General features: G+C 42.5%; 2 protein-coding genes across 9 annotated transcripts; both read right to left on the reverse strand.

The window, feature by feature from the left end:
- Window positions 1–16,791: 16,791 nt before the first annotated feature.
- On the reverse strand, window positions 16,792–20,932 carry EDN1 (endothelin 1). The gene is made up of 5 exons (XM_058028262.1): window positions 20,622–20,932; window positions 20,313–20,454; window positions 19,171–19,329; window positions 18,798–18,905; window positions 16,792–18,044 (listed from the first exon to the last, which is right to left on the reverse strand). Exons 1-5 carry the CDS (start codon window positions 20,683–20,685, stop codon window positions 17,906–17,908), a joined length of 612 nt encoding a protein of 203 aa, XP_057884245.1. The 5' UTR covers window positions 20,686–20,932; the 3' UTR covers window positions 16,792–17,905.
- A 26,911-nt stretch (window positions 20,933–47,843) lies between these two features.
- HIVEP1 (HIVEP zinc finger 1) lies at window positions 47,844–179,820 on the reverse strand. 8 transcript variants are annotated; one of them, XM_058045823.1, is made up of 11 exons: window positions 179,320–179,820; window positions 174,893–175,039; window positions 109,272–109,325; window positions 83,515–89,456; window positions 77,176–77,309; window positions 75,627–75,802; window positions 73,518–73,622; window positions 62,174–62,691; window positions 58,339–59,328; window positions 55,339–55,443; window positions 47,844–50,826 (listed from the first exon to the last, which is right to left on the reverse strand). In XM_058045823.1, the coding sequence occupies exons 2-10, from the start codon at window positions 174,930–174,932 to the stop codon at window positions 55,435–55,437; spliced, it is 7,968 nt and encodes a 2,655-aa protein (XP_057901806.1). In that variant the 5' UTR covers window positions 174,933–175,039; window positions 179,320–179,820; the 3' UTR covers window positions 47,844–50,826; window positions 55,339–55,434. The 8 variants fall into 8 exon arrangements, with proteins under 8 accessions (XP_057901806.1, XP_057901798.1, XP_057901757.1 ...); XM_058045815.1 differs by having other exon boundaries at window positions 58,279–59,328; XM_058045774.1 differs by lacking the exons at window positions 47,844–50,826; window positions 55,339–55,443 and having other exon boundaries at window positions 57,608–59,328.
- Window positions 179,821–248,096: the final 68,276 nt, after the last annotated feature.

A 248,096-nucleotide genomic window follows, 5' to 3' on the forward strand; every position in this document is an offset into this window, starting at 1 on the left:
CATGTGTTTGTGCTTAGGTACATGCTCTGTGCATCTTCTTGACAGTGCTGGTTTCCATTTCACAGCAGCATTTCAACAAAGTAAAATTCGGGATTTTTTTAGTGGAGAATCAGATCTCTGTTGCATAATAAAGGAAATAAAACCAAAAGCTATACCTCCTCACTTCCTAAACAAGAAGAGTTTTGGCTTTGAGGCTCCTGATTGGAGGAAGTTGTTAGGAGTTGTCTTCCCAGCACATCCCAAACCTGTCCTGACAATAAGCAGCCTTCCATCTCCCCTGGTTGGCACAGTGAATTTGTCACCTTCACTTCAGACAGCCAGAGGCAAGGAAATAGCTGGGCCTTCAACTAGCCCCAGTTTTTCAGTGGAAACACATCTGGGACATGGTCATCAAACACATTCTGGAGAAGCAGTGAAGAGAAACACATCTGAGTCTCCCTTGCTGAAGCCCTTACATTTTTGTGGTACCATCCATCTGAGCCAGCTGTGTAGGAACTTGTGGCTGTGTAAGTAAAGCTTTATTTTTTCACCCTGCTAGTGCAGACCTCTGTCAGTACACAATGTGTAAAACTGGAGTGTCATGGAGGTCACAGTTCTGGCATATGCCCTTGAATAAAGATTTTATCAATGTAAAAAACACTCACTGCTAGAAACAAAGCAGTAAACATCTTGGTTGGTTTTCCTCAGTAAGTACAAGGATGCTGTTTTGCCTTGGTGATTCTCTGAGCTCTGATTGACTTTTTCCTACCAATTTCAGGTGCATCAAAACAGTGTATTTCATTCTAGAAAGAGCTTCCTTCCTATGTTTTGAGGGTTTTGGTTTTTTCTTGGTCAGTGCATGTCTTCCAGAAATGTAGTAAGTGGCCTCAAGGAATCCTCCTGCCTGTGAAATTAGACCCCTTGTTGAGCTGTTGACTTGCACTGCAATAAAGTGATTTTAGTTTTTTGTATCCTACAGTTTTGCATGGAGGCTCCCTGGATTTAGAGGCTTATAAAAGAGTCCATAGGCAATCTCACAGTCAAAGAGTCATGAAATGGGCAAGGTTGGAAGGGACCACTGGAAGTCACCTAGACCAGCCTCCCTGCTTTGGCAGAGTCTCCTAGAACATGATATTAAGGATTGTGTCCAGATAAATTTGGACTATGTGCAGGGAAGGACACTAGGACTTTTCACCAGTGAAGAGTTGTGCTGTTTTCCAAAAAACTGATCTTTACACAGCAATCTCTGCCTGTACAACCAGATGACCCCTCTTTTGGCAGGAAAGTACAATGGAAACCCGAGAGTGGCATTAGAAATAATTTCCTTACATGATACTATGTTGGGTCCCAGCTGAACTGAGAGAGTTAAACTGTTGCCCCAAGGGCTCTTTGTCAGACTCTGTAGCCTGCATTGATGATCTCAGGCAAGACAGATTTCCTACAGATTACAGAGGCATATCTGAACACTGAGTCAGTTCTTGTCCAAAAATTATGAGTAGCCTGAAGATAATGCCCTGCAGCAGCAGGCAACCTGCCACAGGGCTGCCAAAGGCTGGCCAGATTTTGAGCAGCACCTAGCAGGGCCAGTGTTATGTGAGTCACTGTATTTTACGACTGGTGTCCATAAGAGATGGCAGCTTTTATTTCTGGTCAGCTTTGGGTTCGGTGGGAGCCAGGAGCTGCTGCACACAGGCAGATAGAGCATGGTAGCTGCTGTATCTCAACTTGTGCTGTGTTAGGTGGCATTTTTCCTCTGGGTAAGACAGCACCTCCTGCAGCACATGCAGTGTCACTTGGTATGCTGGACTTCCAGCTGGGAAGGACATCTGCAGACCTGAGTATCACTTTGCAGAAGCTGCTGATTTTTGCTCTTATCTGTTATCTCTCGTCATCATTTCCAGATTGAGTCTTGCACAGGCAACATGATTTATATAGCTCAGTAGAATGAGTCATTGAAGTTAAATGCCCTTTTATTGTTATTTCTTAATGGGTAGTCTCATCCTGGTCATTCTTTAAAAGAGCAAATCTTCTAACATATCTTCAGTGATAAGAAATGGCTTCTTGGTCTCTGTTGCTCACATAGACACATTTCTTTGCCTGTTGCACATTCACATGCTCATCTCTTCTCTCTCTCTGTCTCTGTCTCTCTCTCTCTTTCTCTCTCTGTGTCTCTCTCTCTCTCTCTGTCTCATGTTCATACATCCTCCTGGAGGTCCTGCTTTCTTATATGTACACTAGTACACAAAACACAACCAAGATAAAAGACTTGCACATCCTAATTAGCCTGGTTGATTTTTACTTGTTCTGGAGAGCCTTAAAACCTGAAAAGGCATTGGATATCAACAGTGTGGCACTTTATCCAACAAGAGAATATTTGTTTTCATAGGTGAGCTACCCAGTACTAGCAGTTCTGACCTGCCTGGCTATGGGGTGAATTGAGATGGAAGAAAACACTCTACATTCCCAAGAATAGGCACAGATTATCTTTTCTTTAACCTTCCAGTTTGTTTCCCCTACTTGTTTGTTTGGGTTGTTTTACCCTCTACCCATTTGGTGTGTTTCTGGTTCAATGCCCCTGTAAAGGCCAGAGGAATTAGCACTGTTGAAAGAAATCCAGTCCTGAATTGCCCTTGTGTTGTCTGGACTTTGTTATGGCTTCAGTTCATTAAAACCAAGAGATGGATAGCTGGAAGAGAGAAAGAGAGAGAAAGAGAGAGAGAGAGAGAGAGAAAGAGAGACCAGCTAGAGGGGAGCACTTGTGGCCGGACTCTGGCAAGTCTCCCTGAGGGGCCAGACCTGTTTTCTTTTGAAAAGAGCACTGTGAAAAAGTCCCAACTGTGAAATGGCAGGCTAAGTAGGAAACGGACATATTCCAGGCAAGCTGGAGAAAGATAGATGCTCTGTGCCCTAATTTTCCCAAGTTCCTCCTCTCTGGTTCCCATCAGTGCTGCAGCTGGATGTGTAGATGGGTGTGTTGCATCCCTGCCTCACTTCTCCAGTTCTCTGAGCTCTGTCAGTTCATTCCTCCACACAATTCCCATTCCTCTGATGTCCCCAGAGAGTGACCTGGGCAGGTCCCATGGCTGGTGTGGTGGGCTACCTGCAGCTCCTACTGATTGTTGGTGTCCCTGAGGACCTGAGGGCAAGGACTTTCCCTCTCTGTGGAATCTCTGTGTGGAATCCTGCTGCCATGTATGGACAAGGCACAAGATGAAGGATGCAGTAGGGGAGCAATTGTGCCTTCCTAAAGAAAGAGAGAGAAAGCCAGCTGAGAAACAGGGAGAGGCAAGACTGAATCCTTAGTTTGTCTAATTTTCTCTGAAAATTCAGTTCTTCAAAAAGCTGAATTTTACATAGCTATTTCAAATCAAGCTTACCTATTTAGGTAAAATTATCAAGGCAGCCTAAAATAGGAGTAGAGTCCTTGAGGCATGGCAGCAATACAGTGACTTTTCCCTATCAGTTCTCTAAAAACTTGCTGTTGCCACACCAGTAATTGCAACAAGGGAGATGATAATAGTAACGAGCTGTCCTATTTTTAACAACAAACCAGGAATGAAAATTTTCTCCTTTCTCTGCTCTCAACTTTTCTTCCTCTTTTCTTCTCTTCTCCCCACATTTAACCATTTAATGACTGGAAGCAAAGAGGAAAATAAGAACAAAAGAATGTACAGAAAACTAATGACATAGGAGGGGGTCTGAGTAGACAAAGGCCTGTTTTTTCCATTTCATTACAAAAATCAGAAAAATGTTTTGAAACCCAAATTTTGAGGCATCTTTTTTAAAATTAATTTCTTAGAAGATCAAATACCTTATACAAATATTTTATTTGAAATGCACCAGTTCTGTTAAATAAACCACTGAAAATGAATTCTATGCCTTGTAAATGTGTCAATATCTGCTAAACAACACACAATATGAATAAATCAATGTGGCTGAGTACTCCTGTATTTAGAGAGAAACATGCATCAATACTCTTTTGAAGTTATTTCTGTCTGATGTGTCAGAATTTACTAAGCTGTTTCATACACCCTCCATCAAAGGACAGCAGAAACCAAACAAAATACAATTTAAAAATAGCTACTTATTAGGAAGAACAGATGGTGCATTCATATACCACAAAATTGCAAAATTTTCGAAGCCTCGAATATCAAGTCCTTGAGTTGTAACTCATTTGCACTGGAAACTTAGTTAGCAAGTCAGAAAAAACACACTCAGAATTCTGCAGAGCTGTAAAAGAAGCGAGAGCTGACACATTAAATAAAACCCGTCTATTTTTATGTCAAGTCCTGATAACAGTACATTTTTTCATTTTCAAACATAAAGAGAGAAAGAATTCAGTTCTTTCCAGGCTTGGCCAAGGCACCTGATTCACAATGGAAAACATTTTTATGTCTTATGTCAGCATTACTTTGTTCCAAATTAAGGGCTGTGTACTGAAATCTTTCTTTTATGATAGTGCCCATTTCTCACCAGTTCTCTCTTTCCCTTAACAGTGCTGCATGTTGGAGGTGCAGCACAGAGGTGTTTCAGTTCACTCAACTTTGCACATCAATTTTCACTTATGTCTGAATGCAAAATGACATAGTGAAGTGTGTCTTTTGAGACGCAACCCAGGGAAACCATGTGGGAAGAATAAGAACTTGAAATCAGATTTTTCAAGCAAATTAGTCCAAACCAGGCTTTTTGACTGAAATATTACCAGAAAAAACAATGTTGATATGCATCTGAGGTGTTAGTGCAGGCATTTAGGGGCCAAGGCTGAAGACTGAAATCTCCCTTTCAATTTAATTGACTACCCCTCTCACTTGTTAGTATATGGAATTAAATGGCAAACTGAATGTGTTTGCAGAATTAGGTTCTTGAAAGATAAATCAATAAACTTGGAAACAGACATGTAACAACACTGAAAAAATGCTGGCATTACTCAGACAAGTATGCAAGGCTTGGTACAGCAGCTGGGAAAAAGTGACATAAATTCTTAGCAATTTTTCATTTCACTGGGAGCATTAACAGTGGGACTGGGTCTATCTAGCTCTCCCCATGATTTTGTTTAAACCCTAGTTTAATGAATTCTTGAAGGCCATATGAAAAGCCATCTGTGGTATTATTTTCCACAGGTCTCAGTCCCGCTGATGTCAATTGGGCTTGAAGAATACAATGGGGGCAGATGCTTCAGTTCCAGCATTTACTGCTAGCATGTACCTCAAGCACCTTGGACATCGCATAACACATCTGGAATCCCTGTCTACTTTTTTCTACACATCCACACCATCCCTGTCTACTTTTTTCTTCTCTCTTTCCCATGGTATCGAACATTGCAGAAGTGTCGGAGCCCAGGAAATTCCTCTGGCTGCCCTGGAGGACTCGAGCCCCTGCCCAGGGAGCTCAGAGACCTTGGCACAGAGCCCAAGACCCCTGTGTCTTTGATTTAGCCCTTGGAAAAAACAATTACCAACCTTTATATGAAGAATTACAAGTCACAAAAGTTTAGTAGAATGATAGTTTATTTATCATGGGGTGAAAAATAGATTTTTTGGGGTTTTTAGAATGGGGGTTCAGGGGGCAAGATGGAGGGATCTGGGCGTGTCCAGCCTTTCTCCTTCTTCCTCTTGGCCTCCATCTTCTGCTGTGATGGTGGCACTTTTAGATTGGCTTAGAGTAGGAGCTCACTGTCTAACATAGGTGATAGGTATTGGAAAGTAATTGTAAACATTGTACGCGCAATTTTTAGTATAAAAAGATAACACCGCCCCGGGGCAGGCAGAGTGCCTCTGTCTGTCCTGCTGGACAGACCTCGGCAGGGCAGGAGAAAGAATTTTATAGATAAGATACAATAAACAACCTTGAGACCGAGAAATGAAGAGCTCTGAGTCCTTCAAGTGCCGGGCTGGGAAAAGACTTTCTAACGCATCTCGGGGTCACTCTGAGCAGCGAGAGTGCTGAGACAGAAGTTGGGCTGGTTGGATGTGAATGCTGACCATGTCTTTTATCCCTCTAACCACCTTCTGTTGCCTTTAGCTGCCACCCCTTACCCAGGATGTGTTGGAAGCTGATGCTGGACCAGTAAAGTCACTTCTAGCCAGTGCCATCCTCACTGTCACTCTTCATTCAAGTCCACAGATGCTGCCTCAGCCTTTCCAACAAAAACTACCAGCAAGGAGTAGCAGAGTTCCCTGTACCTCAGCAGAGCTTTTTGTGCCATTGCAATGCTGTGAAACACAAACAGGAGCTAACTTGAGAGCAGCATCTCTACCAGGTAAATCTTCTCATTAATCAAGGAGGAGATAAGCTAAGCTGGCGCCATCTTTGCAGCTGGATACAGGTCTCTGGATTAGGAGACAAGTCAACAAAAGTCTGTGTGTAGCTGTTCGTAAGAGTGAAAAAGAGAGCTTATTTTCCTTTCCCTTGTTTTAATCTGCAGTGAAAGTCAAAATCAATTTAGAAGATACCTATATCTTGATCCAGTGAAGAGAAAAACAATATTTCAGCTTACCCAAAGGAACAGTAGACACACATCTCACATATGATTTGCTGTGAATTTAGAGACCCAAGGAGAACATTTTTTTTGCCATTAGGTTGGTTTTTTTTTTTTTGCATCAGGCAATACCCTCTGCTGTCAAACATTTCTGAGAAATCAGTGCAAGTCAGGGTAGCCCCATTTCACAACTTTGTTCTCTCTCTCCAGCACAGAAAGCCACTTCATTAGGTTTGACTCAGTGCCCACCTGGCTCAAAGATGGCATAGCTATTCACTGATGTCACCTATGGGTTTCAGGGTAGAGCACTGTGGGCTGGGACCTGTTCCTTTCTATATGTTTGATATATCATAAAGAAACTTCAGCTGACCCCTCCTGACTTTCTCAACAGTCAAACTCAAACTGAGAAATAGTCTTAAACCAGCTCTGTCAAGGAATCCCAGTGCTGTCTAAATGATCCAGCTTTCTGATGGGAGTCACACATGGAATTCATTCACAAGGTTTCTTCAAACTGGGAGTGAGTACAGTGAGAACTGATCTACAGTGATATCCTGGCATGCACTCCAAAACTATTGAAACCAATAGCCTCAGTGCTGTTTCTACATCCTTTTAAACTACACTAAGATTCTCTTTTCTGGTAATACAATTCTTGAAATTTTTCCTTGAGTTAGCCTACGCTTCCCCTTTCTTTTTTTCAGAGGAGATTTCCCAACGAAAAATTGTCCTGGAAGAGATATAAATAACATCTGGGTGTGAAAATTTTTTTCAACAGCTGACTAAGTCAGAAAAGAGCATGAAGAATTTATTTTTTTTTTCTTTTGTCAGTATGATAGTTGAAACTGGTAATCTTTTCCTCTTGAGTCAGCCCAGCTATGTGAGGGTAGTAGGCCAGGCTGCAGGAGCTAGCCTCATTCAACATTTCATGGGAATCAAATTCTCCTCAGCCTAGCTTCCATCCTGCTTCTTTCCTCCCTCTGATTTGCTACCTCCTCAGGATAACCTAGAGCTGATTCATGGTAATTAGGCTCATTCTAGAAACTCAGCTTAAGATGATGAGCTTCTCCTCCCAAGAGCTTCCTTTATGCTATTTTCTTTACCACACCTTCAGTTTATTACAAAGCTCTCATACAGTGAATCTTGTACCTGCTTGCCTCAAGGAACATATCTATGGGTAAACAATTGGTAAATAGCTGCCCTGCTATTCTTCTGTGAGAATTTTGTATTCTCTTAAGCAAATTAGATACTGAATACATTTCCCTCTGTTTAGTATGGTTCCATCCCTCAAATGCTACTCCATGAGGATTGACAGTAGATGCTACCTGCATATTTTTCCCACCATCCTATTTCTGGCCTCTCCATGTCAACCTGTCCTCTGAGCTCACACCCACCTCTTTTATCATTTACACGTGGCATAATGTCTTGGGAACAATCTCATTTCCTTAGAGAAGATCCCCTAGGCTTTTGCATTTAACCATTTCTAATAAAATTAGACTGCCTGTACCTGTCCTTTGCTGCACTCTCCTTTGCTCCACCTTCATTGCATCTTATTGGATGCTAATCTGAGAATATATCTGCTTCTAAACCCTGTACTCTGCTGGGAAGCATAATGGTACTTCAGGATGAATAGCACCCTGAGAATAAATTGTTCCCTGTTGAACTGGCACTAAATTAACACTAGGCTGAGAACTTTGAACTGATCACCCTGCTCTGCTCATCTTGGTGCGTTACTGTGGCCCTTCCCATTTTGGAAAGCAGCTCTTTGCTGGGAGCTTCATGGGACCCTTAGTGTCAGAAAGGCACTTGCTACAAGAGGCTTTACAGATTGAGCCTCTTCCCTCTTATTTCCCTCTGGCACCACTCTCACCTCTGTCTTGTTGCCTCTTCCAGATGTAGTTCCCTAGAACACATGGTGATTAGAGACATCATCCAGCCCAAGTTTCCTAGCCCTGAGGCCTTGTGGCCTGGAGAAGGGATTCCCTATGGATCACCTGCATGATACTACAGGCTGAAGGTCTGGAGAATTTCCACATTCAGGAAGACACTGAAATATTTGCCTGGACAAAAGTAGGATTTCACTATATAAGCCATTTCATTCATTCAGTAATATCTAGTTAAAGTTAATAATGTCTCAGTTATTCCTTTCCATAACTGATCCTGTGACCCAGTCCAAGTCTTCCTCAGCCTGGAGGACACCAGAGGGGAATTTCACTCTTGGGAAGCACCTCTTCTGCCTGTGGTGAGGACAAACCTTGGTGACCAGGCCACAGAGGGCTTTGGAGTAACCACACAGAGCCTCTTAACAAAACCTCATATTTGTGTACAAGCTTCCAGGGAAGAATGGAAAATGAAACATCAGCCAATACTTCCTGTAGATCCACCCTTGTGCACGTGCTTGGGTAGTGGTGTTTCATTTTTCTGGTTAGTGGTTCTCATCAGAAATGAAAAAGAAGCTGTCAAATGGTTGCACAAGAGAAATATGGCCTCTGGAGCATCCTGACTGCTCTTTAAAGGGGTCTGCTGTAAAAGAATCAGCAACCTGCTCTAATAGCCCCAGGATGAGATTTCATGGGATTCTCTATCGTGTGGCGATCATGACACGCTCTTGCAGAATAGGTCTGGGACCAAATTCTGTACATGAGATCCTGCCCATAGGGACTCTATTTGGGTAAACACTGACTTGTTCCTTCAGATCAGCAGAGCCAGCTTTGCACTGAACACAACCATAAAGTAAAATCATTGCTGAGTACGGTGGACTCTGGCCACTTTTGGCCACATGCAGCTGAGGCCATGCAGAATTTTGTACCCCAGCTCTCTGCTGTGCTGTAACCAGAAGGCAGCAGGTGAAGAACATGTGTGCTGGCAGTGGGGAGCTCTGTCTCTGGCAGAGGCAGCAAGTCCTCAGAAACAGACCAGCTGGGCTCCCTGTAGAGGCTGGACACTCAGAGCCATAACTGTGATTCCTATTGCACTGTCACCTTTAAGATGCTGCCATTTCCTACCATGCTGCTTATCATCCAGAAGTTTCCCACTTTGCCTTTCTGCCCTCGTTTTTAACAGTTTTCTCTTCCTGGAGGGACTGTCCCAAGGGGCTGAGAGTAAGAGCTGGGGACTGTCCTGCTTCCTACTCAGTGTTCATCTGGACTGACCTGCTTCTCAGATGCTTTCCCTTTCCCAAGCCTCATTTCTGCAGCAATGCCTGACGTTCTCTGGGCAGGGTGCTCAGAAGAGACGGAAATGAGCATTTGCAGGCACTTTGAACTGTCTCCTGAATAAATGGAAGAAAACTAAAGGATAGCCAGACAGCAGGGATTATTGATTTTATAGCTATTTCAACAGCTTCATCAGTGGTGGCACGTAAAAAGAGCTCATCATTTATAAATTGACTCTTCCAGGGATCAAAGGCTTGTCAGGCAACAATTAGTTCTGGTAATTTATCAGATGTTTGAGCTTGTCAGGTGGAGAGAGAAGGCTAGTTCTGCATCAGCTCCCTTGCAAAGTTGTAGCTGTAGCCAGGGCCAGGTAGGATGTGCAGGTCACTCATTTGCTAAATATTTCATGTCCTCCAGTGTTCCATCAGTCTTTCTGATACCTGATCCAATTTGGTTGGGCTGTCAGCTGAAAAGGAGGCATCTCTTAGCACACTAATGTCACCCCAACCACAGGTTCTTTGTCTCCTTAACAATGTCCCTGTCAAATCCCTGCTGAGCAGCTAAATGAACTGGAATGCAGCAAAAAGAAGGGAAAAAGAAAAAAAAAAAAAAAAAAAAAAAAACAAAAAAACAAAAAACAACCAAAACCTGTGGTCTGTCTTTAATTAGTCCATAAACCATTCAGAGCTTCCCAACTGTGCTGTCCATCCAGAGAGGGAAAACTGAGGGAAAATATACTCTCTCCTTGCAGACCTCATGGTAAAAATAATTCCACGTTAACAGCAAGAGCTGATTTGAACAGATGAGAAGCTTGAGCAAAAGCAGCCATTCTGTGTAGCAGTGCCTGGTGCAGGTGCTAAGAGCAGCTGCACACTTTGCAAAGCATCCTTTGCAAGGACACCTATGGAATTTGGCTATACTGACGAGAACTCTGATAGTTTAAGTGGCAATAAAAAAGACAGATATCAAGGCAGAGAGCCCTTTGATTCTGGATTCTTCTGACAATGGGGAGTAGATCCAAAATGTGTTGTACAACATTGAAAAGACCTTCATTGCAATACCCTACATTGCATGTGCACACATTTGCTGCCTACAAGCACACATGCCAGATTGATTAATGCCTTGAATTTCCCCTGATGTACCTGATCACGTACACCTGATAATGTATTTATACAATCACATTCTTATAAGAACAGTACCTTTCTTATCTGCTATGAGGTGGGACTCAATCCTGAACTTTCCTATGCTGACATTTTGCAACTTTTTTTTCCAATCTACTTTCTGTGTATAACCACCAGTTTAGTTAATTTATAATGTGGGCCACCAAAGAATATCCAGTGGAAGTGCAAACTGTTCCAGGAATTTCACATATGCAGGTTGTTTTAAAGCACATATGAACTTAGATCCCTTAATCACATTTCATGGTTCTTCAGACATTCAGGGAACACAGGCTGAAAAAATAGCTGCTATCAGAGCTTCATACAGAAGCAGCTCACAAAAGTTGTGTTTGGTAACAGGGACAGCGCAGAAATACTTGCGTAAACAAAAATAAAGGAAAGACTGTAGCTTGCTTAGAAAGTTGAACCCTGTGCATGTATAGGCATTTATAGAACATCTTTGGAGAAAAATAATTGCTGGGCAGAAAGTGGTTAGTTCAAAGAATACATTTTTTCACTGTATAGTAATATCTAGCCAACTTTCTGACTTGCCTAAAGGGTCAACACCAGAACCAGCAATCTATAATCTATTGCCAATTCAGGGCAAAGGACGGCGCTCATGAACAATTTGCTTTTCAGCCAGGTGAAAGACGTCCTTGTGCTCATGATGAAGCAGACTAAGGGTGAAGTAAAATTAAATTAACAGCTTTAATGCACATTTGGAAGCCACTGGAAAGCACATAGCTGCAAAGTGTCCAGCTGGATGTGTACCGAGAATGACATAATGGTTAGCAGAGATCCAGAAGGAAAAACAGCAGGCCAAGTCCTCAGGAAAAGCCATAAGATTTTAGAAAGATAGTGGATTAAAATTTCTGGGAAAACTAAGAAAATTTTCTTCTTATGAAAACATGGAAGAAACATGGATGTCTGCTGAGGTGTTTGTGGATTTCATAGCTGTAGGCTAGTGCTGCATGACTGATACAATAAAACCTTTCAGCTGGTGAAATCAGGGCTGTTCCTCCAAACTCTCCTGAATAATGCCAGTTTAGTCCATCCATAGGGAAGCTGGGATGACTGGACAGCACTCCCAGCTGAGATGCTTTCTCAGAAAAATCTGCTGTGAGGTTCTGATAAGACCAGTGGGGTCATTTTGAGATGGTGCCTATGGAAAGAGCAGCTGGCAAAGCCAAGCAGCCCCCATGTGGAACCTGCAGCTGTGTGGGACAGGAGGTTTACCCTTCTAGAGGACTGATCAGGGCTGCTGGTGTGGCTTGTGACAGCAGCCACCCTTGTCCTGTCCCCCAAAGGGCGCACTGGCATCGGCACTGAGCATTGATCAGCCCAGCATTGATCCCTCCTTCCAGCAGCAGGGGTTCTCTCATTCCTGCTTGCCTGGCTGCATAATTAGGTTAACTGCCTGATGGATGTGCTGGGCAGCCCATGTGCAAGGAAAGAGAGTCTCCTTTGAGGTGACATGAGAGGGACAATCACAAGGGGAAAACTCACAGGGAACTGTCAAGGCACCTCTCCAGCACATATAATGTCATGGTTCTCCTTCTGTGCTTGTTTATGGAACTTGAGGGAAATCCTCCCACAGGCAAATCCACACCTTCAAGGCCTGCACATTTCTGATAAGAATAAGGCACACACCATTTGTTCACCTTCTCTGTCTGCTTTAGTTTGCTGTCTAGTTTGTGAATATCACTGCTTTATACTCCCGTTAGAAATAAGGGAAGACTAAAATACGAAACAAAAGACAATCTCTTGCGACAATAGGATTGAAAGGAAGATATGATGACAAGAGAAGCTCTTGCCCATCAAAACATTCAATACATGTGACTACCTTAGCACAAGAAGTCCTTAGAGCACTCCCTTTTTTTTCATGATGGATACTTCATCAAGTTCTGGGTTAAATCGTGTTTGGGAAAAGAGATGGAGAAAGCAGAGGAGGATGTAAATCAAACCTATGTGACCAAAAATACAGTACTGCTTTCTTCTTGCCAGATTAGAAGTTGGATTTGTCTCTGATGACTGGCACAAATGCACATTTTTCCTTTAGCTAGGAAAAAAGTTCCTTTTAGGGTTGTTTTTTTTACTTTCTTTCCTTGGAGAGAAAAACACAACAACAACAACAACAGTGTGGGCTTGAATTACAGTTGATGAACTAATTTCTAAATAACTAAATAGCCCCCAAAATAGCTGGAGAAGTCAATGAAACCACAAACTCCATGGGGCTCATCCATTTCTGAATGCAGCTTTTTTGAGCCAGAGGCAAACTGCCCTATCACTTACCAAAGTGATATTTATCTAATTTGTTACTATCAAATGCTTGCAGGGAGGAAAAAACCCCATCCAAATATGAACAAAACCCATCCAAACCCAGCCCAAGAAAACCAAGAGCCACTAAAGGCCTGTGCTAGCATCAGCAAACCAGTGTCTGTTTGTCCCCAGCGTGGCAATATCAGACAGAAGGAAGCCTTTCTGGGTCAAATTCTGTTCTCATTTGCACTGCCAGAAGTGATGCCTCTAAAGCTGAGGGAATTGTTGGCTGGCTGGCTGGCCCAGTGGACTTCATGCAGAACTCAGGTCTCCTTGACCTGATCAGAGCAGAGGAGCCTGTCCCGGGCACTAAGACATACCAACTGATTGTTTAACCATATTGAGCAAAATAGGCTTCCCTACCATTTTTCACCTAGCTCAGATTTGATCAGAGATATAAAATAAAGAAAGACATGAACACTCATTCTGGCTACGGTTCTGAAATGTCGTTTGCACGATGTTTACCTCAGGAAAAACGATCTTGCCACTATCTTTGTACTTTATCTGCAGCTTTCTGTCTCTCTGCATACTTACACTTAGCACCACAGCTTCCAAGCATTCTCCTCTAATTAATCAAAAAGTCGGTCCTTTTGTTTCCTAGGTCACGAAGGAAGAACAGTACATTAAATAAAGATATTGGCTGAGGATGGAAACTGGATTTCTACCCAAGGAGCCTAATAATAGTGCCTTGATGCAGGCCAAGTAAAAATTGATATGGTTTTATATACACAGAGGCAAACAGTTGAGTGTGAAAAGAGTAAACACCAGATAGCATTCAAACAGTGGTTTATCCAGTCATTCTGTGTTTGTAAATATAGAAATGTGTTTTGGTAGCTAAATTTATCCTAATGTAAGGAAGCATGAACAAAGAGGTTGGTATTTGGTAACTTCTATAGGCAACATTAGGACATCCTGCAGGAATTATTTGGGGGCACTTCATGATAATGTGGTACAGATTAGGGTTGCCATTTCTGGAAGAATTAGGTCAGAATTATGTAGATAAGATGGAAAGAATTTCAGTAGCATTGTAGCATTTTCCTGACTTGAAGCCTGACTCACACGTCAAAGCTTTGTTTTATTGTATACCTTGTTTTGATCTACAGTCAAAACAGCCTTTATCCAGAGAAAATGAAAATAAACCAGCTGAGAAAGAAAGAATTACAGTCAGCATTGAATAAAAATAAGTACAGCAAGCCTAATTTTGGAGAATAGTTGTCTTTTCCTGTGAAACTTTCCAATTCCAGAAATGGCCATACTGAACCCAGGAAATATCAGCGGAGGGAGATATACTTTGATAACAGCTCAGGAATGGAGCTTTTCCTTGCTCTCGGTGTGAGATGGAATTTCAGTCATATGTCAGGTGTATTTTGGGCCACACTGGAAAGTGGTGTCCCTCTTCCCTAAACACTTCCCTTTATGCCTCTCAAATTTCATCCTGGATTAGAAGAACCTCTCACTTAAAAAGGAGATAGATCATGATCATGAAAGGTTCCCTTTTTCAGGGCACTAAGATTAGTGCTAGTTAGAAGACCAAGAGCTTTGACTCTGCAGCCTTGCCTCTGCAGTCAGCACAATGTTTCCTTTGGCTTCAGGTAGAATACTTTTTCACTCAGTTGGTTTATTATAAGTAAGAATGTACTTTTACACTGCTCTGTGTTCAGTGCCATAAATCCCAGCACATATTAAGCCTCTCTTTCCTCACCAGGGGCTCTAGCCTAAGTTACTGAATCTCTCTCTCTCACAGAGCTTTGAGAAGGAGCAAACCTCTGGGACAGACCCTGGTACTTGTATGTGAGCCAGAGTTAAGATAAAATGCTTTATGTTCCCTGTTGCTTGTTCAATGAGACAAACAGACTGCTGAACTCTGCTTTTCCAGTCTAGCTCATTAATGCAAACCAGGGTAGGCTGCAGTTTATGCTCCAATGCCACAAGGTAAATGGGGGTCACAGTGGCATGCAGAAGCAGCAATGCATCCCCTTCCACCCTTGCTGCACCCCAGAAGGTCCCTGAAGCCAGCAGGGTAGCATGAAACAGCTCCTGCCGCTCTTCCCAAAGCCTGCAAGCCCCTGCCATCAGGGCAGCTTAGCCCTTCGTGCTCTTTGCATCGAGGCTCAGGCTTTTTCTTTGCACGGCCCTGGGGACCAAGCTGAACCCATGGCAGGCCAGAAGGCCAGAGTGCCCATCCCTACACAAAGCTGCAGCAGGATTAAGCAGCAGATGCAGCTTACTGGGAAGGAAAGGAGAATGGAGGCCAGCTTTTGACTCTGGGCATGAACAGAGTAAACCTTAGAAGGAACACGTTTATTTTTAGGATGGTCTCCCAAGAATCTCTTAAGCAGATAGCCAGAAATTTGGGCTACTAAAGCCCACCCACAACATCATTTAGGCCAGCCACACAGAAAATCCAAATAACCAGCCTTAATAACAGCACAGACACTGCTGCAATGCTACCCCACTCCCAGAATTGATCCTCTCCCCACAGTCTTTCCTGGGAGAGAAAACAGGAACAACTGGGATGGGGATGCTGATGTGCAGCCCCTTCACTATCAGGAGCATCCATCCCACACCAGCTGCTCGCCTGCCACTTTGGCTGAGTGGGAGGGAGCATCTCAGCTACTTGCTTGTTTGTTTTCCCTGCCAAAGGCAACCACTGGTAGGGCAAGAAATGGAAAACCAGGGAGCATTAGTGAGGTCTCTTCACGCCTGACAGAGGTCAGTGATCCAGGCACATCCCAAGCAGTCAGTGCTGGTGATGCAGAGATCAAAGGATTGCTCTGGGGGCTGCAGCCTGCCCTGCAGAAGCACAGGGGCTCCCAGCTCCTTCCCAGTGCCTGGACCAGGCACTCCTGTCAGTACAGGACTGCCAGCAATGTCATTTCCCCACTGAATTAGTGCTCTAAAACATAGCAGAGAAGTGCAAACAAAACATTATTTTAGCCTGTCAACATTGTGAATATTGACAAGAAATCCTGAGCAACTTCAGAAATTTTCAATGGTGACTACTTCTGTGTTTAGGTCACACTCCTTGTATTGTACTTCTTTGTTAAGTTCTGTTTTTAAAAAAACCCAAACCACTCAGTTTTATCCTTGGATTAACTCCTGTGCTTTATTTTTTCCCAGGATCAAAGTTTATTAAATCAATTTATTTGCTTTAAGCATCTTTCTAGGTATAACCATTTAAGTCAATATTTTGAGACATGTAAAAAAGATAATTATTGATCTAGATTTTTCCTGGGCTTGGGCCCCATTAAGATCTCCATCTTTACCTTGCATGGAATGGGCTGAAATTTTTAGTATAGCAGGGTAATAAGTAACATTTCCTAGTTCAATACAGCCCACAAGTTTTCCAGTGTGTGCATTTCCCCCTCTAGTTCATCCGTATCCAAATCCTTAATGTCCATATTTTAATGCTGTAGTGCACCTACATCATACACGTGAGAAGACTGCTCCAGGATAGATTAATTTGACCAACTGAGAGTTTGCCATGGAAATTTGATGAGCAGTCTTGCAGCTAGAACAAGTGTCATGTGCTGTCTCACATCTGGCACAAACTTTGATTGCTGTGATCTGGCTTATCTGACAGAAAGACAATTATGTGCACACGTTTCACCTGGGTCAGCTTTATATGTGGGGCAACCTACCTCCATGACCACAGAGCCACAGACTAAGGAAAAACAAGCCAATACAGTAATTAAAAATATTTATTTCTGAAGATATTTACCTTGATAGGCATAAAGCATTTCCCAATTTCATACAGAAATACATAAAACATGCATAGACCAATATGGCCTACTTCAATGTGTATTCAACATGGTAAATATAATGAAGAACTTGTGTGAATATAAATACATGACAAAAATAAGCACATAAGATTCAACTTGTCTGCAAATTCAACAATGTGAACAAATTCACTGCTATAAACATTCACCCAATATTAGCCTTTTGACTTAATTCAAAACAACCCTTTGTCTCAATGCATTTCCACCAAACAAGGCCCTGAATACATCTTGCAAGAGCCTCTGGTACATCCCCACTTCAGTGCATTTTTGGTAGTATGCAAGACACAACAACCTGTATTATTAGAACTTCAGCTGACCAGATATCCTTGTTATGGGAAACTAGTAGTGTCCTTGATAAGTTTTATTTTATGTTGAAGGGTCCTTTGGTATCCAAAGCCAAAGGACTTTGACTATGCAAACAATCAGAGTGCCTAACCCACATTCAGATAACTCTGGTTGTACAAGTAAACTAGACGTCTGAAAAAAGGCAAAGGGTTGCAGCTGATTAGTAAAGGCAATAACAAGGTGTAAAAATACTCTAGCAGGAGTGCAACAAACAGTATGCGAGGTAGACATGTATATATGCAGTAAGTCCTGATTAAAGTAGAACTGTGGCTTTCATTTTTGCATTTTAATCAAAAGGTAGAGTTCTTTGAAGTTTGTACACTCAGATCTTGCTTTCTGTCCTTGCTAAGCACATCTGTGAGGTCTTCCTTGCGAGATGCTTTTATTGTAGACCCCAAAAGCTGCTCAATTGATGGGTAACATTCCAGAAGCAGTATTCAAACGTTTCTTCAGACAGATGGCTTTTCATGTATGTTACTGCAGATTTCCCTTCAGCCCTTCTACCCATCCACCTGATTTCCGAAATGACAAAATCCTTTGTCTTTATATCTCCAAATACAGGACTTCCTTAGCACTTAGCTCCGCTGTGCGAACACTGGGACAGAGGGGCCCTTGGCCATCGAGGAATGTTGGAGTCAGGGCAGTTTTCGCGATGCTTTGTCAGCAAGCGTTGCAGAGGAGGATGCTGGTGATCTCCCACTAGGATGCTTTCAGGCTCTCCCGGACGCTTTGCCTTTTGCTCGCCCTGTTGTGCTTGAGCTTTCGCCCTTTCTGGAGCTCAGCCTTCAGCTTTGCGATACTGAAGGAGGCTTTGATACTGTTCCCAATGGCCTCCAGCCTGCAAAACCAAGAAATGTACATTTAGCCTTGTGATAATGGAGATGTATGTGTAGAGTGAAAAAACTTACTTTTTGCTTCAATAAACCTTAGTCTAGATTTCTACCATGGGATCCTAATAAACTGCTGTTTGCTATCCCTCAGAACGAGGATAACTTGAGACACTTGAAATGTTGTATTCATAATTTCAATGCAAACATTAAATTAAAATATTCACTCAAATATAGATGCCCTAGACTTCCTTAAGTAGCCAGTCAGGAGGTCTCCAGTGGTTTTTTATGTTTCTCCTGTGTTGTTTCTTTTAGGTAAACCTGATCCTACTTCCAATGAATGGGTGCATTTTTCAAGTAAGTAAGCAAGTCCTGCTTTCAAAAAAATTATTTAAGACTTCCAGGACCTAAGTCTCATTCAATATCATCAGGTTGCCTGCTCCCCTAAGTCCTGTTCTGCTTGTGAAAGGAGCACTAAAGAGTCTTCTTTAGTACAGGCAAACTTCTGTATTCCATACTTTTCCATAGGAACATGGCTGAGCACTGAATGCAAGCAGAGGACAGACAGCGGGCTGAGCTCAGCACCCGTGTCCTCACAAGCTAAAAGCCCAGAGCATGAGGAAAAGCCCTCAGAATATCCTCACTGATTCCTCCGTGACTGTCAGGCTGAAACCAGCAGCTAAGCCCAGGATGACCCGAAGGCAGGTGAACTGTGCTCTCTATTGCTGCTCCGGGGAACTACAACGGGATGAGAAGAAACTCACCGCTTCATTTTCCTGCTGTCAGCAAGCTGTCGGTTCATGCATTTGGGTCCAAAGCAACTGCCGGCTTTGATGCGGTGCCGCGAGGTTTTCTCCACTGTGGACTGAGCCCTGTTAAAAGGGAAAAGGTGCTGCTGTTAAAAAAAGCGCCAAGTCTGCAGTCCACAAGGTGAGGCATCTCATCAACCACTTCTCAAGGCATGTAATAAGCAATCTTTCTGGGCCAAGCCATAGTGTGTATCATAGAAGTGGGAGCGCTCAGGTAGGAGGCAAGGCTTTGGGGAGAGCATTCGCTCAGCAAGTGCCAAAATGAGTAAGTGCACCACAATCCCTTTCACATGCATTGCCTTTTAAAGAGTAGCAACAAGAGACGCACCAGAGATCCTTGCCTGCCTGGCAGAAGTTCAGACATTTCTTGTCCTTCTGGTTGGCACATCGGCATCTGCTGCTTGGTTCAGCGAGCATCTCCGGCACCACGTCCTTCAGTGATCTTCTGGGTCGAGCAGGGCCGCCGAGACCATATGGAACAGTCTTCCTATGATCAAAGAGACAACATGAAAGTCATTTAAATAATTCTGTGGCTTCAAAACACTATGGGGTATTTTGGGCAATCTTATCAACGGCATTGATTGCACAAGTAAAGGTTGTGGGATTGGGAATGCCTCGTTAGTCACAGTTTCCATGCAAATGCTTCTGATGATCCTGCAACATATTCATTAGCATGGCTATTGACAAGGATGATGACCTTTTAATTGTGATTTCACAAGGCTGTTGTGCCTCCCTGTGCAATAGAAAGCAATAAAACCTCATCTCTTTGAACTTTGGCTACTGCCAACACTGAAAGAAGCAGTAAAAGTGAAGAACAGATTCTCTCTCAGAGGAAACCCAGCAGCAGAAGAAATGTCAACGTTGCAGTGTTGGCAGCCTTAGGTGAGCCTCCGGCTCACTACTTTTTGGTGAGGAGAGTATAGAAATGGATACTGTGCATAATCCTATTAACACGTGGGATGCATTAATTTGCAGCAGAGAGCAGTGAAAGGCAGCTAGAGCCACCCGGTGTCAAAGCATTCCTTCCAACCTCCTAACTTGTCAGAAAGAAAACCGCTCAAATTCAGGCTGGCAAATCACGCCTTTGGCATTTTATCTGATTCTGATTCATAGCGAAAAGTATCCTGCAGCCTTTGCTGAGCAGCACCCGAAGGAGATTCTGCTGCCCAGATTTTAGGCAGGCAGGTGTGCTAGGGCTATTAGGAGCTATCTGCCCGATCTGGGTGGCCCAGTCCTGCTTGCCTTCTTCTGGGGAACAGTCTCGTTGCTACACGTGCCAGAAAAGTAGGAGCAGGAAGGTAAAGCAGTAGGAGAAACTCTGCAAACAACTATTCCTTCTTTCCCTTCCCATCTCTGCAGGGGGGTTGCGGTTCGTAATTTTCGCCTTCACACCTCCCTCCCTTTCTTCCTAGCCACAGGGGAACCCGGCGCTGGGGAGCTGCCGAAACCCCTCCATTGCACTGCACTCACTCGGGGGTGTTGATCCAGATGATGTCGAGGTGGCAGAAGTAGACGCACTCCTCGTCCATCAGCGAGGAGCAGGAGCAGCGCCGGGCGCGGCGGTGCGCGGCGGCGGCGGGGGGCGGCGCGGCGTCCGCCTCGGCTCCGGGGGCTGCGGAGGGAGCGGCAGAGCTCAGCACCGGCGGCAGGGCAAGGCAAGGCACCCGCGCATCCCCTCCCGCTCATCCCTCGGCCAGCCCTCCCCGGAGCCCCGCTGCGGCTCCGCAGCCCCCGCGGGTCGGTCCCGGCGGAGGCGAGCGGCAGCGGACCGGCACCTACCTGCCGGCAGCAGCCCCGGGCAGAGCACGAAGAGCAGCGAGACGATCATGTGGCAGTAATCCATAGCGGGCGGCGTTGGGCGGATGGAAGAAGTGAGGGGAAACGGGGTAAAAATCAATAAAAGGCGAGGGAAAAGCGGAGAAAGTGTGTCCCGGCGTGAGCACGGAGCGCTGTGGCGGGTGCCCTGCGTGGCGCGGCTCGGTGCGCCCCGGCGCGTCTGGCTGGCGCGGCGGTCCCCGGCGCCCTTTTATAGCGAACCCCCATGGAGCGGGTAAACAGCCCCGGCGCTATTTTATCCCGAGACAATGTTATTCTCCTATTAGTCACCGCGCGGCAACGTGCGGGCCGAGATAAGGCCGGGCTGGAAAGGAAATCGCCTGCAAACTTCAAGAGCGGGGGGCGGCGGCGGCGGCGGGAGGGGGGAGGGGGGGCCGGGGGCGCCCCGGGGGCGGGAGGGGCGCGCCTGGGGCCGCCAGGGGGCGCCCTGCCCGCGCCTCGCACCTGAGCGCGGCTCCGGGATTCGGGGATTTGGGAATTCAGGGATTGAGGAATTCAGGGAGTCAGAGATTCAGTGTTTCAGGGATTCAAGGCTCAGGGCTGCGGGGCCTCAAGGTTCACCGCTTCAAGGTTTCAGGGCTCGGAGCTCTGGGCTCCACCTGCTGCTCCTGCTACGGCCCTGGGGAGAACCCAGCCGTGGGACACCGGGGTCCCTTATGTGGGATGATGGATGCCTGCCTGCGCTGGACCCTGCCCTGCTCCTCCCTTCAGACCCTGTCAGGTGGGCTCTGGGGTCTCAGGAGGTTTGGGCTTGGCAGCAGCGCTGGAGCATTGGGGTATAATCTCTCTTTTCTGCCCTGGTAGGGCAAGGTGCTAAAACCAGCGTGTTTTAGGTCTGAGCAGGTGTGTAAAGCCTGGTAGGGAGGGAAGGAGGAAGATCTGTGCCTGCTCTTCGCCTGTGGCTCTCACCCCTAATTCTAACAACGCCTTTTTTCTGGCATGTTTGTGTTTTCAGCCTTGTGTCCAAGAGCAGAGTCAGTGTGGAAGCTGGACCCTTGAGGAGTGGGTGCAGCAGTGCCATCACAGATACAGACATGCATGGAATCCACTGAGGTCCCAACTGAGGGAGCCAGCCCCTGACTATAAACTTAATTAAGTGAACTCAAAGTGCCTGTGATCCACTGCGGAGCCGTCGTGCTGCAAAGCGTGCCAGTTTCACCTATGATAAATAGATAAGACTCTCTTGGTATTTGTGGTATTTCCGTGAACTGTGCTGTAATAATAGAAATGACCTTGGCTATCACAAAGAGCGGGACTGTTAAGTGCAAGTTGCATTGTGGTCTGGCAGGTGAATGGCCAGCTTTTTTAAAGTATCAAATTATACTGTGCCACTGTATCACAGCGGACAGACTGTCTGCAGCCGTGCTGAGTCAGAATAAAAGTCCATTTAGCTGGTATCCTCTCTGCCACAATGAATGCTAGCAGACGGCATGGGAAGGAGTACAAGAAAGGAATGCAAGTGGAGACCAATCCTTTCCTCGGTGTAACCTCCCTGCTTCTAACAGGATGAAGTGTAGGGGCTTTCCAAGCAATAATGAACGTTTAGACCATTATGCTGAATAAACACCAGTGGCCCCATCCTGAGATGGTCATATCTATTTATCAAAGGTACTCTAAAAACTGCCCTGTAAAATATCTGTGAGTGCAGAAAGCCGGGTTGTACAATGGTTTTTGTTCACACCTCTCCAGCGTGGGAGTTGATTTTCCAGAGCAGGGATGATATCGTCTTGTGTATTATGTCTCCTTGTGTACGTAGGGCAGGATTTACCGGAATGCCAAAGTATCTGTACAAGTGTGTTTGAATTGCTGCAGTCATGATAAGAATCTGCCAGCAGGGGTCACACAGCTACATACAAAAAGTAATCACAGCCCTCCGAAGTAATGAACTTTATCAGAGTTCAAAAGTTAGGAGAGAAACTAGGTGACTTTTTTCTTTCTCTGCATAAAAAAAAAAATAAATAAGAAATTTTTTAAAAGCACAAAACGTGAAGCAGCTGTGTGGGTTGAAAGATAGCAATCGTTCTGCATTGAGTACAAATATGCATAGCCTTTCCAGCCTGTCACTTAAAGACTGTCTTTCATGCCAGTGCTTATTTAAATTTTTTTCCTGAGATCTCTTTTTCTAAGATGTGCACTTGGAGCCAAAATGACTCACATTGGTGTAAGATATTTTCAGCCTTGTCAGAATATCTTGTTAGAAAGTATTTTGTTAGCTGACAAAAAAAGCATGCATGTTTCCTGCGAGTTACAAGGCACAAACATATTGCAGGCACTTCTGAAGATGGTGTTCTTTTTTATCTTTTTTTAATAACAAAAACATCTTCAGCAATTTTTCATAAGAATTCATAAATATTATTGTTGTCAGAGATCCATTTCCTCTGATTCAGCGATTTTTGATAGCTCCACTTTCAGATCTTGAGACTAACCAGAATCGAGTTATTCTGGTTGCTGTTCCCATTGCTTGAGTAATGCAAAAACAAACTTTTGTTCCATTTGTTACCAGTGGCCCACGAGGGTCATTTCAGGTCACGGGGATTGCCAGGCCAGGAGGTGGGTTTCCCCAGGAAAGGGTAATCCTGACCCCTACTTGGACACTGTAAAACAAGATCAGCTTTGTGCCATGCAGAAATACTCTCTGGGAATCAAAGAAGGAAAATTTGCTCACTTTAAAGCTGTTTAAAGGAGACGTCCAACAGTTGGGGTCACAATAGGGGCCTTATAAAATCTTCTGAAGACGACTGAACTTTTGGTAGCAGTCAGAGTTTGCAGGATGGAAACACAAAGTGAGGTACTCCAGAGTCATCCCAGCGCACGCCAAGCCAGGTCACCCCAAGGGCTGGGGAGTTTGTATCGTATTTGCACTGCTGCCCATGGGGACAAGGGTGGCAGCAGGAGCTGAAGCTGGCTGCTCCAGCAGCAGTCCCTTTCTAGCTGGAGCACCTTGGGCAGCCACCCCTGAGACATTGTGTTACGGAGCAAAACCTCAGCTGGCCAGCCAGGCTGTGCTTGTAACGTTCCAGCTGGAAAAGGCCGTGGCACCGACTTCTGTAAAGGACATTTTGTTTGGTGTCAGAAATGTGAAATGCCTGCTTATCAGCAAAACAATAAAAGGAGACTGTAGAACTGTGCCTTTCTGTCTAGGGAACAAGGGGAGCAACATGCTGTTTGCTGCTGATTTGAAACACTATTCTCAATTAAATGAAAGTTATATAACTTGTCCCCTTACTTCCCTCACTGCCCGTCTTGCACCTTACTTTCCTCTTAGGGGCCATCCCACCTGCCCATGCCCCATTTTTATACAAAATGAAAATTTTTTACATAACATGCAAATCAAAGAGCTGACTGTGCCTTCCAGAGGGGACCTTGACAGGCTTGGGAGGTGGGTCCACGCAAACCTCAGGAAGTTCAGAAGGGCCAAGCACAAAATCCTGAACAGGTGCCATGGCAATCCCAATCCCAAATACATTCTGAGAAATGAATGGATTGAGAGCAGCACCAAGGAGGATTTGGGGTTTTTTTCACTCTGAGGGTGGTTTGGCACTGGAACTGGTTCCCCAGGGCAGTGGTCACAGCACCAAGCCTGACAGAGCTCAGGAAGCATTTGGACAGTGCTCTCAGGTGTGATTCTTGGGGTGTCCCATGCAGGGCCAGCAGGTGGACTCAATGATCCTGATGGGAGTCTTCCAGCTCAGCATATTCTGTGATTCTGTGACTGGGGGTGTTGGTGGATAAGAAGCTTCATGTCAGCTGGCAACATATGCTTCCAGCCCCTAAATTCAGCTGTATTCTGAGCTGCATTAAAAGCAGCGTGGGCAGCTGGTCAAGGGAGGTGGTTCTGCCCCTCTGCTCTGCTCTGGTGAGAGCTCTCCTGGAGTGCTGCATCCAGCTCTGGGATTCCCAGCACAGGAAGGACATGGACCTGTTGGAGCAAATACAGAGGAGGCCATGAAAATGCTCAGAGGGCTGGAGCACCTCTCCTGTGAAGACAGGCTGTGAGAGTTCTTCAGCCTGGAGAAGAGAAGGTTTCAGGGCATCCTTAGAACAGCCCTTCAATATCTCAAGGGGGCCAAGAAAGCTGGAGAGGGACTTTTTACAAAGGCATGTAGTGATATAGCAAGGGGTCATGGCTATGCACTGAAAAGAGGATGGGTTTTGAATAGGAAGAAGTTCTTTACTGTGAGGGTGGTAAGGCACTGAAACAGATTACCCAGGGAAGCTGTGGATGCCCACCTCTGGAAGTGTTGAAGGCCAGGTTGGATGGGGCTTTGAGCAACCTTGTCTAGTGGAAGGGGGCTTGAAATGAATGATATTAAAGGTCTCTTCCAACCCAAACCATTCTAGGATTCCATGATAATTTGAGCTCTTGGAAATTACCTTATTCTCATCTATCACTACCCAGCCCTATAATGTATTTAATTCTCCTTACAGCTGTGAGAGTCTTTGGACTGAAGTCTAATTTCTTGCAAACCAACTTTCTTCATTTCTCCCCATGCCCAGTTAGTGGGGTTTAGCAAAGGACAGGAGTGTCTTTCTCAAAATACAATTGTGGACTTATTAAAGTGCTGAGGAGAGGAATGAGGACAGCCAGTGATCCAGCAACCTTATGTTACATGTTTGTAACATGTGGCCCAAACAGATCCTGTCCAATATCACCAATGATCATTTTCTTTCCAAAATTCACTCCACATACAAAATTACATTTAAGCCAGGGAGGAAAGTTGCAGCTGTATGACCCTTGATGGAGGAAAGCCTCTATCAGAAAGCTCTTCCAGACCATGCACGTCCTGACACCATGTGGCAGTGACTAGATAATACCATTTAAAATACAAAAATCAAAGTCTGCTTAGAGCTGAAATAGATGAGAAAACCAACTTTAGTGAGCAAGGTTCACAGTTTCACCCAGGGCTAAAATCGTTATTGTCAGAAAAACAAGTAAGATGGTTTGCAGAGATTCAGGTTTCAGAGGATGAAACCTGTTGTGAAACCTTCCTCCCACTTATACTTTCCACAACAAAGAATTGCAAGCAACAGGAAAATATTTCCCTGGAAGTAAAAAGTCATCTTTAAAATGAGGGAAACATCAGGTGGGAAAAGGGAAAGGCTTAAATAGCCTGGGAACAAAGAATCCATATAACTTTTAGGTGAGAGTTAACAGGAACTTCTCACTTACTTCAGTGTCCATCTCTGCTGTGATATTGTGGGAGGAAGAGTGTCCACTTCCCACTGAAGGGAACCAGAGTGGCACTGGAGGCACTTGGCTGTCCCCTGTCCCAGCAAGCTGTGGCAGTTCCTCCTGTTTCCGCAGGGGCAGCAGGCAAACAGAACACCAGGAGCAAGGGAAAAGGTTACTCTCCATGGGTGGAATGTGGGCGGGTGCCCTGAGCCCTCCCTCCCAGTCCCTGTGAAGGTGACAGAGGTGCCCGGTACTGCCGAGGGTGTGTCCTGTGAGGCGCCAGGGTGGCACAGGTGGGTGATCATTGCTGCTCTGGTAGCTCAGGACCCTACACACAGAGGCTCCAGAGGAATTCAATCCATTGCCCTTTGCGCTACAAGCAGTTTGTACGGTGGTGCTTAAGTTGGATTTAATTTTTTAATTGACCCAATTCTCAAGTGTCAGCATTAGTAGAAGGTAAAAGGCAAAGGCCTTACTTCTGGCCCAGAAAATCTTAGAGAGCTCCTTCTCCAGAATATTTCCCAATCTGTCTTATGCCTGGTCTCTTGCAGATACATCCACCTTCAGCCATGTCAGACACAAAATGCTGGGTTGATCCCACAGGACTCTGATGTATTCTCATAGCCATGCTTGGACTCTTGAGTTTGCTTTAGAAAAAAAGAAATACATCTGTGTGGTCTTCAGCTCCATTCCATCACTCAAGTTCAAAATACAGACAGCACAAACTATGTCTTCTAAAAGTGTGAAAAGATGGTAAAAGGTTACATGTATCAATAATCAGCCTCTAAAGAATGAGTTATGCAAGTAAGAGTTTAACTACTTAAAGATTAACATCAATAAATACAAGAGATTAGTGCAAGGACTGCAACAGAAGGCTTTAGCAAAGAAAAGGAAATATTAAACAGAAAATGTTACTTGTAGAAAACCAGATCTAGTTTTGTATACAACCTCTTCTGTGAATACAGCAGCATATGACAGGACACTTATTTGCAAATAACAGTTAGTGGAAAATGTGCTTTATCAGGTTTGTTTACTTACTTCTTGGCAAGTCTGGCTTGCAAGGAACTCAAACCCCATGCTTCCAATTAGAAAATCTTCCAAAGAAAATCACTAAGAACAGTTGCTCTAACTGATACCTTGCTCCTTTCAATAGAGCATTTCAGGGTTTCATGTTCTTTAACAATAGTCACTTTCCCATGGCCTCGTCAAAAAATCAGTGATGCCATCCCAGTGTCCTGAGCTGGGAGTTGAAGCACAGAGGACAGTACTTGTGCCACCAGACAGCAGATATGGTTTCTAAATTAGATTAACATCTTAGTTCACCTCGTGTCTGAATTGCCCTCTGGAGTATGGAAAAGGGCCTAAGGTGCTGACTGTCCTAAATTTAGGCACCATCCTCTTCTTAATGTCTAGAGATAGCTGGGGATAAATCCGCGTTGGTTTCTTGTCCAGGTCCCCTCAGAAACTGATAAGGGAGTGGAGAAATGAGCTGAGTTCCTCAAACCCATGTCCTGTATCCTGCCCACTACATTGTCAGCCTTTCCAGTACATAGAGGTTTGTTTATTAAAACTGACCTTTTTTTCTATTTTGATTTGTCCATCACTTGGATTTTATGTTGCTTTGCTCAGAAAAGGTACTTGTGAGGTCATCCTGCAGTTTGTTCAGAGGTGCTTCTTTGAATTAATTAATATAATTGACTTTTGATGCCTAATTTATCCACCTGTCATGTGGCCTGCTCCACCTTTGAGTGAGTCTCCAAAGACTCAAATCAGTAGATTTCTGAGAGCTGTCTGGCTCTACCCTTTCCTGAGTGCATAAAAGCCTTGCTGAAATGAAGGTGATTAGAAAAATGCATTGTTCCAAGAATGGTGTTGAACTTTCTTTACAGCACAGTCCTTTGGCCAAGAACATGGAGCCCCTCTGTGACTGCTTTGTCCCCTCTGTTTTGAGCCTGGGGTTTGATGAGTGGGCTTGCTGGTTTCTGTCTTTTCTTTCTGAGGGAAATGAGTATGGGCTGGGAAACACCATGGGTTTAGATGTGGCCTGAGCCATGGATGTGGGTTTGTTTTTCTCCTGTTCCAGGTACTTGCTTTGTTCCCAAACCCCTTGACACTACACTTCTGTGCATGACTGCCTGGAAAATGGACAGGAAAGTAGCTTTATTACAAGCCAGTGCTTCTAGCACTAAATATCTGCTTGTCCGTTTGAGTACATGCTTGTCTCTTTTTTTGACCAAAGTATATTTTGCGTGTAGTTGAAGTGTTGATCATCTCTCTCCAGCTGCAGTTCCTAGTCTTCATCTGTGCTTGTTTCTCCCAGGAGAAGGCTGCTTTGTGAGGAAACATTGCACTAAACATTCTCAGCTTGAACAAATTACACTGAGAGCTGACAGAGGAGAGAAACTCTAGACTAACTACAGTTATTTTAAAAAAAATCAGAAACTCTCCTTATTTATAAAGGGACAATAAGAGGGACACTTCTTTTACATGGGACATGTACACATTAAAATATCTAGGTCTGAGGCAAAATATGGACCACACAGGTCCAGGGTTTGTTATGGCAATTACTCATTGGTGACACTGACAAGGAGATTTTGTGACCTGTCAAGGCCAAGAAAACAGGAATAGCAGCTTGAGGATAGACGATGGCCCAGCACTGAACTAGGGTTACCTTACAGACTCCAGCCCCTGCCTTTAGCTGCAAGAGCCAGCCTGTTCTGAGGTGAGCGTGCCACCTGCAGCATTGGCACTCCCCAGCATAGCACAAAGTGCCTGGAAATGTGTGGGGATGAGGCACCACCCCAAGGGAAGTTATCTCCAGGACATTTCTCTCCAGGCTCCCAGGAACAGCTAAAAAAACTGAGATGCCTGACAGGGCTGTATGTCGATATTTGACATATATGACAAATAGCATATAGGAATGAGGCCAGCATTTCTGGCTGCTTTCACTAAGTGTCCTTGAGGCATGTCTCTATTAGGAATTTTTCACCAGCCATTTCCATTTTGACTTCTTGTCACAGCCTGAGCTGATGCCTCCGGTGACTCCACTGCAGTCTCTCAGTGCCTGCAGCCAGTCCTCTCTGTTCTTGCTGTTTCAAGGAGGTTTACTTGCTGTGTCAAAAAAAGGCACTGCAGTTTCCTCAGTTTTCTCTAAGCATTTAGCATTGTAGTTGCAGGCATTCAGCTGAAATAGAGGACGCTTCTGTAGGAGAGGTGTCCCCCGGGACTTAACTCTGATGGTGCAGCGCAGTGCAGAGCAAATGCCAGTCTGTGCTCTGACAAAGTTTATGGATGGTGAAGACTTTTCTGCCATTGCTACCAGCCCTGTATATGCAACATCCTTTGGCTAATCCTGTTCCAATTAGCTGAGCTGGAGTTACTCTGTTACCATTGGCATAACTGCACGTGAGCCTTAAGAATTGCTTCCTAGTGTCAATTCACCCCAACATTTACCACCTTTTCGCAGTTTTAAATGAAGTCTTATTATTAAAGACAAACATATTCCACCTTTCCTAACAGGATTATGATATAAAACTGTAACATTGGTTTCAATTTTACAGAAACAGTCAGTTTCTAACAATGGGTCTAGGATGAATCTTTTGAAAATAGGAACTGTATATATCACACAATATAGGTCAAAGCATCAGCTGACAGAACAGCTGACAGAACAGCTCAGCTTTCTTCAAATTCTTGCAGACGTATTTCCTTTTCAAGTGAAAAGCATCTTTCTGCAAAGCTAAGTTGCTTTCACACCATCAGAGACAGTGAAAGCAGTTTCATTTTAGTTTTAGGAGGGCAGAATAGTAAGGAGGGCTCAAATCTGACTGCAACAAAGTTTAGCATGTGTTTTGAACACATTTCAATGATTAGCTATCCATATAGTTGTATTCCTAGTTTTTAAAAGGGCTTTTAAATCACACTTTTCTCTAGGACAATGAAACTTAGTTGGGAAGATATCCAAGCCAAATGCAAAGAGGAGAAAGGCCTCCTTCCTCAAGTATTTTGATCCTGACACCAAGTTTTTTAAGTTCAATTCAGCCACTGGTTACCAGAACACCGTCTTTTCCCAGAAGAAGTGGAGCTGGCAGTAAATTTTGAAAATGTGTTATGTTGTACAATGGAAAAGAGAAGTAAAACCCGTGCTTCCTTTGACAATTCAAAGAGTTTCCCTCTTTGTATTGGGCCACATGACACAGTTCAAATATTTGTCTGTTTCTTTGCAGCTTTCTTGTTCCACTGGCAAAGTAGAAATCAAAAGCATCAAGACAAAGTGATCCTCTCAAAACACACTTATCTTGACAGGAAAATGGTTTAAGATCAGGCAAAAAAGGAATCCTCACTTCCTTTTTCTAGAGAAATTACGCCATGTTCATTAGCAGATCTGTGTCTCATTTCCATCCACTTACCCTTGTTATAAAAATAGGAAGAAGCAGGGCACCTGAGGGCACCTACCCTTTGCTGCCATTAGTATTCACAATTTTTCCACTCTTTCATTTAATAGAAATATCAGTTGTGACACTTGAATGAAATAGCATCCTGTTTTCCTTGAAGTTTGCTTGTGATTGTCTAAGATATTCCTTACAATGGGAAGGTGGGATTTCCAACACTGGTAGAAAAGAGAGACTTTTACTGGAAACAATCATCTTTGCATCTCTGGGGAAACCTTACCATGCATTTTCAGTACATAAGGGAGGCTTGCAAGAAAGATGGAGAGAGGTTTTTTATGAAGACCTGTAGTGACAGGAAAAGCACAACAATTATATACTGCAAGGGTAGAATTAAATTGGACATAAGGAAGAAATTAATTATGATAAGGGTGGTGAGACATTGGAACAGGTTGCCTGGAGAAATGGTGGATGTCCCAGACCTGGAAGTGACAGGGAAGTTGGAAATGGATGGTCTTAAAGGTCTCTTTAAACCCCAAACATTCTGTGTTTCTTTGTGTTTCTATCTTCAGCCCAGACCTTGCTTGCTGTGTCCATGCCACCATTGCTGTGTGTGCTGTACAGAACATAAATGGGTGACAGCTCAGTTGCAGTAAAGGGGCTGGTTCTTGGACCTTGCCAGTGGCTCTGTGGTGTGAGAAACGCTGGGAAATCAGCAAGCAGGGCCAGCACTGCCCATCTCCAACTCCCCAGCTGCAGCCAGGAGGGCAGGGAGCTTGGCCCTGGGGCAGGCTGCAGTGCAGACCTTCCCAGAAGGGTTCACAGGGTCCACTGAACTGGAGCTCTGTCTCCTCATCCTCCTCCTCAGGAACACTTACAGCAGGTGAACTGCTGCCTTGAGATAGTGAGCCTGCCAGGCATTTCCTTGTATCAAAGTACACTGTAGCCAAACGAGGCACTGATTAGTGCATGCAATAGAAACTGCTCTGCCAACCCCCCCCCCTTTTTTTTTTTTTTCCATTTTTCATTTCTTTGGTCTTATCAGCAAGGGCATGGTTTTCTCAAAGGTTATTTGACAGCCCAGAGTCATGGAGCAGACACATTGACCCACAGCATGAGAAATACAGCTAATCAATGAAGGAATTACAGAGTGCTGCATCCTCTCTGCAATGTAACATTAACACTTGAGTCAGTCCCAGAGCACCACAAACCAAAGTGGTATGAAAGACAAAAAAATTAGGGAGTCAAGCCCTAGAACTGAGCACAAGGAAGAAACACACATTCATGGAGGGCCACCCAAGAGAGACAGCTCCAACAGAAGATCCATGTAGCTGCTGGGACGGCAAGGTTCCTGCTGCAGTGCTCATTGGAGCAGGTAACCTGTGCTCAGAGGTGCTGACTGCATGAGCAGCTCCGCTGGCTTTGAGAATTCTTTAATAGAAATGCTTTAATAGAAACCCATGCTCGGGTGTCTGCAGCATCAGGGGTGGATGTGTGTCCCTTCCTGGGGTGCCAGTACGTGACAAAGTGCAGGTGACAGAAGGATTTCAAACACCTCTTGAGGTATGGCATTCTGGGGAATACTGAGAAAGGAAATTCATGTTTCTGAACTCACAGGTACATATGGTCACCCTGCTGAGACCTCTTGTGAAGTGTGCCCCTCTCATATAAAATCCAAAGCTCAGGAGCTTCATTTGAGCAGAGGGCATTTCTCCCTTTTCAGATTTGATCTTAGTCTAACGGGCTTCAGGAAATATTTTTTCTTATCTCCATTCAGATCTGTCAAAAGTGAGGTTCTCTCACCGCAAGGGTTTAATGATGGTTTTTTGCATGTCTGAGGATGTTAGAAATATTAAATAGGATGCTGTTCTGTGTCTCAAAAGTGGCCATTGACATTTCTTAGAAAGTTTCTCCCTGGTCAGGGAGACCAAGTGTAGGAAAATAGAAACTTGGAGGTGCAAATAGACCCTGGGCTTGTCTCCAGTTCCTACTATGGAGAGGTACTTCATTATAATAACGACTTTCAGTGATGCAATAAACTTCATGTCACATACCCTGTGGCACAAAACAAACAAAACCACCTCTGCCTTTGTAGACCTAGCAATTATTTTTAAAGTTCCTACTTGGGAGGGGCCAGCAACAGGTTTATAGAGGAAAAAGATGTTGCAAAAAGAAAAAAAGAGAACACTCTGGAAAGAAGAAAATGAAAGGGTGGTAGGAAGTTAAGACATGTGAATGTTTTCTGAAAGCATTATTTCACCAGGTTCTGGAGAGGTAATCTGAATGCAAGGAGATGAGCCCAGGTGGTTCAGTGCAGGGAATCAATAACACAACTCAGTATCAAGTTCCCAAAAGAAGTGATCTCGGAGGAGAAAAGAGAAATAGATTTTCCCTGAGTAGTGACAAAATCCTAGTCTATTCTGGCCTGGAGAGGCTGCTTAGCTATTCAAGACTTAAAAGCTATATTGCTGCGGATGACCACAACAAGCAATTACTGAAATCTGAAATCTGCTTTTGTTTATTAGCTAAAAATCGAGGCTGAGACTTTCACCAAATAAGTGCCTAAAACAGTTGCTGGTAAACTGAGCACATCTTGCATGGATTATGGAGATACCCCAATTAAACTGTCCCCCTGGATTCTTTTTTGCTGTGGGCTGAATTTCCCCTCCCAGAACTTTTGCACGCAGCTTTCTCTCCCTGAGGGCTTCCGGGCTCGCATTTATTGTTCAGACGAATCAACTTGTTTTGATAAAACAAGGAACAGGAATTGTTATCTCTGCGGGAAGGAGCCGGGGCAGGCCGCGCTCGCCTCTCCGGCCTTGCACAGCCCCGGTGCCGCCAGGTGGGGCCTGGATCCGCGGCCTGGCGCCGGGAGCCGGAGCAGCGGCCTGGGCTGGGCTGGGCTGTGTTCAGACGGGGATGCCAGCAGCCCCATCTCACAGCGGTGCCCTCCTGGTGCGGCAGAGGCAGCAGAGCAGGGCCCTGTCTCTGAGAGAGGGGGACTCAGCTGGAGCTGGAGGGATCCCTGCACAGCAAATAGGAATGTCTCATGGACAGGCTGCATCCAGACCTGACTGATGTGAGGAATGAAATCCTGGAGATGAGAGCTCTTTTTCAGAGTAGCAATTGGTAGTTGATGTTAATGAAGTTGATAAGGTCTTAATTTGAAGTGTTGGTCTGTTGTTAAACAGTAAATGTTAGAGTTCTAGGACTTGCCTTCAGTTGCCGTTGTTAGATGTTGCTATTTTACCCTGTATTTTTATCTCTCTTCCTCATACTCTGTATTTGTACCCCGCGTTAGTCTGTTGTTAAACCTGGAAGGCTAGAATTCTAAGAATTGCCTTTAGTTGCTGCTGTTAGATGTTACTATTTTACTCTGTATTTGTATCTCTCCCGGTCATACTCTGTATTTGTACCCCTTTCCGTCTCACCCCGGATCTGTATCCATTCCCCTCGGGAACCACTTCCCCTGCTCGCCTGCTTTCAGGAGGACTTGCACCCAGACTGAATTCAAAGGAGAGGCTGTGGGAACTATATGAACCCTCTCAAAACAACGAACTAGCACACAAACTTTGACTTTAACCCATCAGAACCACACTAAGTCACCCACTCTTGACCAGAGCCGGATCCCATCCTGTCACCATAACTGGATAGTACCCAGCTTGGAGGATACCCCTGGACTACGAGCCAATATTGCCTTCCTAAGGACTCTCGTGAGGATGGAAACCCCAGCTCTGCCGAGAGACAAAGCTTTACCCCTCGGGTTCCCCACCCAGAGCTGTCTTTAATAAAGGCCTTTTAAAAGGAGCTGGTCTCTTGGCCCTATTTATCACAAATGAGACACCTTCTCTCAAAGCTGCATCCCAAAGAAAACCACGAGTTGTTTCACTTTGAGGATGCTGAAAACCATGAGTTGTTTTGCTTTTTTGATGCCCTGTGTTCTAGAGAATTTGTGTCTGTAAGGAAATGTAACCAAGTCTATACCCTTCAGACTGAAGTTTTAGAAGAGAAAAATGAAGTGCTCATGGGTCATCAGCAGGAGCAGGTTCCTGTTTGTTTTCTGCTCTGCAGCCTGTTTTGCTAACCTGAGCAGTGTGAAAAGTGTGGTGTGTTTGGCAGGAGCAACTATAAGAGACACTTGTGGAGCAAAGGAGGCCATGGAGCGTACAGAGCTGTCTCCTACCCTTGACTAGGACATTATTAAGGGCAATATTGTGTGAGGGCAGTACTAAGGATTGTAATTGAAAAACCCCACTGAATTTGTTAGATGTGGTTCTTGATGTTTCTCTTAATATCTTTGAGGTGAAGGACATTCACCAGGGAGGTTCACAGCGTTGGGGTGGTCACACAACTCTTCAAAATGCACTCTGCAGCTAGGAAGCAGAACAAATTCTTAATTGGGCATATGGGAGCTGGCTTGGAAGTCTTGCTATTTTCTTCCGTGATGCACCATCCTTTTGAGTGGAGTGACAGTGCTTGTATTTAGTGTAGGGACAAAGAATTCACCCTTGGGCTTCCTGCTTGTCCCTACAGGTTTTCATTTCCTGGCATGTAAGGAGTGAGCAAAGCTGGGACAAGGGATGAGGTGGTGTCACAGAGGGATGGACACCCACAGATGAAGCCAGAAGCAGGGTGTGCCTTGCTGGAGGAGGGGGTACATCTTTGACATGCTCTGCTCTCCCGAGCAGGCTGAGGGATTAGCCCCTGGATTTGTTTTTCAGATGATCCCATACTAACAGCTTTGGGTGGATTTGGTCTGGCTTCTCCACACTGAGTCCTTTGACCTTTTAATCCTCCTGAAATAACCTATTCCTTCCCTGCTGCTGTCAACTCCCAACCCCACCAGATTTCCTTTTGTTGTTTTTCTCCTTGGACATGTTTTAGGAGCTTGTTGCAGCTTTCCTAGTGGGCTGGGTAATTAGCTGGTGGCAGCTCTGGCTCCTTCCTCCCACTGGACTGTACCTGTGGCTGTGCTTATTTAAGAGTGCTGCTGGACAAGGGTGTTAGATTTCCAGGTTTTTCTGGGCTAAACCAAAAGTCTGGCTTTTAAGAGAAATAAAAAGGCATATCTCTGACTTCTTTTCCTTTATTTTAACCTCTTTGTCCCTCATTCCAATTGTCAGGCCCAAAGGGTTATGCAGTTCTAAAAGAGGAAGAAACCAAGCCTGTGGAAATAAAATTACAGCTGGTAAGTGAGGCCGGATATAGTTGTGGTGTGGATGGGAAAGGGAGGAAAAGAAGAAAGCTGGAGAGAGCTCTGGGAGCAGAGGGCTGCAGGCTGGTCACATTGCTGAGGTGAAATATTTTAAGGACCTGGAATGTGGGGGATGTGCAGAACCCCCTAAAGCCACTGCACACATGGTCACTAAAAGCTGTGTGGGAGTGTCTTTTACAGGCCCAGATTCAGCTCACATTGTTTTGAGGCTCTGAAAGAAGCAGCCCAGCTAATGGCACCTCCATAGGGAGGTGTAGTCAGCTTTAGCCAGAGGATGGGTGCCTGGGGTGTTTTTTCCCTCAGATGGGTAAGACACTCCATCTCCAGCCTTGTCCTGCTGTCTCCTTGGCTTCCTCTGGCATCAGTGGCTGAAATAAGAGGATCACAAGTGGCTCTTTAAAAGCATTTCACACTGGTGCAGGAGAGGAATAATTAGTCCATAGTTATTCTTCTGGGCTTAGGTCTTTAGGTAGACGGGTCAATACACTTCCCTCTGCTGTTCATCTTCAAACTGGTGTGTAGAGGAAATGCAGGGACTGCTGAGAAAATTGTGCAGTGCCCTGCAAGGATTATTGGTACCTGAGACCCGTGGGAATTAACATTGCCTTTAAAATTATATATACACTCGAGATTTTCTCTCAAGAAAGATGCTTAAGCATGTTGGAATTGGAAAAGTCCTTTTCCCTCATCACTTGTGATTGCCTTGTACAAAACTGAGTGAGCCCATGGTAGGCTGGCTACTAGGTGGCAAAATATGCAGGTGTTTCCTTGGCTCTGGACAAGAAAAGGCAGCATTTTGGGGTCTCTCAGCTTTCTCCCCTTCTCTTCTAGGGAGAGTTTGTTGGCGAGGGAATGCATAGAAGGGAATTTGGAAAGCTGAGGACAGCAGCTGCTGTCAGTGTCTGATGCTGAAGAGCCAAATGCAAAGGAGGAGGGCAGCAATGCCTGATCCAGCCCAATCCAGGGACATTCACCCGAGGCATCAGAGGAGCAGAGCTATCTCAGTAGCTCATCCCACACCTCTGCACAAGGACAGCCCTGCCAGACTTGAAAAGCTGTGGATATTTCCCCACACAGCCCAGCAAGTTTCTTCACTTTCCTTCTACAAATAAAACTCTGCCAGGGTCACAGTTTCAGAACAGTTTGCATTCATTTTCCATGTGAGCAAAGGAAGTAACTGTTGGGAACTAGGAATTCTCAAACTCCTTTGCACACCTGTGAAGGATGATGGCATCGATCTATAGGCATTATACTGCAGACCTGCTGTAAGACCAAGGTTTTGGGCTTAATCATGTGTGATACAAAGGGAATAAATTCCATCTGAATGTACAAGATAAAGGAAGCAACCTTTTCTCACCTGTCATGATGCCATGTTTCATGTTTAATTGAAAAACAAAACAAAGAACAACATGGAAAAATCTTGACAAAAATGTCCTAAGACAGGATGCTTTTTGCTTTTTTCAGGCAATAGCATAAATTGTCTGATTCTTAAGGGGCATCTGTGTATGGAAAAAAAACAGCCTCTGCACCAAATACTGTTAAAGTAAGCATGGTAAATATAATCCTGAGCACTGTTTGTATTTTAAAAAACCCCAACAAATCCAAACCACTGAAATTTTGGCAAGTCTTTAAAGTCAAAACCCAAGAACGGCTGAGCTGCCACAAGGGTCTTCAGTGGGATCCTGGAGAGTTTTTGTGAACCAATGGTTGGAAAACCAAAAATTCAGGTAATATTTTGAGTCAATTCATTCTCCTAGGAGTTGTCTCACCTAGCTCACCCTCATCCAGGGCCCAGGTGCTACACTGCATCCCCTTCAAATCCCTTGTGCATCCATTCAAATCCCTTGTGCATTCTGCATGCCTTGCTATGGGAAGGATGTCATGCTGCCACAATCCCTTTCCACGGGCATGAACACCTGTGCTGTGTCAGACCAAGAGCCACCAACATCAGTCCAAGGCAGATTCCTAGGAAGGAGTAGGAGAACGGAGAAGGAAATAACGTGAGTCACCCCCATGAGTCACAGAAGATGTCCTGAGCCAGGGGTGCTGCTTTTGAATGTAGTTGCTTTCCATGGATTCCTATTCCACTGAGTTACCCAGTCTTCAGAAAACAGATGAGCTTTATTGTTCACAGCATCTCGCAGCCAGTTGCTGTGGCTCACTTGTATTTCCTGTGAAGAAAATACATCCTTTATTTCATTTTCATTCTGCTTTATGATCCTTCGTTCCTGTCATGGAAGATCCTTACATCCCTCCCTCCCAAACACGCAAGGTTTTGCAGATTCCTGTCGTCAGCCTGCACTCCTTCCTGCCGTACTGGGACTGGTTTCCCATTCTCCTGTGCTGGTGTAAGTCAGAAGTAGTACAGTGAAGTCTGCAGAGGCTGTACAGGAAGAGAATTTGTGTGGTGTGGTTTCTTAATGCAAGCTCTGGTGTACCCCTGCAATTTGGCCCTAAGTCTAACACAAGAGATTTCCTTATGTTACATCTAAAGCTGTTTGGTGCCTTTAGTAACAGAGCAATAAACCAGGGATATTTTCTCTTCTGTCCAGAGGGAAAAGAAAACAGGGACATGAATGCTAAATTCAGTTTTCAGCTTTGTCAAGATATCGTTTCTGGTTTAAAGTTTTCTGAGCTTTGGTTTTAGAAGCGTTCAAATTTATGTCCCATAAGTCCATGCTCACCCAGAAATTCAGTGAAGTCAGGGGAAACAACTGGTCTCTGAACAGCTGTTAGTTTGGTTTTGAGTGCTTCAGAGGATCTTATTAAAATAATAAATTTCCATAGGAACTGCTACTGCAGCATTTTTTATTTTTTTTTCTTCCCCAAGAGGAAAGTTATGCAAGGCCCTGGATGATATCAGCACATCTGGACAGCTCAGAGGCTGGGGGGTTTAGTGGAGGTAGATGATAAACAGCAAAGAAACTCACAGTTTTCTCAGCCTGGGGCAAGTGGTGGGATCCTGGAGAGAGAACTACAAACTGTGCCAGCACCAGGAGGGCCCTGCAAGGCTCTTTCCTCTCCAAAAGGGCGCTGTGTTTGGCAGCCACCACCGACAGCAAACAGCTGCTGATTGCCGCAGTGGGAAGTGCAAGGCCAAGCAAATTCGTTCATGATTCCAGCACTAAACACTCACCAATAGCTACAGTTTGTATTTTTGCTCTTGGGGATCTCTGCAGGGAAGGTTTGTTCCCCCTCTTGCCTAAGTAAGAAATATTGCACAACAGGCAGGTGCTGGATGCCTTGGAGCAAGTTCAGCTCAGTCCTGCTGATAGGAAATCCACGGGATGTGCATGCAGGTGGAGGGGAGCCTGCAGCAGCTCTTGCGCCTCACAGCTACCACAGTGACATCCTCTCAGTGCCTTCAGATGCAAGCCAGGGCAGCAGCCACTTGCATTTTAGCTTAGACACTTGCAGCTCATAACCACAACTCCCATATCAGGTTCACAAGCCTTCAGGACACGACTGGTGGTGCAGGGAGGGCCTCTCTGGCCTGCTGCTAAAAACAGACCTGCTTATTCAGGAGAAAGTGTTGCACAGTTTAAAAAAAATATTGCTTTCATTTAAGTTTCTGCACATATCTTCACGATATAACTGTTTTTCAATAGAGCCACCTCTTAAAAATATTAATGGACAATCCATGTCTTCAAATGTAATTAGAAGCACTGATACAAAACTGCCTCTGTCCAGAAAGTTCCTGTGCTTGCCTAAACTTTCAGGGGCTGGTCATTACTCTCAGGAGTAGAGTTGCTTGAATCACGTTGCTTCATAATCCTCAGCAAGAGAAAAATCAATGCTGGAGTGCTTTGCTTGTGTAACAACACATTTTAGTGAGGCTGGAGTGTCTCTTCAATGAGATAATATCAGGCAGTTAAAATATGTACAGAGAGCCTCCTGAATTCATTATGAATCGATTTTTATCCTTTTAATATTCTTGATTACAAAGGAGTTCCTGTATAACACATTGGTCTTTTTCTTTGGCAGTTCACCCAGAGCAGGCTGGTGGTGGGAATTCCAGCAGGAACAGGCTATTGATGAGCTCTGCATAAACTGAGCCACATAAACTCAACATTAAAGTATCTGCAGATAGGCTGAAGGAGAGAGCAGAAGGAAGTGCCTAGTAGCCCTTACAATGACAAAAATAAGAACTTGTTATCAGTCTTTCTCAGGTGTTCTGGCTTGAGTGAACGGGAGCTGGCTTCTCTCATGCCAGCTGTGGTTTTCCAGACAGCTTTCCAGGGATAAAGTGATTTGACAGGATTTGGTTAAATAAACAGTTTCATTTACTACCTTGCAAGGCATGAAGAGTTTAGTACCGAGTGATGATAAATCATGGTCTCTCTTCAAAGGATTAACCACATGGGCTGTGGCAGCATGTGTTAGGTCTCCTCAGTCTGGACTGTCTCTGGAAAAGCACAAGTTTTGGGGGTTTTTGCCTTTTTCCAGCAGGATAACCTGTACCTGTAGGCTGAGCCCACACTCTACAGCTATGCCTGCCCCAGGTCATTTTTCCAGTGCAGTGGCATCATTCACCAGCCACATCTTCTTGCAAACTATCCTTCACAAATCCACCAGGAAAAGGACATAAATAGGCCTGACCTCCTGTTCTGCTTTTCATGGGCCACTGTAACTCTACTCTGCCTCAGCCCAATGAACTAACCAGAGCTTAGGAGGCTTATTCTGCTCAATTTTTTTTGACAAATTGAGTACACGCTGAAAATTAGTACCTGATGTATGCATGGCTTACATGTGCAGTATTTGACTGTCTTAGTTTGCTTATTTATAGATCATTAAATACAAAAATAGATTAAAGCCTTTGTATGCCAGAAAATATGTTTTGGATGGGGCTGATAAGCATCTTTTCATATGCTATTTTAATAGCAGTAAATATGTAGACATATGCAAAAACCAAGCGTTCCAATGGAAAATGTTTCAACAACAGATGCTGAACACTATTAAAGCAGGTTTTATGCTTAAAATCATGATTAAAATTATTTGAAGTTCCTAATATACTGATAATACCATTATTCTTCTCTGAGACTTCTAGATATTTTAGTGTCACTTGAACTGCAAAAGTATCTGTTTATTTGATAAATAATTTGTTGCATTTTCTTCTCTTCTCCCAGCTGCCCCTTTTTACACCCAGCCATATCCTCCCTCTCCTTGACCTGGGCTATCATCCTGTAGCTTTGAATTTGCTGCACAGAAAACCCCTTTCCCTGAGCTCTCAGTGTGGCTGAGAATCCTCCCAAAGGCTCTGCTTCTCCTCAGGAGGTGAGCTGCCACAGGGACCTGCATCCATCAGTGTGCTGTCATAGGCAATGGTGTTAGATAAAGTGTCCAGCTGGAAGGGGAGGAATGCTGCTTTTCCCATCATAAAATGCCACCCACTCCAGGGGCTGAATTGTGTCTAAGGCCCATTTGTGCTGATGTTTTCTGTCATAGCAGTGCTCTCGCAGGATGCAGGTGGAGGAAGCATTTTGAGGCTTGGGGCTGTCCTGCACTCACAGGCATTTCTCAGAAAAGACCCCAAACCTGGGAAATTATACACGCGCTCCTCAAAACATGATGTTTGATCCGGGATCAGCTCTTTGCACAGGAAGCAGTGTTCTTCTCTGCAGTTATCCCTAAGTGAAAGTTGTTACTCATGCAAAGCTGTCATTTCCTCGGTCAATTTAATGCACCAGAAATGATGACAACTCATGCAAGCATTCTTCCTGGCACATGGAATTTTTTCTGAGTAAGAAATAGCGATGCATCATTTTGGGGCTCTAACCTTTGGAAACTGCTCATGCACTCCATTCTTAATAAGCAGGCTAGGGAGGTTTTCCCCACCTCTATCTTAACATAAAGAAAATGTTTAAAACAGCCTTTTTGTTCTCAGTGATCCATAAAGAAGCATATTTTCAAATTTGTGCCCATGTTAGATTATTTATATCATTCCAATTAGTCTCCCCATGGAATTTGTTAACATGTTGTTGGCTATTTTCATCCTCCACATGAAGATGAATCTACTGGGTATCGCAGTGCTCAGATATTATGAGATTTTTTGATGAAAGACTTAAATTGCATCTGAGAAATACGAATTAGAGGGTCTAATGTCCCCCCAGAGGTTTAATTCAATACACAAAAGGAGCTGATCACTCCCTGCTGAGGTCATTACACGGGAATATTTTTTCTAGCAAACAGAGTAATTGGGACCAGTGGAGATTGTTTCCCCTGCCCCTCTCAAGAAAAAAGGATGGGTCAATTTTGGCTGCCTTCAAAGGTTCATAAGTTTTGTGAGTGATCATGCCTGAGATGAATTTTGTTGCTGTTGTTGTTTCTATAAGGAACAAAGAACTCGTGAGAACCCGAATTCATGCACAGGTATTGCTTGACATGGCGGCCTCCTCTTTTCCCCATTACAACATGGCACTGCAGGAAACCTCTGAGATCCAGGGCCCCAGAAACCCGGGTACCCAAACCTGGGTGCCAACACCACCTCCTTTCACTATGAAACCCTTTGGAATGCAAAACACCCTCACAACCTGTTGTGGGACAGTGAGAAGGAGGGTGCTCCTCCCAGAGGTTGCCCATGTCCTGGGTGCCTGGAGGAGTTAATGGCCAGGGTAGCTGGCTGCCACTGGACAGCATCATGGAGCTGATCCCACCCCATCTGCTGTCCCCTGTGACTGCTCTGTGGATATCTGAACTTAAGGGCTGGGCAGTGCAAGGCAGATCCAGCAAAGTCCCCACATACCCATTTAATTCCAGGATAAACAAACATGTGCTGAGGTCACCCCCAAGTTATGGCAGCGTGGGAGCCAGAGGGATGTCAGCAGGTCAGGCCGCAGGGTCAGGGAAGATGATCCCACTGCAGTCCCTGGTACAGCACCATTAACCCCAGCAGCTCCTGGGCAGTTAAAATTTAAACCCTTGCATAAGTGGTTTGCTGAACTGGTGCCAGAAGGATCAATGCCTTGCAGGACTGAGACCATTAATTCTCACTCTCTGAGAAGTATCAGGGGGAACAGATGAGCCAGAAAACTGAACAGCTTTGGACTGTTTGATCCAACTAGAAGGGAAAATTCCAAAGTTGAGGAAACCTCATAGGCTTTGTATAAAAAGACAAAGGGACTTCAGGGCTTTCATGCCACAGCCATGTTTGATGCTGTGGCAACTACAACTTTGCATGGATGCAGGATATTTTTGCACAGCAAAATAAGCCAAGACATTTTTCATCATGCCAATTTGTAGGCACAAATTAGGTGTATCACTGGTGTGAAATTCATCCTCTTATTTCGAACTTGAGAAAAACTTTCCTAACGCTAATTTTTTTTTCCTCAGTCTCCTACTGAAGAACAAAGCACTCAGGAGAACAGGCATCCAGGAGACACACTCACTCCCTGAGTGCCACTAAACTTCTTTAATGGATACAGATGATAACAAGTATACTAAAAACAGTAATAAAATTATGACTCAAACAGAAGTAATGTACTTGCAAAACAAGGCTCTCCACCACATGGGTTTCTCCCAGTGGGGAGAGGCTGTGAGAACAAACAGGTGACACTTTTTAGTCACATCACTTAACTGCACGCCTGGAAAGCTCTCGGAGCTGCTGCTGGTGGGGATGATGCTGTGAGACCCTCTGCAGAACATAAACATTGGGCTTCAGCAAAGCCTTTCACTATGGTGTAGATGGAACCATTATTTTTCCCCAGGGTTTTAGGCACTGGATTCTTTCAGGAGCCATTTAATTATTTTCGTTTTATTTCCGCTCAATCTGTATAGGAAAGCTTAGTAAAAGGACTGTTCATTTTGACAAGATTCCTCAGGGAAACCTCAAGACAAAATAGCAGTAATTTCTTCCACATATAACTCACCAAGAAAAGTAGCAGTGGAAATAAAGGGGTAATAACAGAAAGGGGAAGATTATCTTTTAAAAGCAATTGCTTAATACCAATGCACAGTGAATATATTTAATGTCTTAAATATTGGTTTACTTGGGGAAGACATGAGGAAATGTCAGGACCAAAGAGACTCTTAGACCTAAAATGAAATTAAAATTGGCAAGTGTAAGAGGAGAGGGGAGGTAGGGGGAACGAGAATCCCACAAGTGGGAGTCCCATGGTCCTGATGAAGACTTGATGGCTGTATCCCAGCTGTGTGTTTCCTGCTGCTCGTTCTGCCAAGGCACCTGCTGACCTGCTGGCCTTACTGGCTTCCTTTCTCCTTAGAGGGAGACAGCTGAGGCAGAGACCTACGGATAAACACACAGGTCTGTCCCTGGTGTGAACTTGCTTGCAGGGAGGAGACAAGTCATGAAGTCCTGTTCCCCCTAACATGTGAGATCTTTATTTCCTCTGCTCTGAAATGTCCAACATTGCTGATCCCCAGGCTCTTGACCCAACCCTACCTTTCTTCCCATCCTCTGGTACACTCCTGACTGATGACACCTTCTTTCTTCCAAGCACAAGGACACAGGCATTTCAGGGCTCTGCCTGCCACTGGCAGTCCCTTCCTTGCAGGAGTGTCCCCATGCCCCTGCTGAGAGCTTGGTGTTGCTGCCTGGGGAACTTGACCTGCCAAGCCTGGGAGATGCTGCCTTCCAGAAGAGAGGGGAAACCCAATCCATCAGCTATCAGTATCTTTTCTGATTACAGATCTTTCCTCATGCCTCCACAACCAAGGCATAATCTATGTTCTTAAACTGATTAGGAGACCACAATGCTCAAGGCCTCAAGGCAAAACAGCACAATATTTTCTCACCTGTACCTGTTCTGAACCTTCTGGGCCCTGAACCTTCAAACCCACACTCAACTCTGCAGAATTTTAGTTTAGTAGCAATGAGTTGCCCCTTGGACTTCATATAAACCTGGCTTTAGGATTGATGTGGTAACCATTCCCCCAGTCCATTACACTGCTTGCAGCGGGTCAAGCACATAAACATTGGCAGGTTTCAGGCTTGGACTTTAGGATGTAACTGTGCCCTAGAAAATGTGTTGAAAATACTCAGTTGGATCCAGCTGTAAGCTGAGGATATTGGTGGCACTGAGTGCCTGGAGGGCAGGCATGGCTCAGTGTCCAGCACATATCCCTGCAGGTAGATTCATCCTTCCCTCACACCAGGCAACCAGCCAGACACTGGGATCTTAAAAGCAAACTCCCTTCCCATAAATTCATATCTCTATAAATTTTACAGCCATGGGGAGCATTAGGACTCTCTGCTCTATCTTCTGTTTAATTGGAGCCAAAGAGGCTCATTCAATAAATTCTCTGTCAGCTCAGAAGTTGTGATTGAGCCATGGAGAAAGTTATCCAAATATTGACATAAGACTGAAAGGAATGGGGAACATCCCATATTAAACTCATATTGGCTATGTATCCTCATTTGCCTTCTATCTTTGTAACAACTCATGTGTCTCACTTAAGCTTCTAGCTTCAGGTCTTTGCTGCTTCTTTATTCTTTGCCAGATTGAATAATTTTTTCCTCTGCCCTTCCCTAAAAAAGAAAAAAAAAGAAAAAAAAAAGAAAAAAAAAAAGAAAAATACCCCGCCCTTGTTTGAGATTTAATAGCTGGGTTTTCCAAGCTACCATCACTTATACTTCTCTCTAATCATGAGCAGGCTACTCTTTTGTTGCTAAAAGCTGATTTATTTCTTATTACCTACTCTTTTATTTTAGTGTGAGAAGCCCTGAAGAGCTTAAAGAAAGCCTCTTGAAGGAGAGACAGCAGCCATTTAGACTGTATGGCAATTTTTGTGAAGGTTCTCCTACAGATGACCCTGGCACAACAGATAGACACATGGATGTCTATCTGAGGCTCAGCTGAGGCTCCTGGTGCTTGGCCAGTAGGGCCATGTTTTTGCCATAATAACAGTGCCTTTGAAGAATTAAATTGCAGAGTTGGAATGACTTAGAGCACATGCTGATCCCAGAGTTATAATGACTGACGGGACTACTGGAGCTGTGTTTGGGCATTCAGGCATTAGGTCTTCCATATTTGATATTAATTCTCTTCATAGGGTTGTTCTCTCTAATTTTTTACAAGGCAGAACTCTTGGGAAAGGCAAAAATGAAAGCAATTATGAGAGAAACACATATTATACAGAAAGAAAAGCCTGAGGAATGATTGCTTTTACAGCAGGCAGCTGCAGGATCCCATACATAACCAACAGCAATACAAAGCTGCCTTCCTCGTGGTGCAGCAGATGTGGTCAGCAAAGACTTGGTGGGACACTCAGGAATTTGGTGGGTATCAAACAGACCTGGGGATGTTCTTTTACAGTTGTTGTGGCCATATCCCTCAGGCTCACACTGGGTCAAGAATGCACAAATTTCTGCTGAACAGAAGAGAGAAAAGCAAGTGGAGAGATACCAGAACTTGTCTTCCTCGCCTTATACAAACACTGTCTGAGAAAGATCCACTTTGAAATTATAGGAAAATTGATGGGAATGGGAACAAGGAGGTAGGAAATGGTACTCTCTTAGCTGGAGAGAGTCCTTGACAAAGAAGAGTCAAGGCAGGTTACTTCCACATCCCAAAGCAGCTGCAATCCTGGGCCTGCCCATCATTGCTTTTCCCAAAATCTTGCCCCATGCACAGATGACTTAGCTCTCTATGAACCCAAACTGAACTGGATTGATGCACTTCTAGTGCTCAAATCACTACCACAAGTATTAGAGGTCTGACTTGATGTTTATCACAAATAGATATTAAATATGAGACTGAGTGTAAAGAAAGCAGTCTGAGTCTAAAGCAGTCTAAAATCAGTCTGAGCACAAGAGTAATTCTTGCTACACATTGTGGCAGAAAGATCTGCTCATGTGAGCCCCAGTCCTGCTCCTTCCTCTGTGAGGCCACCGTGCCAATGAAAAATTCACCTACCCAGAGGCAGCAGCTTTGTTGCTGCCCTCTCCCCCTTCCATAGTCTGCCTCTCTCCTTAAGAGCTCCTTTCACAACCCACACAGCTCTCTGGCTGCTAAGCCCAGTTTATACCCCATTTCCAATCTATGAGTGTTTTCACACTGATAGGCATCTGCTCCAGGCTTCTTGACTTATCTAGATCCTCAACCCATCAGCTCTGGGGCAATTCCTCACCTAGCTGTTCACATCTTCCATGAGACCAGGTAACAATGGTGTTCTCCTTCCCTTATTCTTTATCCTCTCCCTCCCCTTGCATTCTTCCTGACATAGCTGACTCCATATGGTGCTCTCAAACTGGAAATCTGGTCTCTTCAGTGTCTGGATTATCCCTGAAATGACTGGAGAAGAGGAGGCTCTACAGACTCCTTTTGGCTCGCATAGAACAAAAGGACAACTTTCTCCTTTTCCTCCTGCCGATTTTTAAAATAGAGCTATTACTTTTCTGCATTGTTATTCTGCCTGACTTAATGAGCCATTCCCCTCAAACACTTCACATTAACGTGTTTATGTATTTGCTTGCCTGGCTGGGTTCTTTAATAGCATGCCTTTGGTTCAGGTGCTCCCAGCAGAGGCTGCTCTGCCAGGCTGCAGGAGCTCTCCATTCACTGCAGCTGTGGCTCCAAATTATGCTCTGTGACTGACTGACTCCTTTTGGGGCAATTGCTCAACAGTAATAAGGAATTTGATAAATTTGATCTTTTTCAATGGGACCCATTCACACTGTGCCTTAGAGAGATGAATCAGTCTCATTCTTAGCAGGTTTTTTTCTGCAGTTTTAGCTGAAGGTCCTAGCAGGAGGATTATTTAAGAATAGAGTCTAGATTAAGATATCCTGCTAACTTGAATGTGGCTAGGAAGGCTGATGCAGGGAGTATCAATAGGTTTGGGAGATTACCGTAAAAGTAAATCCATTTTAATTTTAAACAAGTTTGGCAAGCCAGTGCCATCCTTGCCAGAAAAGGGATGTCTGATCTGGCTGATAGACTCTGGTGAAGCCAGTGTCCAGTGTCAGGCTCATTCCTTTGACAGCTGTTAGAAGATCTACACCCCCAGGGCGTTTCTTCTCTCTTTTGCCCTTGCGCTGGGTAAACTCGAGTTCTGACTGATGCAGCAGCCACAAGGAGGCAAGCAGTGAGAGCAAGCCTATCTACCATTCCTACATTGTGGAAAGCTTCCTGTGAAATTGGATTAGCACTTAAATGTTGTGTGACAGAGCTTTATGTTCTAGGTTTTGTAAATGTTCTCAAGGAAAAAGGAAAGAAAAAAATCACTCCTCAAACTCTCTATCGTTTGGGGACAATTATAGTATTGCCAGATTAATTATAGTGTTTCTACAATGCTCTCCTCTGATTCTACTGTTAGAACACAGCAGAAATCAGAGTCTGTTTTGACCTTTAGTCAGAGCCTCCTGTTAAAGTGACTTTCACAACAGAACTCAATTTGTCACATTTTATTTGTACTTTAATTTTATTATTAACAGATTAATGAAGCTGGTAATGGGTTTCCCAATGCTCCCTTTGGAAATGTGAACTGTGTCCCTTCCTTACATCAATCTCCTGTCAGCAGATGAAGTGCCTTTGCAAAATGCTATTAACTGTTACCAGAAGCAATTAGTCAAAATAGCAAGTCAGCTTCAAAAGGAGAGACTCCAGATTCCCTCAGTGTGTTAGGAAAAGCGCATTAGTAGGATTTAATCTCTCCAGCAGCCACAAGCTTTAGGCCCTGCAGTAGGTGTCTGGGTAAATGACACATAGAAATGTGAACCTATCAGACTTTAATTTGCTTGAAGGAGCAATGCCAGGTTAAAAAAAAACAGAAAAAAAAAAATCACTTTCCAGTGTCATTAACAGCAATCCCCACAGAGCCAGAAATGCCCATTCTCTGTTGTAAGACACTGTCTCTGTGCCAGCGTTAAAAATCCATGAGTGAAATCCTGGCCTTCCCAAAGGCAGTAGGAACTGCTTGTGACAATGCTGAGGCCAGGCTTTGGCTTCTTTGTCCTAATTTTCTGGCCCTAACAAATATTTGAAAAGTATTTCCCATCACCTTCCCAAGCATCAAATTCCAACCCCTTCTCAGAGAGCTCTCTTTTTTTATGCTGGGCCAGAAAGTCACAAGACGATTCCTGGTGAGACACACACAACCTCCAGCTCCACTTCCCCCCTGGGAAATGATGGCTTGGCATCATCATTACTCCAACAGCTTTATTGTCTTGTCAGTATTCCACAAGGGGGGCAGCCCTGCACATGGCAGAGGGGTTGGAATGAGATGGCCTCTAAAGTCCAAAACAACAACTAAATAAACTATTTAGTGCAGTACAACCCATTCCAACCCAAGGCATGGCATGATTTGCTGGGCCTGACAAAACTGTGTTACCGTGCACGTACAGAACATGAGGTGTGCTCAGTGGATGGTCCCCAGCAGGAGGAGGTAAGAGGCTGAGCCCTTTTGAGGAACAAGGCAGCACTGGGTAAAAAGGCAGCAGTCCCCAGCTCCCTTATCCCTGCCCCAGATGAACTGGCAGGGAGGAATGTGGGGTAGGTGAAGCATCTGGTTTAATGTCCTACATGCCTAGCGAAGTCTCAAGCATGTGCTGTGGTATTCCTACTGCTTCCCAGACTGGACATACCAACAATTGCCCCCCTCCTCTTTCAAATGTTGGAAAACAATGTTATCCATCACTATTTCCAGTGCATTTCTAAATACATGTGTATTGCATACATGGATCCAATTAAAAGGAGAAGGTAATGAAAACAACAGCAATTCCACTGATACTGAAAATAAAAAAGATTATCCATTTGTCCTCAGGAATGGGCAGTGAGGTTTCTGTTTCTATGCAGAAGGTCAATATTTTTCATGTCATTTGGCTCTAATTCCTTCAAACCCAGTTCCAGCTCCTTTGGGTGGTTGCAGTGGCCCTGATGGCTGCCTGAGCTGCATCAGGGGCAAACTCTGGGCTCAGCTCACATGCCTCTCAGAGCCCTGCCATATGCCAGCACTCCCACACTGGGGGTTTTTTTGGAGGCAAAGAACGACTCAGCACCGGGCCTTGAGGAGATTTTTCCTCAAAGAAAACATAAACAGCTGAACCCCACCCAGGGACTTGGACAAACTACAGTCTGGATAAAAATGACCATCCTTTATTTTGCCAAGACCTCATTGATTAAAAATATGCAGATCCAATGATTTTGCTGAGTGTTTGCAGAGTGTGCTCCTGCTGGGTATTCTTTCCTCCACTGCCTTCAAGTGAGTAATCACAGTGCATAAGGTTAAAAGGGTTTCTTTTCCCTTCCAAGTGCAGAAGGATACAAGAAGAGTTAGAAGTCTAGGACAAAAAAAGAAAGTCTGGCACAGTCCACTCTAAGATGTAAGAGCAGCATGTCCTATCTTCTTTGATAGGAGCTTCATGACAACAAAAGACTGTCCTCTGCTCCCTCAGTCAGCTCTTTCCACGGATTGGAGGAAGACCTTCTTGAAAAAACACAATGCATTCTTCAAACATTCCCATAAAAATGGCCTTCTGACTATCCAAACACATTGTCTGTCCTCTTAGATCAAGCATGGCTCTTACACTTAAACATAAGGATTAAAAGGCATCCATTAAAAGGAGAGTTTAAAATTCTATTTTAAAAAAAGCTCAGAAGCTTAAAAGACTAATTATTTGTGTAATCTTCAAGATCAAACGTTGCTGAAATAAAGACTTTAACTCCTTTATCAGATAAAACCTGTGTGCAAAGATTGCAAGGGGGGAAGAGACTATTAAGATAATCTAGTTTGACCTCATGACCTCAGGTTTTGGCATCTCACTGGCACAGGACCCTTTCAGTTGTTCATGTAGCTATATGGAAAATTGAATAAAACCACGGAGGATGCAGCAGACTACATAAACTTGAAAAAAACAGACCACAGGTGTTCATGTTTCTTTAATTTTTGTGTTTGTAGGCAAGGCTCAGTGCTTAAAGGGATAGTCCCAAGTCCTCTGCTGACACAGTTGGTGCAGGTCTTGCTGAAGCTCACGGGTGTCATTTTCCATCAGATGAGAATCTGGCCTGAGAAGTTCACAACTGTAAGGGAGAACTAAGTAAGTACAAAAGTGCAAATACCTAGAAAGGGCAAATTGCAGAAATCTTCGGGTATACTACATTCCCAAAGTCTCTCTCCATTTTTCTTCTTTTTTGTCTTTCTACTTTTTATGACAAGAGCTTAGGATTATGTTCATTGTGCCAGTTTTCAGCAGGACAGGAGGGAGAAGCTGGGACACACTTCTTTGTGTGTGTCTTTTCTAATCTGTTAAAGCTGTCTGATGTCTTCATATCTAATACATTCGGGACCTTTGATCTGAGTTGGAGGATGTCTCAAGAAGGAGTGATGATTCACAGGAAAACAGGATATCCACAGGGGAGCCAGTTGCTCAGTCCAGCAGCATTAATCAGCATTAGATGTGTGAGCTCTTGCTCTGAAGCACTGTAAATAAGAAAAGCGTCACAGATCATTATAGGTGTGGAATAAACAAAGAGAGAAACACAATTTAAACCTCTAAGTGTCAAAAATGGTTTCTGAACCACCCACTTGAATTTTTGGTGGAGCAAAACTGTCTGGTGTCCAGATGAAAACATGACTTCTGTTTTGCAAAGAGGCACTGTTTCAACACTTGCTTCTGTTCTGGCACCTAGACTGTTTTTGCAAACCAGGGACACACCTAACACTGGGTAACAGGTCTGAGGTACAAGAGCTGCCTTCCTGTGCCCAGACAGCCCAACAGCCTGGTTACAGTGCCATGCTCTCCCTGGCTTGCTCTGTCTTGCAGCTTGGTTTATCTTTCCCTCATTCTTCTCTCCTGGCCTCTTTTCAGCCAGTGAGTGCCTGCAGCTGGCCTGGCCAGAGCACAGGAGCTTGGAGCAGCTACTGGGAGGGAGGTGTAATTAACAGAGCTGTCCTTTCACCCAGGGACCTGAGGGACACCAACCTCCCTTGCTGTGTAATCCCTGGCTGACGAGGAGGGAGCTGGTGCTGCACTAGAGGATGCTGACTGCATCTTGCTGGCACCTCTTGGTGGCAGAGAGTGCCACCACTGCGGTGTTGGTAGCTGAGTGTAGAAGGAATGGGCAGCACCATCTCCTCCTCCTCATGCTCGTGTTCAGGATGAAGCCCTTGTGGTTGGGTTGTACAAAGGGTGTGTTCACTCTGGACACAGTGTTCCTGAAGGATACTACTTTGTTAGATCCTGTGCAGGACAGCTGGGTGCCAGAAGGGCAGCTGCTCAGGCTGGGGAATGTTTGAGCATTAGCAGAATCAGGGGATGTAGTAATGTTCTGTTCAAACAGGGAATTTTGGCTTCTTGTCAAAATTCTTTCTGATTAGTCAAAAATTTCTGTCAAAATATGCCTTTTAATCCTTCATTTTGACTTGATTTGCCTTGATCATAAGGGATGGGAAGGGTTAAGTCACAAGATAATGGCTTTCCACTCAAGTGCTTCAGGTCTGGGTAGGTCCTGTTCACAGAATCATGTTTGAGTTGAAAGGGACCTTTCAAAGGTCATCTATTCCAACCCTCCTGCAATGAGGCAAACTCCTTTTGCAAAATCTGCTCCTGCATGAGGCCCAGCACTGAGCAAAATCCCTACAGGTGCACCTTGTCCTGGTGCTCCTGGGAGGGGGGTGGATGTTCTCAGTGGTGCTCCCTCCATGCTGTGTCCCTCACTGCAAGTTCATGTCCAGGGAGAGTCCAGGGATCACTCTTGCCTTCCACAGGCACTCTGTGAAAAATCCCTCATGAAAGTGGGGCTGCAACAGGGATGGAGAGTTGTGCCAACAAGTGGGCTCTGAACTCACTTCCATATCTGGATCTGGAGCAGGAAGATGATGGGATGGCAAAGGGCTCTTAGCAGTCAGTGGTTTTAATGGAGAGCTTATTATTCATGATATGAAATGGAACTGTCACCTGTGTCACATGCTCTCTTTCTCAGAAGGAGGAATCCAGCCCTGAGGTACTTAGGTACCAACATCAAAACACCTCAGACCTGAATGACCTGAAAATGGAACTTCTGAAGCCCAAAGGGATGTTGTAAGTGCCTGAACTCAACAAAAAGAGGAAATGCTGGGGGCATTTGACTTTATAAACAGCCTTCAGTTGGCCCATTTCCAGCACAAATGCCTCATGAATGGTAATGGATTTCAAATACACTAAAGAGCACAGCCACAAAACCAAACAAGCCTTAACATTTGACCTTATTGGGGAAAACAAGCCTACAATTACCAAAGAAAACTAAGCATGCCTAGCTAATTGACTCATCTCAGAACTCCAAGTTTTGTTTCCATGACTGAACCATTGGAATGTAAAGCCTTGCCATCTTTCAGCTAGCATGGTTTCCTTAGATCTCATGGACTATCTGAAAATCACCAGTCACCTCCTAACATTGTGAGTAGTCTGTTCAGTATAAAGAGGAGAAATGTACAAACATAAATGGCAATAACACCTTTTTTTTTGTTTTTCTTTCCTGATTTAACATTCCTGGAACAAAACATGAACATCAAATCAATGAATTACAGGCTGTTACACCCTTATTGCTGTATGCTCATCCACCCATGAACATTCCATATAAAATTACCTAATCATCAATTTGAAGTACTTTAAAGTAGCTTGTTTTCATCCTAAGTCAGTAACAGAATCAGCAGTCCAGTGTCTAGAATTAAGACAGGGGTCTTATCCTCAAAGATGTAAACCAGAAATGGTGTTAAGTCTTTGGTGTTTTAGGTATCATTTATAATGACATCTGTAGGTGCTGAGACTCCTTACAGGAAACAGAAATTTCCCTAAGACATGGGAAGACAATTCTAGCCATGTTTTTTATAGTCATCCATAATGTAACGTTCACAACTAGAGACTGGCCAGAAGTCATCTAAGACAGGTGGCACTTTCTGCTCCCATGAATAACAGGAAAGCAAGGAAAGGAGGAGATGGTCATACAGGTCTGAGAGGATCTTTCCAGAGCAATGAAGCAGTGGCCCATCAGATAAGTCAGCTGAAGGTATCTTGAGTGAGCACTCTCACTTGTGTATTGTTTGGTTTCCATGGCTCTTGGCAAGTCACTCATGCTAAAACTGAGGATTTAAAATTTTGTTTTGATGAAACTGTCCCAGTGTTACACACATGTTTGAAGGGCAGTTTGCAGGTTTAAACTACAGTGTTTATGAAAGCTTAGTGAGGATTATCTTGCAAAAAATGAGGACTTCTGGAGTAAGTTATATAGTGACAAATTAATTTTATATTCTGTTTAACCACATGTCAGTAAACTCAAGGCAAGAAAAAATCTGTTAAGAAGCCATACAGAATGTTTAGCCAAGTATAAGGCATGGGATGTCTGTTTCATGGTACATCTCTGGCTTTGAGGTGGTCCATATTGTGTTCAGCCTATGTAGGTTGTCTGAGATGAAATGCATGTGATGGGCACTTGAATTTGTATGCAAAACACTGCTGTCAGACTTTCTGGCAGGGGACTGGCTGATATGGACCAACTGTGGGCTGCTCAAGCCTCAGGGCATAATTTACAGCAACCTGAAGCTCAGCAAATTACTTGAGAAAGAAAGGGAAAAAGGTGTGTACAGCAGCAGTAACCAAAGCAGGGCAGAGCATCCCGCACCTACAAAGTGCTTTATTTCAGCTGGGGTCCAGAAGGTGGGAGTTGCATCTGGAGATGCAATGCTACAGGTCAAGAGATCTGAGGCCAGGTATATTGTCCATATCTGTTTCTGGTTTAGTTTTTGACCCAAGAAATGACAGGTAGGCCATGCTGTAGCTTATTAAAGCCCCAATGGGAACACAGGCACATTTACTAGAGTTCATGTTCCAAACCCATGATTATTGTTATTATATGGACATGCTGCCTCCAAAACCATGTACCCATGTCACCAGCAAACATCATGTATTGCAAAGAGAAACCAAGTAAGGTCTAAGATGAAAGAGCTACAGGCCACAGGCCACCAATTCTTTTCCTAGTGAGGGCTTTTGGCAGATCACAGGGAAGCATCTGCACAGATCCCACAGAAGCTGAGTGTCTGTACTCTGGCTGTATTTGTAGCCAGCCTTTAGCTGGCACCTGCTTGCACTCTCCTGCTGGGAATAGGTTGTGAGAAGATGCCAGAGTGTGCCTGGGTACACTGAGGGGCAAAACTTGTTCTGGCCCTTTGATGTTTAAACAGCTGTGCTGGATTTGCCAGAGGGTGTCCGACAGAGATCCCTGAGTAAACAGGGCAGTGTTATTTATTCCAATTCAGCTGTGATAATTCACACCATCTGAAGAGCAGCCTAATACTGTACTGGCAGGTTTCTGAGATATTTGCTACTGCTTTGAACAGAAGGATCCTTGGGGCAAGGCGAATTTGATTCCCCCATCACTGATGACTCTGGACAAGACAATAAAAGTTACAACACAATTTAAAACAAAAGGAATTAATTCAGAATGAAAATGTAATTGCTAAGGCAGCAGTCACAGGCTTGTGCTCATGCAGGACACCCACGTGTGCTGACATATTTATAGATGTTGATTCCAGGCACTAACAGACGGGATGTACAGAGTTTAACCTTCTCTCAGGTCTGGTGACACTCCAAATGTTTCTTCTTGTTGCACAAGCTGTAGAGGCAACTCAAAGAATATCCATTTGGAAACACCCTAGAGGGAAGGGAAACTGTAATTTTCAGGACCACAGTCTTCTACAAAACTGTGATTTCCTACAGCCTTGATGTGAACATTAGATGTATCTGCAACTACCTGCTAATAGTAGAGTTCCTGCTTCAAATGTGGCTAATCTGCTTTGTCTGGGTAAGTGATGATTTAGTATTTGTCCTCAGATCTCTTGACCTGCAGCTTTACATCCTCAGAAGCAACTCCCATCTTCTGGGAGTTCTTCTCCATCTCAAGGCTCAATCAGTGCCTACTCTCTTGGTCCTTTCTCCCTGTTGTCCTAAAATGAACTTACCAAGTGACACATCTTAATGTTCCTCTTTATGACATATCTGTTGTCATGTCATTCTTACTCTTCAAGATATGCTTCCATCTCTTGCCCTTGGCGTCTTCAAAACACCTAGAACAGAAAAGACAGATGCAGATCACCTGATTCACCAGGCTGAATTTTCCATTAAATTGGAGACTTCCTGGAATTAATCCTGAGCAGAATGTGAGCACACCACAAATTGCTCATCAAGTAAATATTTAAGATGTGTATACAGTAAATCTCTAGAGTTTAGTAAAATCAAGACTCAGGGGCATGTGCAACAGCAATTCCTTACCCACTACTGCCTTCTAAAACTCAGGAAAATGGTAATAAGTTGTGATGGCATTCAAAATTTTGGGGATAGTTTTACTTTGCTGTAAAGCTATCTGATTCTGTCATCTTTTTTTGCTCATGCTTTAGACAAATATGCTCAAATTAATTACAATAGTTCTACTTTGCTGGTAGATGACCATTTCAAAGGAGCTAAAGCTAATGCAAAATTTCTTGAGTTCATTAACTACAAACTGTCACCTGATTCTACTGGAAAAAGCTTCAGGCTCTTAAAGCACATGTAACACGGCAATGTTTTGGTTCTAGTTGGGGTGATTTCACATAGGTAAAAATGATAATGGTACAAGACACGTTGACACCACTACTACACTTATAAAAAGAACATACAAATGCACAGTGACACTCCACACAGGGCTTGCACGTAAGACACTCACAAATATGAAGTCCGGCGCTGCGGGGAGCTGAGGACTCTTAACTCTCATCAGGTTCAATGTGAGTTGAGAGTGCTTGGTGGTTCGGGGGCTGGGGCCCTCAGCGAGGCTCTGCACAGCCCTGTCAGAGACAGGAGTAATTTCCCCTTTCCAGTGTGTGTGCTCCTAATGGCTAGATTAGTACAATTGCCTGATAATCACGAGCAATAGAAATGGCTTTCTGCTACCAAAGTGCTCTTTCTGGAAGTTAATAAAGCTCATTCAACATCGCCTACAGTTTTACAACACGCCGTAATGGAATAATGTAATGAGTACAATGTGAGTACTGTACAAAAGCTGGTGTAAAGTTAAAAATGGATCTAGGGTACTGCTGCTTTTGAATATGAGCAGTGCAAGGTATGAATTAGCTCCTTGAGATGGATACAGGAGTTAATCTGTGAACAGTGCGGCCCAGCTCACATTCAAATTCGCTCCCTTTTTTTTTTTTCCCAGATTTGCTTCCTGTCCTTTTCTTCCAGTTGTTTTATATGTGCTCATCCTTGTTAATTCCAAAAAGGTGATTGTGCTTTTAATTTACACCTTCCAGTTTCCTACTGGAATTTGGTTATTAAAGGGGTTATAAAAACTTCTGTAACAATGTGATAAAAGGACACAGCAGGAAACCAACTGTACTTAAAAATTGTAGCATGAATCCCAAGTCAATTTGAAACTTCTAGAAATGTGTAGCCCTGTAACTTGTCAGACGTGTCTCCTGCCATTGTTGGAACGCCCAAACACTTCAGAGATAATTTAACATTGTTTTCACTATGCGCAAACAGAGGAGTATTAAATTTCATTATTCTGGGATCCATCCATGTTTTGTATGCCCAGTATGACAGGTTTGTTGCTAAAACAGCACATTAACTGTATGTGTAAAGCTTCTAGTCCCTTCTTCTTTCCCTGCATGAGTAAGACAGACTTGTACTTAGGGAGAAAATGGCTTTGTCTACCTGTAAATGAAGATCTCCTGAAACACAGTCTCCTGAGAGGTTGATGGTAATCGGTTATGCCAAGCCCTCATTACAGTAGTGCCATTTTCAGCAACTGTATGGTGGATTTTGCAATTAACACACAAAGAAGTATTCCTTTCTTGTGTAACAACATTTTAATATCAGTAAAAAGTGGTTTTATAGTTCAAGATTACAAATAAAAAAATATTTCATTGTGACCCTTTTGCGATTTGTCCTCAGGCAAGTCTTCAAATTCTAGTTAGGAAAGAAACACAAGGTGGATGGATGCTCACTCTACGGAAAGCTGAGGGACTCCCTCCCCACTGTGCAATTGCCACATGTTTTGAATGGAAGATTTTACTCCAAGTAAAGCCCAATGAGTTACTCTCCCTCCCATGGCAGGTGAAATCTCAGGGGCTTTTACCAACACCAGATCCTTTAAAGCTGAACCAGCTGGAAGGGCATGGAAGGGCACTGAAAGGAACGAGTCAAGCACCTCTCTAGCTACTGGACTGCATCAAGAAGGCACAACATAAGCAATGGTAAAGTCAGTAAACAAAATTTTACTGTAATATTTTGTAACACAGATACTGTATTTCTCTTTGAAGTGTAAAGCTACCGTCTTACACAAGAAAGATGGACAGACCCTTTTCCAAGACTAATATGGATACAATAAATATGGAGTTTTACATACTAGATCTGTACACAGAAACTTTGTCCCACAGCCATAAAAATTTACATTTAACAGTGCAACATATAATTTAATCCTTTATTTATCTGACATAGGATGTTTACTTACTAAACACAAGCAACTACCTGGTTTTAATATACATATTTTATATATATATATTTTATATATATATATTCAACAATCTGTACAGGTTTCTAAACATAAAACTCCAAAAAGGCACAATCGTCTATACAACATGTACAAAAATGGCTGGAGCTGACAAGAAACAACAATTATTGGTCAAGAGTTCATGATTGCACAAAGATTAGTAATGGGTTTGTGTCAGAAAAATGTGCTTTAAGGAAAGGAAGGTTTGCAAAGAAACCTGCAAGTGTTATAAAAAAAACCCAAAAAACTCTAAAAGTAAAAACACAATGAAAAACAAAAACTAGGTTGCTATTACAAGTCTATCCTCATCGTCACTGCTGCCATCGCTAAACTGCACCGTGTTTTGCCGCTGGGGCGGGGCGGCTGGCCTGGGTACCTGTCTGTCCGGGGTGACAGTTCGGTGCACTGGGGACTTGCTTAACGTATTGGGATTCACCTTGGAGCGGGGCTCTGCCGGGGCAGCCCTCTTCACCTGGAGGGCAGGGAGGTCACGCTTTGGCTTGCTGGGGTTGGCGAGGTCAGTCTTTTCAGGATCAGCTTTCCCGGGACCAGTGGGGTTGGTCACGGGCTTGGGCTCGGGATGGCTCTTCCCGCCGTACCGCTGGCCACCAGCCACCGCCTGAGGAGAAGCATCGTGGCCGGCCTCGGCCGTGGGGAAGCCGACAGGAGCGGGCTCCAGCTGGACCTCGCTGGCTTTGGAGCCCACGGTGGGTGCCTCGGAGGCTCCGTGCCCGTCGGCACTGGCGGGGCTGACGGAGGGGATGAGGGTAGGCAGGGCGATGTTCAGGATCTGCAGGCCGGGAAGGGGTCCCTGCGGGCTGGGGTTGGTGCCCTGCGGGGCCGCGCCGGCTGTCAGCACCTGGAGGCCCACGGCGTTGAGGGTGATTCCCGGGGGGCGCATCTGCGGGGCGATATTGGTGTTTGCCAGGCCCAGGATGTTCACTGTCTCCATGCCCAGTGGCGGCAGAGGCTGCAGGTTGGGCGTGCCGAGCCCCTGAATGCCCGGCACGCTCACCTGGCCGATGGGAATGCACGGCACCACGCTGTTCACCTCAGCGACTCCCACGGGATTCGCGGTGGTGCCGGGGGCCGTGCCGCCAGTCTCGCCAAGGGCGCTGGTAGTTCTGTGAATCACGCTCACGGCTGGGATAGTGAGCTGCACCGGCCCCGCCTGGATGGGAACGAAGGTGGAGTAGGTGGCCAGGCCGGCAGGGACCACCTGGATGCCCCCGACGGGCACCATGCCGTAGGGAGCCTTGGCTTGCCGCTGTGAGTGCAGGGGCAGGTGGCTGAAGAGGTGAGTCTGGGGAGCTCTCGGCTCGGCAGCCGGCTTCTCCTCTGGGATTTCGCTGTAGGGCGACGGCGCTGTCGGTGTCGCCATGCTGTGGTCTGCCAGCGAGGACGGGGAGCTGATGGAGGGCGTGCTCTGGGAGAGAACAACACACGAGTGTTAATGTGGCAGCCACCATGCCTTTCAGCGACATGAAAACGAGGGAGCTGGGAGTGCTTCCCATGCCCCCTTTTCAGAAAGAACAACAACAAAATGGTTCACAGTATATAGTGTTCAGCTTAAACAATGAACTGATATCCTTCCTTTCTTTTTCCACCTGCTTCCTCACCCACTAATTGCATTTTCCTTTCCTAATTATCCTTGCTTAATTTCTCTCAGACACTAGTGCTCAAAAACATTGCTGAGTATCTTTTGCATGTGTGTTTTAAGTGGTGAGAAGGCTTTGGAGAACTGTTTTATGTGGAAATCACCTCAGGCTGGAAGGTTAAATAAGCATAAGCTGGCATTTTTGATGCACTAGGTTCCTCTCCTGAAGGCATTACAGCCTCCAGCAGGCAGAGGCAGCATCGCCGCACATTTGTGCTTCTAGTGTGACAGACAGGGTGTGCAATGACAGGAGATGGCTGACAAGTACAGCTCCTGTAGAAGTGGAGGTGATGGAGTGAGATGTGGGATCCACATCCCATTGCTGCCTCAGCTCACTGTGATTTATTTGGTGCACACACCTGGATTTATAATCCTATTTTTATCCTCCTTTTTCTTCTCTTACAGCCTGCTGCTGACCAAGGCTTGCAGCTCCTTTCCTAGAACCTTTTAAAACGAGTATTCTGAAAGTGCAATTGCAATCTCATGGTTATCTTTTTGTTTCTGGCACACTCATCACACACATGCACACTGGGGCAAATTTACTTAGTTTTTACAGTCCTAACTCTCAAAAATTCCCTAGAGCAGGCAAAAAACTCAAAATCAGAGAGAAATGCTTTTGAAATATGCTCGTAGAAATGTATTAGCAAAGAGAGATTATGATTAACTGGCCATGCAGTGCCATCCTGTCTAAATGAGAAGATGGATGTGAGAAAGAAGTCAACATCTTTCTCAGAACTGACACCTCACAAGAGATCCTGATAAACTGGTATGGATGCTTCTGAAGGAATGTACAACAGCCTTCCTGAGCTATGCGGACTCCTTTTCTCAACTGCAAGATCTGGGATTCACAGCCATTCACAACAGGAACAGACTGTGGATTAACCACTGGAGACACAAGGCTGATGCTTCTTTTGGTCTAGGAAAGGAAAAGAAAATCTGGCAAGGAATTGCTTCCTCATATTATTTACATGTCTTCCTTTTATTTTTTTTTAATATATTAATGCAGACAATTATTAGTACTATATAAATCTGTATTTTTAATTGCATGAATATTTACTTGAAGCTTCAGTGGCTCTATTTAATGAGGGAGTACACTCAGTCAAATGTCCTTCTGGTATCCACTGGCAGCAATGGAACCTAAACTCCAAATACTAGGACACTTCCCATTTTAAGGCAGGCATATACAGTTATCAGAGACCACTTCATTTTATTCTCTGTCACACTACAAACTCGCTCCAATTAACATTTGCCACATGAACTCACAGTTCCTACAAGCCAGGATGAACCTGTGCCAAACAATACAATGCAGCAATAATTTTTACTGTCTCTCCATGTCAACAGTTTGCTACCTTAAACTGTATAAAAAATACATCTAGTAGAGTAAATTTATAAGTTTTCAAAGAAAAAAGCCCCTAAGTACTTAAAACAGACTGAAATTTTTACTTTTTATGGTTTAGAAAATTTTCTGCTACTTTTTTTCAGTAACTGCATACAGTTAGGTTTAGGCTTGGACTCGATGATCTCAAGATTTTTTCCAACCTAAATGATTAATTCTTTCTATACAATATTTCTAAATATTGCATTCATCATGGAGAAGGCAGTGCCTTGCTTACCCTTTTAACTAAACTATTGTGCATTTTTTGAGCATTGCTCTGAAAAGCTTGAATGCCTTCATGGTCTGTAGCAAGAATTAAAAATTCCAGAAACTGTCTTTAGGGTCAGTCTGGTAAGTGACTTGAACCACCCCCATCACAGTCCATTAAAGCCATTGCTGAATTGGAAAAGGCTCAGCACCTGCCACTTCCCTCTGTGATTTCATGGGCACAGCTAAAAACAAAACTTTGCCAAAATTACTGAATGCTCCCACAGACCTGCACACAGACTGACCTCATCTTTCTGTACACTGCTTTGAAAATCCACATGTCTAACATGTGCATGGGCAAAATACATCCTTTTCCAATTAAAATCTTCTTTCAGCTTGGACAAAAGCTGAGAGCACTGGGAACTCAGGTCTCAGCCCTGTGTTCTTCTCTCCTTTTGTTATTGTGCAAGGGCAATCTCCTAGTTTCCTTGAACATCTGGTGCTCTTTCTAATTCTACTACTAAGCATATTTGGAGGATAGATAAACAACTGCACCATTTTTTTTTTTTAGTGAAAAGGCAAAAAACTTTGGGACTAGATTAATTTCCCTTTGGAATTACCAATTATTGTATCATCACATTTCAGAGTGAAATGACTGCTGAATTCTATCACTTTCCCCTGAAAACATAACAACCACTGTAAGTTCATTCCATGCATTAGTTATTTCCTTCTGACTTGTAATACAATCCACCAGCTCCAAACATCAGCTGAAATAACCATATTACAATTAAACCTTTCAGGAAGATTACAATCAAATTTAGGTATTTGAAAAGCAATGCTCCTACAACATCCTTGTGTCTACAGTCCTATATATTTGTGCTTGGACTAATTTTAACTCCTCTGAAAGACTCATCACCAAGAATTCTAAGAATGAAGGGAAAGGCAAACATTTTGTTCTTTGAAAAATCTCCAAGATCTTTTTAGAAGGAGGACTTAAAATCCTACTCTCTCCCTGGTTTCAGACACTCCTACCTTTGTAAGAGCTGCAGTTGATATTAAGGAGTGGCCCAAGGCTGTATGTGGATCAGGGTAATCCACGGACATCTGGCGACCTGGAGATGCAGGAGCAATGTCCGTCAGTGCCGCATCAGCACCGCAGGGACCCACTCCTCTCTCCTGGGCTTTGTCCTCGTGTGCTTCCTGATGGGTGGACTCTGCTGGCGACCTGGAGGTCCTGCTGACCGACTGCACTGTGCTAAGGACAGTCATCTTGGTCAGCAGTGCTTTTGGGAGGCCATCCATGGAGTCCGTGTGAGCCCCGGTGAAGCAGTCTGGAAGCCTGATGTCGTCATCGGTGCTGGCGGCATCCTGCAGGCCGTGGCGAGAGGGCTGGTGCTGGGGGCTGGCTGTCACCGAGGGCGTTGTGGATAGCACTGACTCAGCCTGGCTGTCTTCATCATCGTCCTCGTTGTCATTCTCATCTTCATCGCCACCATCAGACTCCTCCACGTCATATCCTGACCGGTCATAGCCAAATCTTTGCTTCTCACCTGCAAAAGTGGAAGGAGAAGTTAAGGCAATGAAGGCCCTGGACTGACTGGGAGGGAAGCAGGAGAGAACAACTAAAACCACCAAAAAAGCACGTGACACATGTATTTTCCACTCACACCCCACTGCATCAAAGCAACAGGGTAGACTTAAATTTTGGTTTTTATTTTCTGGCTTACAAATTTAACTGTACAGCTACACAATCTTTCATCTTCTGCTTCTATGTTGGTTTTAACCTTCTGGATTTGGCTGTTTTCCTTCATGCCACTTGTAACCATTTGCTCAAAGTCACCCTTCACTCTTCTGCTTGGGGAGCAGTGAGCAGATTCCCGGTTCATTAGGTTCCCAGTGCGGACATGAGGGGCTGGTCTGTCAACCTCAGCGGTGGGATATTCTCTGGCTGGCTCTGACTCATAAGTGGGTGTCCTTACACCTAATGTGAATCATGGCTGCACAGGATTTTGAAGGATGCAAACAGAAAGACTGGAGGCTGTTAGTCAAGAATCTGTCTTGTTAACAGGCAAAAGAGACCAAAATTAGACCCTAGTAGATTTCTTCACTTCACTAACGTTTTGAAGGGTTTATTAAAAAATTACCTGGGATGTCCTAGGAGCCAAGAAAGCATTAATTGTATCAAAACTTACCTATGAATCTTTGTTTGCATAAAGAAGCCCTCCTTACAGCCAAACCTCTGTCTAGGGGTAAATTCTCTACAAAACACAGTTATACTGCAGCTTTTCACCTTCTTTTGTATCTGACTTGGATAGAGTTGTCTTTAGTAAAGCGACAGAAAATCCCATCTGCTCTGTCTGATTTCAAGCCAGACTGTCTGGGATCATATTTTACAAAAGACAAAATGCTTTGAATACATTAATATTTTGTATTTGATTAAAGGTCTGTCTCTTGAGCTGTCCAAAAAAACATATCTGCATAAAAATCATTTGGCTCTGTAAAACTAAAGATGTCTGGTTAGATAAAATCTCAGAGATGCTGTTCCCTAGAACAGCCTCTTACTTACACAGCAACTTACCATCAAAATGAACATTTCTGAAAAAAATCAGACTGTTACAAGAATTTGAATATACTGCCTATACTTTAGGCTGCTAAGTTACCAAAACCAAAAAAAAACATTTTGAACTCCAGATGAAATAAATGGGTTTAACTGAGCTACCTTTCAGTAAGTTACCTACTACTATAAGCCTTTATGGTTTCAAATGAGCAATGCAATTGGGAACTAATAGCTTCTTTGGAAAAATCCCTCTGTAATGACTTTCCCCCTCTTTGCCTACACACTAATCTGTACATTAGCTAAATATGGAAACTAGATTTCTCATATTTACTACAGCAGATGTGAACATGTCAGACATGTTATTAAAAATACCCCAAATCCTCCAGGTCATTGGAATGATCCTAACAAAAATATTTATCAGAATTTTAAATAGTCTTAATTTATAATTCTCATCCACAGACAAAGCTGTTAAAAATAGAAAATACATTTTAGTGGAAAAATTAATTCATTAACTTCCATTCCAAAATTATGGCAAGTACGATTGTTAAAGATATTATTAACAACAACATATGGACTGACTAAATGTTTTTGGTATTTTTTCCCTATAATTCTGTCATTTCTATTCTTCATATAAACAGTATTTTTTCAGTAACTTGCAAAGCAAACATATCTAAAATGTTAGAACATCTACATATGTTTGATTTCTGAATGGACACAACTACCTCTGCCTTCAATACCAATGACAAGCTAGGAGGGTCCCAGTGCCCTGAGCTGGAGGACCATGGCTGTGACAATGATAAACTCCCAGTTGACTCTGAAGTTGTGTGGGAACTGCTGCTCCAGCGGGATACCCAAAGTCTATGGGGTCTGATGGGATTCATCTGAGAACACTTAAAGAGCTGCTGATGTCATTGCAAGGCCTCTCTTGATTATTGAGTGGTCCTGGGAATCTGGAGAGGTCCTTGCTGACTGGAAGCTGGCTAACATTGTCCCAGTTTTCAAGAAGGGCAAGAAAGAGGACCCCAGAAACTACTGACCGGTCAGTCTCATTTCTGTGCCTGGTAAGTTATGGAGAGGATTATCCCAGGAGGTATTGAAAAACATCTGGAGGACAACACAGCCATTGGTCACAGCCAGTACAGCTTCATGGGAGGAGAGTCCTGCTTATCAAACCCGATTTCCTTGTATGACAAGATAACCCATGTAGTTGACCAAAGGAAGCCAGTTGATGTAACCTTTCTGGATTTCAGTAAAGATTTTGATAGTGTCTTTCAGAATCCTCCGGGATAAAATGTCCAGCCCACAGCTGGACAAGCAACACATCATGTGATGGGTGAATAAATGGCTCACAGGTCAGGCACAAATGGTTACAGTGAATGGGGTGACATCAGACTGGCGACCTGTCACTAGTGGGGTTATACAGGCTCCATCCTCAGCCCTGTGCTCTTCAAAATCTCCATACATGACTTGGACAGGACTGGAAGGGACACTGAGCAAAACTGATACAAAACTGACAGGAGTTGTTGACTCTCTCGAAGGCAGAGAGGCCCTGCAGAGAGACCATGACAGATTAGAGATGAGCAATCCCCAAATGTATGAAATTCCACAAGGGAAGGTGACAGATTCTGCACCTCAGGCAGAACAGCCCTGGATGTACAGACAGACAAGGGAATGAGAGGCTGGAAAGGAGCCCCATGGAATGGGACCTGGGGCTCCTGGTCAGTGGCAAGCTGAACACGAGCCAGCAGTGCCCTGGCAGCCAGGAGGGCCAGCCCTGACCTGGGGGGCATCAGGCACAGCATGGCCAGGCAGGCAAGGGAGGGGATTGTCCTGCTCTGCTCTGAGCTGGGGCAGCCTCACCTCCAGTGCTGGGGCAGTTCTGGGAGGCAAAATATGAAAAAGATATCAAGCTGTTAGAAAGCATCCAAAGCATAACAAAGATGGTGAAGGGCCTTGAGGGCAAGCCTTACAAGGAGAGACTGAGGTCACTTTGTTCAGCCTGGAGAGGAGGAGACTGAGGGGAGACTTCATCATAGGCTAAAGCTTCCTTGTGAGGAGAAGAGGAGGAGAAGAGGACAGACACTTCCCTCAGGTAACCAGTGACAGGACCCAAGGGACTGAATGTCCTGAAGTTGTGTCAGGGAAGGGACAGGTTGGATATTAGAAAAAGGTTCTTCACCCAGAGGATGGCTGGGCACTGGAACAGGCTCCCCAGGGAAGTGGTCACAGGACAAACCTAAAAGAGCTCAAGAAGCATTTGGACAGTGCTCTCAGAGACCTGGTGTGACTCTTGCGGATGGTGCTGTGCAGGGCTAAGAGTCGGACAGCAATGATCCTTGTGGGTCACTTCAATGCAGAATATTCTGTGATTTCCTCAATGCCTCTGTAACAGATATTGAAGACTTCTCCATGTGTCACATCTAAAGGGTGACCTACAGCTTTCTTGCAACTCTTTAAATAATGAAGGGCACATTGCAAAGTCTTGGAGTTCACTCTGGACTCCCTCTTAAATTCAGTCTCTTTACCAATGTCACATAACTATTCTCTATGAAATCCTACCAATTCTTGCCTTTTTTTTCTCCCTCTCTCCACATGAATCACATTTTCTATGAAAGCTGATGTCAATCATGAATGATTGTTTCTACTGGCAGGAGTAATTACCTGAAATGATTAGACTGACTTGATGCATTTGTAAAGCAAGGAAAAAATATGTGCAAACAATGATTTAGAAGAAACCATCTTCTTTCAAATCAACATTTAAAAATGCTACCGGATTTACCAGCAAATGCTGCTTATGTAGGAATTTTCTGCATACATCCCAGCTTTCTACAACAAAGCCATGGAAAGAGAAAGGGAAACTGTGTGTGGAACAGATTCCTTACATGCAGGACTCCATGGGATATCATTTCCCTCTATTGTTTCCCTGTTTACCTCCACCCTTTGTGCATTTGCCAGCTTCTATTTGAGTGTGGTTTTACCTGGAGCCAGAGCCTGCAGGGTAGGCGAGGTGACAGCGATGAATGTGGTTCCCTTACTCCCACACCGCTTTGCAACATCAGATGAGTAAAAAATAAGATTCCTGACTTGCTTGTTCTGGCAATGCACAAAGGAATGCTTTGCTCTGGCTTTTATACATGAGTGCACATTTGCTGGAACAAGAGATGCCCAAGCTTTTCCAATCAGTGATCCCACTAAGCACCGCTGTGGAGTTCAAGAGGATCCAATGCTGAAGTTTTAAAAGACCCAGGTAGGGTTATGGGTCTCCTCTGAAGGAGGCATCAGGCTGAGGCTGTGACCACTCTTTGTGGTGGAAGATTCTCTTCCAAGCAGTGTCTTTTTAACTAAGCAGTATTGGCTCCAATCCCATTCTGGTAATTGTACCCTGCCTACTAAAGTTCCCTGGCAGTTTTAATTGGGGAAAGATTAATTCTTTGCTTCCTATCTTGAACTATGCACAATTATAACCATATGCTTATGTAGCTGATATATACATGTATATATATATATATATATATATATATATATATATATATACACACACATATACATACCTATAACTAAAACTGACTCAGTTTCCAGTGGGAACAAAATTACTTCTGTGTTTAACTTTGTATGAGGTTGTAAAATGGTGTACGGTATTTTCAAATGAAGGATGTATCATAAATTTAAAGGCTCCTAACATACGGAGAAATGGCTTTTGGCATGGAAGTTCAGTTTCTTTTTTAAAAAAGAAGACAGAAAAAAAGTTTCACACTATTAAGTGAAGGCTTATGAAAGCTACTTCTCTTACAAATTTGTAACTCAACTCTCACCATTTCAACAGACAAACTGTTCAAGACAGCCTCAATTTTTTACAAAGAGTCTTTTTGGAAGAGTAGGTGATGCCTTTCATCCTCTGTCAACTGCTGCAATCTTTTCTTTTAAATTCTTAGAAAGAGTCTTTCTTCTTCCTGGACTTCACACGAGTAAGTGAATTTTACAGACCTGAACTCTGCAGAAATTAGGAACAGCTGGAAGTAAAGGCTTAATAGAAACATGGACAAAACTTTTGACCGGAGATTTTGTTCACATGCCAGCTACAATTATTTTTAAGAAAACTGAAGTTTTTATTCTAGGTATTAAAGTGTCTACAAATCATAGGCAAAAATACCTTAGTCCTTAATTTATTCCAGTTCTCAGTTGGTCAACTCTGTACTGTGTTTTGTGGTGTTGGTGCTGAGCTTCTTGGACAAGGCTCTGTTACAGTGACATTTTATCCCAGAGCAGAAAAGAAAGAACTCCAAGTTCTTTAGCACAATAGCATTAGCTGGAATTATCAGCATCCTAACATGTCCATTTGTGAAGTGCCTGGGGCTAGTAAGTCCACATATTGCTATTTCTATAGTTAGGATGCTATAAATTGGTTAATTGAAATATGTCTCCATATGTACTTTGAAGTTTTTCATTTTATTAGAAGTATTCCCCTATAGGAATCCTTACAGTATATGGTTTCAACAACAGCCATCTAATTATCATCATACTGCAAAGTACTAAAATAAAGGTTCTTCAGAACCTCAACTTACAGCTTTTAATTTTAATTGCAGTATCATTGCCACATGACCTGACTTACTGAGAACCTGCTACATACAGCAATTTCTGCACCAAATCCAGCGATGAAGTTCAAAAGCTTGTAACTTTGTCACATTTAGTTATAACTTACTAATATTCAAGTAGATTGTCACATAAAGAGAAAAATGTTCATTTTCATTCTTTCAGTGGCAGGAAGACAAGAACGGCTTGAAAATACAAGGCTGGACTGCTCAGTTTTACAGATTCCTAAGGAAATGTGCAGTTATGTAGACAACTATATGACTGCCATTAGCTCTACTTATGCAGACTTTACTAAGTATCTATTCCTATCTATTAGTATCTAAATCTAAGTTTATTACATGTGTTGGCTTTTAGCACCTGAGTAATACAAAGCAGTGTTCATTGTCTCAAGTTCTGGAAGTATCTTCAGTTATGGATTGGCATTTACATAAAAGCATTTAAAAATAAAGCATCCATTCTGTATTTTATATATTCTCCATCAAACTCAAGAAAAAATGTTGACTATGGCAAGAAAGGCAGAAGTATTTTTCAGCATGTCATAATATGATCATAAATCAGAAAGTGAGGTCTGTGTGTCATCAATTCACTCCATTCTTCTAAACAATTACAACTTAGACTTGCCTTTCACCCGTTATATTAGACTTGCAACAGGTCCTTCCACAGTCATTCACACAAATTGAAAGAGCAGTAAACAAGATATGGTTAAACAATGCCAGCATCTGTACCCAACCCTGCTGTCCTCCTGTCACTCTAGGCCTGTTCATAGCCTTCAATTATCGGATTTCAGTCTTGCTTCAGCTACTGTCCACTGCTCTACAGGACTCACAGTGACATCTACTGGGTTAACTTCAGACTGGTGATCACCAGGGCTCCTCAGAAACGAGAAGAAGAAAATCTGTGGGCTTTTGACTTTCATTCCTAAGATGACAGAAAGTAATGAAGTGAAACTACACCAAAAAGTAAGAGCAACTTCTGCTTAAAGAGATTATTTACACCTAAACCTTCTCAAGTAATTTGTATATTGTAAATCAAACCTAGCACTAGGTAGTCTAATGTCAGGCTGTGGGTGTAGGGCTTCAGCATGCCTAATGTACATCTAGTTGAAAAACAGACACTCATATTAACAAAAAATAAAAAAATAGTTATTGTAAACTACACAGAGCCAGCCTTCCATTGTAAACTACACAGAGCCTGCATTCCATTCTTTTTATAAAAGAAAGATATTATTGCAAGGCTTTTCATTTATTTTCACTCCTTAAATGCAGATTCAGTGCAAATAGACTGAGTCATGATTAAGCTAATGAGGAGCCATTGAAACTGACTTAAAATCATAAGTAACATATAGCTAATATAGTAAGTAACATATAGCTAATTAACTTAGAACTGTGGTAATAATACTGCAGAAAATTAAAGTATTTTCTTAATATGTGTGTGTGTAGATATCTATAAACACATATCTGAAACTTACAATTATGTATTTTTACTGGTAAAAATAATGAATATTTTGGGATAGAATTTCTGCAGAGAAACCCCTTAAATGTTCTGCCCATCTGCTCATTTAATTATCAAGAAATTCTCTTGTGCAAGTTCACTCAGACATACCATAACATTCATACATTAGCTCATTACAAGTTCAAAGTTTTTAACTGTTGTAATTTGAACACATATTATTGGTTTTTTTAAGACTAGATAGAAAAATGTTGTGTGAGTGTGTGAGCAGGGCCAAAGAGGATATCCCCAGTTGCAGTATGTCACACTAAACAGTTCACCTCCTCTGACAATTTAATTCAGATATTAACATTCCTCACATTGTAACCCTGTATTTTGGTGACAAGAACATTCCACAGAGCAGAAGATGAAAGATAAATGGATGAGGGAATCGTTTTGAATACAAAAACCCAGGCCAGAAAGTATTTACTAATACCCAAATGATGAAAAGTCCAAATACAAAGAATGCTATGTTAAAAGCTCTGATCACATACAGTCTCAGACAGCTAGAGAGCATCTTTCTTTTTTCCCCGAGACACCACAGCACAACAAAATTTCAGCTTCTCAGATTACTGAAAAAACAGACTCTGTGTGTGTGTGTCTGTCTGTGCTCAGGATTGTGCATGAGTTTGCACTCCTGGTTCAGTTTGCATCCATTTAATCTGTACTGCTGTCGGTCACAGCTGGCTTCTCATATGAATCCAAAAAATTGTATATTCAAATAACTGTGATTACCCAGACTTAAAAAAAAAGCTACAAAAGACTGAAACCAGCAAATTCCTTTGGTGGCTTTCTTAAATTTCTGGGTAAATTCTCTAACTCAAAGTGGAATTTTAGCAGAAGACATACAGCTTAGTTATTTTAAGCAAAGGTGCAGACATTTCTATTACCATAAGAATAATCAGTGTTCCAAATGTTCAGATAATGAATTAGGTGGAGACAGACAGATAGACAGACAGACATTCTACAGGTCAGGAAACAGGCCAATTTCACACAGACTTCAGGAAGAAGTATTTTTTCTGAGGTCATAATTATTTCTTATCAGATTTTCTGCACCTTCCTCTACTGCTTCTCACGTTGCCTTCCAGCTGAGGAAAGCAATGGGAATAGACAGACCACTTTTTAAGAGACAGAACATTTCTAACAACCAAACCCCAAACATTCAAGCATTTGAAGATTTGGTTTTTAAAACATCTGAAGGATATGTGGCACAACTGTGCCAGCAATGCATGCCAGAGGGAGGAGGGGTGGAAGCACCAAAGATGTAACCCCACAAGTGCAGCTCAGTACCCACGGCCCATCACGCTGTCCCTTGTGGGTGACATGCTGCTGCCAGGGCTGTCCCTGAGCCCAGACCTGGCACGAGGGGTGCTGGCCCCAGTGTGAGCTCTGCTGCTCTGCCCTGGGGAAAGGGCAGCCAAAGAGGTGGTTGAAGCTGATTCAAACGCTGCCTAAAATTAGCATGTTCAGGATTTCAGAGAGGGCAACTGAACCACACAACAAAAAACACACATGTAAATGCATCACACTTTTTTTTCCCCTCCTGATTCTGCTTTAAAAATAGGCTGACAAAAAAGATTCTGAATTATCATGAGAAAAACCTTCAAGGCTGGCCTGGTTAGCAGATGGATGAAATCACATTTTTGAAGTGCAGGGTTGCTCGCTGAATTTCCATGGATAATTGTAAATGCCCTGTGCTCTGCAGCAACTGGAGAGGCTGGACTGGTTTGGCTGCAGCAAATGCACCTTTATCAGGGGTTTAATCACCCTGATTTTTGGATAGGTTTCTAGTGCTGAACTTTGTGCTGCACTGTTGGTTTTGCTACGGGTACCTGAGCCAGATCCTTTGGAAAAGGCAGGGTTTTATCACCAAGTGGTTATTTTGGTTTGGGGCTCCAGTTAAAGAAAGAAGTGCTACATCTTCTATTTTGGGGAAAACCAAAATAGGCATTGTAGCCATAAAATTAAATTCTATGAAGAATTTCAAGGATTATGTAACAAATTCTCTAAGTGTCTGTGCTTTTTTTTCAAAGAGTATTTCATTTATTAGGTAATTACCTTGCTGAGCAAAGAACATATTTCAGGGCATATATAATATACTTATGCTATGGTCAAACATGCCTGTACATGATATGTAAAAAGGGAAAGCCTCTCTCTTTTCTCTTATTCAATTGAATAGTCTTGAAGTCAAAGGAAAGCATTCATTCAACAAATGTTTGAAGTGGCTTCCTTTGACCCCATGTTACTAAAAATTCAGTTAACATTTGAAACATTTCCTATTGCATTATAATTACAAATGCAACTTTTAATGCATGCAATTTGGAATATCAATTTATCAATCAATAAAATGTTTTCAGTTTCTAGTAAGTGGAAATATCTGTTCACTTGTCGCTTAGAGAGCTCACAAAAATGTCAAATGCTAGAGAATATTGCTTTAAAAAGTGACAATTTTTCTGTCATATGAAGACTGAAAATATTAATAAAAATTGTTCCTCTGTAAGAAAAATACAGTAATTTACCCTGCTGCTTATCTTCTGTATTATTTATCTGGTACCTCAAATTGGGAAGGGAGACATATTTTTTGCTTACGAAAAAAGAGTACATTGAAGAAGGCCAAAAATGGGAAAAACACAGGTTTCTTTCTACCTAGTGCACTTCTGAATCATAGCAGCTGAGTCATATTCCCAGCATTATTTAGAATTAGATTCAAAATGATTCGCTTATTCTGCCAGTGGTTGTCATATGGAAGCAAGTGCATTCATCTTTCTTTTCTCTTATAGCTTAAATAAAGACCCCCACTGCTATCTTTTCTCCAAGCCTCATCCACAATCTAATAAACTATTCCACTGGAGGGAGAAAAATACACCAAGGCAAGGCAACACGATTCATCTCCCCACAGAGGAATGCGAGGGAGGGAAAAATGCCATCGCTGCACTGAGACATGCTGAGATCCCAAACTGTCCTAATGTACAATCCTGCTCTCCATCTCACTGGCCCTGCTGCAGGCACACCTTTCTTATCATGACAAGCAAGTCAATCATGAACCTGGTTTGGGCCTCTTTGACTGTCCTTGATCTCATGTCCTCTTCAGTAGAATCTTCTTGGGATGCGGGAAGTGCAGAATTCAAGTGTTTTAGCAAATACATTCATTCTGAAAACATTCTCATCACTAATGAAGAAGTAGAACAAGTCAAGATGAATAATGTTTTTAATTTCTGTATGTTCTCTATCTGCAGATTCATCCCAATTATTTGTGACGGAGGACAGTATTCTATGCTGGAAGATGATTAACCTCCTTGCAAGGCACTCAGCAACATATTTGTTATTTGTGTGGCATGTCAGTGATTTAATTTCCATGAAATATGCATCCCAAAACTTGGACCATTCCATGCACAACTATTTTCAAAGAAGCACTACACTTGACTGCATTTTTTCTAGGCAAACAGCTGTTTTTCTGGTATTTTCAATCTTGTCATATTTATCTGTGAAAGTGATAAAGTTAAACTGCATAACACTTTGTGAAAAATTCAGCAGCAATTTATCCTTAGCATATGCTTGTCATTTCTTTCAGGGAAAATTTTTCCAGTGTTTCTGGCTCCCTTGGACTAGCTCTTAAGATTTTTCTCTCTGTATCTTTTCCCTGTACAATAATTAAAAATCTTCGGAAAAGAAAGGGTAAGAAGCTGAGATGACAAAATAGACACAATAATTCAATAAAGAAAGAAGACTTTAATTTCTTACCAAATTCTTCTTCTCCATCCTGGTCATCTATTAAGCCTACTGAGACTCCCAAATCCATGCATTTCTTGCTATGTGCCTTTGACTTCATATGCTTTGTTAAATTGCCTGAAGAAAAAACAAAAAGAAAACATTATCTGATCTGTGACTATACAAATGTCTACAAATATATGCTCAACGTGTCCATCTCTTCTTCAGGTACATTTATAACAACCTCATAATTTGATTTCACACTTGCTAGAACCTTGTCCCTCAATGCAAGCTGTCAAGGGCTGCAGGAGATTCACCATCCTGAATGCTACCAACTCACTGTCTACATTTAGGAAGATTTTTATTGAGATAAAATAGAAGAGGATGGAAATTCTAAATTATTATGTGTTTTGTACTGGTGTAAGAGATCCCTCCTTTGTTTATGGCAAAGTATAAAAAGGGGTGATTCAGTCTTCAGAGTCATATTGACAGAAAACTATCACGTGAAACTGAAGTTCGTATCTTGTAGCTCTTCCAGTATTTGATGAATTCTATTTTTAGTGTAAACACTTTCAATGCCAACTTAAGCAAACATGCTAATTTTATTCAAAATCAGAGCATGAACACATTTGATCTGAATCTCAAAAGTGAATGTGCAGCTGAGAGGCCCCACAGGCTGCTCTCCCTTTCTCCTTCAAAAAGAAAATATGGTAAATATCAAGAAATGGCTAAGAGTGGTCCAGATCTGTAAATTATAAAATGCATGTTACTAGAAGTAACTGCCCACATCAGACTTCACAAAAAATGTTTTTTGGAACTGTTTAAATAGGAAAAATTAAAGTGTAATGCTGATCTTCGATGGTTATGGAGTATTTTATTTCTGCTTTGAAATGAAGGTGGTAACTCATCCCAAATGTTGAAATAATTGTTGTGAATATAATTGACTCACAAACAGAAAATTTTCCAGTCTTTGCACACTTCATGAAGCTGCTGGCTACACTGTCCTGTCATGACGAGTGGCTTACCAAACATCAAACACCCAACTGTGTGACCTGACTGCCAGCAGCAATGGCACGAGCCAGGCACAGCAAATGCAGAGGAGGATGTGAATACAAATATCTGCTATGACTGACACCAGGGAGATCTTTACATGGGCAGAACTTAATTACTTGAACTTGGCCAGCACCCCTCCTCTGCAAAAACCATAATGAGAATTTACTGGGTTTGCACTCCAGTGTTTCATCATAAAGGCAGTATGATGACCCAGCCTGTCAGGATGCAGTGATGAGTTTTGACACATCTGAAGCCTATTCATCCCACTTTGTACAGCACTGCGTTATTTCTTGGAAGTCTTCCACCCAACCACTGCATAGTCTCAAACCCACTAAAAACACAAATGTTCCTGAGGTTACAGCTTGGGGGAAATTGTTGCTAAATGATGTTCAAAGCCAAGAAAAATTTTACTGTTTTTTTTTTCTGAAATTATTTTGGCCGTGAACTTCTCCTGTCTGTTTCACTTGAATTCTGGATGTACCACTGTTTAATATATTGCCTGCATAAACTGGGATACACTTAAGTATCTAAAGTTATAAACAGGCTTTAAAAAGTAGACATCCACCATCTGGGTCTTAGAAGGTCAAGTGGAAAGTGAACCTTTGTCCTTCAAGAGTTAAAAAAAAAAAATTTCAACATAGTAATTTATTAGAGGCCAATTTCTCTCCTAGAGCAATTGGTTGAGTGCCACTATGAGTACAATATATGTCCATCTCCTACCTCCAAAAGACATTGTAAGGGATTTAAAATTCTGTGTCCCATCTCTATCTAGGGTGAGCAGCTAACCATCTCACTTGTCTCCACCTAACCTTCATCATACTCCCATGATTTCCCTCTTCCACTCCTATTTCTCACCCACTGTGGCATGCCAGACAGTTCATTCATATGAAGATGTGATCATATGAATAAATATACAGAATACAAAAGAAAAGCAGGAAAGAAATTACAAATATTTGAAGCATTAGATAATAAAATGCCACAGAGAGGGAACCTCTTTAGTTCATGAACAGTCAACTGAGAGAAGAAAAGAATTGTACTTTAAAGTAGAAAGAACAAAAGGGAAAAACATACCCAGTAAAGTAGCCTTACCCTTAGTTTTGAAGGAAAAGTTGCAGTAATTGCAGTGGTAAGGACGGACATCGGTGTGTGTGCGAATGTGCTTCTTCAGCATGCTGGGCTTCTTGCAGCGTATTCCACACTCCTCACAGATATACTTCCCTCTCCCTCTCCCTCTCACATACACATAGTCTTCATTTGACTTGTACCTAGTAACAGTACCATGAGAATAGGCAATCAGTTGTAATGGAAAAATGAATCTAGCTAGAATCCCTCATCTACCAGAATTTTTAAAATAACACATTAGATGAAAATCCATGACTGACAAAACCAATCATGCTTTTTGCCTGCTCACTTCTGCATGTATTTGTTAAATTTGTATCTATATTTATCACTAGCTAGTCATAGACCTGTTTAGGAATAGAAGCTAATCTTTTTAAATAAAGGTACTGGTGATACTAAGTATTTAAAGATTTCAAATTTCCTCTTAGCAACACAGGAACATATCTTTTAAAGGTGTCCGTTCTTGGAAGCAGGTTTGAGCACCTGCTTGAGGGAGCTTTAAAAGAGCATCTTGGAAGCCCTGCCTTGTGCAGAAAAGGAGTAACATTAGTTACAATGATGAGAAAGTCTTTAAAATTCCCTATCAATGTTCTCTGGACTCAGCCTATGGGGACTGTCTCTAGATAGAAAAAGTCATTCAGATTCAATTATGCCCTTCATATTTCCACTCAAGGATGCCAAATGTTGTGTTACACTTTTGTGACCTGGTCCTTGAAATGTCTGCATCTGAGCAGAGATACAACAATATTTTACCTGGGCAGCTGGTAATGATTTAACTGCTGGCCTAGATTAGATTCAAATTGGGAACCAGTAACTAAAGCTCTAGAGCTGACCATTGAGACTAATCAAACATGAACTATTTATGCTACCAAATTTTACAGGTGTCACTGGCACTTTTCTATTTAAAAATCCGCGTTTCTATTTAAAAATTTTATAAGACGTTGCACATAGTGCAACACTGTAGCTAAAGCAACAGACATTTACATCAGGCAGCAGATTTGAAGTATTATGGTGCAGGGAGGAGGGCTCTCAGTAAATATTTCCATGGCACTTTTCAAATCAGAGCTTTCCAGCCGGTGCATGCCACAGCAAGCTGCCAGACAGAGACGGCACTGCAGGCTGCTGCTTAGCCCCTGGACTATTTCCTCTCCAGCTACAGTTATACAACCTTGCTGCAGAATAGGTATTATTTATCATCTAAGAGAAACATAGGAACAGAATTTACATCTCTGGCTGTATCTAACTGCTCTTAGAACTGATTAATGCTCATTCCCTGGGAAAAAAAATGAATCGCACAGCCTACTGCTCTTTATTTTATTACCCCTTCTCATAACTCTCATGGCTCCATGCTACTGATGACTTCCCATTTTTCTTGGAAACATAAACCAACATCCACAGACCACAATATGGCAACTGTTGTTTAAAATAAATCAGTCAGGAAGCAACATCTCTGCAAAGTCTAGAATCTAGGAAAAAATATCTTCCCAATGATATCTAGTATACAAAGTACAATACTTGCCCTCCATCAAATATTTTAACTCTTCTTGGTACAGTTTTGATAAATGAATTTTCTTTATCATGTTCAGTGCTCGATTCAGAGTTTTCCTTATTGCTGAATTCAGCTGGAGTCAATTTTTTCCTGTTTAATCCTCTCTGAAAAAAAAATGAGATATGCTTATCATTAAAATTACTGTCTTTCATATGCTATTGAAATATTCAAGTTATCGTGAATAAAAGCATCATAAAAGCCACAATTCTAATAATTGGTTTTTAAAACTGTTAAGATACATGAAACAAAAAATATCTTTTGCTAAACTTCTTCTCTACTATGCATTGCCTGTTTGTGGGCTGCTAAATCTATACAGAGATTATGGCCCTGTAGGAAACCAGGAATGCTTTGAGTCTGAAGCAGGACATTCCTTTTCCTTGTCCTAGGAAGATAAAGGTTATGCTTTTTAGCTCACAAACAGCCTTCAGAGAAAGATGTGTACAATCAAACCAAAGTGCTTCCTGAACAGCAGCACCTGGACCAGCCTGTCTGCTGACCCAGGATACAGCAGCACCCCATGCCCTGCAGGAGCTGCCTTCCCATGGCACAGCAGAGAGGAGAAGGGTGGGAAGGAGGGGTGTAGCTAAGGAGGTTATTAACAGGTAACATTTCTGAGTGCTAATGGTTTTCAAGAACTACAGCTCTTTTGCTCTGGAGACTGCTTCCCATTTGATGAGGTTATTAACAGGGGTTCCAGAACCCACCCAAAGCAAGATTCCACACTTAATTTCCCACTGCCAGACCAAATTACAAGAAAAAGCATACAGTTGTCTAGCAGAACAACATTTTATTTCTTCACTTTACTTGATTATTAGTCGAGGAACTTTTTTTTTGTTTGTTTTAAGGAGGATGAGTTCCTCCAACATTTGCCAATTAAAATCTACTCCTTCCAACCCTAGGGTATTTATAAAATGGGCAACAATGAAGGAATGATCCAATTAGCCAGCAATTATTACAGCTATATTTATAAACTGTTCTACCCACGTAGCTGGCACATTTACCTCATTTGCTCATATTGATCAGTGAATAAAATGATGAGAGGAAAAAAAGTCTGGCCTTATGTTTTTCACTCATTACAAAATTTAATGCTGTAAGCTTATGAATTCTTGGCAAGAGGAATGACTTCACTGGCTGGCTTAAAATGACTGATCAGTTATGCTGGTTGTTACATACATTGAAGGGTGACATCATTCTGGCCCGTTGTCCTTCATGCAGCCTCAGACACTGCCTTCACTTCTAATTCTCACAGGATAAGGAATTAACACAGATCAGAGGAAAAACATCCTCCTATTCAATTGAAAGCCCCAGGAAGCTGCACATGCACAAGCACTACCCCAATCCATACACCCTCACACAGCCCCCTGCATTGATTCAGGCTGCATTTTCAAATTTCTGAGCACTTTTACCAAGCACACATGACAACTCTGCCTGTGTGTAGGAAGAAAGAAATTTCACCCTGCATGTTTTAACAGCATTCACACAAGGTGAAAGGAGATGATGCTCTGGTTGAGAAATATCAGAAGTGAAGCCTGCTCCAATAATCACAACTCAGCCACTCTGCAGTTCCTATACACTACCTGGCACACAAACTACTTTTGTTTCCACTGCAAACAAAGAGTAACAAGGTGAGATTTGTAGCTTAACAGGAAGAGAGCTGTGGAAAATACAGACTACACACAATAAACCAAACACATGAATATTTCCAGCAGCTGAAATAATGCAATCTTTTAGTGTCTGATCCTTCAATACTATATACCATTTATTTTTTTTACAGATTTATTTTTAAGTAGCGAAAAGCCAAAGAAAAAGAAAGATTACAAAAGTCCTAGACCCACGCTGTTATCCAAACTATGATGAAACTGTTACAATAAGTTGTATATTTACAAAAGTATTTAGAATGAAAAAGCTAGCATGAAACCAAGTACTTCTCATGCTCCCACCACCTAATCTTTCTTTAAACACTTGTCTATGTACAGATATAAGACAGCCCAACTTATGTGTTAAAATTATTTTATCTCCTCTGCTGTACTTAAGTTTAATGGTTATTTGCTGCTTTAGGAAATTGCTCCAGTGTCTTGGACATGTAAAATGGTGATATCAGAGTAAAAGAAACACTGAGTTTCTGTCACAGAAATCTACAGAAATCCCACTGACAATGAAAAAAGCAGTCTGTTTAGCTTTTTCTGGAAAATTTCAAACTGATGATGAAAATTACTCGGCCCCTCTGTACATTTTAAGAGCAACCAGTCTCTAACCAGCACAGGTTTCTAGTGTGGAAATCCTTTAGTGCACCTCACCTGAAATCCCCTCAAACCCCACAAGAACTGGTGGAAAGGGCAGAAAAACAGCTGTGCTGGAAAATGCTCCTCTCTGTGATTATTCTGCCTTTTGTTTTTTAACAGAGTCACTTGTCTCTCGACTGCCATAGAGAAAAGGGCCATGATTCACTCCTACTTTACTCATTTTGCTCCAATTTAACTCCACTGTCCTCAATTACTAACATAAAATGGAAAAAAATTGCTCTTAGGGCTGTCCAGAGACCAGAGTTCAACAGATACTTCTGGTACCTTACAACATCTTTTGGAAAAAAAACATGCTTGCAGCCTCAATCATCAAAATTATAAATTTCAGATTAGAATATTCATTAAACATTTTTCCCACTGGCACACAGTCACTTGGGGAAAATATTTTTAATATCTTTAACCTTTTACTAGTTTACACATAAAAATCTTCTGCATTTAACTACTTTCCAGTGGTGAGCTGGACTGCTGTGGCATATCATCCAAGAAAGGAAAGTTTTCCACAGTTAGGAGAAACTTTCCATTCTTCAGCTTCCCTTGCTCAAAAATCATCACCCTGGAATATTGCACACACTACTGATTCACTTTAGTGAGAAGAGCCAAGATCAATGTGGAGGCTTGAGAAAGATATAACACCAGTGAATTCAAGTGAGAAAAACTGGTGAAAAATAGTAATAAATGGAACAACAAAATAAAAAGAAGATGGAGATAAAATAAGCCTTTTCCATGCAGGTGAAACCTCCTGTTACATTTTAACATGCTGCACTCATTCCAGGAGCTTCTTTCACAATAACATTTTGTGGTTTGTTTTCTGAATCACTGGAACGTGGCAACTTCACCTATTGCCTCTGAGCAGTGAATTGTGAAGAGCAAACAAAGTCCCTGGGTTCCTTTTTGTTTGCATTTTGTTCACGTGTATCTTCCTTTCCCATGGTACCTATTGTTGAAAGAGCTGCCTTTTTTGGTGACAGTGATTAGCAGTGGTTATGCAGCAGCACGAGGTGTCTGTAAACATGGTTTAGTTCGGGGGGCAAACCCAGAACAGTTCAGCAAGTTGCTTTATCTCTGTGAGAAGATCAGCAGTTAGAGCCTCACGAGCAGAACACACCAAATGAGTCTGGAAAGGGCTGCAGCTCTGAGAGAGGAGGTGAGACATAACAGTACTGCGTTTTTATTATTATTCATAAATTGGATTGTGGTGGCACTTAAAGCTCTCTGTCAGATCAGGGTTAGAATGTGCAAATCACTTGAGCAAACACAATCCCCAACACCTGCAATCCAAACCATGGTTCCCCAAGGAACTCAGGACCCTGCCAAGCTTCTAAGCAGGAAATCAACCACTTTTTTTTAGAATGATTTGCTATTTTCTTTGTTGGTTTTGTTTGTGCTGGGTTTTTGACTTTGTGTTTGTTGGTTTTTTTAAATGGCTTAATAATTTCCAAAATGATCGCCAATGTTTCCATCCTCAGACTCCAACAAAAAAAAAAACCAAAACAGTGGAATTACTGGGCCTGAGCTGAGGAATTTCAGTTTTTGCTTTTTTAAAATATGGCTTCTGTGAGGAAGATTCCAAGCTGGCATCAGCTATTCCATTACCAGGTCTAACTGGAGACTGGTAACACGGCGGTACACTTTAACAGCAGCAGCAACATCATTCTGGAAAACAGCTGAAATCCTGCTACTGTAATCATTAGAAGGGAAAGCAGACAAACTCCGGAAGAATTAGATCAGGTCTTTGAAATTTTTTACTTCTGTCATGGTACACCTTGCTCATGCAATCTGAGGTGCCAATTAAACTTTAATTGGTGCTATTTGCTGCACTTTTTTCCTTATTAACGGCTCTGAGCAAAGCCTGTAAATCAGCCCAAGCAGAGCTTAAAAACTCTTCATTTCCATCATGCTCATGTGCTTCATTCAAAACATCAGCAAGAAAGACTGAAGAAAGATTAGTAACTGTGTTTCTTTTGTGGCAGAAGCACTGCAAATGTACCTGACAGCTGCCTATTACAGCATTTAAGCACTCCTGGAGTGTTTTTAAATGGTGCTGTCAAAATATTTTAAAAAAATATTATTATCCATTATTTGTATTCTAAACAGAATTTGTTTGTACAGAAAATCTGTTTTTTAAGAGGCATACAATTGCTTTGCTATCACGCAATTTCTTCTGAAAGACTGTTCCTCAAAAATAAAACAAATATGACTCGATGACACAGGGATGTGAGACTTGCCTTAGAAAGACTTGCTCAACTACACACAATGAAAAAGCTAAACATTTGTTTCCTTTATGTTTTTTTAGATTTAGCACTATTCAAGTGCAACATCTCATTAAATGTATGAGGAAGCAGACTGAAAAAAAAAAAAAAAAAAAGCAGTAAGAGTTTAAACCAAGGCAGCATACTAACATGGAACCAACAACTTGATTCAAATACAGCACTAAAAACAAAATCAGCAGCCTGTACGCATTTTCTACAGGGAACATTATGGATAAAGTTTTGAACTCCAATATAAATGTTAGCAAGTCTCCCACTGATTTCAGGAGGACCACATTTAACTCCACTGCCCTTTTGGCCTTAAAGGTTTTAGCATATTTTCCTGTAATTCTGAAACTACTTCACTTATCACACAGTTTCTCTTGCTTTTCTCCCCACTGACAAAGTTGTATCTTAGCAAAACATTTAGCAGACACAGAAACATTCCAGGGTGACCTCTGACAGCAGCAGTTTCTGTTCCTCAACATCCACACAAACAGGGGTCTTCTCCCGAGCCTGTGGAATGTCTCCTCTAGAGTGACTGCTGGCTTATGGACCCTGAATCCCAATGTCTGGGACCTTTTGCTGATGGCAGTAGGACAAATTTCAGTTACCTTCACCCCCTTGCCAAACCATTTCCATGCCCTGAAGGATCATGGAAAAAGGAAGGTCTATGGCTTTGTGGATGCCCTGTTTTATGCCAGCTCCAATGTGTTTGGCACCAAAGACACAGTGCATGCAGTGCAGAGGAAGGAAAAGCACGAAACCATGCTGCACGCTTCAGAGAGCTTTACAACTTCAGTAGATGGGACAGCAAAATCCACTACTGGGTCCATCACAGAGACACAGACACCTGCTGCCATAATGCAGGGCTAAGAGCCACCTTCACCCGTGCAGAGCGGTGGTTCAATCCCTAAGGACACCAAATCCAGTCTAAACCAAAGAGCTTTGGTCCTCTCTGAAACAAAACTGTCCAGCAAGTAAAATCTTGATCACATCTGTGCAGGCCCAAAACAGCTAAGGAAATAACAAGAAACCATTTTGCTCTGCCACTCTGGACTCTGGAATGATGTGGTTTTTTATGTGGGTCACAACCTTTGCCTGGATTATATTCCTCGGCACAAGATTTAATGTTATCTTTGGAGCCATATCAACCCAAGAAGTCATCAGTGGTTTTATGGCAGTGGCAATTTTGTTTAAACCTTGCTATTTTTGTCATTATTTCACACCACTGATTAACTAAGGTGGAAGAAAGGGAAATGTTCCTCTCACAATTAGATGATCAGTGATGGTGAAAACTGTTTTCATGGTGTATCCATGGACACCTGCTCAAGCTGACTACTCTTTTGAAGCAGAAAATACCCTTATTGTTCTTTCCTTAGCTGAATTTTAAGGAAAAATACGTAATTATGATCTTAAATTAAGTTAGAAGTGTTTAAAAAATATTTATATCAGACTTACTTTGTTCTACACTTTGCATGACAAAAAAATAGCCAGACACATTTCTGCCACAACACTCAATACACAGATTTAAGCCCAGGAACTAATTCCCATTAAAAAATGATAAATCCTTATTCAATTAGGTTTCCTAATTGAATTACTTAAGATCTTTTTAGCAGTTTGATCCAGCATAATTAGAATAAATAAGCACATATATGGTATGTGTCAGGCATATTACATTCTCTAAAATAAGAAGAAGCATGATTTCCAAAGCAAATCCTCTGTAAATGATCAGTATATATCAAACATAGCTTAAGTACCTTGGTCAAGCTGTTCTTCCACTTGCTTGAATAGACCAATACATCAGATCTGGGGTGAGTAGTTCTTGCTAGAGTGTACAGTGGCTTTTCAACTTTCTGTTTGGAATTGAGGAGGGAGAGAGCTACCTTTGTCGACAAACCGAGTGGATTGGGGTTGTTGGGACTAATGGTCCATGTAGAATAGGCAGAGATTTTTTGATCATTTTGCAGCAGGTGCAATGGTTTTCTCTTCAAGAGGTAACACCAGGTAAAATTTGTTGTGGTCTTGAGGCTTGGAAACGACAACCTCTGCAATTCTCCTGCATTCATCACAGCCAGTGTCGCTACAGGCTTTGCTTGGCCCGGGCTGCTGATGTGGGTGCTCTCATCGCTGTTAGTTGGGGACCTTCTTTCTTGGCTGCTACTTACAGCCTTGAGAAGAGAACTATTCACTGGAGACAATTCAGAAGGTTTCCTAACTACAAATACTGGTGATGTGGAAGACTTAAGGTCTTCAGATTCTGGTGACTTTTTTAGGGTTTCTGAAACCCCAGTGTCAGATGATTGATGGTCAGGCAGGTCTGAAGTACTGGCCTTGCTGTTTTTTTCATGCTGTGTAACAACATCAGGATCCAAGAGGTGATTTTCAAGAGGCTCTGTGGTGCAAACCTGTCTTACCAAAACTGGTTTCTTTTGCTTACAAGTAGGGTCATTAGATCTAACGTTCAGTGAATGCAGTGGTCTAGCATCTGTCATACAAGCAGCTCCACTCTCATCTTTAACACGTTTTTGCTGTTTTTCCATGGCAATATCTAAACTGTTTGCTGGGGAAAGCATTCGTTTACTTGAAGCTGTAACTTCTGGCTGAGGAAAGAGTCCGCTAACTGGCACTTTCTGAATGATATTTGAAGAGCTTGATAAAGGTGAATTTCTGGTTCCACTTTCCAGTGGTGAATTTTCAAATTCAAATGAATTTGGCAAAGTCCTCTGATGATCTTTGTGAGATTTTGGCAGCTGAGTTTTGCCTTCAAGCGTTGGCACCATCACAACATTTGTTTTGCAGAGAGACTGATTTCCCTGATCCTGGGTCACTAAAATGTGAGGCAGGGGTGTAACAGTTGCGAAGCCATAGGATGGCATGCTGCTCTGAATACGGACGGGAACCACAAAAGGAGGAATCTGATGGATCTGACTGCTGCAGTTATTAGGAACAATTTGCTTTAGAGGAGGCACAGAGTATGGATTAGACACGTCAGAGAGTTTTGTCTGTACTTCAAAGGAAGATGCATTCTGGTCCACTCCAACTTGATTCGAACCAGTCTGAGTTGATAAAGTATTTTTTAGTAATTTAGAAGAGTATGGCTGACCTATATGTAATGTTTTAACTTGAAGTTGATACTTTGGAGCAAAACAGTCCTTTTTTTCATCAGGATGACAAGAAAGTGAGTCCACGCTTGCTTGCTCCCCTTGGGCTGATGTTTTAGTAGACGGCTGAGAAGGCTGATGAGTCAAGGATGGCTGGCCTTGATTATTCAACATGTGATCTAGAGGCTGCTGAGGCGAAGACAGGCTAACAGGATTACAATTTTGAATAGTTGAATGAGGTCTGGAGTTAGTCTGTGAGTGCTGAGTACTTGAAGCAAACTCCACCGAGAGTTTGCCAGAGGACTGCAGCCTGTGCAATGGCACTGTGGGCGCATCTGTGGCATGAGCTGCCTGCAATGAAGAAGTCGATTTCACTTGAGGCTGTTGATTTTCAGGAGCAATATTTAAAGATATTTGTCTTACAAATGGCCCCCTTCTCCTTTCTAGCAGAGGCACATGTCCAGTAGCTCCGTTTGCAGACGACACTTTTGGAGCGGCTACCTCTACAAGCGGGACAGGTTTTGATGGAGACATGCTTCCACAGTCGAAAGACTTACTCCTGTAGTCCACAACCTCCATTGAGGGCTGCGTGCAGCTGATCTGCTCTGAGGCAGCACGTCTCATTTCCCGGTAATGAGGTCCAGGCACTGCCAGTGCGTGTGAGCCAGCAGGAATCATGAGGAATTCTGATGACTTACTAATGGGCTCTGCTTTGGAAGGGTTCTCAGCCTTTACAGTTTCATCTTTATCAAGTGAAGTTGAGAAACTGGAGGCATGAGACAAGCTACTCTCCCGACTTAGGCTTCTGGAAAGTGTGGAGTCAACACTGGATTCAGCAGATGAATGTTCCATTTCAGCCAGCCGAATTCTCTTCTTTTTTGGTGGAAGCTTTTCTGTTGGCAATTTTGACAGCGTTTCACTGCGTTGTGGCCAGTTAAACCTTTCTGTCTTTTCTGGGTCATTGCATTGGTTTTCTTGCTCTCTGTCTGGTTCTTCTGTGACCAGTATTTCAGGAACCTGGATGTTATGCTGGCGAACCAGTCTTGATGGCTGAAGTGGCACACTTCTCTCATTAGAAACTAATTGGCTTCCCTGAACTTCCCCTCTAGGTGGTTCTGATGACAAGGGCTGGTGATGCTGGGGAGTGCTCAGATGAGAGTGTCTGTCTTCTTGGATTACAACTGTATTCAAAGAGCGGTGCTTTGTACCCTTGTTGGGCTCTTGAGAAGAAACTGGGGATACTCTTTCAAATGACTCTGATTTCTCAAACGAGCTATTTCTGCTCAGTGAATTTGTGTGCTGTATTACTGAAATGCCAGTCCCTTGTCTTTTCAACTCCACCTTTTCTTGCACAGCTGAACTTGCCTGCTTTTCAATGAGGGAAGCCATCTTTGGCTCAGTAGTCTGATCTGTGCCACGAGCCACAAGCTGAATTTGGGAATTCTGAAGTAGAAGTTTGCTTGGTTGTTGTGATCCTACCACAGTTGTGGCACTGTGTTTTGACAGACTGGAAGAATTTGCTGGCTTGCTTTGGCCTTCTGCATTCTTCAATGGTACACTCGTATCATTTTGCTGTGGGTCGTCATCATCACCAACACTTTTCATTTTCCTTCTTTTCCTTATCTGGGGTGTCTGCTCCCAGACACCAGTTGAAGTTGTGACTCTGTAGTGTAGAATTTGAGGCTGTGTACTGTTTGGAGCAGTTTTGTGCTCAGGCTCTCGGACTGCTGCTTTAGTTTTAGGTCCATGCAACTCTGAACAATAAAATTTCTTGTGGTTTTCAAAATTTTCCAGTTTTCTATATCTGTTCCTGCAGGTTTCACATTCAAACATTGTTCCTCGCACCTGAGGGGACTTCTTTGTTTTTTCTGAATTTGATCCCTGTGCCAGAGATTTGCTCCTTTGCAATAAGGATTCATTTGATAAATTACACCCCAGATAATTTTCTTCTACAGATCGCACAGGTCCAAGACCTTGGCTTTCACCAGTAGAAGAATCTTCTATTGCTGCCTGTCTGACCAGGGTCCGAGGATGTCCACCTTGGTTCAGTGGAGCAGCAGGTCCCGACACAAAAACATCATCGTATAAAGAGCCAATTTTATCATCAAATGACTGGCTTCCTCGAAGAGGATGAGAGGGAGGTATGACATTAGGAGGTACTGCTGAGTAACTGGTGGTAGGCATGGAATTACTTCGTGTTATAGGTAAACAGTCAAGGGATGGTACAGAAAGAAGAAAAACTTGCTTGGATTTCTCAGTGGGTGTGAAAGGAGACTTTGGTATATCAGAGCTTGAGCTAGTTCTTCTTCCCATGGGCTTTAAATCAAACTGGAAAGAGTCCTTAAATATGTAAGATTTTGGTGAATCTATGCTTCCTCTTCTTGAAAGAGATGTTCTTCTTGGTTTCACACTATCTAACTGTTTGTCATCCACAACAGCTTCATTATCAGAAATTAACTTTGAGATACGCTCCTCAAGAGTTTTTGTTGCCAAGGGTGGTCGCATTTGGCCAGAGAGAATCAGATTTTTGTCAGCACAAACAGTTTGTACCACTGATGCTACCATGCCACTTGCTCGTGGCACACAGGGCAGATTTTTATTTGGATCTTTCTCAGAGGTCAACAATCCCCTTATAAAAGGAGCTGGAGGGCTCATTGTTTGATCGGCACTTTCGGAACGAGAGAAATAACCGGAATCAGTACTACCTAAACTTCTAGGGCTCAAAAGACATTTTCCTTGCTGATCCTGAGAACCATCAGTAGCCTGTTGTCTCTGGAGCTGAGCATGCACTGGTCCTCCTGTAGATCCTGGCTGTTCCTCTAACAGGCCTGCTTCTACTTTCTGACGCTGCTTTATGTCATTCTCCTTGAATGAGGCTGCATGTGTTAAATTTGTCTGAAGGGTTGTGACTTTAGAATCTCCTTTTCTCTGTGCTGCAGCAAGCTCAGGTGCTGGCTCTGTCACTTTTGGGCTATCGGCCCTCAATGGAGAAACATTTACAGAATGAACCACTACTTTTGGTAAAGCTGCCCTTACTTGAGGTTCTGCATCATGTAATGAAGAGTCACCTGATACACAGTCTGGGTTGCTTAATGGAATAGGGCTTCCTTTCTGCAGTGTTTCTGCACTTGAAATTACTTTCACTAATTGTGCAGGTTCCAGTTCTTGATCATCTTGTCTTTCATCTGCAGTGCCTTCATCTTCACTTTCACCGCTTTCTTCCACATCTGAATGAATGCTAAGTGCTTTGTCTGAGTCATGAGATAAGAACAGGCCACCTGAATCTGGTTGCAGGACAAGTCCAAGTTTGATAGCGTGTGCATGAGATTTTTTGTGCTTGTAGAGATTGCTTTTGGTTTTAAACGAAAACCCACATGTCACACAAGGATATGGTCGCTCTCCAGTATGGGATCGGATGTGCTTTTGGAGAACACTGGGCTTGGCACAGGCCCGATTGCAATACTCACAGACATATTTCCCCAGCTTTTTAGGCTTCTGGTCTTTCAAGAGGTTACATATTTGTTCTACACCATGGTTTACAACTGATGCTATCTGGGCTGAATTATACACGGGACCTATAGACAAGTGTGTTGAACTTGATGTGTTAATTGACAATGGTGAAGACGAACTAGCTACTAAGGGGTTTTGAGAAAAAACCTGAGTTACAGTGGAAGATGAGGTGTGAACAACAGATGAAGTTACTGCTATGCTGTAGATCTGCTGGAGCTTGGGGTTTTCTTGACTCTGCTGTTGCACCAGCGACCTAGTTAAACTTGGACACATAACAACCTGGTGATTTTGCTGACTGGTTTTAGTAATAAGGTCTTGTGAATGAGAAACTGATTGGCCTTGTGCTTGTCCAGTCTTGGCTGTTGTTGCTACATGCACATTGTTCAACGTACATGGGTAATAGGGAGGTCCAGCTGCAAACTCCTGCTGTGACAAGGACGACTGATTTTGGACACTTATTGTATTGGACGTGAGACTAGAAGAGGTGCTTACAGTTTTATTTGGTCTCAGTTTCTCTATCTGCATCCCATAAGGGGGGCACTCTTGTGCTAAGGTGTTCAGTTCAGGCTCCATAGCTTTTAGTAAGACATCGAAAGCAGTACGTGTACATGGGGACGACGTACTGCAATCAACAAAGTTAATACATTCATTACTGTCAGTCTTTGTATTACTTGATGAGGAGTTTGAGGGAGGCTTCCTCTCTGCTGAGTTCAGTTGGTTTGCATCAGTATCCCCCGCTGCCTGTTTACACAAATCTAAGGACTGATGCGTCAGTGAAAGCTTTGTCTGCACTGATGTCTCAGATTTGGTTGTTTCAACACTTATCTCACTGCTAAGTGCTCCCCCATTTTGTTTGGTACATTGATTTCCATTTTGCACGGGCAGGTGATCCTGTGCTGTGGCATGTTCAGAGGCATCTGGAAGAGCTTTCAGCGGTGAAGGGTCTACATTTTGCTTAACCTTGGCTTCAGCAGGGCTTCTCAAAGGCGATTTTGGTATTTTTTTAAGATGGTTTTCAGAAACAATCTTTTTTCTTTTCACACCCTTAATTGTATCTTGGGTTCCTCTAGTACCAGCATCGGTGATTTCTGTGAAAACACAAAAATAATAAAAAGAATTTTTAAAAAAATCAAATTGGATAATGGAGCATATTTTTTATTTATACCATTTTACCATCTCTAAGTTTCAACAGTAAGCCCTGGGGCAACAGGACTGTCCGTCTCTCCAGCCTCCAATACTTTCAGCTAACAGTAAATGTATCTTAGAGAAGATCTACTATGTTCTCATCTAAAATGAGCAATGCTTTCTAACTGATGCTTGAAGACATTACAAAAGTAATTCAACGCAGGAAAAGATTCAAAGTAAATGTAAGAAAAGGAAGGCTACTGAAGGAATATTTCAGCAACTCCTTTTCAGACATGTAAAATAAGCCTCTCTCTTGCACTAGTTTAAGAATTCAAATCATTATAGGAGGAAAACGAAGAACCAAGACACATATGTCATGTTTGTCACTTTTTCCATCTATATGTTCCCATAGTCAAGGAATGAACCCAACTTCTTCATGATTATATTTGTAAGTAGATTTATCATGGAAATGGCACAACCACCCACACCATCTGTCAAATACTGTATTTCAGAGCTCCAATTACTGAATTTCAATAGCATTTCAGATGAGCAGCTACTGCAGATGAATAAAATCAGTCACACTTAAATGACTTCCTATTTGTGCATCATGAAACAAAATAAACTAAATTTGAATTATTTCATTACTAGCTACACTTGTTGCTGATTTTAAGCAGATATGCGTGCAGAGTTTCAGGGGGGTTGGGAATAGCAAATGAATTGGAGCATTATTCAGCAGAATAATTTTGTACGAAGCACTTGTATTTGTAGACAGTCCAATTCCCTCTATAACAAAAACCACAAATAGATTGAATTTCAGTGTTGATACACAGAAGCCTTTTTTTTAGTGGATACCCAAGTTACATGTCCTTGTCTACCTCAAATGTAGAATAATCTATCAGCTAATTTGTTTTTGTTTTACTTCTATCCTAACATAGTCAGAGCCACTGCCTCCACTAGCATCACTGGTTGGGCAGAGGAAGATAAATACTAAATGGATGTAAATTCACTTTTTTAGGCTTTAACAACTCCTTCATCACACTGTTAGCAAACCCCCTACTTGTCTGACTGCCAATATTAATAGCAAAGGAGGAATCCGACGTGATTGATGGCTCTGGGAAGGTTCAGACACACACATTTTGGGAAGCAGCACTGAGTAACCCGAGGCAGTTTTTCCTGCATGAGTAACTCAGGAACAGAGGTTTATGTGCAGTTCTAGGTGAAGAACAGCCTTACAGCAACACATAAAGGGATGAAATTCTCACTGTCAAGGAGGCACGTGGAAGAATCTCCCATTTCCCAGTACTCATCAACCCTACAGCCCCTTGGACTGGCACACACTGTGCTCTTGCAGAAACACCAGCTGAATTCCATACTGTGGTGGGAGGAAAGCCAATGCATTGTGTGCATCTGACAAGAGATACTGCAACTGATGAATCCAGAGTGAAATTCCTGTTCCATTTAGAGAAAATCCAGGCAATGCTTAAAGCCTGCCTAGCACAAGAGAATGCAAAGTGACCAGTAGGGAAAAAAACCAAAGATGTTATGCTTTCTCCATGCCAGAGCACAACCCAACTGGGATGTGTGGTAATGCCAGATACCTGGAATTTCAAAACCTAAAATCTGCCTCAATGCCAACTTAATTATACACATATATTCAGTTAGGGTGAATGGATATTCAATTACTCTGCAAACTGAAAGATTAAAGACTACATATCACACAATGTGCTGGTTTTGGCTGGGGTAGAGTTAATGTTCTTTACAGTGGCTAGAATGAAGTCTTTGCTGCTGGCTGGGGTGAAACTACAGCACACATAATTCATTGCAAGTGTGGAATCTCCGCAGAACCTCGCCCATACCTCTCCCAGCCCTGCTAGAGAAAGCTTACCTATGAAGAGTAAGAGTGTTTTGCTACATTCATCAGTCCCATGAAAGCGATGCTTGAATCCCTTGCCAGAACTACTGGCTCCTAGTTCTGGTAACTTTGTGCTCCTCTTGGGCATCCAGAAAGAAATTTCTGTGGTAATTGTTCACTTAACCTTTAAATGAACTTCAGATTTATTGCTGTACCATAAAAACCTATTCCTATTAGGCTGGATTTAACATACTCAAAGCCAAGCTGTCTTCCATCACAATTTTCCATTGCTTCAAAATTTAATAGTGACTTAAACTAATAACTTATCGTTCATATTATTAAGGGTGAATTCTTTACAGTTCATAGTCTACTGCGACTGTTTTTTCTTCAATAACAACAAAAATCAGTTTTATACAAATCAAAGAGAAAGTAACAAGGTAATTACATAAAAGCATGCTTTTAGCCATGGTTTGGCGATCTCTCTGAAACATGGCCATGTTAATTGCACATAAGTGATTTGGTTCCTTTTATGCACATGCTGCAGCTTTTGTGCTGTCACAGTCACGCCCCCATACCCATCACACTGCCGGTGTTTGTACCGGAGCACTACGGGAAGAGCTGGGCAGATTACACAGCTAGGAAGGTAAGAGTGCCATGAATTGCAAACATCCAAGCAAATGTACACAAAAAAGACTAAGTTGTCTCATACTGCAGCAATTGAACAATCAAATTATGTGGTGTTTCCTGATATATTGGAATATTCAAAGCTACTGTTTCTGGGTTTCAACTGTACAGTGCCAAGGAACAAGGATATTCAACCTGCACAATGTACTGGTGAACTGGAAACCAACACAGCTGAAAGATAAAATGTGGCTTACAAAAGCCTTAAGGGAAGTAAAAATGTATCTCTAACCTATCAACAAGCAATTAAAAAGATTCGCTCACTTTGAATAACAAGATCTGAATTTTCCATAATATCTTTACTGCTTTACTTCTTAAAATGCAGTTCAACACATGCCAAAGTTTAAAAATTGTTTGGGAAATTGAAAAGAAAAGAAAAAAGAATAAACAAAGGCAAGCTATGCATTGCATTACATATAGAAAAAGGGTTTTTTCAGTCTTCACTATAATTGTGGTGCTTCTATACCAATAAAATTCCAGTCTACAGAAATCATGAGAACTAATTTATTATTTGTATTTCTGCCTCTACAGATTTTCTGATCCCAGAGATGGAGTCACGGAATTGCTTCAATGTACCCGTCTATAAAATCTTGTAAAATGTACTTACTTGACAATGACTTTACATGGCTTAAAAAATGCTTAAGTCCTGTCTTCTACCCTACTCCTGGATAATTTAGAAATCTTTATTATTATTCTTAATGGAAATATTCACCTTATGTTTGCTAATAACCAAATTTTTGGCATATCTGGAGAAAAAAAGGAACTACCAACAACTCTGCTTCACTTATTTTTAGCTTGCCATTCTTTTTGTGTAAGTCTCTTCTTTGTATTCCCAGTTTATGTTGAAGATATTTCACTGCACGTTTCTTAATCTACAGCTACATGATTGCACAAAGGTCAACTGCATCAGTGTTTCCAGGGTCATCAACAAAACTGGCAGAAAGCATCGATCCCCAAATGCTTAAGACTCCTCTGCCTTGCAACTTTAAGGAGTGCGATGACTTGCCAGGGCCTTCCGTGTACCCACATCCACAAACCGACACTGAACAAAAAGAGTGTAAAAACATCCTGATGTGCAAAAAAAAGTATGAAGTTGATCTGCTTTTCTTTCTCTCCCAGCCATGCCATGTGCTCTGCTCACCTCCTCTGCAGTCACCCAGCCATTCTCATCATTCAGTGGTAATTTCCCGTTTCTTCTGGGGGTGAAGTGGTATTTTTGAGAACTGCTGTCACCTCAATCAAATGTCAAAACAGAACTTTTCTCATAAGCTGTATTACATCAAATAGGATTAAGTTACCCAGGCCAGGAGAAGAGGGGACAATGCCACTGTGCTCAATACCTCGCTTTTCACATTCCAGGGACACCAGAGTATCTCTTTGTGCTTTGCCTGGTTGGCTTTGTTCTCCCTGCTCTCAAGATTCTCCATTTAATTCCTTTGCTTCAGCATGAACTCTGCACTCAAAACATGACAAGAGAAAGCTGATGTTTCTAAACATGATTTTGTTCACCTACAATTTCTCTGATGCGCTTCGCTCTATGCACAGGAAATAGAACAACAGAACACAGGTGTGATGGTGCAGATAGCAATCTGCAGAGTAACTCACACAGCAAATAAGGGAAGTTATAAGTGATCTGATGTTTTGCTTTTAAAGCATTTACTGGTGAACCAGACAGTGTCTTGACAAAATGATCTCAATGGTTTTGTTTAAGTAACTTCCAGAACTGCCTGTCTCAAAGCCTACATGTTATTATAACACCCACTCTCTTTCTCTCCCTTCTAATAGAGCTACAGGCTTGAACTTAAAGGAAAGAGTAAGAGGGAACCAAGGAAGGGCACCACTCCCTTCTCCCTCAGTGCCATCCTGTGAACATGGAGCACTATCTATCCCTGCAATCCAATGAGTGCCATAATTTTCATCACATGTACTCACTTCACATTGCAGAATTTAAAAAAATCACGGTTGGCTCCCACACAAAGACCAGACTTTAAAATCCAAGTGCCTGATCTTTCAGCTCCTAGTCTGTACTTTGGCTCTCAGGGCACTGCAAGTAAGACCAAGTCTCTTTTCAAAGTCTTCAACTACTAATTGATGTCTTAAATGAATGGCTAAGAGGTTACTGTGACACCTAGCAATGCTAGTGATCCAAAGATGGAAGGGTCCCCAAAAGAGAGAGACTGTTACTAGTAAAGACTTTATTTTGATTTAAGCTAAGCTTTACATACACTTTAATTTTGATTTCACCAAAACTATCAAAAGCACTCATGAATCACCTCACTGGATCTGTTTCCATGAATAAGTAAAGAATATGATTATGAAATAAAGAAATAAGAAATAAAATATTTGCTAGCAAATATAAGGCTACCAGAACTCACATTAAATGCAGCAAGGACTAACTTGCTGCATTTATGCATAAATGTTATTTTTTTAATAAGTTACCTTTTAACTTCATACCACTTCCTATGTGTTAAGTACAGCCATAAATATTTTCCCTAACAACAAAACCTTGATTACATAACCGACCCATACAACTATGAAAATGTTCACAGCCAACAAGTCAACACGAAGATTTGAACATGATTAACACAAGTGCTATGCTTAATTTTAAGAACTAATAAAATCATATTTTAAAGCAAAACTATTTGAACAGTCTTATTTCAGTGCCTAATTTCAGGCTTCATGAAGTGGCCAGAGGGTGGTTGCTCCCTGTTTCAGAGGTCAGGAGGCAAGTGACAGAACTTGGGGCACTCCAAGCCAGCAGCGCTATTTGAAAGGCCCTGTCAGCAGGATTAATGCATGTTTATGGACTTTTATTACTGAGAACACCAGTCCAAATATATCAAGAGCAGACCCTTAAAAACACTGGATTTGTATGTAAAGCACATTTTAACACAGATTAATTAAAAAGAAAAGTAAGGAGGAGCTTTGACATTCAAAGGCTAAGGCAGTATGACAGGGATTGGATCATGTGTTCATGTGTGCCAACATTTGTCCTTTTGTTCATACCAGCCAACAGCAGGTGATTCCATATAGCATGTATAAAGTGAGTACAGCTTCAGGATTTCACACTGTGAGCACATGATTATTTTTCTTGGTGTTTTTAACAGACAATGTTGATATGTGACTCATAAAAGGTATTGTACTGGCTGTCAGGCATAGGGTCCCCACTCCTTTTTCAAGGGTCATTTCCACCAGACTTTTATACTGGAATGACTATTTTATCAGCATAATTTCTCATTATTAACCAAAATACTAAATATCCTACTAACACAAGCTCCAGGAAAGGCGCTAAAATGTAGTACCTGCACTCATTTGAGTGCCACTAACTTCAATGACAGCACACATTTTTGTAAAGTCAAATTAAGTTTTAATGCCCTCTACCATTACACCCTAGCAAGCCCATAAAATCAGTGTTTCTCAAGTTCATATGTTAAAAGTAATTGTTGAGAAAAATATATATTGATTGTTACACACCAAGAAATCACATTCAGTTCCTCTGCCACTGAGTGAATTTTCCAACCAGAAAATTGGTATTTCACACCATCACAAAACAATTCATTTGGGAAGGGGCCTCAGAAAATCTCTAATCCAGCCTCCTGCTCAAATCAGGGCCAGCTATGGGATCAGACCTGAGTCCATAGGGCTTTGAACTATAAAGTATTGGAAACCTCCAAGGAGACAGTCTACACAGTTTCTGTGAGCAACATTTTCCACTGCTTGACTGTCCTCCTGGGGAACAAGCCAGTCAGCATCACTCTTGTTTCAACTTGTTCCTATTGCCTCTCATCCTCTCACCATTCTCCATCATGACATCTGACTCCATGATAACCACCTCCAAAACCACCTTTTTTCAAGCCTGAACGAGCCCTGGTTCCTCAGCTTCTCCTCAGAGTGCAAATGCTCCAGCCCTGATGGCTGTGCTGCCTCAACACCAAACTCACTGCAGTTTTCTGATGTTCCTCCTGCACCGGGGAGAGTGGGGTACTGCTGGTCTAACGGAGCATCTGAAAGTGATCTAAGGGTTGCTGAGCAGAGGCAGATCATTCATTCCCCTGATCTGGTCATGCTTTCATCCATGCAGACCAGGATGCTGTGGTCTCCCCTGCAACCAGGTGTGCTGCTAGCGGGTGCCCAGATGCTGCCCACCATAACCCCAGGGCCTTTCCACAGAGCTGCTCCTGGCCTGTCAGTCCCCAGCCTGGGTCTCCTCCTACCTGGGTGCAGGGCTGTGCATGTGTACCCATTGAAATGCTCCTCTGGTTGTCCACCTAGCCAGGCCTTACCAACCTCACCTGGATACAGCAATACTGTGGGAAAGAGTGTCCCCTTGTCCCCAACTCTATAATAGAAGCCATTTTATCATATTTATCAGAGTTTCCATTGTTATGAGATTGGAATAGATAAAGCTGAATGTCTGCAAAGTACTTTTGCTTATGTTCATACCCAAGACGCTGCTTGCATGCTTCCACAGGTCTTCATCTTGTTAAGTCATCATGATCAGAATGCACACCAATGATACTTCTGTTGCTACACCAGGAACAGCAACCCCAGGAATCCTGCTTTTCTATTTTCCTTTTTGCTTAATTCCTTTTCCCATTTGCAATTTCTATCATGGAACAAATCCCACAACTAAATTCTGTTTACATTTCATCTTACTAATGGCAAAACTAACAGGTACCTCAACAAAATCAATGCAATATAAAAACATTCTGCTAATATGGAATTCTGTGGTTTTCAACTACAGACATTCCAAGAGATACCCATAGCGCTGGCTATCAAACATAAGCAATTGCTAAGAACTGGCAAATATAATTTAGTAATGTTTAGTACAAATGGCAAAGCTTAAACTACACAATCTATTGTTTCCACTAATTCTGTATTTACAGGATTGAATTGTGAAGGTATGTTACCTATGAAGGTAACACTGAGGAAGGGAAGGAGTATTTCTTGCCTTTGAGTAATGTTTCCCTGAAATAATAGGCCTGCCTATATTTCTCCTGTGAGAGAGATAGAAGCTGGTGTGGGAGTGAGCAAGGCGCTCCTCAGCCCCCAGGTTTCAGGACCTCCCTCACCAGTGTTTAAGTTGCAAAATTACATTGAAGCTGAAAGGGGAGAATAATGTTCTGGACTGACTGAAGCTACAATGAAGAGATACAGATATGATCCAGTAATTAATTCAAACCATAAAAGGTTCCTCCCCAAGAAACAGGAATACACATAACCTCATAAGTGAAATACAGCAACTGACATGTTTAAAGGTTCCAGCGACAAAGGTGTCCTCTGGGCTAGTCCTCATATATGATGAAATACCCCTGCGAGGGCAGAGCTGATTAGCTTTATAAATTGTGCAATAACATTTTAGCGTAAGCAAAGGGAGACACCTTTGCCCTCAGGCACAGGGCTTGCACTTATCAGGAAGCTCTCCCATGATACAGTTTCATCTCAGATGTGAGAGCCTGCCAACCCTTGTTTGGCCTTGGGACAGGTAAAGAGGAAATGATGTGCTGCAGTCTGGGGCTGTCTTCAGGCGGCACCTTTTCAAGTCACCCTTGACTTCTGATGGGGTGTAAAGGACATAACTGCCCTAGCTAACGGGACCAAGAAATACCTTCCTAAGAACAGTTTGGTTTCATTTAGTGCATCTAGCATCTCAAGTGAAGAAAGTAACAACCAGCAGATTTTTAGCCATAAAATCAGTATGCTTGATGAGGAAGACCATGAAGATCAAACAACAATAAACATCTGACAATTGAGGTAATATAAGAACATCAACTGAGACATTCCAATGTCCATATGCAAACAGCAATCAAATGCAACACTTCGACACATCTGAAAACCTCTGACCAAAGTGAAATAGGATTTTTTTCCCCCAAAAAGAATTAATTTCCTGCCCAGCAAGACACACATTAAATGAAACATGACATTTGATACTGATCAAAATTTCCCACCATTATGGTGTAAGAAACCAGCAGAGGCTGAACCACTTAGAAGTTTCATAAGACTTGACATTGAAAGACGGAGGAAAGCAATGCAAAACCAGCAGACACTCACCACACAGGCTATGGTTAATGCCTTACTACACACACGAAATGGCAATGTATGAAAATTCAGCAAGGGCATATACTACAGAATTTTAAACATCCTGCAAAAACTTTAAAATATTTGTTACATTAAGTAGCCCTGTGGCATTCATGTACTGGCTCTGCATTATAGCCCTTTAAAAGCTCTGTATTCCTAAACTACACAGAACCCTTCATACCAATCTAAGAAAAGTAATCACATTTTAAGTGCTTACTTAAGATAAAGCACATTGACTATGAGTAAGTGGCAAGACAATGCTATGATAACTCACATCACCAGCAATCACAGCCTGAGAAGTTCTTTCTTGCTTGGGCACTCCAAAGACAAGCAAAAAGAGACAGGATGCCTCCCAAAAGACATATTAATGAGCTCCCAATCAAAGCCAAAGCAGAAACCAGTTCCACCTAATTATCCATGTGAAAATAAAAGCTACTTAAATATAAATAGTTAAAGAAACTACACTGCCAGAAATTAACTAAAATATCTCAGGGACATCCAGAAATTTTCCTTGAGTATCAGGCAATGTTGTCAACAGTTTCACAACTAAAGTACCTGTTTGTAATTTAAGGATATCCAGTTGTTACTGGAAAGTCAGGGTTTGGTTAACAAATTATTAGAACAACTTCCACCTCTAACACCGCTGAAGAAGAAAGGCCAGGAAAACAGAATGGTAGACAGGCTCATGAAACAGCAGCCAGTGTAAGAGTTTTCAGCAGAGAGCAACTGCTACATGGTCAGATGAGACACTGAATACATAATATCCAAACATGAGTCTGGGGAGAAAAAACAGAAATGAAAGGAGCAAGATGTTTACTAAACCATCCCTGCACATAATGATGTTCAAACAGAACAAGCTCCTTAGCCACATTCTCTGCATTTCTTTAACATAATCTTCCATTTGAAAAGCAGGGATCAAATGGAGCAATTTCCATACTGCCTGTAGTAACTCACCAGGAATGAAGAGTAGGAAAGAGCTCACACCTAACAACCTTATTTAAAGACAGAGAAAGGACTAGGAGGTTTGGCATAGAGAGCAGGAAAAGTCCCATACAGCAGGTCTTTCTTTGCGACTAAATGGTGCTGTGAACATGACAGAAGTAAGAGTAATCAAGTCCATTTGACTGAAATCTAGAAGTGAGAAATGTCCTAACCAAGGAATATCCAGATTGAGGTTTTGTCATGCTGCAGATGGAAACGATGATCTCCCCAGGGTAGGTTTCCTTCAGCATCAGTGGGAAGCCCCAATTCCAAGCAACTCAGAGTCCCTCCCCCAGCTTCACCTTCCCTTTATCCATAAATGTGCACAGTCTCTCTTTTTGCCCTCTCACACATCCACATGTTCAAGGAGATTCCTGGGAAAGGATCCATGCAGGTCAGCCCACAAGCATATCGTTACCAGAGAGTGGTACATTTAATCCAATTCATCACTCATCCATTTGTATATTATATTTTCCCTTCTGAAGCAGACCAAAGGAAACTTAACAACTCTCCGAGCTAAGGGAGTATCAGAAAAACATGAAAAAAACCACTCATTACTCATATGCAAGGCAGATTGCAAGGAAGCTAACAAGAAAAACCTTGCATTTCCACAACTGGCTTGCTCCCAGTTCACATCAGCTAAAATTAGCACTCTTTTGAATTCACTACGCGTGTGTGTGTAGGTATGCTCTCAAATTAGCCAGTTTGTTAGCTCAGCATCCTCCCACCACAAAAATGAGCTTGTTCTGGCCTCAGATTCTATAAAGTTGAAAGAAATCCTTCTATTCATTAAAGCAGGACTAAGCTCAGAATTTTGCTGTGTCTGAAAACATTGCCCTCGATTTAACAATGTACTGTACAGTGGATTTGGAATAGATACTTTCCATTTACTATCAGGAAGATGCTTTTCCAATGATTGTTTTATAATGTCAGTTTGTAAAATGTCCCTTTGAAAACTGTACTTGCAGGTTGGAATCTCTTTTGCTGAACTGTCACTCAGAAAATTTGCCGTACTTGTCAGAAGAAGTCAAAATACTATCACTTTAATATCCCATTAATGTTTTAACCAAGTTCTCCTAATAGCTCCAAAGGATGAAATTTTCAATTTAAAACTGTAAATCTGTTTGTCTGCCTGTCAAAACAACACCAGCTCTTGCTATGTCTAGCACCAGCAGCGGATATACCAAGCAGATTTCATCTGCTAGTTGTCTAAATGAAATGTACTAACAGAAGAAAACTAAAATAGAAATAACAGATACAGACATTGACTCACAATGCAGGAGGTCTACAGGAGCCAGAAAACTTCCCTGGGTTAAGTCCATATTCTAATGTTGCCTCTCAGAGCACAGAACACGTAAATATCTCCATTTTTATCAGTTTGTCCCCACTGGCTAAGTGGGGACATTAAAATGTACTTAACCATTGAAGACAAGAGCAAAGAAAAATGAGGTTAAATGATATCAGAGACTATTTCTGTTCCTGCAGAAGTCAGGAGAGTTTTCTCACTGTTCTTCATGGGCACAAACCCCTCTATTGAATGTGCCTGAAAACAGAAGGGACCTTTCAAGTTGTCATAACACTTGTTATGTTATTAGCAGTATGCAATGTTCCTTCAATGTGAAAACATCAGAGATTTCAAGAATAGATGTGACTTTATGAAAATGTAAGATCTTGTACAACATGAGCTATAGACATGAATAGTTCCTGCATTAAGCCAATCATAGATGTCTGAGTTGATGTAAATATTTTAGGAAGACATTTCAGTCTTGAATGAAAGCCTTATATATTGACACAGAGAACAATTTAAATAAATCATCTCTTAGACAGATGTATTGACATATTTAAATGCAGATACAAAATACTTTATGAAATCAGGTACCAGGAAAATGCACAAGTGAATTGCTTAAAATCCCACTGCTAAGTGGTAGTTTTGAACACTTGGAAAATAAAAGCTAGGCAGTTCTGGTGTAGGTAAAAAAAAAATTAAAAAAGCTAATCTTCTCATCAGCATTAAGTAACAAACACGACATTAGTGTAAATTGCAATTTTTGAAGATTACCTCCATTTAGAATGACTATATTTCTCACCCATAGGGTTGGTGAAGATAAGGATGAGAAGATGAAAAGAATCAAATGAAACTCTGGATCTTGGTTGTGTACCTTGCCCAAAAAGTAAGACAGTTTCCTACAAGTACAAAATGGAAAGAAAATGTTTTGGACTAATGATACTACACTGGTACTACACAGCAGCAAAGCATCCAGAGAGCTCCTGTGCCTGCGAACCTCCTGGAAAAATTCAAGGACACATCTGAGGAAGATGACATCACACTAAGCTAGTAGATCAAAACATGCAAATTGTTAAGCATCCCATTTCCAGATTTTTGCCTGACACTTCCCCTTCTCATTCCACTTCCTATTTCTCCCAAGTGAAAGAATATGGTATTGACTGCAGCTGTCTGGCTGTGCTCAATGCCAGGCTTGATAAGCCTTTGAGCAAGCCAGTCTAGTGAAAGGTGTTTCTGCCCATGGAAGGGGTTTGGAAGAGGCTAGAGCGAGATGACCTTTAAGGTCCCTTCCAACACAAAATATTCTATGATTCTGTGATGGCCTAGGGAGCAGGGCACATCTCCAGCACGAAGTGCTCCCACCTGTTTTTTTGGAGAGGTATAGTGGCAGAAGGCAGGAGTGGGAGTGCCTGTGAGGAGGGGAGAGGAGGGAAGGTACCTGGCTGCTCCTTTGGGGCCAGATGGTGGGCTGGTGAGAGTCATCTGTAAGCTGGGACATGACAACATGAAAACAGCAGCAATCTTTAAGGTAAGACATATGCAATGATTTGTTTATCTTAACAGAATGCTGGCATATTTATAATAATTGATTTCAAACTCCCTCTATGATTTTGTCAACAACATGCATTCATGTAACAAGAGGGATGATAAAGCGGGGAGGGTTAGGAAAAACTCTCATGATACAAAGTATGTCCACCATCAATCTGTAGCAGAACATATATCTGTGAACTAAAGTCTCATGCTCACATTTATAAAGACAAATCTTCTCACTCAAATCTCAGTGCTGTTCAGTTTACTAGAAAAATAACATTCCGGTTAAAAAAACAGCAGATGGGCAAACAAGGTAGAGGGCATTTAATTCTGGTTGTCTCTCCTCCATGCCAACACACTGCTTTGAAGGGACTGCAAGTGTGGGAGGGGAACATATGTGCATGTGGATTGTGCATCTCAGAGAGTACTTGGTGGTGAATGCAATCTCTCCTTTCTTTCCTCTTTCTGTGCACGACAGCTCAAAGGTCCACTCACTCCAGGGGAGGTTCCACACAGCTATACTGGGACTGAAGGAAGCAAATGGAGAGTCATGTTCTGCATGCCAACAGAGACTACAGAGCCACTCCACCAAACACTGCTTCAACCTTTAGGCTTCTGAGATGTTATAGATGGATAATGAGGCAAATGGCTCTTGCAATTAAGGGATAACTATTGTGTGAATATTAAGGAAAGCTTTATTGATGTATAGTTATGTTATTGTAGTTTAGATGGCCTCTGCTCTCCCCATAGTTCCCTTTCTCCCCCTGTATTGTGACCATCAGACAGCCTGGGTTGTCTAGGACAGGTAGACAGAAGGTGTGCACATGTGTCCCTTACCTGGAGCAGTCGGGAATGGAAAAGCTTGGTGCTTAGGGGGTGTGGCATGGCAACACCTGATCTCCAATTAAATTGCAAGAAAGCAGTGACCACCGGTAAATGGCACAGAAGAGCTGACTGGCAGACTTTGGGAGGGGCCAAGGCTGCTTGATGCGACCCCCGAGGTATAAAGGACTGAGCATCCATCTTGAAAATGACATGGCCATGTGGTATCCATGAGGGCAGTTCCCAGCGCTGTGAATTTTGCCTTATATAGTCCCTTTGTTGTATTTTTGTAAAAGTTTAATAAACCTTTTTAAATTTTCAAAGTGAGCAGTTGTTTCTCACAAGGGAAGATTAGCACCCACCGAAAATGATGATGGAGGTTTCAGGTGCTCCATGACAGAGGCTGGAAATAAAGGTGTACTTCAACAGCACCCAGAAGTTGCTTGGACCTTGCTGGAGTCCAGACCAGGGCTTTGAATGGCTCTGTTGAGGTGGTTTCTTGTGAGCACTGACAGAACCTCCAGCCATTCAAACAATCACTGGTAAGTCAAGCAAAACTCTTGAACTGGCAAACAATGTTTCTGTATCTCAAGATAAAGGTGAAGAGGCTCTACTAATATCAAAGCATAGGACTCTGGAAAGAGAGCTGATCTGAGTGAAATTCTGCTACTGTCTCAGGGACAAACTGCGGTACCTCTGAAAGGGAATGCTATCATCACAACAGACCTGCCACAAATGGCCTCTGGAATAAGTGAGAGCAACTTAGAAGTTCAATTTCACAGACTAGAAAGTGAACAGCTATGCTGAGGGTCTGAAACTGATGACACAGAAGATTGAACAGCTTAGTATTTAAATTCCTGCACCTCCAGCTGAAGGCAAGAAAACGAAAAAGGTCTTTAAGGAATGTGGAAAGGATGGAGTGAGAAACTACAGCAACTTGATTGATAGGCAAATGACAGACCAAAATAGGTACTAAATAGACCTCAGCACAGACCCTTTAATTCAAGTGAGTACTCCAAAATGACAACTGGCAAACTGCAAGGGACCAACATAATGCACTGACCTGAAACATCAGTAACAGCTTATTCCTTTCTGCTATTTATGGCATTGCCTTTTCTATGGGTGAGACTAGGTGTGCTGCAACAAACTGAGCCACCGCAACACGGATCCTCCTCGTTCATGCTATGGAGCACAGACCTTGAAGGAAAGGTGTAATTCAAGATGTAACTATTCCCATGCTTTGTCTGAACAAAGTCAGCTGCAATTGTTGAGGTGGCATGTGATACAAATCCTCAAATCCATAAAAGAAAAAAAAAAAAAGGCTTTTCCTTGAAGATAGACACAGAGATATCTTTCTGGGAAGAAATCAGGAGAAGAGACTGGCAGATGCCTGCATACCCTTAAGAAGGTCTGGAAGTATGAGCTTAGGATGGATTTGTTATACCATATACAGCCTGCAGAGACAATAAGTAACCTGTTTAAAATTTTACCTATTGAATAGGTACAAACAGTACACTAATCTCCCCATTTCCTGCATGTGCTATTTATGGCTGGGATAGAGTAAAAATTCTTCACAGAGGCTTACAGGGAGCTGTATTTTGGATTTGTGCTGAACACAGGGATGGTAACACAGGGATGTTTTCATTACTCCTGACCTGGGCTTGCACTGTCAGGGCCTTTTCTGCTCCTCACACCACTCCACCAGAGAGTGGGCTGGGGGTGCACAAGGAGCTGGGAGGTGACAGAGCCAGGACAGCCGACCCCAGCAGACCCAGGGGATATTCCAGACCATATGGCATCAGGCTCAGCATATAAAGCTGGGGGAAAAAGCAGGAAAGGAGGACAGGGGAATGATGCAATTTGTCACTGGACAAATGGCAGTGGACCTCTGCTCTCCTGTAGATGGACGAACACCTGCCTGCTGATAGGAAGTGGTAAATGAGTTATTAGTTTTGCTTTGCTTGAGTGCCTTTGCTTTACCTAATAAACTGTCTTTATCCAGTTTTCTCACTTTTATTATTATGATTCTCTCCCCCATCCCACCGTGGGGGAGTGAGAAAGTGGCTGTGTGGGGCTTAGTTGCCAGCTGGGGATAAACCTTGATACTGCAGAAAGTCAAAAACTTGATCAAACAATAGGCAGCAGCTTATTCAGAGGGATGAGATCACACCTGACAAACAACTAGGACAGTCTGCAAGTCTAAACTCCAGTGAGGCTGATGAACACATGAATGTCTCCAGTCTATTACTGACCACCCTATAGTCTGAGGACACAATAGCCATGAATGAGACGGAGAATGAAGGAATCCATCTTCATCTTACCCAGAAATTTATCATTGACCCTTCTGGTGATACAGCAAGAAGCAGTTACCTGAAATGAGGGAGTGCAAACAGCCTGAGAGACCCCGGGATTGGTAGGCAATACAGAGTATATACATCTGTATCGCCTATCAGTGAGATGAGATGGTCCTATGGAAACCTTTCATCCATTTTCTGGCAAATCTTGGTGCTGCTAGAGTTTGTCACCAACTTGAGTGTTCTGATGTTCCCCAAACATCCAAAAGCAGAGAGAGATTTAGGTGGCAATCAGCATTGCTGACACCAAGTATGGAGACAGCCAAGTTAGTTCCACTAGTCCTAAGGAACACAATGGCAGTGTTGGTGGCACTGATGTATCTAGGACCCAGAGTGCTGGGACAGGCAAAGAACTGCTGCAGTGGTTAAAGCAGGAAACAAAATGCTTACAGCACTTCAGAGGCTGGACTGTTTCTGAGGATGACCAAATGAGATGCCTCTGTGGTAATCACAATCTGACAGAACGTAACTTGTCTGGAAGGAGAAGGCGGAGAGACACCCTTGGAATGGCTTTCTTAGGAGGATGGCCAATGGCAGACCAGAGATAAAGCAGATGCATTCACCTGAATGTTTCCCAGCCCACAATATCCACTGAGACCCACACCACAGAAAACTTCAACTGCATTCTCAAGGAGAGATTTTGAGTAGTTCAAGCTCACCATCCCTTCTAGATTTTAAAGAACACCATGTGGAGCAAGAACTTCTCTGCCACATTAATTAAACCTGTACATGTGTCAGAAGACAAAATTCAGCCCTAAAATAGGGGCACACCCAGGGTGTAAAAGAGTGTTGGGAAATAGCAGCAAAAAGAAGGGGAAGCACAGTTTCCCCTCCTGAAAATTCAGAGTGGCAGCTGGGCAGCAGAGAGAAGATGAACCTACATGAGAATTAGCCACCTTCCACACTCGCTGAGCAGGAAGCTGAGCACAACCCCTAATGAACGTGCTTCTGGCCTCAAGTGGTTATTTGAATCAAGGCCATTTGAATAATTTGTGAACTATCACTTCAAAAAACAAAAAAGCAGTTGGAACTTTATACTAAAAAACCGAAGTGCAAACTTGAAAACTATGTCTGCCCATTTACTGCCTCATTTGTGCTTGAGTTCTACTCCAATTTGCACTTAATTGGATTACTATAGCTAATGACAAAATGAGGTGTTAAATACATATATTTCTGTAGTCAATTAAATTCAACTTAAATCCCAAACATGTACAAAGTTATGACTGATCAGAGCACAAAGCTACTCAGCAGAAACTCAGCACGAATAAACTTATGGAAAACTCCTCCCCACAAATACACTGGGCCACTGAAAGCTCCTCTGACAGAGCAATACTTAACTTATGTTAAGTTCCCCAAAATTACATTTCTTAATCATTTCAGATAGGAAATAAACAAAACTAAAGTGATCTAGATGAACTGAAAACCAAAATAAATTAACCAAGAGGAAAAATATACAGTCATACTTCACACGAATCTGTATACACAGGATTGTGATTTACAATAACTTATGTGAATATGTGCACATTTTTTGTTTACTTGTTTAGCTCAAAACATGTATTTTCTTTGTTTCGGCAGCCTTCAGAGTCTAAAGCTTCAAATAAATAATTTTGTTTACTTCATATTACCAAGAATGTGATCTATTCAGGCATGTAAGAAACTAAAAAAATCCCATAGGCACAGAGGACAGTTTTAATTTGAAAAGACTAACTTTATTACCTCAGTTATTTATGTATCAGTTTTCAATGTAAAAATTTATTTTTCAATTTCCAGCCGTAAGAATTTAGGCTAGAAGCCAAAAGTTGAGTCAAATCTCTCTTTGATTCTGAGGTGCTTGAAAGCTCAGTGCTACCACCACATAAACCTTTGTAACCCCATCCCTTTCAGAGTACATTGCTAAGTTTACCCTAGAGAATTTATCTTCCTTTATGCAAAGATGTTATTGGGCCACACGTGAGAACAAATGCCTAAGAGCAGAGGTTAGCTTGTCTTTAGCTTGAACACATCCATCACAAAAAATCATCCAGAGCAGTATTAATGTTGTGAGACCAACAGCAACAAGAACAGACAGCTATACCTTACTTGCCAAGTTTTTCACATTTGGATGACAATACCATTTATCTATGACACACTAAATAGAAATACATAAGAAATACTTACTAGAAGGTCTAGTTTGTTTAAAAGTCTCTGCAAACATTTGAAGGTCTGCTATCTAGCCACTTATGTTTTATCTCTTCCACCTTTTACAAATACATAGAGCAGTTCTAGTACTCATATGAGACTGTTTATAATAAACCTTCTGAAATATGAAGCCAGCTACAAGTTAGGAGAGAAAAAAGCTGAACAAAATATGGACAAGATTTACAAAATCGTGAAAGCAGTCGATAAGGTGAGAAGGTGAGTGCAGAACTGCTATTTAACGATTCACAGGGCTTGAGCTAGGGCTGTTTCCTGTTGAAAATGGAAGAAAAATTGGAAATTGAAGAGAAAAGATAAAATCTGTATTTTTAATGTTATTGCTAGTGAACTACTGCAACTTGCTGCCAGAAAATGTTGGGTGCAAGTAGCATTTAATCAACTGCACTCATAGATAACAGCTCCATGAATGTCTAGATAATAAAGGGATGAGGCAGACATCCCTAAATTCAATGTATGTGGACTTCATAAGGGGAAGACACTAAAGAAATTGGCCAGGCTTATGTGGTATCCTTTAACAGTACATCCTACTCCCTCCATGGGAGGCCAAATGCTGGGCCAGAGAGACCCTGCTGAGATCCACTTGGGTATGTCTTCTGCTCTCTAATCTTTAAAAAGTTTTGAAGTTCATTGTTTTGAAAGATAATAAACCTTCCAGGACAGAGCATCAACAGCTTACAACACTGTTCACAGATGTGTCACAGGCCACCACCACTGCAAAGGTGAATGCCTACCCAGAAAAAGCCAAAGCACTGACACCAGATACTAGAAAATATCTCATCTGCTAAATCCAGCAGCTCAAGGAAGTGAGGCTGGTGCTGCTCCAAGCCCCCAGATCCAACCAGTAGAAAGGCTGAAAATGTTTTCCCAAGAGAGGCATATATCAAACACCCCCCCAAACATACATACATTCACATATATGGATGGACATACAGATCCTGGACAGACACTCTGAGCACTCCTACCTTATCCTGCTCCTTGATCTGGCTAAGCAGGGCAAAGGTCCACTAATGGAAATATTTCTACATCTCCAAGGTGGAATTCACCAGCAGCTTGGCTCAGAAACTCAGTCTGCCCAGTGGCCACCCCTGGATCCCAGACTCCTCAGCTGCTGCACCTGGACATATCCCTCAGGGTTGCAGCCCAACTCCAATTGCTGGTACAGAGCATTCCACACCCCCAGAAACTTTTGTCCTGCATCTCCTAATGTGTCCCACACCTCCAGCTAGCAACACTGTTAGTCCAAACAGTGAACTGCAGAGCTGCTCCCCAACTCCACATGGTGACAGTTTCACTCTGGGACACCAACTGGGGCTCTGCAGGAAGAGGCCTGAGAGGAAACTGGGCAGGATTACTCTTTATCTGAGTCCTTAATTTGTGTTTCTCCCTGCCCCTTTGCTCCTCTAAGCTGTGGAGATGATCTCCCATGCCTCTCCCATGACGGGCCCAGTAGTAACCTGGCAAAGTTCTGTTTGGGCTCCCCACTCTGTGTCTGGGCATCCTCATGTATCACTGCAGTCAGCCATTCTTGAAATGCAATGAGTTTGCACCAGCTTTCTAAGCTCTAACACACAGATAAAATCTGCCACAGGTCATCTGTTTCTTAAAATAAGCTGTGATGATCAGTCTCTTTCCTCAGCATGTTGCTGGAAATCATCACATATTGCTCACCATAAACTGAGTACGGTTGTTAATGATTAGGTAAATGACATAAAGAACTAAGGGTTAGCACAAGCTGTGGTCAGCAGTGTGCATGGCCCTGATGCTACAGCTTCAGCAATCTCATCAAGGTCAAGGCAGCTACTTGAGTGGATAAAACAAAACCTTTGTGAAGTGGGACATTACAGACACAGCCCCTGATCTGCAGACAGACATGCCTGGGGCCTCATCCAGTGCCCAGCCCAACCAAGTCTTTTCACTGACACAGGAAGGCTTTGCACCAGCCTCTAGGATCACAATACTTTATTTACTTTCTATTTTATGTTTTGGGGGTTGTTATTACCTCTCTGTTGGTCTTCTGTTCCATTAAGTTGTTTTTGTGCTTCTTCAATTTTGTCTGCAAGAAAGAGAGGTCACTATTAAAACACATATATAAAAAAGGCAAGATTGCAGTAAGTCATTTACTGAAATCAGTCTTGAAATATCTGTTTATATTTAGGAGTTATATCATTCATGTATAACTATGTGGTACATTATGAGTAATACAGCCATATAAAATTTTATCATGTTTTACCAGAGAGGCTATTGACATGCTAAATTACACGGAACCACTGAAAGAAAAGCACTGGCATTGGATCTGCAGTTAACAGCAAATCCCACTGCAGCTTCCTACCATCTATAATAATGTGTGCAGTCAGGGGACTCTTTGGAATAGGTATTATGGTGCATTATAGAGTGTTTTAATACATTTTTGAAAAATGCTGTTAGAGCAAGTCAATGTTGCATTAAACATAGTGAGAAGAACAGCAAACAGCATTTGCTAAGTGAAGCAATGGAGCCAATCCTCTCACATGGGAGCACAGGGAGTGAGAGGTAGTCCCCACCTTATTTCTTTGTGAAACAACCAGAAATTCCCACATGCACAGAGCAGGAGCAAAAGGAGGCCCTGAGTCTTTACTCCCAGTCTGTCTTTGCAGTTCACTTGCTGCCCCTCAGACACACTGGTGTTGGAAGGAGAGCTGTGCTTCACCTGCTGTTGCACAGAAGCTCCCATGGAAAGGGGGGGTCCTTGTTCTGCATGTGTGCATGTTTGCATGTGCATAGTAAGAAGCAAGAAAAGGTGTAACTGGACTGAATAAAAATTCAAGACCAAATTTTCTTTTGATAGCAAACAGTCCTCTGAGTAGGTTGAGGATAAAAGGTTGTGTTGGTAAGAAGTAGCACCACTGGGAGAGGCTGAGCTCTCTTGGTGTTCTGAGCATCAAACTATGGCCTGACTGACCAAGATCTGAGCTTGGAACGTGACTTTCAGATGTAAATGGTCATTTTCTAAAATACCTGTGAAAACTTTTTTCCTTGTATAATTTTTTTTCTTCTTTTCCCCTGGTGGGGTCAGTTTTTATCAAACTAAATTGAAAGAACAGAATGTAACTGGATTAATCCTAAACCTCCCAGACTCTACTGGTGCAACTCAAGAAATGCCAGACTTCATGGCTGCCATATACAAGAGGAGTGTGACAGCTCTGCAAAGCCCTCACCTCTTTCTTCACAAGCACGGAGGCTTTACTCACTCTGACTTTTATAAAACAAGCTTTCAAAAAATGGATATTTCTTCAACACAATTCTTAAAAAGTGGGTTTAAATGACTTCTCTTTTATTTATCGCCTGAATCACTCAAGCATGTTGGAACCATTTATTCACAGTTGAAGTCTGATATGGTTTCTCAATTCTTTCCTCCACAGAACCAAATAATTACAACTGAATCAAACTCTTGCAGCTTTTAAGACTGAGTTTTATTGAGCTCACTCTGGTTCTGCATTTCTGTTTTTCAGAATAAGTACCAGGTTTCCCTTCTCATTAAAGCTCAGTAATTTCTCTGTTGTACACTGTCCCAGAGAATGGACCAGAAGATCTCACAAGGGTGCTAACTGAGCAGACTCTCAAAGCTTCTCATGAGAAAAAAAGACACCACAGCAATTTGAAAAGCCAAACTTCTTCCTTCTTCCCCTGGGGTTAGTGAGACATGCATACATATTTAATGGGAAGTTTTATCACATTTTCTTTTATACTGACTTACTGGCTGCTGAAGACCAACACAACTCAAAAAGAGCACAATCCTTCACCATCTCTTTACCAAGCTGGTTATGCAGGCTTATTTTAAACACAGAAGACTCGATATTTAATGCTTTCCTGGATTAAATACTACAGCTGAAATACTAAATGTATTAATACATTTTTTTAATAGAAAGGGATGTAAATAACCATTTCCAACAAAAAAAGGACGAAATGTAAAGAAAGCCTCTTTTATATAAGTGTCACTAATACTCTTAGAGGAAAATGCATCTAGCAATCTCATATGGTTTTTCTAGACTGTTGCTTTACAGGTGATGGAAATAAACAATTTACAAAGTTGCAGGACAGTTGATAAAATATATGAACACACAGGGAAAAAAATCAACAAATTATCCATGTAAATGGAGCTGTAGGTTTTAGCAAAAGGCAACAAGAAATCAAATCTATAGTTTGGCTCTCAAACTCACTTTCCCTATGTTAGAGATATGTTTAATGCACAATACATGGTGTTTCTGTTCTCAGAGTAAATGTTTTGTCAACAAAGCTTACATCTAAGTACATAGACAACTGCAGTTTTATTATTAAAATTATTATCTGCATATTTCACATAAATGCTACAAGAAATATACGCATTTACATTCACAATCATCCTACTTTTTAGAGGAAAATTACTTAAGTATTTCAGAATCATGCTATATGAGAATGTCAGAAAGATTAAAGGCTTTGACCTCCTTAACTGAATACTCTGTCTCTTATTGGAAAAAAAAATTAGTTCCTATCAGTAATTCCCAACCATTCCTTTGTCAGACTGTAATCCCAAACAAAGAACCACAGATAACAGAAATAATAGCTAGGTAAACAGGTGACTGGTACACAGCCAGAAAGTCTCCTACACTTCCTGCCTCTCCTGATACATTTTCCCCAAGGAGTTATTCCTGCTGTGTGTATTTCTTCATACCTATGACGGTATCCCTGTGCAGAACAGTTTTGAACGTTCTGAATACTGAAAAATCTGGAAAACTAAAGCAGTGATCTGGACTGTAAATGAGACATGGATGTTAACATCAGTTTGGGGCTAAATGTTTTCTGAGGGCCTACATCCTCCTAATGGCCAGCATCACATGCTACCTGCTCTGGCTACTGCACCAAGGCATGTCCAAAGCATTGTACAAAATCTGCGGCAGCTGCTTCCCACCCTGCCGCATTTTACAGCTACAGATCCTACACAGGCAACTGCCTGACAGACTGCTGTGCTCAGGCTGGAGGGAAGAACTGGGTTATCCCTAAGGGCCGTGGAGCAGGTGGCAGGAGCAGGCTTAGAGCCAAGTACCCCAGCAACACCAAAAGGCAGCCTCCCCAGGTCTTCTGCCAACTCGCACGTACGCCAGCAATAACTTGCTAACAAATTTATATTATCCAGTCATCTCCTTCTCTTGTGTGCCATTAAATTAGCTGTATGTCAAACATCTTAAGGAAAATTATTTCAGACATCATACCACATTCTGTCATAATTGTATTATAGGTGCTCTAATGGTACATACCTTTGAAAACGCTTTATAAGCAAAAAGACACCACACAAAAAATCATCTGTAAAGCCCAGGAGGAGCTGAAAACCAAGAAGTCCTCCATTTAATTGCAAATAATATTATCCAATCCAATAATTGTTTGGTCTAATATTATTTCAGAATTAAACCTGGGATACTGTCTAACCTGAACATTTTACAGAGGAAACATTTGCTTATCAATGAAATATTATCTACTTCTACTAGGATAAAACCATTTAACTAATGAGAATTTCTAGTACATGGTAGGTATAGCGCTCTCTTGATTTCCCCTAAGAGCCAGAATAGTACATATCTTGACTACTTTAATGTAAGACCTATCCCAATGGTCCATCCCTTCAGCAGACAGCCTCCTGGAGTAGCACACATCTAGAAGCAAATGACAGTGACAGACACACTCTCACTGAAGACGGGACACTTCTCACCAGGCACTTACTAGTGGAGGTGCAATGGAAGAGGAAATCATCATATGCATCGCTGTAGAGAATGGAGATTCCATGTGATAGCACTGCAACGAGCCACAGAGCCAGCTTTTGGCCATTCCAGGCAGGTGCATGCCACAAAAATGCAAATCACAAGTAGCATCATGAAATTATTTTATTTATACATTATAGATATAATTATACACACAAACACACCTGCATATGTGTAAAAGAAAATGAAACAACATGTACAATGGCTTTTCTTACGCCAGCATGAAATCTTCTCACATTATTCTCCACCACAGCTCTCCCAGCAGGTATCTGCTGTGTGGAAATACCATCAAATTCCTTGAGGTTTTAAATATGTAATGTAACTGTGCTTTTTAGGAATGCAAGGAAGGAGACTGGCGTGCAGTAAAATATGCTTCTTGTTTTACACACCTCCTGCTGTGATAGATCATTACAAGGATACCAACAGTCTGAATTAGATATGGTGGCACTGTGGTGGGGTTTTAAATGAAAAAATAAACCAGATTTTTCAACAGCTTTACAGTCTCTATTTTTGGTCTTCACTGAGAGAGAGACCTCAGAGATTTTAATTAATTCATAAATAAAATGTAATTTACAGAGTTTTTTTTTAAAGAGATTATCCCAATAATGTATAAAACCCTGAATATGTCTAGTATTCTATGCATCACATATGCATTACAAATTTTCAGGGAGATCTTAAAGGCCTCACTTATATTGTGAGTTAAGGAAAATAAAGATTTATTAACTTCAGCAGGGAAAGCAGAAATACTGAAGGTGTGAGGTCGGCAAAGTATAAAACCAGTAACTTATGACAGCAATTTAAGCTGGAGCACATTACATTTTCTAGTAAAGTGTTTGTGGGTTTGGTTTGTTTCATCTCTCTGGGGATTTTTCCACTGACAAGTGTCCCCACAGCAGCATAATGAGATGACTTTGTCCTGTTGCACAAGCCACCCCGCCCCACACAATGACAGCACACAGAGGAATTAAGTCACTGAGGAAGACCTACTTTTAAGCCTCCAGGAAAGCTTACAAGGGAGTGGTTGGTGTAAGTTCATTAAGTTCTTGCAAACCACCCTAACAGGAGGATTTTTCATTGCACATATTTGCATGTGTCTGAACCACTGCAAATACGGGGATTTTTTGGCTTATTATTGAAGATGTACAGTTGCTGCTCTGAAAAAATAAGTGTTTTGTTGGATTTCGTTTTTTAATCACAAATACTCCGAAAATTAGCAGATTTAGACCATTTTGGATGCTGAAAACAGGCTGTGACATCAAAACTTTGAAAAATACAAGCTTATATCTTGCCTGAAAGGCTAGAGTTATATCTTCAAGTATTTAACCAGAACTACTGGAAGGAAAATATCAGCACATTTTTTCCCCTTCAGTTAAAGACAAGAACAATTCTCAGGCCTTAGGCCTGAGTCATCCTAAAAATACCTCCTGCAAAACAGCTTCAGATGACAGCAGATTTTCTTCTTGCTTTCTCATAAATCGCACTCTCTCTTACCTTGCTGCATCAGATGACATTTGAAAAGTAATTTAGAAAATCACTTTGCATGGGTTTTAAGATGGACACAAAGAAAGATGTCACTTCAATTATTTTTTCTTGCACTGATCATCTAGATCAGGAGCAGAAAAGAAAATCAAAGTGACAAAATATTCTTCAGCTGGAGTACATTAATGCAATCAGTCTGTATGCACTGGGCAGTATTACTGAAAACAACTGTCAATGTGTTTTTATTTGGGGGGGGAGAGGGCTGTGCACAGCTTAAGAAAAATACTGATGAAAGTACAAAATGCTGCATTTTCCACCACTATAAATTCAGAGAGCAAGTGAAAAGAAGCTGAGTCCCTGCATGAAAATCTCAGTCTTCAGACTATTGAAACCACCAGGCTCATGTGCAAGTAACAAAGTGCTTCACATTTCACTGGATGAGAAATGTGCCTGAAAGCATTTATTATTAAATAAATTTTAAAAAAATTTAAAAAAAAATACCCTGAGCACCAGATAGGTGGTGCAGAATAGCACATCTTATGAATCATAGAATGGTTTGGGTTGAAAAGAGCCCTTAGAGATCATTTAATTCCAGCCCCCAAGCCACAGGCAAAGCCACTTTCCACTAAACCACTCAAAGCCCCAGCCAGCCTGGCCTTGAACATCTCCAGCGCTCAGATTTGACACAGAGGACCTGAGCCCAGCCCCACATCCCATCTGAGCCATTTCACACCTCCCCCAGAGGGAAGACTCTCTGCTGCTTCCAGCAGCAGTGCCCATGCAGCGCAGGAAGGGCAGCCACATGAAGCCAAGGAACGACGCAAAGATGATGCAAGCTTGGCACATTTCCCAGATGGCAGGTTCCCTTGGCACAGCAGGCAGTGTTTAATCCCAAGGCACCCTGCCTGCAGCTGTGGGTACCCACCTGGGACTGGGGAGCATGCAGAAGCGCCCACGCTCCCCTGCAAGGGGGCTGCGATGCTTGTCTTTCCCTTTTGCTAGGAGGAGGAAAGGCTCTTTACAACCTGCTAAAACAAGAACGCTGTTGTCCTAATGTGTTTTGGTTAACTGAGATGAATCCCAAGACTTCCTTTAACCAGCTCATTAAGAAAAAAATAAAGGAAAAAAACCCCTAACCCAAAACCCCAGAGTCTTGTCTGTGCAAGGAGCCCATTAGGTTAATTGGGAGGCGGTGCAGCCGGTGGGATGCTGCCTCTTGGGGAGCGCGGAGGCTCGGCAGGCCCCTGCACGTCCTCACACTGCAGGAGAGCCTCCAAGCCCGAAACCCAGCCAGCCAAGCCGGGGTCCTGACTGCACCCTGGGCATGGCAGCACTGTCCCTCTGTGCTGAAGGAGGGGACCCTGCACCCAGGGGTGCAAGGGCTGGCAGACATGGGCAGCTGAGGATGCCTTTGATGGCCCCAAGTTTCCACCACCGCCCTCCTGCCACAAAGTGAACACCTTCAAAGCTGGCAGGCAGCAGCAAGAAGGCATTGCATGAAACCCACTGGATCAGGCACTCTTCTCACTCAGATTTAAATCTACTTTTAATTAGAAACCACTTTTCTGTCCCCATACACTTCCTTTTTCCAGTTTAATGAGAAACACTCAAGATTAAAAGGAAGAGATCAGATGAGGAAAGACAGTCTTTTCATCTTTATAATTTCATACTGTGGGAACTTGACACTTTTTGGCATATGATTTGTTTTGTGGTTTCTCCTTCCCAGTTGGGGCTTAGAGAATCACAGCACCACAGCTTAGTGAGTTGCCAAATGCTGAGCCTGATAACTGATAGCATGGATGTCCCCAGCCTACCAAAAATGCAAGGTAAAACAGATTAAATCTCAAGTTTGTCCAGTACTACTGGGTCTGAAGATTGTTTGTACAGCTCTAAGAGAGGGGGTGAAAAAGACCTCCTAAAAATGATGTAAATTCAAAACTCTTAACAACTAGTAGGGTGATGCAGCAGCAGTCATCCTATTAATAGCTATAAACTACCTTTTTAAACATCTAAAATGAGACTAAACAATTTAAAATGCTCCACTAGTCATCATAACCTTGACTAATGACCTGTTTGATCAGTTTTTCAGAAAAATTTGATGCATTTTCATTTTAACGTCAACTTTGAATGCTCATCATACTCCCTGCCATATATAATTATTTGCATTTAAAAATGAAGAACTCATGACAGATACTTTATATAACCTCGTTGAAAACAGAAAATTAAAATCTTCCTGTTATTATTCTTCATTTGAAGAAAAAAAGATGCTCGTATATTTGAAAATGCAATCTGTAATCTCCAGTTTAAATTTGTATAAGCAATGATCTGCTGTACTGTATATATAATAAAACAGCCAATGCCAAGGCTGTATATAAATTAAATATATAAAGCCTTTATCCTTGCCATCACATATATTACTCAAATATGGTAAGGGCTCCTGATGAGGTTGGCAAGGTGTATGTGCAAAAATTACATTAGCACTTCACATACGAACCCAAACTCTTGTCCCTGTGTCATTTATTTGTTATTGGGGAGCTTTCAATCTTGTGTCTGTTTGTTTGTTTCCATGGTTTGAATTTTTATTATGAGGCTTCTACACTCATTAAAAACTGAGCACAGAAGGGGATGGGGAGGAAGAGAATTTTTGGATGACGCCTTACAGAAGGATATAGCAAACAGCGAGGCACCTGTGGGGAGAGGCACAGTAGCTGCCAAGCATAAGATTTCAGAAGTGTAGGTGAAGTATCTTCAGAAATCCCTCCTGCCTGGCACCTCCTCAGCCTGCGTAAGCCAACGCACAAGGGTGGCACTCGCCAGGGCCGGCTCCTTTCCACCGGCCCCACAAAGCCAGGTGATCCTGCATCCTGTGTGTGCTTCTGAGAGCACCCAGCTGAGTCGCCACACATAATTCCTTTACACATTGTCTCCCTCCGGTACCGAATTACAAACACAAGTACTGATTGCATTTCATTTGCATAGCTCCTAAATAGCCATCTAGCACAATAATTACCCCATCGCTATGCTGATCCTAGGGCATTGTTCTATCCCGCTGCCAAATTTCAGCTGCCTACCTAGGACAGGGTGATTATTATCACTAAAATCTGCATAATAATTACTTAACAGCCTCTAGGGTATTCACTGTTCACAAGCTTTGGCTTTCTCGGTGTTTCTTCTATACCTAACCCAGTATCACTGTTAGAAGTTAAAATATTAAAGCCACGAGTTGCTCTAGTTCACCACCTTGTCCAAGCTGCAGCTAGGAAGCTAGGAGCACCTTCATACCTTCTGCTCTGAGACAGGTTCCCTCCCTTGGCAGGTTTACTGGCCTATGAACTGTTGTCCCCAAACTGGAAAAAGGAGAGGTTTTTGATTTTATATATATATATATATATATATATATATATATATATAATTTTTTGAAATAACTGAAACCATTAAAAAAAAAAGAGACAAACCGAACTGACAGCTTTTCTACTCACTGGAAGCATAAAAAATATGTGTAGCCCAAAAGATTTTGTTAAATTCTGTATTTTCTCAGATGCAGATCCTAAACCAAAGCAACAAACAGCGAACCAGCCACTCCCCAGCCAAACAGGGGAAAAAGTTTCCATGTATCTGTCTGATACTCCGAAAGCACTTGTCTCAGCTGCATGGCTGGTGAAGGAGGGTTGCTCAACAGAAAAAGGCACAAAACTGGTTCAACAGGTACAACAACACCAAGAGTTGGTGTTTCATCACCTGAGACAACAGTGTAGAGGCTTTCTGCAAGTTCTCTGAGGGGTCAAACTTCTCTGTAATTTCTTCTTCTATTTCTGGACTTCCTCAAACACTATTAAGTTTACAAGGCAGGCATCAGGTAAGTAGATTCATTCAGCACAAGTAACCTACTAGTTACTTGAGCACCTAACAAGAGCACCAAGAACTCTGTTTAAGCAGAGATGAGTTTTCTTAAGATTAGCATATACCCTTAAAAATTATTGCTTTACCAAGATTCTAAAGTGTCTACAGAAATGGTTTACAATATGAGATCTTTAGTAGGACTTTGGATACTGAAGTTGTTACAAATACCTGATACTAAGATGGACAATAAATAGTACTGCTGGCTAAGGAAAAAGGCAGTTTTTGAGGACTAACAAGAAACCAAAACAAATTGAAAGCCCACAAGATAAGTCAGGTGTCCAGCCCAACATCTTGCCTCCAACAAAAGTTGACAGCATAAGCTGAGGGAAAAGCAGAAGATTAAGTTGCAGATTCTGAAACCAGGCAGCTCTGAAGTGAGCCCCAGGAGCTGTTCTTGAACTTCACGAGTCCCACAGATTATTCCTACATTAGTTTCTCCAAGTATCATTTGAATCCAGGGGAGCTTTTCATACTGAATCTATGTAAGCTTTTCACATCTTTCTTCAAACTCCAAAGGGCTTCATCTACTTGATTCATTCCTTACACAAAAACTGTTCGACATACTTATGACCTTTGGCAGCTTTTGCAGTGCTATTTTATCCTCTTTGGAGGTGGAAGTGAAGAGGGGAAAGACAATTAGAAGAAAGACATCAGAATCGATCCCACTGTTAGAGATGAAGGCACACCACAGATGCTGTCATGACAGATATGTTTTCCTGTACTACTGCGTAGATATTCCTAATGCTTTATTTGCTTCTTGACAGCTAGTGAGTATACACTTGACTTTGCCACACAAATACATGACCCCAAGATCTCATGCCCAAGTGTTAACAAGCAACTCAATTTAAATGAAGAGTTTAAATAATTTTCCTGTGGACATCACTTCACATTTATCTGCCCTGAATTTCATTTGTCATTTTTGCAATTTGGTTGCACAGCAACCTAATGTAATTTTGAAATCCTTTGCAATTTCATTTGCATCTTCATCTTCACCTCCCTTGATAACTTCCATCAAATCAGCAACACTGTCACTTCACTATTCCTGCTCTTTTCCTGGATCAGTCAAGCAAATGGGAATCGACAGTAGCACATTTCTATTAACTGTAAAACATAAAGCAATGTTTGTCTGCTAAGGAGCAGGTATTGACTGCAAAATGTGTAAATATCAGCCTCTCAGTAAATTTACACACAAGGGAGTTTTCTGCGGGGGTATGTTGGGGGAGTTCACTTGGTACTGGATCTTCTTTAAAACTTTGCACTTATTTCCAACCGCCTTTATTTCCAACTGTCTTTAAAATCCAGCCAGCCCAAACACTGTCATCCCTTCACCATATATAGCCCAAGGTACAAAGCACCTCTCGGTCTCTACCTCCAGCCACCCTGCCCACTCCTTCCTCACCAGCTCCTGCCTGTGCTGGAGCATCTTCACGTGCTACTGCAACAACTGGAGTGACTCTGACACGCAGCTTGGGCCTTTGCCACACCGAAGGGCAGCTGCCTTCTTATGCTATGCCGTAAATCCCCTTCCAGCAGGGCTGCTAAATCACACCTTCGAATTCAAAATCACTCTTTTAGCATTACTGAACATTAAACTCAAAGTTTTTCATTAACTTGACTAAGGTATCTCATTTTTGTGCTTACCTGTTTATCCAAGAACTTAGTAAGTCTTAAATGTCAGTCTAACATATGAACTGTCATACTGTCATCAGTGAGTCTTAGTGCTCACTGAAAAAACAAAAAAAACTTAAAAATCCACAATTCACTTGCTATACTAGACCTTGCTCTACAGACTCTGTAAGCTTATTTTTCCATAGTAATTTTCTATTTTTGCCCTGAATTTCACATGCCAAATAAAATGTTACTAGCTACTGCTTTAAAGTGAAAAAACAACATCAGAAACTAGATTCATAAAATGAAAAACACCTTTGAAAAGATAGTCAATACAAGCTGATGTAGAACTAGGTGTACCTGAAACACAAAACTTTAGCAAAGGCACAAAGATATGACATTTTTTATGTTAACAGTGTGCTGCAGCCACGAACAGGGGCTTAGCCACTTTAAGAGTCTTACAAACCAAACAATCCTAGGGAGTTCATGTTCTTTTCTCTGGGCAAATTATAAATTGGTGGTAATAAATATACATATGAAGCCAATACCTCATTTCAGTGACTGATTTTACTGTTTCCCTCTATCTGCTCCCATCCTCCTTCAAGACCTGAGTCAAAAACTAGGTCTAAAGTATCCCAGTGAGCACTTGGGTCTTTTCCCACCCAAGCTGTCTTCCTGACAAAGATGGCAGGAGTGAGGATAAAGCATCTCTCCAGAAACTGATCATGCGCTACCTGGGTTTAGGCAGACCCTAAGCAGAGCAAGTTAGCTGCGTGGTGATTACCCTACATCACCCAAATTTTCCCAGACACACCCCAAGGAATGACTTGGGGAAGGAGGGGACCAATCCGCAGGCTTTCAGTGAGGAAATCAGGCGTGCCAGGGAGATGGTTGGTACTGAAAGGACAGCTCACATCATTATGAAGGGATAATTTCTGGTCACAACCACACAGCAGCCTGCTGAAGCGGTGCTTGGCTTTAAGCACCAAGCTGCTACCCTACAAACCACATGAGGCATTTTCAAGCTCCCCTCTGCTTCTCTTCTCAAAAAGATTTCTGCTTGGAGCAGGATTGTGCTGGTCCCAAAGTACTTGTTAAAACCTGTCTCCAGCACAGCCAGCTCTGTCTCTCCTCCTCCATGCCTGCTCCAGCTGGAACCAGGAGCCAAGAGGGGAGGCTGGCCCCAGGGCTACCACTGCTGCAGCCTCCCTGCTCCTGGTCCCACCCACAGGCACCCTGCCCAGCCTGGCTCACCCATATGGACAGCAGTGCCCTTGTCCCTGACCACTGCAAGAAGTCAAAAGTGCTCAGATCATACAAATCCAGTAAAAGGGAATGGAGACAACTGAATTTATACAGAAAGGGAACAAAACAGTGAAATCTTTAATCAATCTTCCAAAGCAGAGTCTCAACCAAAATGATTTTTCTTTCTCTCTCTTCAAGGAGGGCTGAGTTTTTAAGATATTTGCCCTAGCTGGGCATGAATCAGCATGAAATCTGAAAAAAAGAAAATCCTGAAATGCTGTTTTTCTCCTCCCCCAAGAAAGATAATACATTCCCTCCCAGGAAATAAAAGAAAGGAGGCTGAAGTATCTGGCATTCCTTTTTTGATAATCTCCACGATACCCTTGGATAAGAAATCGGCTCTTGAAAAAAAATATCCTGTGATACTGACACTGTAAATTTAACTAATTGAACTTTCATGCAAAAAACCCTAATTATTATAAGTAGCTGAGAAGGTTTTGTTCAGTAAATAAATAACAGAAAACAAATATGGCAGTGCAGATAGTTACGTGTATTATTAATATGCTATGAAGGGTGTTGAAAGATGAAGAAACAATTTTATAGATGAATTCACCTCATCCCACAAGAAGTACAGTTCCTATTGCTATGGAACAACAAGCTACTATGAATTATTGAAAAAAAACCCCAACAAGTAAAATCTACACCGATTGAAAACCCAGCCCTCTTCCCTTCTTTTTCTAGGCTTAGTGGTGAAATTTTCTTTCTGTACTTGCAAGCTTAGGAAGATAATTAATGAGCTACTTAAACACCTACAAAATGATGGCACTCAGCAATGTGAACATCACCCAAGTGTTTTTTCTCTGTTTTATTTAGAATTCACGCTCAATTTTGTGCTGTCTGATTGAAGATGAGGGGGCGGTGAGGAATGTGGGGGAGAAAGCCACAGCAAGCTGCTGCACACACCGTCCTGATCCTGCATTTGGAAGTGAACAATTCAACCTGGAGGGAGCTTACTTCAACAACCATGTGCCAAAGTGAACATCCAAGGATTTCAAGTCCTCAAATAAATACTTTTTTGGCCTTTAACATAATGATTTTAGATTAGTCAACCCTGTGCCACAACCAAGTAGAAAGAATTACATCCAACTTTATTAACTAATTTACAGTAACATTTTTTTTGTTTTGTTGGAACAATGACTTCTGGAAAATTTGGTGTGTGGGAGAAGAGATTATCAGAATGTGACACTTGACTAAAACAATGAAAACAAAAACCCAGTAGAATGTCCTGAAACTGCTTTTTGGTTTTGTTTTTATTAAGTTTGTTCGGACATTTTCTCGGTAGCACTAAAATTAATGATTCAAGAAACAGCCCCAAATTTCCTGAAAATATATACTCTAATCTATTTATTTCAGTTTTAGATGTTGGACCTATTTACAGAAGTTATTTTCTCTTTTTTTTTTCCCAACAGCTCAGCTAAAATAAATTCCTGCTTGAAGTTTCCATGTTTCCTGGCAGAGAAAGGCTAACTGAGACAAAAATTGTGCATGGTTAATAGGAAGAAAAGAAACATTGGAAACTTCACTTGCATAAGGAAGGGAAGGAGGACAGAGAATAAAGCCAACTGGATGACCTCTCTTGCTCTCTGATTTCTCCTCTCTGAGAAGGTTCACAGTGACTGGTAAACCACGGAGTCTCCTGGGCCTGAGCACCTGGAGTTGTGTTGAGGGAAAAGGCTTGGCCAACTTCTCACTAAAGCTTACATCTTGAACATTTCAACCAAGCTAAGAAATCATAGTGATGGCCTGCCAAGGAACAAATGTTGCTTTCCTAAGACTTACTATTCTCCACTTATAATCTTCTCCAAATTCACTTTGTTTGTTGTTAAAAATCATGACACAGAACTGCTGGAATGACTGGATTTTCTGGCACAGAAGAAACAGGAGAAAGGCTGGGCTCCGTGCTCCTCAGCCTCTCTCAGGTTTTGTCTCTTGCCAACCCCTCCTCAGCAAAGAATCACAGAGCAAGACCAAGTTCCTCCCATCTGCTGCCACCAGATTCACCTGGTGCTGATATTTAGGGCTGTGAGTCATGGGCATCCTCCAAATGCACAGATGTGTTATTGCCCATGTGAACTACAGAAGGTTAAAGGCTTCTGATGCCTCTGACTTAAAGGGAGACCTCATTTTCCTCTCTTTCTTTATGGTTCTCAAAAATAGAAATAGTTTGCTCCATGTGGAGACTGATGAAAGAAGGAAAGGACATAGGAGAACAAAGGTAGCATAAAAGCACAGTGACAAAAAGAAGAAAAATATTATTAAATACAATACAAGGCATATAAAAAGAGGCTACACTGTAGAAATGATGCACTGAAATGATTTCCTTCTTTCGCTTCCTTTTTCCTCAGAAAATGGTAGATCAGTTCATATTTTGAGGAATCTACTTAGGAGAAATCACAGCAACTACAAAAATACTAAACACTTGATTTCCCATTTTCTTTCCCTTTTTAACAAAACACTGAACAATATTTTATCAGTGATTAACTTTCATTAAAATAAATACTCTTACAGCAGATGACCCGATGCTTTCATATCTTGGGCAGTCTTTCTGTACAGCTTCTACAATTCATAAATACAAACTGAATAATCTTGGGTTAATCCTGAGACAAGACTAACCAATTTCTTATAGATTGTCAAGTATTTGGCTTTTGGTTTCATGTTGTAGAATAAGTTTTAAGCACAGAATACTTTCAGAGAAACAAATAAAAGAATAAATCAACAAACCACATCCAAAAGTCAACAACACACCCCACATCCTTTCTGTTCGTATCAAGTTTATGGTTTAGGTGTTTAAATACTTCAGTTTTCATTTAATCATTTTAGAAATACCTCTCCAGCCATATTAAACTGAGACAGTTTTATTTTTAAGAACTTCCAGAAATTATGCTTCATTCAAATTATGCTTCATTTAATCATTTTAGAAATACCTCTCCAGCCATATTAAACTGAGACAGTTTTATTTTTAAGAACTTCCAGAAATTATGCTTCATTCAAATTGAATACTCAACCACTATTCATTAACAACTCAAGCCAAGATTCAGTAACAGAATCCAACCTTAATTACCAATTATCAACTAGATAAAATTTTCACACCCCTAGTAGATGATCTTTAAGATTTTGGTGGCTCTAATTTCATTACCTCACATGCTACAGTAAACAAAAGATTTGGAAACTATCACTCCAAATTTAGCACAAAAGCAAGGACAAACCCAGTGGCAATCATTAAATACCCCTTGAAAAATTAGGATTCAAATATGGAAAAACAGACAGAGTTTTAAAATTACTACCAGGATATAGTTCTGAGCATGCAGATAGTTTAATTTCCTGGCTTAACTCCTGGTTGAACTACAGGCTGTCATATGGTACCTTGCGAGTCACCTCCTTACAGGACAGCTGGAGGAATGCAACCCAACCAGCACATTAGCAGCCTAAACTTTGGACTATGGGAAAGTGTTTGTACCTGGAATGCTGTGTTACAACAAGAATGCTAAGGTAAAAAGCCACAGTCAAAGCACTGAAATACATAAAGAGAGAAATGGGTCAAATCCCTGTACCTTTTTAAACTACTCATAACATTCAATTTATGACCTTTTGGTCTGTGGCACTGAAGAACTGACCTGCAAGTCTTGATGACTCTCTGAAAATAACCACATAGCACATAAAGTTCATTCCTGAGCACTTTGCTGGTTTATTTTTTTAATTCTTTGTAGGAAGGGTCAGTCTTCTCAATAAAATATTAGGCTGCTTCAGGAGAAATACAGACAATACAACTATATCAGAAATAAAAAAAGTTCAAAGAGCAATACAAATACTTACAAGCCTGCAGATGACTCCCAGTGAGAAGAGTCTGAAAGTTTACAGCAGCTTAATTTACAGAGAGGTGAGGAATATTTGAAATAAGGGTATATTAAACAATCAACGGTACAGGGAAGGTCAAACTGAGCATTAGTGGAATAGAAGAAAAAAGTGAAGCTTTGTAACTTTCACTTCTTATGTCAAGTTGTAGGTCTTACAAGTTGAACTTCTCACCAATTTATCTCAGCTCCCATTTCCTCCCTGCTTTCAGGCAGATATTTAACATCCGTGTGTTTGAGATTTAGCTTTCCCATTGCAAATGAATTCATTGATCAATGCTGTTTGAGAAACACTTTAAAGCACAATGAGATATGAGCTCCCAGGCTTTTATCCTGGAATACTGAAGCTGTGTACTGGGGAATCTCAGCACTTTCTTTACTAAGAAGAAGACATCCTAGGTAAGGACAAACAGGTAACACTCTCAGTAAAGATCAAATGTGACTTTCAGAACACCACCCAGCTACTAACTGCACTGCCTAAAGATTAAAAAATCCACAAAACAAAATACCATGGTCCACAGCCAGTTGTTGCAAAATTGCCCACTGAACACCTTGCTATTCTCTCTTAGAAACACTTTACAGGAGTCACTTTGAGACAGGACCCCGACAAATCACTCTGAATTTCTTTTAAAGAACTGAGGAAAGAGTTAAAAATAATTCTGGTTGCTTTAGAAACTGACATCCTTTGTTTTGCTTGAGATGAAATACCATTACATGCATGCAATACTCTTTAAACTTGCCACTGTTCCAACAATAACTAAAGCTATTCTAAGAAACTACCACCCAAAAGGAGATCACCACAAACTACAGTAAGTTTGCTGCTGCAAAGCTAGACTATACTTGTAACATTACCAAAAATGCTCAGCCAAGCCTAGCTGGGAGTGACCTCAGTGTAACCACCAAAACATGACAGTGACTGCTGCTCACCAACTCCATCAAAACCACAACAGCAAGAGGAGGTTTCTGTTTTCAACAGCAGCTTGCAGCAAAAGGTATTTTCAGCAAACTTGATGCTCAACCCAATAACTAACTTCTTGTGTAGAAACTAACATTTCTACACAAGAAAATTAAAATACTGCTAAAATTTAATGATTAAGGTAAACCCATGTGGTTTTACCATGCATTTTTATGGCTGCATCTCACCCAAATTGCAAACTTGTAGACTGATGAATTCACATTATCTTGTTTGCTGATACAAACACTTCAGCTGTAGTCAGAAGCACACCACATCACTGACACTTCAGTATTTCTTTTAAACAATACAGACTTTTAAACTTGTAAGCTGTTTCAAGTTGGCACCACTTTATTTCAAACCATCTCAATTAATATAATTCAAGCATGGAAAGGAATTTTTGTTTTGCAATACTTTAGCTTTCACAAACCCATTCCCAGGCCCATCCATGCGGAGTCGCCTCCCACGCTCTCCCCTCCACCTGACAGCCACCCATGGCACACAAGAACACAAACCACCTGTTTTGACATCTGTCCTTCCCAAAATGAACCTCAAAGGACCACTTTGAACCAGCCCAGAGAAAACACTTAAAACAATGTTTTGAAACATACTGATGTTCCAGTAATAGCTATGCTTATACAGTTTACAATGCTGCATCTGACAATATATATGACATGACTTCTAAGTCTTGATCTGTCTTAACAATTTAGAGATTGTTCTGACTAAAATTAAAAACACTGATAGGCAAAACGAAGCTCAATATTTTGCAAACTAAGCTGCCATGTCTCCCTCTACATATGCCTATGAATGTACACATTTTAAGAATGCATAATTAACTGTAAGAAAATAGTTCTCAGAAACCAGAAAGCTAAAGTATTTATATCAAAAGCTGAATCTTTCTCACTCTATCTGCACAAATAAACCCACTGAAGCTGCCAGCTTTGTCAAAGTGAGCAAGATTAGGTTCTAAACATAAATCAATTTAAGCAGTCAGAAATCTACAAGAAGTTCTAAAATTGCTTTCAAATTCCTTGCATATTCTTACAAAATAAAAGTCATTGATATGTCTCTGGAAACAAAGTTTCCAGTCTCTGGAAACAAAGTTAAGTATTTTCTAAGACAGCATTGCAATCACATTTCTATTAGGAATATTTAAAAACTGATTACAATGCTGGTATTTCTACATAGCATTTTTAGGGTGGTTTGTTGATGGGGAGGGGGGAGGTGGTGGTGGTGAAAGAGGACACTGATCTTACAACTACAATGTCATTTAAAATCCCAAGTATGCATCCACACTGGTCAGTCAGATTTGCACTGCTCTGATTTGGTTTAATTTTGTTGGAGTTGGTTTTTTGGTTTTGTTTGGGTTTTTTTTTCTGGTTGCTCTTTTTTGCTTCCAAATTTTGCTCTATATTTATAGGCATAGAAGTCAGTAAAGTGACTTGATTTGTGAGAGGCACTACAATCAGATAGATCTAAGATAAAAATAAAACTCATTATCTTTAAGGTTGCTCTCAAAAGTCAGCTATCACACTGGCATCACAAGAAATTAATTCATCAGTATATTTTTGACAAGCACAGTTTTTTCCTCTGAAAGGTCATTTTTCTAAATTAAGCTAAGTATTAAATATCTTTGCTGTTCTGTCACACATCTCAAACTTAACTCCTGAAATGTTTTCACAGTAAAATCAAATTACATTTGAAATAAACATCTGAAATAAAGTTTCACATGCATTTAAATTTGACATTTGTACCGTAAGCAATGTAAGCAAACACTAAGGCCTGTTTGTACGTTTTATAAACTACTTTAATGGAAAATGTGCTTACTTGGTAAATACAGTATAGCCTAGTTAACCCAGAAAGCACACTTGTTTTACAACTCCCCTAAATGCACACTGTTAAGCATGAGAAGCAGATCTGGAAATCAATGCTGTTCATATCACAGTCTGCTAGTGAAGGATTAGGACCATATTTACTGAGCATGTGCCAGAATCATAAAATAGTTTGGGTTGGAAGGGACCTTCAGAGGTCATCTAAAGCAATCCCCTGCAATGAGCAGGGACATCTTAACAAGACCATCTTGCTCAGAGCCCCATCCAACCTGGCCTTGACTGTTTCCAGAGATGGGGCACCTAACACCTCTCTGCGTAACCTGTTCCAATGTCTCACCACCCTCACAGTAGAGAATTTCCTCTTTATATCTGATATAAATCCACCCTCTTTCAGTTTAAAGTCATTACCCCTTGTCCTATCACTATAAAGTCCCTCCCCATCTGTGTGGGCTTTCCTTACTGAACTAGGGAACCCAGACTGATATCCTGATGCTGTGCCCTGCTGCATGCCACCTGTACATCCCCCTGTATCTTTCCCTTCTCTCTTCAAACAGCTCTGGAATGGAATCCACCAGAGCTGCTGTCCAGGACTTTGCTTCTGACTCCTACCCTGCCTCCAGAAGGTGCTTTGCTGGGCTCTTCCAACCAGCAGGGACGAAGCCTTGGGACGAGCTATGGAAAATACCCACCTCTCCCCTTCCGCGTTAGGAAAGGAAACCTACCCGCAACACCGACAAGAAAAAGCAGCTCCGCAGGATAAAAAACGGGAATCCTCTGGTGCCAAGCACACATGCCAAAGACAACTTCTCTTTGTGAATAAACACACCACAAAGAACAAAGGTTCTCCTCCCCTTCTGCACCTACTGGAGGTTCCTCTGCGATGAGTGGGTTTTCTGCAGCGCCTGCCTTCCTGGCAGGCGAGGGTTACAGAGTGTCTTCACTTATGTAAGTGTGATTCTTGAGTACACAATTACCCAACACACCCAAAGCACTCCAAGGCTTTTTTTTTTTTCTCCCCCCCCCCCCCCCCCCCCTTTTTTAAAGAAAAATCAGTTCCTTTCCAGCTGGAACATTTTTTCTTTTTTCAAACCTAGGTCTGTAAGCGAAGCCATAGGAGCGCTCTGAATGTGGTGCACAGAGACCCTCACTATCCCAGTAAAAGAGACATTAATTTCTTGGCAGCACAACTCTCTGCCTGTGTACTGAAACGTAGGCTGAGCTCCAGACTTGCAAGAGACCTCGACATTCACAAGAACCTCCTCCATTTTCACCTGTGCACCTATTTTCCTCCTACAGAAGGTCATCAAGTATCTGCTGAACATTCCTTCCAAAGCCACAGAAGACACCTACGCCAGCAAGCCCCATCACCAGGAACAAACACCCCTTCTGCCATCTCACAGCAGAAAATACTTGACTGTCTTCTTCCTAAATTAAACATTTCAACTCATTTTGAAAGAGTAGGATATGAAAAAACAAGAGAATATTTGCCCAGGAAAAGGCAGTGGGGCCTTCTGTGGGGAGATACCTACAATTGTTCAGCTGCAATAACATGTAGAAAAATCTAACTCTGCATTTGAAAGGCCATCAGTGAAATCAAATACAGACCTGTCAGGCAGCACTGAATAGACCACAAGAGCCGTATTACCAGGATTCGTACCTACCACAGTTTTCTTAAAATACCTTCTGCCTCCTGAACAAGTCTTCAGCTAAAGGCCATTCAAAAACTGTGGAAAGCTTCCCTTTGGGCACACATTCAGGAAAAGACACAGCAGGAACATTCTGTGTAGGTACCAGTCACATCCATCATCACTAGGTCTGTGCCAGGCAGACTGCGACAGAAATCTCTGATCATATGTTGGTAGAAATAGGCCTTTTTTACTGACATCCTGAATAGCTGAAAGCATGAAGGAATCCAAATAATTCCAATGCTGATGTAAGATTTTAATCACACTCGTGGGTTTTTAATCACACAGGTCTGAAGGAGACATGAGGCAATCACTGGTGTTCATATCACAGTCTGCTAGTGAAAGATTAAGACCATATTTACTGAGCAGTTGGACCAGCACATATAAAAGGGAAAAAAATACTAAGTCCCTTTCTCCCAAGAAGTTTAACTTATCCATACTCTTAAAAAAATACTGCTTCTATTGCGCAAACATTGCAGATGCCCAAAACCCATATCTCTGCTCAAGACCCTACACATCCTGAGAAAGTCACTGTATCTGTTCGGGTGATGTTCACTCTTTCCCTAAACACTACTTTTGATCATTTTATCCAAAGCAAAATGGTGGAACTCCACAACTATAGTGGGCTTGGAGGTACTGTAGAATTTGCTTGCTTCACTGCTGTTGTGGTGTGTTCTCTTAGTTTGTTTAATTGCTCCCCCATTTTCTGTATTGTTCCCCCATTTTCTGTAATGGTTCTGCCCTCCCAGTTTTTCCCGCCTTAGTTTTGTCAGTTATTATGTTCCCATGGCAACTCCCGCCATGGTATTGTCTGTCATTTGGTTACCTTGGTTACTCCCGCCATAGTTTATGTCAATCCTCTCTGTTATATGATTTCCCCTCCCCCGTGTTTCCTTATATGTGAATTTGTTCTCCTCCCTGGGCCCAGTCAATCACTCCCCACTCCTCCTAGTTTGCCAGAATCTTCTGTGCTTAGGGAGACTTGATTGGCTGTGGCTCCAGGGCCCCTCCTTTACATTGTTTCTATTGGGTTTTCTCTCATGCCCGTTATCCTAAGTCCACTCCCCTACCTTCCCCTATTGGTTCCTTTGTAGACCCCTCCCTGAGATCCCTCCTCCCCTTTATAACCCTGCTGCACCCTTTGTTTGAGGTCACTCTCTGGCTGACATGTTACATTCAACACCTGGGTGTCTGTGACTCCCTGGTTAACAATAAATCTGATAAGTCCCCAGTGAGTGTCCGGACTCTTTACTCTTGTCGGCCAGCAGCAATTCCGTCCACTGTGAGCACAGCCCGAAGCCTTCTGATGCCGTGGGGTTCTCACACATTTGCAGCTGGGTGTTGGCCGCCCTTCTGCCAGCCGGACACCTGACTTTAAGGCCACACCTCGCTGCACATTGCTATGTTATACCTGATGACTGCTCAGAAGTCTGGAACAATACTTTAGGAGAAAGGAACATGTGAAACATACCCAACCTGCAGTCTGCTCCTTGCCATGTTCCCACAGCCACCCAGGGCTTTGGGAGAGTGCATCAGTAAGGAAAGATCCCCAGGTGGCCCCCAGGGCTGGTGGTGATGCCTGGGCAGCTGCACATCACCACCAGAACTGCTGCAGAGATGGAAGCAGAGATGAACATTCCCACACCTGGCATCACCTCTGCTACAGGAAGGGTCAGAAACATTCTTCCAGACCCCCAAGATACTGATGGAGCTGTGAATGCATCATGTTGAAAGGATGTTGACAAATATTTGTCCTCGTCATTAGTTGGAGTAGAAGAAAAAGGTTAAGTTGTCTGAGAGAAATGAAATGTTTTAATAAAGACAAGGACAAATATGAAGTTGTCAGGATGCAAAAAGGCAACCTCCATAAAACTGCTCATGTTTTAATCTATGCAACCAATAAAGACACAGTAAAAATAACCATGCTACACTCTGCTTGAGTGCTGTTGACATAAAATCTATGGGAGAGAAAATAAAAACTAAATAACCAATCAGTCTGCTGTTTCACTGCTGATTGCCGAAGATACACAGCAGGAAATGATACCTTCTGTCTCATACAGATCAACAAGACTTAGAGCAAACCAAAATTTTATTTCCAATATTTCATTTCCAGTTCAGATTTGAGATGGTTGGCCATGTTAATTTACAAATTTTTGCTTTATATCATATGTAATTAATATTTAAGAAGTAAAATTTGAAAACAAACAATGCAACAGTAAAGCTTTCTCAAGGCATAATGCCAAGGAAAACCTGAAAGATGCACTAAACCATGCTAGCAAACACATTTTGGGAATATCTTGTACAGACCAATAAGAAACTCTGTGCTGTATTATGGAAGGGGCTTTAAGTATTATACTGCAAATCCTGTGTAACAAGAAGCAGATCAAATATATCAATCCATACACTCTCATCTGAAATTTCCCCTATAAAAACTAGGTTTTAAGAAAACAGGTTGACAATAAATATCAATTGGAGACTAAAATGCATTATATGGCACATTGTCCTCACATTTATCCCCAAAACAAGTAATGTATATCCATAAAATCAGAGCAAAATAAATTGAAACACATCATGGGTGGGAAACACGCTCTTAAGGACCATGGAAACTTCCTAAATCCAAAGTCAATACTGGGACTCTTAATAAGATATTCCAGCATTTTGAAATCCTAAATTCAATTTTCTTTAATGATGTACTGGCCATTTCTCCTGTTCTAATACTACGAAAGGACACATCATTTATCTACAGTATATGGTGGCTGACACCTATCTTTCCCTAAAACTGTAAGTCCCCATGGAGATGACAAAATGACGCTGCCAGAGGGAATCTGACAAAAAAAATTCTGACAAAAAAATTCACTACCAAAATCTAAGCTATTTGTGGAAAGGATGAGCTTCAGCAAGTTTTACAATACAAAATATTTTCTGGAATGTAGTTTCATCTTTCCTAAAAAAACACAACAAAAAAACCTCAAAAAACATTTGTCCAAAGCTTTATTTCAAGTATTTTAATAATTTAAACGAGAAGCCATTTAGACATTGAAAATTCAAATTCAGTACAAAGCCTGTAAAATTTAGAACAACTAATTCCTCATTTAATGCAGATAATTTCAGAAAAACTATAGAAATATGACAAGTTTTGAGTTTTCTAACATTTTAGTTTTTATTGGTTTTCTCCCATTGGAAAACAAAGTCACTCTTTTAAAAATAATGTCAACACTGTCCTAAGAAGAATCTAATTTCAATGAGCTTTAATTGTACATGTTTGAGTACAGTACAAATCTACTGTGAAGGTCATCTGACAAACTCCCAATGAATGGCATGGCACACACTTATTAGGAGTGGATTTAACATCTATTGCTTATTCCAATCTGTGAGTAAATTTACTACTGTTTAGGGAACTCCTTCTGAAAACACATCTGTTTTAAGCAATTTCAACAGGGATATGCTTTGCTTTTTGCACTAACTACACCATGGCCATTGTAAAGTGACATTTATGTATGTCAAAATGCAGGGCTTTTTCTCTGTTATACATTTACCCGTCCCTTGCAGGCACACACAGGTGAATATCTCACACAGAATAAATTAGAATTAGGTGAAGCTGAAATGCCTCCCCCAACCCCATGCTCCAGTCTCAGGTGAGCATTTGACTCTTCACCAATATTCAGTCAGTACTCAGGCCGACTATAAAGTTCCCAAGGATTTTAAGGGAAGCAGAAATTGGTCTTTCAATTTTATTAGGAAACCAAAACTTCCTGGCACAACCCCACAACATCCACCTATCTGTGGGAACTCCCTTGTTATTACTTCCATTCCCCCGTGGCAAGAGACTGCAAACCAGCCAAATCTCACACAAAGGTTCACTTCTCCATTGCACCTGTGGAATCCCCAGGGTGTAGATGAAAGTCAGGACTGACTGCCTTGGAAAATGTCCAAGGAACAGAGCAGTAAAAACTGCAGGCAGCAAGTCACCTACCAGAAGCTCAAAATTCCCTCTTTTAAGGTAAGAGGGAAAAGGGAAGGGGATTCTTGTTTTTGACTACATAGCTCAGTGATGGGAAGGCAGAAGAGAATGTGTGGGATGATGATGGAGAGGTGAGGGAATTTTGTAGTGAGTGGAAATCTGGTCTCTGGGTTTAGGAACTTGTCATGGGATATGTGGGTTTGGTACCAACATCCAACACAACCTTCCTGTGTACTTTATAGCTTTAGTCATGAAACAAGATTTCCACCCTCCAAGAATTCATTGGAAAGATAATTATATTACTAAGGAACATAGTGGCTGCACACATGAAGACTTACAGAAATATTTAGATACTTTATTGCCAACTACTTACATAGAGACACTCTAGAGTTAGCCCCTTGCCTGCCCTCCTGAGCCTATCTTCTCATTTACCTGTGCCCTTTCCAATGATACACAAAAATTTTAAGTCAGCTTTTTTCACTATTTTGTAGAATCATGGAATGTTTTGGGTTGGAAGGGACCTTAAAGATGATCTAGTTCCCACACCCCAGCAATGGGCAGGGACACCTTCCACTGGACCAGGCTGCTCAAAGCTTCATCCAACCTGGTCTTGAACACTTCCAGAGACAAGGCATCCACAGCTTCTCTGGGCAACCTGTGCCAGTGTCTCATCAGGTACAATTACTGCATCCAAGAGTGGCCACAAACTCCTCCTGCCCTTACATATTCTGACAGGTAATACTAACTAGTGAGAGCAGAGACTTCCAAAACAGCTAATGAATCAAAGTGCTGAACCAGAGCTCTTCTTAAACCAGCCTAGTTTTCAGCAGGGGGCTTTCTGAAAATCAGACCTTATCAGATTGTCTCACAATGGGCCTACACAAAGCTACTGCTAAAACTTTTGCAAAAACACAACTGTTTCGTATGTGTCTCCTAAATACAGTGTAAACCAATTATTGTGTACAGACAAAGCAAAACTGGGGTATTGAGAAAGTACCCTCTTCTTCCAACTTGTAGTAATTAATTTCAAAATCAACAATCTTCATAATACAGTTGAGAATTTTCAAAAGGCCTTTGTGACGGGTTTTAACTAATTCATTTTCCCATAGAAACTGGTAATCTCCTGCCAATTAAAACAGCATTCAGCTAACTCAACTCTCAGGTGTTCCCAACAATCACACTCATAACTCCTAGGTGAGGTAACAACCCATTTCAATATGTTAGAAAATGATCTTTAAAGATAAAACTTATTATTAAGTCATAAAGCCCTGATATTTATCTTGCAATGATGATAAAGACATATAATAAGGCATGAATGTTCAACCAGAATGAATACTGTGCTCAGTATGAAGTGGTTTACAATCATATACTCTATAATATATAAAATCCAAACAAGTAAAGACCGAAACAGTATGGTAAATCTGTAGAGGGTCTCAAATGGACCCTCAGACCACACCAAAAGATACCCATGTGGTTCTTTAAAGACAGCTCTGCCTCCCACTTGACACATCCCCTCTGGCTGAGCTAGCTTCATCAAGATTCAAAAGCCTTATCCCTGCTTCTCACTCTCGCTGTACTACCCACCTCCTGGATGAACGACAACTTGTGAATTTTTAGGATCACTTTTGGTAAAATATACTACAAAAATGTGCACCATCAGATTTAATATCACAAAAAAACTTGCAAATATGGGAAGATTTATGCTTGGTGTTCTTCTGAAATCTCCCTCTAAACAAATTCCATGGTTGAGCTCTAGGCACCTCCTAAATGTCTTTCCACAACATAAGCAGGACTGGATGAAGCAACATTAACAGCTGATCCTCCAGTATGTGCTGTGTCCTGTCATCAATCATCTCCAGGGCCATCAGCACTGCTGGGGGTTCTAATCAAATTATGGTCCATAACAGAAAAATGAGCAAAAATTCTTCTTAATTTAAAATGTCATTAATTCCATTAAAACTATATTGACTGTAGTAAGGGTCTGCCATTTTTAAATAGTGCAAAACCGTGTAATTCCCTGTGACAAGCATACATTTACCAAAATAAAGATACAGAGATGGACTAGTTCCATATCAGGGAATTGAAAATATCTGAAAGACCTACAAAACATCGATTAACACAAGTCATAAATCCAGGGAATTTTAGAAAGGCTATAGAAGTGACACAGATGACATGGCATGTTTCTTTTCCTTCAAGGAGGAATTACTTACTGAAACCCTACACTGTCAAAGGTAGCAGTGAAAGTAGCAGCAATTAATGCTCTCAGCTGCATTTTCCCAGCCTATCCAAAATAATTTTATGGCCAGGCTTCATCCATCTTAATTTGTTTATAATTTTGCCAAGGTAACTGCGATTAACTTATCAAGTTTCAGGCTGAACTACTTTGGGGTCAGGGGAGATGGGAGGAAAAGAAAAGTTAATGCCAAGTCATGTGTTTCCCTCAGACACCTAAATAAATAACTTGCTGGTGATGCAGAACACTGCATTTAAAATAAACAGGAGTCAACTCCTATAGCTGAAACAACCAAACCATAAAGTCACTTTATCTCTTGGAAAGTAGCAGTCAGTATGAGCAGTCATATGCAAAAACCAGCTGAATTATGCATAAAATCCCTTCCTGTACTCTTTTACTTCTAGAAATGAGGCAGATGTAGTATTTCCAGCTTCTGAAAAGTTAAGGTGTAAGCTAGTCTGGGGGCAACTGAAGATGTCTAAATGCAAGCAAAGTTCTCATATTCAAACACTTCCAGTTCTCTGAGCAAACAACAATTGCTCATGCCCAGAGAGCAAGAGCCAATTTTGCAGGCTGCTTCAACAGGTACCAGGCCTGCTTTGCTAAATAAACACTTCAGCAACAAAACTATTTAGCAAATTCCCCATGGGAAGTTTCAAAACCAGAAGGCACCAGAAATGGCTGCAGGCGTATCTTCCACCCTCCAGGCACCCCTGCTTCCCAGGCAGGGAGCTCAGAAACTGATTCTCAGCTCCTTCCTGCACCACCTGGAGTGAACTGAACTGCTGAATAACCCTGCTGCAATAAACCCCAGCATCTGGCTCTCTGTGCTGCTCCTATGCTCCCCACAGTTCAGAACTGCTCTAAGATTTGGCTTTTTGTGATGCCAGCTCTGACTTCTGCTTTTTTAGAACATCAGCATGCATGCACACAGGTAGCACCCAGGCTCTGCTAGCTAAAGCAATGATGCTCTACTAGAGTGTCTTCATACAGTAAATGCTCAGCTTCTGGAAAACTGGCTTGGTTGAGATTTTGTTGGTTTCCAAGTATAACTGGGAGGGAAAGGCCTTGTCAGAGTTGTAAAACCCAGTGGTAAAGCTACACTACAGCTTTGCCTATTCATACAGCAGTGTCCTCACTTCAATGGTTCAGAGTTCTCATAGTCCATTTCTGGGTTTTTCATAGAAATAATATCTGCAAAAGTGAAATGCCTTTTCCTCCATAATGGCCTTGAAGCTAATAACTATTTTAGAGCAATTCCAGTACAGTCGGAAGCTGTTATTGGCTGTTTATGTAACAGTGAATTAACCCCCACTGACACCTTTCAGGAATTGAGAACCATAGCACACAAAATGTGCTTTGCGAGAGCTTGTTAATATATGGTAAGTGCAAAAGCCGTCTCAATTCAGAAGACTGGCTTTCAAAGCAAACATGCTTAACCTGCAGTTTCAGTCACGGAAGAAATTACTCAATTAATTGCAGGCAACAAAAACAACAGGGTTATAACTAATGTACAGTATATGCTCTGTGGGTGTAACTCAAGCTCATTTCCCAGCAGTATTCTCTCTTACATTTCTTACCCCACTGCTGGAGAACTGTTTAAGAATGTTAAATTCACTTAAGACTTTTTCCCCACACACATCTCTTTTCTGGCAATGAATATTATTATTAACACAGGTAGGGGCTGCTCTCTTAAGAAACATGTTTACAACACAGTAAATTTGGAGACCAGTATTTTTCATACTCAATTCTAGACCAGACATCATCTTTTCCAAATTTAAAATCAAACATCTGAATTTATAAAGTTTTTCCCTGCTCTAATGACATCCTTGCAGCGACAAAGAAGACACCACAGCAAAAGGGTTCAATAAATCCTCACCTGCTTCTAGGAATTCTAACAGGCAAAGAGTAGTGAGAAGATCAAAAGCACAAGAAGACCCCACCAGAGTTGACTGCTCCCACTCTGACATTGAGGAAGAGACAGTGTAAAATACTAACAATGATTAAAGACAAGGGAAAGGAAACTTACCCAAGCAGACACTGATGCCTTCTCCCGTCATTCCTTCCATTCATGTAAAAGACATCTGTCAATGATTTGATCTAGGCTCACTATCAGCATAGGGCTGGTACTTGGACTCGCTGCTTAGAGATTCTCAGGGTGTGTTTATGTGCACATCTTACGATTAAAATGCTGACAACTAAATGTGATAATAAAATATGCAGATGAAGATTAAAAGAATCCCCTTCCAGCACCTGCCAGGCAGTTCTCAGCAGGCACTAGGAATGTTCATAAAGAGAGATGCCTCCCGTTTCCATCGAGGCCAATTTCTCAAACCCACCTCTCTCAAGCCCTGCAGTATTTTTCTCATCCTGGCCCCCATGCGAACGCATCTAATCCTCTTACCCCGAGAGCCACCCCCGCTCCCTCCCTCCCAGCTTTATTTTATTTAAAACGATGCCTGCAACAGCCCGGAGCTGCCCGCCGGGTCACCCCCCCGGGACACCTGGGCGACCCTGCCACATCACGTTAGGCGCCGCGGAGTGACGGGTTAAGACGTAATCTGTCCCTCTCCCCCGGCTTACGGATCCCAGGAATCCTCCCCCGCTATCTCGCCATGGCAACGGCACCACCGGCAGGGCGGCGGGGCCGCCGCTTACGCAAGAGCCGCGCAAGGCCGGGCCCCGCGCAAGGCCGGGCCCCCGCGGCGGCCTCGGGGCGGCCCGGCCGGGGCTGCGGCCTGCGGCTGCTGCCGGCGCGGGGGGCGGCGCGCTCGCCTGGGGGGTTCTCCCCTCCTTTTTTTTTGTTCCTTACTCTTTCCCTCCCCTTTTCCCCCTCCTTTTTCTTTCTCTTCTTTTTTCCCTCTTCTTTCTTCTCCCTTCTTTCTTTTCCCCTTCCCCGTGATACTTTTTTCTTCCTCCCCTTTTCTCCTTCGTTTCCCTCCTTGCCCTTTTTTCTTTATTCCATTTTTCGTTTTACTTCCTCCATTTTAGTTTTCTTTTTTTCTTGTTCTTATTTACTTTTTTTGTAAAGGTGTATCCCTTTACACCTCTATGTACTCTTTTCTTTCCCCCTTTTTTCTTCCCATTTTCCACCTTCTTTATTTTGTTTTCCCCTCCTTCTTCTTGTTTCCTCCTTGTCCCACCCTTTTTATTTTTTTCTTCTTTCCCCTCCCCCCATATTTTTTGTAGGGCTGGTGGGGGTTTTTTTCCTCTCCTGCTCAGTTTTTACTTTTTTTTTTTTTCCTTGCATTTCCGACAGCCAACCGAGCAAGAAGCATCTGGTACAGATTTAACCCTCTGCAATCCCATCTCCCAACCATGGAAAACTGAGCACAGCCAAGCCGTTGGACAACCTAATTCCCATTCCTACTTCCCGGGGAACGGGCGCGGCAGAGAGGGCTTGCGCCTTTGAGTTCTTCAAATTAATAACCCTGGGAAGGGCAGAGAGCCGGCAGATGAAAGGCAAGGTACGGACTTTGATCGTGCAATCGGAGCCGTGCGGGCAGGCTCCCGAACCATGTGGAGCACCCCTGAAGGTCAGCCTGGGCTGATCAGATTGCAGCAAGAGAGCCACGGAAAGCAGGGCAAACGGAGGTGGAAAAATCTATACACCCAAATATCTGCCAAGAGATGAAAGAAAAGTTTGCCTCTGATGCTGGGATTTATGAATAAGGTAAATGAAGCCGTAATATAACACTTGAGAAGATGCTTAGGTCTTCCTTCAGGAAAACACTTAAGCATGTGCTTAAACCCATTACTATTCAGGGCAGCCCCTAAGCGTTTGCTGAAGGTTAAGCACAACCTTCTTACAGGGAGCCCTTAAGTACTGTGCTGATTAAGGTGGGTTTTTTCCCTTCTAAATCTGAGCCACTGTGAACCACAAAATTAATTGCCCTCATTATATTTTAATATTGTCTCTGTCTTCTTCCAAATTAAACTAGAGAATGCAAACAGAAGGTAGTACTTATTTTACATTAAGAGGATAAAGTCCAACATTACATTCTGTCGTGTTTTATTTTTCTTTAGGATCAGCTGGCTGCACAATATCATGCATCCCTATGAATGAATACCTTTCATGAGCAAGAGCGAGCACATGGAAAAGTGATGGCTCTGCTACTCCTAAACTCTGGAATTCTCTTGATGTGCTGTTACAAGCCAGAGAGGATCACACAGAGCACTGCATACATACGTACATATGCTTTATCCAGTGATCTCTATTGAAGCAAACCTGAAGAAGGCTGCAGATGATGTACACATTTCAGCTATTAAAGGTCATGGATAATTCAGCTATTTATCAGTTCAAGTAAGGTCAGTGTTACATCCACGGGCAGAGAGCTCTGCCTGTTGCACAAATGACACTGCCTGCCCTTAATGCCCCGAGAAACTTTTGACAAGCTAAGCATATGTAACAAGCCACAAGCCTTACATACAACTGCTGCAGTTCATTAATGTTCTACAGGAGGGTATCATATCTGAAATGGGTTCCATTTCTGTATCACAGCACATTTCCTCTCCTCTAAGCACTCCACTGGTGATTTCTGAGAAAGAAATTGTATCCTCTGATGGAGAAGGAAAGCTCACTAACTAGTGAATTGGTGGTTGTGGCTCTCCCCAAGAACCATTCTACTTTGCTGCTATTTAGGAATATTGTACCCCACATACTAAACTATTGGTTCATTTACTTTTTTCATACATACAGAAAAAGGGACCTTGGAAAACAATATGTGCCAGTTTTAGACTTCTACTGGAGCTAAAATCAGGGTCTTGGTTGAATTCCATAACACACAGTTTTGGAGGAAAACACTGTTATGTAACTCTTCTTTTTCCCTTTCTGGGAGACAACCTTGGTAGAAGAGTGTGTGAGAGGCAGTGAAATCTTTTGCAGGCCTTGAAACAGATGGCAAAGTAGGAGGGCAGAAGGTTACGTTAAGGTCAGGGTGTTTCCCATCCTTATTAGTACATCCAAATGCTACAGGCAGGCAGGAACACTTTTGCTACATTCACCTCCAAGAAACAACTTCTCACTTGAAGTAATTTGCCCTGCAAAATCCTGAACTAAAGGCAGTATCTTCTTCCTGGAAGCCTTGTTATTATAAACAAATAAGGACAAAGAAATGAAGCATAATCTCAAATGTCTGTCCCTAAATAACCAATCTACCTTTCAAGAACTAAAGGTCCCACCATGCTCCTATATGTGGCATGGAAGGTGGTCAAAAGCGATGAAGTTTGAAACCCAGACACCACAACTTTCCTGATGTGCCTCACTCAGCCCTTCAAACAGGAGAGCAAACTCAGGAAGTAGTAGGTTGCATCTTAGAACCATTTAGTCATTTAGGTTAGAAATACCTCTAAGATCATCGAGTCCAACCACTAACACAGTGCTGACAAGTCCACCACAAACTATGTCCCTAAGTGCCATGTATACACATCTTAAATACCTCCAGGGATGGTGACTCAACCACTTCCCTAGGCAGCCGGTTTGAATGCTGAAGAATCCTTTTGTTCTTTCATTCTAAACCCAACTGAATATTAAATTGTCATAGAAACATTAAGAGAAGGCCCCAGTCATGCTGCAAAAAAGTCCCAGAAGTGCATTCAGCTGTCCATGGATAGTGAAATTAACCATGAACTTTACAGAGTGACTCCTTGCATGAATGCTGTAAGATTTCTTTTTAATTATAAGAACAAAAAGGGGGAAAATTAGATGTTAAAGTCTTTCTCACTGTTCTCACAGCTTAAATACCTATGGGCACTAAATCAACACAAGTACGATGATGAAATTAGTAAGTAAACAACTACAACCTTCACTGCTGCACAAAGAAGCTTGAAACCAAAGATCAATATGAGTGATCCCAACTCCAAATTTATAACCCAAATCTAGAAGAAAATGTCTCCTTATGTGAGATCATAGTGGGGCCCAAGTGGCTTCAAGAAAAAGCATACACGAACCACTCTCCCCTGTGAAAGCTCAAAATTGGATGCTCAAGTTAACCACCTGTGAGTTTTCCCACAGAAGCAGGACCTTGAACAGTGTTACTGCTGGCACCAGATTCCCTGCAATGACCTGGCAGCATGTGATTACCACATAAGCTTCTCTTTCCTCCCCCAAAAACAAGCACAAAAAATGAAGGATGCTAACAGTCAGTGTCATTAGGCACTGGAGATCATTGCACCTGTAACTCCCTACATTTACTTCCCTCTTGGAGGATTATTTTGACAGTCTACTAAATAACGTTAGCTAGCAATGAAACAAGAACAGATAACAAACTGAGGATCTCAATTTTCTACAGCTGAACTCCCAGCCGCTATCACTGGAGTAAAAGTCCAAGTGATGAAATAAACCTTGAACTTTGTTGCTTTACTCATCATTTTTTGAAACAAAAGAGCACCTTGTCCCAGACACCGCAATTTAGCAACTTCATCTGTATACGTGTCAGAAAGAGGGAGCAGAAAGCTCCAGCCAGCTAGTATCCAAACAAGAGCATTCCCCTGATCAACATCATTGACTGGAATTGCACTTGGAAGGATGCACACCAGTGCAGTTACTGTCACACCCTCGGGACTCAGTTCCAGGTAGGAAGCTGTGCTCCCAACCCAGTGGTCTCAAAAAGTGGCAGCAACCAATCATCTAGATACAAAAAGAGTGGGAGAATGAAAAGGAGGAACCATTTACCACCAACAGGTTAGGCAGAACTCAGCCTGCCTCATCCTGTTAGCTCTCCCAGAAGCAAGCGAGCAGGAAGGATGACAGAGAAGAGCTTTGAACTGGAACTCACTGGCAGAGGAAAGGGTGGGGGGGTTGTAAGGACCGTAGCCTTCTCAGCTTCCAAAGGCTTCCAAAGTCCCCAAAGGAGTAATGGGTACCTTGTGCATGTTTACTGGTTCTCCCTCTAATCTCAGCCACCTCAATTGTTCCTGAGCACGAAACTCCATTTCATTGAAAAAAAGGATAACAGAATCTGTGTATTCCTGATGCAAAACATTCCACTGCAACCCAAAAAAACCAAAAGAGAACTATTTAACTAAGTATTTTCCCCATTTTTTGTCTAAGGTAATTCCAAATAATGAGCAGGGGAAGGGAAATTCACTATGTTATCCAGGTTCATCCTAAATCAGATTGCAAGATATATTAGAAAAATATAGCATTTCCCTTTAGATATGATTGAATAAGAATTCCTACCTGGGCTTGTAATTATCTTAACTAGATTTTCCAATGGTTTTGTCCTATTGCACTCTGATTTAAACAGTTATAACACAATTTTGAATCATATTTAAACAAGGTACCTCAACCAATTTAAACTATATTTAGACCACAGTATTTTTACTGCTAAAGAAACCTAACAGAGGAACAACATGCGTAGAACATCTGTCGCAGTGACTGAAAGAAGTCTATGACAGGAATAGCAAACAGTTATTTTCTTTCCTGAGATGATGTCAATCTGTTGAAGCCAAGTATCAGGAAGTAGATTGTTTCTAAAAGGTACCTCACTCTGGCCTGTCTTCTCCAAAACAAAGATGATTAAAATACCCCCTTGCTGCATAACCTTGTCTGCTTGCTTATTATTATCTGCTATTTCTGTATCAGGGGAAACACTCTTTGTCAAAGCTAGTAAGCATGTTACAGCACTATGTGAAAAAAAAAATCATTTGTTCAAGTCTAAAAACCTCCACCTAATGAAATTCAAATTTTAACATACATCAACTATTATTTACATTTAGATTATCAACTGTATGACTCAACACAATCCCTAAGATACAGACCTCTAAGCAAGGCTGTCTGTCACACAGCATGTTCTGTAGTAATGATCAGAACCTCACATTCTTTATGACACAACTTTGCAGTTACTTCATGGAAGATGATGACAGAATGACTCTCACTCCATGCTAATGCTGGTTCTCCAGGATGGATTTCAATGTGGTGGTCAAAATCAACGTTCTTTCCTACAACAAGTGTCCTTCCTGCCCAGACCATGCAGAGGTGGAGAATGAAGCTGAAGGAAGGAGGCACTGCGGGAGTGATTTGGCTCCCTCTGAGCACAAAGGTATAGGAAATGGGGATGTTCATGGAATGACTCACAGGATTCATTACAAGTTCTTGGTGTATCACCACCATGGGTCCAACTGTGGGGACGCAGCAAACAGTACCTCTTCTGACTGTCATCAGGCTGAGGTTCCAACCCCATTGCCCAGTAGCAGCCACACACTTTGCTCCCCTGAGCCAGGATCTACTGGGGCCCTTAAACCAGGCACAGAATACGTGATCAAGAGTGGCCAGTTACCCCACATCACCCATCTGACTGACACTATCAGCACACTGCTAGGGCAGGCACGTCTCTCTTGAGCTCTGATACAATAAGCCTGGAGGCTCAGTTGGAAGAAGATGGGTCTGGTAGGCTGCCAACATGAGAGCATGGATGCCTTTAATAACCAACAACAGCTCTGCCTGACATGAGGCAATGCAGCCTGTGACGGGCCCAAGGCGGCCGCGTTTGCACGGCCTGGGTGTTTCCCTTGTGCTTGGTGCTAAACTTGGTTTGGGAGAGGCAACCAGCACCATTATTAGTGTTCTCAGATCAGCCTGGGAAAGGGATTCTCATCAGGTCACAGCCCTGCCATGAACCTGCTGGATATGGCAGCACAGCCACAGCTGAGAACACCAGTGGTTTTCTATTAAAAAAAAAAAAAAAAAAAAAAAAAAGTGACATAGCTTAGGAAATGTTGTGATAGGAATTAAGATGGAAACTTCAAAAAAGCAGCCAAACAGTTTCTGACCAGTGAATACAGATGTGAAAGCTTTCTGAGAAACTGAAGTATCAAATAGCTAAGACAGAACCAAGCATCAGCATTCAGAAGAAATTACTGAAAATTACTGTAAGAAGGGTGTGAAATGCCAAAGGCTGCTGATTATTTGAAGAAAAAGAAATCAAGCAAGGACAGGGATACTTACATATTCAATAGAATAGTTAAATATAAAATATAGACTTGAAAGCACACTTTATCCCTCTGCGTAGTGTTTTCTTTTAGCTATAGGACTGTCTACTTCAAAAGGGATTGCTACAAAGGAATCATCGTAAACTTTCAACTTAACTTTCAGCATTCAAAGTATTTTGTGTACCAATCAAAAAAAAAAAAAAAATCACAATTCAGCCACACTAGAGAGCTCATTTTGGGTTCTTCTACAAAAAAAATCAGGAAAAGTTGGTGGCTTACTCCAAGACTTGCCTTATTGCACCCAGCTCCACGCATGGCTCAAACCCTACTGTACCTTTATGGAAACTGATGGACACAGATCCCACCTTCCTGAGAGCAGAGATTTGATTTCACTTTGCATCCACTGCTTCTTCCTTTGAGCTCTCCAGGGGCATGTCAGTTCTTTGCTCCTCTCTTCCTTAAATTTCAATTAAGGGACTTCAGCAAAAGCTATCTATTTTAAACTGGCAGTGTAGAGACCTTTCTAGAGCAATAAAAAGGTAGGACAGAATTTTCTGTGTAGGTAGCAGACAGGCAGGGCTCCTTTTTGACTATTCATTTTAATGCTGCCATGGATTTGTTGTAGTATTAATTATGCAGGAGAGCGCCCACAGCTTTGTATAAGCATCTTTTTGAATTATTTAGAACAAAATAACATGGAAACAGTAGTTACTCAGCATTTCTGCAAACTGAGCAACTCAAATTTTAGCCTTGATCACAGAACATGCTAAACAGCAACTGAGGTAGTCACCAATGTGCAAGCCTCAAAAGATGAAGCACAGGTCAATTCTACAGGTGATTGTCCCATTTGTAGTAGTGCACATGCTCAAGGACAGAAGAAAAGTAGGATTATTAAGTGCACTACTTTGTGGATTCAGGTGGTTAGCTACTTAAAAACACAAAACAAAACAAAAAAGCAACCCCAACCCCTTCCCCTAGACCACATTATGGGTGGAAGATACACTAAATTGAACAATATAATTAATTTTTTGCCATTCTGGTTCAAAGTATCCCAAGGTAAAAGACCCAAAGGGATGTAAAGTTCTCAGAGTCCCCTATGATTTCAACCCAGTCCTTGGCGAAGACAGTAATAGCTGGCTCAGAAATTATAAAGGAACAGAACTGCTATTTGTCAACATGGTTTTGCAGCCACCATGAAGCATCCTTCCCTCCTGGCTCCCAAACCCACCCCAGCCTCTGGCCCTTGCACAGGCTGTGAAACCATCTCCTTTCCTGCTGAGGATGGAAGCAGCGTGGGGCAGCAGCCTTTAGCGAGTTCCCATCAGGCTAACGAGGAAATGTCGAAACGAAGCAGGGTGCAGTCATAGCTGTGTGACTCTCTGAAAGAAAGCATTTAGAAACAGATTCATAAACAAGGGGATTGTGGCTGTCAGTAGGGGCTTAAGACCCATAATCGGGATCAGGCAACACAACGCGAAGTGCGGCATTCGCCACAGCACTTACTACACTTCTGTCCTTCTTCCAGCAACTTCTGCTGACTCAGGAGCACAAGCTGCTGACATCCCTCCTGGGAGTGCCTCTCACACACTCCTTCACACACACACAATGTGAATGTGGAAAGGGGTATGAAAGAACAAGTATATGTCAAAGAACTTAAAAAAAAAAAATTCCGTTCTCTAACCACCTCTCTTTTTTAAAAATACTCTCATTAAGTGCTACACTGAATGAAAGCAGCTGAACAAACAATCTTGGGATTACTGGAAAAAATACAGTGCTGAAATTTTGCAGGATTTTAGCCCACTACAAAAACACATAGTTTTTTTGTCCAATCTGGAAGACAAATTGTTTCAATGAGTGAGGATTTCCCCTCTTTCCAGGAAGAAAAAACTCACTGTGCATGCGTAGAACATTCTAAATAACCAAAACCATCATGGGACTTGCTCTGCATAGGTCCCCACTCCAGACACTGCAAGGCAACACTGCTCTTCCATACGAGGGATTTTTAAAAAATCACACAAAAATCTAAAGTACCACTTCTTGAAACATACAAAAAAACCCTATTGTTACAAGAAAATGCATACACACAAACTCAGCTGAATTCATTTAACACAATAATCACTTGAACTGAATTTTTTTTCCATAAGGAAGATGAAAAGGTAACACAGAAAAGCAGCTTGGGCTGCAAAGTGACAGACTTCAGCAGGCACCAGAGCAAGAAGGCAAATGTTAGTGTTAATACTATTAAGAACACTGTCTTGCATATACAAGCAAAACATTTCTTTGGCAGTCTCCTAGCCTCAAACACTTTATAACCTTGATACCCAAACCGAACTTCAGCACATTTTATGCCAAAATCCCTTTGGCATCTGCTTTAGTAACTGTCAAAAAAAATACTCCATGTCTTGTCCTTTTTTTTCCAGTGAAATGTTTATTCCGGTATTTAATCAGGTAGATTTCCTCTAAGCCATTGTCAGCCCTTTTTCTATTTCACTATCCCAGGCCAGCCTCACAACCAGGTTTCTATCTTTCAGCCTAACTTGCACTGTCCCAGATAGGCAAGAGTTCTGTGAAAGAGAGCTAGAGGTTACAGCACACAATAAGCTAGATAAGCATCACCAATATCAGATTCTTGCAAAAAAGCAAATATTGTGCTGGAACAGAGAGCAAGAGAGGTCTGTGAGGAAAGCCTGTTGCTGTACTCACCATCACTAGATGTCAACAGGAACATTTTGGTCATGTTTCACTGCTGCTCTCCATGAGATATGTGGACAAGTCAGAAGATATTCAGGGAAGAGTACAAACAGGACAAATTAAATATCTAATCTAAACAAAAGGAGGCTGAAGGCGGAGAAGGTAACAGTCTTCAATTGTTCAGAAGGAAGATGCAAAGAGGAAATGAATGTACTTTCAAATTTAAAGAAGAAAGACTTTACCAAGACAGTGAGAAAAGCTTTCTGACAGAAAGAAGAAAAGCACATTAATATATTTCATACATATATATGTGTACATACATATATATGTATATATATATATGTATACATACATCATGTATATATATATATATATATATATATATATATATATATATATATATAGTATTTTTTATTGGGATGAGAATATATAGCTATATGTTCTGTAGAGAGATGCCAGTTGCTCTCAGAAATTACTTTGCCAACCCTGTCTTAGGGTAAGCAGGTTAGATCATTCCTTGGGCACACAGTTCAGCCCTTTGGTTCTGCATGCACGCAAACTGCCTTGCCCTTTGCCCAGCACTAAGTGCCCTCTGAGGCCTATGAGAGGAGCACTCCCTTTATTTTAAAATACAGACACAAGAGAGACTTCAGTCTTGCTGTCCCTGGTAGTCCTGGGTGAAGGGCAAGTACAGCCTGCCCATCAAGAGCAAGTCTAAGGCAGAATGATGAAAGATGAGGCAGCCATGTGGAGTACTGCAAGTCACCTGAACTGCACAAAAACCCCAGCATCCTTCCGATCAGCTACAGAGAAAATAAAACCAGCGGTTTGCAGTTAGCTGCTAAGAGATCCAGAAATAAGAAAGGGAAAAAGTCTACTGCAACACTACCTTTCACTTCTTTATACTTTACCAGCACAACACATAACATCAGCCTTTCTGGCAGGACACCCTGCCTCTATATAAAGTACATAGCTTTTTCCTCTCTTTTGTGTAATTTGTCTGCACAGATTACTAGTGGTTTGAGGCTAAAACCTATTTTACTTATTTACATCTTCCTTCAGAAAAGCAGGGATCTTGCTCATTTGATTGTAAGTACTAACCAGCTGTTAGCTGTCCAAACAAGTTGCATCTCCCACCTCACAGTGAACTTAGCTACAGCTACAAGTTTGGGTTCAAAGTTCTTTTTCCCTACTAATATGAATCTAAACCCATTCTCTGTCAGTTTAAAGCCATTACCCTATGTCAAAGATCACATTAAAAACATTCTAGGTTGGGGCACTTTGGTGAAAATCGACAGGACTGCAGTCTGGGTGAAGATCTCAGCCACCACACATACATGCTCCTTTGGCTTTTCGTTTTACCACAACACAGAAATTGGCACTATATAAAGAACTGAAGCTCTCTGAGAAAACAATCCAGGCAGAGCCAAACACCTTGGTAACAACAGTACTGATATTACTAACACACACTTGCCTTAGCACAGCCTTGTCCACAGCACATGCATAACTAATATTCAGCAACTTGTTTTGGAGTCACATCTCATGCAAAGCAACTCTTGAGTTTAACTCCTTTTAACAAAAATGTAACTGCTTTAACTGCTTTTAACAAAAAATTTATCAGAACCATTACTGGGCAGACACTTATGTGGTATAGCCAGGACTAAGTGTGCTTATCTGAAAAGCATATTTTTCTTCCTGCACATGCAGGGGATTGTTGGAACACTGGATTGTGTTTTTTCTCTCTTTATATATATATATATATATGCATATATATGTATGTGTATATATACATATATATATCTCTCAAACACACACACATTCTCTCTGAACTTCAAGGAAAATAAAAATAAGTTTATTTTATACTTCTACTCACCCTCCTTTTTTGCTGAAGAAGCCAAAGCCTCATGCAAGGGCATGGCAGACCTGGCTTCACTGACAGGGTACCAACAGCTGGCCTGAGTGAGGTTCTTGTGGGCCACAGATGTCACACTGCACTCATTTGGAAAGTACACAGCAGCCACTCCTCAACTCATTTTGAAATCACAGAATGGTTGGGGTTGGAAGGGACTAGTCCAACCCCCTGCTACAGCAAGTTTACCTACAGCAAATGAGAAAGGCCACTTCCTGGTTTGTATAAAGTTCATCAGAAAACCACTGTTTCCCACAGCAGTTAACTAAAAAGAGCTTAGATGGGCAGGCATGTGCAAGGCTGTTTTTTTAAACGTTTCATGGACTAAACCGTGTCAGAAGGGTGGACATTCTACAACAGCTGCTTTACCAAAACCAGGTAACTAATATGGAAGTTACCTCCTTTTTCCTAAAAACCAAGTGCACTAGTATCAGCAAGCTATTTGGAAAGTGAGGACCAAAATTAAGGAAAAAGAAAAGCAAAACAAAGCCATGGTTCATATGAGAGAAAGTGCTCCCCATTTAACAACTTTCACTGATTCCACCAGAACTTACTGTATTAATACAGGCACCTGAAAGGTAATTGAAAAAAAATGGGCTTTAAATTCTGTTTTTGAAGACCAGTGTGCTTGGTTACACAACATGTAATAACCAAGTTTCTTCTACTTGGAGCATTAGGCAGTTATAAAAGACTCTAATGACATCATAAACCTTGCCAGTGTTTGATAATTTCTTAAGGGATTTGATAGAGAAAGCAGAAAGTTACAGAAATCTCAGTTTTACTTCTTAGGTTCCTAACCTCAGCAGAGAAGTCATGTAGAAGAAACTAATGTGAGTCACCAGATGAAAGAAGGCAAGTAAATACATTTTAAGTTATTTTATTAGATTTTATTTTAATTTAAAAGTAAGTCAGCTTCAGGAAGCTCTGGCTGAAGACTGAGCATCCAAGGGTAAGAACACTACTAAGCTTTAGTGTTTTGTAATAAAATCTCTACTTTCATGCTGTGTTCAAGCCAGCAGTTACTACCTGAATGAGCTTCCAAATTCAGTGGGTTGGGCAGCAAGGGCTCCATGCACGTGTGGCAATCTGCTGTTGAAAAATGCAAAAAGATCTGCTCTATCCCAGCCATGGTCCATTCCCCACCTGCCCCCAAGGTGATCCCTGAGCCAGGGATGATGCACTCACTACCTGCAAGGAGGGGTTTTCCCCACACACTGCAATCCTTCCCCAAGCCTCTCCAGCATCACATACATCCCATCACTTGCACACAAGACACATGTGTTGAAGGCTTGAAAATTCTGCATGGCCTCTTTTCCTTTAGGAACAACAGAGTCACTGTTTACTAGAGAATGACTTAACAGTGCTGCTTTAGCAGGATGCTGCTGGCCCTACTTCCTTCGGATGTAAAGGATGATTCCTTCCTTAGGAGCTAGGAAGGATGAAGCTATTACTCATCTAATGACAGTAACTAGTCATTTCTGCTATATAGCATGTCCTGCCCTACCAGGGAAAACATAAATATGTACTGAAGAACCAAGTTCTGCCCCCAGAGTTACAGTAATTTAACTCCAGTGGGGAATAAGCATGCCCAAGAAAAACTCAGAAGGGGATTTTTTCCTTCACCTTTTCTCACACGTGAAATATATGCACGTATAGCAATATCCCTGGTTTGTTGTTCTGGTATTTGTTTTCCATTAAGCAGTATGAAACTTGCTTTAGCAAATATGTTTTGTGGGTTGTCATCCATAGCTTGTTAACCACTATATTCATTTAGGGACTACACATATGCTTTTTCAAATATAGACATAAGGGGAAGTGAAAATCATGCCAGAGAGCATTGGTTAGTTCCCAGGAAAGACAGCATCTAGAATTTGGCAGCCTTTAGACATGAGAAAAGTACAAACACAGTCAGATGCAAAAATTTTAAGTCATTTGTGTGGACCTTTTTTTTTTATCTTGGTGATCCCAACTTCTACAATTATTCATAGCCTAAATCAGTCTTATTTCTGAATGCAAAATACATACCATGGTTTCCTCATGTTGCAATGTACTAGAAAATGACATTTGCAAAACACCCTCCCACAGTTCCAAGTCCTCTCAGAACCTTATTTTTGCTGGACATTTGACAAAAAATACTGTTGTAATTTACCATATTGCTACCAAATCTCTTACAGATGGACAGTAGGGTTGTTAAACAGAAAATAATGAGTTTTCACTGGCTCACCAATAAAGCAGAAAAGGAAAGTGATCACAGCAAATCACCAGAACACACTGAGACCTGGTCACTACCACCCAGCAGAAAGTGGCACAGCAATCCCCAAGGCCAGGCTAAAATTATTTCAATTACCTTCACACATGAAGCAACAGAGGTCATGGATCCTCCCAAGAGACACAGTCAGCAAAGCCTTCTGCACTTCGTGAAGCCTGGCTCCCTGCTTGGACAGGGATCAGCCTCCCTGCATGGCACCTGCCTTGGGTGCAAGCCCCTAAAAAAATCCTTATTCTCCAGCATGGTGTCCCTGGGTGGCAGCTACCATCAGTGAGCAAGGAATCTGTACCTTACATTCATGCACAGCAAATAATGAGCTCTACTAAACCCCTGTGCTAGCAATGAGGCTCGCTAATTGGGAAAACACACCCATTCCAAGCTGTCTGTTTGGCTTACTGTTTTCTTATAGCCAAGATGGAACAATCTTATCTTAAGCTTGCAGCATTTTTCTTTCAAATAAAAAGATACTGTTGGTTCTGTTAAATAAGCCAAAACAAAAGGAACAAAACAAAACAAAATGAAACAAGAAAAAAAAAGAACAACCAAAGAATACCCTTAAAAAGCCCCCAAATCCCCATCATCAGCAGAAGTATCTAAGTGCAGATAACAAGAGGAAGCTGATGTCAAACATCCCCTACAAACACTCCCTCCAGAGGGCTGTTCCCCCTGCAGTACTAAATTCCAGCCTGTCCTAGGAGCTGTCTGGCTCCCTTCCTCACAAGTGCTTCACTCCCAAAGTGTGTAGTTAGTCAGAAGCAGATCTGTGCTGAAGAACATCATGGGGCAGGGGAGACAGGCACTGCAGTGAGGCTGAAGGCAGAGCCTCCTCTCAACCACAACTGCTCTGACCTGCTGCTGCTCTCACTGTGAGGAAGACATGGCCATAACTTGTTGGTCATCCATGCACTGCCCTCTCTTTTCTTCTCTGGGAATGGCCCTGTGCCCACTCTGGCTTGTTTGTCAGTCCACTTGGTAAGAGACAATGTTTAAAGAGAAGTCTGAGTGCTGGAACATGACACTGATGAGAGCACAGGTTTGGTAGCCATCACCAAAGGTCAATTTGTTCTCTACTGATGCATCTACTTAACACTTGAGTGGGATGGCCCTACACAAGGTTGAGCCTAAGGTATTTAACACATTGCAACTGCAAAGGATATCTGTAGAAATAGCATATTTTTATCACCATTTAAGAAGAAAAAGCTATTTATATTGACATTATAAGGAGGCCTTTTTGGGTTACAAAAAAACTCAAGCAAAACCTTCAATTATGTTCAACGTTTTAAATTCAAAATTAGGAGTTTATTCTGCAAACTGTGATTGCACTGTGAAAGGGGAATAAAACCATTCTGTGTGCTTCCTTAAGGTTTAAGAAAGTAATTAAATACTTCATGTTTATAATATTTTATTCACCTCAGCTCCTGAAAAATATTTAGACACATAGGGGGCCCATTCAAAATTTTGATCTAGTTTACTTGAAAACTATTTAAAGGAAATATTAACTGATACATACATTGCTGAATCCCTCTGCCAACACTTGCTGATTATCCCAGCAGTTTTCCCTGCTATTGCTATATGAAAGAAACAGCCAGCTAATTCATTAACCAGGAGGTGCTGATTACATACATATTGTTAGCAAAAGCAAAAACTATACTTTTTTCCCCTTCTCTCAGTTACAGTAATTTTAGGTGCTTGCAAAACAAGCAGAGAGAAAACATTCAGCCTGAAACCCAATAAATACTTAAATAATACTTGGGCATTGCCTCCTTAGGAACCCAAATAAGACATGGAGAGCATTTGTACACTCAAACCCTAGCTAAGCACAGCTAGGAGCTATTCTCACTTAATTATTCTATTTAAAAAATAGGTAAATGTCAACAGACACAGAACGCTTGGTTTTGTTCCAGAACTGGAATATTCCCTAACTTTACATTTATACATCCTTTAAATTCAATTTAATTTCAAATGCATTAAAAAAACCCAAAAAAAACAAAAAAACCAAAAAACCAAAACAAAACTTTTTTTTGCATGGTCCAACTACAGATGATGTGGTTATACACATAAAGAATGGATGCTGCCTTCTAATAAAATGATTCAACTGGTTATTTTCAATTTTACAGTCCAGTTAAGGAAGGCCCCAAAACCATGAAAAATTACTTGGAATTTTTATCAGCACTTCCTGCCCATATATATTTATGAATACCAAAATTTGTAGTTACAATAGACTCTCCAGTTGTTTTCAGTAATTCATCACTGTGATGGCCAGAGCCCCCAAAAATTACTAACTGTAGAACAGGCTAGTAGCCCTATACTATTCAGAAGCCCAAGCCCAAGTCTGTCATGGATTTAATGCATCAGGTTTTGTCCCCAAGTAAAAGTAATAGTTCATGTTAATGTCATACATAATCACAATAAAGTGTTACTGCTCTAGAAGACAAAGTGCTACCTGATTCAATAAAGTGCTTCTAGTACATGATATAAGTGAATTATTATAAGGTAAAACACAGGAATTTTAAGGATGCTCTTCAGCATCAAGACCTGTTCACAAACAGATTTAAGGATATGATAGGATCACCAGGATCAGCATCTTGGTTGCCACATAACTGAAAACAAAACAGGAAAAAAGGAGCTTAAAAAAAATCAACAGAAACACGATCTGAAATTTTATTTCTTTAACTCTAGGTAAGATTTCTCCTTAGAAAGGGAGATTATAAAGGCAAAAGGCATCTGTACAGAGCCAGATTCTCAGATTTTTGTAGCTATAACATACCTTGGCCAAAATTGTAGAGAAACAGGTTGAATAGAACATATAGCAACAGTCTCTATGTAATTTGGTTTATGCTTTACATTTTTTGTTTGTGCTAACTCAGTAATCAAGGACTTAAACCACCACCTGGCTGAAACAAAACTAGCTTTTGCCTGAAGTTCCTCCAGCATCTCTAGTCACTTTGCAAGGTCACACTGAGGAGTACTGATATCAAATGCCAGGAAAAGCAAGACTTTTTGCCAAGCAGGCAATGTCCAGTGCCTCCCTGGCACAGGGCAGACAAAACAAAGGCAAAGACAATCCGTGACTCTGGGAAACATCTGATTTCACTTATTTAGCCCTCCAAAAGAATACACCGAGACCCATTACTTTAATTGAGGAGAATTTTATGCAGCATCTTACTTAATCAGATAATGTTCAGGATGGCAAGGCAGTATTTTCACCATTGCCAACTTCTGATGTATTTCAGCAGCTCTTTTCCTTCTTTCCATGATAAGCCAAAACACTCTACTTAATAATATTATTTTGCATAATCTTGGGCGGAATACTAACTACAAAAGTCAGGTGGATTTACCTTCACAGAGCCAAATAGCTAATGGCAGTAACTTTTCAGAGTCAATGACAAATATATTATGTGTTTTATAGTTCCTACAGCATAAGATTTGTAACTCATGCAGTATTTTCAGAAAAAGCTTTCCCTTACCAGTCTGGTCAAAAATCACATTGATTGGCATTAGGTTCACAAAGGGTAAAACTGATTAATTTTTGTACAAGAAGGATGTCTAGTGCAGTAGCTCAATACTGCTTCTAGCACTTGTCATGTGATGGTTGCTGAGGGAATGGGTCGCAATACCTCAATTCAATGAGCTGCTGAAGGCGTGCCCCAGCCCCCGCCTGCAATAAGGTACCTTTATTCCCTTCTCAATATCTCGCACAACAGCTGGATATCCATGCCCAATATTATTCTGTGCAATGTCCTGGGTTATACCACAAATGGCTTACGTAACACAGCTAAACCAAACTGCTCTGAGGGCAGCGATGAATGGGGACTCTGTTGTTGCAGCCCTTGCCAACTGCGTGCATCGCTCTCGGTTCCGCTCGCGCCGAGCGGGGACAAAGGCTATATTCTCTCCTTTATGGCAGCACAGCACAGTGATGATGCTGTAAATTAAAGAAAGCACAACATGCTGACAACAGACTCATTACTACCTTCTTACTCTCAGTTCCAATACATAAATATACCATAGAGTTCCTCACATTGTGCTGAAAATAATGGGAAAGGGGAATAAATGTGGGACAGCCTTTGCACAGCTCAAAAACATAGATCCCACTTCCTCCATCTGGATCTAATTTTGTTGGGTGTTTTTGCACCAACCATCTATCCTCATTCTTACCTTTTCTTCTGCATATTTTCAGAGCATATCAGTAATTTAAAATACAATCTTCTCTGGAACAGGAAAATCTATACTCCTATGAGAAACTCCACCACAGCGTGTTGTAATGTCATATCTCTATTTTCACTTCAGGCAAACAGAAAAAAAAAAAAGTTTGAGGAAACATCTAAGAAAATTTCTTTCTTAACTCGATGTAGAGTTTCCCATAGAGGTAAGTAAATTACACAGTTCTGATTGCTCCACAACCCCTTGTTCTGTTGTACACTTTTCCTTTCCCCCCCATGTATATGTATCTGACCTGGGCTGTCTGGCTGCTAGGTGTGAGCTCAACATCATCAGGATATTGAAGGTAACCTAAACGGAGACTTCAGAAAACGCATATCTAATAATAAAGCTGTTTGCAGAAAACTGGGAATTCCAGAGAATATTACAAGCCTAGAAGGATTAAGTATGCATACAGAAAAACCAGACTCAATTCTGATGTCCCCAGAGAAAACACTTCTGTATCAATACTGTGCTTGCCTTAGGAACAACGAAATGCTCAGCAGCATACTTACTATCTCTAAAATAAACCCAAAGCAATGCAAACCATCCCCCCAAAAAAACCCAAACAAACAAACAAAAACCCACAACAAACCATGCACAAATGTTTGGCTATTTTAGGAAGTTTTATCAGGATTTCGCCCAGTACCATTACAGTACCATTAAGAACTACAGTGATCAAAGACTAAAGGGTACCTGACCATGCCCAACATAGCCACCAGTGCCTCTGGCTGAACAGCCCCAGTTATACCTAGCCTAGACAAGCCACTGGTTAAAAAAAAACAACCCAAAACCACCCTGGAATTGTTCATAATATGACATTTCATAGAGATGACTACATTACAATTTCCATAATGTTTAGAAATCAGATTCAAAATTGGAGAAACAGTGAATGTAATCCTCCTGCCAGGAATAAAAAACAAAAAAATACCCTGAAAGTTCTCAGGTTAACAGCACCCTGAAAAATTCCTCTGTACATTTGGGATATATTCTCATGCAAACAGAAATACAAATTAAAACAGTCACTAACAGGAAACATATTTTCCTTTTTCTGTGTTTCCAAAGGAAGTAGAGAATTTGGTGCAAATGTTACCCTTTTCTCAAAGGTGAATTTCTACACAAGTTAAGGCAAGCGAAAAGTCACTATGTGAAAGCTTCACAACACAGAGGAAACATGCAGCCCATCATAGTCTATGACAATAATTAAAATACTCTCCCAAAAAAAATCCTGAAAATAAGCTTAGGAAGAGTTCAACCATTATTAACAGCTTAGACTTTAAATACAGGCTGAAAAATATAGCTACTCATGGGGACATGTTGGGCTAAAACAGCCACTGGTCTAAGTAGTGCCCAATGCTAGTTTTAAACCGGATTTGTTGGAGAAGAAAACACAGTCCTGAGCTGACTCTGACACAGTAACTGACCTGAGTGCCAAAGGGCAGTGCTGACAGGTCTACAAGGATCTTTTGTTCACTTTCAGGGCTGAAACTATATCAGCTGTGGCAAAAATCAAGACAAAACCCCAAAAGGGCTGCTGACCTCTTCCACATTGCTTCCAATTACATATTGTACTTTAAATCATTCTTACAGAGGTACTGGAGAAATCAAACCAGTGACAGCCTGACCCTAATCGACTTCTTTGCCAAATAAATAAGTAAATGTGAGTAAAGCCTGAGCAGCTTGTACTTGCTGCATGCAGCCACAGCAAACAGGTTCCCTATACCACTCACCTGGTTCTGCAGGGATTTAATCGGGAGAGGGTGTACTTTGACATGAAATTCCACAATCACTGAACCAGGATTTTCCCCAGGGAACACAGTGTATGGCAGGAGCAGGTAAAAGAAAAATTAAGGATTTTGATGTTGCACAAACATGCTTATTTACCTACTGGACATGAGCACTGAGAAACACCCAGACTCATAAGTCTACTAACTTCCATGCAGAACTTAACACTTCAAATTAGCAACCACTCAAAAATATGCTATGTTTAAACATCCCAAAACCAAAGCATTTTGGGTTCCCTTATACAAGATTTTCTACTAGTTTAGAAGACACATTGTCTGCCCTGTAAAGTTCCTCTAGTCCCTTTGGTTTTTTCCCTTTTGAATTTCCCTTTTACTTACTGAGAATGTTTTGAGGTAGGTTTTTTGGGGGGTTTTCTTTTTAAATATTTACTGAAATAGTCCATTAGAAAAGGGCAGCACTAATACAAAACTCTTTTTTTAAATCAAGTCACACATTTCAATACCATGTAATTACCTTGATAAGAAGTCTGGCAACTTCTGTTTACATGCCTTAACTTGCTCCTTTGTGTTCTGTAAGATAGTTTGAAGTCATTAACTGGAAGTTACAGTATCCTCTCTGGTAAACAAAAGGAGCCTTCATCCTGCACCCACAGTCATTTTGTGTCATTAATCTGTTGCATGATTCAAGCACATCTGGATTTCTGGTAAGAGCTTATGGCCAGTAATAAAAACTATACATAACCTAACTCAGTTTGGACTCCTGCATTCAACTGTCAGCAGAAGCTCTCCCCTTGGTTGTAGCTGTATTGCTCAACATGCAGTGTGCAGGAATTGTTGTGGAAACATTTGGTATTTTTAGGCCTGGCCTCTCAATGGGAACTCCACACTGAAAATAAAGGTATCATTTATACACTCAAACCCCTTACTGAATCCTCTGTTACAAATTTACATATGCGGGGGGAGGGTGAATTGCTCAGTTATAAGCTGGAATTTACAAATGTTTCTAAATACCTGCTGAAAATAACTACGAATTACGCTCTTGACATGAGTACATGCTTTTCATTTTCTGCAGAGAAAAAGACTCAGCCTGATACAGGACAAGAGTACATGTAAAATGCATCAATATTGAATGAAAACCCACAAATCTGCTTTTCTGATTTCTAGTTCTTGTCTTAGTCGCTTAAATATGTTCTTTTAATCTAATTTTTAAGGTAAGATACTCTATATATAATTTCTATTGAGAAAAAGGAAAAGAAGAGCAAACAATGTCTAAAAATATTTCCATGGGCATTAATCATGAATAGAAAGGGATAATCAGGAAGAAGCAAAGATGACTCAGCTGGAATATTGGAATATTTACCCCTATCCTTCTCTCAGCTGCATGCTCCACCATTAGTGTCAGATAAAGAGAGTTATGGACAAAGCTTTTGTTTGAAAATGTATTTATTCACTTAACTGCAAACTACTTTTCTTTGGTGACTGTATGGAAGATTTTGACCCTGAGCTTGGAAGCATTTCTGTACTTCAGCACCACAGGAGTGCAGTTATTAGGAAGGGGATGAAGCAACCACCACTACTTGGAAGGGAATTTCTGTAGCAATGCCTCAGCTCCAGTTTCTGAAGAAAATGGGTGGGGTGATTGGATGTGCTTCTGGAAAAAGCACATGTTTTTTTCCAATGAGCTTTTTACTTAGAAGGCTGCATTGTTATTTTAATGAATATTTAGAATAGCTAGCAAGAGCTCCAAAAGAAGCTAAGCAATGTGTGGACCCAGCAGTTTTACCAAGGGACCAAAGAAGCAACTTACCAGGAGTGAGACATCCTTTTCTCCATGTGTTGGCAGACTCCTGGATGATTTGCACACGACAAAAAAATTGACGACGCAAAAAGCAGCAGTGTGGCTTCACGCACCCACGCTGCAGCATCATTAGCCCTCTACAACTTCTAAACACTAAGTAAGCAGATCTGCAGTTCTAACATTGAGATTTACATATGAAGCAGAAGGAACAAACCAGGCTCTTTTACATTCATTTGCCAAACACATTTTTCTCACTTGGCCACACATGAGAGATAAACCCATGTCAATTTTCACCAATGCAGCATTGCACCGAGGTCCTTGGCACTCCTGAGCACACAGTGGTGGAGAATAAGTTTTCCTCCCTCTGGGCAGCCAAAAGTCTTACTCCCTCTATCTTCCCATGAGGATCTCACTCCCGTGATTCATGTTTTATGGTTCATAGGTTAGTGCAGTTCCACAGGCATGAAGTCAGCTGCTTCACGGAGGTTGCATACAGATGAGAATTCCACAGCCTGTACATAACTGGGGCCAGGCTCCACTGAACCTGCTAGTGATTCAAAATCAAGAGTATGTGCCCTACTCCACTGCACAGGCTGGCTCTACAGAGTTCTTCACGTTCAGCAGCATACCTGCCATATTCACAGCAACAGCCCAGCGAAACAGAAGACACAAACACAGTTGCAGGGACACAGAGAAGGACTTGGCCACTACTGAAGGAAATTAATTCTCAGCAGCAAGATATCCAGATGTTAATTACTTCTCAGGATGAATGAAAGTCTAACTGTATCTTCAGGCACTTCATTTCAGTAATTCATTCACCACAGAGAGCTTCCTTCAGATAAAACTCCTAAGAGGAAAGCGCAGACTGGGCAGCTGGTGATGCTGTTCAGTCATGTCCCACTGGCAGTGTAAGGCAAGAGCCCCTGTACAAACACATCTATATTTCATTAATCTATACCCTATAGTAGTAGGCACAAATACATGAGTGGGTGGCTCTTGTAAAGAGAACCACAGAGCTCAAACATTTTAGGAAAGGATCTGTTGGAAAACACTGGGTCATCAGCAACCACTGCTACCCAGGCCAACCAGGAAAGACCCAGCTTCACTTCCCAGCATGACCCTAACTGACCATTCCAAGGTGCCTACACACCTTGGTTAAGCTGTCTCTTAATTCTTCTGTGCCTCCGCTTCTTTGCTTCGTGGTAGCTGAAACAGCAATATCTTATTTTCAAAGGTCTGTTGAAAGAAATGCAGCTAAAATTATGGAAACCCCAATGACAGTTGGTGAAAAATGTGAAAAGCAGAAGGGGAGGATAAAAAAAAAGAAAATTATGAAAAAAATAAGCCAGTAATATCAGTTATAGACTTGCTCACCATGAGAGGAGGGTGATTGTTCCATTTGTCGCTTGCATATGTTTACTTTCTATTCCTTCCCAGTCCTCAAAACCTCTGCCAGCTCAACAACAGAAGTCCTTCTGTGTAAACAGAAGTCTTTGCTCTACAAGCCCAGGTAGAAGACTAATAAGAAACCTTGCAGAGGGTATCAAACCTAATGCAACAGAAATACAGCAGGTGGAGGGGAGAAAAGGTTTGTGTCATCAGAAGGTACAGAAAGGATATTGAGTTTGCTTTGGAAGAAGGAAGAGTCAAGTCATCCTATGCAGGAATTCTCTGTCCAACTCATGAGCACAGTATATTGTCTTTCCTTTCAGGTAGTCACATTAAGAGGAAGAGGAGCCATGGCTTTTCAGAAGTGTCCCACCTTCCTGATGTTATCCCTGTGTGAATATCCCCTATCAAAGTTAAATCACTCTAAAATTTCTTTGCAAACAGCTCAATCCTTGTGCAAGATGTCAGTTTTTAAAGAGGCATCATTTAAAAGGCAAAGGGTAAGAAGCAAACAACATAAAAACAGAGTCACGAGAAAGCAAAGGAGGGGAGGAAGGGAGAGAAAGGATTCCGTTTTGCCTTTCTACAGAAATTGTTTTGATACAGTATCCCTGTTGCATGAATTTTCCATATGCCTGTGTCAGATCTACTATTTCAAGCCACAGAGCTGTCAGATGCTTGTTTTTTATGGCATGCTTACGTGGCAGGCCAACCTTTCTGTTGAATCAGGCAGTTTTTCACAAAGTTGGGATCTTCTTTAACCCAGAAAGATGTGCATGCTCCTTTGGACACAAAGCACCAGCTTTGCAGTTGAAGTGATTTGGCAAAGCAAACCACCATCTCTGGTCGCTAACAACTGTCATCAGAATCAGTGCTTTGGCATGGAAAAAAAACACATTATGAGCAACAGAAAGAACTATTCTCTACACATATATGAAGCAACGGAAATGCAGATTTAGATGATCAGATGCTATCATAGTTTGGCAATTCTTAAAATAATAGAGAAAAAACTTACAAACTTTTGTACCAGCTCAACTTGCTTTGTGTTTAACAAAATGAGGAGCAGGAGAAATTTAGTTCATGAACAAAAAGTCTCAATACTTAATTTAAAACTTAGTTTTGTAACTTAAATGACACAAACATTTCTTCCTTTAGTCATATCTGATTATGAAACTCCATAATCCCACAACAGAAGTGAAAATATCAGTCACATCAATATCACTTTACAAGTGCACATTCTTCACCTTACATCCCCAGCATTTAGCATCTGAAAGATAATCTCCATTCTCCATGCCTCATATTTTGCTAAAATAAAATGGCATATTTAAATACAGCCTAAATGCTAATCAGGATATAAACATTTAAATAACAGAATGCAGATCCGTTAATCAAAACTGATTACCAGCTTGCTTTCCACTTACTGGGGGCTCTTCTGTAAAATACCGCCTTAGTTACTGTTGCCAAAATCGTGTTTTTAAAGCCTCTTGGAGAAAAAAGCTGATTACTTACAACATTGGCTCAAGAGACACATTTTAGGACACTGTTTCCTAGAAATGTGAGACAGCAATTTACTTGCAGGTAACCACTACATAAATGTGCATTTGCATTAACCCTTTTCTGTTATCTTAACACCAGGCTTTGTCTCCTCTTTCCCTTTTCCTCATAAGATTTTAAAATATTTCATATTTCTGAATGCCCTTGCAGAACTACATGGTTAGCCAGAAACTTTCAGTTCTGGAAAACACTGACCACTACATCCTTTTCAGGCCAATAGTTCCGACTTGTATGAAATTAATATTCAGATTCTCACCTGTTTGCAAGTACTTTTTAACAGTTTTTATAAATTAATACATCCAACTACAGAAGGCCAATGCTGGTGAGCTAGGACCATCACTGGCCATGCTGTGCAAATTGATTTTGCAATCAGACTGAAAATCAGAAATTCACAAGCAGCATCTATAATATTTTACCACTTGACTACAGGCAATACTAAGGTCTACAGGAAAATATATTCTAATGGCTTCAATCTACCTTTACCCCTGAGGCTACAAAGTGACACAAGAAAGGAGTCTGCCAGGCATGTGGGGCACATCAGCCTGCTTGGCACACTCATGCTTCCTTTGGCTGAAGAGATCTACTGGAAAATCTCATCAGTGCTTTGCTAAAGCATGGACATTGAACATTCAAAAGAAAAGCTGCTAGAATGTCAATCTCCTACAAATGGGAAAACAGAGAGAACTGCTCTGCCAATCATCCTCTCCTTCCCCTTCCCCAAAAAAGAACAAAAGAACTAAAATTACTGTAAAAGTTGGGAAAATATTCCAATATTAACCCGTTTGGGTTTTTTTTTTTTTGCACTTTCAAGCAGTCCTAGATGTGTTTATACAGATCTATGAGAAATGCAGCCATATGCACACTTTCTCTTTTATCTTGGAGACACTGTTTGTAGAAACACTGCCTAAATAATGGGGTCAGTTTTCAGATATACTGAAAATCCATTACTTGTCCTTGCTTCCCAAGCACGTTACATACAGGTATCCCATCCTTCAAACTTGGCTTCTCCACAGCCAAGTTCTTGTTCTGCTTTTTCAAAGCACTATACAGATGTTACTCCTGAAGAACATGCTTTAACTGGATTTTTTTTTTATCTACAACTTTGTTCAAGGAGAAAACTGAAATGTGTGAGATGTTCTCACTACCAAAGGTTTTTCAGGTTTTGAAACAGAAGGAAAAATCTGGCAGGAATAAGATCACACTATGAATTTTTCTGTTTCCTAGATGCCCATTAGACTGTTTGTCATACTTGCATTAGCAGGCAAAATCATAGAAAAGAAAAAAAGCACAGAAGAAGAAGAAAAAAAGAAGCTGTTAAAAAAATAAAGGAGAACATGCTCTTTATTTATTTTTGAAAAGGCATGATAAAAGTCAGCCATAAGATACTGGGGAAACATTAATAATTAAAATGTGTTCAAAATGTGTTTTTTGCCAAGCCCACATCCCACCTGGGTGCCTATGAAAATGTCCCACAAGCTCTGGTATGTGCCCCAACTGTGTGTGATGCCCTCTCACTCTAGGACAGGATTCTAGCCAATTAATGGGTCTAAGAGAGAGAAGACTGTCCCTTTCAACAGAGAGGCAGACCCACATTTTAGAGCCAAACAAGACAAACTGGTATGCTTTCTTCCACTGCAGCAATGGATTTCACGTACATGAACAGGGATGGCAGCCAGGTTCTGCAGCAATTCTGGTACCAGACCTTGCTGAAAGGGCACTAAGGACCAATTGCATTTCCTAAGTCTGACAAAAGAAAACCACCTGGTATGAGAACAGCAATTTCTCCTGGTATCTCCAAAAGTTACATCATCATTTCAGAATTTTAAGAAAGAAAAGGAAAAAAAGCATGTAAGGAAAACACTATTCTGAACATACTAACGGATGCATACATCTGGATATAACACACGTAGGCAGTGTTCTAAAATAAATGTAATATTTTATTGTCACAGAAATGTACGTTGTTTAAAATAAAGAAAAAAAAAACAAACAGGGGAAGATAAAATTAAATGTTCCATAAACTGTTAACACAAAAAATGGTACTATCACACCTTCTAACAAATATATGCAATACTTGAGAAAATTGTGAACTACATAAAGATATGTTTGAAAATGACTAAATCATTCTTGCAATAAAGTTTAGTACTTTCACAGTTCCTAATATGCCTCTTGGCCACAAAAGCACTGCCCTTACACTCTTTTACAATTCCAGGCATTAAACTATGCCATGTACATATCTTGCTCTGCCTCTTGACAGTGGAGAATTACAGGAACACTTGGATATATTAGGTATTCTAATAAAATTATACTAATATAGTATTTGAAACACTATTAATACATATACCATTGTGTTTTCTCCATGGACCTGTGACAGAAATACTTATTTCTGTAAGAAATCCTAAAGCAGGGAGGAAGGTAAAATCCATACATCTACTGAATATGAGACATCACTTCAAAAAGCATGGTGGCTAGAGATTCCTTACAGTAATGGAACACAAAACCACCACAGCAATTATATTTTAAGTGCCACTTCCATACACTTTTTTTCTTTTATCTGGCTCTGTATTCTGCCTGCATTGCAACCTTTAGGGTAAGAACAAGCCTGCAATCTCTCATCTACTTAACAGAGCTCAGTAGTTAAAAACAATGCCATTCAATATTAACTTACCCTACTTCCCAGCCCCCAAAATTAGGCCAAAAATCAGAGGAAATCATGCGGTGTGCTCTGGATATTCCATGACTACCACTGCTGGCAGGGAGTAAGCCACATATTTCATAGGTAACTAGGAACACACACACAGTTGTTTTGTAGCGACACTACACCAAGGGCTCCTGCTGAACTGCTGCTTTTCCTCCCTGCAGCTCATTCCAAACCTTTCCCAGTTTTAGCTCAGGAGGTCTGTCCTGGAATTTACAAAGGGCACTTGCTGGGAACTTATCTTTAAAACACACAGGAATTCAGAAGGAAGAAAGTTCATGGGTATTTAAAATATGAACATGCATTCTCTACTTTCTGTTGGTAATCAAAGATGTTAAATCCAGTTTACTGGACTGGCCACATGCATACGATAAAGATTAAATTTTCAATTACAGATACTTTTTCAACTTTGCCTTAGCAAAATCCTCCTTCTGCTTTTCAAAACCTGTGGATCCTGACAAAGAGATTTCTTCTTCAGCCCTCCATTAAAGGTCGTACAGGAATTGCTAAGCCATCACAGTCTCTGAGCAGCCTCATTCTGAGAGAAGCTTTAAAGGCATTTATAAAGCTTTTATTTAAAAACAAACAGCACTGCCTCACCTACTGAACTAGAGCTTCCCTACTTGCCCCATAAATGCTTTACTGAAGGCTCCAAAAATCTGCCATCGTATTTTCCCCCCTCCTTCCTCTACATGTAAATATTCTGAGTTATGATACATTTAAACAAGTGGTAGGAAAGACTGCAGTTTGCCCAACACATGTGATTTGGAAACCTAAAGTCCACTTTATTCATCTGTTTTAACACAGCAAGGAAAATCTTACTTTTCCAACTAAGAGCCCCAGTTTCTCTCTCCATAATCTCATAAGCCATTTCTGAACTAAAATGCCTAACACAGAAGTCCAACATACCAAAGAATGAACCAGCCTAGGAACTCTGTACTGGTATAACCAGCTCTTTAAAAATGTGTGGCTCTAGGAAGTCTCCTTTATGTTTTCCAGCATAAATATTTACAGCAGTTTGCAATTTGAAATCAAAATATCTGATTGTAAGAAGAAACTCAGAATACACACCATGAAGGGGAACAATTCCTGCATTAAAAACCAAAACAGAACAAGATAATTCTCAAAACAGTCTTTTGCAAAGTTTCCTGAATACATTAAGGTGGGCTCTGAGTGATTGTTTTGAAGGTAGCAACTGACTGTGGTTAGAAAAAAAACAGTTCTCATCTTCTCAACAATTTTGCAAAGGGTTAGGTCAAACAGATGCTCCCACCTAACACACAGGCAACTGCGTTACTGAGCTCCCTGCCCAAGGTCCTGCATGCCTGTCTGGCCAGCTAAAGACTGGGAGTTCTTTCCACAGATAAGAATCCTCACCTGGAGCAGCAGGCAAGTACTTGGAACACAAGCCCTTTCAATCATAGTAATGCTGGCTTTATTATTTGTTATTTGTTACTTATTCCTCTGGTATTTTTATTAAGGAAAATTAATTAGAAGTATTTTTAAATGGTAACAATGTTCTTGGATAGTTTATTGGGCTGGATATAAGACATGGCAGTAACACTACCACAACTGTAAAGCCCAGTGGACTGAAGACTTCAAAGTTTGAAAATACTGATAGGAGTCAACTGACAAATTTGCATAGTTCTGAAGCCCTAAAAAGTCAATTGTGAAAACACCAGACCACAAGCCTTTGCCTGTTTCAAAACAGCCATTTAAGGTGTAGTTGACCATAAATCTGCAAGAAGGCTCTCTTAACCAAGGTTCTCTGGAATTTTGCTATTTACATGTTTCTTTCAGATGGTTACATATTACTGCGGCTGTTGGATTTTTCATTTGTTTGTTTTGGTTTTTTACACACAAACACACACACACCCTCCTGCCATTTAAAGTTACCTTAAATACACACAGCAATCCAAATATGGATTCTGAGATGCGAGGATTTAAACCCCAGAAAACTGAACAAAAAACCATTTCTCCTAAATGCCCATAAGAAAGCTTGGTTCTTAGAAAATGTAATTGTTTCTGGTCTAAAATGACTGGTCTTAGTTTCATCCCAAGGTCAACTGCCTGCTGTAATACAAATACTTGCAAGAACAACTGCTGAAATCTTACTTTTTGTTTCTCTTTCCACAGCTACCATTTTCTTCATGACCTTCCTAACATGCTGGAGTTCGTGCTTCAGCAAATGTCAAATTCTGTAGCTTTTCTTACTCCACGCTCAATTAGCAATAAAGAAGATACAGATGTAAAGGTGATGCAGATTTAAAGATGTGCACTGTTTCCACTTCACTGAATTCTGAAAGAAATCTAAACTGGCTTACACATAGCTTTCAAGACCCAGTCCTCTGCTACTTTTTTGTTTCCATAGGAATTCAATTTTTTTGACATTACCCTTGACCATCCCTTTCCAGCTCAAGACTGGTATCTAACTGCAATTATAATGGTTTTCTATTCCATAAAAATACAATTTGTTGTTTCCTGAAAGCAAAAGAGCAGAACTAAGCTCCTTCCTCCATTCTTTTATTTTTTATTAACATTCTAGCAGGTATTTATTTGCAATCCTGTTAGCTGGAATACCATTCTTACACCTTCCTCCTTCACATTATTTTAACTCCCTCTGAGAGCACCTATTTTCACCATGGTCTACATCCAGCAGATTCTCTTTGTATTATTCCAATTCTCTTTTCCCAATATTTAGCATGAATATGCAAAAATCTATACATACTCAGAACTGTCGGTGCCAGCTACAATCAAGTTTAGTTTTCTGGGCCTCCTTATTAATTTCATAAATCTCAGCTGATTTTTTTCATTCTGAATGAAAGTTCTATGCCAAATTTTAGAGACAGTGTTTTATTTTATTTTTCATTAAGGTGTCAGCTGAGACCAGTTCAGTTTCCTGCTGGCTTACCAGTACAATGGAATTCCTAAAGTCATCCATTAGGAACCTGCATCACTTGTGAAGTTTGGAAATTCGTCGGTAGAAGGAGGGTTCTGGAAAGCAAAGCAAAGAAAGCAGAAACAGGGAACACGCCTTTTGTTATCCTCATGAAAATCTAGACCTGCTTTTGGGCAATTAAAGAAGCTTTAAAAAGCCTGCTGCTCACAGATGGCAAATAGAGGCTTACAACATAGTTTCACCATGAGTTCAAGCAAGAGGCTCAGGGCAACTCCTGCCTCTGCACTGTCTCTCCCTGTCTGTCACTGCCACCAGCTCCAGCAAGGGTGTACAGCATCAGGGAACAACCAACCCAGCCCAAAAAGCCAACCCAGATGATGCTGGCATAACTTGCCCTGGGTGCCACTACTTCCATGGTGGGGCCAGCAACCAGACAAGCGAGAAGGGCAACAAGCATCTGAGGTGGGCAAGAGGCAGGATCACTACACCACCTCCTCTTCCAGCAGCAATGGCTTAAACCAGGCTCAAAACCAACTGGGAAATGACATTAAAGGAGTTCCTCTCTAGAGACCCTTCCTGCCAGTGAGTATTCCCCCTCCTGGCTTCAGGGGCTTTCTCAGCAACAGTGTGAAACTCTGACACATGATGAGGAACACTCACTGACGGGAGAGATTCCTTTCTCCAGAGCCCTGTGCCAGGTCCAGGCAGGGCACACCAGCACAGGCTGCCCAACTCACACAACAGAAACCTGCGCTGCAGCTTGAGATCCTAAAACATCGATGACTCATAGAAGAACTTTGTGGTTAGATATGGTGGAATGTCTTGGGCTTTTAGTTTGGTATTTCAGAAGCTAGGAAGTAAGCTTTAAGAATACCTTCTAAATGTTAAGACTGTGAGGTGAAGCATCAAGAAGTTGGAGGATGCCAAAAGCAAGGGTGTTTATGCAAACGAAGCCAGTTGCAAACTGAGCTGTGCTCACTGCTTGGCTCTGTTTACTACCAGTTTCTTCATCATCTTTTCCGTTATTTAGCCACCAAGTGTCTGCTTCACAACACCAACAACTTCATCTTCTGAGTCATTAAAAGCTGATGTGGAACTGGTATCTTCAGTTTACAGCAGAAAACAGAGGCATAGAGAGATTAAGAGACAAAGAAAGATTAAAAGATATGCCAAAATTGCTGGCTAATTTTGATCTTCAGCTTAGATCACCTAGACCTTGATTTTTTCTTTTTTTTTACTGTACCTTGCACTTTTGCAGTATTTTGCACCAAACTGTCACTATAGTCAAACAACTGTTTTTGCATAAACTCAGAACTTGTGCCTGGGTATCTCAAGGCAAAGTGCAGCACTCACCATTAGTGGGTGGCTGCAAAGGTTTCTCTGCAAAGGAATCTCTCAGTCTCAACACAAGAAACTCACTGGTAGATGCAGAAATTCAATAGAACTGTCTTAAGGCAACAGTGACCGGTGTTACCCACACTACTGTACCCTGCCCCTTTGCAATCCACTCTCAACAGGCCTTTGTCCATCAACTGTGGCTACTGACAAAAGATCCCAACCATCCTGGCAGTGAATAGGTCGACACCCTGCTGAAAACACAAGATCAAATTTGGGAACATGGCACAATGAGACAGAAATAATAGAGTTGATTGGAAAGGGCGGCAAATTGCAGCTTTAAACATAGCCTTTCTGACACCATGGAGTATGTGGGACAGTTTATTGCATTTAGACATCATTCACATTACAATAAAATTTAAGGTCTGCAGGCACATTGATATCTAATTTGCAAGATGCTGGACCATACACACTATAAGACACAGACTAAAGATCCTACACCTTTAACCAGTAAAACAAGAAAAAGGCAAAAAAAGAAACACTATCCTTCCACATCCCAAAAGAGAAACTCAAGACACACAGGAAGAGAGTACTTCTGTGGTCAACAGGAGATCTGTCTATTCACTGCATTACAGGTGCATCTGCTGGTACTCCAGTGGGTGATAAATCAAGAGCCATGCATTCTCTCTACCTTCATGAGAGATGTCTGGAGCATGAGAGATGTCTGGAGCATGAGAGATGTCTGGAGCACAGATCTGGCTTGTAGAAGAAATTATAGAAAACTATCTGACATACAGAAACAAAAACTGCTGCCAAATCATGGGATATTTTCTGTAGCAAAGTCATCAAGTCAAAACTCTTCTTGTTCCAACTGTGTCTCACCCTTGCTCCACAAACTCAGGCAAGACACATATGCAACACCTTTACAGATGCCCACAACTAAGCTACAGAGTGCAGACCACCAGCACTTCTGGTGTACTAATACTGCACCAGCAGCCCCTCTGGAACATCCTAAATTAGGGCATCGCTTTTGTCTCAGAAACAATACAAAGACCCAAAAGTCAAGTGTGCTTTTACACTTCTTTTGACTCAAGCAAGCACAAATTCTAGAAGCAAGCCTTGAGAAAGCTCAATATTTTTATTAAGGCATTTGATGAAAATCATGCATAAAGTACAGCACACAAATCTATTCATAACTTAGACTACAAAACCAACACTAATAAGGAATATCAATCTGTCAGCTTTCAACACAGACAGACCTATTTCAGCACTAAAAGCACATTACAATCTTAAAACAACACAGAGAGACTTTGTTAACTCACTCTTGAGAAGCAGAAGATGCCCAGCTCTTCTGGACATTTTAAAGCCATTACATACACAGCTTTCCAGCAAACTTAAGCATGATTTTTAGATTATTGCAAAGATATCAACCTATTCAGCAAAGTTACTCATATTATACTTGCATTTCCTTATCAAATGCAAAGCACTAGAAGATTTGGAAGCGGCTGTTGAACATTATGGGCCTGTCTGCCATTGTTTCCAAAGAGAAATACTTGATTGAGAAGGAAAAACAGCAACAACTTGTCTTCTGAAAAAATAACAGAAAGCTTATCAAGAAAGAGACAAAATTCAAAATATTTGTTACAGTTTTGTTTTGGTGAATCACAGCACTGTGCTAAACAGGGTACACATAACAAAACTTTTCATTTTAAACTCTGCAATTGGGAACTCCTAAGTAAACAAAAACATGAGCCGTTTTTCCTTCTATATCCTCACAACCATCTGACAACAAACCAAGCCCACTCAGCCCTGCTAAAAGCATGATTCTCTAATGTAACTGTACTTCTGGGAATACATTACAGATTCTGTGAAATGTTTTGTTACATGTGTGGATCAATTGGCCATGCAAATACAGAGTGCAGCCACATGCAAAGGAGTCTTTTTGTTAGTTTTAGTGAGCTAAAACAGTAAAGAAAAATAAGAAAATGAGACCTCTGGGTGTCTGAGCAAGACAGGTATTTTCCTCTTTTGCAAATATTGCCCTTTTTGTTTTCTGAAGGAGGAATCATGCTTTTGATTAGCAACACAATACACATCCTTAATATTTAAAAGACTAGGACAACATCAGGAACACCTGCTTATGAACTTAGCTCCAGTCACATCACTAATGGACAACCCATACCAGGCTTTTCCCAGCCATACCTTTGGCCTTCACCTCTGAAACCACTAAACACTCCCCAGAACTTCCATGCACCCAATCCACATCTTTCTTTGAGACATACAAAACTGTAATTTCTCTCAAATTTTAGCCACTCAGCCCCACTGCTGGGGATGACAACTACTTGTAAGTTGGTCAGGAGACTCAGCCTGACACTGCATGACTTCCCTTACCAATGCAGCCCACTGGTGATGGCAATGTGTTTCACATTAGGGAGGCATTTGCAGCGAGGAGCAGGGAAGGCTGATATGACAAAACAACCTAATGAAACAAGGGCAGCACAGCACAGCACATGCCTTATTGCTACCTTCAGATTCAACATGCTCTCTTTCAGATGCAAACAGGCATCAAAGCCATGTCACTAATACACTCATGAAAACAAATGGTGAACTAATTAGATTAGTTTATATTTGCAAAATAATGTTTCCCATACCCCATCTTGCTTATAGAGGTTTCTTCTCCTGTGGTAAAATCAGGTCAGTATAGCACTATATTCAATCATCTATAAGCAGACAGCGAAATCTTCAGAATATAAGGATCTTCACTGATCCTAACACTTTAGGGCAGCTGCTTTTCTGCCAAAGGCTGTCAGATTTCACAGAATATACAAAATGAGCAAAAACAAGCCACGACAGAAAACAAAGAGCCTTAAGGTTTCCTAACAAAATCTTAAATTTAGCTCTCTATATTAAACAATGTTACTTTATTTTCCCCAGACAATAAGGTTGCTTACGGTAAACACAGCCAATATTAAAACCTTCAAAACTTATTCCTACATTGCAGCAAACCTCAAATTAACTAATGGGAGTGTGTGGGGGGGATCTCTATGGTGGTTTTTCTCCTGTGTCTTTTCTTGGCAGGAAGGGAGAGAAGGATTGTGTTGGGGTTTTTTTTTAAGGGAAAATACTTTACGTTCTTGAACGTGGTTATTTATTCTCCAGGCTGATTTGGACTGCAAGTGCAACCCAAATAACTCATCTAATGCACAACAGCATAGAGAGAGTCTCAAGGGTTCTTCTACAGTGATCTCCAAAAAAGTTAAACATTGATGGGCTCTGAGCAAGTCTAGTTAAAGCTGTTGGCAACTTGATTGCTATGGGGCAATGAGAGGAGCTGGCAGCAGGGAAGGAGAAGCCGGGTAAGGCCATGGAGTGCTCTTTGTACATAGTACAAAAGGTGACAATCAGGTTTAGACAATGTAAAAATAGCTTTTAACCTAAAAACCTGTAAAAACACAGGTTACTTAATCTTACACCTTTGTTTTTCAAATGTTACAGAACATATTGTTTTAATGACAAGGTTGCTGAGTTTCACCTTTGACCATATACATTTATGCTTTTTTGCACACTTAGTTGTCATCCATACCAATTACCATGGATTAAACCACATGCTAAACCACCCTTTTTTTAAAGTTTTAATGGTTAGTTAATAGCATCAATTTAAGATGTGTCTAACTTTGCATATGCACAAATAAGCTGACAGCAAACAGATCTGTGAAACCTTTCAGTTTCCCCAAGTTCCAGCACAAACTGAGAGTTCAAAGCAAGTATTTTCTGCAATGCTCTCAGGGACTGATAAGGAGACTAAAGAAAGTGAAATCCAGTTTTCTTCATTATCTGGACTAGAAATGGAAATTGTGTACAACTAATGAGAAGTAAACTGATTTTTCTAATCACTTCACCTCTAACAACACATGACAGTAGCAATATCTGCTCACAAGGTGTTGAAGTTTACAGCAACCTGTGTAGTTTTGACAATCATTGAGCTGTTCTAACACAATTTCTAACTATGGGCTTGCTGTATACACTGCTATTTCCCTTCCCAACATTTAACGCATCTCAATTCATTCAAGAACTCCATACAACTATTTTTCCATTAGTTGTAGAAAAATAGGAACTGATGAAAACTGCTGTAACGGGGTTGATAAAAGCTAAATGACTGGAGAAATTATGCAAGGAAAAAAGGCAACTAATTTCTTACACAATTAAAGAGTTTAATTAGATTATTTATTTGAATAGAGAGCTTTACAATAGATTTAACTCCTATTAAGTTTCAAGCAACACAAGAGTAGATATCAGAGTACTAAAATTAGATCAGTCTCATATTTGATCAGAAAACATAAGCTCAGTTATGTCAGCAACTTGGTAAGCAGCAATATTGAAAACTCAGCTCTGATTTATTACTTCACATTCTGTAAGAAGGAGAAATGTAAAATTCCTGTGAGAGAGGTTTATCCATCATAGCAAAATGCTACTCAGCACTTCCTGAATAAAGACACTGCAAAAATGTCTTCTCCAGCAGAGACTGTTAGTGGTAGCAATGACAACAGTCTGCAAACATGAGGTCCCAGATACAGCTGTATGCACAAGCCCTTGAGAGACTCTCAACTGTAAACTAACTGAGACACATAAGAATGTTTGCTGTGTTTTGACATAAAAAAGTTAAAACCAGAATCAAATGCTGTTCCTGCCCCTAAAGCTTTATGTTGATGCTTGTGGCTTTGTGATGGTTTTTTTCCTCTGAAGGGATGCTTCCATACTGCAACTGTAAAATTAACCTGAAAAAAGCTGATGACAGCTACATGTAAGGGTGCAGGTGGAAGCATGTCCTTCCAAGAGCTGGGCAAAAGGGCGGGGATGGAAGCGTGTTCTCCCTCAACATGGATGTCTGCTCTTCAACTGACCTGCATTTTCCCCCGCATTTAATTCCTCTAGGGCCACTTCTACCAAGGCAGTAACAAATATCCATAGGATCAGATTCCTCACATTCACATGGGATTGGGAAATTGCACTGGGATTTTGTTCTAGGAAATGCCAGGACATGTAAGCTTGCCAGTTTGCAGAGCAGCTTTCTCACCTGCTTGCCCCCTACAGCCAAGCTACCATGTGGCTGTGCAAAGGCAGGAGAGCAAGGAGACCAAGGTCAAACCTAGCAGTGCTCAAGGTAGCATGGGTGACAGGTGATAGATAAATAGAGAGAAGCCATGCATGGGAGGAGGTTTGGATCCCCTCAAAAGCAAGCTGAACTGACAACTAATAAAGAAAAACAACTACCGGCTGCAGGACGTCAAGTTCTGCCATGTCACACCCATTTCCCACCTCCCCCTGTATTTCAACCGTAAATTCTCTGATAAGGAAACTGCTTCTTCCTTTGCATTTTCAAAGTTCATGCTGGCTATTGCTGTAAGCTGGAGAATATCAAGAATGCTGTCAAGTACACAGACTGGAGCATTAAGGACATGTTCCAGTTATTTCTCTGTGGAAATCAGAGCGGTCTCACAGACAACTCCTAAAACTTGCTTACAAGTTACTTTTGGAACAAAACCAACTTCTTAAATACATATTCCTTTAACCTCGTAATTGAAACTGCAACCGAGTTTCCCAAGAGCTTTTCCTTCTCAACTGAGAGCTACATACCTCTCAGATTTCTGGGATGTATCTGCTTTGTCCGAGGCATTTTCCTCTAATCTCATGCACCACTTTCTCCTCTCAGAAACGGAAAGTACAGCAAGCAGAGAGATGGCAGCTCCATAAACTTGTCAAAGGGCTCAGTTAATCCGTATGCTAAAAAAACAGAGAGAAAGTTATGAGATGTAGGCATCAATAAGAAAAACAAAGATACCTATCTGATCCCTTTCATCCTCAAATGACTATGGAAATTAGCAAGAAATATTCCTGCACCTATGATTTGCTAAGGGAACTTTCCTGTCTGACAGCCCAGGAGCCACCCTGGCAGTCACACTCCGACCACCAGAGTTACACTGCTGGGACCGAATTCTCTTCACAGCAGGCTTGACTCCCTCCACTCTCGCACACAAGATTTCCTTGCCGGCTCAACCCACGTTTCCCACAGCAGAGTCACAGACCCCTGGTCCCTTTAAGTAATTTTTTCACGGTGCAAGAACAGAGTAACAGCCCAAGCTGGTGCCTCAGAGGAGGGATCCTCAAGGATCCCCTGGGCTGCTACTTTTAAGTCTGCTGCTGATCCCAGACTTATGCGTGCCAGAGCCGGGGGTCTTCCAGCTGAGTCCCGGGTTCCCGCTGTGTCCCCGTCCCCTGGCAGGGCCACAGATCCTGGTGCCCTTTGTTGTGCAAAGTGTCGGCACCACTTCCCGGCCTCTTGCCCCGGGCTCCCGCCACCCAGAGCTGAACCTGCAGCTCCCAGGGCGGCTGCACAACCTGCACGGAACGGATTCCTCAACAGGTTCTATGGAGGCAAGCGTTCCAGCACCTTAGGAGAACCACGTGAGGCTGAAACTCCTTTCAGAATTACTCAGGAAGCATGAGAAAACGAAAACACTTTTCCACATTGGTCAGCTGTTTTCTAGCCAGAAAACATCTTCCAGCAACCCTCGTCTCATGCAAATAAATCCAAAAAGTTAAACAAAATTTGGCATCTGGCTTTCAGATACACATCTTCAGCTTCGGGTGGGGGAAGTACAGAGGGGAGGGCAAGCACACAAAGCATCATCCGATTTGTAACATTACCTACAGAATCCTTACAGGCAGCATGTAAGTTTGGAAGAATTCTCCATGGGATATTTCTGCTGAAATATCAGTGTACAGCCGAGGATCACACTAGGTCTTGACCTACCTGCACTTTCTTACTTTTCAAACATTCTTAGGAATCGCTAACAGTTCAATGAGTGTTTTGTTCACTTTCTGATACAGGATGTGAAATCTCTCAAAGACCTATGGAAAACTACCTACACACAAGAACCTAAAGAAGAAAATAACTGGTGCAACTACACTCTTCCATCTAAACAAAATTTAAAAATAACAAGTTTCTGCTCTTTTAAAAATAATTCTACTTCATGTTAACAAATTTTTCTTTTTAGTAAACATTAGAATTTTTTTTTAACTGTATGAACTTTGGAATGGCTCCTAATATAGGCAAATTGATTAAGGACAGCTGTTTGAAGCAGGAAGGATGTAGAGTTCTTAGCATTCGTTGTAAGTATTAATTTAGGGGCACTCACATTGTTTTTCAAGGCAACATGTTTCTGAGAAAATTTAATTCAAACTCAATTAAAATAGACTACTTGCAACCACCCTTTCAGTCTACACACTGTTAAGGAATATAATCATTAATTTTTAATGTTTCTTTTGTCTGTTGCTGCACAAAAAGAGCCAAACAGGAGAAAAAAAATTACTGCAACTGACACAAAGGAAAGCTGGAAAATATTATTCTGACTGAATGATTCTTCACTAGGGTATTACCGCACGTTGAAGGAAAAAGACGGAAAAAATCCGAAACAGAGCACAGTGCCTGTCAAGCTGTTAACTCATATCAGTTTATCTTCAAGCATAACAGAAATATTTAGAAATCAAATAAAACCTTATGGTAACAGGTCCATTTTCCAGGTCGTAGGTGCAAACTGGAAATGGAGAAAAGTGGCTGGATGGCTTGAAGCGACCAGCACTCCCTGAGCCCCAGTCCCCACCTTTCCTCCGGCTCGACTGGGAAAGTCCTTGGGGCTGGGCTGAGGTTTTTAAAGACGCTAATAAACACCGCCACTTCTTTACACAAGTTATTCGGAGCGAGAGTTTGAAATCCCCCGGTGTCTCCGTAAATCGGGAGCCCCTTCTCGACGCTTCCCTGCAGCACAAATGACATCCTACTGACGCTTCAATGCCACCAAGCTTCCCCGCTCGCCAGCAGGACCCTCTCCTTCGGGGAAGAGATGGCCGTGTGAGAGACACGGCGGAAACACCGGGCAGGACCCACGCCAAAAGTCATTCCCTCTCTCGCTTGAGCAAGGAGAAAAAAAGAAAAAAAAAAAAAAAAAAGGCGGGGGGAGAGGGAGAAGAGAGGGAGAAACGGGCCTTTGCGATCGCAGCGGTCACATCCCCCCGTACCCACCCAAAAATGGGGGAGCGGGGCGGGAGGCAGCCCACCGCGGGGCCCGGGGAGCCGCGGGTATGTGCGAGCGGCACTGCGAGGGGAAGGGAAGGGGAAGGGAGGGAGGCAAAAAATCCATGAATGAATAAAGAGGGAGGAGCCTGGGAAAACCCCTCTGCAACGCCGCACCGAACAAAGCGCTGCACACATGCCGCGGGAGGGTGGGGGGGAAGGGGGACAGAGGGACGGGGGGCGGCCGCGGCCCGGCACCCGGCGGGGACGGCGCCGGGGCCGAGAGGAGCCGGGCCGGGGCTGCGCGCCTCCCAGTGCCCCCGAAACCCCGGCTGCAGACCCGGGGCGGAGGGGGGGACGCCCGGACAAACCCACCGGGAGCCGGGGCGCACCGGCACCCCCGGGGGCAGCGCGGGCGCAGCCGGAGCGCGGAGTCCCCGCGCGTCCCGGAGGGGCCGCGGCGGAGCGCGGTGGGCTGAGGGGGGGATCGGGGCCTGCGGTCCTCCCCGTCCCCGCCCGCCCGTCCCCCCCCGCCACCGGCGGAGGACACATTGTGTTGTGGCTGCCGCAGCTCCACGCCGAGGGGGGCGGCGGGGGGCGGCCGTCCCGCCCCGCACCCTCGTCCCCGCAGCGCCTCCCGAGCCCCCTCCCGCCCCCCGCGGGGCCCGCTGCAAACCTGGCGGAGGGGCCGGCGCGGCGGCTGATGGCGGCGGCAGCGGCGGGGAGCGCGGCGACCCCTGCGCGGCGGCGGCGGCGGCGGCGGCGGCGGGAGGGAGAGAGAGGGAGGGAGGGAGAAAGAGCGGGGGGAGCGGGGGGGGCCGGGAGCCTCCTTCACTTGACAACCTCAAACACAAACATGACCCAGCGCCGCCGCCGCCACAGCCGCCACCGCGCCCGCACACACACGCACACACAGAGCCCGGCAGCGGCACCCACCCCTCCTCCATGCACCGTCCCCCCGGGCCGGCCAAGGCGCCGCCCCCCGGCACGGCCCCGCTCCGCAGCCCCCCGGCCCCCGGCCGCGCCCGCCCCCCGCGGCAGCAGACCCCTCCTCCGGGAGCCCCATCCCCCACGTCCCACTCGGGAGCCCCCATCGCGGCCCTGCCCCTCGGCCGTGGGGCGGTGGACGGGGGGGGACACAATGCGGGGGAACGGGGGGCGGGGGAGTGGGAGCCTCCCCTGGCAGGCAGGAGAGGCGGGGCGGGCCCGGCGGGGGAGGGAGGGAGGGAGGACGGGCGGGCGGGCTCGGCGCATCCGCCGGGGTCCCCTCGGGGAGAGCCGCGTTCCCCGCCGGGCCCGCCTCGCCCCTCCCCCCGGCGCCCCGGTCACCGTCGGGGGGAGCGCGGGGGGGCGGGGGGTGTTTTACCTTCTCTCACTTTCTATTGCAGGAAGCGCGGCCGGAGCAGTGACGTCACCGGGTCTCCCGGTCCCGCCCCCTCCCCGGGTCGGGGGAGGGGTCACCGAGGGGGTTTCCTCGCGGCCCGGTGGGGGAGGCACGGCCGGGGGGCCGCCGCTGCTGCCGCCGCCCCGCTGCCTCCTCCCCCTCTTCTTTCTCCTCCTCCTCCTCCTCCTTCTTCTCACCGGTGGGACTGCCCGGGCGCCGCCGCCCCGGCCCCTGCTCCTGCCCCGAGGCAGGGGGGCACCTCGCCGCCGCGGCTCCCGGGGGTCTCCTCAGGGGGGGTCCCCGCTCGGCGCGGCACGAGGCAGCGCCTCCCCCCGACGGCCGAAGCCGCCGCCGCCGCCGCCGCCGCTCGGGGCGCTGCACGGTGCGCGTCGCGCTCCCCCCTGGCAGGGCCCGGCCCCCGGGGCACCGGCACGGCCGGGCGCGCACACACACACACACACACACACACACACACGGACGGACACGCAGAGAGACCGCGCTGACGCGGAGATCCCGGAGGTTCCTCCCTGCCGCCCGCCCGGACGGGCTTCCCCGCGCCCCCGCCCGCCCGGCCCGCCGCGCCCCGGCGCCGCCGGGGAAACTCACCGCCGCGCCGCGCATCCCGCCGCGGCTACAACTTTCCATCCCGGGCGGCAGCCGGCGGCGGCAGCGAGCCCCTCCGCCGCTGGAAGTGGGCGGGGGAGGAAATACGAGGAGGAGGCGCGTCGTGCTCTCCGCCGCGGCGCCCCTTTTTTGGCCCGGGACGCGGGTTTTGCCGGTGGGGGCTGTGCTGCCGCGGTTGGTTTCCTGCATCAGCTGCGGGGGTGTGTGTGCACAGCACACGTGTGTGTCTGTGTGTGTGTGAGCTCTCCGTGCCGGGTCAGCCTGCCCGCCCCAGGGCTGCCCTCCCTTCTCCCGCACCGCTGGCAAGAGAGCGCTCGGCCGCCCTCCAAAAGGCGAGGGGGCCCGGGCTGGGCTTTGCGTCCTTAGGAGGGGAATTTGGCATTTTTTTGTCACCTAAACTCCCCGACAAAGCAGTGTTGGCAGCTTTTCATTGCCACTCGGGTTTTCGATCGGGTTTTGCTTTTGAATCCAGTACATGATGTCTTTAGCAAACAAACCCAAATAAATGTTTCTTGCATCACCTCCGTGTTCTCCCTCTTCCCGTGCCTGCGCTCCCCTGGCAGTCTGTGTGCTCAGCTGTGAGCACCTTGGCCCTGCTAAGTCCTTCCCTTCGGAGTTCAGTGTCCGGACCAGATCCCGCCTTAAGCGAACAGGACCACCATTCTCAAGAATTTTCAAGGTTTTTACAGGGAGTTCTTTCAACCTACATTTAATCATGTTTGTAAGACAGATGAGTATTTTAATCCCCATTTCACAGGGGAGAAACCAAGCTGGAAGATGCAGAGTAGCTTGCTGCATAGCTGTGGACTGACATGACAACACTTCTGCCTGAGCTTTTGGCCACAGGCGTTGTCTCTGGGCTATTTTTCCTCTTGAGTTCACTTAAATTATACCTTGAGAACACTTCCAGCTTACAGTGGTGGCAGGTTCTCTGCTGTGAGTAACCTGTCCTATGTCCTGCCCAGAGGCAACACGGGAGGCAAATGTAAGTGAAATCCCTGGCCAGTTTGCAACTGGTGGTTAGGGCAAGAGATAGTATTCATCGCTGAACTGGAGATTCATGGAAAAATGAGACCCTCAAAGAGTATCTTCAGGAGAAATGTGTTCTGTTGCTCCTATTGGACAAGCAAATGATGATTCTTTATTGTTAGAGACAGTGCTTGTCTTCTCCCTTGTCTGTCCCCCCCCTCCCTTGCCTTGTTCTTCGTTTGTCTGGTTTTTAGACTTGGGACTCTGACTTGCTAAAGAACAGAGTTACTGTTATCCTAAACACATCAGCATGAATATGATCCTACAGGTGCCATAAGCTTAAATTAGTGTACCAAGTCTGACCAGTGAGGATCACGCAACTTCTGAAGCTAGGTCTGAGCCTCTACTTGTTCTGCTCAGCTGTCCCTTGAAGTCTGTCCTGCAGGCCTCTGGGACACAAAGCATCTAGATCCTTCTTTGCTACTCATTGTCTGAAAGCCTCAGATCGTGATCAGCAGTCATCAGGAGAAAGTGTCAGATACTGGCCCTTCCTCACAAGATGCCTTAGGAAGAAGGAACCGTCACAGCTGCTGCTGGTGCCAAAGGGAATTCTAGGTCACTCATCTTTTCACAAGGACCTGAGTAAGTTCAAAATAGATGCTCCAGCCTGCAAGTTGAAATGAGACCATAGCAAACCCCCTGCAGCCTGCAGGAAAGGTTTCTTCTGCTAGAAGTAGTCAAACTTCCTCCCACCCGTGAGTGAAAATCCAGCCCTCTCACCACACCTATGTTCACAAGAATATATTAAGTGCCCTTCAAGCACAACTGTCTTAACAAGAAAGACTCAATGAGGTGTCAAAGAGGAGACAGGTCCTCAGGGGTGTGTATCATATGGTGGCAGCTGATCCTCCCCTGAACATAAAACCAGTCATCCCAAAGTCAGTTTGGGTCAGAGGACAAAACCAAGAACTGAAAGTCTGGCCCCTTGGGGTTATTTCCAGGGCCTTCTGAAAAAGCAGCCCAAGAGGCAGCTGCGAGCTGGGGACTCTCCTCAGCCTGTTCCCCTCCAGCGAGCACAGCTAAGGGCCAAAGGGCTGCCTTGAGCACAGTTCAGTGTCGTTCCAGCAGGCTGCCCCCTGGCCAGGTAAAAAATGCAGTCCTAAGGGCTTTGAAAAGGCAGCATACCAAGCTGTTTATCCCAGGCAGGCCACTTCATCTTTTTTTGTCTGTTTTTCCATCAGTAAAAAGGAAGTGCTTACCCACTCAGTAAAGCACTTTGGGAAAAATACTGTGGATGATTGCTAGTAGGAGGCACAGAGTAATCTTCTCAAACCTGCAAATGAGGGAAATTCTTTAAAACTTTTCCGTGAGATTTAAAACACCACATCAATATGCACGCAGGAAAAAAAAAAACCCACACCACCTTCACTGCAGAATTTAGATACTTTTAAAATTTCACCTAAAAGGAGTCCTGCAGGATATAGATCCTCTTTAAATGACTATGTGTATAGCTGAACAGGGAAGATTATTGAGGTTTTCTTCTCTCTAAAACTCCGCTGTATTTTCAGGAGGACACCTATTTTTAAACATCCTCTAGTTTTACTCTTGAAACCTCGTTCAGAAACTGGTTTTCTGTAATGGCTCACAGGTATTTTATGTATAAATATATACACATACACACACTAGGCTCTCAAGAAACCACGATACATTAGGTAGTCTTGAATAATTCATTGTTAAGCACCCCATAATAAATCTCTAGTTGAACAGTATGTGATTTTGATAGAATTCTTGGGATAAATTGAATATGAAGCACTGTGGTAAATTTAACTATGCTGAGCGTCAAATGTGAAAACTTTACATTGTACATTACATCCTGACATGCAACTGAGAATCATTATTATTAAGGCTTCGGGGAATTTTCAAGGGAACTTCTGAAGTTCTGAAAAGAAAAAGAACAAGACTGAGTGCTGTTCTCTATAGAAGTTGAGATTTTCTCAGAGAAGGGAAATTCCATAAGTAGTCTGGATTGAATTAACATAAAGGTTTCACTAAAAGAACTGCTGTCTATTAGCTTATGCTCTGAGGCTTCTCATTGAGCACTACATATAAAAGTCAGAGGATCTTGGCTTACCTGGTACCAGTGTGTGCTTAGAGCTTTTCTAGGGCTTGCCCCTCCTGCACCCGGGCTGGAGAGATAGGGCAGCAACTGCTGATGTGAGGAGAGGTCATTTCCCCTTTTCTGTAGCAGTAGCTGTCACCCCAGATACTCACAGCTCTCCCTTGTCAGCAGCAGCCAGACGCTTTCCTGGAGCTAGGCAAAGGCAACAGCACAGGGACCTGGTCATGCACTGCTCCTCACAGCCTGCAGCTCCAAACAAGAAGCTGGTCTTCATTGGGATACTTTGCATGGCAATATCCTTCATCTCCCCCCTTCTCAGGATGTCCTGAGGATGGGTTGCTTTTCATTGTCCCATAAGTGGGCTCAGTTCTTTCTGATTTGGAAAAACTGGCATTAAATAATGCAAACTGTTCCATCGAAGAATTTTGGCACAATCTTCCTTTTTATTTATGCATATACACTGCAGCTCTGTGTGGTGGTACCTGGTACCTGGTAGTAATGTGGCCAGGAAAAGGTACAAATCTGTCCAGCTTCAGGTTAATCACCTGATATAGGGCACAGTTCACTGACAGAGCTTCACCTTTTTTCCAGGTATTATTAACCAAACATTTCAATGAACTTCAACATCACTGATACCATATCTACTTATTTATACCATGTTCATCTTAATTCTATCAGAGCATCTCAGACAAGAATATCTGTGTTTAAGAGGCCATGCTAAAATCTCTTTTGGTGACTTTTTGTCCTTCTCCCTCTTTGGAAGAGTCCCAGCTGCTGGGGTGCTTCCCCAGGGGTAATCACAGGACAGCTCATGGAGGCAGGGGAAGAAATCCTAATTTAACCCTACTTTTACCACCACCACCACCACCACCACCACCACCACCACAGCCTGACATCAGCCTTCTGTCCTCCCAGCACACAAGGCCTCATGTGGCTGGTCACAGGACAGAGATCAGGCAAGAGACCAGCCACAGGCAATGAGAAGAATGCCTTCTGACAGAGTCCCTGTGAGCTGTCCTTCAGTACTGCCAGCCCTGGTGACACCAGTGCCGGGCCCACACCTCATGCAGCATCCTTCCTGCAGAGACACCTGCACAGGCCAAGAGAAGGGAGGCACCCTCAGCACTTCCCAGGCTGCCCCCACTCCCTCTCTGGCCAAACCATTTATGATGGCATAGTCAAAGTCTAAGGAGGAAAACAAAAAATGATTGAAATTGTCCTGGTTGAACCACTGTTGCCTTTTTGTCCAAGAGGAAGCCCCAGTGGCAGGCAGATGGTGTGGCCCTGCTGCTGACCTGCCCTTAGCAGGATAAGGAGCCGGCTGGACCACTGGCAAGCTGTGAATGCCTCATACTCAGCACACCACACATCCAGCAGGGTTTTGTGGGATGTGATATGAAGCACTTATAGGAGGGAGATAATTGCCACACAGAATTATGAGCTCTGGAATGGAGGATTTGGGAGAAGGCAAAGGCTCATCTGAAGTGCAGGGTATGATACCATTTGGATTATATAAAGGGCTGGGCCCGCACAGACTCCCCACCTCCTCCCAGAGATGGAGCTCACCCAAGGCCCTGAGCAGAGTCTTGTGTCCAAACATGAGGCAAGTTTGAGCTTGGGCCGGTGCTCTGAAATTAGTGTAGATGTACCCATGAAAAGCAAGTCCCAGAGCTTTTGGCTTTCCACTGAAAATTGTTTCTGTCTTTTCACAAAGAGCTGCTTCTCTATAGGTCAGCAGGCTCTGCCCTTTCACAGCCCTTTTACTCCCTTCCACCCTGGTATTTTTGCTTCTGAGTTAGACAGGTTTCTGAACTTTTTCATGAAGTTGCCCATATTTTCCACTGCATCTCCTTTCTACCTCGCCCCACCAGTTCACTCTGATCTTTCTTTCTCAGTAGCTCTAGGTTCTGAACTGTTCATTTAAATATGGTGTGGCTTGCCAGCATTTTTCCCTAAGCCTTTTATTTTATCAGTTAAAGAAACAGGAGACACATGAGGCACTTAACACAAGTGCACCTTGCCAAGATGCCTCCAGTGATATGCTTTTTCTCTAGGTTTGACCACAAACATTTTAACATATCTGAATGATTAAAAAGCATTCCAACCCATGCTTTCTTCCCCAAGTATTTTTGCCATTCAGTGGCCCTCTAGTATTGTTTGCCACAGACATGTGTGGGAGAGTTCTTTTAAATATCACTTTTTGAGCACGTTAAGTTAGCTTAGCAGCTCAAAGGTTGCAGGGTTAAAAGGAAATAAGCAAAACAGAGTTCTTTTCTGTGGAAATGTTTTTCCTTGCCTCCCTCCCAGTGCAGATATGAAGAGAAGATATCCACAAAGGAGAAAATAATCCCCATTCTATTGAAAAGTCTCAAATATATTAAAATTTATTTGATGACTGGAATGTTTACTTTGTGGGCATATTGCAGATCACTAGGTACAGATCAACAACAAAGCTTCAAGTTCTTTTAGCCTTTATGTTCCTCAGAACTGTGAAGTGGCATTCAAATAGTACACAGAATATTTGCAGTGGTGCATCACAAACCACACAGCTCACCTTTGTAAGCCATGCTCTATCATTTAAAGATGTTCAGTCATCCTTAAATCCAAATGGCTACAACAATAATTAAACATATGGCTTTGCTTTGAATTATTGTGGTTCTATGTAATTTCCCTGTTTATGAGGTCTCCTGAAAAATCATTTTCTCTAGTTGTGGCCAGTGAATTTATAAATCTTTTTAGTCTAAGGCTAAGAAGGTCAAGCTCCAGTGCTGAAGAGTGTAGAAAATTTTAAAAACACACTGTAGGAAACAAATGCAAGTAGAAAACACAGCACTTGGAATCTTGCAGCTGCCCCAAAATTTCACAAGGCCAACACTGTAAAAGCCATGGATCTCATTATCCAAAAGTCCTATCACAGCAGTATGACTGCATCCTTTACCCATTTTCACACATGGATAAACAATTACCCACATAGCGTACAAGACAGAGGAAAGACAGATGAAGGAGAACTACAGTGATATGAATAAGAAACATGGGTCAAGGCTGGCTTCTCACTGCAGTAAGGACAGAAATAATTGGGGCTTGGTTTTTCATGGTTTAGCTGATGGCAGCTGATGGCTGCAACACCCAGTCCTGTTTGCCCCTGACCCGAGCTGTTCCTCCAGTCTGGCTTGGCAGCCTCCACACCAACTTCTTCAGCTCCAGCTGCACATTGCACCCCTTCCAGAAAGCTGTGCCATGGCTTCATCACATTCCAGTTGAAGCTCCTTTTCATCAAAAAGGAGTAAGACATTTCACAACTGACTCTATCTTCTGTTTAAACACTTGAAAGGCAACATCAAAACATGTTCTAGGGTGCAGCAGCAGGTCTCAAAGCTGTTTGTCTGTTGGCTTAAGAAGTGGTACAACAGAAACAGCACACTATTTCCTTCAGAGGTGAATCATTCCCCAGCCTTGTCTTTACAGCAAGTGGTAAGGCCTTTCTTAAGTCACAAAAATGTGGTTTATATATTATTTTGACCAAACTGTGGAACAACCATTCTGGTGAATTAAATGTGCCTACATTTGTGGAAAGTAGAATCTGACACTGATGTACTGTTAAGCTTGCAGATAAGCTCATGGAAACACAAGAAAAAGCAGAAGTTAAGATATTGAATACTCCACTGGCTTAAATTGTCAAAGTTCCTTCAAAATACTTAGATTATATTATTGCCATATAAATGCTACAGGAGGAGCAGCCAGTCAGCCCATAAACCCCAAAAATGGTGTGCACTCACTTCTTAAAAATACTGGGTTTTTCTACTTGTCCAGAAGAAATCCAGTTTGGAGGCCAGGCCAGTTGAGATAAAGAAAAACCAAGCCACATGAGGCAGATGCTGGACATAGATAGGAGACAAGCCTGTGAAGAACAGCTCAGCTCCCCAAAGGCTTCAGGCACCAGAGTGCAGTGAGGGGGAAGAGTGCACAGCACAGCTGTGAGTCCCTCTAAGGAGAGGCATTTCCTTTGTGGAGTAATTTTTCCTGCGCCTATCTTCAGGAAAGAATTTGTGTGTCTGTTAAAAGTCCCACTAATGCACTCTCAGAAAACCAGAGCATGTGCTTAAGGGGTTCTTGTATCAAGTTTTACAGGCATCATTTGAGCATGTGTATTATCCCCTTGGCTTAGTGGGACCATGCATTCCTGGAGTCCCTGATGATCTTACTGTAGCCTCCACAGTAAACTCAAATGAAAAAGGAAAGTGAATTTTACTAAATCAAGAAAGTTCAAAATTGAAACATTACTGAACCCCTCCTCCCCCACCTAAGGTTCCATTTTAGGGTATCTGATTCTGTGAACAGCTTGCACAACGAGGCACCGAGGTCAACGGGGCTAACAAACCACAGGTTGTGCTTTCTGTTGAGTCAGAGGCTTTGCTGGCAAACATTCAAAGCCAATTCTGCAATGATCCACCATGCATGTTCTTATTATCAAGACAGTAGTGCCATTCTGGTGTAATGTTTTAGAGATCTTTCTCTGCTAAAAAAACATATCCGTGCATTACTTTTTGTTGTCTCTTAAACAGAAATACACAAAGCTGTAAAAACACTTCTAATTATGTTTAAAAACCAATCACATTAAAACCAAAGCTGATGCCAAGAACATATTATTCACACAAACCAAGAGATGCAGAAACACTTCACTCCACTGCTGGGGACTGCAGGATAAAGTAAACAGGATAATTCAATCTGGTTTATGGAGGCCAAAGTCATCGCACCTACCTTTGTATGTCCCCTTTTTGTCCCACAGGCTGCATACAAACTTTTTAATATACCCTTTCCACTACACATTCTTTTTAACTTCTTCATTCTCTACTCCAATTCCCAGGGCCTGTCTTCCTGCTGTGTTTTGTCTCTTTATCCAGTTGTTCTCCACACTACTCCTCTCCCAGTTTCAAAGCACCTTTTTCCTACCCAGACTGTGTGAGGAGACACTGTGTTCCATCTTTTTTTTTTTTTTCTCAATATGGATGTATCTTGAGAAGTTGCAGGTTTGGAAAGGAAGGATTGAAGCTTCCTTCACTTATTTCTCTATCATCTTCCCTCTGGACTGACCATTTGGTGGATACCTGTTAAGCATCTCCCAGTGGAAGCACAGAGAAGACATGGAAATACAAATAGTGTCTTCTTGTTTTCAAATTTGGGACCTGCTGCCCAGCTCTGTTACTACTGAGGCCAAAAACATTCCTTGATAATGTGGGGTTGGTTGAATGCAGTGACAAAAAGTGATCAAAGGGTGATTCTGGAAGCTTACTGCAGAATCCCAGTCCCCTTGTTCTGTAAAACACACGTGGCTGAGTCTGAGAGATAAGAAGTACCGAGTGTGACCTGAACACTGAGCTCCGGAAACACAAGAGGCATGCCAGTGCACATTTCTTACCTAGGCAAGCAAGGCTTTGCAGTCAAGTGAAACATTGAATAGAGGATTATCTATATTTGTGGGCAAAGTCCTTTAGCTAAATCTGAACCACAGATCTTCACATCTGAAAATAAAACCATTATCTAGATTTTCCTCCCGTGGTGCAGATAATACAGCAATGCTGCCAGAGACTTCTATTCCATATCACTGCCTTCTGCTGTATATTCTGCTGCTTTCCTGCTTCCAGGGGAAGAGTAGACAGTTAACAACAGCTCCTTTCTCCTTAGGCAAAAAGATGGCTTCAGTTACAGCACTTCTGTAGAGTGGGTAGGAGCCACCACCTTCTGTCACTGTGACAGCACAGCACCTCACCTCTGTGCACTCACACACACGCTTGACGAAAGAAGAAGAGAGAGCAGCAAATCCAGGTCTTTTCTCCAAGGGATGGCAAGCCAGGAACTGAGCTGACCCCATAGCCTTCCCCTCAGCCTCAAGTGACCCAAGCAGGATGGGCTCAGAGATAGCAACCGAGAGTCCAGACCATAAGGGAAAAGCATGCTGACAGGGCAGATCCAAGATCAAACCAGGAAGGCAGAACCAGGAAGCCAGTTCGTAAGTCAGGTCCAGTGACAGTAGGGCCATGATGATGAGACAGTGGCCAGTTTAGGCTGGGAAACCAGTCCAGACAATGAGTTCCAGAGAAAAGGTCTCCATAGCAAGCCCTAGACAGGCTGAGTTGGAGACCAAAATACCCCCAACAACTCAAGCGGAGGCTGACAGTCCTCAGCTGAACTAAAAAGGGGCTCTGCTCACTTTTAAGGTGGTTGGGTGGAGGTCTCAGCTGGGGCTGGCCAGGTTTATTGAGAACTGTTAAGTGTTCTTGGGACTCTGATGGAGAGAATGAGCAAAAGAAACTGCAAAACATACGCACACATATATACATATATATTTATACACACACAACCTATATGTTACTATGTTAATTCTCTGTTTCTCTAAGCCTCCCTCTCCATTTCCGAACATCTTGTTTATGATTTTAGAACCTCTAAGGCGTGGAATAGACGTTAACTCTAAAAATCTATCTGATGTCGCAAAGCAAGCAAAAGATTAGGAAGTTAAAGAAAGACACAGATGCAATAAAGGGATTGCAAGTACTTTAAGGAAAAAATTTCAAGCTTCAGATAATATGGCCTGCATTCCAATTTGCATCCAGGCTACTTTAAAATCTATTCGAGGGCTTCCTAGTTTGCTTGTCTACAAATCATTATAAACCTGGAAAGAATTGTTCTTGCACTTCCAACATCCTTCCACATCCTTTCTTTTTTTTTTAATTTGCTTTACTGATTTGTACTTTTACCACTACCTGTTGTGCTCACTTTTAGACTGTTTTCCCCAAATTGATTCTCCCTTTGATCTTTCTGTTCCATAAGGATAATAACTTCTCCAAGGTCCTCTCTGTTTTTTATGGTCTTTAGTGGCACCTGTACTCCTTCCTAAGTTAAAAATAAACTGAAAAATTAGTGCTGCTTGCCTTGTCCCTGCTCTCTAGTAGATACTAGTGAGTATCTGGCACATCAGTCAGGTTATTCCAAGCAGTGTGCAGACAGACTTGAATGCAAACACACATAGGGCTGGGCTTGCAAGTGCTGGATTTCCTGGAACAAGATTATATTCTAATTATCCTGCAGTAAGACATTTCAGGGCTGTTGAAAAAAAGTGTACAAAATATGAAACAATGATTCTTATTAATATCTTACTTTACCTCATGTCTCAGCTTAATTTGGTTTTCTCTGTGTTTACAGTCTGATTTTATTTGATAATTATTCCTGGCCAAATTATCTGAAACAATTTTTAAAGCATTTAGTTTTGCAAATGTTCCCATACAAATGCAAATCCCTTAATAGAGTTCAGTTATTATGTTTATTCTTCCCTCTTCATTGCAAGTTTGTGTAATTAGGTTTTAATTTAGTTTATGTTGGAAGTTTTGAATATTTAAAATCCTGTCCATGTGCTACCATTACCTCAAATGGACCATGTTGAAGTCAGATGGATTTCCAGGCTGTGGATAGATGTCTTCTTCTTGTGTTACTTTTCCAGCTGTGACTGTGTGTGTCCGAGTCCCACCTGAAGTTCACAGCTCCTTCTGTGCCAGCAGAAGGGGTTGGGTGGACACTCCTTGAGCTGCTCCACTGCACATGGGCTAGTTCAGACTGCCTTCTTCAGTGGTTTGAGATAACTGAGCTCATTCTGTAACGAAGCAAATGGTGTATGTAAACACATTTCCACCTGCTGGCTGATCAGTGGGAATGGAGATCTCTGTGCTTGAACAGTCACCAGTCCCTCTCAGAGGCACCATCTTCTACCAGCAGAGACAGCCCCACAGTAAACACGTGCTTATGACCTGGCTTAGGTAAAACCTGGAAAACAAGGATGCTGCAAAAGCTGCATTACCTTTGGAAAGAGACGGGGGATGACCAAGAACAGTGCATGGTACTGCAGTGCAGTGCAGTGCAGTGCAGGACACCACGAGCGACTGCGCGGGCCATTTCCCACTGGCTTGTTCTGGAAAATGCAGGTGTGGAGCCAGCACACAGCAAACCCTCCCAGATTGCACAGATGACTCAACAGAATGTCAAAACCATTTCTGTGGAAGAGTTATTCAAGGATGATTCATGACCACCATCAGGAGGAGATTATCCAGGGAGAGGACAAGGACAGTTTCAGCTTCTCAAATTGCTTCAGAGAAAATGCATCTGATTCACACTAAGCTCTGGCCACCACAACTGCCCATCATGCCCTGATCTCTAGAGACTGGCAGCTGCTTACTTGATGGAGGAGGTCTGAAATATTTTAGAAACTACAGAGCAGCCCATAAGGCTGGAACCAACAGTTTCACACAAGGGAGATTTGGGCAGGGACTGCAGCTACCTGCATCCAGGAACACTCTCACATGCTGGAGAGATGCAGTGAGGGCTCCTCTTCTCACCTAATGAGCGTGTTTTATCAGAAGAGGAGCCTCACATCTGAGAGAGTAAAGATGAGGACAGTGAAAAGAGAAAACCAAACTTGATAGAAAGAGCATTACACATGCACATTTGAGCCCAGGCAGCTTCTTGCACCCTTTTCCATCTCTGTAATTATGGAGGGGCTGCCAGGATCCAGCCTTCAATAAAAGGCATCTGTTCCTGAAGTGAAAACCAGCACTTAGTTGCTAACAGCACACAGTAACTCTACACATCAGTGCAGAGCAGGAAATGAAAAACGCCTTTTCTAACTATGTTATAATGGCAATTTTAGGTAGATGGAACATTAGCAGCAGATGCCAAGCTGGAAGCTGGCCACACCATTGGCTTTTCAGCAGCAGCTTTGGTCTTTGGAAGCTTTTCACAGGCTGACAATGCTTCAGAAGAGTCTACTTTTGTCTGGGATTACAAAAATCAATTGCATCACTTGTACATAGCATGAATGGTTACCATGTGGACAACCTCTTCAACCAACTGGCATTTATTCTAGGTTATCACATCAAGAGTGCCACAGGAAGCTTTCTCCACCTTTGTGGTGCAGTTTGTCAGAAGATGATTTCCATTTTTAAACTCAGTTTTTCTCATTCAAAGAAGAATAGATTATTTTTCTCCCAAAGGGCAAAAATTAGTTCCCTCAGGAAAGGTTTGTGTGGAAAAGTGGTAAAGTGTTTTTTAAGGCATTTCAAGGCTTATGCACAACACTCATGTCACTGTAGTGGTGCACCTCTTGTCTTTTAAATTTCTATAAAATGGGTCTTGAGCTCCAACTACCTTTCAATCCTTCTTTCAGTGCAGAAAACTGTACCAGGTGGTGGGAATGATAGTTCTGCCAATGTCAAGCCTCCTTGCCATTGGTAAATCCTTTTCAATCAAAACAGATGCATTTCATACATGAATATCACTCAAGGTACACCAGAGCACAGGGGCAGGTTTCCCAGCTCAGCCCACGTATCTTCACTACAGTCTTTTGGAACAGCAGAGACAAACCAAAATGTCCTGAAAACCATCTGGTTCCACTCTGGGGGAGTTGCCTGACTTGCTAATATGAAGTTAGCAGAGCACCTTATATATCCTTTTAACTTCTCAGAGGATGACATGAGGATTAAGACTCGGGCATCCTCACCACTAGTCGATGCTTGGTTGCTGCCCTCAGCCTATTTGCTTCTCTTTTCAAAGTACTCTTGGGACCACTGGCTGACACAAATCAAAGAAGCTTTCAGACTCCACCTTCAGTTAGGAAACTTGTTTTGTCCACTCCTGGCCTAAGATTTAGGTTATGGGTATGGTTTAAAAAAACATCTCCCTTTTCAACTTCCCCCATCACCACCCCCCAGCCCAGTTATGCCATGTATCTAATGCAGAGACTTGGGACACACTACTTAGCAACTCTGTAGTGAATCAAACATGTTACACAATGGTTTGATTAAAGGAATCATTCCTTTTCAACTGAGACACCGTTATGTCATGGATCTGCACAAAACACTTTCCAAAAGATCCTTCGTCCAGCAGTCCAGAGCAGCTGTTAATATTTAAGGAGCACCAGAAGTTAGTAAGTGTCTCCAAAATACCTATGGGATTTAAATGTTCTCTGTGAGGTCTACTTGATAGACTCATTGTAATTTTGACTGGGCCATAGGACTGATTCATCTGCCCCTTGAGTATTTCCTAGTGCACAGCAAAGAAAAGGTAGCAAAAATATATTTCCATACATATGCATGGCACACATTTACCTTATGTAACATGTATTTCCATGTGTACTGACATATAAAAATGTGCTCAGAATACATTTCACACTGTAAAGTTCACCACTTAGCAGTTGGGAAACACCATAAGAAATGTCACCTGTGCAGCATAACTTAGTCCTGTGCAGTGAGTACTGGAGCCCAGCATCATGTTGTGCTCCTTTGCTGTGCGTGAAGGCCAACCCATGCTCTGTGTGTTGCTGAGGGGGGGACCCCAGTGAAACAGGATCAGATGTGTTTTGATCACAGCTCATCCCAAGAAAGAGTCACTGCCCTGGCGCTAGCACCAGCTGCTCATCACCCCTTCTCTACCAGGGACATAATCACACTTTCTGATCTGCCAGCACAGCTCCATCTGTAGTCATTTCCTAACTCAAATTCTGTCAAATGATCCAGTTTTTTGGGGAGGCAGCACGGGGGTGTGTGTGCTTTTAAATGGCAGTCAAAGCAGTGCCCACGCTGAGGCAGATCATTTTTGCAAAGCCGAGGAACAGTGAGATGTGCTCTTCTACCAGCAGACCTGAGAGGTCAGCAACCCGTGAGACAGGATCTGCTGCAGCCAGAAAATTGTGTGTGATTGCACCATTAATGAGCTCCTGTTCAATATTCCTTTTTACCATCTTGCTCAAGGCATGGTACCAAACCTTAGTAATGGTGCCACTCAAACCCTGTGGTGGAGACAGAATTACTAATATCCATAACACCCGCCACTCTAATATCACAAATACCCATTTGTTCATTAATTTTAAATGCCCAGTTTGATTTTTTTTTTCTTTCAGAAGCTTTAGCATTACATAGCACTTTACTTGACAAGGGAACAACTTACGTTGACTTTTGCTGCAAACATAAGCAGCAGCACCTGAAATCTGGAATGCAGTACATAAGAAACACACTTGCTTAAATAAGCTGTCAAACTGTCAAAGCTTGATTAACATCTTATAGGAATTAGAGCAGAACCAAGATACAGTTCTGACAATCTCTAGTCTCTATCCTCAGTCCTTTGTCTCATGCAATACCCAATTGACAGTTTCTACATAGAGTGAGGAACGGGACCCTGGGTATGTCCCAGAGCAGATCCATCCCGTGTCTTCAGCAAAGAAGTGTCCTGAGGGGAAAAGTATGTATGATGATGAAGTTAAAATTGTAGGTCTCAGGGCTGACAGCATTTTGCAGCCTTAATTCTAGCATTGCCCAAAAAGTAAGGAATTGATGTTTTTAAACATTAACAGGAAAAAAATAAAGGCCATTATTTCCTAGGTTTATAAAAACACACTGAAAGCGCAGAAATGTGCTTCTGTTTTCTCTCAGTACCCCAGCACACAGGAGCCTTCGTACTGTCCTTGAAGGCATCACCTACTTTAACTAAAGGACAATTTTCATTAGTGTTTGACCATGGCCTGGTGTATCTGACAGGCTCTCACCTGCCATGCACGTTTGTGTATGTGAGTGTGTACACCACAAACACATACACACTTTGCCAGTGGGTTTCAGTGCTGTTTGCTGACACTGTATGAACCAAAGAAATATATGCTGCAAGAGACACACAGAGTCATAGAATCACAGAATTGCTTGGTATAAAAGGACCACAGAGATTATCTGGCTCCAACCCTGTTGCTAAGGGCAGGGACATCTTTCACTGGACCAGGTTGATCAGAGCCCCATCCAGCCCGGCCTTGAACACTTGCAGGAATGGGGCAGCCACTACTTCTCTGGGCAACCTGTTCCAGTGCATCACCACCCTCACAGTCAAGAATTTTTCCCTAATATCAGATCTTTCAATCTGAATCCATTCTCCCTTGTCCTGTCACTACATGCCCTTATAAAAAGTCCCTCTCCATCTTTCTTGTAGTTTCCCTTCAAGTACTGTAAGGCCACAATTAGGTCATCCTGAACCCTTCTCTTTTCCAGGCTGAGTAAACACACCTCTCTCAACCTTTCCTCATAGGAGAGGTACTCCAACCCTCTAATCATCCTGGTGACCTCCTCTGGACTCACTCCAGCAGGTCCATGTCCTTCCTTTGCTGGGGACCCCAGAGCTGGGTGCCAGTGTTCCTGGTGGGGTCTCAGAAGAGCGAGCAGAGGAGCAGAATCCCCTCCCTTGCCCTGCTGGCCACACTGCTTTGGATGCAGCCCAGGACATACTTGGCTTTCTGGGCTGGAAGCACACATTGTTGGCTCATGTCCAGCCTCTCATCCACCTGCACCCCACATCCTCCTCAGCAGGGCTGCTCTTGACCTGTTCACCCCCCAGCTTATCAGGGGTTGTCCCACCTCATATGCAGGACTTTGCTCTTTATCTTGTTAAATGTCATGAGATTTCCATGGGTCACTTCTTGAGCATGCCCAGGTCCCTCTGGATGGCATCCTGTCCTCCAGGCATGTCAACTGCACCACTCAGCTTGGTGTCGTCTGCAGATTGGCTGAACATGCACTCAATCCCTTTGTCTGTGTCTTTAATGAAGTTATGAAATACCTCTGGTCCCAGTGCAGGCCCCTGAGGGACAGCATTTATCACTGATGTCCATTGAGACACATGCTCTTCTGCTTTTCCTTCCCAAGCTTGACTGATCTGTCACACCCCACTATGATGCTTCTACTTTGATTCTTTTCCTTTGGCTCTCCTCAGGCCTATCCATTTCTCCTTGTCAGCTGAATCCTTTCCTTCCTTTGTCCCTTCCTCCTCTGAGCTGGGAATCCCTATCTGAGGCTCTTTGCCAAACCGCACTTTGCCCCACCTGAGTCTCTTCCTCCCCTCAGTCCTTCTGCTTCACAAGCATCCCCTTGCTCTACAGGCTTCCTGCCCCTGATGAATGCTCTGCCTTTGCTGCCTTGCCCAGACAGTCCCAGCTCTACTCCAAAGATTCCTCCTAAAAAGCTCCTCAGCCCACCAGGGTGCCTCTGTAGACCCTGCATCCAGCTCCAGTCTTCTGCCTTTTCTTATCCTGACTACTTTCCCTTGTCCCATGTTCATACTGATTTTCCAAAGTCTTGCATTGTTGAGCCAGTTCTGACTCTACTCGCTCATCTTTCATACTCATCCTGCTTTTCCATTTCCTTTTCAAGCTTCCTTTTAGCTTCCTCTATCTCGTTATCACTTATACCCTGCTTCCCAGACTGCTCTTCCACAACTTCTCCTCCCTCTTGGAGCTACCAACTGCTTGGCTGGTAGCATGTGGATGGATTATCGAAGATGGAAAGAAGGGCACCCAGTCTAGTTTTGTCCCTTTCAACCCAAGGCCTGAGTGGGTGCTGCTGCTGGCTCTGTCCTTACAGACACCTTGACATGATCTCAGACACCTTAAGTACCTTTGCATGTCAGCTGCACAAATAAAGTCTCTTGATTGCTTACAACTTGAGAGCTTAAGCTCCAGTCCTCAGGGAATGGCAGGCCAGACCTTGGGGGTCAGACATCTGGCACTTACACCACTATCAAAACAGCCAGGACTATCTTTATCCTTCTAATACATTACTATAAAACCTATATTGAATATGGGGATAAGTTACCTGCATGTACTTACATTAAACATTACAAAATATGTTTCAAAATCCATTCAATCTAATTAGACCAAAAAATACCTGCCCCAAGAAACTAACCAGGAAAAAAACCCTCCAAACCCAGATGGAAGTGCTATTGCCTTAGTATAATTTACTAGTTCTGGACACACTCTGGGAATGCTGATAGCTTGCTCTGCAAAGGCCATTTACACCATGCTCTGAAAATCCCGTGAGGTTCCCTCCTGAGCAGGTACTGAGGACCTGGAAGGATGCAGTCGTGAGCTCCTAGCAGAGAACTCTCACACACTTCCATCATTTGGGATGGAGCACACACTGCACTGATCCTCTGCATTCACCTTCCCTCCACCACTCCTGCTGAGCTAGCAGAACAATCCAGGTAACTCAGGACTTCCCAGCCAGTGAGGGGCCAAGTGAATATGCTCTGCTGGTGTCTGTGGCCTTGTTCTCGGGAGCTGGCAGTCAGAAGAAGCAGCAGGAGCATGGGGACCTGGGGCACAGGAAAGCAGCAAAGACTCTGTCTAGCAAGACGAAATGGGAAATTTCAGCTGATGTGGGCAAAGGTGGAAGCTATCTGCTGGGGACAAGGGCCAGGAGGAATAGTGCTAAGAGGCTGGCTCCAAAAATGTTGGTAACCAGTGGCCTAGAGACACTGGCAGCTTGCAGTAATTAATGTGTTCCATTACCTCATGATTTTATGCTTCAGATGCAGATTAATAACACTCATTCAAAGAAAGAATGACATCATCTGCATAAAATCCTTTCCAGTGTCATACAGTACTCTCTTGCTCTCTGATTATTGCTGGTCTACTGGATTAGTGATGGTGTTTCAGATTTTGTTTTACAATTAAAAAATATAAGTCCCTCAATCCTCTATTCAAGCCTATTTTGTAAGAATCTTCTTAATGGAGAAAAGGACATTATATCCAAATATATATTTTCTGTCTCCTCCACCTCCTCATTCCTACAGGAAACTTTCTGCAGAGGTTTCGTGTGTCTTCGCAAACTGAAAGGAGGTTGTAGTGAGTGGGAGTCAGGAGTCAGCTGTGTCACAAGTACCAACCAATAGGGCAATAGGAAATGGCCTCAAGTTGTGTCAGAGGAGGTTTAGATTGGATATCAGGACCTTGCCCAGGGAAGTGGTTGAGTCACCATCCCTGGAGATATTTAAAAGAAGTGTAGATGTGGCACCTGAGGGCATGGTTTAGAGGTGGACTCACTTGTGGTGGGTAAATGGTTGAGCTCAATGATCTTAAAGGTTTTTTCCAACTTAAATGATTCTATGATTCAGCCTTCATCCCAGCAGGGTCATCTGGGGGCAGTTTGCATACTTGTGGGATTTTTTTTTTTGAGGAAAAACAGTCATTAGACTCCTACACACCATTCTGCATAGGCAGCACAATCTAGCTCTGCAATTTTTTGATGTCATTGCCTTATTAAAAATAAATAATCTCTAAAGATAACAGGGTAAAGGAAATAAGCCAGACAATATTCCTTTGGACAGAAAGTCTCTCATATGCCCATATGATACAACCTGATATCAAAGTACTACTTGAATTTCAGAGAAATATGGTTTTTCTTCAGCATTTTCACAAAGCTTCCATTAAACACCAATTGAGTCCACATGCATGTGGCAGAAGGAGAAATACCCGAGAGTGCATATAAAAATAATTGAGTGAAACAAATACTAAATACTTTACTGCTTTATTTGTCTATTCATTTTTCAATAAATTTCTAATCTGAAACCTGCAATTAAGATGTTGTGCTATTGGAAACAATAGGCTGGGTTTACATATAGCTGTCAATTCCCACAGAAGGTGCTGGGAAACATTCTGTAAAACTCTGTCTACACTATGCAAAAAGGAAATCACAGCTGCAGCTAAGCAAGCCACATAATAATAATTTCCCTGAAGTCATCTGCTTGAATTTTCAAATGAATTCACCATGAGCAGGCTCAAGTTCAAATAACATTCCTTTTCCAGCAGCTTTCTCTCAGTTCCATAGCCCAGACCCTTGTGGAAAGGATACTTCCAGGACCTTAGAGCTGGGAAGATTTTCTTGTGTCTGATTATTGTTCCCTGCTTGGGCTTGCAGAACACACTGCATCTGAATTCGTATAAATAACAAAGTCCTATCTTTAAAAGGAAGAGCCAAGGAAGGAAGGGGTAAGGCAATTCTTTCCATTAATTCCTCTAAAAAGATACTGTCTGTTCAGAAACACCTCGCTGCCAGCTTGAACTTTTCTTAACTAACCCAGTCTTTTCATGCCAGTGATCTTCCCACTATTTACCCAGTATTTATCCACCACTCCCATAATCTCTCCCAGCACTGGTTTTGAAAAGGTAAGCAAGCTAAACTCTTCTGGTATCCTCCAGAAAGTTTCCAGGTAGTCCAATATAGAAAGTTTATAGATGGTCCAACAAACAAACAAACAAACAAACAAAGCAAGCCCCCAACCTTAACAAAACCAAAACAAACTAACCAACTGAACAAACAAAAAAAAAATCACAAAAGCAGACCTATATCCAGGCCTACATATGGAGGTTTCCATCAAATGTCTGTCACCTTGCAAATATCATATAAAATCTCATTACTGTTCTGTGTTTTTGCAAGAAAACAGACTAGCCCCGGTGCTCCAGAGGGAGGGAAAGGACTGTATTGTTTAAACCCCTGGCTGAACATAACCCAGTGCATCTTAGGCCTGTTTTTCAGAAATGTTAAACAGCACCGGCCCTCCTCAACTTCAGGTGGAGTTGAAGATGCTCAGATAAGGCCCTTAAAATCTTAAAATCACAGTTTGGCTCTTGAGGTAGGTGTAGAATGTGTCTGTGTTCACACAATAGTCTGATACAGCATCTCATGCCCTCAGTACATTTACAGCTGAGAATGGTGGCAAGCTCTCACACCCTTAGAAACCCTTTTGCTCTTCCAATGACTTCAACTTGGCCCTCCCATTCTCCAAGTGAATCACAAGTGGACAAAAACTCTCTGAAGGAAGTGTTCTCTGCCCATTTGAGAAAGCTGACTCATCCACACAAAATCCTCTGAAGAGACTGATTACAGAAAATGTCCAATTGTTGATGCTATGTGACCCTCTTGCTTTCAGAGATCTTTCCTGGGACTTGTGCTTGGGAAATGGATAGATGGATGAAATCTGCATACTGTAGGTGAAAGAGAGGTGAAGCTCTGTCTTTGGTAAGGGATTAGATGGGTCACTGACACTTTCAACAGATTTAGATAATGCAATAGATATGGTAAAGATATGCAATAGATATGATAAAGAAAATAGTGCAAAGAGTATAATTTTTACTGTTTGTTATTAATGTTGGAAGAAAGAAGGGGTAGGGCCCACAAAAAGGAGAGGAAAACTATTGGCCCATGTTGTAGGGTCAGGTCCAGAGATAAGAGGCTCTGCATTTCTCAGAGCAAGATCCCAGAAAGCTCTCAAAAATGTTCAGCAGGATTAGAAAACTGAGGCATAGTATGGCACACAGACATGTTATTGTTTTGCCTAGATCTGTATTTCTCTTGTGCTGCCTAAAATAGTGTTGAGGGAGCTGTAAGGGGGAGGATTGGGATGTGGTTGGAAACCTCATGCAAATGCTGCAGTATTCACTTCAGCTATCATGTGTCCCCGAGGAGGTAGCCTGCCAGAATATCCACAGAGCTGGTGCTCTGGGAAAGAGTTTGATTAAGCCATCAGGGAGTCTCTGAGACCTGAGACCAGTCCCAGGGTCTGCATCAGCAGGAGCAAACCATTACACGGAGGTAAAGTTCACTCTGACTAAAGATCTGAGTTGGCACCAAAGGCAAATCAACTACAAAGCTTTTGCTCATACACTTGGCACTCAGCTCCAAAACTCCTGCTGAATACCAAGGCTGACTGAATTCCAAGGTCCCAGATCTCATAAGGGGATGCTCAGAGAGGGTCTGCACTTTGGGAACCTTTTGAGAAATCCAAAGTCGTGAAGCAAAGACATGCAGCAGACTGGACCAAGTCACACAAGGAGGAGGGAGGGAAGGGCTACAGCACCAAGATCTCCAGAGATCACCATGTGGAATGCTGGTGAATGATGAATTGAATCAGCAATTTGCAGCCTTGCAGCTGCCTGGGAAAATGGGAGATGCTGTGATTTTCAGGCTCACTGGTCCCAGTCCTGCCAGTCACATGGAAAGCCCTCGGATGAGAAACTGAGGGTTTCCAGCACCCTCCCTTGTTCATCAGCCTGCCAGAAATGCAGTGACCCAAGGGTTTTCCCTTTAATGGAAAAATGTTGGAATTTAGGTTTCATTCCAATTTGAAACAAAACCAGATTTTGCAATATCAAAATCCTCCACAAAACGAAATGACTTTTCATAGCACAGCTTTACTGATTGATGCAGACTGCATGTAACTGAGAAGAGCCTGATAAGTGGGTGTTTCAATCAGAATTTCCTGGTCTGTCACTTCCAAGAAGACAATCTACTACAGAACTGATGGTTGCAGTTTTGCAGGAAAGTGGTGAGAAAGCAGGTTAGGACACAGCATCGGTGCAATGTCACACAGTGTCTGGGTGCTGCTGCTGGTGTGACAGATTCTCAGGAAAGGTCCTTTCACACGCTGCACCTTCCCTTTTTGGTGCTGCTGACATGCCTAGACCGTGGTGAGAGCCTTTTCCTCATGGACACAGGCACAGTTACCTGGCTCTCTTGGCTTAGAGGTGTTCACACTGCAGGTAGCAAAGCTACAGCAGTTGGGGTTAGCTGAGCTCACCAGTAAAAGTAACTGATTTAAGGTGAATAAACAGGAAAATAAACTGGCAATGGAGGAGCTCTGTAGATGAGGGAACGCTGCATCAGATGTTTTTGCACAGAAATGACTTCTGTTTATCACCATTAAGCTCACACACATGGCTTCAGTTTTTACAGCAGTTGCCCAACTTACCTGCTGCGTGTGGATGATAAGATACTCAACTGTGAGGAGGATTCAATTATTCTACTCCACAGTTAGTTTGGTAAATTCGCTTGATAGTCTGGTTTGAGCGACACAGTGTTATTAATATCTGCAGGAGGCACAGGAGAATGCTGCAGAGTAATATATCTGAAACGAAGGCTCTAAGACATGATTGAGACAATAAAACTTCTCCCTTGTACAAGATGATTACTTTAAACTCACTTCTCTTTAAATATCAAAAAGCTGGTGCCACAAAGATGGGTTAAAAATACTTATTTTTACTATTTCTTTTACTGGAAGAAGATTAGAAAAGAATAAGCACAGACTTTAAATGACGCTTACCAGAAAATACAGCTTACAAAACAAAGAAACAGACTTGTATTGCTTTTTTCATCTCTTCACCTCTGGAACAAATCCTGAGTTTAGCTGCATGTATATGTTGTCCTTTCTGCTGTAGGTGTTGCTTTTTTGCTGACTTTTTTCATGTTATTAATTTGTTTACGTCCAGCAGTTATAACAAAGTGGACAGCCTTCTTCCCCAAAAGAAGAGCAGAAATGGGTCCCCCTTGAAGGAATTCCCCACCTAAGGAAACTGAGGCACAACCTGTTCCTTCAAGCTACCCAAAAACAGGGAGCACAGACTTCCCATGGGTTTTGTTTAAGCCATTTAAATTGTTTAAATAATAAAATAAATGAATAACATTATTCTTGAGACACCCAATGACAAGATGTCCCAGATGGTCTAAATTCTGTCTGTCTGTAGGTGTTTATAAGTATGGCACTCCACTCCCCTCCAAATTCTGATTTTCTGGATGCAGTTTTACAATGAAAACCCCAGCTCTGCAGCCCATACTTACAGCAAGCACTTGCACTGGACCTCTGCACTGTGGCACCCAGCTTGCACCAGTATGGCCAAGGCAAGTGAAAATATGCTCCCAGGAAGGTTTTCTGCAGACAGAAAAGGAGAAATCTGTATTGAATAAAGTAAGCAAGAAAGTACGTTCAGTACTTAAAAATCAATATTCTCTGGGAACTTCACCTCCTCCTTAAGGTATCTAATTACTTTTGAACCTCCATTCACAGTGACATGTAGTGTTGAAGGGGGGAAAGCTAATGGGAACTGTTTGTCTTCCTTTATCCTGCAGAAATGTCAGGTTTAAGAGTTGTATTTGTTACAAGCACATTCTTTCCTTTGGGAAACATTACATATTTAATCCACTTAGTATCTTGCTACCAAGACAGGTGCTGTTTGGAGCAATATGCATCTTTTCAGTGCAGTCTGGGATCTCAGTTTACCAATAAATAAATTACAAAAAATTCAAGAGAGTTTTTCTCTTTGGCCAGGGTTGTAAGGCACACAAAATCCAGGCCTGGTTGTAGAACAACCTCCTCTTCTACGCTACCAGAATACACAACCATTGCAAAAAAAAAAAAAAAAAAAAAAAAAAAAAAGAAAAAAAAGAAAAAAAAGAAGCACAGTGATTAACACAGTGAGCTCATTTGAAAAATATCTGAAAAGTTTCTAGAAGCATTTCCACTGACCTGCTCTTTCATACCAGACATCTTTTGTTCCCCTCCTCTTTAGGCTGCAAGCTGTCTGTGAGTACTTACATGTGAGCAATAGTTTACACTGGAACAGTAACATTTCTCTGGGGACTTTCAGGTGTATGCACAAGGTGTGGAGGTTTTTATTTTGTCCAAAGAGGAGCTCTTCCAGGACAGGCCAATTGCTTTAATCAAGGAGAAGGAAATGCAGCTACCCCTTCTCTTTCAATTTTTCCCCTCTTTTCTATTATTTTGTTTCAAATTAACTTTACACTGAATGCTAAGCAAAATAAACATCTCCCATGGAATTTTAATGAATGAAAGAGTAAATTCCATAACTTTACAAAAGAGGTAAATAAACTGAGAATCCTCTCTGGTGTGCTGGTGGAAATGTGGAGTAGCCCAGATGAAATTATTGAAGTAATTACACATAAAGGAATAAGTATGAATTAAAAATTCATTCACGGTGCTAGAAAGGATCAAAGAAGAGGAATGATCAGGTAGGAGTAGGGATGATGGTACACAGACTTTGTCATGGTAGCATAAGAATGAAACATAGACAAAGGGAATCAGTCACCCTCACTCACACACAGGGCTGCTGCAATACTGGAGAGTATGTTGTTACTTGGGTGAAATGCTCGGCATTGCCTTATGGGGTGTGCATGCCTGCAAAGTTCAAATATTCTGTGTGAGACCTATCTGGCCTGGAGGGAAATTCCTGCTGCCCCTATATTTAACTTGCATTACAGAAGGCCAATAAAATTCCCCTTGGAGTTAACTGTCTCAGTAACAAGTGCCCAAAATTAGCAGGCAGCCTTTTTTTCTTTTTTAAAGAGTCTAGAGCAATCCATAGAAATTTTACTAGATTAAATAATGTTTACCCTATGCTAAAGTGGGATGCCTCCTGAGAGGAGCCTGGCTTGTGGCAGGGAAGGGGATGTGAAGGGCATCTGGACCCTCACAAATGACCACCCCCTCTGGATCAAGCAGTGTGGCCAGGCAAGGGCAGGTGCCATGCTGGAAGTGGTCTGGGACATGCTTCCAACTGCATCACTTCCTGCAGCATGGGAAGGTGCTCGTGCCTGTGTCTTGTCTCTCTAGCAGCATCCCTGGACACCTAACCCATCCAAGGATGGGCTGAATGGGGCTCTGAGCAACCTTATACAGCAGATGGTGTCCCTAGCCAAGGCAGGGTGTTTGAGCTAGATGTCTTTAGGTCCCCTCCAGCCCAAAGATTCTGTGATTCCATGAAGAGGTTTCGCACCAGGAACATACGAAGAGGTGGCGTGCCTGGCTGGGGCAGGGTGAGGGTGGAGATGTGCAGCAGCAGGAAGGTGTCAGCAGCATTTGCAGGGCAACACCAGCAGCTAAATCTCAACACCAGCCTTGGGAGCAGAGCTGAAGCTCCCCACAGCCACTTATGAGGGACAGACTGCAGCTCTTTCTTGTCACCTCTTCTGCCCCCTCCTTTAGAGGCAAGCCATGTGCTCACCAATTCCTTTGGCAGTTGTGGAGCTGTTGGAGATGACAGCACAGGAGAGGATGTTTTATGCTCCCAGATTTTGCCATGCTGCACCTCAGCTACACTGACACCACCAAACTACAAAACTGATGAAGTGAGCAGGGACTTCTGGAGATCATCCAGCCCAACTTCCCTTCTCAAACTAGGGACAACTATGAGTAGCTTTTGAGAGCCATTTTTAGCTGAGTTTGGAAGCATAGAGATTTCACAACCTCCCTGGACACCTATCCCAGTGTTCCACCTTTGGAGTGAAGGCTTAAACCTATATTTCAGTGTGTGCCCATTCTCTCTTGTCCTGTCACTGGGCACCACTGTAAAGAACATTTACATCACTTTACACTGAAGAAAGTCACTTCACATCTTTCCTTCAGATATTTATGCACACAAGGCCCATCTCGAGCCTTCTCTTCTCAGCATGAAACAGTCTCATCTTTTTGAGGACAGAATAGAGCTGCAGGGCATGGCCATACAACCACTCTGATCAGCCAACAGCTTATGGACAACCACCCCTTTTTATACCTTTGCCCTGCTATTTTCCCACTTTTGTTCGTGCTAAAATCATCTAACTCCCTCCCTTGTACCATCTATCACATAACCTAACACACTAATATTGTTGTAGAAGGCTCTCAGATTGATTGAGCACACTTTTGCCCTTCTGAAGTCCATGATGGCTCCTAGCCACCTACTTGTTCTTCATATGCTTGGAAACCATCTCCTGGATGAGTTTTCCCATCATCTTCCCGGGGATCCAAGTGAGGCTGACTGGCCTGTAGTTCCCCAGATCCTCCTTCCTGAAGACAGGGAGGGAATTTTATTTTTTCTTCCACTCCTGAGTTACCTCTCCCAAAAGTTAGGGCCTTTTAAAGGTTGTCAAGAGCAGTCTCACAATTTGTCAGCCAGCTCCCTCAGTGCCTGTGAGGGCACCCTGCCAGCTCCCATGGGCTCTAGCATGTCCAGTTTGTTTAAATGCTCCCTAACCCAGTCCTCTGGCACTGAGAGCACATCTCCCTTGCTCTGGGCTTTCCCTCTGGTCTCAGGGCCCCTGGATTGCTGAAGTCCAGTCTTACAGTAAAATCCAATGGGAAGAAGGCATTGACCTTTTCTATGCCCTCTGCCACCAAGCCTCCTGCCCTTCTGCCCCATACAGCACCAAGCCCATATTTTCCCTAGCTTTCCTTTTCCTATGAATGTGCCCAGGGAAGCTGTTCTTGTTAACCTTTACTGCCACTTAAAGATTCAGTTCCATATGGGCTGACTTTTCTTTCCCCAGTCATACACTCTCAGTGTCTGTGTATTCCTCCTGAATCACCTGCTCCCATTTTTTCCATACTTCCTTTTTGCATTTTAATTTAGTAAGGAGCTCCTTGTTCATCCATGCCCATCTCCTGCTGCCTTTGCTTGATATCCTGCTCATTGGGATGGACCATTCTGGTGCTGGGAACAGATGACCTCTGAAAATCAATCAGCTCTCCTGGACCACTTTTCTCTCCAAGGGTGTTTCCTGTAGGATTCTTCCAAGCAGATCAAAGTCGAAAGCCTGCTCTCCTGAAGACCAGCACTGTCATGTTGCTTTGAGCCTTGTTTCCTTCCCTCAGGATCCTCAACTCCAGCATATCAAATGCTGAGGAGCAGACAAGCACCTTGTTCCCAGCTTGGGTTCTGGCATAAGATGCATATGAAAAGTCAATTCTTCATGTGCTTGAACGAGGAAAAAGATTGAGTCTAAAAATAATAATAATAAAAATGATAGATCTTCCTTTGGAAATGTTGCCTGAAACATTTGTTGTTGTCTCTTTTTTTGTTCCCAAATGGCTTTTATGAGAATATTTCTTAGTGCTTTTACATAACATTTTATATTGTGTTAAATCACTGACCAGATTTCTTTGAAGAGAATTCTTGAGGGGCTTTTGCAATGCTAGGAAAAGAAGAAAAAAAGGAAAGCATATCCTTTTATTTCTTTCCAATTGGAAAAAGTCAACCCAAATCAACAGGGAAATGGTTTAATTTCAGGCTCCTAGAGAGATACTAGAAAAACTGGCAAGGAGCAGAAAAAATAATTTTAAAAGGTACAGCTGATACTTCATGTTCATTCTGAATGTTTTGTATTGTTTTCCTTGTCTACTAAAATGGTGTCAACAATTGTTTTAAAGATGCAGATTTAAAATCTCCTGCTCAATCAGATCCATAGTCTTTGTTTGCAAAGAAGAAAAGGCCAGTGTTCCTGAGAGGCAACACAGCATGATGAATTCAGACTGCTACCACTGCCCTGCTTTTTGACAGACACAGCTGAACCAGGGAATTTTTTATTTCTTTTGATGAGGGTAAGAATGATCTCATTAAGGTTTTTCTGTTCACTGTTTATGGTTTTTAAACTAGATACATCTAATGGCAAGCTATTTAAACTGGACTTCATATAAAATTTGTGCAAAATAATCTGATACTAGATAAAGAATGTACATCATAAATATGGCAACAAAAGTCTGTAAAAGCACACAAAGCAGTTAGTGTGGCTAAAAGGTTTACAGAGGTTGCTGGCACACGTGGCAAGTTTTGGAATCTGTGAACACTGGTGGAAGGAGGTTTCATCTCAAATGGTAAAACTTGCATGTTAACTATCACCAGGCAGATTTTCCATTCTGTCTTGTAGCCTTTGGGAGCAACAGTGTGGAAGATGCAAGAATACTATTGCCCTTTCCATGGGCGTGGATGTGATGGACATTAAATCACCAATTTGTGGGTGGTGCTCATTTTGGCACCCCAAGGAAAACCATCTCTGTCTGCTCTGGCCCCTGACTGAACAATGACCATTTTTATTTCCTGCTTTCCAAGACTCCTGTGCAAATAATTTTCATTTTAAGACCAGAATGAAAATAATTTAAGAAAGACTTAGTACTCAATATCTTTACAGAAATAAATAGCTTTTCTTTTCTCAAGAAAGCTCAGCAGCTTCTCTATGGGGGAATTACTGACTGCCAAACTTTCTTCTGATCATTGCCTCAGTTTGGCATCTTCACTTGAATGTCTCACAAGATGAGTACTGGTCCATAACAAACACTCTTGACTGGGTTTCTAATTGAAATCATTAGCATTTTTTGAGTTCTGTAATAAAAAAAATAAATATAATACAAATCAGGCTGAAAATTTGGGGGATTTTTGATATCTAAAAGTAACTCCTAAACTTGAGAGAAAGAGTTGTTGTTATTCACTGTATAAGCCACTGGAGCACATTCCAGCACAGATAAACGAAGTCTCTGCTGCATTAAACATAGATAGCAAAACAAAAAGAAGTCTGCTTACAAATCCAGGGAGATTTTTGTACATAAAAGCAAAGCTGCTGAAGTTCTAATAGGATTAAAAATTAGAAAAATATGCAATTGCAACCTAGTATTTCATAAAAAACAATTTAAAATTATTCCACCCTTTTTTAAATACTGGTGCTTATTAAAACACAGACATATTCATGTGGCTTTCAAATGCATTCCAGTAGAGTGTAAACTGACAAGTCACTGCATTTCATCACACAATAGTCAGAAGCAAAAATTGATGTCGCATTCTAAGCACTCATTAAATGCAGAAATATGCACTGAGGATGTAAATGTTGTATAGATTTTCGGGGAAGTTTATAATTTATGTTCAAAACTAAGATTCATATTAAATACCCAGCTTCAAATCTCCTTGGACAGTGTCTCCCCATAGATTTCTAAAAGTGTACATTTATGGAGTAAACAGAATATTTAATGGCTGCTAGCAGTATATCAGATTTGTTATGCTTATGGCAGCTGTGGTCATCAAATATTCATGCTGATGGTTCTTATGCAATGCTGACAGCTTTCTAACTTGTGAAATAAGTAATGGGTGAGTGGGAATTGATGAGATAAGTAGACTGCTTTATCTAAGAAGGGTGACCAAGCTTTTCTGTGGCAGAAAGAAGATTAAGAGTTGCATTCTCAGAGGAAGAGGAAAAATCTGAAGGTGTATTCCTTTAGATTACAAACCAGACACATCTCTTGATCTTGCCATATGTTTTCTTATTCATCTTGCTCTAACTGTCCTTTTCAGCCCCTGGGATTTATTTGTTGGTGTCAGGGTCAAGTAGTGGGAAAATGGCTCATGAGTTTCTGCTACCAGACAGGCTGAGCTGAGGTACTGGGTCGTTTCAGTCAAACTGGGGGAAGAATGACAACACATACATAAACCAGTCCTGTATTTCTTATTCAGGCAGTTTGCCCTTGCTCCAGTGTGGGCTAATAAAGCATTTTACCTCTTTAAGGAACATAGGGGATGGTCCATTAGAGGTTTTGTAGTTGAGGCTTTTTGTTGTTTTAATGGAACTACAGTCCTCAGTGTTGGCACATCTTTATTATATTGTCTCACTACTGCTACTAAACTGTGTACTTCAGTTTGATAATTTGGCCTAATTGCATTGAAAAAAAGCTTCAGGTTAACCAATTATCCTGTACCATAAGCCAAGATCAGATCATAGGAAATTTCAAGCACGGATGTTCTTCATTCTCTTAATAAATTTTTATTTGTACGATAGCCATTACTGTGCAGTAGTTACACATACTTCATATTATCTGATCTCAGCATCCGGCCTTCAGGCTTCCAATTCCTGGGATATCTCTGTTATAAGTCAAAGAAAGAAAAAGTATCTCCACAACATTCTGGAGAAATAACTCATGTCCAGTACATTTTATGATCAATGACAGTGACTTAATCACCAATTATGGTTTTCTAGAATTAAACCACTAATATTATCTTTAATTCTTTCGGTATGAGTTTCCTTACCTATGAGACAACACTTGAAATAACTTTGGTTCTCATGTGTCTACCTTGTCAGTTTTTTCAAGTGCTAAGTAAAGAATTGCCATAAAATAGTTCAGAAAGTCCATGTACAGTGTGATGTGAGTTTAAGCAAAACTATATATGCAACTTAAAAGTCTGTTTTTCAACCATGAGATAAACAGTTTCAGAACATATGCCAAATCCAATGCTCTTTCCAACAAAAAAACAAAAAAACCCTCCCTCATACTTAAATCAAGCAGAACTGTATCTGCACTCCCAAAACCAACTTTCCTCAAACAGTGATGCAAAGGCACCTGGGTAAGACCAACTTTCTATTGCAGACCTTGAAAGATAGGAACATTACTGAAAGGATAAAAGCCCTAAACCATGGTGCTACTCTCAGATTTATCATAAAGTATGAGCAACTTGAAACCAAGTCCTGCAAATTTGACTTGGGAGGTGCCTTAGAACAGACTGAGCAATAAAAATAAGGGGTATAGTCAGAATGTCTACTTTTTGTCTCATGGAGTTCTCCTCAAAGCATAAACTACGGTTTAGTGAGGATGTGCAGTATTAAAACTTTTCACTGAATTTCTTTTGCTGGAAGTTGTATTGACATGATACAAATAGGGTTACAGGACACACAAAAATTTTTGTAGTAGATAACTAAGGGATAACTAAGTCTTCCTGCTAGAGGAATTTCTTTCTTGTGTTCTAGCAGTCCAATGTTCCCTCACTTCCTGAAGAAGGATAAACTGTGTTCTTGCCCAAACTAAGCTGTTTTATTCTCCTCTCCCAGAAATCTTTGTGCTGTATCTTTTTAGGCAAGAGACAGGTCCTATTCATTTTGATGTCCCAGGTGAAGTTATATTCATCACTCATGCTGTTCTAACATGACTTTAATTTTTAAAATTGTTCATTACTTACAAAAGGCTGTTACAAACATGTAATACATAGGCAAAATGAAATTCACAGTCATCTACTTCTCTGTGTTCTTTTCCAAGTACAGATTTGTTTAAAAAAAAGAGATATTCCATCCATCTTTTGACATGTTCTAGGTTCTCTTGGGCTTCCTTTCACCAAACACCAAACCCAGAGGAAGCTGCTACCTCAACTCTGTTCTAATTTTCTGCAGCCTTTCTGTAAACATTCTCTCACTACAGTTCCATATTCCCCTTGTGCCTTTTTTGCCCCAGACTAGTTGAAGTTGGCAAGTGTAGATCAGCAAAGGTTCAAAAACAGAGGGTGAAAGAAAAATACACTGAAAAGCCTTGTTTTCAGGTTTTTCAGCCCACTCGGGCTTTTTCCATATCCCCCCCCCCCCCACCCCTCCCCCCGTAGGACCTAAAATTTTAAAATATTTCTTTGCTTTTAATCTTATTTTTAAAACCATTCTTCTAAAATACTGTGTTTAATGGCCACCAGTTGTGTTTGAAACGAGATTTATACTTTATCAGTGTACTATAACATACATGAATAGACTATGACCACTATTTTTATTCTTTAAGACATCTATGCATTCTCCACAAGCTCCTGTCTTCCACAGCGTAGAATAAGTCCACCTGCTGAACTGTATGCCCTTTCCCCTCATCTTCTATGTGCAAAATCTATATGGATGGAAAGTTCAGCAGCTTCCAAATTACCTTTTACAGTGGGAATTTGTATTGGCTAAAATTGGTTCCTGGTGGAACAACAGCTGGCCAGCACACATGCTTCTTTTTCCAGTGAGGTTTCTGCTTTCTCCTTCAGGTGGTTTATGGGTTTTATATAATAACTCATGTGTGAAAATACTTGACTGGCAGTAAAACATGACGAAGAATTTATCAGTCTATTCCTGCACCTAATTCATAGGTCTGTAATTAGGGTTGTGAAAATGAGCAAAATCTTCTCACATAAGACTTTGCTTTTTATTCCTGTGCTTAGCCTAAAGGTATGGAAAAATCCTTTGCATTGTCCTACACAATATTTTTATTTCTTTTCCTAGAAAGGCTCAGCAAATTTGCACAAAATATACAGTTGTTTAACCAAAGTCTTATGGAAATTCTGCAAACCCTTGTTAAGTCTGTAAATGTGAGTTATAATAAAGACAGGAAAATACACATGATATAAGGCAACACAAAAAAGGTACAGCAACTTTTGCAATATTGAATTTGATTCACTTCTCACCAAATTAATTTACTCAACTGAAATTAATAGAGTTGCACAGCTATCCAGGTGGTGCTAGCAAGACAAGGATTCAAAACCCAACTGTTCCTCTACTTTCTCACAAGAGAATGAATCAGGAGAACCCCACTGGAGCCAGAAGAGCAAAACTAGAGAGAAGAAGCCATCCCATTAGGGGTGAAGAACAAGAAAAGAGCATGTGCATGGCCTCTAAGGCAATGACCACTCCTCTTCCCCACACACATAGTGCCTTATACATAGCATCCCTCATGAAGAGTTTTGCAGGGCTGGTAGAACAGATGGGAATAGCAACAAGGAAGTGGCAGCAGCCTTTGGGACATGTTCCTGTGCAGAGCCATATAAGCCCCTAGCAGTCAGTGTTTAGATGGGTACCAACAATTTGCTGGCTCAGATCCTTAGCACAAAGCAGCTGGCAACCTTTGAGACTTGAAGGAAGCAAGCACAGCCAAACTAAAATAGCTTGGATCCTCAATGATGTGCAGTAATGCTTCTCAATAAACAATTCCATTTGGCTAAGAGGAAAATGAATACTAATAAACCAGCTGAAACACAATAATATAAATTATTTCTAAGATGCTGAGGAAAATCCAGAAGTGTTTTACTAGGAAAGACAGACCATGTGGATGGAAGGACTGTATTACATGCAGTGGCTTTCCTCTTCTGATGATGAATTACATCCATCCTATTCTTTCCTTTCCTTCCTCTCTAACTCCATTAGGACAATGATACTTCAACACAAGGAAATAAACCTTTAATTAATAGTCTATGGAGGAATTAACTTATCTGCAGCATACTCAATCCCAGTATGATTTCTCAGTGTGGTCATTCCCTATTCTTCTGTCTTCTACCTCAATATTCCTGTCTTCAGGAATATTCCTATTCTTCATTTTGAACTTTTGTGTTAATTTTTAAACACGACATGAAATAAATACTACTACACTATGTCTGAGTGACAATTACACTACTTACTAGGTCAAGCCATTGTGGATGCTGAATGCCTTCTCTGTGTGAACACACCACAATTGTATTTCAGAGGTACTGATGATATTTTACCTTTCTTCCTTCCTCTCCCCTCCCATGGTTTACTGTTATTTTTTTTCCTCCTTTTGCTGTTTTATATGCTGGCCAAGTATAATTTTTAGAAAATTTCTCTAAAAGTAAGATATTAAAAAGCCAGTTGCACACATTCCAGTTTGTAGCCAAAGAATACAAGATAGATGACAACCATTGTATCACATATATTACCTGTGTTTTCATATGGCTTCTAACAGAGTAAGGAAAAAGAAGGCAAATCTTAGATTTTCACTTATGACAGCTCTCTTTGATAGAAATAGATCAAAATCGAGGGAATCAATTATTGCAATCTATTGAGGTAAAAGGTATTTACCCATTGTAGCTAAAATACTTAGCATTTCTATGTACAGATTCTGCAAAGTGCTGAGCATAAGGCCTTAGTAATCCCAAAGTTATGGAGATGCTCAGTCCTGAACCTGCAGCTGGTTCTGTGGCAGTCAGAGACTCAAACAGCCAGAGGAGAGGGACTGGGGGTGCAACCTGAGCCCTCCAGTTCCTCCCTGGAGTTGGGTGGAGGCAGAGACATCACCAGCCTCACACAGCAGCTTCCTACCTGCTCTGCAGACGGGAGCGAACCCTCTTCTGGGTGAGAGCAGGGAAAATGGCCACTTTTCCTACCCTTCCCACAAAACTGTCTCCCTGAAACAGCTGACAACCTGCCATTCCAGGGAAAAGAGTGAGACATCTGCCTGTAGTAATATCATCTTGAATTGTGAATTAATCAAGTCTCAGAAGTTGAGCTTAGGTGTTACAAGCTTCTCTGGGGAGCTCAAATTTACCTGAAAGAATTGAAAGAGTTTTAAACAAAATTATAGCTACAATTTAGCACAGGAAACGTGTATAGTTCTGTTTCTTATCGCTGGAGTGCTGTAAAATTGAAGTGAATTTTCAATGTAATTCATTCAGAATGATTCTTGTTGAGTAATTATCTTCAATAAAGATCTGTCAATACAGTTTCAAGCTATTGTCATTTTATATCAAATATAAATTAGACAGTATAATGAATTCAGGTGCACCTAAACTCAATGTCAGATGAAATTCTTCTATGATAATCAAGTGAAATAATTGCTCTAAGGAGATAAAAACAAAACCATTTAATACAATAAGAGTAAAACTCCTTCTTTCTGCATTAACATAGCACAGATGATTTTGCAAAATCATCTGGGGTGTACATTTCAGGAAAATTCTATCTGACAAAGTTTTCAGGATTGATTTTTGGAAATAAAGTGCCATTATGTTAGGTGGTATAAAATAGCATAGCTTTAAAATAGATAAAATCATGTCTATTTAAACTGGGTGAAGATTTGCCATACAAACACTGACTTAAGCTTGTCAAGGTGTTTAGATAAAGGCTGTGTAGCCAGAATCACTGACAGGATGTGCTGCCCAAGGGGTTGATTTAGCAATCCTAGTATTTTCTGAGACACAGAGACAGCTGTTTAAATACCTTTTGGTTAGGGCATCACCAGCTGATGCATGGCCTGACACATCAGAGCAAGAAAGAGTGTCAGTTCAGCAGCTATTATGACTGGACCTGGAAAACAAGGCTGTGCTGGATCAGAGGTTAGGTCACAGCTCCCATCAAGACTAAGGGCAACTGAGTGTCTTTTTCCCACAAGAACATTGTTCTGACCTACTCTGGGGTTTATAGTGAGTGGGCACAAAGTAGCAGAAGCTCATTGTCCTCCATCCTGTCCTCTGAGGCCAGCAGTGGCACAGCCATCAGGTTGTTATTTTAACAATCTTTCAAAGTGTTAAAAGTAGTGAATAATTTTTAAGGAGAAAGAATCTGTGCTTTCAAGTCCATGCATTGTTATTCTGCTGTCTTTTTTCAATCTCTAACTCTGAATGTTTCTCCAAGCCAGGCTGCCACAGATATTATTTAAATTTGTCCCGCATAACCACAATAACTCAACACTTACTATTTCTGAATACAAAATTAAGCTAAAAACCACTGCTTTTACACATCTATAGTTAATGAACAGAGAAAACCCAAAGATAGTTGGAGAAAAGGGGACACGTTTAGAGGCTCTTTCTTTACAAGCACAGCAGCAAATTGAAACATGGATGATCCGAAGCAGAAAAGCCAGCAGCACCAAGCAGTGCCACACCAGAGATCTGAAACCAGCATTCAGCTCTTGTAAAACAGAACAGAAGCTACTGAGAGAGTCCTGTCCTGACTCTGAGTAGCAGGGAGTGGTGACAATGAGGTCCTGAAAGACAAATGGCTGCTGAAATGGCTTTTTTTTTTTTTTTTCAAGTTACTAATAACTTTTCCAAAATCCTCCACAAAATGTGGTCTTGTCCAGTGCCAGTACAGCTTATGTGCATAAAATAGGACAATGCATATGACAGGAGGAGTGTCTGTCTCATCTCTCCAAATGGATTTAATAACAAAGCATTTTTAACAGACCTTTGAGTAGTCAAATCAATCCTAAATGGGAGACTGGTGCTGCAGGATGCTGAGCTCTCAACCTCCAACTATATCTGTGGAGATGTCCAGAGCCTTGCTGGGTCAAGTCTCTCCACCTGCATTTGGGGATCATTGAGGTGGAAGCCAACAAAACCTTTAAGTATTTTAAGAGTCTGCACAAGCACATGCTGTGAGGTTAGCTCCTTAATGCTTTGCACCTGACATTAAGACTAGATTATGCTGCAATTTACAATTATTTCTCTTCCTGCCTGTTTAAATCTGTGTTTTCTGGTTGCTGTAAATCCCTGCTTTGCTTTGCAGTGCTCCTTGGCTTCAGTTTTCTCTATTATTAGTGACAGACCTGTGCAATACATCAGCTCAGACAGATGGACTGCAGAGTTACTCTTACATTTACCCTCTGCCTGACCAGGGACCAGCAGGAGTCACATCCAAGTACCCAGTAAAGCTGGTTACCCACAGTTCAAAGTAAGGAATGACCTGTAGCGCAGGAATGACCTGTTACTTGCACTTGTGCCATGATAAACTGTGTCCCAATGGAGAAAAAAGGAATTCCATTTTGAGAGACACTGGAGCAAATATTGATTAAACCTTGTTTTCTTGCCCACATTTGATATTTTATAGTAGGGTAGTTAGAATTGCTGTTTTGCTTCTTCTTTTACTTGCATTACTCATTACATTTCTCTTATTCCCAGACAGAGCAATCTGGAAAGATTTGTTTCTCTGAAACAGTTAAGTGACCATCTACATATATAAAAACACAGATTTATTTATGCTTTTGCAGACTGCAATATAAAGCAGCATTTTTATAATCACAGGAGAGTGAAACAATGGAATTCCATTAACTTTGAGCTGGGCACAAAGAGGTTTACACTCCATATTGCCTTTAACCTGTTTTTATGAAACAGAAATCCGCAGTTGTATTGGCATTCAACAGCACAAAGGTAGGTAGAATAAAAGCTCTTGAAATTATTTTTCTCATTGTACATTTTGGAGCTGGTTGAACAGAAGGGGAAAAAAAAAGGTAAAAAAGAATATGTAACGAAACCTAGAGTATTTGCCTACTAATGTATAATCTGGTTAAAATGTTCTTACCTTTTGTGAAAGCAGAAGGGATCTAGTGAAAGAAATTATTACAGTAAACAGAGCTAGAGCAATTTGAAGTTAACTTGGGTGAAATCAGTACCATGGGAGCAGTGTGTACATTTATAAAAGCACGTGCCACACATGCTGGACTCACAAATGGGCATCTGTCACTTCTGGTGCTGAGCCACAGGGCTGAGCTTGGCCACACCAGCACTGTGGTCCCTCATGACATCTGTTCATCAGCAGACATCATCCCCTTCCAGCAAACACTGTCCTCTCTCCCACTCCTTCCCATCCCTCAAACACTGCACAGAGGGCAGGAGTGCTCTTGCTCCCTGTTTGCATGGGGACTTGGAGCATTTGGCCACTTTCTAGGCCACCTGCACTGTCCCTGGGGACCTGAGGAAGCATCACCAAGGAGCCACAGCCACCAGCCTACGGGGTGACCATGTGACCACTGGATTCTTTCTGCTTTCCCCTGAGACGCCTGGATACTGGGACATGAATTGAAGTACTGAAAATCCATTTTTCCTCACAAAAACCAAATACACTTGCATAGCTACTCCTAGGCCACCAATAACCATCCCATGTAGTTTGATGACTGCTCTGGCAGCTTGATGGACAGAACCTGTTCCCTTTCTGATTATAATCCACCTCCATTTCTCCTGCCAAGCTGGAGAATGGGGAAGGCATGTGAGCAGCTTGGATTTGGTTTGCTTTCTGATTTCAGATAGGTTATTTAAGGGTTACATAGCCCTCCTCGGGCAGAGCTGGTGTCAGGGGCAGGCAGCCCTCAAGTCAGAAATTGCAGTCTTGCACTGCAGTTCTTGACTGCCTTCAGGGTGCTGCCCTGACCCAGGAAATCTTGCAAGCAGAGAGCAGAAGCCAATTTTTATTGCCAGCTTCTCTGGAAAGAAACTACCTTAGAGGTGACAACAAAGTTGTCTTCTGAACTTAGACCAAAACTGACATGTTTAGAGGATGAACACATGAGTCTCTTACACAGCACCCTCTGGCAATCCCCAAGTAATAATTTCACCTATCCTGCATCATGAGGCCACATTCCTTTTGCCCTCAACTCAGGGTCAGACACATGGGCAGGCTGGAGGATTGTGATCAATAACTCCAGAGATGTGCATCCCCTTCAGGACCCTTTGGAACATCTAAGAACACAAGGAGTGCAGAGGCCACTGGCTGCCTATCTGAAATCTCCCAGGGCTGGGTTCTGCCCCCACAGTTACTGTCACACATCTTGCAGCTTGTGCTTGAACCTGGCAGAGAAGCCAAGAGCTTTAAATGGCATCTGTTTTTCTCCATGGAGCCCCTTCCTGTGGGGCATCCCACTGCTACAAGGGTCACCAGCTCAGGTGTACTTTGTTGGGAGCCTCCCATGTGATGGCAGAGGACCCCAGGACTGAATTACAGTAAGGGCAAGATTAAGCATGCTGATTTTTTTACCAGAGAGTAGCTTCACTTTCCTGCCCCTACAACTTCTTTCACTTCTCATCTCAGTTAGAAAGCTGTGTTCTGTCAGGCTGTACAAGCCCTTGACTTGCATTTTTCTGAAGAGTGGCCACAGCCACTAGATCATGCTCTCTGCAGGAGGAAATAAAATGTGCCACCGTAGCAGTGGTGTGTGCTGGGCAGAGACAGCTCAGATGGGCTGAGCAGGTAAGAACTCACACACAGACCTGCCAATGCGCTTTAAAAAAAGGCAAACACAACAGGAGGCCCCTGTGCCACGTTCACCAGATGGTCTCACACCTGCCAGTATCTTCTGCTGGTCTCACTGGGGTAACCACAAAGCTCTCTTTTCCTCCCCCATGCCACTGCATCTGTGGAAAAACAGCTGCCACCTTACAAGACATCCCCAGAAGTCAGCCTCCTGCAAGGCTGTGGGCCTCAGTGTGGTGGTGACAGCCCCATGTGACAAAGGGCAGTGTGAGAGCAGGGCAGGATGTCTCAACAGGCATGGCAGTGTGTGTTTGCACAGATGTTCCATGCTGGGCATGATCCCCCACTCCTTGCTGCTGCAGGAGTGCAACAGGTCGGAGTCGGCCTCTCCGGCTCCCCACGCTGATACACGTGTTAAGTTCATTATCCTGTTTGCAGCTCCTTTTCAGGATAACTGAGATGTGAATGTTTGAGCTGTGTCAACAGCACACACTGTTAGACCTCCAAGGAAATTAAGGCCCCGAAATGATTGCAAATGGAAAACCTTTTTTTTTCCTTTTTAATTAGTAATCCAACCAACCATTTAATAGAGAGCAAAATAATCACAGAGAGGTGAAGGCAAGGTATGTAAACTAGATTTCTGCTTGACTGGACCTGCTCTCTCAGGGTGCAATTGGTAACACTTGTCTGCATTAATAAATCTGCACCTACCTGAAACACATGGGAAAAGCTGGAGAAAAATGTCATTGTTGTTTTCTACAAAGATGTTTCTAATACTCCTATTTGCTTCCAATTGTTCCTCAAAGGCCAACTTCAATCCCACTCAACTTCAATTTCACATTATTTTGAGAAAATTAAGAATATGTTTTCCAATAGATATTTCCACTCCTATCACTGAGGTTTGAGATCCTCATTAAAAGCCGTTAAATCTTGAGGAATAATTACACTGTTTCTTCTTAGATGAGGTCTGTGCCAGTAGGGCTTCTTAGCTCCATTTATTTACCAAAAAAAAAGTAAGCTTTTGCAAAACATCCAGTCCTGAAAGATACTCTTGCATGTGCATATCTGAGTTACATTCCCCATTAAATTTTAGCCCATACATTGAACCCTTGAGTCCTCCTTATTTTAAGAAACGGGCTTTTCAAATTTATGCAACCGTATCTCAAAATCTGCACTCTTCCTTTGCACTGAATTTTTGTTCTGTGTTTTTTTTTTCCCAAGCTAACCCAGCAGGAGGTATTCTTGCTGAATACTTTACCTGAATATCTAATCTGTGTCAGCTCCTCTGCAAATGGCTTTTGTGGGGTTTTTTCCAATTTTGCTTGTCAAGAGAGCTCATTGTTAGAAGGGATGGCTCGGGCATTAGCTGTGTTTGAAGGGAGCTGGCACGGCCCTGGTGCTTCACGTCCTTGGTGAGAGCCAGGAGCTCACATGGTGCATGTCCCTGGTGCTTCACCTCCTCAGGGTGAGAGCCAGGAGCTCACATGGTGCATGTTCCTGGTGCTTCACCTCCTTGGTGAGAGCCAGGAGCTCACATGGTGCATGTCCCTGGTGCTTCACCTCCTCAGGGTGAGAGCCAGGAGCTCACATGGTGCATGTCCCTGGTGCTTCACCTCCTTGGTGAGAGCCAGGAGCTCACATGGTGCATGTCCCTGGTGCTTCACCTCCTCAGGGTGAGCCAGGAGCTCACATGGTGCACGTCCCTGGTGCTTCACGTCCTTGGTGTGAGCCAGGAGCTCACATGGTGCATGTCCCTGGTGCTTCACCTCCTCAGGGTGAGCCAGGTGTTCCCTGCTGCCAGATCCCAGCCTCCCCTGGCATGCCAGGCTGTGCTGGAGGAATCCCGGGTTTCACTTCATTGTCTTCTGCCACCTCTCACACAGCAACCACACACATCATTGCAGGGAGGTCTCCCAGCCATGGGCAGTGGCAGCTGTGAAACAGGAGGCAGCTTCCCCACATCCTGGGCTGCGTTCAGACCTTCCCTACATCCCAGGCTGGGTTCAGACCTTCCCCACATCCCAGGCTGGGTTCAGACCTTCCCCACATCCCAGGCTGGGTTCAGACCTTCCCGCGCTCGAGGGTGACCTGCCACATGCAGCAGAACAGGCATCGGCTGCTTCAGCCATTCCCACTGCCTCCGGCAGAGGCTTTCTTGCCTTTGTCTTCCCTCTTTCCCAGCGCTTAGGAAGGGGGAAGACTCTACCCTGTCAGAGATGACACGTAGGAGGGTGAGATTCAGAGACAGTTGGCCGAGAATTACCACTCAGGCTAATCTGGTGAAAGGCATATTTTAAAGCAACGAAGGAAAAAGAAGGAGGATAAAGTACATTGCTTTATACTGTGGGGTGCCTTCGGACAGAGATCTGTAGAGAGTCCCAATGTACAGGGTTGTTCCAGTTCACAAAATGAGAAAGCAAAGCTTCTCCCTTCCAGATTCATCATTAACTCCAGAAAGGGAAGATTATAAATGCTGGACAAACGCTGGAAATAAAAACATAAATCTACCACAGAGAGCGCACTATTCAAACAGTGTTACTCACAGCCTGCACCCCTGAATAGCCCCACCGCTGCTATTTATAACACCACAAGCACCCTTGGAGCTGTGGAAAGTCCAAACACTACTGGGACAAGCACTTTCCCACCAGCGAGAACAGAGAACCTGTTTGTGCCACGGCAGTGACTCAGGAGCGGCTGGGACTGCTCTGTCCATCGCCTGTTTGCAGGGCAGTGGTGGGACACAGACCTTGTGTGCACCAAGCTGCAGCTTTGTGAAGCCCAACGTGTCATATATGTTGCAGACTTGCAGAGCAGTTTTAGGCTAAGCACTGGAAAGGAACCAGTTTTCTTTTCAGAGGGTATTTAATTAACAAAATGAAAAAAAAAAAAACAACCCAAAACAAAGAAACAAAACAAAAAGATCATGGAAGAATGGAAGAATTTGTTAATAGAAATATGTCCAGAAAACTGTTTCTGTTGTCTGAGGCTCTGCTGTTGTATTTGCAACAGGAACTCTTACAGGTTTGTCCCTTTCCCTAAGAAAAATTAAGGCTCCTTGCACCTTGAGGTCACATGTCCTTGAATTTTCTCAAAGTAATGTCCTGTGGCTTTGCTAAGAATTTTTTCTGGCCATTTCAAATTCACTATTTCACTTGCTCTAGTCAAGGGGTTTATATGCAAACTTTCATGCAAGTCTTATCCTTTAGTAAGCCACAGTAACACACTTGGCACTGGAAGTATTCAACAAGGAAGCCTCCTTTGGTGTGAAGGGTTGCACAATGATGTATGAAGTTTAGCCCTTCCAAAAATGTCTTCTCATTCTCTTCCTCTGAACTCTAGAATATGCCATTCATCTGAACCTGTCTAGAAGATATCTGATGCTTGAGGATGAGAGAGTTTATCTGGCTCAGTACCTTGACTGCTGTCTCTTGGAAAGTTTCAGCTGTTGCAGAAAATAAAGAGAATGGTAGTGTACAACTGTGACTTTTTTTTTCCTTCTGGGACCCAAAGTCAGGATTTAGTTTGGTACATGGAGATTTTGTTTTAAACAGATACTGCATCTAAGGGGAAACGAAATTTCTGCTCCAATCTTAACATAAAATTAAAATGTGTAATGTTTATTCCTTGAGAGCACCTTGACAGCATAGAACTTCCATCATCACATTCCAGAGTAAATATATAGATATGCCTATCTGCCAGGGACAGTGACTTAAAAACTAATCTTCAACTGCAGAAACCACAGCCTCTGGCTCTTGCCCCTTGGGGCCAAATCCAGTAAAGAGAAAAAGGCAAATGTCACATTTCCCTGCCAGTGAAGTTTCTGACCACCCAGAAGGCTATTCAGCCCAGGGAGAAGCAAGCAGTTTTTTATGCAGCTTCTATAACATCTCCTGCCAACCCTATTTAGACACAAACCAGGCCGGTACAGGCAACAAACAGACTCTACAGGGGCTGTAATTCTGCATTTTAGAATCATGGTAAGAGGTCTCACAACACTGCCCATGGTGGCAGGCCCTACAGAAACCCAGCATAAGAGGCAATACTTGTCCTGGGGAGCACCAGAGCCTAGAGAGAGGAAAAGAAAAGCTCATCTCAGTGGGAAGTATGCCTGTGATGACCCAGCCCAGTAGCCAAAGTGCAGAAGAGCAGACAGATCAGACAGGGAATCACAGAACCATTTAGTTTCACAAACCCCTTTAAGGTCATAGAGGCCAACCATAAGCCTGACACTGACGAGTCCATTGCTAAACCATCTCCCATACCAGTGATTCTCATGTGCTATTTACATTTTATCCTGCATCTAATTGTCTGTGACCTTGTACAAACAGCACTGAGATGGACAGGGTAGGGGCAAGGTAAAGTGAAACTCTGATTCTCTGGTTTTCTTTGGCAGGCCTCTTCTCCTACACATTATATGGGCATTTATCTGATTTTCTAATCTAGACCTGGTTTAAAGCTTATCATCCTCAACACAAAGGACAGCAGCTCTCACCCTGGCAGCAAGGGGCACTCCAGCAGTCTTGCTTCAACTTCCCTCTCCAAATCAGGCAGATTGGGGATTTTATCATGGGCTTTCCCCAGTGATTTCTGAACCACAAGGCTGCTGGCTACTCTGCTTAAAGATTCAGCATTTTCTGGTGGAGCTGCTCCACTCTGTGCCAAATAACTTAGTGTGAACAAATGTGGTTTGGTCACTCCTGTTAAGCTTTAAGGGAAATAGGACTAGGGAAGGGTTTCATAAAGACAGTCATGATCTACATCACATCATGTCATGAACGGAAATTGCAAATTTCCTCCACACAGAAAGAAGGAACTGAAGTGGAAAGTGCAAACCCTGGACAACCCCTGTTGGTCCAACCACAGAGTGAAACAGAAACAAACACAACTGAAGGAGGAAGCAACGTGACCAGCAAAGTGTCACGCCAGCACGGCTCCTCTGGAAACCTCCTCACCCAGGTCTGCCTGCCCGTGGGTGGGAGAAGACTGAATGAGGCAATGAGGAGAGAAAATGTCTCTTCACTCTGCTTGTCCTCAGCTCAGCAGGGTTTCTGAAAAATCCCTTGTGTGCTCTGGATGTGCACATCTATTGGCATCCATTACCTTGCTCAAGGAAAACTCTCTTAGCTATTTGAGATCTGAGCAAATTTCTCACGGATGCAGAGCAAATTATCAATACAGGGATGGCCTAGGCACGGGGAAAATGCAGAGGTTTGAGGGCCACCTCCTCACACAGCTCAGTTCAACATAATCTGGCTTCTTGAAGATCTTGTGTCTTGTAGTTGATTTCAAACTCCCAGGGAAGCTTTTCCTGTGGTTGGGACACTCATAAAGTCTCTCTCTCTCATGTGGGTGTTCCAGCAGTTAACACCATCTGCAATCATGTTGCAGACATTCCCTGTGCTGGAGTTTTCTTTCTCTCTCTCTCTTTTTTTTTTTTTTTAATACAGACACTAATTTTCACATGACTGATTGAATTTAGTGACATCTCAGACATTTCCCCCTCTGAAAAATGTGCCTAAAAATGACCAAAGGATTCAAACATTGAGAGATTCAAGCCAGGCAGCCAAAGTGATTGCATAAGACTTGCTTCCTTAGAAAAGCCATGCTAGAAAACAATGAAATTCAAAGTAGCTGCTTTTCTGTTCTCTTAATTCTCTAATTCTAACAAGCTAGTCTGCCAGTAGGACTGTAAAATTTTCCATTCACAGAAGCTGCATATCTGTGTCTTTAAGGTCCTAGAGATTTGCTGAAATTTGTGGGTGCCCAATCCTCTACAGAGGTGTAGAAATCAACCCTGTGTTTAACAAAATATTCCCTTGTTTGCCAGTGTCTTTTGATGAGAATAAGTAATGAAAATTCTGTTGACTATTGTCACAGACCACTCAAAAAACAGATACAAATCTGTGCAAAATTGAACAGATTCTCTTCTCAAGAAAAAAAATTAAAGCAAGAAAAATGTTGATTGATGGTGTTCATCAACTCATATAGCTGAGGGGTGAGCAAACAACCTCACTTACAGGCTGGCACTGTAAAAAGGAGGAAGATGACAGAGCAAGGGAAAGGACCATGCTCCACACCCACTGTATAAAATCCAGGGAAGCTGGAGCTGCTTCCTCTGAAGAAGCTCAGACAAATGCCACAGAAACACCTGGGAGAGTGGCAATGTTGATTTCTCAGTGGATCAGTACTCCAGGGTTGGACAGCCTGGCTGGGATTTCCCACACCCCCTACAGCCTTACCACCCTCAGGGCCACCCCTGAGTCAGGTGAGATGCACATGTGCTGCTGGCAAGAAGGACATAGCTGCAACCCCAGAACAGCCCAAGGTGGCAGATAATGCCAACCTCTCTCACTGGGGGCTGGGAACATCAACATTTGGGAGGAGGAGGAAGAAGAGGAGGAGGAGGAGGAAGTTGGTGTCCGTGACATAATCTCACACATATGGCAGAACCACAGCAGCTGAGAAGGCTCCTGAGCCAGGAAACAGGATTACAGATAACTGAGAGAAGTTTCTCCTGTGTCCTGGGGGTCCATAAACCTGCCTGTGGTGAGTTTTCTGCCTGGAAGCATGCCTTGTCCCTTGACCAAATCTGGGCCAACAGCCCATCATTTCCAACAGTACCCAGCTTTGTGTTGAGGAGAAACTTGTGGCTTGAAAAGTGACTTTGTCATCCTATATATAAATAGCAGACACAGCACAAGCTGCATCATGTCTAACTGGAAGACAATCATAACTTCTCTGGGTTTATTGTTGACTGTGAACACACTAACATGAAAATACTATTTTAAAAGTCTGAACGCAGTACATGTTTTCTCCGTCTGTGTTCTTAAATTGATAAAATACATCTGCTCTGAAGAGCCATTACAGCTTATCACAGAAACTTGGATCTAATTTATTGCCAGCAAAAAGCTTTCTTCAAGCCTCTTTCTTTTTCAGATGCTCTACCATATAACATGATAATTCACATTAAGAATGCATTTAAACACTGCTGAAAAGACAACTTGTCCTGAATAAAAGGTAGCATTCAGGGTGATGGTTAGGATAAAACATAGCCAAGATTGGAATTACAAGCTTTAGTGATTTGGAATGCATCAAGTCTTGCCTAATAACCCTATATAGCCAAAGTGGCCTACAGCCTGTTGAAAATCATCTCTCCTCAAATCAGCTTCCTTTTGAGTCCTCAAAATCGCCTGCCAGACGTTTGAGATATCCAGATCCATTGCTTTCACCCAATACACTTTCTTTACCCTTTTTTGTGGCTTTGGGAGTGCAGTCATCAGGCAAAACTTGTTGCTTCTCAGAGGTTTTAAAATCAAATTAAATCAAATCAAACAGAGGGGTGTGCAGTACCAAACATAATTGCTGACTGTGGCCATAGGCTGAGGACAGGCATGGTGATGGACAATCTGAGCCCTCCTCCTCTAGAGGGTCGAGCAGATATCACAATATCTTCAGGGACAGTCAGGGGAAAGAGCTTACAGAAGGAGCCTGAAGGGTCAGTAGGGTCTGCATGAAGCAGTCCTGCTTGTGAGAGGTCCCTGTGCAGGAGAGGATGCTGCCACAGCCCATGATGTTCCATAATTATCACCCAAATTCCTCCTCATTCTCCCCAGATTTTCATAACTTTGTTATGCATTCTGCACCAGCCCTTGGCTCTTGTGCTCTCCTTCCCCCTCTGGATAGCAGGGTGAGCACAGAGCAGGTGCTGGGGAAAGGTGATGCAAACATGCCCCTGGCATTCCCAAGCAGCACATGCTTCTGTAAGCCAACTGTGTCCCAGAAGCTGTGCTCCTTTTGCTCCTTCATCAAGGACGCTCCCCAGATCCTGCATGTTTCTGTAGTGGCTCTGCTGGATTTGGACAGGGAGAGCTGCAGTTGCCTGCTAGAGCTGGTGCTTGTTCACCTGCTCAGGTCTTCTCCTCGGGTCCTGTCTCAGTGCTCACAACATGAGTGTAAAGGCACTGTGGGGTAGAAACTCCCTTCTCCTAAAGAGAAAGTGTAAGGCCAGACTTTATCTTCTGGCACAAGAACAGATCCAGCCTTCTGGGTGATCTCAATGATTTCCAGGCAGCTGGAAGCTTTTTTGCAGCCTTGTCTTAGACACTGTTCCCTGCTTGCAAATGGAAGTGAACCACTTTTCCCAGGAAACAAGTGGTGCTGAAGTGTTGCCCCACCAAACCCAAGCCCTAACCCTAACTCTAACCCTAACCCTTTTTTGTTCCTGTCCAAAGCTCCCCTATTGAAGGCCCAGGGGATGGTGGGGCAGGGCAACCCATTGTGCTCAAGACCACTGGGACTCACCGGGCAGAGTCACACCCCTGCTCCAAGATTTACTCTCCAAGCATTCAGCAGCCTCCCTCCCTAGCACTCATGAGCTCAGCAAAGCAACCACGCTGCTCTGGCCACTCTAAGATCTCATAGGCCAGCAATATTGGGCTTGGTCACACTTCTAAGTTTGTTTCCACTTCTGGTTTAGTTTCATTAAGTGCCCCTTAAAAGCTGCTGTTTTGAGCATTGCTTTCTTAATTCACTGGAAACACAGAGTCAGTCCATTGCCCCTGCTCAGTGCCACTGGCAGATGCACTTCTGTGCAAAACTCATCTGCTGACATTGGTGCTTTCCTGAGCATCACCAGCAGAGCACAGCTGCACACAAGCCAGGAGCTGCAGAAGGCAAATGAATGTTTCACATTAAAAGTGCAATGTCATAGATTAGTAGAAAGAGGGAAAAAAACCCCAAACCACCACATAGGTAACTCTGCTCCCTCAAAAGGACCAAGTTCAGTGGCAGATTTAGTAGTTTGAAAGCTAGCAATGCTCTTGCATTGTTGCTTGAACAACGTGGCCAGATCTTCCTCTGTCTGAGCAGAACTCAGACTTTCCTGGAGGCATCTCTGCAGCCATGGGTAAATCCTATTTTTTTGGCAGTACCTAAGCATTACTGGGGATCTCTTTTCATGCACTCAGCTATCCATGTAACAACACATCAAGGTCTCCAGTGCCAAGCACGTAGACATCTTTGTGGACATCTACATTAGATGCTTTGGAAATGCCACCGTGGAGTATGCTCCTCCAGACGCTGACTCCAGCTATTTGCTTGCCATTAGAAAAGGGCCTGCTCAGTCCAACACCCACAAATCAAGAGTGTTGTGCAGTAATACAGCATTGTTCACTTTCTTTTCTCAAAGAAAAAAAAAAAGAAATCAGATTTCATCACTTCTTTATGTGTTACAGTTGTTTAAATGAAAGACTTTGCTTTGAATTTTCCTACAGTCATTTTCTGTCTTATTTTTGCTATGCTTCCAAATAACATTCACTTGGGCATTCACTTGGGAAACACAAGAAAAGGAAAATGTTGAAAAGCTATTGATCTGCCAGGTGGAAAACTCTACATTTCATTTCCAGAACCCTTTTTTTTTTCAGCTTGAGAAACAACATATTATCTGTTCAGTAAAATTCTGGAATCATAAAATTGTTTTATAACAAGAACAATCACAAAGACAATTTGTTCTTTGAATTTATTTTGAAGCCTGCACATATATTGTATGCCATGCTTATATGTATAAGTCAGTTGTGAATACAGTTTTGGGTCTTGTTCACAAAGCTGATTACAACCAGAAAAGAAAAAACTGCTAGCAATGCTAAAAATCGTCCCTATGGAAAAAGCATCTCTAAAATGACTTCTCATGTGCCATGGAAGATGCCAAATTACAGTACCTCCCTTTCCATTAGTCACTCCACAACATTGTTCCCAGTTGCCACATCTTGCTCTTCCCCAGCAAGAAAGCAAAGAGGGCCACCAGACTCCCTGCTGTCCTCAAGAGATAGATTGAAAACATTTCCTTTTTGTTTTGTCTTTTAGGAAGAGGAGAAATGGACTATGCATTTAGAGAAGACTTTGAGATGCTGCAGTTCTAAATTTCCACAAAAATACTCAATGGCAGAACTGTGAGAACCAAGAAGCCTCTGCTTAGGGGGGCTTCAACACCCTGTGCTACATATATTTTCTCAAACTAGTTCTCAGCTTATCATGTCACTTCTCCCCAAAATAAGGTGCCTGTCCTGCACTGCCTTTGGCAAAGCCTATACTCTAATGTCTCCTGGTCCTTCAGCAAACACAGAAGCAGCAGCAGGTACTCATTAATTGCCTACCTCAGCCATTGCTATTGTCGGACCTAAGGGGGGGGTGACATCACAGGTTTCTCTAACTTAATGAACACTGCCTGCACTGCAAGGGTCAGAGAAACCCTAGACAAACATCAGCTGATGTTGAAAAAGAGACTTAAAAAAAATAAAAAGGGTCAGAATCCTGTTCTTCCTGTATTTGCTCCAGAGCGGGTGAAGTTGTAGAGAAAGAATAGCTTTTAAAGGCACAAAGTGGATTCTGGCATGTTTCCCCTTTTGTATTCCAAGCTTCAAGTTGGAAAAGGCTGCATTGAGGGTGGGGTTTTTTGTTAGTTTAGTTGTGCTGCTAGACATATATTTAATCTGTTTCCCTGATATTCCTGTTATGAGAAGTGGCAGCCAGATTTAGGGAGACATTTATCAATAGAGAAAGCATACACACAATTACTACAGCATGGTCTAAAACAAAGGGAGTTCACTTTTCATTACCCTGAGGCATTGAAAAGGCTCTGCCATTCTTAGTATTCCCTCTCTCTTTCCAATATCAAGTTATTGGGAACTGGCACCCATCCTTTCCCCATGAAGACATAGGAAGTTTGCAAGCTTTAAGTGAAAGCTCTGGAGGTGGATCACATCAGCCTGGTTGGGATGAGAAGAGACCCTGTGGGGATCATCTGGTCAAACTCCCCTGCTCAAGTGAGGTCACCCAGAGGTGGTTGCTCAAAACCATGTCCAGAAGATTTTTGAGTATCTCTGAAGATGGATATCTGTGCACTTAGAAGTATTTGTTTACCTCATGTAAATGCACAAAAGTGCCTTATCTTACCCCAACTGTCCTTCCACAAGAAATAATCTCACAGATCATGGATAGGTTCCCACAAAAGGGAAAACAGAGCAAGGCTGCATGGTCAGGGCAGGGATTAATTTCTCCCATGACACAAATCAATCCTTTCACTTCTTGTGAGAGAAACAAACTCACTTTCTCTTTTCTCTGCATTTTACCTATTTGCCCCTCCAAACACCCACACTTTGTCTGTGGCACTGGCCCACCAAAGGGAATTACCGAGATGGAGGGAGCCCTTTGCCAAGATGTCCAATAACCACACAGACAACTTTCTAACCATCTTGCCCCATCACGAGGTGCAGTAGGGGTGACAGACCTGGAATTTTTACATGGGTCAGATGGGTGGTTTTTTGGACAAAGGAGTGACTAAGCAAGTTTCAGTTCAGCCACCTTCCTGCTCTTCCCCTGGGGAAATACATGCCCATGTAAGAACAAAGAAGTGGTTAAATATGGGGTTATCTGACCAGATCTCTCACCAATCTTCCACACTTGGGGATTCCTTCAGCCACCAGTACATACATTTCTGAATTTTGATAACATATACTAGTGCAGCTCTGAATATTCTCGTTAACCTTGTGACTGTTTGTTTGGGAGTCACGGTGGGGGTTTTGGTGTGGGTTTTGCTGTTGTTGGGGGGCTTTTGTTTGCTTGTGTTTTTCTTTGCCTAATTTTTGTTTTGTTTTGGTGGGGGATTATTTTGGTGGGTTTTTGTTGTTTTTTTGAATTGCAGCTTGCTAACTTGTGGACTTTACTGACTTGTGGTGGTAACAAACTTTTCAAACAATTGTCCCTTATTTAAGGAACTTTTTTCACCATATGCTCAACAAAGTACTTTTAGAAGCTGGCACAGATTCCCAAGAACTTTCCAGTTTTCCTGTTAGGTGTTATAATATCCCTGCTCCAGCATGAGTGGAAATAATTAGGAGACATCTCTCTGGGCTTCAGCAGGCTGAGAGTGAAGCTTCCAATTTGCTCTCTGAGAGTTTTTGTAAAATCATACACAATAAGTTGCCCTGAGGTGTGAGTCTTACTCAAGAAGGTGTCTGGGGAAGCTGGGGCTGAGGCCTCCTTCCCTTACCACTAGCAGGGAGATCTACAGAACTGTTTCCCTGTATTGACTGCACTTTTAAAACAATCTTGTCTTGTATTGCAGGTTTGCTTATCCCAATTGCTATCCTAACTTATTTCTTCATTAGAAGGATGGTGTGATTTTAACAGCCCAAATATTTTGTCTATTAATTAATTTTCTTGCCTAGACTGAGAATTGAAAATACCCTATTAATGAAAAAAAATCAGCATGATACATTTGGCTTGTGTCAGCTTATATTTTTCATTTGCCTCATATCTCAGCTTTGGTAATCAAGTTGATTTTATTTTTATTTACACTTAAGTGCCACTGCCCAACTCAATTGCAAAGGCTGAAATAGGGAGGGGACAGAATCCTGTATGAAAACCAGCTGTTGACATTGGAATTAAAAAAAAAAAAAAAAAAAAGGGAGAGAGAAACATCTTCTGCATTTCTTTGCCTATCATTGCCTAATTTGTGGCAAATCCCAGACACATTCCTAAGGGTGCAGATGATGACAGTGTCAGAAGACTCATTGTTCTGGAGGTCACAGGAAGTCAGTGGTAATCAGAGGACCCAAGTTTCCCATACAGAGATACTGCTAGTGTTTTTTGTATTTGTCCATAACAAGGTGAAATTTAAGCTGACAAAACTGCTTCAAAATCAATGCCTTGGAAAAGATAATGCATATGTTTTCACTTCTACCACATACACTTGATTGTTATGTCAGGGGTTTTTTTCATACTTTTTCCACAAACACAAGAAGTGCCAAAACATGAAATTCTCTATTAACTGTGCAGTCTATCCCGTAAGCAGACTACAAATCACAGCATTACTCTTGTCCTTAACCCTATAAAGTGCATTAGAAAATCTGACTTATGCTGTTTCAAAAAGCTCATACCCTAGAGATGGGGTTCAGCTGTGACACATTGATATCACACATAAAATATCTCTCCTGCATGATGCCACCCAGCCGAGGGGGTACAACACCACAGCCCCACTCAGATGCCCAGTAAAGCCAGGAGGGAATCACAGCAAGGCAAAGGCACAGAATTTGCCTGCCTCTACTGGCAACAAATACAATTGACACACAAATCTCAGGGGTGCTAAAATGCTTCACTCCAAGGAAAGGCCAGGACATCCCAGGGAAGCAGTCCGCCAGACACTGATAAATCATCCCATTTACACAAGGCAGTGAGAGCACCTCAGCCACACTTTAAAGAACACAACTTTTAACCCAGCTCACACAGCCCTGGGGCAGCACTGTACTGTTTGCTCTTTTTCCTGAAGTCAGCAAAGAAGCTCTGGATACCCCATCTACAGTTGCATCCAACACTTACCCCCAAGTATTCAAGTCCAGTTTGTATGGGATTTGGATTAATCTGTCTCGTGGAAGGTGACCCTGACTGTGACAGGGGAGTGAAACTAGGTTATCTTTAATGTCCTGTCCAACATAAACTATCCTGTGATTCTATGTCTTACACAGTGTTTTCATATTCTCTCTTGCTCCATCATTCACTGCTTGATTTGGTTTCACACGCTGATGAACTCCTGCATTTTACTGTCTCTCACCTACCAACTCACTTTAGTTTCTTTAATCAAGCCATTGCTTCTCTCTGATTCAGCAAGCCAGCTAGTTCCACTTGAGTAACCATCAGCTTCACATACCAAAGGCTGTTTGTTTTATTCCTGCAATTTCAATTTTCACTAGCTCTGCCTACCTCCCCAGGCTGCACTTGGCAGCAACATGAGGAGATGCAGGACACCAGCAGAACAATCAATCTGTGGCTACACAGCTCCAAGCAAGCAGCTCTGCAGTACAGCAGCAGACAGCAGCTCCCAACATCTTCCTTTTGAAGGGAGACGGCTTCCCCATAAATGCTACCCAGCAGAAACTCAGTCGCACATCAACTGCTATTGATGAAAAATTAAGACCTGAAGATCTTGGAATCAAACTCAGAAATGAATAAATGATTCATAAGAAATTACCTCTCTCTTCCTCTGTGTGCATTTTGTTCACCAGCATTTCCTAACTTTTATACATGTGTCGTCTGACATAATTCATCAAATAACTTAATCTACATGACAAAAATTATGCACATAATTTGAGAGCAGACTCCACAAACACTTAATATTCAAAATTCAAGCTGTGGTGATTAGTCTTGATTGAACACACAAATCAGCCAGTGTCTTACTGTATTTGAATGATTAACTCCATAGTTTTTGGAAAAAAACTCCACACTTATGATTATGATGAATTCAGAATCTGCTTTTTTGGGACTACTCTGATATTTGCTTGTGATTTTGCCACCCCTCCCTTTTTTTTTGGTTTGAATTCTGTAACTCTCTCACCATTTAATCCATTTGCAGACAGTAAACAGAAAAGGAGAATGTATTCCAGAAATGTATTCCAGGATGCATTCTGGTAGAAACTTGGAATTGACTTTTTGTAAAAGCTTTCTGCAACACTTGCTCTGACCTCTGATTTTTCAGGCAAATAATGAATTCATGCTGGTGAACAGTGTGCAATTTGATGATACCAAGTCAAAAATGCTTTAGAATTATTTTTCTTCTCCCTGCTCCATCTTTCTTTCCTAGGATCAGATCAGTACATATGAAAGACCATAATCTGGATGTCTTCCATTTAACTATTTTCAGAGGAACATCTTGAAAGTTCCTCTCTCCTTCTTAAGATGAAAAGTTCTTTTGAACTCCATTGGCACTTCGGTGCCAGAAATGAGATCAAAATGCAGGGTTTCTTATTTCTTCCCCTCAGTGAACACCTGGAAGAACACCAGAGGCTATCTGATATTCTGAATATCTGCCACTTTTCTCCTGGTAGCAGATGGTCTCCTCATCCTTGGACACTGCTGTCCTGTACTACACTTAGAATCTCAGAGTCAAGGTAGAGTGCTTTAGAACAAAAAAAAAAAAAAAAAAAAAAAAAAAATCAATTACTAGAGCGTAAACATCAGTATAAATACCTCATTTGTAATCAGTTTTATTCCATTGTTACAGCAAAATGCACATTTCACCCCCATGTGGGAGATGACTGAAGCAGTAAGTATACAGCAAAGCAAAACCACCATTGGAAGAGCACAACTTCCCTTGGAAAACAGCCTTAGAGCAAAATCAGAGAAGCACAAAATCCTGCCAAGACATCAAGTTTTGCTGACATTTTGTTTTGGAAATAACATCAAAAAGTAAATGTTGTCAATACCAAAAAGGAATCTGATAGCAGTATTTACAGTTTCAGTGTGCTAAAATAAAGTTGTTTAACTTAATTCCAAAGCCACCTTTGCTTCAAATTTCAGTCAGTCGTGGTACCTGACTTAATGCCTAAACCCTCAAGAAAAACAGTGGGCTGGAAATGCTCCAGTTACATTGAAGCATGCTGAGAGGAAGATTTGACTTTTATTATTGTAAATATTTTGGGCAAGAATAGCACAATTTGGGAATGTTAGTTTGAATTAACATAAAGTCACAGCTGGAAAAAAAAATCAGAAGGGATAGTTAAAGAAAACCTCAATCCTGCACTCAGCTCCTGGTGTGGCAGCAAGGGGAAAGTTGTCCAGATGCTGCTGATGTTCAACTTCTGCCTGGCAGGGAAGATCTAAGGATCTTTTGGGGTTTGCAGTCTCTATACAAGGGGGAAGGAGATGCTTAACATCCTACTGCCAGTGATGGAGCAACCACAGGGCTGGGACTTCTGCAATAGAAACCTCGAGAGGGCAGAAAGGATAGCAAGAAATTTGGTGGGTGTATGGAAAAGGGAAGAGCAAACAGGGCCAGCGGCTTCTGGATATGGGGCAAAGGTGTTTTCCTGAGGTTTCTGCAAGAGGGAATTCCCCAGCAGCTATTTATTGCTGTTTCTGACTTTAAAAGACAAGACTTGGGGAAATACAGCACAGGGGCAGATGGTGCTGAGAAATACCCATCCCTCCATCTCCCATTTCTTCTTTAGATGAGGAAACCAGCTGAAGCCTGCTTCTGCTCCTCTAAGCAGCTGCATCACACAGAGAAATATTTCTTTTTATGCATCTTTTCACATGCCCAGGAGGAGGACAGGGCACGGAGAATGATTACATTTACAGAGGTAGAAAGCCTAGATTGGTTTCCTGGAAGGAGCAAGATGAGGTCAGACAAGGTGCAAATTGGCAGAGCTATGCCTTTTAATGCTATGGGGTATTTCTGGCAGAAGGGGAACCCCAGTTTCAAAGTGAGCTTTATCCTACAAATAGAAGCTATCTCATGATGAGGAGCCCATCTCCCATGTGCTTGTAGGGAAATGAGAGTCACAGCACTCCCCAAAACAGTGATGCCTCCAAAGCCCAGAGAGGAGTGAGTGGTACTCCACTTTGAGGGTTCCTACTAAACACTGCAAGATTTGGGATGGATGAGACCCTGTGCTGACACCATTCCACTGAATTAAAGGATGATACCCTGCAATCTTGCTGCAGCATCCTTTTGGGGTACTAAATTCCACACTAGCAACTTTTCATCTCCTTCAGAGAGATGGGGCTATGCTGTGGCCAAGGATGAGGGTGCTCTTTCCCACGCCAAACCCGACCCTTTCTCCCAGAACAGAGTAATTTCATACACCGAGAGACCAGATGGCAAAGCTCAAATGTCATATTAGCTTGTTTCTGAAAAAAAGTCACAGCCCAGGACAAGCCTGGCAAAGCAGAGGGAGCATAGCACATGAGCACACACGCCCACTCACCAAAACACAGCTGGCTGGGGTTATTTTTAGACCCGATTTGACAGGGTCCCTTTAAATTTCGCTGGCTTTTGTCAGTTTGTATCACAGAGCGAACGTTGTTTAAACAGAACACATTATTTTTGGCCCGTGAATCACAGGACCCGCTCAGCAGCCTTTTCATGCAAACCACTGAGAGGCCTCTGTTTTTCTCTGCACCGGATTATTGCAAAAAAACCCTTAATCACCAGGTACGGTGATTGGCTTCAAAGATTTGCAAATTAGGAGTAAGCTATCAAATAGCCTCCTAGGGGCTGTCAACCACACAAATCCCATTGCCATTAATGAGGGCTTATGCCACTAAATGATATCTTTCTGTACATGCACACACATATATATAAACACATACACACAGGGAGTGTATAGCACGCCTGGCTGGTTTGCTCCTGTAGGAGGCACATGGGATTTCCCTGATGTAATATCCTTGGTAAACCTAACTGGCAGGCAAGCGGGGAGATCTCCCGGGGACCCCTCACTCATCCCTCTGGGAGCCAGCGCCCTGGGAGCAGCGGCGGTAATTGCTCAGCTGCGGTTCTGAGGGAGATGCTGGCACAGGAGCTGTGGGAGTGTTACGAGGGAGGGTGAAGCACCAGGGGACTTTTAAGTGTGGCAGGGAAGAAAAAAAAAAAAAAAAAAAAAAAAAGGCAAAGGGAAAAAAAGCAAAGGCGGTTGGTTTTAAAGGTCCCAAAGACCTTTGTAAATACGTGTGCCTCGTGCCTAAGCGGAGACAGGGATCTTCCTGGCTCCTCCGTGGCGGGAGGAGGAACATCCCCATCCCTGAGCTCAGCGCCTACGTAGGCTCGTGGTTCCCCGGTCCCGCTGGGCTGCGGGCAGCCCTCCTGCAGCCCTGGAGCACCACCAGCGCCCTGAGTCACACGCGGCCGGGCCGGGCGCCTCGGCCAGCGGACCGCAGCCTGCGCAATGCTCGGGGAAAGCAAAACAAAAACAAGGCACACGCTCCCCCGCCCCGCTGCCACCCCGGGATGGGTTTGAAATGATTCGCAGCTGCTGCACAGAACTGTCAGCCTCGGCTGCGTCAGTCCCGTCTCAGCGCCGAGGGGACGGCTCGGCAGGGCAAGGGGAAAGCGAAGCCCCGAGGAGGGCACAGCTCTGGGAAACCCAGGCCTCCGCTGGGCCGTGCCAGTGGTTACTGCCTTCCCTCAGCTTGTGCACATTCAAACCCGCTCTTTTAGCATGGCAGGATTCTCCAAATCACGACATGCATGTGAAAATGAAAGGAATGCAAGTGTTCAGTTTGTTTGGGTTTTTTTTAAACTCAGATCTGCAGATTCTCTTCTGGTCTGAATTAAAAAAAAAAAAAAAAAAAAAAAAAGGAGGGGGGAGAAGGAAAATTAAAAAAAAAAAAAAAAAAAAAACAAAACCAAAAAAACCACATAGCTTCCATGTCCCAAGTTGAAATGAAATAATGCAGCGTTTGCTCTTTTGCACTGGGGATTTCCAGGACCTTCCTTCCCGCAGGAGGAGCGGCCCTCGAGCGCCGCTGGGCTGCCCGGCACAGCTGGGGCCTGTGTCAGGGCCCCGGGCAAAGGGCACGGCACCAGTGGGCGGGCTCCAAAACAAACTCAGCTGCGGTCACATTTCCTCCTCACGGCCCTCCTGTGACAAGGCAGGAGCCTTGCCCAACCCTGTCTAGCCCCGTTTTTCTTAGCCGAGGCAAACGCTGCTGCAGTTTGTCCAAAAGGGGTAAGGAGAAGGCTGTGGGGAGGGATGGAGAAGAGCCCAAAAAAGCAATGAGGCTGTGAGGAACAAAAGGCAGGATTAAAACAACAATTCATTTCCAGGATAAAAATGGTAACTCCTGAGCAAAGATGGCTTAGAGAGTCTCCAGGCAGAAGGAAAGTCTCAAAACTTTCTATTTCTTTATTAAAAAAAAAGAAAAAAGGAAATAAAGCAGAAGGAGAAGCCCCACCTAATGGTCTCAGTTTTAAAGACCACTTGCCCAGTGTAGCAGCAGCAGTTGTTGCCTTCACTGGCTGCACAAGCCCTGTGGAGCAGGCACTGAACATCACAACCCAGTAACATGTCTGAGCCCAGCTCCTCGTCCATTTCAATTTACACTATCATTCCAGCATCCCCAATTCAACCATTCCTGAAGGGCCCAGGAGGTACCTGTGGTGGGAAGCTCAGGACAGGGGGCCTGAGGTTGCAGGTGAGGCACTGGCCCTACCCCACACAGGTCACTTCACCTTTCCTCACTGTACCCACAACAAACAGTGAGCAAAACAAATGCATTCAGGTCTCAGGGGAAAGTCTGGAACAGGTACTGGTCAAGGGTTCAAAGCAACACAAAAAGAGGCCTGTGAACACAAGGTTGGATAGATGGTTCTTTTCCCCTAGCACACATTTCCATTTTGTTCACCCCCTGATGACATTGTCTCCTTTGTGCAGTACTCTTGGAATCTTGGCCCTCTTCACCATCTTCTTTGAAAGACATATCATCATCTGGGATTTGTGGATAACTTATCCACTTAAAAAAATACACATTACATACAATTACAGCTGTAGCTTAATAGGAATTGTATTCTCTCCAAAATAAGCACTCTGGGCCAGTGAGCTTCAAGTGACTTTCAAGCAAGGTTTACCAAAACAGAAACAAAAGTGGAAGATGATACCTACTTTCTGTCTCCCTACCTCCCAAATAAAACAGTTTTGTCCTCAGTGGAAGGTTCCACCAGAAACAGAGGAAAGATAGGATTACATGGAGTCTCCCACATTTTGGGGGGGGGTGGGGGGGGCTATTGAGAGAGGAAAAGACTGATTACTATCTGCTGTTTCTTCTCAACAGTTGAGAAACAAGGGAAATGAGTTAGTTTTGACACTGGGGCACTGGGGACACACAGATCTCAGCAAGCAGGTTCCAGGGAGCAGCATCAAGAGAGCTTTTCCTGAGGCCCTGGGGTCAAAAAAAAAAAAAAAAAAAAAAAAAAAAGGACACATGAGGGCAAAGGAGTTAACACTTTAGTGTAGGGCAAGCACACTAGTTTCACCTAATTTTAAGGGTAGGTCAGGTTCCGGGATTGGGGACAAGGCTGATATGTCTATGCTTTGTCATTTTAATTAATGTCTAATTCCAGCTCCAGATCCTTAGCAGCACACTGGAAATATACTGGATTTACTCAAGCTTTCAATTCACCCTGCTTTGGGTAGGGGCTTAACCAAAGAAAATGCAACCTGCAGGTGAAATGTGAGTTTTGACTGAAGAGTGGTTGTCAGTCACCAGGGTCTCATACAGGAGTCCAGTGCAGACAGACCCTTCCTTCCATCATGGCATCTGATAGAAATGGAGCAGCCCATGGAAGGCCATTCAGCATGTCATCCACATGCCTGGACATTATATATTAAAATAAACACAGGGACTCCAGAAAGACAGAATGCTCCTCCCTGCTTCACCCAGCCTTAGCAGTACATCTTACTTTAGGGAATCAATATCCAAAGGTAACAAGGCCATTCTGAGCTCCTGCTCCTGACCTAACTACCTACTTGCACGGGTGATCTTCTACATTTGAAAAGCAGAATACTTTGGAAAAAGTTATGATCCAGCTTCCTGGAGATTGTTTGCTCTTTCCTCTTTCCATTCCTTTAGGCTGCATTGTCCTTGCCCTCCTTCTTTCTTCCTGTAGTTCTCATTATATTTTTGAATCCTTGACTTCACCTTTTCTTGCCAGCCACACTTCTCTCAGTGACCTAAATTCAAATCTAAACATTGAGGCTCATTGAAAGAGAAGGTACACTCAGTGAAACCAATTACACCAAACAGACAACCTGTTTCTCCACTGCAAAAAGACACTTTAGGTAAGTTTTAAGAGTCCATGCATATCCCACAGGATTGCATGCTAACTTCAGATTTGCAACAGCAATCCTCAAACTCATCAGTTAAAGATGCCCAGACCACTGCACTACTGAGTCAGTTCAGAACCCACTTAAATCTATGTTCTCCTACATGTTTCCATATGTATTTCTGGCATTATTTAATATTTTCTTCTATCTATTTAGGAAAAAAAATCAAAGAGTAAATGAGATATCCATTCGCTGCTGACTGTATGTAGTCAAAATCCCAACACTGAAATGCAAAGCCTCTGTTATAGATTGAAAAATCTGTTATCTTCTCTCTCCTGTAAGCTGGAACCACTACTGGAGTGGCTTCTGCAAGTCCTGCACAGCCATGAATTTTGTGGAGTCACTTGGAAGTCACAAAAACTAGTTCTGTGGAAGAATCAGCTTTGGGGCAGCTTAGCTTTCTTTTTATTTTTTTTTTTTTTTTTTATTATCCCTGTAGATGACATCTTCACTAATCTGTAGCAAAGTCCTCACATGCCCTGACTTTTGTGTTGTTGGGAAACAAGCTTCTGTTCCACAAAGGTGCAAGCCACCTCTGTTGCAGCTCAGATCTGCTCAATATTTTACACTTCAATTTCACTCTGCTCAACATCTCTGGAACTGCTTCTGGCAGAGCAATGCAAAGCTGCACCAGCAAATCCCTCTGTCAACTGTGGGTCCCAAAAACTGTCCTGGGAAGGAGCCCTTCCAGTCCTTTGCAGGGCCTCTCCTAATTGACTTTCACTGTGCTCATGGAAACCACCTCCAGCATGATCCAGCCTTCACTACCTCCACGGATGATGCCCTGTTTTGCCTGTGTGCACACAGCCCATCAGGATGCATTTCAGGGCTTCATGGAAAGACACTCAGGCATGTGGCAGGAGGGAAGTTCAACAGAAGGCCTCATCTGGATAGCCAGGGGAGCAGGGCTGCAGAGTGCAGCACTTTCTACCTCCCACACAGTACAGATGCAGCCCAGGTGGCTCAGAGTTTTTATTACTGCACTTGTGGAGAAGCTCGAAGGAATGTAGATTTGGACAGTCTGGAAGTCATTATCCCATGGTGCTGTCTTTAGAGTTGCTATTCTGCCTTGGACAAAGTCCCTGAAAATATGCACAGGCTAACTCTTATGCAGTAATAAATGGAATAGAGCTTTACATAAAAATAGCAATTGCCAGGGTGTATAAATTTGTCTTTGAGGGAAATATGCATTTGCTGAATTACAAGAACTGTTGTGGAAAGCAAAGATGCTCTGCTCAAGGTTGTTACTAAATATCTGCAAAGAACCAGAGGCCCAACTTCATTCAGCACAGACCTTCCTTGTGCTGTGCAGTCAGCAATATTCACATGTGATACTTGACCTTCCTGAACTACATATTTTACAGCTCGATTTTTTTTTTTAAGCAAAAATAAAAGCAAAAAAAGACACTTCAAAGCATCTTCAGCATGTGCTGCAGGCATGTGCTACATCCTAGCTACAGCTAGTGGGATTGAACCAGACACTGTCAGCAGACAGTAGTTTGATCCAGTCACTGGGGTCCCAGCAAAGCCTTTCTTCTGGAAGAGCATCACTTTGCTTCAGCTCTCACACCAAGGTGGCTAGCAGATTACAAAGCTTATAACCTTTTACATGTTAAGAGTGTATTTTTTCCATTTTCCAGTCACATACAGAGCAAAAGTTCTTTCCCCTTTGAGTGTCCTAAAAGATATTATATTTTGAGTTCAGAAATTTACATCTCTGTGGAGAGGAAAGACAAAGAAAAGGGTAAAAGAGCAAAATCTGTGAAACTGGGAATGCTCATCCTTTTAATGTGGCAGCCTGTGTTCCTCCCACTGTTGTGTGAACTGCGAGTCCCTTCCTTTAACCAGCTAGGTCTGCTATTTGGTTATTCCTCAGCTGTCATTGTCCTCTGTTTTGCTCCTGGTTTCATCATGAAGCAATACAATACTGCCCAGTATCCCAGCACTGAGCCTACTTAGCTGACACCATTACCTTTCCTTCCAGGCAGGGTAGTCTGAACCAGGTTCTCTTACTGCACAATGACTACAGCATTATTGAGAAGAGTGGTGGCATCTGGAATCATGCTTTTTGTGTGAGTGCACCAGCAGGCATGAGGAAAGAAGCACAGACTGCTGACACACATGGCTGTGAGAACTTCTGCCACCCAAGTCAGTGGCACAACACCGAGCTAAAACCAAGGGCACCAGCAAGCTCTGGGCTCTCATTATCAGCACAGCATCACCTACTGTTCCCCCTGTGCTTTCTGCATACGTGCTGGGCTAAACTCCAGGGATTAATTTACCACCCACTGAGCAGTTTTGCAGAGGAGGAAGGGATCAAAGATTAGTTCAACAATATGAAGTTGTCATTAATGACGCAGAGGCCGATATTTCCTCTTGGCAGCCCGGAGTGCTGAGAGGGCTGGTGCTGGCACCTCCTTAGGTGACACCAGCACTGCTCTCCGTGCCAGAGTAGCACCACTGGAAGGCAGCACTGCCCAGACCCATATACATTTGGCTGCCAGAAAAGCTCCAGGTGTGGTATCCCAGGAAAATGCCAGCTCAGCTTGCATGAGGCTGGTGCTGATGGTACTCAGGGAAAGCCTCATCCAGATCTGAGGTACTTCTGATTATTTTCACACTATTATCCTCCCCCCACCATATATTTTCCTGCCTTGATCACCAGCAGATGACTGAAAGGAGTCACCACAAGTCTGACTCCTGCTGTCAGACACCTGCAGCAGCACCGCTTAGCATCAGTCCATGTTAGCATGGGGCAAAACTTGTGAAGAAACAAAACTCTCTCAACTCCTAACTGTTCTTTGTCTTTTTACCAGCTTCCATACTATGTATTGGAACCAGCACATCTGCACTGCTTGTCTAGAAACTCAGGTTTCCTTTTTCAAAGCAAGGGAGGTGACACCCTCCTTCCTTAAAGGGTCTTGGAATGCACACAGAGAAAGCAGTACAGCACATCACCGCTGAGTGCTACAATAAAACACCAGCAGAAAGCTCCTGAAGAAAACAAGCAGGCAGCTCTGTCCTGCACTCTGCAGATGAACTCAAGCTCACTGCCAAACACAAGCAGTTCTCTTGCTGTGTGAACAGTAAACAGTAGAATTAGCTGATAACCAGCATCTTGAATTTGGCAAAGACCCACTTTTTTCCACCCCCACTTTTAGGAAGCAAGAATGCATGAAGCCTCCAAGGCTTTGAGATGGAAAGTGAACAGCAAACACTGCCTCCCTTCACCAGCTGATCCCAGAAACATAAAGGTGTACAAACTGCCTATGTTTTCACTAAGCAGCTAAAGCACATGATTGAGAAGGTTCAGATCCTGCAAACACATTTAGTGTTAATGAAGCACAGCATGATTTCAGAGGGCAGGGAAAAGGAGGCAGCACATACAAAATTGCCTTATTCCAGTCTCAAATTCCCCACAAATACATCTGATTATCTGACCAGTAATCAAATGAAATGTTGCAAAAACTGGAGGCACTTCTCCTCAGCACTGAAAATAGCTGTAAGGAAAGGAAATGTGCGAATGCACATCATGTAATGGAACTGACAGTGGGAGAAGGAAACTTTAGGTGTATGAAAAAGTGGATTTTATGAAGAATATTTTTTGTCTTTTTTTTTTCCTCCCTCTTCCCCTCACTCAAGTTCATTTCTATACAGGATAACTCCTGAAGGATAACATTTTGTTATGGGAGACAGCCAGTCTTATGAACAGCTATGGCAAAATGCCCTGTGGGAAGCCATCACTAAATCAATCCAGTCCATGAAATTGTGACGTGCTAAAGCAAGTAAAGAGGCCCTGGCTGCAGATGCAAAGGTAAGCCACAGCTGCTACAGGAGCACAGGGCTCCCATTGCCTCTCACTCCCCTGCAGAGGGCAAGCTCAAGCTGTGCCCAAAGCACGGTCTGCAAAGCAGGCTCAGAAGCAGAAAGAAAGTGCTTGTACTGCCACCTCCCTCACATGTAGGACTGCTAGAGCACAGGTTACTGCAGGCAGGTGCTGTGGGCCAGAACTTGGTCATGCCTGGCACAGCTCTTTGGGCAATACACGTCACCTTAAGGAGGTAGGAGAAGCCACCTAGGGAGGAAGACCTGTGAAAATTAGGAGCTACAGTGAGTGTGGATACATGTGATTACTAAGAGGAAGCTGGAGGGAGTGGATTGACATACTCAGCAAGGTGCTGGTGTTAGGAAACATCTTTATGTGGGGGTTACCAGGGTCCTGGTGATCAGGAGAAGAAGAAATGAAGCAGAGGCGGCAGGCCACTTCAGCTTGGGGAAGCAGGGCAGGGCTTGCTCCTTCCCCATCCCAACTTCACCAAAGAGGCAAGAAAATTCAGAGAACTTCCCGGGGTAAAGGGTCTGAACAATAGGGGCAATTTGCCAGCTCTTCACAGTTGCAGGAGTATTGCAACTCATACATTGCTGGGGAAGAACAACAGCCAAGACACTGAGATATCATTGGTATCACACACGGCTTCTGCTGCATGATTTGCTTTTTTGTTTGAGAAGGGGGAGATGAAGAGCAGGATTGACTTGGTAAACCCATTTGCCTGCTGGCAGTGCCCAGCCAGAGTCCGATTGCCATGGCAATGCCTCCCTGGAGAGCTGAGCAGGGGGTTTAGGCTGTGCCTGAGCCACAACAGCCCTCTGAGTAACCCCTGCTCCAGCAAGGGCCTACTAACAGCTGACTGCTCTGTACACAAGTAGGATTCAGAGCCACAAGCTGCGTCAGACACTGCTGAGATTTTTTGTGAAAACCACAGCATGGCTGTTATGTAGGAAACCCACTGTCTGTACCCATTGCTCGAACAGCAGTTGGACCAGCCCACTGGTTCAAACTTCAGTATTTTATCATCATAAAAACACTGCAACCTTTGTTTTATCCTGTCTTTGGCAGACTGAAAAAATTACTTTGTTCTTCAGTGCCTGGTAGGAACTGGAGCAGGAACTGGACACGGATTTGGCGTACAAAGGATATTAGTGTCCCAAGGGAGAGGAGATCCTTGTACTTGCCACTCTGGCCAGCTTGAAAGGTCCCAGCATCTAGCTGGGTTTAGGAAATTCTTGGCATTTACACATGTTTTGTAACCCACTGAGTCATCCATCTAGATTATACCAGTGGTGGGAAGCAAACCAGAACCTCTTCAACATCTCTTGCAGAATTATGTCTTTTCCTCCAACATGATTCAGAGGTTATCAGGACTTAATGGGAATAATCATTAATTTACATTTCAGCAGAAGATTTCCATGTGACTGGAACACTGTTTCACTGCTCTGGATCACCCTTCTCCATGCACATGGCAGGGATAAGCACTTCCATGCTCTGCTCTGCATTTGTTGCAATCTAAGTACCAAAGGTTGTAAAAACAGATTTAGGTACTATACTAATACACAGTATAGATCTTATTATCTAATAGATAATCCAATATTATCTAAGATAGAGTTGCACATAAATGACACCAAGTCAGAAGCACTTAGTAGAGTCAGTGCTGGATCTCTATTGCCTTGCATGTAAAATAATTACTTATGGTTATAAATAGACCACATTAAGAGTAACATGATATGCAGTATGTTATCAAACACACATCTATTTACAAGACAAGTTCTTGACCCCCCTCTAGAAAGGCCAAAGCAAAAAAAAAAAAAATAATATAAATGCATATCTTAGCTTGCCCAACAAAATTTTCTAGAAGGACAGAATCTGAGAATCAGTTATACTTTGTGCATGCAGGATAAATACCCTGGCGTTTTTTCCCTAGTACACTGTGGTGTGGTTTTTTCACTCTGAACTTCAGGTTGTTTGTGCACAATATTTCTAAATAGTCATATATTAATTTTGCCTCTCTGACAGAAAAGGGAAAAGGTAAAATTAGGAAGCAACTTATATATCCCTTTAAAAAAAGTATGTAAGTTCTTGGAAGCTGTGGAAAATAAGTGAAAAACGTGCCTTTTATTTCTAAACAATATTAACCTTGCCAAGAGAGAACACACTCTTGGGGTTTGGTGGTAAGGTAAACAATTACTAATTTCCCCTATGAGTAGGAGATAATGAGATAGGCAAGCATTTTTCTGATAAAATGTTCCTTAATTTCAACATATCTACTTTTAGAATCCAAGTTGTTAGCTGAAAAGATTTTGTTTTGATTGATGTCATAATTCTCATTCATTTAAAAGAATCAGAAATGTCAAATCATTGTTACACAGGAAGTTTTGGGCTTGGATCAAAGTGACATTTCATTTAGCAGTCTGAATAAATGCACAGTTTAAAAGCCAACTCAATGAGAAGGAGACACTGAAATCTAAGCAAATACTTCCAACTACTGAATCCAATTTCTACTTGTACACAAGTCATCCCTTTGGGATTGAGAAATCACTCTGAATTTTGGCTTTTTAGAACAAACTTTTAATTCAATTCAGAACAAAGATATTGAGATGAGGTAGGCCATTTCTTGCCTTCTCCTTAAAAATACATATTAAAAATATTAATCTTACACAAGAGAGAGAGGAGAAGCGCATGCAGGAGGATGCATAAGCTGTCTAAGAGCCATAAAAGCTTCCTGCTTGCCACAAACATTAGGTAGATGTTGCAGGGGTTCTTATTCTCAGATTTGTACTGAAATATTTCAGGATATTTTTAATCAATCTTCATTACTTGTTGCTATCACTGCTGCATTGCTGGGCAAAGCCCTCAGCTTTTATTAGAAGCTAAAATATTTTTACACTTGTTACTTGCACCGCTATGAAGAAAAGTTAACTCAACCAGAACTCCCAGAAGCTACCAAAGCCCAAGACAAATAAAACCAGAGAGAATTAAGTCTTGTGAATTACACCAACCATATCACTTTGCCTCAGGATTTGATGATGCCTGGAGCAGACTATGCTGAGCTGGCAATTTTGTCAATTATGTTTCATTTCATACATTGGAGCTGTCATAAGATGAATTGTTACTGTAGATGTCCCTGGGGACATTGAGCTCAGGCAGCCTCACACTACATGCTAAAAAGCTTTCTCAGACAGAGTTTGTCAGAAAAAAAAAAATCTTCCACACAGAGCCCTGCCCTACCTGCAGCTGAGCCAGAAGGAGGGAAGCAGAGCCCCCAGACACATTCACATTCTGCACAGATGATGCTGCACAAGAACAGCCCTGGGCCCCCCTTGCAAGGGATGCTGACCCTAATGCAAACCAGCTGACAACAGCAGTACATTAAAAACAACCAAACTAGGAAATCGATGTGTGAAATAGCAGAACTGCGTCAAGGACAGAATCATGCATCAAAAAACTAGAAGAAATATGTACTTGCCCAATTCCTTGTGTTCTTTTCACCTTATAAAATCACTCTGGCAGAAGCAAGACCCCCTGCTGTACCGTCTTTTATTCTTAAATGGTGCCTAGAAAGGAGAACTAAGCACAAAGATGGGGTTTTTAAAGTCCCCAAACCTTTCCTAGGCTTTTGCATGGCTTTGAATCTGTTCCTGTCATCTGATCCTAACTGCTGTCACCTACCAGTAATTTCCTGCCTTGCTCTTGCTTGTTTTGCCATCACTGGATGCTGCTGTGGCAGAGAGGAAGCCTTGCCAGTGCAAAAATACTGAAGAAGGTTTGAAAGGCACCTATCTGGTCTCTAAACAAATTGTCAGAAGTGAGGAAGCAAGAATATTTGTTTCTATCAGCTGCTTCCTTAGCGCAGGTTGAGGTGGTAATTAAACACTATTATGGTAATGATGGGCTTAACTGGGGGCTGCTCGATGGCCTAGAAATACCATGCCCATCAGTGAAGACACACAATTACATTGCCACTTCACACTGTTTGCTGTCATCTCTGTACCTGAACCATACTAATAACATGAGTGAGTCAAACCCATTTCAGTGCAGCCAAGCAAGCTGGCCTAAGTCACTCTCATAGAATTGGGAATGAGCAGAGGACATTTTGTGGACATAAACTGGATTTATGCCTCCAGTTACTTGTTCTATCCTTCAGCTGAACCATGTTAATGAACTAAGTGGGAGCTCCCAGTTTGCTTCAGCACAAAGTCAGCTATTGCTGCACAAATCAGAGCCCCTGAAGTGGGTTGGAAGCATTGTCAGTGTTTGTGAATGTGGCTCAGCTCCAGGGGAGAAGCAGATGCAAGCTGGGGTGTGGTACCAAGCAGATGGAAAACAGTGTTTCCCTAAACAGTCCCACTGGATCTGCAGCAGCACATCTGCTGCACCCCAGTGTGTGCCTTCTTCCTTTTTCCACTCACTGCAGAAAGATTTGAACTGAATCCCCTCTTCCACTGAACCTTCAGTTGATGCTCAGACCCATGGAGAGATGACATAAGACATGACCTTTCCTGTGCATTTGCTTGCCACACCACACTGGCCGGGAAATAAGAAAGACTCCATGAAGTGTGAAGTGTTGGATTTCAGATCCTATTTGGTGTTCAAGCTTTCTTTGCACTGTTTCTGCATCCAAATTCTATCCCTTAGCTAGGCTGAAGGGAATGTATCTTCCTTTTTGTATATGGGAAAACAAAGCAGATGGTCTCAGTCTGAGGGACAGATGTCCACATCAGAAAACTGTCACCGCACTTGACACCTTCCCAGTCATACTGGCCAAAATCCTCCAGAAAAGAAAAAACCCACCTTGCCATTTTGCATACATTTACATTCATTTGCATGCATTCAGGCACCTACTGAGCAGAATGCTCAGCCTTCCCATTTCTTAAGTTGCACTCAAGCTCAGAAAGACTGGTGTGAAGATTACTTGTTAAAAGAGCTGACTGCCTGGTGACTTTGGTATGCAAGCTATTAATAAAAAGGGCCCTTCTGTGCCAGTGTCCTATTCTCTTCCTGCCTTTTGTCAAATGGATGGGTCTAGACACAGAAGAGCAGCTCATAACGACACTACCCCTACCCAAAAATTCTGTAAAGATATTAGGAAGAAATTCTTCACTGGTGGTGAGGTACTGGAACAGGCTGCCCAGAGAAGTTGTGGATGCTCCATCTCTTCAAGTGTTCAAGGCCAGGTTGGAGGGGCTTTGAGCAACCTGCTCTGGTAGAAGTTGTCTCTTCCTGTGACAGGGGAGCTGGAACTAGATGATCTATAAGGTCCCTTCCTACCCAAATAATTCTAGGATTCTGTGATTCTATGAAAAGACTGGTGATGGTCAGAGTACAAGAAACACACAGTCCCATCCTGTTTTCCTTTTTTTTTTTTTTCTGGCAGGGAGTTTTCTCTTTCAACCTCAAACAACCACAGAAGGCTCTACGTCTTTATTTTTCATAAGTGAGGCAGAATAATTCACTGGGATTGTGGTGGCTGGAATGCCTGGGGGATCTGGATGTGGGCAATCTGAATTAGGGGAGAAGTCAATGAAACACAGGAGAATACTGAAGCGCCTTAGTGCGAGGTCTGTTTCCCAACACGCAGGCACATTGCTGTCTGAGTTCATAGGAAATTATCCCACATGGAGCCTTGCATCTAGTAGGAGGGGGGAAAAAAGCCAGATAAAAACAAACCAAACCAAAACACAGCAGATTGCTCAATGCCGTCTGCAAGCCAGTTAAAAGGGGAGGAAAAAGAGATCTCTTAATGCAGTCTGCTTGGCCAAAGCTGAGCCCTGCTCATGGGGCAATGTCTGCAGGGGCAGGAAGAGCATGCTGCCTCCCCATCCTGCATGAGGAAGGTCCAGCTGTGGGCTGGGGTGTGATACCTGCTCCCCATCAAGGCGCCTGTGAAACACTCAGGTAGCAATTACTGCTGAGAGCATAGCAGTTATGAAGACTCTAGGAAATATTGTGTGTATTTTGCAGTGCTAGTTATGATTGCTTGGTGAGGCAGGAGGAGAGGAAAAAGCAGCCATTCTCATGGGAACTTTTTTGTTTGCTTCATTTTGGGGTCATTTTGTATTGGTTCTTCTCATCTTAGCCCTGGTGATGTGATGATGTTGTGCTAGGGAGGAGGGGCTGTCTGAAGGTGAATAGCAGCAAATAAAGAAGAAGAGAGGGAAGACAGGCTGCTCAGCACTTCCTGTTTGTCACCCAAGGCCTTTGCTCTGTTGTCTCTATCCCTGCCAGAGCTTCAGAGTGACTCAGGGTTTGTCTAACCTGCCATGCACAGCTGGGATGAA

Source organism: Melospiza georgiana, chromosome 1, assembly GCF_028018845.1.
Source record: "Melospiza georgiana isolate bMelGeo1 chromosome 1, bMelGeo1.pri, whole genome shotgun sequence".
NCBI lineage: Eukaryota > Metazoa > Chordata > Aves > Passeriformes > Passerellidae > Melospiza > Melospiza georgiana.

Excerpts from the sequence above, each read along its gene's own strand:
- HIVEP1 (XM_058045774.1), bottom strand. The coding sequence starts at position 174,932 with ATGCCTCGGACAAAGCAGATACATCCCAGAAATCTGAGAG. Across the intron at positions 89,457-109,271 it reads AACAGAAGACCAACAGAGAG|AAATCACCGATGCTGGTACT; the intron begins GTAATAACAACC and ends GTGTTTTCACAG. Across the intron at positions 75,803-77,175 it reads GTTAAAATATTTGATGGAGG|GTACAAGTCAAATGAAGACT; the intron begins GCAAGTATTGTA and ends TACTGTTACTAG.
- EDN1 (XM_058028262.1), bottom strand. The coding sequence starts at position 20,685 with ATGGATTACTGCCACATGATCGTCTCGCTGCTCTTCGTGCTCTGCCCG. Across the intron at positions 20,455-20,621 it reads CCCGGGGCTGCTGCCGGCAG|CCCCCGGAGCCGAGGCGGAC; the intron begins GTAGGTGCCGGT and ends CTCCCTCCGCAG. Across the intron at positions 18,906-19,170 it reads CAGGCAGGCAAGGATCTCTG|GGCTCAGTCCACAGTGGAGA; the intron begins GTGCGTCTCTTG and ends CCCTTTTAACAG.